This window comes from Anser cygnoides, chromosome 7 (assembly GCF_040182565.1).
Source record: "Anser cygnoides isolate HZ-2024a breed goose chromosome 7, Taihu_goose_T2T_genome, whole genome shotgun sequence".
In the NCBI taxonomy this organism is placed as follows: Eukaryota; Metazoa; Chordata; class Aves; order Anseriformes; family Anatidae; genus Anser; species Anser cygnoides.
In genome coordinates this window covers 18,043,001-18,299,449 of record NC_089879.1, presented here as the reverse complement: position 1 = coordinate 18,299,449, position 256,449 = coordinate 18,043,001, and the positions used below count along the sequence as shown (strand labels likewise).

Genomic DNA, 256,449 nt, shown 5'->3' with positions numbered 1-256,449 from the left:
ATCTGGACGTACAGTAAATGAAGAGCCTTAGGCTCCATCGTAAGCCCTTTCTGCTCTCTTCTTGTACCAAACACCTGTCTCCGCACTTATTTCATATCTCTTTTGGTCATATTAAGAAACATGGTTATTGCCTCTCACATGTTCTCACACCTCCTTACTTGAGGAAAAGGATGACTTTTGGTTTGGAATTTATTTACTGCACACTTGGCTTTAAACATGTGCGGGACCTAAAAGTGGTGCGACTGATATGAGGACTGAGATGATTAGTTCCAGAAAATCCATTTCTTCAGACTTTGTCTAGTTTTAAGAAGGTTCTGTCCCAGGGCTGAAACTGTTGATACCTGCAGAGTACAGTCCATTTGAAAATGTCCCCAACGCCAGCAGGTGCTACAAAACACGACGCAGATATGTGCACACTTCACAACTGCATTCTGAGGACAGAATGCAGGAGCCAGGGCTGCTGAATTTCTATCTTCCCCTTTTGCATCACTCTTAGGATTCATCACTCATAAAGGCTGATCCTGGCCTGCCTGAGCTACTGACCTCCATAACCAGTTCTTTAGCAGAATTGCACAATGTGAAACACAACGGCCCCTAAAAATGAGTGGAGCTTTACATCTGCACAAACCTGCAGATGCACAAATATTTGCAGCATCAGTGTTATCCCATATGGTATCTCTTCATCTAAATTAGCCAAGTAGGATATTGACTGGGCGATGCCTCAGCAGAGCGATGCATGTGATAAACAACTAGTTTCTTTCCCATACATGCCTACTCAAACAACAGGTAATTATCTGGCAAATGTTGGAAGAAAATTTATGAGAACCATGAGAGTACTTGGGAAGAGGAATAGGGTTCAAAGATGAAGGGAAGAACACATACAAACCATTTCCTTAAATGAACTCTACCTTTGTATTTTATAGTATTTGCTTGATCTTTCTAGGGAATCTGCTTTGGCAGGGGGGTTGGACCCGATGATCTCTCAAGGTCCCTTCCAACCCCTACAATTCTGTGATTCTCAGAATGAATGCCTGAGAAAACTAAGAATCCTCCCTAACAGCCACCGTGCTTTTGCCAGACTTTGTACAAAAGTATTCTTCGGTCTGGTGGCTTAACATGAAGAACATCAACATGGTATGTACCGCTCTTACCAGCTCTGTCAAGAATTTAAGCTGCTGCTCCCAAAACCTACCTTCAATCCTATAGTATGAATCCTCAGGTTCTGTTAGTCCACATCACACTGCAGGGAACAGCCCCCGGTACCAGCCAGCAATATCTGCTGGTTGCCCCATCACTGGCAGGGCATCACTGCCTTGCTCCTCAGAAGAGCTCTTGGCAGCATCCCTTCAATGCGGAGCTGCTCCACCGCAACCCTGCAGTCTGCCCTCTGCCAGACCTCACACAGGGCTCTGTCTCCTGTTTGTACTGTGACTGCTGGTCTCATCAGAGGTCCTCAATACAATGGCACACCATGGAAAAGGAAATGAAAGTCCTGTTTGCTTCGTGTTTCTAGCAGCTCTTTGCAAGGAAAAAAAGAACACAGGTATTCCCCTTGTCCTCCCTCCCCAAGCCTGCAGACCATCATAGATGTGTTTAGAGGCACAGAATAACTAAAAATTTGACAGATATTGGGGTTTAAGACATATTTAGGTACTTCATGCTATGTTCAGCTGCAGGCCGGACTACCAGAACCTCAAAGTGTTGCTCCAGTGTTTTCAAAACTGAATAAAAACTATCTCAGCTGAGTGGTTTCTCTGGGTAAAGACAGCATCACATGTCCTAGGAAATTTCTGTATATCTTTTAGGCTTTGTGTTTCCCATGCTCTTTTTTTATGTATTACTTTCATTGTCTCTTTCCTATGTCTTGTCCTCTTTTCCAAACTAAAAATAAGGGACAGAACGTGGGTTCATCTATCTTTTGCTCTTCACCTGATCCCTAATATCTAACAATATCAGAAATTACATAAACTTTGCACACCCCATATGTTGGTACGCGGTAGAACTAGGTAAGGTGTAGATTATTCCATCCTGAACTAAAAATGTAGTATGGTGTTAGCTCAGACTTTAGCAGAGCAGTCATCTCTGTCTCTCATTGAGCAGAGATGTCAGAGTTGCCAAGCTGTAAAATTTTTCATTGAGCAATCACTTCTTTGGCCATTCCACAGACTGCTCACTGCTTCATAAAGTCGAATTGTTTCTGCAGTTTCTCTAGGTTCTGTTTACTAACAAAGACTTGCTTCACTTTGTTTCCCCACATGAGGCAGCAGATTATTAGCACCCACATTCCAGAGAACCTGCCGCACAGGCATCACTTTCATGTGGTGTTCTTCTAAAAGCTCATCTGTCCATGATAAACCACAAGTCCTTCTGAAGATACTTAAGAGTTAATTTGCTGAAGAGACTGGTGCTCATGCAGGAGGATTCTACTTTGTAGCCTAGCTGCCTAAGGACACAGAACATGTCCTTCTGGCCATGGTCACAAGGCCAATTTCAGTGAGGACTGAGCCCCTGCGCTGACTATAATTATTTCAGTGGTCAGCAATGTTTACACAGAGTTCATGGAAATTGCTTGGAAGAAACAAGAAATGTTGTTAGTATCCTGTCTGAGGAGAAGTTTATATGATGTTTTCAAAGTTAATTCAAAACTTGAGCATCCGTACTGGAACAGGCTAATTCAGAGCAAACTGATCTTTCTGTGTTGTGGTATTCACTGACAAACAGATTTAGGAATGTATGTGTAATACCAAGTATATTCCTTTTAAATTATCTCTATTTTCATTCTAAGATTACCTAACAAAAAAGAATTGTCCCCAAGAAACCTGCCAGTGCAGTTCAGAAAACAAGTGGCAGGTGTGGAACCAAGGACAATGCCAGCTTCTGTGCAAACCACAGTAGCAGAGACCACATTTGTAGGTAGAAAACATTGAAAACAGCTGGACTCATCCTCATCTTCATCCCAGAATAACATGATCACTGCCCAAGACGGCCAGTAGCACAAAGCAAGACCTGTCACAGCCTCAGGGAACATGAACCCCCAGGTCCTTGCTAAATATCCTAACCACAAATTAGGTGCCTCTTAACCTTTCCTGCTCCATGGTGCAATTTGGTCTTTCAGTATGTCACGCAAAGGTGCTATTTATCATAACATATCTCCACTCCTTAAGTACTGCCAAATCAGCACTTAAACGTCCTCGCCTATACATGCAGACAACACACAACACTCTATTGCTGCTCTTAAGTGAATTTTGATTTCCTTTTTTTGGCATAAGTTTCTGCCAGTGAATCAGTCTACTAGCAGAGACAGACAAGAGACTGCAGCAGAAGACAGTGAAAGGCAGCGAAAGAGAAGACAGAAGACAGTAAGGCAGTGAAAGCAGAGGTAAGTTGCTTGTACGTATGTATTCATGGTCTCTGTCTCCGTTGCCTGTCTCCATAAGATGTGCAGTCTTGGTTTTGTGCAGTTGCTTGTACGAGCAAACAGCCTGCATCCTCTCTGATCTGTAAGCCTGTTGCTATGCGTCTAAGTGCATGTTTTCCAAACTTGAGTAGAGGAAGAAGTATTTAATCAGCTAAAGCAAAAAAGGAATAACTGACAGTTTCATCTTGCTCTGCTTATGTTTTGTTTTGGTTTTTTTCCTAAGACCATCATTGTGGTTGAGTGAAAATGTCAGTATTGAAAGAGTGTGCATAAATTGGCCATTTTTCACTCAGTCTCAAATGCATTTAAGCTTTCCTCATAAGTTAACCATGAGATTCAGATATCTTCTAGTTGTCCTAGTGGCTTTCAGTCCCACTTACAGTTGAATGTGAAAAAAATATTATGACTCTCTCAAGAGTATGTTGATGAATTTCTAGACAGTTTAAAGCTTATCTTCATTAAATATCAAAAGTTTCCAGAAGTTTTGAATGGCCTTTTTCATGTACCTTTAAAGTGGTCTCTTTCATTACTTTTTTTTTTTTTTAATTAAATATTTCTGTCAATTTCAATTTGCCATTTAAATGCTTCCCTTTACCATTGTTTCATAAGATAAAAAGAGTAGATTGTTGTTCAAGGTTTCTACAGTCAAGACTTTACCTCTGAAATTAATGAGACAGCGCGTGCCAAGCTTTGGAGTTAATTGGTGTGCTCTATCTGATTTAGAAAGCATTCATCTGGAAGTGCCTTAAAGCACTAAGATGGGTGACAATATAGTACGCAGAAAGAAGTATACCTGAAAAGGGGCAACAATTTTGCTACCCTCTTGCCTCATCCGTTAGTAGCAAAACTATGACTTAAGTTGAACTTTTGAGTTTGCTTCCCAAACTACATTCCACATGCAGACAGACACAAAGGAGCATGATTTTCTTATAATAGAACAGAATAAAACAGTAGAAAGCAGTGAAGAGTGTCTGCTATAAAACTGTGCCACCAGTGCACACAGATGGGAGGATCTCTCTCTGTTTTATTGACAGAAGAATGGAAGCATTTGCCTGTAAAGTGAATAGACTAGAGTAAATTTGGATGCCAATATTAAAATTGAGGGTATTTCCCAGTTTTCATTTCATCTGATTGTTCTAGTGACTGAAGGGGACAAAATATTTAATAAAATTTTAAAAGAACTGAGAACTCACTCCCTCATTAATAAGTTCAGACAGAATGAATCTCTTGGTTATCCCTTCCAGGCTGTCCCACTCTTAAAAGTCTTCCCTGCAATATGCCAGATAGTACACTGTTTTTACAACCTGTCTGGTGTCTCTGTGCTGATTATAAAGGTGGCTACAGCCAAAAAGAACATGTAACAGCTGACTTCTGCCCAGCAGGGTACTAACGAGATAGATGCCACTCTGCAATTTCTATTCAGCAACACTGCCCAGTGACCATAAGTCAGCACCCTCCAAAACACAAGAAAAGGGACTCTTACCTCCAGGTGGCCAAGACACATATATACAATAGGGAAGACCATATGTGAGAAAGAAAGGAATAAACTTAAGGCACAAGCTAGCACTAATATCCTACAAGAACATTCCCTCAGGCCTGTTCCACATCCTCCTGGAGCCCTTGACTCACTCATGACCCTTGTTACCTGACATTAACTGCAGACAGTCCCTCCTCACACAGGTATGTGTTTCTGTCAGCCCCTTGGGGAACACCCGGGGCAACCTCCAAGAGACTCCCCACCTGGGTCTCCCTGTGGAATTCCCCAGCTCTCCCTTCCCACAGCAAACGCACGTGCCTCTGCTCTTTCACGCAGCCCCGAGATGTGGTGCCTCCTCGTGCTGCTCTGCTCCCAGGGAGCTGCCTTTTCAGCAGGGTTCACAGCACCCTTCACTCTCGGCTCAGAGGGAACACAGCACATGAAGCACCGCAACCCTGAAGACTTTATGAACGTTGTAAGTTGTGGCACTTTCTCTGCCTTTCTTTTAAAGTGTCTCTCACAATACTGCCACCACGGTACCAACTCTAACAGCCCATGTGAGGAGGTTTCAAGAAGGGTCCCCTCCTGGTCGCCCATTTTCCCAACCTGCCTCTTTCAAAGCCACTGCATTAGGGTCAGGACTGCTGTGACCAGGTCGGGATGGGCCAGGGACAGATGGGAACCTTGTACATCACACCAAGACAGACATAGCACCGGAGCGGGGTGTGCCGGCTGCCACCTTTGGCTCAGAGGCCAAGCAACTCCCCAGAACCTGATGAAGGACGCTGGAGATTCAGGCTGCTGAATTTTAACCCCAGCAGCAGGACTCAGCTTTAGACTGTGGCCAGAGCACACACAGCACAGCACAGCCAGCTCAACAGGCTTTCTCTGCCTGCATTTAGAATGAGCCCCAACAGATGCGTGAACATGTGGCTTATAACTGTGACACCTGCTTGCACAGTCACCTTTCTCAACACGCCCAGATGTTTCAGACTAGTGCACAAAGAAGGGGAGGGTTGGATCCTGGCAAGAGGACAAAGATCCTTCCAACATTTTGATAGGGAGCACCCACGTACAAGAAACGTCGACATCTTATCCAAACAGTCGGAGCTGCCAGAGAGAGACTCCTCTGCAGCGGAGGCAAAGGCTAGCTTCTACTGTCAAGAGAAGCAAAGTCCTCCCCTTCTTTAACAACCCGGTTCCTCAGTATGGTGGCAAGGGAAGTTGAATCCCTTCTTAAAGCAGTAGATTCTCACAACACAGGGTAATCCAGGACCCCTTGTTCTGACTCACCAAAGCTTTCCTCACAGACCTGGCAAGAGCATAAGAACAGGTGGTACTGTGAGTTTGTAACAGGAGCTCCACCCTACACAGCTTACCTAACCGCACTTTGGCAGGAAAGGACTCATTTGGACCAAAGACCGCATCTTCTGGCACAGTCTAATACTGATACTGCTGCATGTTTACCCTCTAGAAAGGTACCACCTGCATCAGCCTTGCACAACAGGACAAACTATCTCACTTGCATTTGCTGTGTGAGCTGAAGCAGTCTCCCCTCAGGAGGCAGGACCTGAACACGGTGAAACCTGACTTTTCACGTTCCTCTCCCCAGCCACCACACTTCACAGCAAGCAATGGACCTGTCTACTTTATTTTCAGACACACGGGTCTAGTGAGGAGGATGTAAGCTTTCCAGCTTTGTAACACACAAAACGCCAAGCACAGCCAATGCATTCAGGAAAGGTGGTGGGAAGCACTGGTATGGACAGGGAAATCTACTCCTCGAGCAGTCCTAATACATGAGAGCACATTCAAACAAGCTCCAGAGCCAAGGAACATTCTCATTTCCTGCAGAGGTGATCTTTGTCATCTCACCATTCTTATGAGCCTGAGTAGTGCTCAGGTACCACTGCCACAGCAATTACTACCCAGCCAAAACCTAAACAATAGTAGTGTATGTCAGGAATGCTCCAAGAATAATTAGGTGCTTCTGCCCAGGCAAACTCAGCTCTTGGAATTTCAATTTGAGAGATACAGCATTAAAGAGCGTACACAAACCACATCAATCAAAGACAGGTCAGCTTCTCTCACTATTGTTGGCATCCTCCAGCCTCCCCTTCATGGCTGCTTCACCATATATATCTGTTCATTCCCAAGAGAGACATGGCCAGAGAGCTGTGCTGTCCTGCAGGAATCTCTGTAGGGTCCCTTCCCACTAGTGTAACACAGGACAATAGGGAATAAGCCAGCAGCATGGAATTGTGTTCATCTTCCTGGCATGTTTTTGGCTAGCTGCACATCCTTGGACAGAAGCAGCCTCTGGACACCTTTTCCACCAACCTCTACACTGTAAGTGCATGTTAACAAGCTTTCCTTTGGCTTCCCACAGAGTGAAATGATCAGATATCATGGATATCCCTGTGAGGAGTATGAAGTTACCACGAAGGATGGATACATACTTGGTGTTTTCAGAATTCCCAGTGGGAGGAACATGCAAAATACAGGTGTGACACGGTTATAGGACATAAGGAAGGTCTGAGATCCAACTCCTACGTGGGTCCCCCACCTTTCAACTTTGCACATGTACTGGCATGTTCCACAACTTCCCATCTCAGAAAAAGCACCTAGTCAGGAGCGTGGTCTGAATTCTGAATCTATCTAAAGACCACACCTTCAATGTCTGTGTTCAGACTTCAAACTTCTGTGACTTTTTTTCCATAATTCCCTTTCTTGTCTTCCACATTTGGTACAACTGTTGGCAATATCTTTGTTGACAAAAACTCTCTGAGTTGACATTGAAATAGGTATTCCTTGCCTCATGAAGGACAGTCAACCTGAAGTCAAGAAGGTGATCGATTTTTCTGTATCCATCTATTGGTTACAAATCACGTCATTGGTTGGGAAGAAATAGTTTTTCAAATTTTCTTAGTAGAATGACAATTTGTTCCTGGAATTCAAGGGTCATAAATGCTGGACAGTACTGCTCCATTTCCTGCTCTTCCATTGTCATCCTAATATGCTATTTTGTCTTTAATTTTTTATGTCTAGAAATCAAGGGATTTGTAGGTTGGTTTCTCTGTGAAAATGGATGTTGGCACTGGCCATTTGAATGTGTTCTTTTTTAGCTAGTCCTGACATGAAATAAGACAGCTTGCATGGAACCAAATCCTCCACGCAGCTTACCCCAAAACCCATGGCCAGCATCCATCAGTTTCTTGAAGAAGGAATGTTTAAAAAACCTCATGTAAAATCATACCCTGCAACTCAATTTTAACTACACATTACTTCTTGCTATAACATAAGAAAATGCTCTTCTGTTGCAGGGAAAAAGCCAGCAGTCTTGCTACACCATGGTACTTTTGCAGATTGCACTTACTGGATATCTAACCTGCCCAGAAACAGCCTAGGCTTCATCCTTGCAGATGTCGGCTATGATGTTTGGTTGGGAAACAGCAGAGGAAACACCTGGTCTTCAAAACACAAGACCCTTAAGCCCTGTCAGAAAGAGTTCTGGCAGTTCAGGTACTCTGTGGAGAAAGAATATCTGAAGACAGCAACTTTCAGGGGACTAGCAAGTTTGGGTAATTAGTATTGGTAGACCCTTTCCCCTTCAGGCAACTGGTTTTCATGTAATCTGACTTCAAGTGGGACATACAACTTCTAAGGGGACCAGACCAATTCTTTGTGGATTCAACCACACTGGGCTTGTCAGGGAGGTGAGAGGAAGGACTTGGCTGGGTGGTCCGGACAGGCCTTTCTGGAATCAGCACACAAAGAAGCAAAGCTGGAAGTAAACAGGTCACCCACCGTCTTTGTACATATGCAGGGCCGGTTTCTTTTGGGGAAAACATTCCCAAAACTGGGAGGAGGCATCTGTAACCTGATGGTCTCCCGCTAGACATCATTCTCCCAAGTACAGACAGGAGAGGACAATACACAGCTGAGTCTAGAAATCTGACCTATCACACCTGACATTAACTGACAGAGAAATAAATTTTATTACTCCTGCTAGTGAAAGGACTCAAATCCACATCCTGGACTGGCATCTCCTCAGCAGAAAGTCCAAGGCATCAGGCAGCCTGTCAGTACAGTTGTGTCCTTCTGTCCCCTTCCCCAGCTCACAGAAAAGAATCCAGACAAAGTGTGCATCCTCATCTTTGAACGGGTCCGGCTTGGTGTTATGAAGAAAACTGACATTCAGTAACTCACGCTGTGATAAAGTACATGCCCCTCTGTCAGCTTTTTGTGTTTCTCCTTTGTAGCTTCCATGAGATAGGTATATACGATCTCCCAGCTGAGCTGTACTTCATCATGAATAAAACTGGACAGAAGGATGTGTATTATGTTGGTCACTCAGAGGGTTCAACTGCAGGTAATATTAGGACGCCTGAGTATGAAATAGTTAACATCACTACCTGACTGGGATGTCTCTCTCTCTGTCCACTATCTTTCTCTCTCATAAAAAGTTATTAAAGGGAGAAGTACTTTGTAACTCGACACTTGCAAAAAAAAAAAAAAAAAAGGATTTTTTTCTATGAGCTGTTCTATCTGAAACAAGCAGGTAACAGAGGACTCAGACACCCTTTTAACTTCTGAAAGGTTACTGATACATAAAAGCTAGTATTTACCAGGCACAGTTTGCTAAGTATCCTTTTTTATTATACTCTAGCCATTTATTGTTATTTTTTCAGAGTCTTCCAGCAAGAGGATATTTTTCTTAAAGTTTCAGCAACAAGGAGCTTTTATTAATCTAAATTTTTAAGATTTATACCTCATGGACTAAAATAATCCTCAGTGGATTAGACTCAATAATCCTCATGGATTAGATGTAAATACAAAAAGCAACAATCCATAAGACAGTTCTAAGGAAAGGAGACCAAAACAAACAAACCCCCCAAAAAAAAAGAACACAACAACAACAAATTAAATATGTCTTGTGACCTAACACCAGACTTACTATTTAAAACGTAGTTAATGTACAACTATAACTCAAAACATTATTGTTTTAAAACAAATTACCAGGCAATCAAAATTAGAAAAGAAATATCAATGCTCAAAACTTCATTGCTATTAGCTCCTCCATAACAACATCAACACACTTATGGTCTTTGGATGTTGTTAGTGTTTATGATTTATGCATAGGATCCATGAAGAGATATTGAGTTTTATGTCATTGTGTGTCATTGCCATTGTATAAAAATAAACCTCAACAACTGAGGAGAATTTTTTTTTTTTTGGGGGGGGGGGGAGGGGTTGTATTTGGCCATATTATTAGACCGTTATTTTCCTTTCCTCTCATAAGAGCATTCTAAGTTTTTGGGGCAGAATAAATCACTCAGGCCAAGATATCATCATCCTTGTCTACAGGTACTTCTGTTTTAGGCAACCAGCTAAGATTGTCACTAAATCCATCAGTGGAGAAATTTGGACACATTCAGAAAAACAAGATAGGATGTACACTTTTTGTTCTCCTTTCCTTCCTTTCTTCCTTCCTTCCTCATATGGTTACTTTTCTGTGCATTCACTCTCACCTGAGTTTACACTTTGTTACAGGTCAAAAATTCTGCTCTTAGCCTCCCAGTCTTCAGGTATTTACTGCATTGCTGCATGCCATCATCAACATACAGAGGCTTTTAGAGACTACAAGCTGAAAAACTCATTATGTTATTAGAGTTTGGGGAACTTCAGCGGGAATCTGAATTCAGAAAATCTGACTGATGCGCCATCTCCCAAAAACTGGCCTAACAAAAAATTGTCAATTCTGAGAAAATCAATGTTTGGACATCCTTTAATGAAGATGTATCCTTAGAATGAACTCTTTCCCCCAAATAAAGTTTCAAGGATCAAACACTTTCCTTAGGTCTGCAGCACAGAAGAGGACAACATACAATGGGTTGTTATTCTAGTGTCATTTTTTATTTGCCACCTACTGCTTTTTATATATTTGGTCTGTGGAAGACCTCTTCACTAACTTGATTTGTGTCTCCTGTGTTTGCAGGCTTTGTAGCATTTTCTACATATCCTGAGTTGGCTCAAAGAGTTAAAGTGTTCTTTGCTTTGGGACCAGTAGCCACAATCACATATGCTACAAGTCCTTTCGTACAGTTTGCACGTCTTCCTCAGCCACTGATCAGGGTATGTCATTCCTTCTGAAAGACCTAAATGCCTGCTTTGTCTCTACTGGATTCACTCAGGCTGAACTGAGTTTTAAGAGGGTGATGAGTTAAGAACGAATTTAGGGCATCAGAGTATTGATAGTGCTGGTAGACTTCAGATTTCCACAAAGCTAAATTACAAAGCTTGACACAACATCTCTTTGGAAGTTCATTAAGAAAGCCAGCATACTTGCACCATTACTTATTAAGATCAAATATTTTTGAAGGAAGCTCACAAATACCATAAATAAAAGGTATCTACATAATCTACTAACCTGAGCCTTAAGCTTTAGTAGAAAACTACAAATAAGGTATTTCACAACTTAAATTCATTAGATATACAGTAGCTTTATGCTCATGAAATATTTCTTTGTAAATAAAGGAAATTTAAAGGGTTATATCTATTTGACACCATAATTTGCCAATTTAATAGAATGATCTGGGAATGGTAGAAACCCCGTATTCTGTACTTATATGTCAAACTGCAGAAGCTCATGCTCTTTCTGCCCAAGCTGTACCCAGTATGTGATTATAGAGTGCCCACTTCTACATCCTCTCATTTGTCTTCTCCCTCTTTGCTTAGTATCAATATTCAGATTACAGTTTTGTGCACCTGCCTGGAAAAAGGACTGGGGCAAACAGGGTCTCCCTATACATTACAGCCATGACTGCAGCCAACTGCCCTTTCTCACTGAGGCCTGTGCACTGAAAACAGATGGATATCAACCTCCAAGACTCATACCAAATAAGAGGCAGGAATAATATGCTGTGTGCTCTGGGGAAAAATGCACTTTAAAGGATAATGGAATGGCAACCGGTTTCAGCCATCTTAGTTAAGAGGCTAGGCTACTAGAGAAAGGGAGAAACAATTTTCTGCATGTTGCTCCTGCAACAAGAAAAAGAAAAAATTTGCACTTTTTTGCCCCTCAGTTACTTCTTGGCTGCAAAGGAGTTCTTCGCCAGAATGAACTGACAAAAGGGCCTGCAACACTGCTATGCGCAACTCTGGGAAAACTTTGTGCCAGTATCTTCTGCTTCATAGCTGGGGGCAGTATACAAAATCTGAACACGGTAAGCATGTCCAAGAACACCTTTATACAAGTAAAGCTGAAGTAATTTTGAAGAAAAAATGATTTTCCTGCCTTATGTCTATATATACAGTTGCAGGGATATATAGAAATGTGTTGGGGTTTTCAAATAATGCCAACTAGGACTTCAGCTGATGATGAAATCAGCCACCTGACATTCAGATCACACTAGGAAGAAAGTCTGAATTCAGCCTGTTTTCATCTTGCAATAATGTACCTCAGTGTTGCCTCTTCTGGGGCTAAGCCAAAGAAATGTTGGCCAGATACCAAAGCTCTCTAAAATGAAGAAATGGATGATGGAGAAAGATCTTTTTATTTTGCAAAATTCTGATTTTCCTTCCTAAATAGGATGACAACCATATCTTCTGAACATAAGAGACTGTTTATTTTTGGTCCCTACATGTCAAAACATTTCGAGACAAAACTCAGTCCTGAAAGTTGTTTCTTCACACTTCTCTCAATGCCAATACATCATTCTTTGACTTTGGCTGCTACCTTTTTTTTCTTTCCTTTTTTTTTTTTCTTCAGACCTTCTACGTATCTGTTCTCGGTGGCTTTTGCTTTCCCACACTCGTTATTTAACAAGTCTTCCCATAAAAAACTCACATACATGAAGTCTCATTATCTTCAAGCTAACAGCCTACTAACAATCCTCCTCTAATGACTGAGCAGAGCTTTACTTAAAAGCACCACGCAGACTGTAAAAACTCAGAAAAGGTAAAGCCACACATACTCCTTGAATGCAGCTTTCCATATGACTAAGCACTAATGTGGGAAAGACTCTTTGTCCTTCAAAATGAAGCATAAAACTCTATGTAGTAACTCCTATTGTAAAATCACATTATATGCGACTCTAACATCAATTTTGTTTAATATTTGAAAAATATCCTACAATATGGTCGGGGCTTTAACACAGCAGCAGTATGTTGCTCAGGTCCTTCACAGCTTTATTCTGTCACAACACTGAACCCTTGCCTTTATAACACTTCTGCTTTCTCTCCAGAGTCGAACAGATGCATTTGTAGCACATTACCCAGCTGGGACATCAGTACAGAACACTATTCACTGGCATCAGGTATAACTGTGTACTGACATAAGCAGACTCGTACTGCTGCTTCTTATGCAACTGACAGCCTACAGGGAAGTCCAGAGGCGGTGGTTCTGGGAAATTGCCCAACACATCTTCTCACCCAGTGCCGTAAGCAGCTGCCACCAAGGAAGCACTGCTTCCCATGGCTCACCAGACCATTACCCACATTGTCCCTTTCGTATCGGACCTTTCTGCATGTTAGGGTCTAGTGGCTTCCAGCCTTCAGCTTCATTTGTGAAGACAATTGCCTCGAAAGCTGCGAGGAGCACTCGAGCACAGTTGAGGCACTTGGCAGGCAGTAGGAAGATAGCGGAAATGTGGGAAGCCAGGGGATGAGCCAGAACAAAGTGATCCAGGTTAAAGCTTTTCTCCCAGAAGGTTAATTGCAGCCTGGATCACCTCCCAAAGCCAGTTAACCACACAAGTGCTTCTGCTGGCACAACGGGAAAGTGAGGAAACACCTTTCTTGCTGGAAACTTACGCCACTCTTAGACATGAGCTTGAATCAGACCAGAGCAAGAGCAGGTCTCAGAAGCATGTTACAGCACATGCTCAACACTATGGCCTTTTCTGCCAACACCTGTTATGGTCTTAAGTACGTGCATGCTCCTGCATACAGCCCTGACTACAATTTCTACCGTCCAGACACTCAGCACGCAGATCCAGCAAACAGAGGCAAGGTAAGAGATATCTAGCACATCCCCAGTCACTTAAAGCCTTGAACTCAATTCACCTAGGAATAACTGAGGAACAATTTCATTATGACCTCTCACCTTGCATTAGATAAAACCACTCACAAATCAAACTACTAATCAGGTTTGGAATTAAAAAAAAAATGCACTCACCTTTTCAGTAACATTATTAATATTTTTTTTTCTTTTTAAGTCAAAATAGATTCAAGACTACTATTTAGTGATAGACTATTCACACTCCACCTTCACTAGCTAAACTCTTGTAAGAATTACAGAGCCACTGGAAATATCACCACTACTGTCAGCAGACCAGACACTGCTGACACACAAAACAACAAGGTGTGGGAGGAGAAATCATACGTTACACTAGATAACCAGTAAGAGCCCTGACAGGCACTAGACAGCCTGGCCCTCCTGCCAAGGTGAAAACTGAGCACAACTCCACATCACAAACGGGGACCCCACCTTAGTTAATTTAGACAAACAGCACTTTAAAAACAAAATATAACAAGGGTGGCAGCTGAGGATCAGGAGAGAATGTTAGCAAGGGCAAAGGCAATAAAGCCTCTCGTCCTACGACCCATCTTCGGTACCTGTGGAAGCCTGCAGCTGGAGGAAGGGGTGGGAGGAAGCCACAACGCACTGTCTGAGCCTTGGGTCAATCACAGGGAGGAAAATACCTCCTGCACTCTGCTCTGTCTCTTATCACTAACGCTTTCCTCTTACCTGTCCTTGTTAAAATATTCACAGGTAGCACATGCAGACCGATTCCAGGCTTATGACTATGGTTTGAAGGAAAACATGAAGAAATACAACCAGGTAAGGCAATAACGTTTTCCTGAGAACTCCTCCTTGGGTCATGGCAAAACTAAGAACACAGAACTTCAGGTTTTAGAATCCATGAGCTCCACTGCTACAGAAAGAAGGAGAGAATGCTCTGAGATAATGTTTCACCCAAACCTAATACCGCTAAGTGTAAGTCTATTCATAGATAGTTGCTTGCAGACAGCTAATAGAAGTTCATTTTCCCTTCCCTACTGATGCAGGGATGTGTCCAGTGATATGCTGATTTACCTGCCATTCCCCAAAGGCTAAGAGTCACAGCCTGGCCACTGAAAAAAAAAAAAGAAAAAAAAAAAAGAGAGAGACAAGGAAATGCATCTCTCACCTTGTTTTTGGAAAGCTTCTTATGAAATAGAAGGAATGCTTTAGAATAGCACAGTGAATACTGCTGTGGTGAACTAATGTACATTGTACAGAAAAAAGGAGACAGATAAAACTTGGTTACTGCCTTGTCAGTCCTCAGAAATGCTGCTCTCTTCCTGCAACACTGACAACTTGTCTGACAATTTTTGAGATTTGATCAGATCTGTTGACTTCTAGTAACATTTGTGAGTCAGGGCAGGTTGTTTTACATGTGGCATGTTAGGTGGAAAAATACTCCAAAGATTTCTTAGACACCTTCCATCCACATAGAGTCTTTAAATACCAAAGTTTGAATTTTGGACAGGGTGAAGTTCTATTCCCAGTACACTGCATGTTTAGGAAATGGTCAAAAAATAAACCAGACTGAGAAAAATAACAGAACTGCGTTTAAATAACAGCAGTCAATTTAAAAGCATCTTTTGCTAGGGAAATAAACATTAAGAGGGTCGGCTTACTGTTTTCCTGTAGCGAGTGCAGAAGGGAAACAGAGAGATGCCTGCACAGCATCCTTTCTCTAAACACAGCTTCTGATGTAACTATTCATGTCTCCTCCCTTTCTTGCAGCCTACTCCTCCTGCATACAACATAGAGAGGATAAGCACACCCATTGCTGTTTGGAGTGGCGGACAAGACAAATTTGCAGATACAAAAGACATTGCAAAGCTACTTTCTCAGATTACTAATCTCTGTTACTATAAGCACATTCCTGAGTGGGGACATCTTGATTTCGTCTGGGGCCTTGATGCAACTGAGAGAATGTATCGGAAAATCATTGAACTAATGATAAAATACGCTTAAAGCTTCATTCAGGGAGCTCATTCATGCAGTAAACCCCCCTCAAATTTCTATTTAGCAGCAGAATATAGGCATAAGGATTGGTATCGGGGTTTGTATTTTCTTGCATTTTCCATGGCATTACAGTATTTTGGTGACTGGAGTCTCTCTGAGGAAGCTGAGGTACATGGGGATGACCACTGAATATACAAACATTAGAGGGCACGCTTCAGAGGGGTGGCTTGCTTTTTATAAACTGTTATAGGACTGACTGATTTTGCTATAACCAAGCTTTTATTTTCTCTCCCTTGTATATCAATATCAAGTGTTCCACTTGAGACAGAGGTGATATCACATGAAAACATAAAAATTGGATATATTCATTTCTCTGTTGAAGTATTACCAATCTTTGTTTAAATTAAATCATCTATTGTCTTAATAAAGTCATTGGCCTGTTTTTGTTTCCTCCCCTTATCAAGAGCAGCAAGGCTGAGCCACAAGGCCTTCTGCCATAAGACTACCCTGCCATCTAAACATACAGTAGCTGGCTTCAGTGGCCCAAATGCCAGGAAACCCAATCTCAGAAAATCTATGTCAGAGAGAAATCACTTAACTGTTGGACAGACGCAGATGCTCTCTTGCCTTTCACGCCCACACACCAGTGAATAGTTTGGTCACCCCCTGACTACAAAGAGCACAAACATCTTCATATCCATCACTTGGCAGCTGAGGATTGAGGATATGCCGACATACCAGGCAGGCTGCACATCAAGGACTAGAGCACCCATCCCAAGAAACATTCCTGACACTGCCAGTGAAGTTGTTCCAAGTTCTTATAGATTCTCAGTTCACCATCAAATCTAAGGATTTGTCAGTATGGGCCAAGACAGAGTAATTCATGTACTGGGGGTGTTCCTGGGTGGAGGCTAAAGCCCAGATTCCTCAATGCAGTTTTTTAGTAAATGAAATCCATTTGATTGTAATCTGGGAGACAGACACCAATATATAAGCAAAACATGTTTGTCTCATGCAATATAGAAAACGTATGCAAAAGAGATGACACAACCTGTTTGGCACCTGTGGTACCACAGGGAACTGAGCTCACAGTTTCTGGAGAAGTTTGCAGTCCACAGCTCAGAACAGCTACTCTCACCTACACATTGCTTGTGACCTGAGCACCCCAGAGAGCTCAGCAGAGTCCTAGCCCTGCTCCTCGGTGTAGCAGAGGAGACGGGGCTTTACACCCAGTACAAACAAGAGCTCCAGGTCTGAAAGGCAGGGAGCAGGACCAAGACTTTGAGCTTAGGTAAAGACGAAGCAAGCACCTCTTTGAATGGTCTTGCAGCAAAGCCCCTCGCCTCTGCTCTCACCCTCCTGCAGCACCACCTACACTGACACAAGCTGCACACCAGAACCCAGCAGCACGATGCTGCACAAAACATACGATAGAAGGGATGGAGAAGACAGAATCCCGACACCAAACTCATCCCACCCTCACCAGTGGTGCCCTTTCCCTGCTGCAGAATCGGGGCTAACCAGGAACTACCTCAGACCCTCCATGGACAGAGCACACGGCTCTGCCTGACTGAAGAAAGCAAAGGGCAGGCGCTGGGAACCGTGCTGTGTGGGAGATGAAAGAAGGGGGACCTGGCAGCTCTTCAAAACCTGGCTGTGTGGATACAAGGCTGACAGCAAGCTCACTCGGCTTGGGAGCAGCCACCGAGGGGCACTCAAGGACATCGACATCTCCAGAGAGCCTTCCCGTGCTCTGCTGGAAGAACCAGCCACAGACACACCCTGCAAAAGGTCACAGGGAAGCATTCAGGTCAGTGAAACACTGCTCAGAAAAGACAGCAACATGCAATGTCTTGCATACTGAAAACCTAAATGTCATGATGGAGAGCTAATGTTCCAACCTAACATCACCTCTGACCCAAATGACGTTTACAAAGGGTTGCCAAATTCTCTCATGGAAGACAAAAACAATTTCCAAATAGTTTGATTGGAACACTTGCCAATATGGATTCCTGCAAGCAATCATTATCTTCATACTAGAATCGATCATGAGTGCAATCCTGTAATGGCCAGTGTCTGGACAAAGAAAAACACCCGCCCTTTACACCTCCCCTCACAAGACTGTTACCCACCCAGCCTGCAGCCCTGTAGCACTGCGAGGGGCCCGTGCGCCTCTGCATCGGGCTGGGATTAACTCAGCACTCCCACCAGCACCAAGAAACCCCACCATGGAGCAAACTGAAGACTTTATTTTTTAACACCTGATTCCACACTTTGTGAACCACCGGTTGGAAAAATGCAAGCAACCAAGGCGAGCAGTCATACAAGCAGGACTTCTGTTTCTCGCCTGAATTAGCCCCTCCTGTTCTTAGAGCCTGGACCAAAACCTGTCGCCACCAGCACCAGGAGTGGTACCTCCAGACCCCAGTCTGTCGCTGTTCTGGCTGACCCCAGTCTGGAGGATGCTGAGCAGCCAGAACAGCCACAGGCACATGGAAGGAGATGGCCTCGCCATGCCCTGGCTGACAGGGTGAGCTGCGTATCTGTCCCCTGACACGCTGCTTAAGCCTCTCTCAATGCCACTGGGCACTGCGAGCTCCCTTGCTGCACCAAATATCATTCGCCTTGTTCCAGCTTCAGCTCCGCAGCCCTGACAACCTGCGAGCAGCACGCCGAGCACTACATCCTCACGGAAACCTTCCTGCCCACCCACGGGCTCTCCCCTCGGTAACTCGAGCGCTGCTCCCGCCCGGCTCGGGGCTCGGCCCCCCCGCGTGCCCACGGCGGCTGGGCGCTGCCCGACCGAAATGGCGGCGGGCCGGGCCCGCGGCCCTCGGCGGGCGGGGAGGGGACGAGGCCCGGCGAGCCCCGCTGGGGGTGCGGGCGGCCGCAGCCCCCCGCCCTCGCCCCCCGCAGCCTCGGCGGCCGTCGGGCCGCAACGGCAGCACGGCGGCGCCCCCGGCCGCAGGGCAGCCAGGCGGCCCGGCGGCTTTGCCGGCGCAGGCTCCTCCCTTCGCCCCGCTCCGTGACCCGGCTGCGGCAGCGGAGGGCGTTGCGATCCGCTCCGCTCCGCTCCTCTCCGCGGGGCGCCCCTCGCCTCGCCTCGCCTCCTGCCGCCCCCGCGCAGCCGCCGCCTTCCCCGGCTGGTGCCGACGGTGCCCGGGGCCGGGGTAGCGGTGCCCGCGGGCAGCCCCGGGCCCGGCGGGGTGGGAGCTGCCGCTGCTGCGACCCCCCCGAGCCTGCGGAGCGGCGCCGAGCGGAGCCGGGGAGGTGAGGAGGGAGGCAGGTGAGGTGGGAGGGAAGGCAGGGGGGTGCCGGCACCCCGCTTTTAGGCGTCCCTGGCCCCAGCCGCGTGCCTGCGAGAGGCTCGGGACAGAAAATGAAAGGTGTAGAGAAAAAAAAAAAGGGGGGGGGGTGGGAGGTGTGTTGCTTGGCCATTTGTAACCCTCCCGTAAGGTGTTTCTGGTCGTGTAACTGCGTTTTGTACCTGCGGCATCCCTGTAGGACCTCACGTGTCTCCCCCAGGTGCACTAAGCAGCTAACGTAATGTCTCCAAGGCGTGGATGCACTTTCCCTTTTCAGAAGGGCGACACAAAGTCTCTTCTGGGGGAAGTCCATTTGGTTGGGAATTTCTTTTGTTTAATATGCATGCGGTTCTGCGTATATGACAGGGAGGTCATGGGCAGAAAGGGCACGCTTCGTGCTGAAACGGAAACGTGGGGTTACGCGGTCTTGGATGGCTGGTGGCTCCCGGGGCTTCGTTCCTCAGGCTCAGGGCGATTTGAGGAACTTCTGGCTTCGCGTGAGTGGGTTTCTCCTTGTTGTAGGCTGAAGTGGTTGACTGTCCAAGCTGGAGTCGCACGTTTTTGATAAATTGCTTTAGACCAGCAGGTCCTAGAAAATGTGATACGGACCCATAACTTCATGAGGTATCCCTAGGAGGAGGCAGTCTAGGTTTGTTGTGGGTGTTGCTGAGGCAGTATAATGTGTTTCTCTGTAACAGCTGGATTTTCTGAAGCCCCAAATGCATTTCTGTCTTGTGTATTGTATATCTGTGTGCTCAGGCTGTTAATAACTGAATCAGAGGCCGTTGTTGACCAATCCAGAGATCCCTAGATCACGGGACAGCGTAGGAAGCTGTATTTGCAAGTGCTGTAGAATTGTACAGGTGCAAATTTCATGTTTATGTTTCTTCTGTAGTATTTTAAGTGCTTGTAATTTCAGGAATTTTATTTTTCAGTGTTAGGTTTAAAAACAGGGTTCGGTGTCTTGATCAATGAGAATACTATGAAGGCATTTCTCATGGTTTACGTTATGTGTCTACGTAAGTTCAAGATCAGGCTGTAAGTCATTTCCTGGGAGTTAATCACCATGCTGGGGGAGGGTACAAGGTGAGGGGTGTCACAAAATCTTCAGCTGCTGCGGGAGTTGCAAGGTGACTTATGCATGAAGACACTGAGCAAATGCAGTATAATAATAAATGTTTGGTCTCTGTTTGCCTGACTTGTATGCATAGGGTTTTGTGTTTGGTTTTTGGTTTTTTTTTTTTTCCTGGTCTTATCTGACTCCTGCTGTTTTATTTCTACATCAAAGGTTACATTTCCAGTTTGTGTTCTGAAACTTAGGTTGCTGACCTGTAATGAAAGTCTTAGTCTACAAAATTTTAATAAATATGTAATGTTTTGATTGCCTTGCCATAAAACATATTTTCTGGGCAAAGTTTTTATTGTAACTAGAAGTATCAGTCCATGAAAGCAAGTGATCTTGCCAACATCATACAGTTCCTGAATGATCCATACATGGTGGCTTACTACTCTTGCTGCACAGGCATCCCTCTTCTAAAAATCCAGCATTTCGAATCTTACATGGATGATGATACCTCGTGTGATGCCATGAGTCAGGCACCTGCTCAGACACGACCCTTTGCCCACCACTTCCTACTGGCAGCTCCAGATGACTCACAGTTCAGCACGCAACGTGTTGAAGTGTGTTAGGGAGGCAGTGGGCTTTCTACATAATCATTGCAGAAAGTGCCTCCATCCTTCAGTGTCTCCAAATCACAGTGAGAAGGCCTTCAGAGATTTCTAGCCCTTTCCATTGATAAGGAACAGAGCTCGGATAGGCTGTAAAAATCATCAGACTCATCCTGAAGGGACAAACAATGAATTTGGAAATTATTTTGGCTCAGAGATAGGCTGTGCATAGCTTCACTGGGATGAACAGCCTGTTGAGCTGCAGACATATGAGTTAACTGCACATCACTGTGCTATTAACTTTGAGACCCTGGATAATTGAGCCAAAGTAAAATCAGCTTACAGGGCTGCTTGAGTTACACTCAGTGCCCCTGTAAAGCATGTGCTTATCACTGTTAATCTTAGCAAACTTACAAAAGAGAAAATAGGTATTTTAAGTATTTTCTTCTTTTTTTTTTTTTCAAGTAGGAAAAAAAAAGGACTAAAGCACATCAAACTCTTCATATAAAGTCAGACATTACTGTTTTTTTTCCATATACTCATAGCACAAGAGATCCTCCAGCAAGGTCAGAGCAGGAGGTCAAAGACTTCATTATGAAATCAACAAACGGTAGTATCTTGTATGTTTCTGTAGTATCTATGTACGTTTCTGTAGTATGATGCTTATGCCTGGTTAGGTGGTTACTTGTGCTAGTTGACCACACTTCTTCCTGTAGGTAATAGCGCTATCAGGTTTTTTACCTGCACTTTGCTTATTTAACCATAAGTGTACGAAACAATCAGAATCCATTGAAGTAATGCCCCAATTTTTTTTTTTTTTTCTAGATTTGAGGCCACAACACAGGCATCATTCTTTATGGATAATTTAAAAGACATGAGGTAAACTGTGAATTTGTGTTAGAAATATCTGCTAAACTTAATTCTCCCTTTTTTTGTTACCTATGTTATGAGCTGTAACATATAAGACAGAATAGTAATGTGTCATCCAGTAGAAACAGAAATTGATTGTTGCAGCTGGTTACTTGCCCTATTAACAAGTGTCCTAATTAGAGGTTAGGGAATGTCAAACTGTTATAGAATTAAGTAGCAAATACTGTCAGACAAACCGTTGTCTTTTATAGGAAGAACAGGAAGACTCTTAAACCTTCCTGAGGCTTTGAGAGAAGTAGGGCTACAGGCAGGAAATCTGTGAAACCTGAGAATTTGCAAGTAATCGTGCTTTCTCTCTTTCTTGGAAATCTCTGAAGTGTTGCAGACCTCTGTGCTGATCTTAGCCTCTCATTTGTTTCCCTTGGCAACACAGCTTCTTGTCTTCATGATGGAAGTTAGTTTTATCCATGATGATATGTACTGCAGGTATCTTGTTTCAGTATTTCAGCTGAACCATCAAAGAACAAATCATATAAAAATAGCTATTTCTTTTGTTTCTTCCCTCTTCTGGCTTAATATGCCCAGGTACACTTAATTTTTGTGGGGGACTGTTGTGGATTTCCTAAAGGACGAATAGAGCACTGTTCCTCTACGCAATGTCTAAAATACCCTTTTAATGGGTTACTGGAGAGATGCTGTCATATGCTTGCATAAGAATATTTCAGTCACTGCCTAAAATTGCTGCTGATCTGTAATTCCAGTTGTTCTGGTGATACTTTATCTGTTACATCAAAAATGCTTTTCTGCTGAAACTGAATGGTGTTACCAAAAAGGGAGAGGGAGAAATTGTGTTTTGTTTTGACAGAAGAAACCACAAGACAAAGAACCATCTGAGTTCACAGGCCACTGGTTCACGTATGCATGTTTCAATGCTCAGAATTTCCTGTCTGTTTTTCCGGACGTTCTCTTAAAAGTGGCTAATAATTGGTGTAGACAGAGCATATTAATAACTCTGGTGGCAAGCCATCACCTGTGCATTCAGCACAAGTGCACAGGGTTATGTAACAGTAGCACAGACATAGCAAATCTTGACTTCAAAATAGTCTGCGTAAAAATGAATGAGAAAATAGATGTGGGTCAGAGTCCTTTGTGCTGTGAAGTGATGGGAAATGTCTGTGGGTGCCGCAGTCATAGTCTTTGTAGTGGTGATGCTTCTCCCCAAAGCGATTAATTCAGTTTCTTAGTCAACTTACTGATACCCTAAGTTTAAAACGTATACCAGCACACCCTCCCGTCTTAGTCACTGACCTTCAACAATTAACCTCAGTGGGTTGGATCAGTGTCCTGCGAGCTGAATAGGTAAGCGCCAGATGTTAGAAAGAAACTGAAAGAAACTGGTCTTAAATTAATATCATGCCAAACTGGAAGAGGACTGAGTGGTGGAATAAACTGTCAGTTTCGAGTTAGTGCTCGAGACAGCAAGTGAGGTTTTCTTTTTGTGTGCTTCCTTTTTGTGGAAGGGGAGATAATAAGATGGACTTTATTACCCATGGGCAAGGATAAGAGACTTTGCACATGCATTTGTGTTGTATAATTTTCTTCCTTACCAGGAACAGAAAATGTAGATGAGCAAACGGTTCTTTCATGTGTCATGTTGGGTATGATTTGCTTATTGTAGTGGTTTATCAGATTCTCAGCAGACCTGATAGTGATCTAATTTTATTGAAGTGGTTTCTTAATGCAGTAACATTTGTATCTGTTCCAAAAGGAAAAAAACCTGTCCCTAGAAAACAGCCGATGGTATGGAAGTAGCTACGTTCACTAACTGCAGTCAACCAAATGTTAGCTGAGCAACTTTAAAAGTCTTCAAAGAATTGTTCTCACTTTTTTAGCAGTTGAAAAACAGATTCTTGTAATTCATCTTGTTTAGATGAAAATAAAGCTCAATTTTGTGATGTAAGATTCAGCAATGAGTGGTGTAACCCTACGGGGAAGATTTGGGTTTGGCAGATCAGTGCAAGGAAGATCTCTGCACATGATTTCTCCCTCTCAGTACCTAAGGGGGTAAAGATGCTACTGCCTGTACACCACCAACACAGTCACCAGAGAGACCTTTAGGCAGCGTCTGGGGAGGTGTGTGGGGCTGGTCCTTCACAGGAGGTGAAAACAAGGATATAACCATGACCCACAACCAGGAGAGAGCATTGTGTAGCTCAGCAGGTGCCTGTAGGAGCTAGTGAAGCCTAGGAGGAGATGTTGTCAGTGCTCTTTAACCGTAGCCACAGGGCCAAGAGGCAGTGTTAAATTATGAACCGTTACTGAGACAGGCTTTTCTTGTGCCAAGTTGGTAGCTCCTACTATGAAGAGCAACTTCTCCATTGAATGATGTGGGGTTGTCAGCGAACGGTTCACAGATTCACAGATTCACAGATTTCTCTAGGTTGGAAGAGACCTCAAGATCATCGAGTCCAACCTCCGACCTAACACTAAGTACTCCACTAAACCATATGCCTAAGCTCTACATCTAAACGTCTTTTAAAGACCTCCAGGGATGGTGACTCCACCACCTCCCTGGGCAGCCTGTTCCAATGCTTAATAACCCTTTCGGTAAAGAAGTACTTCCTAACATCCAACCTAAAACTCCCCTGTCGCAACTTTAGCCCATTCCCCCTCGTCCTGTCACTAGGCACGTGGGAGAATAGACCAACCCCCACCTCTCTACAGCCTCCTTTCAGGTAACTGTAGAGAGCGATGAGGTCGCCCCTGAGCCTCCTCTTCTCCAGGCTGAACTTGTAGGTTCCTTGTAGTGCTTCTCTTCTCTGAAAGGCCCTTCTGTTGTTTTGTGTTAGTTGTGTGATTTTTTTTCTCTCAGCGCAAGAGAATGATCTTGCCATGACATTCAGTGCTTTGTTGTTTTGTTTTGTTTTTGTTTTTTTCCAGAAGAGACTACTTACTATACTAGCTGAATCACTTGTTGTAATGGGGAACTGTCGTTTCAAAAAACATGCTGACAGATAAACATGCTGTTTCTTTTTGGAGAGAACCAACAGAAGGCAGTTTGCAGTTTAGGCTGTTTTTAGCATATTTTATATCAAACCCATGTGTGTGTAAATGATTATGTGCTGTACCAATATGCCTGGCATTTCAAAAAGGGCTTGAATGAGATAGGTGCCTGTATTTCTAACTTATATTTCACTAAAGACAGTTAATATCCACTTCAAAACACACGAGTACGGGTATCTGCATGACTTGTTGGCATGAAACAGTCATTTATCTTCATGTAGCAATGACTGGATGTGCTCTATTTCGGGTTTGCTGAGACAATTGAATTCTATTATGGGCAGTTAAAAGATGGTTTTGCACTTGCTAATTTGACTATTTTAGTGAGGACGGGCCTCTTTGCGGTTTGTGACATCTTTATTCTAGGGTTCTATAATCATCACACTTGATAGTGTAGTAAAACAAACTATTACTGTTTTAGCTTCTTATTGCAGTATTAAAGTAACCTTTTTCTTTTTTTATCATAGAAAGAATGTAGAGCAGTGCTCTCAGGAGTAGCTTATAAAAAGTGGAACTGTGCCATATTTAAGATCTTGTATTAGCAAATATTTCTAGACCCTAATCACAGTGAACTGAAGTGAATGATTTCAATGGGCAGCACATCTGGGCTCTGCATTCTACCAAAAGAGCAAACAGAGGATAGATGTTTCTAAAATAATTTATACTGAAAATACGCAAAGAATAAATCACTGCTAATGCCCCAGGTTTCTATTATTTTTTACAGAATCTTAGCCCTGGCATTAAAAAATGCTGTGGTAATTTTTACCAATGATCTCTTTAATGCAGCTTTTTAGTAAGACTAACATTCCCACTATTGACAAGCGCTGCTGGCAGTAGCGAAATCAGTGTGTTACGACTAAGCAAGTCCCTTGAAATTAAAAAGTATGTTACGAGGTGGGAAAGTGGAAATTAATGATTAAACTAATACATCGTTAAGTTAGGCCGTTACTTGTTTATAAATCTAAAAAGCTCACTCGATATCTAAAAACCTCTTGTGAAGATAGAAGAAAGAAAAGCGGCCTCAAGGCCCGAGTGAGGTGGGGAAACCCATCCTGGCGCTTCCGCGGCCCGGGGGCTCTGGGCTGCTGTCACCCCGGGCACCCCAGCAGGCCCCGTCAGAGCCTGCCTGCATGGCCTGCGTGGTCGCACGTGGCCGGGTTGTGCTCCCGGGGCGTTTCGGAGCCTGCCCAGCTCCGAGCATAGGTGGTACACGCTCCTTCTGCCCAGACTGCGAGCTGGCCCCGTACAGGCATCGCAAGCACAAGCTGTGGGGCTTCGTTGGCTCCGTACTGCACCTGGGGTAATTAGCCTTGCTGCGCAGCCCTGCGTACCGCCTTTCGCTGTCACAGGGCACGGTTCTGTAGCTTCCAGACTCAGCTGGGTCTGAGCACAGGCAAAGGGGCTCTTGTTTGTCCACGTCCACCCAGACTGACAGTTAGAAACATGCCAGTGCAGTATCCTGTGAGGGTGTTGGAGAATTTGTGGTGAATTGTGGTGCTAAACCTCTCAGAAAAGCCATGAGCGTGTGTGTGCCTTCACCAGATCTTCTCATTACCACCTCTGTCTCATTAGCCTACTCTTGACTTTTGATGATCTTGATATACTCTATGTCGCTTGATGTACTATTTGCATATACTTCAAGATAAAATTGCTCTGTTTTTCATTCTCCTTTCACTTGGTACCATGCTTGTTAGCCTGAACAGAAAGAATGATTTTAATGCCACTTGAAACACTGGTCTTGCTTTGTTCCGTTTCCTGTGGCTGAGGGCCTTTGATTTAATTAAGCTGGATTTTCAGAAGAATTAATCGTAGTATAATAACGTGGATTGAATAGGAAAATAAGTGGGTTTTTCTGAGGTGGAAATGGGATTTGGTAAGGAGTGTCTGATTAAATGAGGAAAATATCTTAACTGTTGAATGGATGTTACATTCTTATATTCTGATAATGATTCTCAGAAAATTCATCATTACAGAAAACTTAGCATGCTAAATCTACAGACATTTCTTGTTAATCAGACATTACCTACGTCCCTCTAAATTAGCTGGAGTGCCTGAAATTGGATAGCAGAAAAATGCATGTTTACTCTTAGAATTTAGAGCACTTCACGCTCTAACAGACTATGACAGCTCCATGCTGGTGTTGCTACTTATCCCACATGCTTGGGGCTGGAATGTGGTTTACTGTATTTGCATAACTATTTTGTATATCTGAATATAGTTAGTTTCAGTTACATGAAGAGGTCTCCTACTTGCCTTTCTCTTTGCTCTTGTAGAGTAAAATATGTGTTTATTCCACAAGACAAGGAGTCATTGATCAGGACTGGGCAGCTCTTGGTAAGCTCTGTACAAGTTCATAGGGTGCATTTTTAAAGCCAGCTCCTGCCAGTCATGCCCTCTGAAAGGGGCAGTCTGTCTGTCACCACCTCCACCTTTCTACTGCCTTCCGTACGTCCTAAGCTGAGAAATCACTCAAAGGAAGTAATTAATTAAAATGAGTCTACTTAACTTGAATTTAGATTAGATATAACTTGCCTTGAAGTCACTGTTGTCAACAAAGCAGAGGTAGAAAAAAGTATGGCGAGGGCAAGAGTGTGAAGCTGCAGCATTCACACTCATGCAGGAATGTTACGCGTGGAGGCATACCAGGGAATTGACAAATGTGTTTGTGGAGGTGGTTTTAGTAAAGCTTAATCTTCTGCCTTTTAATGATTTATAATTCTAGCCAGTGTGTCTGCATGTTAAGGGTAATATATAGTAGTGCAATCATAAAACAGCCAATGATCTTTTTAGGACTCCTTTTCCTTTTTTTTAATTATGCTGCCACCTGTAATAACTAATACATTTGAATCTTGTTTTGCATTTTTGTAAACGTGATACAAATTAATCCTAGTATTTCTTCTTCATTTAAAGTGTCTGGGTTTTAATGTGCTCCTGAAGCTAAGTTTAAAAAGTCCATTTCCTCTTTTATCTGTAGCGATTCTTCTGCTAATCCTTCATGCGGTAGGGTTTGACTGTGCTCGGTGCCTTGCTCTCTGCTGGGCTGCTTCAGCTTTTCAAAGCCTTGGCACAGTTTTGAGGAAGTGTGAGTTTCTGCTGTTACCAGATGTCTCTTGTTTAAAATAACTAGCACTAGGTATTTTTTTTTCTTATTATTAATGATTCTTTTAGTTAAAAATCTAAATGAGAAATGTTTGCAAGTAAGGGGTTCTGTGATGCCTCCCTCTGCCAGTTCAAAAGATTTTGGCTGGGGGATACCACCAAGCTTCTTTAGCAAGGACTTCTTTGAGAATACTAGCAAAAAATAAAAAATAATAATAATAAAAAAAATGGTGGCTTCTGTGTTCCCTACTTGCTACACTAAGATTTTTCCACTTGTCTACCCACTAGGCTGAAAAGTCTTCAAGCTGTGGTAACAGTTGAAAGAAGCATATAATCCATATCCCCTCCTTTGCCGTTTCCATGCTGCATTTTGTAGAAAGTCCTTAAGGACAGTGTTTGAAAAGCAGTTTTCTTGTATAAGAGCTGCTAATTGAAATAGAAGTAATTGAAATAGGAATTGAAAAAAATACATTTCTGCACCCTTTAATTTTGAACAGTATTTTTTGGAATAAATTGAATGTCTAGACCATTTTGCAGCTTGTCACAGTTAGGTGCATACCTTAGATCAATACCAGCCTTCCAGTCAGTCATTGTGGATCTCCCAGTTGCTATTAGGGGAACAAAAGATATATAATAATTAAAATCTGCAAATGATGGATAATAAATGAATAAGTGGTTTTAAAATACATGCTTTTTAGTTCTGAGAGTGCTTTTCTTTGTTTGTTTGTTTTATTAATGTTCCTAAGCCACACAAAACATATGAATGCAGTCTCTTACTGAAGATGTTATTTGTTCTGAGCATCTGAGCTGCAGGGAGAGAAAACTAATGTGAGCTCTGCACTGGCTTGGCTTGTAGTCCTCTCCTTTCACGGTCTACCATAGCTACCATTTTCCAACTAAGAAGGCTTTCAAGTGGAACTAGCCGCAGGGCACTATAAACATAGCTTTGGTATATACTACAGCAAAAATATTTCATTATCATGGTCCCTTGAGACCTTTCTGCAGCCTGTGAATTGGCAATGAGTAGCGCTCTCCTGCCAAGCTAATCGTTTACACCAGAGCTCCATCATTATAAAATGAAATTATTTAGAGTACTTTTTCTATCAGTGCTACCACCTCAGCTAATGTTGATATTTTGAGTGTATAAGCCAAGTTCCATTTTTTTTCTTTCCAAAAGGGTATTGCAAATCATGCAAGTGTTTTGAATGCCTTGAACTGAAAGAAGTTAGCCTTGAGATTGCATTCACAGGTCTGTGAGATACCAAATGAAGAGAATAAAAATCTTGAAAATGCAAAGCAGGGGTATAAAGTCAAGCAAGAATATATTAGTTGAGATTAGGTCATACATAAAAACAGGGTGAGATTGATTCAGTAAGTGTACCATTACAAAGAAACAGGATGATTCTGATTATTTTAAGGAAAGCATATTGCTTAAATGAATGTAATGTCTCCTGTAACATTTGGTGATAACATTAACACTAATGATTAAAAGTAAAGACTAACCTAATAGATATTGTTAGTTTTGAGAAAAATGAAGAAGACCCAAATACAGAAATCAATACTTCAGGAGACAGCTAAAAATGTATTACGATTGTTCTCCTCTAACCCCGAATCCTCTTGCTTCTAGAAAGATGTGCTGAGAAAATATCTTTGCTGAACCCTCTGTTTATGCTTCTGTGAAAGCATAAAGCATATCTATTGCAATATATGAAGAGTCTTTGACATTGGAATCAAATCTGTTTGGATTGAGAGCTCAAAAGTGAAAGGCCACATTAGCAGCTTCATTTTCATATTTCCAGTGTAATTTAAATAATTCATTTCCCTTTTTTTTATGATGACCACGCCATGTCTAAATATATGTCTTTACTTGTTCAGAGCTGTGCAAGGAGCGATTACTATCAGTCGACTTGTCATATTTCATTGTGTTTTGAGTGGTGTTGAAGTCAGCAAGTTGTACAGGTGGAGCACAGAGTGCTTGAAATATTTCCTGTATGCTATATTACTGATATGAGTTCATGTGCTAAGTTTTATTTTTAATTATAAGCTTAGCAGGAAAAAAGGTGCTAAATTCATGCTGTTTATAAATATGTTTGTCAGAACATATGCTCAAGGAAGCAGATTCTGTGCTTAGTCTTTGAAGTTTTTTCATTTAATGCTTGAAAGTTGGCTTGCTTGTGTGTTTGTGCTACTTGGTTGTGTTGTTGGTTTTTTTTCAAGTTGCTGTTGAAGTTGTAGAAATAATTTGCTGTGTTGCATTTGAATCCACTGTACTAATGTTAGAACAGGTCAGCTAGCTCACAAGTGTCCTGCAAGGCCTCATGCATTCCTGCTTTAAATTCTAAATGCCTGCTAAATTCTAGATTGTTATTAAGTATGTAAGTATTGTGATACTGAAGTGATGAGTGGGTGCAGGCATGCAAACTGATGTGACATTTGAATGTATTTTTAATCTGAATGACTTGTCCTATTTCTTCCAGCACCCAACCACAATCAGCATATTGCTGCTGTTAAGTTTCCCTTGGACTAATAGACTCTGAGGCAGCCTGCTGCAAATATTGAACATCAGATTGATACTTCAGTCATCCTGTCCTTCGCAGTAAGATGGAGACTTTGGAGAAAAAGAGTGATCTTGGTTTGCAGACAGAGGTCAACATGGAACAACCATTCAGTATTAGTTCCTTGGTACGTATTACGAAAAATGCTTTAATGGCTTAGCATCCTCTTTCAAATAAGCAATAATTTATAACCTGCTTAGCAGTGCTACTGTCAGCTGAAAGGCTGTTTTCTTGAATTCTGCCAGTTCCTCACAAGTTCTGCTTGGTAGTTTCATTGGAATTTTATTTCCGTGTGTGTGGCTTATAGGGTTTTAGCTTGTTTCAGTGATCACGGTTTTAAGAAGTTGACGTAAATGTTTTGAATAGAAAAAGTAAACCTTTACAACATAAGATGAAACAACTTGCAGTAGCCACTTATTTAACCACTTAACAGGAAGGTAATGATTGCAATAAGCAACTCTGCTTCTTCTTCAGTAGAATCACTTCTAGGTTCTTCGACTCTGCTTCCTTTGAAACTGTAAAATGAACTGTTGATTAACCAGGAAAACATACTGCTTTTTGTTAGTTGACCTGTACCCAGAAGTCATATCCAATATAGCATATAACAGTAGTTTGCTTAGTCATGCAGATTATTTTAATAACGTAAGGTAATTATTTTTTTAACGTAAGGTAGAACCTTACAGAATTTCGTATTTGGGGGATTCTGAAGAGGACACACTGTGTTGCTTTTGATCACTTCTGCCGGGGTTTACTTTTTTTTTTTTTTTTTCCTTTTATATGTATGTATATGTATTGACAGAGAGAAGATTTGGGGAGAGGGATAAGATAATTTTTTACTTTTATTGCAATTGAGAAACATTAAAATGTTTTAACTGTTGTTAGCAGTGAGGAAACTGATACCTATTTTGAGAAGCTGAAGATTTCCCTTGAGTTTCTTGAATGAGATCATTTACTGAAAGAGAACTGTAGTATCTGGCTCTCCTTGCTAATCTCTGTTCTTTTTCAGAAAAAGCTAGTAGCTATTCCTGACCATACAGACATCTCTGTGACCCCAGAAGAGAGAGTACGTGCCTTAAGCAAACTTGGCAGCAATATCACAATCAATGAAGATATCACTCCACGTCGTTACTTTAGATCTGGAGTAGAGATGGAGCGAATGGCATCAATATATATGGAGGAGGGAAACCTGGAGAATGCTTTTGTTTTTTATAACAAGTTCATAACGTAAGAAACAGTTTGTGATCTTTAGAGCTTATCATTCTGAGTAAATTAAAATGAAGATTTGCAGTGATAATAGTCCTATCTGTCTCTTAACTGGCAGGCATGAGTTAACCTCATGTACAAAGGCTGAAATTAACTATACTGTAAGACCTGTGAGAATCAGGAGATAGGTGATAATATTGTACAGCACTGTAAAAAAAAAAAAATTGTCTCTTTTTAGTTTTCATCCCCAAGAGGTTTAAGCATAATTTGTTGGAAAAATATATCAATGGCAGATTTAAACTTTTTATCTAGCTAGCTTTGCTGTAGGATTGATTGGTTTGTTTTGATGCTTCTAAAAATATGTATATCTTAGATTATTGTTTTTTTAATAATAAGAAACCTCCTTCCCTCCCCTAATTTTCATCATACTCTGAAAACTAAGCCAAATCTTTCATACTCAACTTTATTTTAGATGTATGTATCTCTATAAGGAGGGTCTGGAGGTGAACATTGCATAAATTGTAGAAAAAATGATTAGCAGCTGAGAATTCCAAACTTTTCTGCAGCTAAGCATTGCCACAATTTAGATGTCTGGATGGGTTAATAATACTGCAGTTAGCTGTGCAGCTTGATCTGGTAAAAATGACTGCTTTAATGATAGTGCTTTATTTAAGATTCAGCATTTCAGCTAAGGAGACAGATTAAGACAGCAGAAATAAGATTTAGTAACACTGGCCATGGTGGAGGTTTTTTTCAGGTGCTGAGTGCTAGTTAACCCTGTTTTAATCAAGCCCACTACTAAAGAGAAACAAAATATATTCAGGTGTAGAAAATAAGCTCCTGTCATTATCCTCTGTGTCCATACAAGTCCGTACAAGAGATTAAGTGTTAATTTAAACAAATGAACATACAGAAACCTGCTTCGAGTCACGTGGAATTCAGTGTTTAACAGTTATAACGTGAAACTGATTTCTCTGCCAAAGTAAAAGCTAACGTAGTTATTCCTCTGGTTACTAAGACAAACCTGCTGTTTAATTTTCTAGCTTGTTTGTGGAAAAACTGCCCAGTCACCGAGACTATCACCAATGTGCAGTACCAGAAAAACAAGTTATTATTAAGGTAGGGTTACTGTTTCCTGAACTTCAAGAAATGTTTCCTCTATTTCTGTTCTTTCCTATCATTCCTTTTCCCCCAGTGCAAATGTAGTCCAAGGCAGCCAATGCAGTTTGAAGTTCTGATAACTTTGTCAAGTCATTTATGTTTTATTTTGGTTTAACCACATGATCATTACTGAAAATTAATTTATCATTCTATAAGGTGAACAAGAACGGTCTCTGAATAAGTCAGTAGATTGTTGGAAACCCAAGTATATTTCTGAAATAGTAGTTGGTCCTAGTTTTTTTATAAAATACATCTACATCAAAAATGTCAGTTATCACACACCTGTTAAACAAGACAGATAACAGATCACTAGAAAAAATATCTTTTCCTAAGATAACAAGTAGTCTTGTTATAGGTAACTCCTTTCACTGATAGAAACTAATATGGCTTTATTTGAAACCAATGTACCAAGTTTAATAAGCTGATGATTTAGTGTGTATTTCTTCTTTTCTTTCCTGGGAGAAGAGCAGGTTTCTTTTTATTATTTTTTATTTTTAAATCCGTATTACAGATGAGTATGGTTTTCAGGTGGTCCTTTTATGAAGTAAAAAGTTAACTTACCTGTCTTTCTACCCTACCCCATCCCACCCCACCCAAAGAAACTGAAGGAGGTTGCATTTCCACGGACAGATGAACTGAAGAGAGATCTTTTAAAAAAATATAACTTAGAATATCAAGAATACATGCAAAACAAAGTAAGTTTTATGTGGTTATGAAATCATTGTTGTATGAATATTTTTCTATTGTATAAAACTTCTTAAAAATAAAGCAGTAAAATGGCAGTTCTGCAAGACCATAGTCACCCAGCAGACTGCTTAGAATGACTTCTCACATCTCAGAATCTGATCAGCTGGTCATTTGAAAATAAGTAATGCACATGTGAGCTTGGAAATATATGTTCTGTCATATTTACATATTGATAGTAAAAGAAAATCAGAATAGGTCTACAGTACATTCTGATTCAGTTTTATAGATGGTATTTTTCATTTCATAAAAACTTGTCTTGGAAAAGAGTGTCTGGGGAAAAGACATCTTTTCTTTCCTTCCCTTGAAATGGAACTAGGGAATTATGGAGAGGAAAAAAAATAAATAAATAAACAAAATAAAAACACCACACCAAAAAAAAAATCCTGTCACTGATTGGTTTGAGGCTTTCTTTCCCTTTATATTTTGTTCATGACAAGAAATTACTTTAATCGAGTTCTCTTACTTGCCTTTGAAGATGCTTGATGCTGTCCCTATAATGGGGGTAGGAAAAAACTGTTGAAACCTGAAGCTTCCCTGTCTGGAACAGCAGTTGTCCTGGGGGCTGGGGTCAAAGCCCAGACAGGTGGCAGAGATGGCACTGAACATCTCTGAGGCTGGGGAGGGCATGCACAGGGAGTCAGGATAAGCCCCTGTCAGTACAAGGAGCAATCCAGGGAAAGCTAAGAAAAGAAAGAAGCAGGAGAAAATTGGCCTATCCAAACAGCAGCAACAAGCTACAAAACCAGGTAATAACATGGATTATGAAATCTACCCAGAAAAGCGATGTGCTTGTGGATCTCTTGCTACACTGCAAGTTGTAAGGACTTCTAATCTCTTTACCACCACTGTTCTGAAAACTCCTTTAATGGCTATATTGCAGTGGCTCAATGAGGCAAGTGTTCTCACTACTGAAATAAAACACAGAGCATCATAGGTAGGCATGCTGCAAGCTTTGTGTTGGAAGCTTCCTTGCTTATGGTATTTTGTTCCGTATCATGCTGCTCTGGGGGCCAGAGCTGTATTTGGCACTTCAGCCAACAGGTTTCCAAAGGCTTTTAGATGTTAATGACAGGGTTTGATGGTTTTGTTAAACAATTAGATTGCTTCTTTCCTCTCATTTTTGTAGGGGTTTTTTTTTATATATAATTCTGAGAATGTAACTGTTTTGCATATGTTTCAGAACAAATGTAAAACTGAACTTCTGAAGAAACTAGAACAGCAGAGGCTTATAGAGGCAGAGAAGAAACGAATCGCACACATGCGGCAACAGCAGCTTGAATCAGAACAGTTTCAATTCTTTGAGGATCAACTTAAGAAGCAAGAACTAGCTCGGGATCAGAAAATTAAAGACAGCATGGTTATGTCTGAACAGATAGATGGAAGTATGCTATCTTGTATTTCTGTACCTGAGAACAGTTCCTTATCTACCACGTTGCTTGAAAAAAACGAGAAGAGTGGCTCTACTGGACATTCACCTCCAGTAAACCGGGCCCTAAAGCCAGCAGCTGCTTTAAGTGCTGTTCAGAGTAAGTGCATAGATTTTGTACTCTTTGTCTGCTGCGCTGCTGCTTATAGCAGTCCACACGTTGCATATGCATATGATGATGGTTGGACTTGATGATCTTAAAGGTCTTTTCCAACCTAAATGATTTTATGATTTATTCCCTTTGAGAGCGTCTGTAGTGAAATAAGCATGAACAGGTTAATGTACACACAACAGTTCTATATAGTTTTCTCTCAATAGTTTTAAGAGAGGAGATTTGTTATACGTTTTCCAGCTGAGTGCCAGTAAATGGATCTGGAGATGGAACCTCAGTGTTCCTATGGCACAAAGTCTGAATATTGTCAGGGGCTTCAAGGGAACAGAAGCAGAACCTGCAGAGGGCTCAGTCAGAGAGGCTTTTTGAAAAGCCCTGGCCTATAAAATGGGATCAACTCACTGTCCCCTCAGATGCAATCTAGCTAGGTTATACCTCACTTTGGCATGACGTGCTTGCACTGTAGATGCAGTCTCATTAGAAATGTGTGATGTGATGAGTATAATTCCTTAATCTTTAATAATTTCCTGTAACTGTGTACATTACCTTATTTTAAGGAACTTCACTGTGTAAGCTACATATGCCTTTTTATTTTTTTTTCTCTCTCTCTCTCTGTCTCTCTTTTTGTCTATTTGTTTGTTAGCTCAATTGGCTGAAGCACTCAGAGGTGTAATTTTACCCAGGGATCTCTGTCACAAATTTCTGCTGCTAGCAGAGGCAAATACATTAAGAGGAATAGAGACATGTGGAATTCTCTGTGGAAAACTGGTACAGTTCAACCTTCACATTCGTATGGGGAAGACATTTTGGTAGTGCAATATTTTCCTGTAATATGCTGGTTTCAGAGCAAAAGAAGATCTAAACAATAAGTCTCTAATGTAACTAACTTCATATTATAACCTGAGCGGTCACTTCACCAGCATGGCCTCCAGCTTGCCTTATTGAGGAAATACTTGATCCAAGAACCCTGCTCGTCGTATATTTTAGCAAGTTTTTCAGTATGCTATACAATACAGGCTTTTTCAAGTACTTTCTTGGCATTCATCTAAGCTAAGTGAGGTTTAGTCACAGGACAATGGAATATAAAGACTGTTAGAACATACTGGGGTCATCAAATTCATAATAGCAACAGAACAGAAAAGAAACCACCATCCCTATCATGCTGTAGAACATTTTCGGGGGGAGGGGGGGAGTCTGTTTTGTTTTTCCCTTGACCTAGATAGCAGTGTCCTTTCAGAGCAGGGAAAAATGTCATGGCTGATGCTGGCATACAAAGAATTTTAGAGATGATGTCCAGTTGTATTTGAATCATGTCAAGAGAAAGAATAGCAAAAGTAGTGATGTTCCAAGGTGCACAGAAAATAACAATTCTCAAACCTCTCTTTGTTCCCATGTTTTTAATTTTTTTCAAAGGACATCTTTTTCAGTGGTCTCTGTGACCATTTCAATACAACAATTTTATGCTGTTATTCATACTACCCTGTATGTTTCCATGATAATATGCTAGGGCATGTTTTCAGGTGTACTAGGTCGGTATAGTGGCATGGCAGTCAGTGGACATACACCACTTTGGTTTAGCTGAAAGGCTGACCTGCTTCAGATTCTCATTCAGCATTTATTCAGTAGTTCAATTGTTCCATTCTAAGTTATCTCAACATTTGTTTTACAGACACACAATGAATTTACTATTACCCATGTAATAGTGCCAAAGCAATCTGCAGGACCAGACTACTGTGATATGGAGAATGTGGAAGAATTATTTGGTATTCAGGATCAGTATGATCTCCTCACTTTGGGTTGGATCCATGTGCGTACGTCTCACAGATTCTAGCTTTCTGTATCAGCTCTGCATACTATATATAAAGAACCCTGTAAATAAACTAGAGAAATAACTGGCATAATACAAATGAATTTGCTCATTTAATTCTAATCATAGTGATGTAAATGAACATTAATGTTCTCCACAGATAACGAGTATCTCTTAATCTATGAAGTTGAGGCATCCTGTTTACACAATAGAGCCTGCTTTTGCCGTTGCAACTTTTGTTTATGTCTGTTTGTGGATATTTTATTACTTTCTAATGCCATTTCGTTTCCATTGTATTCAAAATCCTTTCAAAGTTTTGGGTTATCATGTTGCTTAAATTCTGTATTAATTATGTGGAGTGTGATTTCACTCTTAGAGATTTTGAACAATCATTTCCCTTTTGTCCTGTGCTTCTTCATTCTACTTTTTTTCCCCACCATGATCAGAAAACTGCTTGTACATCTGGGTCTGAATGTGTTCCCATGAAGTTCGTAATGAAAAGCTACTCTAACAATGTAGAATCTGGGTTAATAGGACATTAAGAAACCAATCTGGGGAAAATACTGATGCATTTACGAGTTAAAAATTATTGTTCCTTCTTGAATGCATGTTGACCTTGACTTATAAGGAGTATTTCATGATGTTGAGTTTTCCTTTTCTTTTTGTAGACACATCCAACACAAACTGCATTCTTATCCAGTGTTGATCTTCATACTCATTGTTCTTACCAGCTAATGTTACCAGAGGCCATTGCGATTGTTTGTTCACCAAAACATAACGAGTGAGTTCTGATTTTTGTAAGTAATATGTAGATATATTCCCCCGCTCCTTATCTTAAAATGTGATCAAATGCAAACAGCACATGTCAACTGGGGTGAAGGACAGGAATGGGCATATCGTGAGTTTTTCTTTAGTCTGTTTAGACTTGCATTCCAGTCAGTCTGTATGCACAGTATTGTTTCTGGCTTCTTTCTCCTCCTCCATTTGTAGCTCCAGGTTTTAAACTTTGATTTATTTTTATACTCTACTCAAACAAGTAGTAATAACAGGAGCTGTTTTACTGTAGACTTCATTGCCTGTGGCTTACCACAGAGCTATCGTCATTCTGTCTGATGAAGGAAATGGAAGGGTAAGACATTTCTGTGACTAGAAACTTGTAGGACGATACGAAAATTGCTGTTTTAGGAGTAGAAAGATAAAGGACACTCTTTCCCTATTAAGGTCCTATTTTCATATTTCATAAAATACAATCAGTGAGTATGTGCAAAAACCTGGAACTGTATAACAAGTAATGTGAAGGTTTACTATGTAATAGACTATACAGAAAGATTGTTAAGTCTCCATCCTTGGAGCTACTCAAAATTGAGTGGATTAAAGACCTGGGCAACCTACTCAAGGTTCTACTTGAGCAGGGAGTTTTGACCAGATTATCAGAGGTTCCTTCCAACTTTGACAACTCAGTGATTATCCTTTGGTGTTCTTGACATTTCAAGTCTCTGTGGCTAACTCTGTTGTTTAGTTTGTACCTGTCTTCAGCCTGCCTTTCTGGCCTTCTGCCCCCGTAGACGACTCCTATTATAGTTGGCCAACTTCCCATATGGGCCATTCAGGTAGCAGAGCTGTAAATACAGCTTGAGTGATAAGTGCATGAGCATTAGGCTTTGTGACTTTGAGCAGCAGCGTTTGCATACCTTCTGAAATCTCTGGCCTTGTAAACTGCTTTCATAGCTTTTGCTCGTAATCTGTAACCAGCTCTAACCTGCTACTCCTGTCCATAACATTAATTGATCAGATGTTGTCCTGCAGTTCTTAGGTAATCACTTTTTTGTGAAAATAAGCATAGTTTAAGGTGTGGCCACGGTAAATCAAATAGATAGCGATCAGCAGTAATGTTTTATAAGTAAACTTTCTTAGATGTTGCATTTTGGTGTATCTGTTTTGGAACTAGAAGTGTCAAGCTGCTTCTACTGCACCCTAAATGCAGCAAAAATGTTGCTAACAGGACTAGACTCTGGTCAGATTGTGTTGCCAGCTGTGACTGTGCTGTAGATGAGTATCTATGGAGCATTTTATTGCGAAACAGTTACAGCATATTGGCACACTTCAGGTGGGATTCTGTTTGTGCACCTGTGCTATGCACAGCATTACTCTGTGCCAGAGCATCCTCTACAGGTGGCAAAAGAGGTCCTTGCTTACCAGCATGCTGCTTTCGTTGGTCTAAACAAGATTCCAAGCATATTGTAAATAATGCAATAAATGCTTCATGCTTTGCGTCCTCAATTTCCTAATCCTATTTTCATCTGACGAAATAATGTTGATTTCATGGAGGCTTCTTACCTGAATATAGATTCAATAGCCATCCAAAGCCAGCCCCTTCAGTATTATTTGAGTCAGTCTGTAGAGGCAGTGTTTTTTTGTAGATGTGTGGTTTGTTTTTAAACTACTTATTCTATACTCAAAGTGGAGTGTTAGATCATATATATTCAGCAGTGTATTTTTTAGTGCTTTGTATTACCTAGAAGGGTGGGGAGGATGTATACTCCCAGTAGCTACTTACAGAGCTTCTAGGCTGTTCTTTTTGTGTTGCCCCTCCAGTGAACAACCCAGAGCAGCCACGGATACTCTGTGGCTGTTCCTATATGAATTTACCTCCTCCCTTAGTGGGCTAAACTGCCTAACAGGAATAGCATCAAGTATTATGTCTTCTCCTCCCATTTCCTCACCACATCTCCCTTCACTGCAAGATAACTCATATAAGGTTCAACCCAACCTTAGCTCCTGTATATCAGAGGTTATTGAGTACCGTCACGTTGTCCTTCTGTTTAGCTAAGTATGTGAATTTGTGCACTGGTATTATGGGGACATTAAATAACAGTAGTTTCACCTTTTGCTTTCCAGCACTGGCATCTTCAGACTTACTAATGCTGGCATGCTTGAAGTTTCTGCTTGTAAAAAGAAGGGATTCCATCCACATACAAAGGATCCTAGGTTATTTAATGTAAGTATATAATCTATATAATCCAGTATGTTTTTGACTATTGAAATTCTTGCCCGTGGTTCTAATGCAAGCAGAAATTGTAGCTGCTTCAGATTAGGTTTCCTTATACTTTTCCCCCATCTTAATAACTCCTTATGCATACTTCTCTGACAAAGGCAGACATCAGGAATCTATTTAAGCAGTCGGTAGCAGCCTTGAGATGACTTTTGTTACGCACTGCCATTCAGATTGTGGCTAGCCAGAGGCAATTGCCATCAGTCACAACTTGTGCTTGTTTTCAGAAGAAGCAAAAGCCACAGATTCAAGTAGGAGTTGTTCCTGAGTGCTTCAGTTTTTAAACAAAAACAGTTGTGTTGTCCCACCAGAACATCCCAGCTGCTAAAAAGTGCAATTATGAGTAGATTAAACCCATTTCCTTCATTTCCCATTTTCTTTCAGCTTCTCATAAGCTTTTCTCAGTAACTACCACATGTTTTTATGTTGTGATAGCATGATATACTGTGTGGATGGCTGAACTGTATAGTCATTCAGAATTATCAGAAATGCCACTGCTATCTGGAAGAAAATCTTTATCTTTGAATAATTAAGATTTTTTTAAATGAGACAGTTCAAATAGACAACAACTCATACCCCTAACTCAAAGTAAAATGATTAAGAGCAAGTAATACTAAAAGATGACTTTAAAAAAATACTTGTTTTTGATAGAACTTCCAGAATATCAGTACTACTCAAGGAGAGTTTAAGTTATTTGTTTTGCTTACATCATTGACCCTAGGGGTATTGAGAAGGTAGTCCAAGTCTGAAAAAATACTTATGCTTTTGTTCCAGATAAGCTCTTTTGGGTAGTCCTTTACTGACTTAGTTTACGAATGAAGTTACTGGTCACTTGAGCACATTTATAAACAGTAGATGCATTGCTGGTATCCCATATCATACACAAATATCCTTGCAAGTACAATCCCCAAAACGCATTTATCTGCCAGTAGGAACAGTAAGATCACAGCGTTTTTTTTTCCTGGAGGAAAAATATCAGGGGTGTTAATAGAGGAAGCTTCCTGAAACCTGACTAGAACAAATCTAACGCACATCTGTCAGGTTTCTGAAAAAGAGCTCTTCTCCACAGATCCAACACATGCTTACACATTACTTTGTGAAGGCTGTGGCTAAAGACACAAGCTAGTCCTAAATGCTTTAAAAAAAAAAAAAAAAAGTGGGCAGACATCTGAAGCTACTGCAGAAAGAGAACAGAGTTTACGCTTAACCTGCTGTTGCCCTCCATGCACCTGATCTAATGCAACACACAGCTCCTTCTCCCTCCCTTTCAGATATCCCATGCTGTGAGACATAAAGCATAGCACTGAGCTATAATCTGCTTCAGAAGCCAAGCACTAAATGATATCCTCTATAGAAATTTTCTGTTTCCATGTTGTAGTCCTTGCTTTAGTCAGCAGTCTACACCTGTGACGGTAACGTTTGCCTGTAAACAGGCACAGTGATAGGTATAGTCAAAGTTGAATATATAGCATATTAAGCAGGCTCAGAAAATTAAAAAGAAACTACTGTCTAAAATATGCAATTTTACTGAAACGTATTTGTGAGTAATGCATTGATTTCTTCTGCAGCCGTGTACCCACGTGGTTGGAAAAGACATAAAGATAATTGTGCTGGATCTGAGGTGATAACAGATGGACAATAACAAGTTGCTAAACAAGTGGTCAAAAGAGAAAAATGGCTTCCTGTTTTTCCTACATTTTCAGAAATGACTTTTATATTTATACATTTTAGATTGAGTGGTTTGATATTTATTGCTTTAGCCTGTTTTGGAGTTATTTTGTTGCTCTGTCAAGATGGAGTTCAGTGGCATTACCCCTGAATCTGTAAAAGCATCATCTCAAAAACCAACAATAAAATGAACTTCAAATAACAGAAACAAAGTTGAAATAAGTAATGCTTCCTTTGTCATTTGTTAGCAGTAATTACTCTCTGAGAATTATAGATTTTTTAACAGCTTTTTAAGACTTTCAGCTACTTAAATCTATTCACTGCTTCAGTGAGTTTACTTTATATGTGGTAGAGACAAACACATCGGTTCAGCAATTTTTGTTTTCATCCTTATATAGCTCGTGTTTCTACTAACTCATTAAACAGAAAACACAAGTCCTTTACCTGAGTGCTGACCCTCATAACATCCTGGAATAGCAGAGATGTTTTGGAGTCCCGTGGAAAACTGTCTTCTCCAGCAACCCTCTAGCAGAAACTCCCATTTGAAATCTAGTTGATCCTGCAAGGGATTCCCTGGATCTGTCTAGAGCTGGATAGAAAGATCTATCTAGAGTTAGAAGGAAGAATCGTACAAAAATATTTGCTCTTACAAGAGTTTATTTAATATCTGCTCCAAGAATCTAGATGACCTATACTTTAAATAATAAGGTTAGTACAAAAATGTTTGGAACGTGCTAACAGTCAGAAGATGGACAAGATCTGAAACCCAGCAGTTACGCAGTCACAGTAAATAACAGGTGCTATTGCAGAGTTTACAGTTTGAAGATAAGGAGTAACAGGGAAGTGAGGTAAATAAACTATTGAGTTTAAGACAGGAAAAGTAGTAACAAAAATAAATAGCATCCTTTATCCTGAACTCTAATGAATACAGAGTGCAGCAAGTTCCTTAGAACTGACCTTTTCCAGGTCTGTCTCGTGATTACTTTATTCATACATATATATATATACTTGTAAGACAGTAGTAGTACTGGCTTCAACTTCTATGCATATACTTCTATTTTAATATCAATTTCAATGTATTTAAGACATAAGTGGAATCAGAAAAGTCACAGAAAAAGAAAAATTTCTGAAAACATTTTAATCTGCTCTGACTACATTATATCCCCTTACGTATCCCATCCCACCCCACCCCGTCAAAAAAAAGTTTTGAAGAGCAAGTGTATTAAGCCAGCTTAATTACCCTTTAGACCTTGCTGGAAATCAAAACAACAAAAATAGGCTATACTCATCCTGAGGACATGTAGTAGAAAAGTCACGTGTTCAATCTAATATCAGAACTTAGCTATGCTCTAAAAGAACAGGTTTTGTTTCTTTAAAGAAATCACCTGGAATTGCTGTATAAAGCATTGTACCTCTGGGCCATACAATGAGAGAACTTCTTCTAGCATGACAGCTGTGAATTAAGTGATGTGGAGAGAGAATATTTCTGGATAGAGCAGATGCAAAGCAGAATGCACATGCTCATCCTGGTATCAAACAGACACTATGCTCCTTTGGTGCTGCCCAGAGCTTGAAAAATCAAGACTAGTTTTGCTTGCAGACTAAAATGCTGAGGCTAAACATCAACAAGGTGCTGCCTGATAGTCAAGCGTTTTCTAGCACTGATACCATTGAGCAAGTGGTACTTACTACTTTTTCTATTAAGCCCAGTATAGTGTGGTAACAAATTTACGCCACAAGATGGAGCTTCACACCACCTGTAATGGTATCTCCAAAAATGCGTCTTTTTAAAATAGGAGCAGCAATCTCATTTGCATATTTAAAATTTATTCCAAAAAATACATAGTATCCAATTAATCAGTCATGATGAAGGATTTATGGAATGAAATTATAAGAATGTATTTTCCTGAATACATTCACAGTAATACGCTAAAAAGACACATAAAGATAAAGCAATTTAAAAGCATTTGCGGTGAACAATGGATGGGCCAGCTTCATCATATTCCTGTTTGCTGATCCACATCTGCTGGAAAGTAGAGAGGGAGGCAAGAATAGAACCTCCAATCCAGACGGAGTACTTACGTTCAGGAGGAGCAATGATCTGTTTAAGAAATAAAAGCATTAAACACAACTTCCAACTGTGAATTTGTTATGTAATTTGTTAAGTACTAAAGCAGTGATATTTGATATTAATGAAAACACTGTATATGTATACGTTAGTGTCATCCCTTGCTATCCCAGTTAGCCATTGCAGCAAGCCATAAAGACAACAAGTTGTTATAGAAATCTGGTAGCCGAGGAGGGCTTAGGAGAATGAGTGACCTATAGAGCACTCTTATTGGTAAACCTGACAAAATGTTTGCAAAGCAAGGAAAGGGAGATTTGAAGCAGCAGAAAGAAGATTGGCTTGTAAGAATCTCTTTCTTTTCTGAATTGTAGGCTGAGGGCAGAGCCAGTATTTCTCCTTTTTTCCCCTTTCTCTTAACCAAAAAGGGCTGAAGAAATTTGATACAGCCCCAGGAAAATTTATAATTTATGCTGTTAGGGCAGTTTGCAGAACTCAGCATGAGAAAGAAAGTCAGAGGAGAGATTTTCTTCCAGCAACCAGGGTGATTCTTATAGTTACCAAGCAATGATTATTTACTATAACATTCAGACTTGACTGAAAAAGAATTTTGTAAAGTGTTGGTGTTTTTCATTAGATTTTTGAGGATGTTGCACATGCCAGCTAAAGTAGTCTACAAGTAATAGTGCCATACCTTGATCTTCATTGTGCTGGGAGCCAGAGCAGTTATTTCCTTTTGCATCCTGTCTGCAATGCCTGGGTACATTGTAGTGCCTCCAGACAGCACGTTGTTGGCATAAAGATCCTTTCTGATGTCTATGTCACACTTCATGATGCTGTTGTAAGTGGTTTCATGAATGCCAGCAGACTCCATGCCTAGGGAAGTTACAGCAGAACACTGAAGAAGCAACTCCGTACAGGGACTTTAAATTGTTAATACAGAACGGACAACATGAACTGCAGAGTCTCTTTGGAAGACACCAGTCTTCAGGGCTACAGAAACTGGAAAGTCTTTCTGCAGCTGTTTAAATTATTTACTTTGGAGTTCCTTGAGGGTACAGCCCTCCCCTGCTGACACACACAATGCCTCCTTAAAAAGAAAGTCGGGGGTGTGGAATAGTACAGTCTCCACTAGGCTTTTGCAGAAATCTCATAAGTCCTAAGAATTCCTTATATGGTCCTGGAATCATTTGTTTTCTTCTTCTTTTTTTTTTCCTTTCTTAAACTGAGACAGCTCAGAGACAGAACAGTCAAAATATGTCCTAATACCTCTAAGTATGCAACTACTGTATCAGTTTCTGAGCTGAAATTTGCCAATTAGCAGAAACTACATTGGATTTTTATGTGACCTTGTTGCAAGCCTGCCTTCATGGCTGTTGATTTGCTCTGCAGATGTGGTGGATTCGGGATTTGGAGCAGTCTTTTGGAAAAATAAAAGTAGTGTTTTTTGGTGGTGGTGGTGGTTTTTTTAACCCCTCCCTGCAAGCACATTCAAACTACAACCCTCATGCTATTTAGAAAAATGTCTCTGCAGCCATACTTTTCATAGTAGCCAACTCCATAACATACAAAGTGGTGTGGGCCCAAAGCCAGGAATAAACATTCAGGGTTTATTTTGGGAAAGTATTTTGCTTTACTGTTTGACATAAAGTTCCTCCCACTGTATTAATAGTGCTGTTTTAAAGATTAGTTTATAATGGGCACTGGGACACACTTGTGTATACATCTAAGTGCGCTAGCAATGGGATACAATCAAAAAAAAATAGGGACTTGATATTTATGTGCAGCTTACCAAGGCCAAACAATCACTCAACCTACCAATGAAAGATGGCTGGAAGAGGGTCTCCGGGCAGCGGAAGCGTTCGTTTCCAATGGTGATCACCTGACCATCAGGAAGTTCGTAGCTTTTTTCCAGAGAGGAGGAAGAGGCAGCAGTGGCCATCTCATTTTCAAAGTCCAGGGCCACATAACACAGCTTCTCCTTGATGTCACGGACAATTTCACGCTCCGCTGTTGAGATGATTGTGTTTAGAATGGCACTCAGGAAGGGCCCAGATGTGCCAACAGGTGGTTCCCTTTCATCCTCCAACACCCTCCCTATTTATTACTCTAACCCTCTGCCAGTCTTGCTCCCCTTTCCTGTTGGATTCTTTCTTAATCAACTGCAGAACCACTGCTATCCCTTCTAAGGCCACTAGAAGCATTGCACATTAAATAACTCCCCTCCTCATTTTAGCAGCACGTTCTTACCAGTGGTCACAAAGGAATAGCCACGTTCTGTCAGGATTTTCATGAGGTAGTCAGTCAGGTCACGGCCAGCCAGGTCCAGACGCATGATGGCATGCGGCAAAGCGTAGCCTTCATAAATGGGCACATTGTGGGTGACACCGTCCCCAGAGTCGAGCACAATCCCTTTGAGAAGACAACACGCACAGTTCATTCTCAGCTGCACACCAAAATGCTTATCTATTTCATATGCCTGTGCCACCGTTCCCAGAGGCCTACCTGTGGTACGTCCAGAAGCATACAGGGACAGAACAGCTTGAATAGCTACATACATGGCTGGCACGTTGAAAGTCTCAAACATAATCTGAAATGAAATTAAAATAATCAGCTTAACAGTAGGGACCTTAGCTTAGCAATACACTGAAAGAGAGGGAAAAGACAAGATTTTCATATTTATTGATAGTTGGTAATAACAAGGAAAGAAAACACATCTAAATCCAAATGTATTTGTCCTATAAGACATTTCTCTGTATCTGACCTATATCTATTATGTATGAATACAGATACATGCACATATTAAAGACCAATTTGTGATAGGCCTAGACAAAAAAATAAAAAAATAAAAAGATGAAGGTGACATAAGCTTGAACAGACCGAGGTTTTCATATTCAGAACTGATACGTTGACTTTTTAAAGTAAATGCAATAATGTACAAATTTGACACATGGTCACACTGCACTTTCCATCTTCCATTACTAAGAGGTAAACACTACTGGAAAGTCAAGCTATTATGACTAACTGAAATGATGAATTTCACATCCTGCTGAATTCACAAACTTTGAATTATTCCATAGCTTCAGAGTGAGATTACCTGGGTCATTTTCTCTCGATTGGCTTTGGGATTCAATGGTGCTTCAGTCAGCAGAGTTGGGTGTTCTTCAGGTGCAACACGGAGTTCATTGTAGAAAGAATGGTGCCAGATCTGAGGACAATGGAAGAAGGCAAAGGAGAGAGAAATACCATCAACCAGCAGCTCAGAATCACTTTCAGACAGGTATAATGCTCCAGCATTCTGCTTACAGCATTTCAGAGATAGATGAGTAACGTTTCACATGCAATTGTTCTTATTGCCTTCATAGATATTACCAAAGTAACTTGAAAAAGAAACACACAATCCTCAGGTTAAATATATCACTGCTAGTGGTATATGACTTCTTCTAAGAACACACTAGTTAATGAAAATAAATATATTCTTACAGTAGAAGGTACAGAGCTGAATAGGCTTTATTCCAGCTTGCTGTTAACAAGCTTTTCATTAAACCACACTTGATAGCATGACACTTTCATCTCTAAAATTTACTGAGTAATCTGTAAACGTTTCATTCAAGTGGTTTTTACCAGTGATACACATCATTTCAATGCTGAAATACCTTCTCCATGTCGTCCCAGTTTGTAATGATGCCATGCTCTATGGGGTATTTCAAGGTCAGGATTCCTCTTTTGCTTTGGGCCTCGTCACCTACGTAGCTGTCTTTTTGACCCATACCAACCATCACACCCTATAAAATAACACAAATGGAGTTAGTCCCTCAAGGAGAAGTGTCACAAACACCTCTAGTAAGAACACTGGCTGATATAAATCCAGTTGTCAGTGATACTAGTAACAAAATACTTTAAGAATACTAATTATTGGAAAATTACTCATTGCTCTTTAATTTCCAAAATGAAATGTTTAGCTAGCTTAAACCTCTGGAGTTCATCTTTCCACTACAGTAAAAGCAAACAGCACTCAAGAACAATTTTTATACCATGTTAAATTATATACTCAAAAAAATAAGTACAATATTAAATTCATCAAGATGAAGTAGAACAATAGGCAATTTTTAATGTTCGTTGTTTAGGAATGACCTGCCTGTTAAAGTATAATAAAGTGGAGTTAAAGCGGAAAGCGACATTGTGCCATCTAAGGGCCAAGATGCAGCAATACAAACTTCACATTTTCCAAAGCTTAAATTTATTATGATTATTTTTTACTTTTTTTTTTAGACTAAAATATTTCCATTAGAGATATAAACCATTGAAATCTACGAGTACAGTTTACACTTTCAGGTATTTTTGTGGATCCTGTAGAAGTGGTCCTTGGACCAGAAACTGGAAACTACTCTAGATATATAGTAGTATCTATGTATTAAGTTAGAAATACGGTCAAAAGAACCAACGAACCACCAACAAACAGTACATCCTAGGATGCTTTGACTACATAATACTCTTACCCAAACTTAGTCATTACATGCTCCAAACCTTGGCTTCTCTAACAGTTGCGTCTTGGAAACACTCAAATGTAAAACCTGAAGCTAAAGAAATTCAACCCTAGGCCCATTTATGCCTACAAAGCTAAATGAATAAAGTCAGGGAGGCTGATAGGAAGCTGACTGAAATCTTCTCCTTCCTCATTTAGCTCTCCATACATCATCTATCACCAGCTTTTAAGGCAGTCAAAAATTACAGATGCTTCTCTATTGGGCTTGTTTGCTTTTAAACTATCTTTACTCATCGAGTTCTTTGGGTGATCCAAAATCAAGGGACAGGAAGAAGAGAGCATAGAAGGAAGTGAAAAAAATTAAAAGGATTCCTCTAACAAGACTAGACGCTGCTTTGACTCAGGTGGCTGCACTGCTGGACTTCTGCCTGGGAGGGAGTACTGCGTTACACTGACCTCCCAGGGCTCTGTTTGCCCCAGACACAGGAAAAGGTGGCTCTGGGTAGAGAGCTGGGGATGGGGCAGCAAAACCTTCTACAATCCAAGTGTGGAATAACTAAAGCAGTTCATCACCTGGTGCCTGGGACGACCCACGATGGAGGGGAAAACTGCTCTCGGAGCATCATCCCCAGCAAAGCCGGCTTTACAGAGCCCTGACCCATTGTCACAAACAAGGGCAGTGCTGTCCTCTTCCTCACACATCTTCTATGTCAATGTCGTCAGGACCTCCAGACAGGAAACAGCCCTATAAAAACAGCACGAAAAGAATTAGGAAAAAAATATAACAAACCTCAGAGAACCAGTCTTGAAGACAGAACTGTATGAAAGAAACCATCACACAGAAATACTATATGCACCAGACAGTATTCAAGGGATTCTGGAGGAGAATTCCAGTCCTGCTGCATGGACAGATGGATCATTACAGCTCTGGGACAGCAAATGTTTATCTAAATTTGGTCAGAGAAATCCACTGCTGGGGGGTGAGTGGGAGATAAAAAAGACTGCTGGACTGACAGCTGCAAAAACAAAGATCCCTTTGCATCAGAGTCAGCACAACATCCCCTGGTTTTCTATCGTCTTGACAAAACTGATGCATTTGGAAAGCTAACAGAGGTAAGAGCACTTTAGCCATCACCGTTCAGTCTTGGAGTTCCCAAAGACTTAGCACTTTACCTGCTAGTCATGTACCAGTGGTACATGATGCAGACATTATACAGTGATACAGACACTAACCCACTGGGTTCTAGTTACTCAGACAAAAAAAAAAAATAATCCCAACTTTAAAATGAAGTCAGGGACAGTGTGTGTTTTGAAAACTGACCATAGCATATGTTCTATCATAATTTCAAGCCAGCTAATAACATGCATTTGTAGAGTGACAGAGTAATTTATACTGGCTCCCTGTTTCAGTAAAACAGAAATTGTTTTCCTCCTCAGGCAACAGAATGATAACATGGGTAATAAAAATGCCTTGAAGGGTTTGTATTGAAGTCAGTTATAGAAACAAGCCCTGAATACCAGCACTCGCAAGAACTATTTGCCCACAATTTATTGTGTGGTAGGGAATCATCTGACTACCTGGGAGTCCGGGCTTCCATGCAGAGTTCAACAAATTGCAATGTGTTAAGTGCTAAAGGAGACAGCTGTCATCCACCAACCCAGCTGGCTCCTCACACAGTCCCTAAAACCTTCTGCCACGGGAATACTGGAAGTGGAGGACAAAGTGGCAACAGGGTCAGCGAGAGCCATGGCTGATGAGCAAGGGCGTGCACAACACCGCTCAGCCTGTACCCCAGGTGGAACACGCAGGGACAGCCTCTGCCCGTCCTTCACTTCAGATCCTCTGCACCGTTCCAGCCACGAGACATGGCTGTAGTGCTGCTTCTGTAGGATGCATGGGTGTAGAAGAAGAAAAGGACAGGGAAATCCCAACTTGACGTGCTCCAGACATTTTATCATTATTCCCAAGAAAGAAAAGTAGGTTGCATTTTTTGCATTTATTAAATTTACTCTTGGGAAAACAGGCTCTTTATATTGAAGCATTTACTCAATGGGGCACAATTGTTACCTAACGTGAATGAACAGAGTGGTTTAGACAAACCATTTCCTAATTAGGAAGCAGGCTTTTCAACCGTCTGTTTTTGGAACAGAGCTAGAGGTCAGGGGGTTTGCTCAAACCAATGCAGGGAATGCAATGCCAAAAATCACTTGGGGGAGGGGAAAGAAGGGGGCAGGAAAGGCTACATTTCTGAGCTCAGTGGACTCTAAATGAAAACCATATTTAGTAATAAAGCACAAAAAGTTGAAAAATCAAAGCTGAATCATTCAGCCAGGATTCTCTGCTGCCAAGCAGTGCGTTACAGCTCAGGATTGCCGTGGCATGCAGTAGTAAAACCCTACAGCAGCAAATGTCACTCAGCACCGTGACATAAAGCATGGGAATAAAGGAAAATACTCTCCTGAGCAATTAACACTGTATTTAGCCTCTTACTTCTACCTGCTTTACATTTAAAGATAACCAATCACTTCACCAGTCTCCACAGCATGCTATTAAGAGAGCTCCAGCCTCACAAGGAACACTGTGTGTAACCTGTTCCTTCATGTTTGGCATTTAGCAGAGCATTAGTTTCACATACAAAGAGACAGGGACATACACACACATGCATCCTCATTGCATCCTTTTAGATACTGATATTTTGCATGCTTCCAACTCTTCTTACAGTCTCAGCTCTCCAAACCACTTGTGTCACCCTAAGCTGAATTAAGAGCACTGAGGCAAACCTGCTGAGAAACCCTACTACACAGTGGGCAAATTCACGCCCTCAGGAACTCTGTTGTGTCCAACACTAACAGCCCAGGGGCACAGGTTCACTGAAATACAAACACAACTATCATTCCAGCTGCACCACTACATAGCCTGTGCCTTTATACAGTTTCTGGAGCATTAGTGGAATCAGCAAAATCATCAGGTTTACTTCCCTTTCAGAAGTGCCATAAAATGAAGACAACTCAGTGTAGATACTACAAGCATTTTATCAATTCAGTTCTACTAAGTAACGCGTAAGCAAACTGCAGTACAGCAGTACATCCTCCTGAATCACTTCCATCTGACATTACTTAATTAAAGTCCTCCACAAAACCGTAAATCACACTATTGGTTCAGTGCCACTTACCCTGACAGTGCTTGGCTGGGGATAGCGGCCCTGGGATGGTGCTCTGTGTATCTGAAAGCACAGAGATTATATAGCCCCTTCAGCTCTTCTCCTCCCACCAGCCTCCCAAACAAGGAGCAGAGACAGACGGAGACAGAGCCGAAGTCTCTAACAAAACCATATAGGGACCTTATTACAAAAACCTCTAATCTGGGTGGCCACAGGCCCTGGGTCTCTTCCACTGCATTCCAATGTAGAGCTCATGAAACAGGAGGAGGCTTTCAGCTGTGTAAGATAAACACTTTAAAACTTCAGGAGAGTGGCTAACACAGTGAGACAAAGCGTGTCCATGACAGGCACCCTCTGGCAGGAAGAGCACGTGTTCAGACAAAAGAGGTCCAGGCCTCGACAGGAACATCCAAGAGGCAGAATAAAAATCTGGAAGAGCAGTCATTTATAACAGGGAAGGTGTTTATAAGAAGACACTTCACTTTCATTAAAGATTTTGACAAAACCAATGAGAATATTTCCAGCAAGCTGCTGAATTTTGCTACAAATTCTCCTTAAAAGCTTAGCATTTTGCCTGCATGCTAAATGTTGCCCATACACTTAGAGGTACTGAAAACAAGTACCTGCTGTTGTGTAGGGTTCACAGCAGTCTTTGAAGGTTGTGTAAATGTTCTGTTGAAAGACTATGATCGGCTTGTGATGGGTGAGAATCAATTTTCTTTCTCTGTCAGCTTATCTTCAAAGTCCTAGGAACTGTGGGCCAACTTCATCCTGGTGTTACTCCAGTGATGGCCACAAGTCTGGACAGCTGCAAACTCACATCTCAAAATGCTTATAATGAAGTTGTTGAATTGTATAACCTCCAGCTAGCTTTGCCGCTGAACATATTTTTAGCGACTAAAGCAAGGGTTCTCACTGTACAAGTTATTTTCAGAGCACAACAGGATTTTTACAGCTGCAGCCAGCTGGTCTCTAGACAGGCTGACTTTCGTGGAGCAGCCCTTTCATAGTCAATAATATGCAGTCATTAAATTACAGAATTCAGCATCTCTAAACTCCATCACTAGACAATTACAAACACAACTGGTCTATGCACACGAGCCAAGAAAGACGTGAGAATCCAAGAGAGATCCTTGCTTTGTGAGTCTTGTTACAAAAGGGAGCAGCATCATGTGTTTGCTTACAGAGTGCTGCCTAATTGAGTAGTCTTAATGCCAGAGATCCCCCCTACAACCACAGAGGGAGTTTGTCCGGTGCAGAAGTCTGAGGATTAGGCAACATGTAAAGATAGCAGTCAGGAAGAATTATGGATTGAAAACCAAAAGGAATTTAACTTTTAAGGAAAGGAACTTTTAAGGAATGTAATTGCTTTGAGGGTCAGAAACAGAAGCTAACAAGTGTTGGATCATGAGCCATGCAAAAGCTATTTGTAATTTCCACTTCTAGCATTTGGGCAAAAGATAAGAGATATTTGAAAAAATAACCAAAAAATAAAAAAGTCCCACAAACTACCAAGGTAAGCCATCCACAACAGAGGTTATAAGCAGATACTTACTGGCACATCTCCAACTGACCCTCAAAGAACAGCTGAAAAGAAATACTTTCTTTTCAAACACTCAAAGACATAGCTGACAGAAATAATGTACCTTTCATAGAACCATAAGAGGTCAGCAAAATCAGGTCAATGGAAAGGAGAATTTCACACAGCAAAACCCTTCACAGCAGCATCGTGTCTGATTTTGATAAAAGCACCAATTACCCCCTAGACTGGAGAAAGCATAGTCCAAGGTTTTCAGAAGCATAAGCTATTGCTACTCCTTGGAAATATCTAGACTGGGACAAAGATCCAGAAGAACTGAAACTCATCACCTGAATGAAGAAAGGTTCATTCACCAAAAAAAATCTTACTGATGATGCTCTAGTGGATACAGCACTTATGAGATTTCAAAGCCAAGTAAACACCCCTTCAATAGGGCTGCCAAGCAATTCACACAGCACCCCAGCATAGCTAGAAATACAGGCAACAGTTTTCTATGAGACCTCCATGGATATCATAGGGGGCAGTGTCTAGCAGATACCACAGACAGCTTCTTCTCTCTGTTAAACATCATAGTCCCAGAAACTTAGCTTGGTGCATACCCTGGTACTGGCAGTGGCAATGGCTGCAATGAGGAGTGGTTATATGGGTGGGGAGCGCGCATCATTTTGAAATGCCTTGCATGTCATAGGCATCAAAGTTTGGGGAATCCCAGCTTTCAGGGTGTTTGTGAAGGACACAGCAGACACAGGTTCTCTCGGAAGAGGCAGTTGTTGATATGACAAGAAGGAAGACATGCAGGTGTTTGGAGGGATCTACCATACGCAGGATATCTGCTAGAGATAGGATTGTGCAGACTGGAAGGGGTAAGTAAGCCCAGAGACTGACTTAGCAGTAGTGGTGGGTACACAGGAACAGCACAGCAAAGCTCTAAAGATGCTGCACAGCCATGCCTTCAGCACACAATTGCGAGTCAGTGCTCAGCAGGCAGCTTGTCTCTAGGGTGTTACGCTATGGAAGGTCCCGGGGCAGGAAGGAAGGAAGGCAAACAGGTGAACTATGCAAGGAAATGAGGTCAGTCCATCTTGAAAGGCATTACAGAAAATAAGTATTTCTTTTGAGTGATTCCATTACTCAAGATACGATCATATAGATATTGCTAAATAAAAACACATGGGAAAAAATAACATTAGTAGTTTATGTCTTTCTTCTCAGCAACATAGGTTACTGCAAGAGTGGTGAGATAAAGGGGAGGAATGTACATGGCATGAGACTGGGATAAGAACATAAAGAGAATGGAACAGAACAAGTCTTCTGACAACCAAACCTAAATGCTGAGGAACAAATCTCTGAACCTTTCTCTATGGCTACAGACACACACCAGCTTAGCCCAAAAATGCAACTATTTTCATAAGACAAAAAACAAAATACCATTCTTGAAAGGAGCTTAATTTCCCCTCTGGAGGCCACTTCCTTCTGCCTACCTTTCAGTACTTACCCTGCTCATTTGTATGGAAACCACCACAGTGCCATTTGCCCAGGGTGTGTACACCCCAAGGTTGTAGCTCTTTCATTGCACCCATAACCAAAACGTGTATGTTTTCTCTTTGAGTTCCCCCAAGATCTTGCCACTTATCCACTCAAATGTTTGCCCTTTTGCAGCCTACATCACATGAGCATGTCCAGCGTATGATCAGAGAAAGAAAAACAACTGGGAAAAGTAATTCTGCTTCTTTCTTTCAAACACTTTCCCCTGTTCTCTTTACAGTGATACTAGCAAGTTCCCACGTACATTGGGAGCTTCCTCAGTGACTTCAAGCATCTTTCAAGGTACCAATGGAAACTCAGAGCTACATGTTTCTTAAGTCAAGCTCTTCATTTTTCAGTAACTTATACAAATTGTTGTATGAACAGAAAATGTACTTGAGACTCCATACCAGCAGGAGCTGTATAGCTACCACGCCTAGGAAACAGGCTACGGCTGTCCTGAAGAATGCAGGCTCTGAGGCCACGCACTAGCTTGTAGATGTCATACTTTTTTGGTAAAGGAGGACAGAAGTTGCAGTCTTATCCCAACTGCTATAGAAAACTGGGAATAAAGTAACCCCTTTACTCATAACATTACAAGCCATTACTTTATAAGGGAAAACAACTTCTCAGATGTGCATGGAGACCTTCCTGCTTAGATCTAATTGGCTGCTTAGGAATGAGGCTCTGCTAAATATGTCTCTGGCTCCCTTTTATTTGGCGATTCCTTTCATCTTCTCAGCATTAGCAGAATCTCTAAATGTTTTGGTTTGTCTGGCTTCAGGCCCTCTCCTCTACTTCATTGATAGGCTTTACACTTCTCCCCCTCCCCCTGCCCTTTTGAGAAAGGCAGGAATAAATAAACTTTAGGGAGCAGAAAGTCCTTCAAATAACCTGATTCATTGCGGCTGTCATGCAGTGTGCATCTGTAAAGTGTCAGATCAACCATAAGCTGTCAGACGTATAGACTAGCTTGCTCTATCATTGCCAGGCTCTATCGTCTTAAGACAAAATGTCTCTAATCATTCTCAAGACAGCTACTCAAATGCAGGAGTTTTCAACCTGCAAAGTTTGGAAAATAGTTTTGCCAGTGCTGTTCAAGAGCCAAAGGATACACTGTTTGCCTTCTGGGTGGGGTGATGAAGCATTTTAATTCACAACCTTCATTCATCCTCTTAACAAGGCATCTTTCTCTGGGATAACGTTAGGTAAAGTTTCCCCTCATTCAAAATCAAAGGAACATACTCAAAGTAAAAATGAGCTAATGGTTCCCTCCTCCACCTTCTTTGATAAATAAATAGAACATAAGAATAAGCCCTGCTGGATCGGGCTGATATCCATCTAGCCCAGTATCCTGTCTCTGAGATTTCCTGATAGCAGAAGCTTAGGATAGAAAGGGGATTTCTACAGCAACAATTTTCTTCTTTACCCTTCCAGCCTGCTTATGTGCAGCATAAGAATGTCTTGAGACAGGAGTTTGTACCTATATCTTCATGTGTAATAGATGCAGACAATTTTTCTCCATAAATTTGCCTAATTTAAACACATAGTTTTGGTGATAGGTTGTCCTCCATGATTTTCTGTGGAAATAAGCTCTACATTTCATCTGCAAGTCACCATCCATAACTCACACTCCAGCTGGTGTGGACATGCCTCATATTAGAAAGAAAACATCAAATATATCAGAAGCACAATCCAAGTAACAGTCTTTATACCAAGAGCTGCAAATCCACCAGAGATCCTGGATAAGTACTCAGGCTACTAGCCAAGGCTGAGCTTGGCCCTGCTGTGTGTTAAGGCAGCTGCTGCTCAGTAGCTAGTTCACAGTTCATGAAGAGTTATCTGCTCTAACTGACATTGTATACGAGGCTACATGATAATGTTATGCTGGCAAGTTTCCTAAGAGCTATGAGAGAATGGATTCCCCCAGACTGTTAATCAGAACCACTCTGGTAATATGCTATCTAAATTTGTCCAAATGCAAAGGAAATTTTCTTTCTCTATTACTGTGAAAAACAACCACTATAAGGAACACAGACCTGAAGAGCGTGTGTATGGGGGCTGGCAGAAGACAGGGGTTCTTCCTCCACTCTTCCTTTCACAATGACTTCCGAGCTTCCTAATCAATGTATTCCCACACTGGCAGCAATAAGGAGACCAAGTCTTTTGGAAAGGGCAGTGTTGAAGAGAAGCTCCATAATTATCTTGCCAAAATTAGAAAAGTTTCAAGATGAGCTTGCACATTACGAGAAACCAGCTAGTTCCCATCAAAGACATATGCTGGAAGCAGGTTTCATGAGGCTATTACTTACTCATTGCACACCTAGTCATATCACAGTTTCACAAGCTTCAGTGCCTGTATCAGCTGGTCAAGCTGACCCTCCAGCAAACGCCAAGGAAAAGGACCTATAGAGGGCAATTTCATCCACTCCTGAATTTAACAATTTTCTGTAGTTGTCAGAATTTCACTTTTTCTGACCAGTGCACAGCTTCTGTGCATGTAGGCTCTGGATGACGACTAACTGTGGAGTGCCTCTCAACCCTAATTTTACCAAGTGGGTACATACCTCTCCAGATGGGCCAGCCACAGCTTCCAGCCCCTTTCTCCTGGCTTCCGGGCTGGGCACACTCAGCACAGTTAGGTGGCACTGCTGGACAGGACAAGCAGACATCCCTGCTGTAATTTGTCTTCTCTATCAGTCACTCAGCACAACTGAAAAACAAACAACTCCTGAGAGAACAGCTGTACTCTTTTTTTTTTTTTTTTTAAACTTACATAAGAAACACTGTAATACAATGAAGGAATGAGCATTAAATGGCAAAAAATAAAAATTTTTAAAAAAAAAGAACATACAAAAACTACAAGGGGAAATCTATGACCTGCAAGACTAAAGTAAACACATACTTTTTAAAATATCCTAGATGAAAAAAGAACTGTACTTCTGGAATTACACAGAAATATATGCTGTTATACAGAATTGTAAAAAATAATGCAGCAAATGCAAACATATTTAATACATGTGTATTTTCTGCACCAGAAAAGGGCCATGTGAGTCCAAAGGATTGCAATGCAGTCTGGGACTTTCTGTTTCAACTCCATTGCAGGAGGACGGTAAAAGAGCAGGCAGGAAAGTTAGGCACATGAAGTGCAGAGGGTTTGGATAGCCCATATCCATCAAGGCATTCCTAGAGAACTGGCTGATTTGTGTCCAGAGCAATTAACAGTCATTCTCATTAGCCCTTACAAGTGCTTAAGGGGATTTCAGTAAACAGGAAGAAATACAGTTCATCAAAAATTTCAAGCTGTAACTGGAAAGAGTAGCTTTTACAAACTTCTCAGATGAACACAGCACTCTAAGTCAAACTGTCACAATGACCAACACAGAATTCAAATAATAATAAAAAAAAAGGAGACAATATAATAGATGTTGATTAATATGGCTTTATAAAAATTACTTCTCATCAAACATTTTTTAAAGAAATATTATAAACTTAGTTGTAAAAGGTTCCTCCTAAAGCCTTTAACTTTCCAAAACAATGAATCTAAGGCTAATTCAGAACTGACATATGCAGAGTAGCATGAAAACTGTCTGGGTGAAGTCTCACAACACACCAGTGCAGGGATGTCACTGCTGAGTGGGTGTGATTCTGTGGGACTTTCTCCTCTTACCATTGGCTCTGACCTTTAATACCTTTATCAGCGATCTGATCAGTAACATAACAATTACAGTTAAACAAAGTGTGTGCAAGTGTATTTACTACTAGCCACAATCTACATTTTAGATCTAGAAGAAAACAAAGTCCTCCCCTGCAGAAAGCTGTCTGTAACATGAAGCCTTGAGAAGAATCTTAGTATCTCTGACCTGTGCAGAAGTATTCCCTCTCCCATCTATAGCATTTTTCCTGAGTGTCACTTTGGTTGATGAAAACAAGGTGCAGACAAACACACCTGGCAAAGTGGTGCCTAACTCACCACAGGTTGCAGGAAGGACAGGACCGCACCCGTGCTCCCCTCTGCCCACAGTGCAGCGTCAGCCTGCCTCTGTCACACCTCCCTGCAGATGTCCTGGCTGCTGCTCGGGCCTGCAAGAGCCTCCTGTAATCTACCGCAGTGCTCTAGAAGACTGACGGGCAAAGATGGTTGGTCACTTAGCCAGGAGGAACTGGTTATAAAAAACTGTTGTTCATGCGCTAGGACATACAGTTTACAAACCTCTCTCCAAGAGGGACTCTCCTCAAGTCTCACAAACAGACTGAGATAGGCAAGTTTTCACCTCTGTTTTGCAGATGCATCTTATTTACGTAAGGTAGGTTCTTCTTCCTCTTTTTTGCAGACAGTCGTGACAACCACAGAAATGTACAAGATAACATGCTATTTTTGTTTACTAATTTCATTTGTTTCCTGAAAACATGCCAGCATCTACCAGCCAAACGTTCTTTTTTCCCCTCTCCCACTAAATGTGTTGTTACATGCCCACCTTTAACTATTTACACAAATTCTCTATCAGACCAAAGAATATTTTGCTGGTTTCCTTTTATGATTATAAGAGAGACTTGGACACACATTTCTGAAACAAATATAACTGTCTTTCAGGAAAAGAAAAAGAAAAAAAAAGAAAAGAAAAAAGAATTCTACAAAGTTTTCATTCACTCCAACCCATGTCAAGGCCAGTTGCTGTTCACTGGAATCAACTGCAAGACAGCCACTGGCATCATGGGGGATAAACACTGAGAGGACTTGGGTATATTCTGCCCAGGTCCCAGCTGGAATCTTCTCTGACCTCAACTGCTTTCTGATCCATTTCTCAACCAGCGTAAGACGACGGACACTGTTCTGTACTGCCTGTACACATATATTGTGCATACACTGGTACAGATACAGCTCTGGCTGCACACAGGTCTGCATTCCATAGATGGAAGGCTGATACCTGCCAGATTACACTGAGGCTTTCAGGACTTCACAGATATCCCAAGTACTTACAAGCAGAAAATGCTAAAGCCTGCTGGCTCATGTTCTGTTCCTCCTGTGAGTCAGCAATAGTGCTAAATAAAGGACAAGCTTTTTTAAGCCGCTGTCTCAGAATCATGGTCTCTACCATGTTGTCACTCCTTTAGGTCCTTCCCATATTTCTTTCTTTCAGCTCCTCACTAGTAATTTCTTGAATAGATTTAGCAACTCCTTTCATTGCTGCAAAACACTGTTGCCAAGACATCTTGGAAATGCCTGGACAGTGTTCACAGGAGGATACCAGAACTACACACGTGTCTCTCAGCATCCTAATTGGAGCCTGTCACTTACGGCATTGTACTTAGCCTTCTCTGGGAATTCACTTACAAGGTCAAATGCTCATACCTCTTCAACATAATATAAATCTTTCCTCTGCACTCTAGTTAGTCTGAATTACACAGCATGAACACATTGCTTAATAAAAAGAGAAAATTATGTAATTAGCAGGTCTACAGCACAAACACATTCTCCTTTCTGAATTGTATATAAACAGCATTGGTATAGTAGTGGCAGCATTAAAAACTCAGCACCACTTACACTACAAACAGCCTGGCCTTCTCAGAACAACGGGCTGCGGGAGAGGGGGATGAGGGAAAATCACATTTGGAAAAAGCACTTAGTACCTGTTTTCTTTTTCTCTACTTACCATAAAAGCTACCATTTCCATGAGGGCCCAACCTTTCCTATTAGCCTGATTTTAATAATTCATAGTTATTCTTCTGCAGACCTTTTTGCCAGATCCTGTTTTCCAGGTGGGCCCTCCGAAAAGAAAACAACACGTGGGGTTTTGGACCAGGTCACTCAGGAACAACGGGATGGTAGCTGGGAGAGCAAAGAACAAACTCCACATGGCAAAAGGCCCTCACGGCCCCGAGTGTGAGGTACCAGGCAGAGCAGGCTGCCCCTTAGCGGGGCTGACGGAGAAGGGGCTGGCAGCCAGCCCTGCCCTGCCCGGCCAAGGGAGGGAAGTCCCCAGTTGCTGGCATAATGTGTCTTTCCATTCGCTTTGTGCACGTGCAGCGAGATCTTAGCTTCACTCGAGACAACGGCAGAATTACCACTGATCTCATGTATGGCTCGTCAAAGCGACTCAATGAGAGCTGAGCACCCGGTCCTAAGCCTCTGCCTCAAAAAGGTAAGGCAACTTCCTCACACTGTTACAGCAGAGGGACACAAGTCCCTCTTCATTTCTCACACAGCACTGAGGAACCGTCTTCCTCTCAGCAGGCCACAACCAGGGCGGGTTCAGAGCACCCTAAACCTGGGGGAGACGCTTGAGGGGCCTGTGGCCTGCACTGACACAGCTCTCCTGCCCGCCCCCGGGGCACAGAAACACCCACCCCGCTGCTCAATGCCCTCCTGGCAGGCCCTGTCCATCCGCTCCTGCACAAGACACGGGCTGACAGCAGGACGGAGGCAGCTACCACGGTGTGTGGAAAGAACACCGCTTCTGAAATGTTTGGCTTCAAAGAAGTATGTGAGAGAAATGATTCAGCTGAAAAAGTCTTATCTGGGAACTTAACGGGCTGATTCATTAGAAGCAAACGTTAGTGTACCCCTTCTTGTTATGACCAACCCTGGAGACACACAGATTTCTAAGCCCAGCATTTAATTGCTGATGAGAACCACCGACAGGCAACAACCAACTGCTTTCTCACAGAAGTATAAATCTGTCTGTACCACGTACTTGTTTCATTTGCTTCATGCTCATAAGAGCTTGACTCTGCAGCGGGCTGTGCAGCTGAGCAGAGGAGATATGACTCACTCCTGTAGCTGCACGATCAACCCAGGCCTCTGGTCTGTTGGCACAGATGTGTGCTAGAAGTGGGTGAAGGCAGGGAACAGGGACAACCCCACCACCTCCAAACCTTGCTCTTACCACAACAACACCTCTCTACTGAAATTTTGCTCTTGATCATCTACCTGAAGCACAACCCCTGCTAACAGAGCACACAGAAGTGCCAGGAGACACACACTCAGAGTGAGATCACTGCATCCTGTTCTTGCTCTGAAGATTGTTTGATGTTGCAGAGGATGCCAAATTGCATCTGAGATGTTAGTGGGCAGGAAAAAGCCGTCCCTCCCCCCCAGAAAAAAAAAAAAAAAAAGACTTTCAAAGGTTAAGCGATATCAAAAACACAGGAGAGTTGGGAGTCTCAGCCACAAGGCATTGCTTTATCTCAGTGTGCTAATCTCACATCCAGAAACAGGAGCATGCCAGAACAAAGCAGACTGGTAGTCCTAAATCCCAAAAGGCATAGTATCAGTTACAGTTTCAACAGATCAACTACAGTATGCTAAGATCTTTCAAAATGTTTCCTTTAGTTTCTCCTCCCCACCATCACCTTTACTAAATTCTGTTTTAGTTAACTCTAAAAATATTATGAAAATGTTTTTCTCTGAAGGGTGACTGTTTGGGTGTCACTTACTCAACATCTGAAATAAAGCCATCTGGTATGCTTGTTACTTCCATCTTCAGAGCAGTGGTTAAAAAGCAAAACTAAAGACTTCCTTCAGCTCCTGTTTACCTTTAAACCTCAGACATTTCTCTGCAGATTTTCCTCTCTCATCCTCACTACTGGGATTCAGCCTTGGATTTAACTCACAGTTGCAGGAACCTAACGCAACTCACAGACTAAAACAGCCGTGTTATGCCCTAGCAGTGCCTGAAGGGAAAAAGTTTAAACAGTTCCTCACTCTCCTCTGGAGAACATCTAGCCTCCCTCACACATTATCGCAAGAGCTTTTAAAATTCATCTGTTACACATTTGATTGTTAGCATTTGCTTTACACTGAGTTTATTATCTTACTATATTAATTATATTAGTATTATCTTACTATAGTAATACCATCCTCAAAAAACAACCATGAGTAGCTAACCTGAAATAAAAGAAAAAAGCCTACCAGCAAGCCACTGAAGCTAAGCTGTGTACTGCAAGTTCTGGACAGAGCTCTGCAAGACATTTCAGAGATGCATTTACAATGTATCAAGTCACAAAGTTAAATTTTAAGTAAGCCAGTGTTACGTGCAAAATATTTGCTAGATTGTGCAGCTTTCAGGATCTCAGCACACACTACTAGAGCACACACACAGAGGACTGGGACAGGACAATCCCACGGCTAAAATAAAGAATAATCAACCCTAAGATAGAAATACATCTACATTTATGGTAAGGTTATGGTGATTGGCTGTGAGAGCCACCAGGCAGCCAGCCAATTTGCTTTTCCAGTCTAAGGAAATGCTCGGTTTGTTTGAAAAATGATTTTTTTTTCCAGCTGTGAAGAATGCATTGACGTCACCAAACTGGGCCTGTTAAAAAAAAGCATGGATCTAGGGTTGTGTCAAGAAGCTGAATTGCAAGAGAAAGGATGCACATTTATTTTAGCTTTCCTCTGGAGTGTCAGGAAGGGACTATTCCCAGTTTTCCATATTCACCCCCCTCCAAAGGAAAACTGCTAGAGGGACAAATGACTTATAAAAAGTTTCTGTTTCCCCTTGGTTTTGTTCCATTAACCCCACATGCACAGAGACTGCAGGGAAAGAGAGGCTCCAGAGATGCTCCAACTGAGGGATCTTTTGTTAAACAGAGCTGCAGGCCTGGATCTCACCTGGGTTCAATCATCCACATCCTCCACTCCAACAGTCCTACTACTGACTCTTCTATCACCTCCGGGAGTTTCATTTGCCCCTCTCCTTTTTTTTTTTCTTTTTTAATATACATTATCATTTATGGCTCTGCAGGCCCGATTATCCAATTACAATTTGCACACCATGTGCCAGAACTCCCTGATTCGTTTTGAGTAACACCACCCAGCAGCAGCCTTGCAGGCCGGCACGGGAAGAAGCAGTGTTTGTAAACACCACTTTCCCACTTCTACGCTGCTGCATCAGCTTCCTCTCTGCATTGGGCCAATACAGGGCTTCGCTACCACATCATCCGACCAAGATGCTTTCACTACATCACTAACCCCAGCGATTATAAGTAGCACCTCAGAACGGGCCAAGAGTGACACTGAATCTTTAGAAGCAGGCTGTGTCACACTGCAACAACACAGCCAATAGCTACAGTCATTACAGAGCATCTCTGGTCCACAAAACCACAGAACTAAGCACGCAGCTGGTGGCTGGAGCAAGGTCACCATTTCAATGTTTCAGAGGAGATCTGAAGAGAGAGGTGATCCTCCCCTCTGCTCAGCACTGGAGAGGCCACACCTGGAGTATTGTGTGCGGTCCTGGGCTCCCCAGTACAAGAGGGACACGGAACTTCTAGAGAGGGTCCAGCACAGGGCCACGGAGATGATTAAGGGATTAGGGCATCTGTCCTATGAGGAAAGATTAAGTGAGCTGGGCCTGTTTAGCCTAGGGAAGGGGAGGTTGAGAGGGGATCTTATCAACCTCTATAAATACCTGAGGGGACAATGTAAAGTGGATGGGGCCAAACTCTTCTCAGTGGTGGCCAGTGATAGGACAAGGGGTAATGGGTATAAATTGAACCACAGGAGGTTTCATCATCATATGAGGAAGAACTTCTTTATGGTTCGGGTGACAGAACACTGGAACAGGCTGCCCAGAGAGCCTAGGGAATCTCCTTTGGAGATATTCAAAACCCACTTAGATGCCATCCTGTGTAACATGCTCTAGGTGACCCTGCTTGAGCAGAGGTGTTGGGCTAGAGGAACTCTGGAGGTCCCTTCCAACCTCAACCATTCTGTTAAGTCTGGACAACTAAGGGCAAAGCATTCCACCATAAAAATTGGACTCAATAAGAGCTGATGATTTAAGGACTGATTCCACTCAGATCTTTTAGCAGAAGGATCATCCAATGTTTATGACAAGAATCATGGAACCAAAAGGGTTTTGAACCAACAAAAAAAAGGAGATGCTGATTGAGTAACCCACTCACAATGCTCTATCTTGCCTCTATCTTGCTCTTAAACCAAAAGTCAAATAAGGTTGTTCTGAACATACACGAGGGGGGGAAGAGGCAGAACAGAAAAGCAAAACAAAACAGAGTTAGAATGTGAAACAGAATTACTCTACTTTGGGTCTGATTATTAATTATTTTAATTAAATCCCCACCCTACCCCACCTTTAAAATTCAGGTTACTTAGAAAACATGAATCACGTAACAAAATGTTTCATTTTAATATCTGTGAAATGTATGTTCTGTATTCTCTCCTATTTTCCTCCCTTTTCAGCCAAACCAAGTTGACCAAATACAACAGTTTTCTCCCCTAAATTACATTTCAAGGCAAACTTACTGTCTACTGAAAGACAGGGGAATAAGTCAATACACACAAGACAAGAAAATGCAAAGTTAGCATGAGGACAACTGTATTGAGGAGTTCATAACCCTTCTCAATTTCAACAACTCCTACATTTAGTGTGTTAATGTACCCCAGTCTTCTGTGCAACAGTAATCTTCTAACATGCACTATAGGTCAAAGGAGAATTTATGTTTCATGGAACCACTTCAGTTAAATTACATTACATTAATCTAAATTGCCCAATATTAGCACAAAAGAATTGCTAAATAATCACCAACATGCAAAAACAAACCTAAACCAATTATTAAAAAAAATAAATCAGTAATTTTAATTTTAAAAAATCTGTAATAATTTAACAACAACAAAAATGTGGTAGAAATCAAGTTAGCTCTTATGCCTTTTTTCCCCTATTATTTTCCCTCTAGAATGTAAAAGTGGATTCAACATTTTGAAGTCATAGAATCATAGAATATCCCAAGCTGGAAGGGACCCATAAGGATAATCGAGTCCAACTCCTGGAAGTCAGACCAATACAATGCACAGGCCCCTGGTTCCTTGATCATGTTTTATTTTACCTTGACAAATTTTTATCACCTGGAGAGACTAGTTAAGTCAGCCTTCTCAAAATACAGCAGTTTACAATGTCATAATATCCTAATGGAGTTAGTTTTTCTAGGTGCAAGCAAGCTTCTGGGCAAGGAAAAAACAGTTTGATGCCAATTAAGGCTAAAATATAATGTCTAGTGACTCTCAAAGTCAGAACACTGCAGTTACATGTCCAGACGTATTCCTTAGGCATTTCTGCAGCTATTTCTAACAGAATTTGCTATGATCAGTGCACATAGGTGGACACAGAACAACAGCAAAACCTCACACATAAATCAAAACAGCACAGTGAGTAGGTCAACAACTTCACCTTAGTTCCAAAACCTGTCATTTTCAAAGGCAGAACTGCAAAGAAACTAAAAAGTCAGCTTGATACATGTTAACTAGTCCTGGAATTTGATCTTTCTGTGCGGTAATCCCTCTTTGCATATTAGGAAAGGTTCAAGGACATCTACTGGTAAGAAAAATAATGCAACATCTCCCATTCTCGCTAAGAGCTTAACTGACACTTGAATCAAACTTCAGATGATGAGAGAATAAAGAAAACAGTCAAAGCTGTCACTTCTATCAGCCAAAAATGCTGCCACAACCCAAAGATGAGTGCAAAAGATGAAAGCACAACTCTGCAGTGCCCAACAATATCGCCTCGGAATAATTAAACAAAAAAAAATTGCTCTCATAGTTTATATCTATGACTTCATCAAAAACCCAAACTGCTACAGTTACCAGCCACGAGGTATGACTGCAAATCACACGCAGGCATTGTTGTTTTCACGAGAATCTGGTGGCTTTTCAAACTTGTCTCACAGCTACCTACCAAGACAAAAATACTCCACGACAAAACAGATACACCCATGCACTCAATTACACCTCCTGGGGGGGGTGTAATTGTGTTGGGTGTTCTCTCCATCACGTTCCATACTGCCACATGGGAAGGAAAAAGAGTTGGTTGCTACAGGATACCCCAAAGGCACCATCTCCAACACTGCGTCACCATGGTGTCACCTCCTAGTTTTATGCGGAAGTGGTCAAAAAGCCTGAAATATTTAAAACAGCCACTATTTTTTGATGATATATGAACTCAGTTTATCTGCAAGTATGGAGTTTATCTGCCGGTAGGAGCCACGCCAGCAGAAAATCCAAAGAGGTGATTCACAAACTACTGAGAAAGGGTGCTTAAAACGAAAGCGCCAGCTCAGTTACAACCATGGTCTTCCCGGGGCCATGGCATCACGTGAAATATCAAGAAACGCGCCAATAACTGATAGTGTCGTGTTACTCCTAACACTACTGACGAGGCCACCAACCTACTGGCACTTCAAACCCCTAGAAGTTTGCAGAAAACAAAGTGGCTGAAACTAGCTACGAAGCCGCAGCAACCCTTTTGATGAGCTCAGCCTGCTCCAAATGCCTGCGGATCGAGGATTCCCTGCCCCAGACCCAGCCTCTCCCGCACAGAGAGAGTGCCCTCGGTGGGGGGCCGACAGACGGGGGCTGCCTCGGGGCCCCTCACAGCGCCGAGCCCCGCGCCTGGCTGCCTCCCCCGGCGGGACAAGGACGGCGCCCGCCTCCGCCAGGCCCCTCAGCACCCCGGCGCCGGGCCGGGGCGGGCCCGCTTCGTGTTTACCAAATGGGAGGAGCCCGGGAGGAGCCGCGCTGCTTTCGCTTCGCGGGAGGCTGCGGGACAGCGCTGGGGCATGGCCCGGGGACTCCTCACCCTGCTCTTCGTAAGTACCCGCCGGGCAGCGGGGCGGGCGGCTGGGGACGGGGCGCGGAGCGCTGCGGGACGGCCGGCGGCGAGGAAACTTCTTTTCTCGGAAATTGAGGCGATTTGCTTGGGTCTGGTGTTGCGTGCGGTTGTTTTGTTTGCTTTTAACTTTACAGTCCCTCGAGTTCAGGCTCTCCGCTGCCACAGCCGCAGGAGGAGGGCAGCGGGCGCTGTGCAGCAGCCGGGGCCGGGCGCCCTCCACCCGGGGCCGGCTGCTGCGGGCTCTCGGCCCCGAGGAGAGGCGGGCCGGGCCGGGCCGGGGGCCGGCAGCCCCAAGCGAACAGCTGAGCTTTGGCCCCCTGCCAGCAGCGAGCCAGGGAAGGCTGGAGAGGCAGGCGAGGTTGAGCACGGTGAAGCGCGGGCGTTTACCGGCAGCGGGGCAGGGCCTTCCTCTCGCCTTGGTCGTTCCTCCCGCTCGGGACGAGGACTCGGCAGCTTCAGGGCTCGGGTCACCCGGCTAAGTTTGTTATTTATCGCTCCCCTTGTGGAGAGCCAGCGAGGGAGGTAAGAAGGTGCTGCAGCACAGGGCCCTTCCAGCAGAGGTGGGTTAGACCTCAAGGTCTAGGAGGAGCAAGGGTCTAGGACCTCTAGAGCTCCAGGAGCAGGGCTCCTTGGCCAGGGACCCTGGCATAGGCAGCAGCAGGGGAGCAGGGACCATATCCGTGGCAGCGATCCCTGTGCCGTAGCAGAGCCGAGCCCTGCATGCGCCTGGGGTACAGGTTGTGCCCCCAGCCCCGCTCCTCGCTTCCTCCGAGAAGAACTTGCTAGAATTCCTACTCCAAAGGCGTCACGGTGTGGTTACACCGCTAATGAACAGAGGATGCTTGGGGGGCGGCAGGTTAGGTTCTGGTGGGCAGTTATTCAGTTTCTCATCTGATTTGTCATGCAACAACAGGTCATAAACAAGAAGTGATTTATCAGGTTCTACCCATGCCCCTGCACAAAGCACCAGGGCGTACTTAAATACAAGGAAGAATTTCCAGCTGCTGACAGAATTGTATATTACCTGTCCCTGTACAGGAGCAGCAAACAACTGGCACAAGTGTCAGTCTAGTTCAGTATCTTAGAACTACTCAGAACATAAATTAAGAGAAAAAAACCACCTTCTCTTACCTACACCCAGAAAAGAAAGATCATTCCTATTCTTACTTTCCAATTTTTTCCAAGTTTTGCTATCCTTTGGAAAGACTGCAGCTCTCCCACATGCATCCTATTAAAAAAAAAAATATATATATATATATAATTAGTGTGTTGTTCCACGACTTACAAAATCAGTAAACCTGGGCAACATTTGACTTGCTCACTTGATTAATCCAGAACATGAAAGTAGATTGTTGAATTAAACCTCAATTTTGCAAGCAACGCCATATTGCGCTAAAGTAGAAGCAGTTGCAGAGCAATATAGCAATGGCCTATATATCTAGAAAACATCTAACTTTACCCCGTAAAATGGGCCACAAAACCACATACCATTCAGAGACATGCTGTAGAGGAACAGGCCGCCTCAAGACAGTGAAATCTTATGTAAATACTTCGTAATGATCTGATAGAATTATTTACAAAGCAGGCAGTTTTCTGGAAATTTAGAAGATGCGTCTTTGAAAACAGGACTCCTACTTTACTGTGCCGACCCTTATTTCTTATTTCCCACAGGACCAATGCACATTTTAAATGTATACACATAAGCAGCCATAAAGTCATAGGATGACCCAGGACTCGAGTGAAAAGTATAAACACTCCTATTCTGAAAATGCTTGTCTGCTCATGTTTCCACAGTTAACTGTCTTTATATTTGAGGCAACTCACTAAGCAAAGAAAAAGTAGCTACAAGCAAATCATATCATGTTACAAAAGGAAAAGGGAGAAAAGTTCGTACCTTCTGTTCTGTCCATCTCTTACTAATCCTTAGCCAACATTGTCAAATAGAGGTGGGAACTGTTAATACTGTTCCAAGTCTCTTTAATTCAATAGTATTTATTGTTTATTAGCACAGTGCTCCTAAAACAATACAAAATTAAAACAACCAAACAACCAACCAATAGTATCCTTGTCCCCCAGTATACTGCTGTGATTTGCATGTGAGACAGCTGAGATGTGAAATAGTAATGGATTGAATTTGGACTACTACTTTAAGACATGACAGTAACTGAGGGTTATGAGTCTTGCAGGCACTGAACGCATGAACCTCACTTAAAATTTCAGGAGGCTACGATGCTTCTGTCTGTGGGGAAGTACCAGCTCCCATTGCTAGGCTTCAGAAAACAGAACTGCACTCTTAGTCCTTCTCATAAAAGATTTTAGAATGTAAAGACATACTGTTTTCAATGGCTGTTTTGGTGCTAACTACCACCTCCTGCCTTCATGGGGGGAAAAAATAGATGGGGAAAAATTGATCCTAAAGATAGTGGAAACGGAAATTAATGTCATACTAAAAGAACTAAGCAGAGAATCCTCTTAACGAGCAGTGTAGAATTCATTTCTCTGACAAAGCCATCCTGAAATGGGTTAGCACAAGGGAGACTAATTACATGGAAAACTGTATTAAAATTGCACTAACTCTAGCAACCATTTGTCAAAAAAATACCAGAAGCAAATCAAAAATTAGAAAACAAGTTTTTCTTCGCTCCCATTATTCAAAAAAGCAAGAAAAATCCTCCCACCCCCACCTGTGTTTTTTTTTTTAAAGCACTTAGAAAGCCCCGATGAACTCGTGCACGTTACCCCATATAATAAATGTTGAAGGAAAAAAAAGGCCACCAAGTGCTGAAGGCATTGCCCTTCTCATCTGTAGGTGTTTATGGTTTAGAAATAGGAGAAGCAGCTGACAAAGATCAAATGTATTACAGAGATAACAGGAGAAAGAGACAATTTTTTACGTAGAGGGTGAAATGTAAAGCTTGCAAAAGGCCTGTATGCAAATAACATATTCACACGCTTCCAAAGTGATATTTCAGCCCTATGAGGTGGGTCTGCTGAAAGTTTTGCATCCAAGGACTTTGACTCATTATGAAGAACACTCGGATGCAGAAAGAATCTGAGGACAGGGAGTCCCAAAATCACGACTTTCAGGAAAATAAAGCTCTTGTCGCTGCCCTGGGAACACAGATGAAGACAGGTTTTCTACATCTCCTTAGCAGATGCCTGTTGCTGAAAGCATTTGAAGGACACTGTAAGAGTGAAGGAAAGCAGAGGAGGGAAAAGATAGAAAGGTCTCAAATGCTTAGACACTTGAAAAGCAATGAAAAAGGAGCGAAACCAAAAAATTTGTGCCCATGTGATAATTCTTATGGATTCTGCTAAGGTTAGATATCCCTGATTGCTTCTACTCCTATGGACTGCTCAGTTCACTCCATCTTTAGATATAACAACTGTTTTTAGTTTACTATGAGAAAGGTAGAACAGACCCTCTGTGAGTCATTTTGGACTGAAAACGCACAGCCTCCATTTGAATATACACATCATAAAAAAGTACCTATCACCCCTGCCTCTGAAAACCCCTGCAATGCGTTCTGCTAGTAGCACTCGCTGCACAGCGACAACGAGGAGAGGAGTTAAAGTATGCTCCGGAAGCTAAATGACTACTGACTTTTTTTTTTCTATAAGAAAGGGCAGACCAACACTTTTATGTAGCAAATGGAATGATTTTAAGAGGGTGCAAATACAGGAGGAGAAAAAAATTTTAAAATTAGGGTGTTACTTTGAAAGCTAACATCTCCAAAGGTTTTCTCATTATTCCTTATATAAGAAGGCACTGCGGGGAGACTCTACAAGCAGAAGCTACGTAGGCTTTCGGGGCTGCTTAAAAGTCAATTTCTGAGAAGTGTTCCCCACTTCTTTTAAACATACCAGGAAGTTCACCTCTACAAGTGACAGTGGAGGGCTTCCATCCAAAAAAAAAAAAAAAAAAAAACACAAAAAAACCAACCACCACAACCACACTGCTTCCCTCCCAACTCTATCAGCCTAGCTTATTTGTGTAAGCTTGAGTTTTGCTTGAGGGAAGATTGTCCATGCACGCACCGCCTTTGCAGTGGTTGAGTAGACCCTAGAAGCAATTGTACTAAGTTTTATTCATAGTAGTCATTTAGAAAGTTTTTTTTCTTTCATTTTATTCTCTTTCCTACATGATTCTCTGTACATTTTCCTTACACTAGCGTAGCCCCACGTCTTCTCTTTACTCCCCAAAAGCCACAAGTGCTGCTTCACAGCTCTGACACGGGAGACATGTGTGCCAGAGCAGCGTGTGCAGCTCCCCAGCGGGCACAGAGCTTGGCCAGGTGCCAGGCGAGGGCAGATGAGGAGGAGGCAGCCAGCCTAGTGCCGCGGCAGGGTAAAGGGTGGCAAGAAGCAGGCAGGCACCTCCGAGCGCTGGCTGCGTGCCTGGGAGCAGGTCGGTGCTGTGCCACTTGTCCCCACTGAGTCACAGTTAGTCCATCAGAGGGGAGAGACCGAGCAGTCACTTCCCCACCGACTTCCTCATGCTGTGAGCGCCGCTCGCATCTGCCCTCCACGTGCCCTGGCCACGCACCTGCACATGGGTCTGAAAGCCTGGCACCATCGGGCTTCCTGGGGCTGCGACGGCTGCCTCGGGGTTGCCAGAGCCACTGGCCCTGGCCTCTCCACCCCATTTCCAGACCCTCACTCCAGCTGGGGTGTCACGATGCTCCTGGTTTGGCTCGAGAGACAGTGCAACCATCCCCTCCCCTCCCTTAGCCCATCCCTACATGTGGCGGAGGAGCAGAGGCGAGGGGCTTCACCCACAGGTGAGGGGCTTCACCCTCGTCCAGGGAAAGCCGAGCGAGGCAGGATGGCGGCCGCCCCGCAGGGCTGCCCTCCTGGCCTGGCTCCCAGAGGTGGTGTGCAGTTGGAAATCCAACCCTCTCTTTTTCAGTAAGTTCTGATAGTTACAAGAGTTGTCTACATCTAGCTAAAGTTACCGTGGGCATCCAAGCAGTTTCACACAACTTCATGAAGACTGAATGAGCCAACCATTAAATATCACCCTCTGTCAGGGAAAATAAGTAAATAAAAGTCTAACAGTAAAAATAACCAGTTTTCAAACTAGGAGAAAGTTGCTTGAATATGTATATAGCATATCCTTTGCTGCCAGCATTAATAGACACAGTCAAGTTTGTATTAAACTGCAACTCCAAAGTGCTAAAAGGTAACCATTCAGAATTAACCTCTTTCATATCATCAATTATTCGAGTCAAGGTATTTTACATACTGATTTAAAATGCAAGCAAATATGCGATTAGCATTACTTCTGTAGCCCATCCACTGTGCTATGGGTATGAGGACTACACATTTTATTGTGTCTCATTACCCTCTAATCCCTTTCTGAAAAACAGGGACTCTCTGTCCCTCTCCTTTACAACTGGCCTGTTCTTTCATTTTGCCAAAGACAATAGCACTGGTCCATTTGTTTCCAGGCATCATTTTTCCCCTTCCCCTCATAATTTATATTTTTACGTCTTTTGTGAATTAGGAAACAGTATTCTGTAATTAAAGGAGAAGCAAGAACAGCGAATGTAGAGCTTAAGTTTGCAGTTAAGACTGAACTCTTCAAGGCAAGGACTGTCTTATTTTTTTTTTCTGTTGCCACTCCACACAGATAGTATCAGAAAAGTAAAATAAAAAGGTCAAAATGTTCAAATCAGTCCATAATATCAGCAGAAACTGGGCTAACTAAAGGCAAGCTCTCATTTAACTCTCCTGCATAATAGTATTTCTGGGATGGAACCTAGTTCTCCAGCCAACGAGCTGTCAGTTGATTACATAGCTCCACTGTATAGACAGGAGATATGTCATACTTAGTGCATGCAAGTCATCTGCAGAATTTCCCACAAACTATTGTGAAGAGTAGGGTAAATCATGGTAGATCCATGCTTCTCTCTTTCCCTCTTTACACCCAGAAGAGAAAAAGGAATGGTTTAGCCTCTCTCTGGTCCACAATACTTTATTATGAAGAGAGAGGACAGTGATGGCAAGTAAAGTTACTATTGACTAGTAAAATAGGAGAAAAAAAGCATTATACAATTTAACTTGAGAATGCATTCAAAGAAATGGAACAGGAGCGTAAATTAGTTTGGAGGACAGGTTATATTCTTTTAGGACTATATAGGCATCATCTGCTAAGGAGAAAAATAATTGAGTTGGAAAACAAAGTGAGAACGAGAACTTCAGTAAGGGGGTGAATATGAATATTTTTAGTAATGGAATTACAATGCTGATGTAGCTCTGTGCTAGTAGTGACACGCACCTACAGTCCTTGACAATTGCTTGTATAATTTGATGTTCTTCTCTCCTAGGTGGCTGTCTTAATTACTGAAGCAGAGTGTAAAAATGATACTGAACATCCCATACATGTAGTATACAATAGATCTATTACAAGAAAGAGGATCATTGCTAAGAGGGAAATTAAATGTACTGAGGATGAGTTCAATTTAAATGGTCAGTGTTGCAAGAAATGCAAACCTGGTGAGTATAATGGCTTTTCAAGACAGTCTTTAAAAGTGGAAACCACAACATGCACAACTGCTTTTTGCTGAGATAGCTACATGGCATGCTGTGGCTTTCTGGTTGCAGTGCTTCTGTCCAACCATATCTTTTTCTATTACAGGACATCACACACTTCAAAAGTATTTCGTGAGCTCAGTGCACCAGAAACTTCTCAACACAGATAGCAGTTCACACATTACATGCTCATGAGAGAAAAAAAAAAAAATCCTATATTACTTATACAGCTTTCAAAAAGTTTTTATAAGTGCAAACACAGGGTTTTGCCAACGAGATAATCCATGGCTTCATGGGTTTTAGAGTTTTACATGTTCAGTTTTGTTTGGTGTGTTCTCCTTCAATAATAAACTGGAGGAAGAGGGAAGGATAATCAGAATTTGATGTATACTAACGTCCTGAAGAACACATATGTATGCATAAAGAATATGGATTCTGTTCGTATTTGTAAATCAAAAGGTATTAGGGATTAAAACCAAGATCTGATAGAGGTCTTAGAGCTGATGGCTTTTGTCCAAAGGTATAAATCTTATTATTGTTTCTCTGTCTCTACAGGTCATGTTAAAAATACTGAGTGCCCAACAAACACTGGAGAACACTGTGAATCATGTAAACCTGGAGAGTACATGGATCATGTCAACAATGAGTCCAAGTGTAAGAGATGTGCTTCCTGTGACAGCGAGTTTGGTACGTCTATAGAAATAGCAGTGAGTCTTATTTAAGACAAGATTGAACTGAAAAGTCTCCATAATCCCCAAGCAATGGGTAGCATGCAGATTAAATTGTTTTAGTAGTAGGACATGGAGGACTTTATGACAAAGTCATAAGTTTATCCTCTAGTTTCTTTTGGTAAGTACAAAAAAGGATGAAGAACAAGCTATGTTGGTCTATTATTTCTCCTTATATCTGCCTTTGCTCAGCTAGGAAGCGTTTGGAAAGTAACATCCCACCTCTTTCCACATTTGCCTCTACGGTGCCTTTCTTTACTTTGCACAGAGGCAGATAACCCACCTGTTCCAAGATACTCTGATGTTGCTAGTTGGACTTACAGTAGTTAATGCTTCTTCACCAGCCTCAACTTTGGATTATGATATGTTCCTGTCAGATTATCTCACAAGCACTGTAATATTTTAGGAGTTATAATGAAGGACCCTACAGATAACGCATTTGTTTGGTATGTAGTAGCCTACTTGTGGCCAGCATGACAAGTAGCATCTCTCAGTAAGTTCGCTGATAATGCAGTTGGAAAAAAAGAAAAGACAGGATTCCACACCTTATTTTCTTTATCAGCCCTGAGGATGCCAATAGTTTGTAAGCTCTCAGAGGTCTTGTGTTCCCAAAAGCCTCTTTTTGTCTTCACATGCCCTCATTAAGTACATAACTTGATCTAACAAAAGACGTTGGTTCTTCAGAAAAATTTGTCTTTCTAGATAGTTTTCAAACTTATAGTGGAGATGTGAACTAGTACACAAGAATCAGCTTTGTTTCCTCAAAGACATTCAGTTTTGAACACAGGCTTTTCTCCTTGAAAAAGAGACCTTATACAGACTGGTTAGGGTCAATGAAGGAAAGCTTGCTCTCTCTTCTTCATCCTCTATTTAAAAGAAAAGGGGTGTTGTAAGAAGCAGAGAAGGGAGCATTCCCAACAATTTCTTTTGTAGTCTCTCAAGTAATTGATAGTATCTAAAATTTCTGGAGCTGATAGAGTGGTGTTTTTTGATACATTCAGTGTGCTTTGTGGGATATAGCATCAAATCACAAAACTATAAGGCATGTGGCATGCCTTAGTGGGTCAGGCCAGTGGCCCCCCCATCCCAGTATTTGGTGAGCAAGAGATACTATTTAGAGAAGAAAAAAAAACACACCCACAAACCTAATTTCTGTGCTCTGTTCCCTGCAAAGTCTCCTAGCATCCATATTTATGGGATGGGACATTAAAAAAATTCACCTCCACCTAGTCAGTTATAATCCATTTATGAGCCCTTTGTGCATTTGCCTGTTGGGGGACACCAGGTTCCAGGAATTCACTATCCAATGCATAAATACCCAGCATAGATTTTTTTTTTTTAATCCATTAAACTGATCTCCTACCAATTTCACCAGGTGTCCTGTAGTTCTAGTATAGCTGGACTTGCAGAATGATAGTTCTGCGTTCTTCATATCCAAAATCCAGTTTGGTAAGCAGAGAGAAAGCTCTTAACTCCAGTATGGTTGTTCTCAGGTCACCTGTAGGAATATAAAATTAGCTTTATATTTAATTAGCTACTATAACAAGCATTTTTAGATGGGTAACGAAGATTACTATAGCGATACAATTCAGTTTATGTACAGTGCCTAGTTAATTAGTAAGAAACTAATTAGAATCAGTTAAAGGTAATGGGATTACTATTTTTTATGTGGTAACTCAAAAAATCCCTTCTGGTCCTATATACCAGATGAAAATAGCTTTCATAGTAGATAACTCCACTTTCAGAAATTCTTAATGCAGAAATAATTTTTCTTAAATGGAGATCTCTTTCTCATATATATTGGGGACAGGAGAAAATTAATACACTCGTTTTGATACTTATGCAGGGAATGTTAGCCAGGAGTGGGATAATTCCTCACTATTGAGGCTTCTCAGGAAAAGATAAAAACTTGCTGTCTGTCAGGGGGAGTAAAGAAATTGTCTCAGATGTAAAGCTGAGAAATGGGGTACGTGATCTTTTGTGGTCCCTTCTTTATACTTCTTAACGGGAAAAAGAAGCTGACAAGTTTGGCAGTGCCAAACGAGTCCCCTTCTAGCAAGTACTTTGTTGTGTGATCAGTTTTTTGAGCTATTGGCCAGCAGAGGTCTCTCTCTGCCATCCTTGTGTTTCCAGTACTCCCACAGCAAGGTTCCTTATAAAAGCTACGTTCTACTTACTAAGGGTCACCAGTACCAGCTGTGGTAGAGCTAAAAATACACAGGTCTGACAAGAGCTTGTGAGCAGAGGCCTACTTTTTCAAACTAACAAACTTTAAGAATTCGTTTTAGGTTTTCAGGTTGCAAAGGCATGTACCAAAGAACGGAACACAGAATGCACCTGTGCAGAGAACTATTTTTGCAGTTCTGTACCATGTACTACACATTGCGAGCGATGTAACACGTAAGTTTATGCTTTCATTGTTAAATATGAGAGTGATAATATATTATCACACTTTTTTTTCCAGACAGTTTCAAGACTGGGGCTAAGATAATGTTAACCTGAGAGAAAATATACTAGTTTTCCTTTGCACTTAGCTTGTTCAACTGGCTTAACTCAGTCAAAATAACTTGCATGCATGCAAGCTTTCCAAAGGCATGCCAAAAGTCTGTTTACATCCAGCAACTCTGTATAGCATTTTCAAAATAATATAATGGAGTGTATAAGCTTTCCTATTGCCTTTGTGTGATCTACTGTTACATCTAGAAAATCATTTCCACGCTTTTTCCCCCACACTATTTTCATACCTGTTAAGTTCTACACTCCAACATTCTGTTATATGACACCTTTAGCCAACAAAAAGCATTAGGAGATTTTTATTTGCTCTCTTGACACTTTATAAAGAGAGAAACAAATCCCACAATAATTCGTCTTTTCTGCAGATGTGAAAATGTCCCAGTTGAAAGAGAATGCACTCCAACTTCAGACACTGTGTGCAGAGAGAAAGGTACCATTTTAGAGTCTAGCATCTGCTGCATTTTGAGGGGCTATTGCAATTGTAGTGTTTTACACAATGACCCATAGTGATTCCTGACTGCTAAGGGGACTGTATCTGCTGGGCCCCGTACTGACCTATGGAGCACGATTGCCCTTTTCTCTTGATCACAGTAGAGATGCAGGAGCTATTACTCCTTTCTGGGGGTGACTCACGATAGTCAAGACTAACAAAACACTAGCTTCTGCCATCAGGAGTCAACAGAAGGGCCTCTACAATCTGATGCAATCTTGTTAAAAATTTAGTGTATTGCTGTATTGCATTTCTTGGCTTAGCTTTCATGTAACGTTTCCAATGTTCCAACAGGAATGCCGCCATGGGGCATTGCAGCTGTGGTCATACTTGTGATAGTATTCTTAGGATCTGGAGCACTATCATTATTATTCTGTAAGTGATTCCCTTTCTCCTTATTCCTAACATACTCTGAATAAGATATTCAGCTGCTTACTCAGATGTAATTTTATATTCTTGGAGTCCAGAGGAATATGCTGACCTGGATTTTAAGAGTGTTTTGTGTTTTTCTGTTTCAGGCAAGAGAAAACGTAAGAGTCTTACTTGCCAGCAGAACCCAGGTGAAACGCTCCCTGAAATAGTAAGTGGTATCGCTTAGATCAGATAAAACTCAGCTTGATGCAAGGGAACTTTGTTCCATCTAAATTACCCTGATACTGCCTGAGCACATGCATGCCTCTCTTCTATGAGATCAATGCATTAAATTTCACCATAAGGAATCTTGGGAGAAGAGAAACTCTGTATTATTTCTTCAGGGTTTGTTGTTGTGCTCAGTTACATGACCAAGATCAAAACCTAACAAATCATCATACCTCCACTGATCTAGGGTACCTGCTCCCCATGTGTATTTTTAGGAAATAGCAATCGTGAGGTGATTCCCCAAGCTTACCCAAGTCAAAGTGTGTCCAGTCTGATTCCCTAGCTCATAGAATAGGGGAATCATGGAGAAAACTGTGTTATGACATCTGTTTATACATGGTTGGTATTTAACAAAAATGTTATGTACTCATTTCTTGCTTGCCTCTCTTTTCAGATTATACCGCTCGTATGTACAGGTAGGAGACAAGTAATTTCTCAAAATTCAGTAGAATAAAAAAAAAATACAAACATGTAAGTCCTACTCTAAAGAAAAGGGTATTTTTGTGTAGACTTTGCCACTTCCTAAAGCTGTCACTCAGGACAACATTGAACACTTACTAAAGAAATGCCAGCTTATAATATGCTTGTTAAGGCACACCTTTTGCCTCAGGTCTGTTGTATAGGAAGCAACTACTAATTGACAATAGGTGGATTTCTTTTCTGCATACAGCACAGGCAATAGGAGGCAGCAAGCTGGATTTCTAGAACCATGGATAATTTTGATAATGGAGTAGCCCTACAGCCAGCAGTAGAATCACAAAGACACAATCCTACTGTACATTCGAGGGCAAAACCACAGTGGTAACACTCCATAGGAAGAGAATACAAGCTCCAAGGCTACTATCACAAAAAATCTGTCCCGTTCCAGGGCATTTCCCAATACTATTTTGAGCAAAACAGGTACAGGAGTCATGACCAGGCTTGAATGATCGAGAGGGATAAAGAGGTTACAGAAGGAGTTTAGTTCTTTTTAAGGTGCTCGAAAGCAATACAGTTACAACCCTGGATATTTGAATTATCTTCATTTGGTAGGAATGTGTAAAAGCAGACCTGAAATATCACACATAAAACATATGTGTGATTGCAAAATCACACATAAAACATACAGAGTCACGAAAACCTGAAACTTAGTCTGTTTTGGATAGAAAAAGTATCAACTCTAAGCATAGGTGATTAAACAAGCAAAGAACAGTAAGATTTCAGTGCCAAGAGCATTCATTTCCTTTTATGCTTCTAGATGTTGACCTGAGCAGCCACATCCCTATTATTGCGGAAGAGATGACACTCCCACAAGTCAAGAAGTTTGTCCGTTATCGCCAAATACCAGATCCTGTCATTGATCAAGTATTGCAGGACAATATTAATGATACATCTGAACAGAAAATTAAGCTGTTACAAGCCTGGTATCAAAGTCATGGGATTAAAGGAGCCTATGGAACCCTACTAAGCAGCCTGAGAACGTTAAAAATGTGTGCTGTAGCTGATAAAATTGAGGAAAAGCTGAAGACATTTGTTTCCAGCAATCAAGAAGGGGGACAATCTTATAATGATGATGTTGAGCAAAGCAAAACCTGCAGTCAGGAAGGTGGAAAGTCTTATCATGATAATGCTGAGCTAAGTAAAACCTATTCTGATAGCTTGGAAGAGACATAGCATGGAGTCGTTTAAAAGTTATTTCTGACTGAAGTAGTATTTTTTAAATACTACCACAATCAAACCTTTTTAAATGCCATTTTTGTTGGCAGCTGTGAAAGTTTCAAGGTAGTTATAATACAAATGAGGAATAATTACGGTTTTTGTAGAGGTATGTTTCCTTTAAAAGAGTCTTACCTGTTGATTTCGATTGTTAAAAACTAGGAGAAGTTTTCTGGCTTACTTAATAGAAGTAGCAATCGAAGAGTTCTGCTATAGGACATGCTACAAAAAGAAAATAGTAGTAATTGGCAGAAAGGTTTAGCCCAAATGTGTGGTCCTGCATGCAAATCAATGAATTTCTTACATTAAAGTTCTGGAATGTTGCATTTTTGAAAGTGAAAACTCCAGCGTTAAGAGTTTATGCAATGTACAAGGACGAATGCTTAGAGAGAAAACAAACAAACAAACACTCAACCTTTTGTACCTCATTAGTTCTGAATATAGTATTAATGTATAATCATATTTTGCCCTGTTGTAAACGTGATTTCTCCCTTGTGTGAAAGCACCTGTGCGTGTATATTTATATTAGTTTTCTATGTCAAAGTCCCCACTATTAAGTAAAAGTATTATTTCCCTTATTATCTGCGCTGACCTCAAGCCTATTTTGACGTTAAAACCCTTGAAGGAAGCAGAAACAGGAGCTGGAGTAGCACAACAAAAACATGAATTTTTGAAGGCAACCTGCACAAGCTGTAAAGTCTCCAGAACCAATCATGCAACAGCCAATGCTATCTTTTCTAATGCAGGAACAGGTACAATGAAAATATCATCTAATAAATTAAAATAAATAAATAAATAAATCCAAGTAGCGCATGACTTCTCTTTTACTTCTTACAAGGTAACCTATACATGTCATCTTTAGGTTTTATTTTATTCAAGTCAGTAAATCACAGAAAGGGAGATCATTTTCCTGGGGAAGAAGAAGGAAAAAAAAAAACACAAAACAACGTACCTGTCTTTCATCACAGACCTCAAGAGGGCTCCTCAATTCAAAGACCAGCAGCACTGAACTGCTTTGTAGTTAAGGCTTTTCCTGCCCCCACACTGATTCATGCAAAGTCTCACAAAACCTTTTGGCAGAAAAGGAGACCATCCTAGAAAGACCTGATTTTCGTTTTTCTCGATCTGCCTGTTAGCGGGGTAACCTTCTTTGGCTCTTCCATCCATTCCCTAAGACGGAATCTCCAGTTAAGTGCCAAGGACCAACCAAAACACAAGAAGACCTGCCTGAAGCTGCTCCTGGCTGAGCAAGTGCTGTCAGCTGGGGTGTGTGGACAGGTCCAATTGCTGCCACCTGGCCCCAGGGTGTAGAAAGGGCAGGACAGGCATGCCAGCAGGTGCTGGGAATCAACCCCAGGGCAATACTGGGTGCCCACAGCTGCAGCAGGGCTGCTCCCAGACGTCATGCTGCTGGCAGGGCAGCACCTGGCCCTTGAAAACAGCTGGAAATGCAGCCACAGTTCTATGTTTTGTACTAAGCTGAAATGAAAAGTGGGGTTTACATTAGTAGCTTCAAAAACTTTTAGACTTTTATAGACCTGTGGACTGTCTGAAGGCCACTGAGCCTATTTTGTTGCTGTCCTGGTTCCAGTTAGGACAGAGTTAAGTAGCTCATAGTAGCTGGTAGGGTGCTATGTTTTGGATTAGGATGAGAAGAGCGCTGATAACATGCTGATGTTTTAATTGTTGCAGAGCAGTGTTTACACCAGGCCAAGGACTTTTCGGCTTCTCGCTCTGTCCTGCCAGCGAGCAGGCTGGGGGTGCAGCAGGAGCTGGGAGGAGACAGACCCAGGACAGCTGACCCAAACTGGCCAAAGGGGTATTCCATACCATCTGGTGTCATGCTAAACAATATATAGGGGTGGCTGGCCGGGGTGGGGGGGGCCGGCTGCTCGGGAATAGGCTGGGCATCGGTCAGCGGGTGGTGAGCAATTGCATTGTGCATCACTTGTTTTCTTACACATTATTATTGTTAATACTATTATCATTATCACTATTATTATTATTATTGTTATTATTATATTCCTTATATTCCTTATATTATTATATTCCTGTCTTAATAAACTGTCTTTATCTCAACTCACCGGCTTCACTTTCCCGTTTCTCTCCCCCATCCCAGAGAGGGAGGGGGGAGGGTGAGCGAACGGCTGTGTGGTGTTTAGCTGCCAGACGGGTTAAACCACAACAGTTGCCAAGCCATGACCTGGTTCAGGATGCACAGCTCTTCCACGGTTCTCAAACACCACGTAGATGCTAAGTGCTTGGAAAAACCTTCCCACCTGCTTTGGAGCCTCTTGCTTCCAACCTTTCTGCATTTTCTACGTGACCTAACAAATTAACATTACACTGATTTGCTGACTATGCTGCCAAAATCCCCACACTGTGCTGCTGTTTAAAGGAAAACATTCAGGCAGCTGTAGCTGGACAGTTTAATATCCATGCACCTGACTTGGGCATCTATGGACTAACTACAGACCCTGATTAAGGCACAGCATTGTGCCTTGTGATCTGACATGCTGGGACAGCGTGCTGCTCGCTGCTGTGTTTTGGCCAGACTCCACATACACAATAATAAATTATCATGACAGAATAAAATGTCTGCCTTCTGGCAGAGCAGCACAGCACTGGTGTAGGCTGTGCCATATTGACTTCCTAGGCTGCGGTTGTGCAGAAGTACAGCTGAGACAGGAAGGAAGGAAAGCTCCATGCTCTCACAGCCCCTAGTAGACAGACTGCTCCCTGCACTGTGTCCCACTTAGGAAGGCATAAATGTCGCTTAAAGGTACGTTGGCATACGCATGAAAATGAAAAGCATGAAAAGCATGAAAGTGGATGCAGCAAATCTCATAAGTTTGTGGTAGTGAAATAGAACGTGAATTTTTTGTTTCAACACACTGGAATTCCCCAACCTCAGTACAATGAGGATGGTTAAAAAAAAAAAAAAAATAAAAGTCCCTGAGCAATGAGTCATTTTCTCCTTAGGAGACCTCTGCAAGACTGAACCCCGGCTGCCATGAACTCTAGTGGTTAGCATACATTGTATTTTTTTTTCTTAACCAGAACATTGTGCAACAAATAAAATGACTGATGATACTGTGCAGCTGTTTTTTCAAAGCAGCGTGTATGGTCTATGTTGCAGTGTAGAGCTATCTGATCGAACTTAAAGTAACTGGACCAGGGGCGAGAAGCAATTTAGTTCTGCTGAGGCATGTTAGCACACCCAGATTTCCATTTCCTCCTGCTTCTGGCCTCAAACTTGGGCTGCACAGGAAAATAACTGAGCAGGTTATGTTAGCAGTTTCACCTTTTGCTCTCACCATTCCCTCTCAGAAAATGCACGGAGTGCCATGCTGCTGAGAAGGCTGCCACCACCTTAGTTGCCTGCTGAAACCTCTTTCTGGTATCTTTACCCCATGACCTGCAATCTCCACACTTGCAATAACTAAATGACTAGCCTTTTTCTCCCCAGTGACAAGGCTGGGTAAGCAGACAGCCATGTAAAATAACTCTTTTCTCAGCCTTAGGTAGGAAAACAAAAACAAAAACAAGAAAGAGAAAAAGAAAGCAACAGAAATGTCTTTGACTAATGAAATTCTCCTGCTCTATGGAAACACAGCATCAGAAAAGCAAATGGAAACTGAAACAAAAACTTGTCCAGGGAATGAGTTGACACATTTTTGAAAAGCGGATTTGAAAGGGGAAGCTCCTTCTTCAGGAAATGAAAACTGTGCTAAACACTTGCATTATGACTTAAAAGGGGAAAAAGAAAAAAGAAAAAAAAAAGAACATTTGTTATTTTAAACTAACAGCAATAGAGGAACAAGATCATAGAAACAAAAGGCCTGAGGGATGATCTAGATTCAGTCCCCTGCAGACTGTAAATGACCATACGAGAGCCGGGGCTGTTCAGAAGCCCCACGTGCTCTTCCTCTGTGCACACCCCCCCCACCCTCACCCACGCTGTGAACTGTAGAATAGCTCCTGCAAGCAAGCCTGGCACCTGCAAGAGGACAGCAATCAGATCACTGTGGCAGTGTGACACCAGGAGAAGGCATGAGAGGTCCAAGATAGTTCCATTCACAGTACTGCTACGCTGTGAAACTGCTAAAGTTGTACTGCAAGCTGCCAGTTCATGAAAAGGCATTGCTGAGAAGTGAAGAGCAGAGCACAAACAATCCAAAATGTGTCTTTGCAGACAGCATGAAAAGCATATTAAAGCATGAGAGAGCTGTAGGCTTATTTCCTGTATGGAGAAGAGGGAAGGAAAACAATACAAACAAATCTGTGAGAAAAACAAAACTATTGGGAAAAGTCCCAGAGCTGGACAGACACCTTTTTTGAGGGAAGATACAACCTCAAAACTCACATCCCTCTCTTACTGTTTGTCAACACTTTGATTTTGGACTTGAAAGGGAAGCTTACATTCCTGCTATCCCACTGCTACTGAGACGAAAAATGCCCTCCGTGCCTATCTAGCCTCCAGTACGAAGCTGTGGTTGAGGATTAAAAGGGATGTGGGAACAATGACAAAACGTAATGTACAAGCAGTATTTTCTGGAGAGCTTTTCAGTGGTTTTAGTTCATTTCCAAGCTGCAAGCATGACTTTTAAGGCAGACAGTGCTAGAGGACCCTTTCCCATAGCTTACACAGAAGTCTCACTCTTCCTGTAAACCAGCAACTGTGACAAAGTGCTATTTTTCATTGCAGACAACCAGCAAAAAATGTCTGTGATTGCAGGCATTCTGAAAAGAGGGTCCTAAACAAACACGGGAGGAGGAAGTGATGGAAAGCCATGGCAGGAGGGAGCCAAAGGCGCAGTCCCTGGAGGGCCAGCACACAGCCTCCCCACTGCTGCTGCACCTCGGCGATCGGTGCGTTTGTCAGACATGAACGTCTCACATTTTACCTTCCCATTTTCCTGGTCCTTCCCACACGCTATGCCAATATCCCTCTCCGGACATACCCCTGGGATAGCTGGAGCTGTTGGAAATGTTTTATGCCCCCCCAACTTGCTCGGACGCGCCGTCCTGCCAGCCCCCCCGCTCTTGTGGCCGGGGACTGCAGCTGTCACAGCGGTCGGTGGGGCAGGGTGGCTGCGATCCCGGCCGATCTCAAAGGGGCTGGAGGCATTAAAACCGCATTAAAAGGGCAGATTTCTGCCCGGGGTGTGGGTGGGGTGTGTGTTACTGGCGGTGCAGGGCCACCAGTGCCCAGCAGGCGGCAGCCGGTCCCCACACAGCCCACGCATGTCCCCCGCTGCCGGGCTCGGCCCCGCGGGCTCTTCCCTGCGGAGGGGACAGAAGGGACACGGTCCTGGAGCCTTGTCCAGGCAGGGCAGAGCCTGCCCCAGCTCCTCCTGCGGCTCCTGAAGTTGCCTCCACAGGGGGGATGCCCAGGGGCTCCTGCAAGGCTCCGCGGAGGAGCACAGCCTGCCGCAGCCTGCCCGGAGCAAGGGGCTGCTAGGCCCAGCTCTGCAGCAGCACAGCCGATGACCTGGCACCACCGGCTTTAAGCTTAATAACACATGGAAAAAAGCTGTAATGACGAAACGTCCGGGCTGGAAGCCTGGAACTGGCAGCACTACTGACATACGTGCGATGCTACCTGTGCCAGCATGAACGTGCGGTGCAGCGGGGTTCGGAAACGCTCCCACAACACAGCCGCGAGCTAGGCCTGTGCTTGACCGTGACTTACCCAAGTGCCAAGATACCACTCACACAGATAACTGACTGAAAAAAGCCAGGGAAAGGCGGGCTGGCCGGCCTGAAAGTTGGCCCCGTAAGGGCAGTCTCTGTGTCACTATAACCGAGTGCCAACACCGCTGGTGCGGACGGGGGAGAAGGGTGGGTGGTGACAGCTCAGAGGCTTCCTGGAGAAACTGGCTTGTGAATGATGCCCGTAATTGCTACAACATGCTGTTGTAAACGGTCTTGTCTTCTTCCAGATTTGTAAGGTAGCCTATCATTTTGAATAAATATATATTAAATGCAGTTTTGACTTCTGTTCTAGCTATAGAAACTTTGGGAATAATAACCTCAGGGACCCTGCTGCCAAGATTTTTTTATATATTACAGGATCTGTGGCTGTTGCTTCAATCATAAAAACTGGAACAATCGTGACTGCTTAAAAATACACAATTCTGTACCATGGAGACATCAGAGCTTGCAAAATACTCCAGGTATTATGCTTTTTGTTGGCTCTATTTATGTGCATTTAGCAAGCAAGCTCTATCTTGCGTGCAAGGTACAGATCTCCCTTACTGAGACGTTTTTCCTGAGAAAGGGCCTTCTTTAGGAGCTTTATTCAGACCTCCCTCCAGCACCCAAAAGCCTTTCCCTGACTTCAGGCATGCTGGTGTAAGGAACTTCCAAAGAACAGGGAAAGAAATGAGCAGCATTAGTCAGGGCAATTTAAATAATAGGTTACGTGGGCAGGTACTCTTAGGCACCCTTTGAGGAGGCATGTGTGAAGTAATTTGTTGTACAGTTACACTAACAGGCACCTTCAAGGCTCCCTGAGCTGGTCCCCCCCCAGGGTACTTGGGAGTCAAGGACTATGGACTGCAAGACAGTGTCACATTTACTTGGTGACCAAAGGGATGCACAGCGTAGGGGAGAGCCAAGGAGAGACACAGAAAATTTATTTCTCCTCCCCTCATCGCCTTCCTTTACAATTGTGAGACTCTTAACCTGCTGTCAGTGCAACTTCCTAGGCTCTTTTTTTTTTTTTTGTAAATGAAAACAGATGAGTAAATTAATAAGTTGGAATTTTGAGGCTGGACACAAGATAAAGGCTCTGTTCTGTGTAAAGGCTGAAGTCGAACAGTCTTCCAGAGACCAGCTTCCTCCTCCAAAGGCATCCCCACATACATCACAATAAAAATGTACAGATCCTCCAGGAAATGCAGTTTTCAATGTCCCTGCACTCACCCAAGTCCAAACCAATGACCAACAGAATGTGTAAAAGCATTTCTCAGAAGGAAACACTGTTTTCATACTTTCTGCTCTCAGCTGTGGACCTATTCCAAAGAAAGATACTCATGTATTCTTTTTTTTAAATAAATGGAGGAAATGGTTCTTCCAACTGTGACTGAAGATATTACTGGTTAAAGTAAATCAATACATTATGTTTGGACAGCAACCAGATCCAGAAAGTTTTAGCAAAAAAAAGAAAGCTTTAGAAGCTGTAAGTAGTCCAAAATAGGGCTTCATGTGAAATCTTACTCTTTGTGGATTCAAGTTTGCAATTAGGATCAAAGGAGCAAACTATCACTAAAAATCAAGAAGAGAGCTTTTTCTTTTCTAGGCAGCATTCCACCTGAGTATCTAATCAGTCATCAGCTGATACTCACTGCTTACCCTTCACAAATCTGGGCAGATTTACAGACAACCTTAGAACAGATAAATCTACTGGAGGAGTCCATGACACAGCCAAAAAAAGCAAAAGCAGGCTTCTTAAATCCGAAAATACTAACACGGCCTTCTTGGAACTGAAGACATGGCCTAAGATGGGATGATCTCTTTGGTGTCTTTGGTGTCTTGCTGCACTATGAGACACAGAAAGGCAAGTCAGATGTCCTTCCCCCTTCTTCCATTCTAGCCCCATACTAATTATAATAGCGGATTTTAGCACTCCTATGAGACGTGGCAGAACCTGGCTGGAATACCCCTCTTCGGTTTAGAGCAGCAAATTGCATTCAAGTCTCCCACCCCACAGAAGCATGAGCCTGGGCTATTTGAGGACATCTCTTGAAGCTGTTCCACTGTGCATAATTAATATTCATTGGTATGTAAGTTTGAAATTGATTCTTCCTTCCAAGAAATTCCTGAACTATTGGGTTATCACATTAGTTATCCAGCGGCCTGCGTGCCACAGCTAAAGCAGACAAGGAATTGTCCAGTTGGTGAGCTCTGCTAAGGCACGGGGGTCAGCAGCTCAGCACTGACAACTTGCTTTTAGATGATGAAATATTAGGTACCTAAATTCTGTGGGACAAAGTTTATTTAATTTGGATCAGATTACAGGTGGCAGCAAGAGCAAATAACTTGTCATAAAGGTAGTGTTACACTATAAAGTTACTGACTTTGTCACACTACACTATTTTTTTTTGTTTTGTTTTGTTGTTTTTTTCTTGTCAGTTGTTGTTTGTTTTCAGGTGTTGTTTGTTTTCAGGTTTTGGTTTTGTTTTGTTCTTTTTTCCACATAAAGTATCTGCGACTTCCTTCTTTGAGAATACAGTACCACTTCTGATATCAAACAGGAAATTAAGGTTTCCAGCTGAGGTGAAACCCAAGAATTTTTCCTGTTGAACAATGGACTCTAGTGCGAGTTAGAAAGAAGGAGCTGGAAATTCCAGTCACCTTAAAATAGACACGCACAATCCTGCTTTAAAAGCTCCCGGTTACTATCTGAGACTCAAAGGGCTTTGAAAGGTCATTTACTCCAGTCCCTTTCCCCGAAGCAGGATTAACTAAAATGTTTTTGCCCTGTCTCCAGAGATAGAGACTCCAGAACTCTCCAGATAATTCGTACTGATGTTTCTGCATCTCTACTGTTAAATTTAAAAGTCTGTCTTATTATCAAAGTGAATCTGTGGTGCATTTGCAGTCCCCTACATCTTGTCACACCCACTATGACACAGAGAAGAGAGTGTTCCCTTTCCTTTTTACAACAGCCTTTGCATATTTCAACATCGTTATCATGCTTCCCATCTCATCCTTTCTGCTCCTCTAGGCTACATGGCACCAGCTTGTTTTTCACTGAAGGGCACATCTTCTTCACAATAACATGAATAAAAAAGACAGTATTTTTCCTGCTCTTCTGCATGATCACATGGGCATGGTTAAGCCTGCTAATTCAGTTACCCTTGAATTTCCCTTTGGTTCTCTCTCTGGAACATGTTAGTTAGTCCCCAGAACAGGAGCATATTTTTAGGTGGATACACTTCTATGTACTTTGCAATCCAGAATTAAGCAAGTAGGCACTCCTGGGTCTTCCTCACGTGGTGGTATGTGTGTTTAGAGGTACATGGAGGCTAGCCCAAGATTCTTCCTGAAAATGTTATGTTCAAAAAATTGCATTCCAATTCTGCAAAACTTTCTGGACATAGAGAACACAACATATGTCTATCATTATGTGAAGATGAGTAAACCCAAGCTAACAAAAGTAATTCTTACGTGTTTACAGCATCTTTGCAAGCAATTTAGGAAAAGAAACAGTATAGCAGGGTTGTAATAAATTGTCTACTTTTTCTAACAATTTTAAGTTACTTCCATAAAATATTTTAACTCTAGACAGGAATTTGCAAAAGTGCTGGTATGTTATTAATGGCTGTCCATGGTCTATGTGTCATTTTGGACACTAGTTTCAGTCAGGTTTTGCGCATCCATTTATAATATGGAGATTACTGTATTTCCACTGGGCCTTCTTTTTAAATATAGCTACAATTCTGCAGAAGATCTATTATTACCACATCAACAAAGGAAACTCTAACTGCATAAATTCTGCTTAAGTTCCAACAATAGTTGGCAGAAAAATTATATAATGGCTGAAATGAATTTCCTTGGTCCCTAAGCAGGCACCTTTTGCAAGTGTAAAGGTATTTTACACACGGCCAAGTTTGCTGTCACAACCAGATCTTAGCCTGTTCTGGCACATTTTCACATATCCTCTAAATATTGCTCTGCAAGGAGCCCCATGGAGTTGGGCTCTGTACAAAATCATTCAGTATTGCAATGCCTGGGATTTGAATTTCCAGGGGAAATGTCATATTCATCAGGATGAAGTCTGTGTTCACCTAGTTTAGATATATAATCTAAAAGATCTCTGTGCATCTGATTCCTTTAGTCTGCCATCATGCTAGGGATCTGCTGGTGAATTCTCTCTTTCCTGCTTCATCCTTCCTGTAAAAATGCCCCAAAAATTCAGTTTATTTATTTAAGTGAATGTCCTTTTCTGTTATGTCAGGACCTATATATGTTTTGTAACTTTTACTCAATTAGTAAGTTACTGGAGTTATGTTAGGAGTTATGACTTCAAAATTTCAAGATTAAGATGTTAACATTCTTGCTAACCAGAGCCCTTTGACCCCTGCCATGGCAGCTTTGCCATTTTATCCGTTTTCTCGGTAATTTGTTAGAAGACCGGAACATTGCCTTAAGAATTAATGGATCTTTGACTTTCCTAACAGTTCTTTCCTGGAATTAGCCTATAAAATTTAATTTCAACATAAGCCCTATACTCTTTGAGACTGCTGCTCTTTGTGAATCATTTAATTGAGTTTCTGAATCATTAAGTAGTTCCTTCTCCCCTGCTAGAACATTGCAGGCAGTCAAAAAAGGATCTGAGCTGTTTTCCTAAGGTGTAACTCCTGGCATGCCATGCCTCAGCTGCCAGCCCCAAGGTAGCCAGCACACCATGCCTGCCTGTACGTCATTATGCTGTTGGCAGCAGCCAACGGCAGCAGTTACTGCAATCTTCCAGTGCTCCCAGCAATTCTTCCTTCCACCCCCCTTCCTGTGCATGAAGCAGAATCTTTGGAAAGTTGTCAGAACAAGATGAAGAACGGAGAACAATGCATTTCAGGTAAGATGTCAGGTGTTCATACATGGCAGCAATATGAAATTTACCATTGCGTGGATAATAAATGAGACAGAAAAGCAAACAAAATAGACATAGCTTTAGATTCAAATTTAAAGTTTCCTCTTGAAGGTCAGTAACAAATGGTCAACCTCTTAGGAAAGCACCCCTTCCCTGAGCACACAAATTGAGGAACTATCTGTCAAAGCAGGTTTCAGGATGTGTGTAGTTAGGAACTCCAGTGTGAACACTGTTCAGTGCCAGAGGAAGCTCTTTTTAAAATACCTTATCACTGAAATAAAATCTTAATCTAAATAAGATAACTGGACACCAATAATAATAAACACCTTAAACTAAGCAAGGTAAAGAAGTACTTCTGTTCCTAACTCAAAGGCATCTTTTTGTATACAAAGCAAGCAAAAGAAATGTAGTGCATGCTTGAGCTCAAGCTGTCCTGAGCAAAGACCCACTAATTTCTTATAGTTGTCTTCTCCCTTTATAAATTTTCCAGCCATCTTCTTCCATGCTAGCATGATAAAGCCATACCTTGATGTAAACTGTCTACATTTTTTTCTGAAGCTTTTTAATGTTCTACACTATGTATTATCCTAACCTAATTTTAATGGTACCTTATTTAATTCAGCAAGGCTCCTTACATTTAAGAAATGGGCAATCTCTTTAGCTGATATACCTGCAATGGAATAACGAAGTCCAGCCAGATCTAAGTAAGCAACTAAGGTGAGATGATAATATAGTACAAGTTTTATGCACATCCTGGTTTTGTCAACACAGTTGATGTATTGACCACACAACTAAGACCCTATAGATGTAATTATTTTGTGATCTATCTCTGCCATGAAGCAGACGAGCATCAATAACACTGCTGAGTCAAGTTGTTCCCACTATAACTTTGGATTCTAAACAGCTTTTGGAGCATGAACACAGACAAGGATCTGATCTGCCATTTGGATCTACAACCCTAGAGATGCTACGTGAAAAATGTAAGGAAGAACAAAGTGCTAGAGGTTTGCCAGCAGTCACTTAGCTAAAACACATCCAGATTATGGCCCACCAGTTACAATGTTTGTCATAAGCCAGAAACACATCCTGATTCAGCAAAGCAATTGATCACTGAACACGACCAACATCTAAGAAGTCATTCTGAGGACTCATGGGTGTGTTGAAATTTTAGAAATCGTAGCACACCCACTAACCTGCCAAAGCTCTACATTTGTAGTGGCATTTAAACATCCATGTTAAAAACTGCAGAACATTACTGTTAATGCACTGTAACTGCAGACGTAGATATGTCAATATTTTGACCTTCACATGTGATCACTTCATGTGGCCACAGTGGTACAGATGTCCAGAATGCAAACAATGAATATCAAAATTCACTTTCTGCTTCGAGATATGTTTTTCTTTTTCCATCTGCTCATCTGTTGCTTTCAGTTATGCCGGGTGACAAAAGGGTGGGGGCACCTCCAGAATGAAAGCAACAAAGGAGACAGTGCCTGACGGATGCAAACACCTCCACTGGCACAACAACACCAAGCGAATGCCTCCTCGCCTCACCCTGGGATTAGCAGCACTGGTGACAGCAGGACACGCAGACAGCAGGTCTCTGCCTGGGGGTTCAAGATAACATTGTCATAGAGCGGATATAGGACAGATTGGCTTGAGACTGTAGGGAGACACTCCTAATAATTAGAAAGAAATGTAAATACGTGGTAGGGACCCAGCTGGAAATCTCAGCTGATTACGTACGGGATGCAAGCAGGAACCTAAGATGAAGCAGGAAAGGACCTGGCCTGAACCCAGGCTGAGAAGGAGGCAGATACAGGATAGGGGAGTCCCTGGAGAGTCCCAGACCGGGTCTGTACTTTCACGGGAACACACACTTATCACTTTCAGATTGGTCGTGCTGCCTAAACAGAACCTAAAGAGGAGTGTGTGCAGGCACCACACTAGCACCCACCTCAGTCCAGCACCCCACATTCACTGGTGAACATTTCCCAACTTCGCCTTAACATCAGACAACAGCAATTTGATCTCCTTTGGGAAAATTTCCTGCGTATCTACACTGCTACTTTCTCCAAGGCAAGTGTAAGGATTGCCTTGAGCATCCTGACTTTTGGCTGCTTTCAGTTAAGTGACAGATTTCAGTATCCCACGGCTTTGTCTGTCAGTGCACTGGATAAGTACCCAGAACACCACTGTAACTGCGCTAAATGCGAGCACCTTAAGGCTTACTCTGCAATAAGGTGGACTTCTCACCATCCTAGATGTGGTAGCACTACTTGCACAAGTCTAATTACACTTCAGTGTGTCCTAGGGAGGTCCATGTGGCGTGCCTACAGGGTGCGGGGGGCAGTTACCCTGCCAGGTGGAGTTAGGGACAAGCAGATCATCTAGAGAGTGAAGCAGGTCCAGGATCAAAGCCTGGCAGCTCTGAGATGTGGCAGCAGACTGCAGATATTGCAGGAAGCAGTGTGCTGATCCATGAGAATATGGAGGCTATACAAGAAGAAAAGCATGGGTAAGTAGTTGAAGTATTAAAAATAATAATAATAATAAAAAGATTGATCTGCAAATGGAAGGAGGAAGTAAGGGATTCTACTGAAGCACAAAACAAAACAGGTCTTAGGGCTGCCATCATGCTTGATTGTCATTTTTCTGCATTGGCCTGACCAAATCCAGGATAAAGTGTTTCCCACACAATTGTTATAAGTAATGCAGCTGAACACAGCTAATTATGCATTATCTAGCCATAGTCAAACAAAGTGCTTCCTTGTTTACAGTAGGCACTAAATCAAACGTAAACTTATTAAAAGGAACAGTCTCTGCAAAATGAACCTGCCCACCTAGAGCTCCTCAGTCTCTCCTATCAGATGTGTGTGTGTCTTCTTCTTTCTTGGAAACTATCAAAGGGAAACAGCCCATGTTTCAGGCACCTTTGCGGAACATTTCTGGATGTTTGCTTTTCTGCTGGGGCAGCCTAGTGTGCCTCTCGCTTCTCTTGCCCAAGGGACAGGCAGTGACCCTCTTTGACTAGCAAATTCACAATGACATACGCCACCAATGCACCTCCCAGCAAATACTCCACAAAGAGAACTGATTCACAGAACTGCTGTCCAGAGGGAATTGGCTGGAGAAGAAACAATAAGCCATTTCCAGTGTCATAACTCTCTTGTTTCCTGCCTTCTCAGTAAAGTAGCCTTAAGAGGTCTGCACTCAGTAGAAACAACCAGGCTAACACCAAGGAGATGAAAGAATAGACAGGATGCGTCTATGGAATTGCTGATGGCTTCAGCTGAGACAGGGACTCTGAAAACAGACATGGGGAGAAAATGTGTTGAGTACAGACAAAGGAGAAGAGCTGTTGAAACAGACAAAGGAGAAGAGCTGAGTGACTGATTATGTCTTGCTTCTGGGGCAGTAGCTAACAGAAATGCTGTAGACACAGCTGGACCACTGTAAAAAGCTATACTCCTTGACTTGGGCAATTTTGAAGTACATAGACTGCTCTGCCATCCTGATAAAGAGCTCTGGGATGCCAGGTGTTTTGCCAACAAGATGGAAAGTGTTTACCCATTAAGGAGTAGCGCTAGCCATTTTTCCCTGCTTCTATCATTATTTCGTGACAGAAGATAGGGATCTCAGCCCAAGCTCCTCCACTGTTCTTCCAACCCAATACAGCAGCACCTCTTCTTCTTCTTTAAAAAGAACCAAGAAGGATCTTCCCCTTCTGCCCTTTAAAAATCAAATATCTGGTCAATCTAACCAGAGCTAGCTAAGTCCCTCCATCGTCCCACTCCCCCACTTCCCATTTGCCCTTTGGTGCAAGGTTTTATAACTATCTCCATATTCCACCACACCGTGATATGGGCACTTCTACCTCCAGATATTCCACTCAATGTGGCTGAAAAGGAAAGAGAAGTAAGATATCACAAGTGGAATCAACCTACTAAAGGTCATGTGTGCTGCCTCTTCCTCTGAGCTTGGTATGACATACTGGCCAGAGTTTCCAGGAGTATCTACGTGAAAGCGGTTTGGTTTCATCTGGCTGCTGCTTGTGATTTGCTTTCTCGGTTTGTTTGCTTCCTTTGCTCTAAGTTCTCATCTTAGACAAAAGTTTTGTTGCAGTGGTATGCCGATCTCTCTCTGACCTCTTTAAAACCATGCACAAGCTGCGTTCCCTTTCCATCTTTGTATGAGTTGTCTTAAAGCCAGGTGCAAATACAAACATTAATGCACTACCCAAGTGCCTCCTCAACTTCACAGTAAGACTGTTTTCTTTCCCTCTCTCTCTCTTTCTTTCTTTCTTTTGTTCATTCGCTCTTTCATTCTTTTCATTCTTTCATTCTTTCTTTCGTTCTTTCATTCTTTCTCTCTCTCTCTCTTTCTCTCTTTCCTTCTTTCCTTCCTTCTTTCCTTCTTCTTTCCTTCTTTCCTTCTTTACCTCTCTCTTTGACTGACCTTGCATAAGACCATTCAAAAATCAGGGAACAGTTGCTTCATTCCCTCCCAGCACACACTAAGCAAGACTTCCTCTTTCATCTTCTTGCAGGACGTGCCAGGCCCCTGCCCCAGGATGTCACCTACCTGAGGATGCTGCAGGAGACCCTGGCCTGTGAGCCCTGCACGAGGCCATTCCCCACAAATGTGCCGGGCACTGCGGCACCCACGCAGCTCTGAGAGCTGCCAATATAACCCCACAACAGAGCCACTGTTTCTGCCAAGCCCCTCTGACTTTCCTTGTGCTTCAGGCTAGAGTTGGCCTGCTTCCTGAAAGCGGGGTCAGAATCTAAACATAATTTTTTTTTTGTCCAGACCCTGCTGAAAGCATTCTAGTTCTTAGCACCAGGTGGAAGAGATCAAACTCAGTGATGCCTGTGATATCTGCAATGAGCAGTCATGGAGGTTTAGGCCTTCACATCTTAGAGATGTTTTCGTATCTCAGAGCCTCTCTTAAGGATAACTTTTGGTGGTGTATTAATGTCATGATTTTTCTTTGTTGATTAATGTAGCAATTCATCTTCTGTGCTATTTTTTTCTCTCATATAGAATAGGAGCAGTCCCCAAGGGAAAAAAGAAAACAACAAAATAAGCCAAATGCAATCCTAGTTACAAAGTTAGTACCATCTCAAACTCTGCATCTGCTTACTTTTAATAGGGAAACTATTAGAACATTTGGTCAAAGGTCAGGAAACAGCAGGGGCTACTTCGGAACTTCCCCGTAGTGAATTAATAGATTCAAATGGAAATGTGATTGGAAAATATGTTTTCTATCTCAAATAAAAATCACCTTACCAGGAAGTCTCATAAGAAACAAAAGTATACTACACTCTGGAACAAATAGCCCAGCAAGTCTGATCTTGTATGCACTGAATTCAATGGGACTTATTCCAGTACGTTCCCTGGAAATATAAACAGATCGTGACTACCCTAACAAATTATAAGCAAAAATAAAACCTTTTTAGTGAAGAATCATTGTTTTAATAGAATACTTTACATTTGACTGATTTGCACAAACCATTCTAAGGCCTGTGGAAGAGAAATCTCCCCTAATCTGACAAAAAGCAAAAAAATCCCAGCTTTCCATGGGTCAGGATTCCCCTGGCACTGGCACCTTCAAGCACAACCATAGGGTAGGGAAGTCCATTTGCTCAGCAAATAAAACAGCAAAATGCCTAGGTTTTGTTCTGAACCATAAATCACAGTCGTGACTTACATAAACTCTTAATTCTATTGAATTACACCCCAGTTTCCTCCAACTCCCAGAAGAATATGAATGGTGCTTTGAAAGCCTTCGCTTTTGCATACCTGAGAGTCACAGCCCAGAACTTTACCTTCATACCTTCCTGGAGCTGTTGTGCAGGCAGAATCTTTTAGGAGCTTGCATATGTTAGTACAGGTGCCAGTAGCTGGCAGACTCCTTGATTTTTAATCATGTATACTTTTTTAAAATTTTGTCTCAGCAAGTTGATTTGCACATACCATTCAAATTATAAAAAGAGTCACAAGTATTCTTTACAAATGCCCTTAGTACTGTCTAACCTACCTGGCAATGTCAATAATGTTACATAAGGGTGATACAGCTACCTATTTGCCAACAGAAAATTCACTGGGCATTACTGTTCTGACACCAAATGGTGTCCAAAAGAGATTGTGCCTGTGGTCTTAGCAGGTGCTCTCTGTCCTATTCTTGGATGATGAAGATCTCTCTGGATCTGTTGTGCACATAAATGCACATTTATAAGACAGGCAGCTATAGATCCCATGGCAAACAGATACTAAGAAAAAAGCTTATGAAAAAAACTGTGGAGTAGAAAATAATTTCTGAGTATCCCATTGCCTTTTCAGTTACTGCCATCAGAAAACTTTTAATCGATGTTTAATTTTTACTGATCTCAGACACACACAATAAGCAACACAGGACTGAAACCAGTTATGAATAGAAGTCAGACCTCTGTGGATTCACAGGTGTCTCCAGGGCTAGGCTAGAATTATATAAAAGGATGAAATCTGACTGCTTCCATTCTATCCAAACTAAATCCAGCAAAATACCAGCAATTGGCTCTTTAATGTCAAAGGAAAACATCAAGATGAGAGAACAGACATTCAGAATGACCATGCTTACATTGCTCACCAAAGGATGGATCCAGTGGCTGCATTCCTGAGGCAAGGTCTGTGTGATGGACAGATTCTGTGCAGTGACCTTTAGCTTCTTGATTCCTGGAAAGAGATACACAGGAAAGCCAGCTGACTCCTCCAACACCAGTATCCCCTCCTCTTTACAACATCAAAGATTTAAAGTCCCTATTCTCCCACAGATGAGAACTCGTCAGGGCTCAGCAGTGTCCCCAGAAACACCGTGGCAGAATACACCGTACCCCAGCCTGTACAGATGCAGCAGCCACTCCTGCAGCTGTGAGCCACATGAGAGGTTTATAGCAAGGGCAGCGTGTCCCTTGCCACAGTTAACCTTCTCATAAACGCTGCTGTCTGCTTCAGAGGAGAAAGCTACCCAAAGCAGGTTTTGCAAGGATTAAAGAATTCCCCTGCTTCACTTCCTCTGCTCCACTCCATCCTCCGCTTCCTCTCCTCCACGACGGGGCAGTAAAACTGCAGTCCTGTCACTCCTAACACCAATGTTTTCATGATCACTCTGCCTCTGTATGTTAGCTTGTCTCTTTGATGCTGTTGCCTGCTTTTCTCAATCATTTTACACCTTCTGACCAGTATATCAGCCAAATACAGCAATTTCTCCAGGTGGCACAAAACCAGACAAGGAGAAGGAAGATTTTATAACAAAGAGGAGGTTATGGTGTAAGTGCCGCTTAGATTATATATACATCAGGGAATCCAGGCATACACACCAACTGTACAGGAGACAAGCATGCCATTAACACTGCTGCTTGCACAACACTTTGACAGCCGTGCCTTCAGAAGCATTCAGCCCTTTGGTTGTTTATCCGGGGAGAGTGGGTGTGACATCACTTCAGGAAGTCAAAATAAGCCATTAGCCTTGCTGTGTTTTCACACCTGGAGAAACACTTTCTCTAAGGTCATAATGCCACCATAAGATTTGCTTGAAATTGGTCTAAGGGTGTGTGGGAAGCTGCAGGGAAAATGGGGTCACTAAATACAAGATGACTGTATTAGTCATTAACATTATTCTGTTTAGACAGAGTACCAAAGTATAACAACAGTGGTAAAAAGAGTAAAGTTAGTCCTGGGAGTGTTTACTGATGAACCAGCTCCTATAAACACAGAGCTTTTTCAGAACCTGTATATAATTTGTAATTTGTCCAAGTTTCTTACAAACAGATGGTTGTTCAAGTGCCTTAAATATTACAGCATTAGGGAAAAGTCACACATTGTATAAGAAACCTTGGACTGTACTTCGCAGAAAACTTCTTTCCATTTATCAAGCTCCCGTCTTCCTCTTTTTGTGTGTGTGTGTGTGTGTGTGTGTGTGTGTTGTTGTTGTTTTGTTTGTTTTTGTTTGTTTGTTTGTCTCCTGCCCTGGTATTCAGTAATTAATCATAGAATCACCGAATGGGTTGGGTTGGAAGGGACATGGCAGGGACACCTCCCACCACATCAGGTTGCTCAAAGCCCCATCCAAACTGACCTTAAAACACTTCCATGGATGGGGCATCCACAGCTTCTTTTGGCAAGCTGTTTCAATGCCTCACCACACTCTGAGTAAAGAATTTCTTCCTTATATGTAATCTAAATCTCCTCTCTTTTAGTTTAAAGCCATTACTCCTTGTCTTATCACTCCACTCCCTGTCAGAGTCCCTCCCCAGCTTTCCTGTAGGCCCCTTTTAGGTATTGGAAGGTTGTTATCAGGTCTCCCCAGAGCCTTCTATTCTCCGGGCTGAACAACCCCAACTCCTTCAGCCTGTCTTCGTAGGAGAGGTTCTCCAGCCCCTTGATCATCTTTGTAATCAAATATATTCAGCTCTTTGCGCCTCTAAGGAAGTTGACATGATGGAGAAAATGTACTGTAGTGATTCAACAGAATCAGAGAAATAGTGTGGTTATCCACCAGCACCTCATGGTTTTTCCAACATCTGTAGGAAATTCGTATTGTGGTTTTGTAACACAAATCTTTGGTGGCAATAGTGCCTTAAAGTAGTCCTGCTCAAGACTGTCAGTCACTTCTGCTCCTGGCACACTGCCCCAGGCCACTATGACAGACCATAACAAGGAACAAACTTTGGACAGAGAAACAAAAGATAACCCTTCTTGTCTCCCCAGAGTTGTTTCTCCAAGGTAGAACAACTTCATTATGTGGTTCACAGGACAGCTGGGCAAGCCCCTGTTCCAGTGCTCCTGCAAGAGCACGGACACGCTGCAGGTGCCTGGGCAGGACTGGGTGTGCAGTCTGGAGCCAGAGCAGGAAAACCTTTGCTGGTACTGACACTCAGGATGTCATTCTGTAAAACCTCAGCCTCTGGCTTCAGTTTGATTGTATTGGGCTTAAGTGGCAAGGTTTTAGTAGTGCAGCAGCTGCCCCCGTCAGATCAGAGCCAGCTCCAGCCGGCTCCAAAGGAACCCACCGCTGGCCAGGGCCAAGCCATGAGCGATGCTGGTTGGGCCTCTGGGAGGAAAGAATCAAGAAAGGGAAAAAACTGCTGTGCTACAGAAGCTGGGAGTGAGAAACGTGAGAGAAATGTGAGAGAACAGACACCAAGGTCCGTGCTGAAGACACCAAGGTCAGTGCAAAAGGAGGGGAAGGAGGTGCTCCAGGTGCCGGAGCAGATCTCCACGCTGCAGCCCGTGGAGGAGCCCCCGGTGGAGCAGGTGGATGTGGCCTGGAGGAGGCTGCGGCCCATGGAGAGCCCCCGCAGGAGCAGGCCCCGGGCCGGAGCTGCAGCCCGTGGAGAGGAGCCCACGCAGGAGCAGGGGGTCTGGGGGGAGCTGCCGCCCGTGGGGGACCCGTGCTGGAGCAGTTTGCTCCTGGGGGATGGACCCCGTGGTACGGAGCCGTGTGGGAGCAGTTCTTGAAGAGCTGCTGCCTGTGGGAAGCCCACACAGGCTCAGTTCAGGAAAGACGGCATCCCGTGGGAGGGACCCCACGTGGAGCAGGGGCAGAGAGTGACCGTGAAGGAGCAGCGGAGATGAAGAGTCAGGGACTGACCGCAGCCCCCATTCCACTGCACCGCTCACCAGGAGGAGATAAGAGACAGCTGGATGGGGACAAGGTGGTTTTAGTTTGCTTTTAGTTCTCACTGCTCTAGTCTGTTAGTAATAGTCAATAAATTACATTAATCTCCCTACATGAAGACTATTTTGTCTGTGACAGTAATTGGTGAGTGATCTCCCTCTCCTTATCTCAACCCATGAGACTTTTTTATCATATATTCTCCCCCTGTTCTCTTAAGGAGGGGGAGTGAGAGAGCGACATGGTAGAGCTGAGCTGTCTGTCAGTGTCAAACCACCACACCGATCACATGCAAGAGCTTACTGCAGGCCTTCTGCGGCCAAGTCGTGCACGTCACCGGCAGACCAACAAAACATCCCAACAGCTCCAAAACATCTTGGTGGTTTGCAGCTGTACCCCCAGGATTTACGGGAGCAGGTGCTGCCCATGAGACCAACATTGCTCTCAGGTCCCCAGGGCAGCCCACTTGTATTTCTATCAACCTATTCTTTCCCTCTCAAGTCCTCTGCTCTTTAAACACAGGTGTATACCCTGTTTTTACCCTGTTTTTCTGTTGTGGTTTAACCCGGCCGGCAGCTAAACACCACACAGCCGTTCGCTCACCCTCCCCCCTCCCTCTCTGGGATGGGGGAGAGAAACGGGAAAGTGAAGCCTGTGGGTTGAGATAAAGACAGTTTATTAAGACAGGAAAATAATAATAATAATAATAATAATAATAATAATAGTATTACTAATAATAATGTGTATGAAACAAGTGATGCACAATGCAATTGCTCACCACCCGCTGACCGATGCCCAGCCTATTCCCGAGCAGCCGGCCCCCCACCCCGGCCAGCCACCCCTATATATTGTTTAGCATGACGCCAGATGGTATGGAATACCCCTTTGGCCAGTTTGGGTCAGCTGTCCTGGGTCTGTCCCCTCCCAGCTCCTGCTGCACCCCCAGCCTGCTCGCTGGCAGGACAGAGCGAGAAGCTGAAAAGTCCTTGGCTTGGTGTAAGCACTGCTCTGCAACAATTAAAACATCAGCATGTTATCAGCGCTCTTCTCATCCTAATCCAAAACATAGCACCCTACCAGCTACTAGGAGGAAAATTAACTCTGTCCTAACTGAAACCAGGACATTTTCACATTTCCTCTTTTCCCCCTTTACTGATCTTTGGACTTCCACATGGTATGCAGATCCTGCCACATCTTCCAGCTCTCCTTTCTCAGCTTAGGCAAGCCAATCGACCACTCAGTGAGTCCCCATGTTCTGTTTCTCCCTCCAAGAAGTGAGTTGCAGATCAGATCTTAGGTATTTTTTGCTGATTCAAGCTCTGTTAATAGACAGGAAATCCATAAGAAGTTGCCTGGGTTTGCAAATTTGCCAGGAATGTTGCCACAATCACCACAACTCTCATTGTCTGTCTGCTGTGACACCTCTGCCTTCCACACATGCCTCTCAAAGCTGTGGAACCTCATAAACAGGATGTCCCCAGCTGATGTTGTCTTTTGGTCTTGTTCTTCTACCTCAGCCAGACTGGGAAAAGAATTTTCCATGTTTTGATCCTCTGGTGCAACACTAGGAAGCAGATGGATGACTGAACCCATGGTATTTCATTAATTAGTTGGTCAGTATATCTTACAAGATTGTACTGGAGCATTATCACAGCACTTCGCTCATCTTCTGCCGTAGTGTCTGCCATTTTCGATGCAGAGAATGGCGACTTCTGGTACTTGCCCCAAAATTCAACTTTTATACATATTGGTTTGCTGATGACTATTCTGGGGCCAATGAGAGAGTGTATGTAGGAGATACAGGTCGTGAAAATGGATTCCACCTATTATCCTTCACTTTGGCATTCAAGGGCCAAGTCCAAGGACATAAATAAATACCAAATTACTATTTAGCTAACAAAGTTAGCTAAAAAGTAAGTGAGTTCTGTGAAGGTCTAGGTGCCTAAATTCCTCTGTGTGTCTTGGTCAAACATTTGGAGACAGACCGATGTTATTTTAGTCTACAAAAAGAATAAGAGGATAAGGCTACAAATGTAACTGATAGAGGAGAACAGGAAGGTAAGACTATGAGAGCAGAAAGGGAGTATAATTTGTAACTGTTTTCCTAAAAGCAAAGATGACTTGGAATGTGACATTCAAAGAAAAGAAATTAAAGAAATATTGGCACTGCTATGTCAAGAACTTCAAAGTTAAGAAATTATGTCTGCCTGGCCCATCTGCATATGAGCCAGTGGCAGTGGGAAGGGCACTGCAACCCCTGCTGACCCAGCATGGAGCTGCATGCCAGGGAGCTTTCCCAGATATCCCAGGGCACCAGATACCCACCAGTGTGGCTAACAAGGCCGCACCACTTTCCCTATGGAGAGGTTGGAGGATGCACTAGAGAAAGTGAGTACTTGTTATGACGAGGCAGTGTCTAAGCTCATCGGGTCCCTAAACACACAGATGAGGGAGGACTCACTCCTCTTGGATTAACCTTAAACCTTAAACCCTTAATCACCTTAAACAACACTGAACTCACATCAGGATAAATGTAAAATGCAAATAAAAGTGCATTTGTTCATAATATCCAAAATAGACAGAATTTTATAGACTTCACAGACATTACTGAGAGAATCAGAAAATTCTTATTCTGGTATCCAGATGAATTGTTTTTAAATGGGATTAAAATACATTGCTCTTGACTGAGACCAGATGTGACAAACCACTTCAGATGATCATTAGTTTGGGATGACTGTTCCCTTTTTTTTTTTTTTTTTTTTTTTTAGTGCTGTACCACATTCTGCATGTATTTCATTAAATAAACTCCATGGAGTGTTTTTCACAGACTGGTCGCAAACACCCAGTCTCTGTAAGGACACACTGAGACACTTTTCAGAGACATGAGGGTTAAAATAATAAAAAAGAAAGTCTTGCTTTCTCTTTTTCCCACCAACAACAGCCTTGAAGTCTCTTCACGTCACTCCTGTGCCTTTTCCCCTCTGCCATCTGGTCTGGCCCTCGGCTCCTCGGCATTCAAATTAAGCGGCTTCTTCCTCCCCACGGCTGAGACGAGCTGGGGCACAGGGAACCAGCTCACAGTTCCTTTGCCCTTATGAGTCAGAATGGACCAAGCCTACACAGTGTTGAGACCTTTAGAAATTTTTGATCTTCTATTTTAAGAAGCCAGTGCTGAACTACTTGTAAGTGCCCCAAATGTGGGACATTTTTCATTAGAAAAGCAACATGTTTGTTACAGACCCAAAGGCCACCCCGTCGCGAGTTTTTGAGGCCATGGTCTCATACACAGGGGCAAGATAACATCCGAAAGAAGAAAACATCAGAGCATTTTTAGCATTGCAAACAAACTCATTCTCAATCCCTAATGTGAACTTATTCCTTTTATTTATCTGCTACTTGGTTTAATCCACTGCTTTTAACTATTCTTAGTTTTATCCTCCTAATCTTAAGGAACGATTGACATTAAAGTATTCAGAGCAGGCTGTGCAATGCCTTTCATGAGGGGCCGGCTGAGGATTTTTACTTTATGGTTTACGCTACAAGCAAAGCTGTCCATTTTGCAGGGCTGCATAGTTTGGCAAGATATCTTGTGTTCCATGTAAAGCTGTGTGCAAAATGTACGGGATCTTGGATGTCTTTTCTGGCCAGGCTCTTGATGTCCTTAGTTAATAGTACGTCACGTGTCTTTGCACAGATATGCGTATAGACTGTACATGTTTCTGCTGAGGTACAATTGCTTTTGCTGTGTGGTCTGCAGAAAAGAACTGTTGAAGTCTGGCCTCGGTGCAAGTTGCTGTCACACTACTATGACAGTAAGTGGTCAGCTACACAGTCCTTTTTGACGTCAAAGTGGACGTCCCTAATACAATCCCTAATAACGTTCTCAAAAAAATAATAATAATCTGAAGCTATTTCCAGCCTTCAGCAGAGCCAGTTTACAGTACTTAAATAAGAGGAAGGTCAGACAGACTGCACTTGACACTGCTGGGAACTGACAGATGTTTTTGAGGAAAAATGAAAAAGGTCATCTAAAAAAGCAGCTAAAAGATTCCCAATTGTTTACTACATTGTTAATAAATTGAGGTTTCAAAAACACTCACAAAGGAGAACTGGGAATTACCCAACATTTTAGAAATTGTTATCCATCTATGTTCCTGTTCATATTTACAGTCAAATATACATCATGTAACAGACAGAAAAGAGTTATAGTATGTATCATTAGCCAGCAGCTCATTTTCAGCAATTGAATAAGAAATTAGAAGTGAAGAGGAATAGCACAAGAAACTGGCTGAAAGATCCAGTCAGGAGATAAGTAACTTAAATTCACAAGAGAACGTCGTTTCAACTTTTGTATTTAACATTAGACGGGTTTATCTAAACCACATCAGCAGTCACAGAAAAGAGCTGGGCTCTCTTCCAGGCCAGTTGGGCTTTACTTATCTGAAATACAGCTACAAACTTTCCTGGCTTATTAGTAATTCTATTCATAGTTTACTTGAGTTTTCCTCTGACACAGAGACATACACGGAATGAGCAGTTCATTGGGAATCGAACTGAAAGCACTGAGGGGGTAAAAGGAGGAAGGTGAAGATATGGATGCAGTCAGAGCTGGTAGTTCAAGCACAGGGTAACAGTGGAGGTTAAAAGCAAGCTGCTGAGAGGGCAGAAAGATGTTCCACATAACATACATCAGATCTGTGCCACCCCCCCCACCAGCCAAGCGTGAGCTTCTGTTTTTTCCCAGGACTGTACAGAATTGAGCAAGAGGAAAACCCAAAGACATATCTTAACACTCCCTGTTTCAAGACAGAATCATGAATCCATTTGGATCTTAATGGATGTCTCTTTAGACTGCTCTTTCTATTGATGATGATGACAGAAAACCCTTCTGAGAATTATCTTCTAGCTTTTCATGGCCTTTAACCTCAGAATTTTTCCTAATGTCTAGTCACATCTTCCTTTATTGCAGTTGAAACTTACTGTTTCTATCCTACTTACTGTAGATACAGAGGAAAAAAAAGTTGTTTCCTGTCTTTGAATCAGTCCTTTATGCATTTGAAGGTCAGTACGTCTCCCCTTAATCTTCCTTTTTGATTAAACAACTCCAAAATGCTACTTTTTCCATCTTTCTCATAGCTTATGTACTCTAGAAGCCTTGTTGTTGTTCTTCTTCTCTGAATTATCTCCAAACAGACCACATCCTTCTTGAAGCCATGCTGCTCCAACTAGACATAGCTCTGCAGCTGAAAAGTGGAAAACCTTCGTATCCCGTGCAAGCTAAGCTCGTTGTTTATGTGAACGAGGATTTGCCACTTGCACAGAAGCAGTACTGCTGACGCATTTTCAAGTTTTCACAAACTCAGTCCTTTTTCTGCCACTTAACTATTGACTCTCCACTAAAACCTGTGAAAAACTCTGTTCCTTGTGTTTGATTCGATTTAAATTCATATCCTATTTTTATCAGACGATTTCTTCAATTTGTCAATACCATTTTGAATTCTACTTTTCTTTAATTTACTGAAAATATCATTGGACACAAGATGTACTCAAAAAGCACCTGATTTTTCCACTTCATGCATCCTATATTAGACTAATATACGTCATGTTTCCCTGATTTGTTTATCTGAACAGCATCAGAAGCCTCAGTAAAATCAAAACATCTGAAACCTACTCTTTCCTCCAAGCTCAGAAGGCCAGTTCCACAAAATCTTAGAAGCAAAGGACTGATCCACTTGGAAATAGTTTCATAATTTATTATAACTTAAATTAATCTGAAGTGGTTTAGTCTTCACTTCTTCCTTCCTACTTTCTTTTTCACTATCATGGGAAAAAAAGAAAAAAAAAAACATACAAAAAGAGGGCCTGAGTGGTGGATACAGGCGTGTACTCAGCTCAGCTAAGAACAATTTTGCAGATGAAGTCACTGAAGTCAGCAGTATACAAGGGGGTAGCAGAAGAAAAATGGTTATAGAATTAAACTAGGATTGGTTTACTGCACCAATGCAGAATCTACTGGAAACTGATAGATTTCACAGCTAAACAGTAGATAACGAATGTTCAAGAGGAAATGGTGGAAAATCACACCAAAACTGCATGAAAATTGTTAGGTCAATGCTGAAAAATACTTCTAAATTGTAATCTAGAAGTGAGTTTAACAATTGGAGGACATCCTGTCATTTCCAGGAAAAGAGAAAAGCCTGTTTTATCTTGTTTACTTATTCCTGGCAAGAAAAAGTAAAATTGTATTTCTAAAACTGTTTTCAACTCAAATAGCCTGAGAATTATGACTAGATAACTCATTGGAAAAAAGGAGCCAAGTGTCTTTCTTAAATGAGAAAATGATTGGCTAGTTATGCCTGTTCTGAAAGTTGGTTTTAATGGCAGGATGGGATCTGTCTCAACTACCTATAAAAGTGCTTCAGTCCATACAGTTAAGTACATTAAGGCCAGTTTTCTTTTCATACAGACAACCATTCTGTAGCCTCCTACTGTCTTGACAATGAAATATTTCACTTTTCACCCATTGTATCTCATGAAATCATTAAAGAAGTTAATCAATTAAAAGATAACAGTTTGGGTACATGAGAATTACACAATCACCAAAGTGGGAGGCGATCCCTTGAGGTCATCTGCTCCAACCCCCTGCTCAGGGCAGGGCCAGCTTCAGAGTCAGCAAGTTGCTCGCGGCCTTGTTCAGTCAATTCCGAAACTCTGGTTCATGTTATTATTATTCCAGTAGTTCACCATGAAAGCCTTGCTAGAGGAATACTGTTGCAATTTGTCAGGTCGCTTGACTTCATCATGCATACTGCATGTGGTACGGCCTTGGTCCTCTCACACAGGATGTCACCAAACCCCACTACAGCAGCAACAGCACTCTATTTACCACATACTTTTTATACTTTATTCAAATAGGCCCTCCTAAGAGAAGTGCTGCCAGCATATTTGGCAAGAACTGAAATGGTTAAGTAGCCTCTCATTAATGCGAAGATTTCCTTCTCCTGTAGTATCTTCATGCTTACAGAATCACCTATAAAAACCTTCCAAACTGTATGAGAACTACACCTTCCACACATTTTTATGGTATTATTTAGTAAAGAAAGAAACCTTTTGGGGACTAATATAGAGGAGGCAGGCAGGATTTGGCATCAGCAAGCTATTTGAGAAGTTTTTCGATTTTACACAGAGCAAAGAGAATTTGTCTGCAAAGTAACTGCTCTGCAGAGCTATGCAAATAGTCCCTGGGGGGCAAGAATACGTTCTGGAGCACCTCGCTGCTGGAATGGAAAGTATGAATGCTTCGGAATGCTGACAGAAGTACACGTAGGAGTGTAAAACAATTATATTTCACCTAGTGAAAGTCCACAGTCCTACTTGAGTTTCAATCACCTGACGTCAGCTAGTAGAAACAAGTCTAATACAGGCAGGTCTTCCTGTAGTATTCATGGCACTGCTGGAGGGAAGCGTGGGTAGACAACTGTTCTCGTTATCAACATTTCCATTCTCCTATTCATCTTCAAGAAACGGGCATCCCTTATAAACTGAGAGCGATCCTCCCACATTCTTCCCCATATGTTAGGGCATGCAGGGAAGTATCAGGATCAGAGCTCTTGGATTTAATTTCTTTAAATTATCTCTTCTCTTTCGATCTCTGTGCAGGAGGAAGAACCTGACGTGTGAGAAAAAATTGTAGCACTGGTGTATGTGTTTCTTGGAAAAAAAATATTAACTGAAACACACTTCAACTAATTGTACCACTATTTTCAGCCTACCTCTTTGATCCACTATAGAATTACAACAAATAAGAAACCCTCCAAATCAAAAACAGAAAAAAAAATTGCAGAGCTAATTTCAACATGTAAAAGTCACGATTTTAATTTAGGCTTCTTAGAGAAATATTAAAAAATCAGTATGGTCTCATCACTGATCGTCTCTGTCATTACTCAAACTAAAAATATATCTATGCAGTGCAACGAAGCCTCCAGCTAGGCTTACCAAGACCCAGCTTCCTCCAAAGAGGAAAATGAATGGGCTGATTCTGCTTCTTGCCCTCGCTGTTCCCAGGAACCTAGCTAGATGGATACACACTGGAACCAGCGAACTGCATTCTCTCCCTCTTTGCCATCTTACTGGCTGACAAAGTAGCCCTTCTTTCCACATTCATAACATCCTCATCACCACTGCAATCATGTTAATCCTGAATTTGTATTTGCAGAGAGTCGTATCAGTCCTTTGCAGAGGCTTTCAGCCTTAAGGCTCCCTCGATACCTTGCAAGAATGAGATGCATTTTAGCTGCAGTTGAGAGGAGGGGAATGGAGAGAAACCCAGAGACTTAAAGCTAGACACAAGATGTGATAGCTGGGAAGTGGTTTGAGTTTCTGACAGTAGGTATCAGATGCACAGATACTGAATACCCCAGCTAAGGAAACGATAGGTTGCTAATATTTCAACTGAGGAAACATCTCATTAATAACCTTAGGAAAATAAACACTTAGCCTGACTACAAAAGAGAACTCTACTGTGTACATTCCAGTCCCTCAGCTTTTACCAGAAAGGAAACCTTTAATAGTTCAGCACAGGCATGATAACTGAAGGAGGCGACTTAATGACTCACTGTACATGTCGAGATCCCAAACAGAAGGGCATGTCCCCAGAGGAAACATCTGGAAAGATCAAGGGCTTTTTACCTCGTTTGGTTCTGGAAACCATAACTTTCCAAACCCAGTTTGTTCCCATAAATATGCAAAAGTCGTCTTGGTAGAAGACTAATTTTCCCAAGAAATAGGGTTTAATTGCAGTAGGTATGTTTATTCCCTTCACCAAATACAACATGTGAGCGATATGAAGAATCTTTCAGAGATAAACACATGCCAGGGAAATTTCTTTTATATCAGAATTACTTTATCTTATACATATATAAAAAAAAAAAAAGGTATTGTTTTCTGTACAGTGAAAATTGAAACCAAATTGATTTCGTTTTCTAAAACTCACGACCTACTTGTCAAATTACTGTCTCTCCTCTCAGGCTTAGATACATTTAAAAAGTGGTGGAAGAAACAGCAGGGAGCCTGCTGAATCTTTGAAGACTACCCGTGAAGCAAATGCAGACAAATTTCTCTGACTTCACAGTGTTCACTTTTCAAATTAAATTTAGTTCAGCACTGGCTTACAGCTGTCCCCAAATGTTGTTTCTACTATGCTGACCACTCTGCAAGTATTTTCTGTGACTAGATCCCATGTATTTTGCTAACGTTTCTCACAAATAGAACTATGACAATTTGGTTGTCCCTGCTGATAGGGAGCCCCAGGACATATCCAATGCCAGCTGGCACACCAGGCGAACACACTCACTACCTTCCTGGTCATATCAATGAGCATCGCTCTAGAAAAAAAAAAAAAATCTTACTGAAATAAAATATCTTGATAACAGCACCAGGGGCTGTCAGCAGAATGCAATGAACACCTGACAGTTAGACCTGCTGCACACTGAGACCAGCTCAGACCAATTACACTCTTAAAATACCCCAATACTTCTAACATTAAACTTGTCATCTCTACTGTACACAGGGGAGAGGCATGCATCCAAAGGAGCAGGACAAAGTTCGGAAAAGAAGCAACTGTTCTAATGAGTGGGAAACTACGGGTTATTCAACTGTGTAACATAAGAACAACATTTCTGAAAAAGCAGCTTTCAAATATACAGTTGGAGTTCATTTGTGGAGTTGGCTACTTCCCCAAGCACTTGCTGTGTTCTGAGGAAAACATTATAGAATTATAAACTTACACTGTATTTAATAAATTAAAATGTTTAGACATAAGTCACTGTTTAATGCAGCAGTTGCTCAAAATATTGTTTACTTATAAATAATATATTTTATAATTAAAGAAAGGTATCCAATTTATCAGTAAACATTGCCTTCCAGGAAAAGACAGTAAAGTTTAGCTTTTCCTGTTCATTGATCCTTGTTGTTACTATTGGCTTGTCTGAAACTGTTAGTAGCATAAATCATCCCCCTCTTCAAAATCACATATTAGTCTTGAATACACTCGGCATGGGTGCTAATTTAACACGTTCATGAAAAAAAAGAAATTTACCATGGTGCTGGCAGGCATGTTTCCATTGCACCTTGGGCACAAGCTGAAGGGCATGTCCCGGTACCATTCAGTCCACCACTGTTATGTGCAAACGAGGAGAAAGACTGTGAAATGTAGCTGAAAGGCAAGAGGCAACGAATCCACTAAGAGGCCATGGTAAAAGCGGCACCCAGCTGCAGAAGTGCTTTTTCATTATCTCAGGGGTAAGTGACTTCGGGAAACTTAATTCATACCTGCCTTTAACTAATACGTTTGCTCCTATGAGGGAACAGGGAAGAGCACTTACACAGTCAGATGGCTGCACTGGATGTTAATTGCTGTAGTTTCCATTGCCCATGTTGGAAGGGGCTTAAAATACCCTGAACCACTGCCTGTTCTCTCACCTATTGCTCCCAGCTGGCTTCCAGAATGAAAACAGGAAGTCAAAGAGGTGCCAAAAGATGGGCCAGAAAAATTAGCTGCTTGAATGGTCCATAGTGCAGCTCAGAAGCACTGGCCTGACACATCTCCCTAATGCTTAAACAAGTCCCAGTACTTGACCACTTGATTTACCGTTTATTTTCTGGTGTACACTTGCTGAGTATTCTACAGAGAGGTGGGGCTAAAAAACAAAACCCCGTTAAAGTCAGTGAGAGTTTCACCACGTGCCTCCAACTGGAACAGAGCACTGCCCAGAGGGATCTTTGGGAGTGACTTTCTCAAGACCATTTTAAGGGCAGCTTGTGTGTCATATTTATCGATTAGCTATATTTCAAAAGTCTCAGGAAATGATTGAAAAACTGTTTGCTAGGGCCAGCTGTGGCCCTTTTAGAAGAGGAAGCAATGTACTTGTTTTACCCTCAGAAGGACTTTGGAGGTCGAGTGCTCGTATGTCTTCCATAGAATGCCCTGAGTTTTTCTTGCAGGCAACTGAAACATTTCCAAGATACACACACCCCTCACTGTTCATGGCTTCCTTGGAAGTACAGCTTTTGAAAAAAAAACACTATTTAATTAAAAAAAAAATACCGTCTTCCGTGAAGACAATGTTCATCTATTACTAGTGGCACAATTTTAGTGGTGTACTAGTGGTACAGTAAATGTTGTAATTTTTAACCCTACCTGGGAAAGCAAGTCAGACAGATCCCCAGTTAGAAGGACAGCTTCCTAGAGAGGACGTGCTCAGGCAGACATCGTACCAAACCCTGTTGAAGGAGTGAACAGGTCAGGTTTCAGGCAGAGCTCAGGAAAGACTGCATTCTTCTCTTCTTCCAAAAGGCATGCATTTAGACCCACAGACTGTAAGAAACCTGTTCCTCTCCAGTTTGTTCCTGGCCTTCTAAAGAGTCTGAGAATGACTTAAATTGATGGAGAGATTCAGATCTTTAACAAGAGAGGAAAGAAGCAGCCCAGCTGAGACACACAGATAACTGGGTGTTCATCATTTGGCTGAGCACAGTTCTGACAATATAACATATTCTCCAAACATACCTGCTGCACATCTTACGGCAGCTCTGCTGCCACTGCGCCTGCCTGAATACACTTTTGTGGTAACTCTGGTCATGGAAGTGGCCCATGTAATTCAAAGACAATATGTTAAATAAGGGATTGAAAGTATCTGGGAATAGCACTGTACAGAAAGGCATTTCTGCTATGGGTTTCTCTGAATTAGCGTTGGTTTTGATATGGCCAGGAATGTGTGAGGTCAGCTTTATCTGAAACTTGTCAGCCATCCAGATGTGAAGCCTGAATCCAAGCTGCAGCTGACTACCCCATTTCCTCCGAAGCTAAAATATTTCTTAATTACAGTCATTTTATTTTGGTCTAAACAAATACCATAAAAGTTAATAAACTGCTTCCTTATGAATCTCAAGAAAGAATATGTATGCTCATGTCATTCTTTGCCCTCCTCTGTACAAGTGCAGTGTCTGGTAGTGGACAGACTGAAGTCTCTTCAGGATCCAGGATTTGAATCCAACATTCAATCATTTTTGATCTCTGACTGTTTAAGGTGTGTGCTCTCACCAGCGCCACTGAGATCATTAGACTACATAATCTGACCTCTATATATCACTGGCCATACATTTCACTCAGCTAGAGGTCCGAAACTTTTGGTCAGCACCAAAGACAACCCCTAAAATACATACAGAGAACAGGAGAAATCAGGGGTGGTGACTGTTGCTTGGCACTAGGCAGCTGCAGGGGTAGGCAGATAGCGCCAGGGTCTCTCAGGGCACAGGGGAGGCTGAATGAAAGGAGAGAAAAGAGGGGAACAAAAAGAAAGATAACTTTGTCTTCATCCAAAATGGACTCTACTATTACTTGTCTCATTCTCCTCTTACAGCCCTCCCAAAACGTTCTTTCCCTCTCTCAGCTTCCTATTTTAATTAGTGTTTTTTTTCTCAGCTTTCATCCCAAACCCCACTTCCCTGCTCTCAGCCCTCCTTCCCTTTTTCCTCTTCTGCTGACCTTTTTTTTTGTTGCTGTTATTGTTGTTAGTGTTAAATAAACAAACAAACAAACAAACAAACTTGGAAGCCTCCAGCATTCTCTGGGTAGGAAACTCAAGTCGGCCTACCTAACTAAAAAGAGTTTGGCTGCCTCTGTCAACCAGGTTTCACAGCATATAAAGACCTGATAAATGTGAGACTTGGAAGTCAAACATTCATATCTACATTTTCATAACAGATCCTAAAAATAGTAACAGAAGTTGTTATTACGCTTCCACAGCAGAGTCGTTCCCTAATTTCCTATAATTATAGCTAAGCCTCATGCAGAGAGGGTATAATTAGAAAAATAAAGATGTCTGTCAGAGCATTCACTTGGTGGAACTAAAATTGTAGTTTTAAGTGAGATGGTTGTGATTTCTGAAAATTACAAGCATCACTTCTTGTAACAGGAATATGACATGAAAATCATTATTATATAGTAATAACGGGTCAGTTCTATATTGGAAATTAGCTTTTTCTGGAATGCAGAAACAAGAGACATTGCTGCTCGGCCTATTCCCTGTCAACGTCAGCAGAAACTGAAACTGACTTCAGGCAGAGCTGGTACAAACCCTCCAACAGAAAGAAATCCATTGATATGAGTAGGCCCCTCTCCAATCTGTGCAGAAATGAATTTGTGCTTTTTTGTATCAACTAGAAAAAAATGGCATTTTGTAAATATATTTGTTTTCATACTCCTGCCTTCCCATGTATAATTAATCACCCCCTTTATTTTTCAAAGGAAGAAATAGCACATGGGAGAAAGAATTTGAGCAATCTGGTCTGGGGGGGTTGGAATTAGATGGGCTTTAAGGTGCCTTCCAACCCAAACCATCCTGTGATTCTATGAATTTGGATCTTGAGATGGACTCTACCGTAGTATATCTAGTCAGGCTGGTACTCATCTTTAATCAAATTATTTCACATTACTCCTGAAAAACCTCAAAACGACTGAAAATTCTTTGGAGTCCCACTTCACTGTCAGAAGTGTCATGTGAAATTGTCCAATTTGAAAGTAAAAATGTCTATTAGACATTCCTCACAGAGTCTTGGCTATAAGAGTTTACAAGGATAAATCTCAGTAACAGTGATAACTTCCACAAATTAGGAAACTACCCATGCGATAAAGGAGTGATATCAGCTCCCACACACTGACAGCCTCTTCCTTCCCTCCCATACAGACGTTTATTCAATTAATTAATCTGCCACCTTCATAGCTCCTTCACCACTGAAAAAATATTCCTATCACCCATAGCCCACAAATATCTGGAAGCTCTTTGTGCTGGTGGGATTGTGAAATCCCAGAAATGGCACAGCTGATAGAAAACAAACATCATATGAAGAAGAAGAAGAAAAAAAAAAAAAAAGCTAGAGCTTAAAACATCCTGCTGGAGAAAAAAAAATAATATTAATAAAAGAAAAAACACAAACCTGCACGTCAAAATTATGCAGAAGAAGAAGTGAGTTACAGGCACCAAGAAAACTCGGTCAGTCCAGCTGTATAAGGCAGAGCAACTCAATGAGGCACAGTTGACTAAGGCATGGCTGGTTGACCTTCATCTATGAAGCAGACTGCAGTTTAGTTCAACCTGCATTTAAACGTCAGCCACCATTCTCTCACATGTTATCAGGACCCTCCAGAAACTCTTGCAGATCTAAGGACAACAAAAGCTCAAATGAAAGCAGGCACATTAGCTGCACACAATTAAAAAGGAATGAGCAGCTATCATCCTAACCAAAACCACTGTGTTAGCAGATCCTAAAGGATCCTACCCTGAAGCCCCACTACAGCTATCCCTACAGATACGGCAGAGAGCACTGGCTCCCATTTCTGTCTCTGCAGACACTACAGTTTCTAGCAGTTAATACCATTTTCCAGGCTCTGTTTGCTTGAAGCATGCTTCTAAGCCAAAACCCCACCCTAATCGTAGAGCTCGCTTTTGCTTCGTCCCCAAATTAAACATGATCTTTGGGGGGGGGGGGGGCATAGGAGCTCTCTCTCGCTGTTACCAGAGACATTTCCTGAAGAAACGGCAAGCCCGCTTTCTAGACTGCTTTCTCAAACCCCAGTTCTAGCCCCAAAACTGAAGGTTTAAGCACTGTGTGGAACCCCAGCCAGCTGCAGAAAACAGCACGAGACGTTTGCTTTCAGAGATCCCAGTGTCCCCTCTCTCCTCACAGATGTTACAGGATCCAGCAACAAACTTTACTCTCGTAGCCCTACTTGCTCAAACATTGACGCTGAACCCAGCTTTGTATATATGGCAGCTACCCCAGCATTTCCAGGAAACAAGCATGAAGTATGTGTTCCCAGGTGCTTGGGGTCCCGCTCCACCTCTGGCCTGACGAGACCCAGGAACAAAGCATCCCCTACAGGCCTCAGCTCCTTCGGCCTTCCTTCTTAACGCCCACCCTAGTTTACCCATCTCCGTAACCGGAGATTAGGCACTTCAGTCGTTACCAGACCTAAATAAAATACATCCTGAGGCAGTCAGTCAGCTCTTTATTTCTAGAGTTTCCAGCAGCAAACCTTCCTGACCACCTCCTGCATCAAACAGGAGCCTAATCCCAAACAACACTCTACCTCTCTCAAGCACGGGTATCCCGGCCAGCAGCTGGCCTCAGCATAAACTCCACTTCTCCTTTGGTATGTGGTTGAAGCTGGTCTTTACAGGCAATACAGGCTTCCTCTTCATGCAAGCAAGAGAGACTGGTGGGGGAGAAGCTATCCCAGCACGACCTGGGCAGGGCTGCCTCCTCAGGCCCACTTAATGCAGCAGGTCCAACTGCCAAGGGCGCACTTCCAGAGAGAACAGATGGGGCAGGAAAGGGGCCAGCCCGTATGGTAACGTCAACGTTAATTTTAGTCAAATGATATAAACACGGTAATCTGTTCATGGAAAGAGGGAGAAAGAAATGCTCTTCAGAATTCCTGTGACTATAATTTCACTTCCTCATTTTGAGGTATACATCGCTGATTACGTTTTCCAATTACATTCACTGAGCCAAGCCTTTGTGCTGCACTTTAAGGAAAATCAAAGATGATGCATGTTATGAAACTTCCTGTCAAATAAAATAAAAAGGAAAAAAAAATCATTTCTGAGTGTCTTTTTAAAGGGAATTTGTACTACTCTTTCTTTACCTGTCTTAGCTGGAATGGCAAGAATAACTTCATAAATCTCTCCTGATGTTTTCAGGGGAGAAGTTGTAAAACACTTCCTTCAATGGATTTTGCTCTCAGTAAATTTAGCTGCCAGTAAGTTAATTCTCAGTATGTTAGCAATTCTCAAACCATGAAATCCATTCTATGCCTGATCTAGAACTGTCTCAAAGGTGCCTTTGTTTCTTATCTTTTGGAATACTCCTTGACTTATCTACAGATCCAGACCTAAAAATAAAGCCCTAATCAGCATTTTTTTAACTGAAACCTAAAACCAATGTAACCAAAAATGTGAATAGTTTCAGTAGTTTCATCCAAAAAAAGACAAGCAGTAAGAATGCCTTTTGGAGAGCAAGAAAGCAGTTAAGAGTCCCAAAATCACTAAAAAAAAAAAAAAAAAAAAAAAAAAAAAAAAAAAAAAGAGCGAGTGCTTGGATTCCAGGTTTTCATATTATTTGGTTTCAGTGTTAACAGTTACTCACAGTAACAACATTGATTTATTTTCTTGAAGGAAAAACCCTTGTTTCATATCAACTCCAAATTAAATATTTGGGTTATGAACATGTTATCAGACCGAAAAATCCACTAAGTGAGGTACAATAGGCAAAATCAATTATTGCTGAAAAAACAGATTGTGTTGGATTTTCCAGTGTCATTGGCTGATCTTGCAAATGATAAGACTTCTTCCTACCCTGTTACTCATATTTATAACAGTTTAATAATTTTGTAGTCTGCTTGGCTTCCTTCCTTTCTTCCTTGCTAAAACTGATTGTTCATGCCTGAGTTTGTCACTTCCATCCTTCCTGAAACCAGTAGTGAAACCAAGTGTTGCTCTAAATCATGGGTTTTAATTTTCCTTTTTTCATTTCTGTTTTAATGCTAATTTTTAATTGTTTGAGTTCAAGATTGGGTCAATCTAAGCCAAACTACTCAAGGAGCTTCAAATATAGCATGAACCTCTCTCAGCAAACTGGGTATTGGTGCTTCTACATCCAGACACCAATTAAATCTTTCAGTGCATTTTTTTTTCCCTGAGTATACAAGAGGGAATTTTGGAAAGCATTTGCAAAGGCTGATAAGCAACCTCACAAAGTTGCTGTCATAGACTCCTTTAAAGGGGCTTATTCAGAGCAGGAGCCTTGCAGGTGATCTGAAGTATCCCCTATAGAAACTGTGTCCCCTTGTCTAGAGAAGGAGCACTGTGCATAAAAAGAAAATGGTCTTTGTGACTAACCCCTTGAAGCTGGATTCCTGTGAAAGTAACAGGCAAGAGAACCTTTTTTTTTTTTTTTTTAATATCCAGAAGCAGGTTTAAGATGTCCATGTCACATGCGAAACAATTCCACAAAGGAAGTTTTAACTGCTGAACCCAGGTAAACTGACCCCCACAAATCCTCCTTGTACTTAGCATTCGCAAAGTTTAATTAATATCCTAGGACACAAAGGCTTCTAATTTACATGCAAAAGAGAGTCATCCAGCACCACACAAATGAACTACATCACAAAAAAATCTGAGCCCATACTTTGGTTTAAAGACTAGGATACCAAGAAAGGCAGTTTGATGAAAATCTTTCCTAAAGAAAAAAGTTACTGTTTATTAAGGAACTCTTTATTTACTATGTGAACTGCTCTCAGAAGCATTTTTGAGCAATTTTGCTCAAAGCAGAGAAGTGCCACAAAAAGGCAATTGTATGGAAGTCTACAACATGGAACAAAATACATTGCCACTGGGGAGAAAAAAAAAAAAAAAAAAAAGAAAGAAAAAGAAAGAAAAGAAATGAAAGAAAGAAAAGAAAAAAAATAGCCATTTTTCAACCTCCTGACTCCAGGACTGGGAGCAGGAGAGGCATGCTAGCTATGAATGTCATAAAGGCTCCATGTTATTAATTATTTGTAATGCTATTAAAGCCAGATGGCTGTACAATAGGATGTCTCTTTTCCCTTTCTTTGTTACAGCCACCAAAGTTTCTCATTTGATCTCTCCCTCCACCTACTTCATTTGTTCCCATTATTCCCTCCTGAGCATGTCCCTTGATCTCTTTCATGCGTCATTGCATCAATTCCTGTTTCCTCCTAGTTCTTTACGGATATTTCCCCTGAAAACTGCAACATACCTTCAGTTCTCCAGCATGAACAAAACCCAAACATCTCCCAGGCTTCCTTCTGCCTTCACCTCTAAAGCTTTGTTAAACAAACACCAGCTGGAAGCAGTTTCTGCCATCCTACCTTTTTGCCTCTCCCCGCACTCAGCAGAAGCTCCTCCCAGGCTATAAGCAACCTGAGAACTAACCTTTAATTCTTACACTTCTGAGTGTCCACTGTTTTCCAAGCTGTATCATGAGTACATGATCCTTCCAGCTTCTCCATATAGCCCTTGTTTCTAGTAAATCAGGAGCATTACAAACTCAGCTCCCATCCCTAGACAGCTTACAGATCTGCCACTGAACACCAGGTCCTTTTGTCCTAACTACCACTTCTGTGTGTCAAGCATACTCTTGTACATGTTAAGATGACGTCTCAAACCCAGGAGAATTTTAAATGGGCTTAATTCCCTTCCAAATATCTGTCAGCTTTTTTTCTTAGTCACTATATCTAAAATGCATCACCATTAACAAAGCATTTAGGACACCATTTCTGACCTTGGACAGCCTTTAAGTCCTCATTTTGAGGCTATGTCTAAGTCTTACCAATTCTTTTTGTACATCACCAAGAAATATCCTCCCTTAACCTTTTACATATCTAGGACTTGCTCTTTAGTGAGTCATTCCTAGGCATTGCATTAATACTGGCAGTAATAATAACAAACAAAATGCAAACCCGAAGATTTGTAAGCTGGAAAATAAGTCGACTGAAGACATTATTCACAAGATATAGCTCTGCTCATTGAGACTGAACTAAGGTTAATTCCTTTGCATTAAGGTAAACTGTTCTGGTGGTTGGGTGTTTTGTGGTTGGGGCTTTTTTTTCAGTTTAAATTTCTCACTCTTCCATGGCCTGAAGTTGGATGTGTTGCAAAAAGAAGATTCAGAGTGTGATCACATGCAAAACAGTTTCTCCGGGATGGTAAAATTCCTCTAGGAGCCATTCAGACAGAGCATGACAAAACTCTGTTTTGCCCTTCTTCAAGCAAGGAGTTATTGATAAAAAAAGCTGAAGTAACTATAGATTTGCATGGAACAAGTACTTTTGACACTAGAATGGGTCAAATTCTCCAAAATAAGGGGCATGCAGGAGCTTTATTTTAGTTGCAGAAAGTGGTACCCTTTATTTCATACACATCTGAAATCCGATATGAGGGCGAGGAGGATTTTCTGTTAAATTAAAACAGCCTTTGGGGAGAAGAGCTTGTTTGGTTTACATTTTTTAGCCATGACCTTACTTGTGAGACTTTGTGGTTTCAGCAACTACATTATTGCTAATCTGTGCTGGAAATTTTAAAATCTTTAGTTTGAAAGGGTTATTCCCACATTAATTTTATTATTTTCCCAACCCCTAAAGATAAAGAGATAATGAAGATCTTAGTTCACACACTGGGGGAAATTTTCTAAAACAGTAATTTCAAGATAGAAAATGAGTGTGTATGACAGATTTGTAACAATTTTAGTATTAGGAAGCAATTATGGTATGTCTTCAATATTACCAAAATACTCAGGGAAAGCCATAGTACTAGGAATAGTAGGAAAGACATACAAAAAAACACCACAATTATTGACTGTATCATGAATTAGGATTCTATAGTAGCTAAATACTGCATCAAACAGAGCAAACAAAGCCTGCTCTTTGCCCCCTGCAGATTTTGGAAACGAATGCTTAATTTGGAAAAGGGATTACCAAGCAGAACTATTCTTATTCATGAAAGAAAAAAGCATGTTTCTTTTTTTAAATAAATGTGTTTACATAAGTGAGAGTCATCTGATATGCATCAGGTCAAAATAGGAAAAACAGAGAGGGGAAGGGGTAAAAGCAGTTTCTTTTACATCTTCACATGCTATATGTATCAAAGAAGGAAAAAGAAAACAGGAGAACTCTCTGAAAACACTGAGACCCCTTTGAGGTCAAGAACCAGTACAATTACACCAGTCACCCTTACATCCATGTTCAACACTTTGCCTGTGGTGCCCCCCTACAATATGTCAAGTGTTACACCCTGGAAGGCAGAGCAGGTTTTCAGCTATGAGATCTATAAGCACCGTTTCCCTCAGGGATTCTTCCAGATTCTCTGCCCTTAAGCTTCACTTCCATTTCCCAAGCTGCTCCTCTCAGAAATAGTTACCCAGCAATGTCCTCTCCTAAATGTTCCTCAGGCTTCACCTACTGCTTATGTTAATGCCAAGCCCTGCACTTCTGTCTTCTAGCAGGGCTTGACATCCCAGATCTCTTCTCTGATGGCCTGCTTGGGCCTGAGCATCTCACTGGAAAGGGGTAACTGAAGTGTACGGCTTTAATACAAAATACAAACAAGCATCCTCCGCCCTTCTCTATTTTCACACATGAGGAGGTGCAAATACGAGCAGGAGGAAGTCTGATTTAATGAAGAAAAAAGCTAGGATAAGCTTGCAACCATGTGCTGCTTTGTTCCATGAAGGAGGTGTGTAGCTATGCCAGATGCATGCTCAGGGAACGTTTCAGAGGAGTCTCCTTTTCTGTCCAATCGGGCATATTTCTAATCTCTAGGAATAACTACCTATATGTGCTGCCCTATTTGACTTATCGTATTAATGACCCATTCCCTCCCCAAAACAACTGACTAAGAGCAGAAAGGGACTGAGATGTATCAAGTGCTGTTTGCTTCGCAGATACACTCCTGTCCCCCGCAGGCAGAATCCTTATTTTGAGGCAAGTTTGAACAATGCAAGGCAAAAGAAAATTTATAGCGTACATGTCAGGATTAATATATACATAAATCAAGATTAAAGCTAAAGATTTTAAACGGTCACAGATCTCAGCACAGCACCGTCCTCAAAGCAAAGTTACTTCTGATCTGCTTTCCCTTAAACCCAGAACCTGTTAGTACTAAACCAAAGGGAAAGCACTGAGCTCCATTACAAAATACACCTTCCGCACTTCAGGACATGGAGGCAGCGAACATTGATGCTGCTGGGGCAGCTCATGTCCTACTTGATGCTTTGCAAGGTGCTCTGGTGCAAAAGGGAAACACGAGTCCAGCCGAGCAGAGCTGTGCTTACCGCAGAGAGGCAGCAGGTCGTGAAATCCCGCTTGGGAAATTGCCATTTTTTTGCTGTTTCATACTTGTTTTGCACTGTATGCTCTGCCTGAAAGGGTAGGCCAGAAGAATTTTTAGCCATGAAGTTACTACGGGGAAATTTTTGCTAAAAAAACTCCTACAGCTTGTGCACTGAAAACTGTAGCAGGAAACGTAACATAAAAGCAGCACAGTCAGTAAGTAATCTAGTCAACGTAAAACCAAAAGGGAAGAAATGCAGCTTTAAGTGCTATACCTGCTGAAGTTCCCACAGCAGCTTTCATGGGTTTATGCTCATATTTTCCTTTAAAATGCTCTTTTTTTTCCTTCCTCTACAAAAGAAGCCACACCGTCATTAAAGGAAACTAAGCAGACAGTACTTTCTCTATAGTCAGGCTCAGACTAAAATCAAACTGGAAAAAAAATTGCATTGATAGTTTGGTTCTAATTTCTCCCAATTAGCTTATAATTAAAAAACAGTAAATCAACATTACATTGTTCCCTGAGCAGGTTAGAGTCTTTACTGGGGCATTTGCCAATCTCTTCGACAAATGGCTTTACCTACAACCTGATTTGTGTGATTTGTTCGGGTATCGGAATTAAACATGCCTAAGCACTTTGATTTTTAATACCATCATGCTAGCTGCTACCATTGTGAGCTGCCTCTTATTGACATTTCTAATTTTGTAGCCTTTTATTTCTGTGCATTGTTCTGCAAGGCAAACAAACCCTCTCAACAATCTGATATGTAGTATTCAACCCTTGTGATGTGCTTTGCACTTAACAGAGGACTACTCCATCACCATTAAACAGTGGACAAAAATTATACACTCTGGGTCTAATTCTGATCAGTAGAAAACTTCCCACCGCGATGTTAGGTTCAGGCTCAGAGCAGGAGGGGACCCCCAGCGCGGGAAGTACCTGTCCCCCTGCTCACAGCTGCTCTGAAATGATGGGCGAGAGGAGCCACTGCTCTACTTCATCCACCCATGTCATCCTCCTTCCCTGTATTGTGACCAGACTTACCCACATGTCACTAAGATGGGAGCCACTCCAGTGGCTGCTGAGCACAGGGCCAAGAGGAATGAATTGCCTGCTTGCCATCTGTGTGCCAGATGAGGAAACAAATTGTTCCAGCTCACCTGAGGGTGAGTAGATGTTTGGGAATGTAACCTGTTACAACTCAGAGGTACTGCTAGCTCACGAGCTGGTTCTCCTACGATGCCAACACGTACTTTGATTGCCAGACTTCCTCGGGAAGCACAGAAGGGATTTTCACATATGGGAGTATTTGCAAACAGCCGTGTAAACATCCCAGCAGTACAGGCCTCCAATTAAATTTCCATCTGTCAGAACTGCAAAAGTTTCTAATGCATGAGGCAAAAAAAAAAAACACCACAAACAAAGGTGCGAACCCATTGTAAAAGCAAGGGTTTCTTCTCTTTGTTGTCAAAAGCAAAAGCCCTTCCAGGGCTACAAGATCTACTTCAATGCTTTTAACAACCAAACCTTATTAAAATATTTTAATGTTTAGTATTTTAAAATATTTAACATGTAATATTTTTAAATACTTAATAGGATCAGAGCAAGCAGCTCTAAATGAAAACCAGGGACTGATGTATTCCCCTCTGGTGTATGTAAGGCATGAGGTATAGGCAGTCAGAATTCCCCCCACGTTTCCTGCAGAACAGACACGGCCTCCTGCAACAGCCTGGCTATCTAGGGGAAGCTATCACCTTTTCAGCAACGTGCCTGATGAAGACAAACCCTTGCCCTGTTAGAAACTGAGCCCAGTTAGGACAGTGAGAAGGCTGCTGCACCCTTAGCGCAGATTCATCTTAGTCTTGACTGGTATCTGATAAACTACAGATAAACTAAGGTACATGTTAACATTCCAGTCACTTTCACTCTATTTGTCCAGGTCAAACATAGGGAAGCAAATCTTCATAAAGCCAAACCTTAAAAAAATACCTTCTTTAGTCTTGCAAGTGGTATCTCAGTGCTGCAAACAAACAGCATGCCTCCCTGCAGAACTCCTGAATTTTGGTGGTTCACCAAAGTACATTTAATTTTGATTTTGTTCAGTACTGGGGACCAGATGCTCCACTGTAGTTCAGAACGCTCTCTCTCCATTTTATGACTTTCACTGCTTTCTCTAAACTCATCTTGTACCCCATGATCACTGCCGGCCTACTCCCCCAGTTTTTGACTTTATTCTCAGTGGAAAGAAAGAAAAACAAAAAACACTTGTAACACAATTAGCCTGCTCAATCTGCCTATATGCTCACTCCTTGATGTCATTTTCTATATGCCTATGACTCAGTAATTTAACCCCACTCTATTTTCAGCAGATCTGGCCTCTCTTTCCTCCTTTCCCTTTATGTGCAAGGCACACCCTGACAGCCAGTTCTTATCCTCTACCTCAAAGTGTTGTTGTCTGACCTCATAATTTTACGAGACAAGTTATGGAGATACGAAGTTTGTTGACAAACTTCAATCTAATGTAGATAAAGCCAAAAAGGGAGTTAATGTATAACACAAAAAGGAAATGAATGAAGAGGCAAGCTCCTAGTAAAACCCCCTAAGAATGTGCCATGTCAGGGTGTCAGCAAACTGCAGCGCAGGCCCTGGGCAAGACCGATTGATAAAGAGCTATTAAAAACTCCTGTAAAGTAAGAGCTGTGATTTGACTGTTTACTTTTATCCACCCAGGCTTAACTTTTAATCTAAAATAATCCCCTAGTTTTCCCCTACATGCTTTTCAGAGCTAGCAAGCACTTCCCCCAACGACCCGATGTGAACACTCCAGCTCAGTGGCCATACAACAGGAGAAGTCACAGAGCACATTTGCACCCAGGCTCCAAGCTGGCAGCTTCAGCAAAACTAAATAGAAGCTGTACATTAATGGACTTCTGCTTTTGACAACAGAGAGAAGAAACCCTCACAAAGAAGTAGCTCAAAATGGTGGTTTTAGGCTCAAAAATGATGACAGGGCTGTTGTGAAAGGAATAATGAAGCTCAGATGTCTGTCACAAAGTGTTACCAAAAAAAGCAAAAAGTACTATATTTGCATCCTCAGAAAAGCTTGTAGTTCCTCTTTCTTGTCTGTCTCCTCACTCCAAGTTATACCATCTGCCTACTGAAAAACAGGGGATGAGATACAGAGACTTCAAGTCTTCAGGTTCGATCCACAGCCAAATCTCAGCAGCTCTTTGTCTAAGACATTTCCTCCTTCAGCCAGCCAGCCAAAAATCCTACCCATGCTCTCACCATGTCGACTACTGCATCACCCTTTTCTCAGGAGTTATTGAGCACAGTCCTTCGCTGCTCCAATCCACCTAAAAAGTGACCATGAAGATCAGCTCTCTCATCCTTTCTCCTCTGCTTCCTTCCACTGTTGGCCCCCATCTATACCACGTAAAATCGAAGCTCTTTTTCTTCCCTTCTAAAGGGGAAATCTACCTGCTCACCTGTACAGACAGCTTAGCTCCCAGAGCTCTGGTCATCCTTCTTCAAGGATATACAGTCCCTTGTGTCCCAGCACGCAGACAAGTGCTGACCAAAGCGCCCTCCCTACCTCCTCCCACCTCCTTCTCCCTTCCCCTCCGACCGCTCGGACCTTGCTGTAACCCCTGCTTCACACCTAGCGCACGCTGTGCTGGGAAGGGAGGCGAGGAGGGGCAGGAAGGACGTCGTGGGCACCGTGTTTACACAGCTCTGGTCACAGGAGAGGTCTCCATCCAGAAGCACACTTCCCAGACTCTACGATAATAAACACACAGCAAGAGCGTGGCCGGCAGAGCCGGGCTGCCCTCCCAGCCCTGCTCCCACCCCCGGCCAGGAGCAGCCGCAGGCAGCCACGATCGGAGCCGTGGAGCAGGCCCCACATTTTGAGGCTCCTCACCCGCTGGCCAGGCCCCCTCCTGCCCGATGGGATGTCAGGAGCTCAGTGTTTATGGTGAACAAGCAAAAGCATGCCGGGGGCCCACGCCTGCATCCCCGCAACGTGATTCACAGAAACCCAGCGAGCACTTTCCTGTCCAGCCGACTGCCTTCCCTCCCTGCCTTACACGCTTTTGGCTGACACGCTGCCAGCAGGTTCAAAGGGCCAGCGATCCTGCAGCAGGGGCTGCTGGAAGGCGGCCAGCAGAGCAGGCTTCAGCAGCATCACCGAAAAGGAGGAGCGGTGCTGCTGCTGCTGCTGCACGTCCCAGAGGGAGCAGGGACGGAGGTCAGGGCTCTGGCAGGTCCTTGGGGGTCGTCACTCATCAGCTCGTGGGGGTTTAGTAATAGAAACGTCAAATATTTGTAGTAATAGAAACGGGAGGTGGCTTAAACCAGGCTGAACCATCACGGCAATGCCTGCAATCACAATCAGAGGACACCTCCAGCACACACACATTTGCTCTTCTCTTCTTTCTTCTGGCCTTCTGCTTTCTCTGCATCTTCTGCCAGATGCAGAGCACTGGCTGCTGGAAAGCCAGGCAGCCTCTTCATCTGTGTGCAAGAATAAAAGCACACAGAGTCGTGAGAAGCCACTTGCACAATGAAGACATTGTGTTCCTGACTTCTTCACAGATAGTAATCTGTGCTGCTCGTGGAGGATCTGGGGGTGGGGGACATCAAAACCTTCAGTATGGGAAGAATTTTGGTTGACATTCAAGTACAGCTTCACTCTATTAGACACTTTACCACCAGAAGTGACTACATCAGTCAGGAATTGAATACACCCTGACCTACATTTTCAGAAGCCAATAAAGAAGATGGGTGTCACAATCCACTTTCACACATATGTACTGATTATTTCAGGATGAATCAACACACACAGACAGAAGGTTGAGAGCTAGATTTTGGGTAAAGATGCAAAGCCATCTGAGTAGGGAGTGGGAGCAGTAGGAGTTTTTCCCAGTATGCCTGGGGAATTTGTATCTCGTATCACCGTCTGAGAATCAGCAGGAATATTGCAAGCAGACTGGTCTGACAGTTAATTTCCTGGTCCTGCTGCTATGTTTGTTATTAGCTTTCATTAGTTATGAGTCAACTGATACTTGGACAACGATTCATCCCATGCTCATTAGCAGTAAAATATCCTTTTTCCTTGATGATATTTCTAAAGTAAACTTGAAATAAGAGCATAAGGGGAGTCTTACAGGAATCTTGTGTAATGCCACTTTCTTTGGGAAGTTATCTGGCAGGCTGGGGCTTTGTGCTAGGTACCATCAAAAAGCTGCTGTTGTCTTACAAGGTTTTACATTAGGGACAGAAAAAGCCCTATTTCTCAAAGTGTGAAGACATAAATGTATCAAAAGGTTTCTCAAAGAAGTGTTAAGTCAGAGTTCATACTGACAAGGAACTCTAATTCCTTGGTTGAGAGGATGAGTAAGATTATAGTGCTGATCTATTTCCTTTGATGATTTTTGGTATCCCTTTTTAAGGTTTGAATGCAAGAGGAATGTTTCTAATGCAACCGAGTTGGCAGGGAACAGATCTCTAGCCTCTATGTGAGGAAACGTTTCTGTGACCACTCAAAGATGGCTCAATACTGCAGTCTACTTTCAGTTTTCACTGTTGTGTGTGTGCATGCCCTAAGGACAAGCTTATGCAACTGACCAGCACATGATTGCAATCATCTGTCACCAGCTCCTTTCCCAGTGTCGCTGCATATCCAGCAGCTCACCTCAAGACGTCCTCCACCTCTTCCACAGATCGTGTCCCACAGCCCTGCCTCCTTTCCTTCCGCACCGTGCCCAGCTCCCCACCCTGTTCATCATTTCCCTCGTTTCCACAGCCCCCTGCCTCAGCTTGTTTTCTAATCAAAACGTAATCCATCAGGAGTTTGTTTCCGTCCTCTCTAAGGAAAACAGTGGCATGTAAAGCTACTAAATCGTCCTTCACAGGAACCAGAGTTGCGTTGTTGTTGTTACTTTGTGGATTTATTTTGTTTGCTGTCTTAAAGAAAACAAAAGGCAATGATGCCAGGACTCAGTCTTCCTTTGGCCTCACATTCCAAGCTTCTTTAAACGTTGTGGAGCATCATTAGGAACCTCAGCTCTGACTCCGACCACGCTTTTTGCAGAAAGCGGTGTCCCAGGCTGCTCAGCTCCAAGATCTTTTGCGTGGGCTGCCCCACAATTCACCCCATTTCCAATAACAGGTTGTAGGCTCTATTTCTCTGTGCTCCAGTTCCACTCAGCACGTTCCTGGGAATTTCTTTGCTCAGTCTCACCCTTATTTGTGCATTATGCTGTTAGAGATTATGTTAGCCTTCAGAAAAAAAAAAAAAAAAGAAAAAAAAAACAGTTCGACAAAAGAGCTGTGTAAACTCCTATAAGCTTTCATGACTGCTTCAATAAAGAACTAAAGATTAGTATTAATTCTAAATCATATGTGATCTTTTCTATGCCATCTACAGTCACCTACAGTCACGACTCCTGTCAAGTTACAAGACGTATTCAGAAAAGATTAAGCAAGCAGGAATGAAATTACTTTGGATGTGGCAAAATAATTCTTGGGTATAAAAAAACCACAGCAATTAGGGTAAGAACTGAGAGTTTATGTAAAGCAAACAAGAGGGATGATTCAGCTGTAAAATGCAGAATGATCAACTGCTTTCAGGAATGGCTGGATCCAGACTTTTACTCTCACCATTGAAAAAAACACAGAAGCAACATTTACAGGATCGACTTCTAGATAATCCAAAGGAAGTCTCAAGCAAAATGGGAGCCCAGTGGTAAGATGTCATTATTTTTAACATCTGGTTTATGTAAATTCAATGTACAAATTGTGCACAGCACCCTCAAAACAGAGGCTATGCCCTGATAACATCAAGTCATTCTTCCAGAGAGATTACAGAATTAAAATGTCCAACAAACCACAATATGCACTGTAAGTAGCCCAGCTAGGAAAAGCTTTTCATTAGCAGGGTTACTAGAGGAAGCATACATAATAATATACAGAAGATATATGTCCTGCATGCTTTCCTGCTTGCTATACAATATCAGTAAGATAAGCCTGAGTAAGGAAATGTAAAGAAAGAAAGGAAAATATGCTGTGCTTTGATGTCAGCTGAGATAGTAGAACACGTCCTCTAGAGATAGTGTCATACATACATATCAAATTCTCACATAGCAGACAGGTGATTTTTTTTCAGAACAAAACTAAACTCTTATTTGCTGAATAGTTGCGTCTTTGGATCATTAGAAGAACTAGGAAATCTCTATTATTTTTGCTGGGTCTAAAAGTCTCGACTTTAAAAAGTAACTAACCACATGATTCGTTTCCATTTTTCAAAAGCAAATGCTTTTATTATTGTTTACAAATTAAGCTAATAATTTTGTAAAATATCTAAAAATTCTAAAAATTCTGTAAAATATCTAGAAGTTAGAAATAACAGGAAACAGATAGTGTTACCTTCCTTCTAAAAACGGAAAGAGGAGAGTCGATTTGGTTCAATTCCAAATGACTATTTTGCCAAAGTGAGACAATCAAAGTCACAGAAAGCTCTGCTTTTGCTGTGATGCTTACAGCTGTTTCTGGACAGCTCTGCACATCTGCGTACCCCTTCCTGTGTGGCCCTGGAGGAGGGAAACCAAGGCTGTGCCCCTGCAGACACCAGACGGAGCACGGGCTCTGTTCCAGGCTTGAGCCTGCCCCCCTTACAAGCTCCGCTGCTGCACCAGCCCAGCTGTTATCAAGCTGTCTCCCGCAGAGCCACCCTGAGTTACTCCTGTACGGCGTGGTGGGCTCTGGGAGGATGCAGGAGCTCGATATTAGAAACAGCAGATGCTAAGTGGAAGAACAGGAGTCCGAGGACAGAGGAGTAAGAGTATGTGGTACTGGTAGGTAGAGGCAATGCAGATATGTTACAGGGTGGGACAAGATGAAATGAAGAGAGGGGAAAGGAAAACAACACACCAAAAGACATTTTTAGCAAGTAGTTTTGAAATGAAGAGCCAGGGCTTTGCATCCTAATGAAGTCATAATGTTAAGTTGCTGTTTTCACTTTGGAATGAGTTTTAAATAATCGAAATATATTTCTTGCAGAATACGTGCGTATCATCAAGCTGGTAGGTCCCAGTAGGAAAGTAGCTGCATCGGCCAACTTTAGTCTCTCAGTCCTCACCTCATCTGAGCAGGAAGGGAGCTTCCAGTTGCAGGGAGACAGGCTCTGCCCTTCCACAGCCCTCAGAAAGGGAAGTCAAACTGGATGCTTGGCACATTTTGTGCAAGCTGCAGCAGCTTCACTGCCTAAACAGAAAGCATGTCTGCCACTCGAAGCTTACTTATTGTGATCTTCCTTCTTCTGTCTTCCATGAAGACTGGTTGACTGTCCTACACAAGGCTAGAAAATCACGGGTCTTCATTGTAATTCTGGACTGTCTCACCATTAGCATCACACACCCCTCTTCGAAGCTGACTCCACCCTTCCCATTCCACCTGTGGCCAGCCTGCAGCTTGTAAAGTAAAGTACGTGTGGGCAATACCAGTCACAGCTCTATGCAGAATACACACAAGTAAGATTTAGCATATGTGTTGTCATTAGGAATGACAATTAGGACAATTAGCCAATTAGATCAGGAATGAACATTTCCAATCAGATGAAGTCCAGCCACCTAACAGCCTCAGTACAGCTTGTAATTTTCTTCAGTTGTGCAAATCTCCAAGAAAATCTTTCAATTACCCTAAATTCCAGAAATATATTCCAAAACTTATAACCCATCCATTCAGTAAAAAACATATATATACATACATTCATCAGTGATACTTATCTGGCAGCAGATAAGAACAAGACACCTGAAAATCTTGGTCGGTGAAGGGCCATGACACACATCACAGGTTCGCAGAATCACACTGTCCTTAGTTTCTGGTTAGAAGAGGTGTGAACTAGCATCACTTCTGGCTGTTGATGGTTTTTCAATTTCCACTCCCTTAAGAGGAGGTCCAGCGACAGGTAATTAGGTTGACCAAGAACCAGAAAGCTTTTGGAGGCCAGACTAGCATTGCATTGCAGAGTCGCATGGCATTACACAATAGAAGGTGGAGGGAAAAAACACCCAAGAGAAAGAGGAGGAATGAGAACTATTAGGACAACACGTCTATCTTTAACGCAGAGCAATTCACTTTGCTACAAGACGGAGTGGGAAGGGGAAGGCACAGATAATTAACTTTAGCCAGTGTTTAGCCTAGCCATTTCCTTAGATTTTGTTCTACCACCTTCATAATCCTGCCTAGGGTCTCACACAGAGTTTTGCATGGACAGGAAACTCCCCCTTTACCACAAGAAAAATTCCGCTCTCTCTGTCCTTGAAGGCTGTTATTCCCCTTTTCTTTTACAAAGTTGAGAAAACCCCAGAAAACGTTTCAGATCCTTGTACTTTTGAGTACGCATTTTTTTCCCCTTCCAGATCCAAATGTTAGTTTCGGCTTGTAGGAAAGGTTGCTAAAGTCTTCATCGGCACTTCTGTTTTTTCGGAGGGGAGGTTTAATTTTCATCTTGACGTGCTGCAAGCCAAAACCAATCTTCTGCCTGAAAGGATTAGGGCCCACACAGTTATTCTTTCATTCTTTCTGTTCTTTACGTGAGAGAATTAACATCTGCTGGGATTACACAACTTGGATCAATGCAATACCTGCAGGCAAGGGTAAATGCTTTCAGAGTATTGCTCAAACAAAATAAGTGCAGCTCATTGTGACATATCTCCGAAAGAGGAAGTCTTTCAGGAGCTGGTAAAACAGTGTCTTAACTAGCTGTCCCTGCCTCTGGCTGACATCAAAATGCTGAAGAGGAACTACATTAATAATAATAATAATAATAAAGCCACAGTTTTCATTCTCAGATATGCTGCAGGGCTTTTTCTCTCTCTCCGGGTACATGGATGCACTGAGCCATGTAGGAGTGGGAGAAGGGGAGAATGGAGAACTAGGTGGACCTACGAGGTGCAAAGAGGTTTGTGGTGCCTGGGGGGACAGCTGGGCTGGACGAGGATGAGGCTAGGGCTGGTTTTGCTAGGGTGCAGGATTCACAGGTATTTGTAAGATGAGAGATGGAAGGGAGCAGACAGTGCGGATTGCTACAGGCAAAGAGGGAGGTCAGGGTACACAGTTTGGGACAGACCATATGGATCCATGGGACAGTCACGTGTAAGTAGAAAAAGCCAGATGAACTGAATCTACTTGAGCCAGCTTCCTGACCAACTTACTAAATTTTCAAAGACCTTAAAACTTTAGAGACAAGTAAAAGCAGTTTGCAATTTCTAGGACAATTCTTCATAGCAATTTCACCTCTGCTTAATCTAGAATACATTTAGTCCCAGAAAAGGATTGTTCATTTGATGATTAATGCCTCTGTTCCCAGGATTTATGATAGTTTATAATGCTATCATCCCATCTTGGGTCACGAACTAATCTAAACTATATAAACAAACAGAGAGGCAACTGACATATAAGCAGTGTTTGCGATTACACTGCAAACATTTGTGATGGTTTGTGACGATAAAAAAAAAAACACACAAAGTTACATGGTCATGCAATTAAATTGCAATACTCGCTTAAAACTGCTGCCATTCTATAGCAAAACTTCATCACATACAATATTCAGTCGTGAAATATATGCTGTGTAATCCACAGAAGTCCTTCCTTCATCAACTTCTGTAGACTTTGGAACTTGATTTTAGAACAAAGATTATTTAGCCCAGGTTTAAACTACCTTTCTCAGTGAATGCCAGGTAGACTGCTACCCTCCTAGTGTTTTTAGCCACTCAAACTACCACTGCCCATCAGATGAGAAGGAAAGTGATGTCATTAAAGATTGCTCTGGTCATGTTCCTGCCTTGTTCCACTCTTCAAGTGGTTTCCGAAGTTGTGCATCCCTAGGCACACTGTTCCTCTTTTATCTCCCCACCCCCTACTCTTTTTTTTTTTTTTTTTAAATCAGCCTTATATTTGTTTTGTAAGCCTCACCTGGTGAGCTTCTTTTTAGGCATCATATCATTACTGAAAATACATCAGACTTCTTGAAGACCAACAGCAAATACATGAAATCATTCAAGGACCCTGTATCTGTTGCACACTGCGCTACTTTAGTTAGCTGAATCAAACAGCTGGCTGGCTGGCTGGCATGCAGTGAGAGCCTAAATAAAAAAAAAAAAACACAGCAACATATTTTTACGCACTGCCAGGCTTCTTGTTGATATGAAAGCTAAAGATAAGATTCCTATCATAAAAGACTCCTGATACTATAGCACATCAAACAGACTTATGGAAATAAGTACAAGTTGGTGTTTAATATGTACAGAACGTCTGTCATATGAGCCAACTCCTAAAATTCACTCTGCCTCCTATAATTCACTCCATACTCCTCAGTGCTAATGTTTTCATGTGATGAGCCTGCCCCAGTTTGCCCCAGCACTGACCACCAGTGCTATATCCAGTTATCCCTTTCATAAGAGTTGCTCTCCCGTTTTAAGAGCAAGGGTCACAGCAGTGGAGTTCAGCTTCCTTTGAATCGGTGTGATAGAGCTGAGCTCACCATTAGGTCTTTTCTATAGAACTGTTTAGTGTGGATCACGAGTTAGCTCTCTGATTGTGTCACATTTGTCTTCACTCTTTTCAAAGAAGAAAGAAAAGAGATGTACAGTTCAAATCAAAGCTGCTGATCTTGAGCCATAAATCCTTGTTTCCTGTGAATTATTCTCCTTCTGATTTGCATACGTCTACCACAAAACCCACAGAACCTCTGTCAGGTCCCCTCTGAGACAGGAGTACCTCCAGGTTTCTAAACTGTCTCCAAGATCCTCAGTTCTGTCCTATGCCCCCCATCTTCCCCTGTGTTTGTTTTGCCCCCAATGTCACTCTTCTTGTCTCGGTTAGCCTTTTATCCAAAGAACAGACAGTAGAGGCTGCAATTAACTTTGAGCTCCACATTTTCAAAGGGGCTGGTAGACTATGTCCATGCAGCGAACTACGGTTGGTTCCTTGTTACCTCTTCATAACATGGGGTTGTAAATATCCCTCTCCTCTGTGCAGCTACAATTTTCATAGAACCTTTGAGTACCTGCTGTCTTACAGCCTCCCCTGCTCTGTCCAGTGCTGCCGAGTTGCATAACCCAAGTTACTGGAAGACCCTGACAGACACTGCAATTGCATAACTGATGTTTCCTTGTGAAATTGGGCTATAAATTACACTATCACCACCATGCAGAGGTTTCAGCTGTCTTGTTCTCTGTCAGCATGTCTTGACTTGGAGGAAAACCCTGAGGTCACTTCTGAGGTCAAGCATACCTGCCCAGCTCTCCCAGCCAGTGCTCCTCTCCCGGTCCTCTGAGGAGATGTGGAGGGGTGTGAAACTACCAGCCACAACACTGGTTTGTTGTTGTCTTCAACTTTCTTACACCATACCTTATACACCACAGTTTTATATGTATAAGGGATATATATATACACACCATCATGGACAACCTCACACGTTGCTGGGCAGTCACTGGAACAGCCACACATCCATTCTTAATAATCTCATCTTGGAATTCCTGCCAAGCAGAATGAAAATGCAATTCTTCCCCAGAAGCTGCTGGCAAAAGTAGTTAGACTAAACACCAGTTACTTACCTTTGCATGACTTCAGTCCCAAACTTGTTTTGGTTCTTATATTAATCTTTTTTCTCTGCAGCTGTCAGCATTTTTTCTATTAGCAGGCTGAAGCACTGTAAGTCATGACACTGATGTAACGACAATTCTCAGAGAAACATTACACAACACTGGATTTTATACTTTTGTGTGCATTGTAACAAGCAAAACTGGTTTCCAAATCCCTCTCCTTATCACAGCCAGCTGGAAATTTAGTAGGTGCTACATCTACATTAAATAAACAAAGTTTATAATAATAGCACTAGGAAACAATATACCATTATTGCTTCTTTTGTTTAGATGTTAGTGCTTTGTTGATAACACACACCCATCAGTTTTTCAGGTATCTGAAAGGACCAGTGACAGCTAAGTCAAATTCAGACGTTTACATTATGTTTTGGTTAAATTCTGCTAACAAAGACATGAATACAGCTTTCACAAAATACATGTTATAGATCTATCTGCTCTTTGTTCACGACTTCATTGCAACCATCAGGAAAACGTAGGTACCAAGAAAGCTGTTTGGCATAACGGGGTAAAGCACGCAATTGATCTTTTCTGCTAAAATAGTTGGAAGAGTAAGAGCAGATATTTACTTTCCACTGCTATCGACATATTTCTGAATTTAAAACCTCCTACAGTTCTAAGGTTCTCTCTTATTTTTACTTGCTTACTGAGTTGGAAAGATATATGTGGTCACAGAGGAAGAAGAACATGTGAAGTATAAAACCCACCAATTTACTTTGGTTTGCTGCAACTATAATGATTAGCATATAATTAATTCTCAGCAAATACTTAGGTCTCAGAACCAAGTTTGGCAGCAAGAAGCAGGTGCAACTGATAACTCATTCCTGAAGCTAGAAGGTCCTTTACTATGCCTGCAGCCTCCTGGGAGGTACCTTCTTACTCTGTTGAGCTCCTGGCACCTAGAGTCTGACCAGGGTTTCAAAACGATATCAAAAATAACGGTATTTGTAGTGCTGACTGCAAATTATTAGCATCTGTCAGGTTCTAGGAACATGAGCACTCATTTATCCCATTACTCCGTGATCCTGTGAGACCAGCAGTGCCGCAATAACCTGACTAAACAGGCAGAAGAAAGGAAGTAGAGAATCGTCGGGTTATGCTGATCCAGCTGAGCACACATGCCTTTCTACGTACACAGCACTCTGCTCTTTTCTTACAACAGAGAGAATAGATGCACACATAAGCTTTCAGGAGAAAATCAGCACTTCTTGCCTAGCTGTAACATGTGCAGATGAAAATGAAATCCCTGCTTCAGTTTCTCAAGGCACCAGTCTGAGTCACAAGAAGCGCAAGAGAAAATGGTAGAAATTGTATATAGCATATGGGCTAAATTACACAATTTATTTCTGGAAGAGAAGAAAGCAGAGCAGTAGGCCTTGGGACTTAGATTTGGCAGTGGCAGGAGGGGGATTTTTGGTAACAATGAAAGGATTGGGACTTGCTAGAAAGTAAATACAATAACCGAGCGTGAGTGTGGCACTTCCAGAAGAGGGTTGCTACATACCCTAGCTGCCTGCCAGTGCTTTCGCTCCAGCTGCCTGGCGTGGGCAGCCGGCACGCCGCAGGGCAGGAAGGCCGCCAAGTGGAAAAGCGATTCCCCAGGCCAGCCATAGGGAGCACCGGGTGCTGCTGAAACCAGGGCAAGTCCTGGCTGTGGGAGCAGAGGAGGGACACCGGCTGGAGTCAGCCAGCCCCACAAACCTGGGCATTAAACGCTCTTTGGCTTTCCTTAACGCCCAGCACGGCCCCTAAGCCATCACCCTCACACAAGCCTTCCTGAGTACAGGCTCCACGGGCTTCAGGTTGGGCCTGACCACAGTGAAATGGCGGCTGGCTCCCTCAGACACCACATCCTGTGGGTCTGCATCCACATTGCCCCACTGACTCCCAAGACATGACCACACCAGAGCCCTCAGTCCCTGATATGTCATCTACTTGGCTTCCTGACCAGAGGACCTAGCTCTGACACCCAGGGGAGAGACCGCGAACTGGAGCGTTTGAGGTACCCCGACCCACAGACATACTTACATGAGTTACAGGCACTCAGCGAGCACAGAGACAAACCATGAACCCCCAGGAACGGGACTGAGGAGGGGAAAGCTTGCTCTTCTGCCACTTTGAGCTTGGCTTCTCCACAGCCCAGGGATGAGCTGGGCTCAAGGAAGGAGGTAGGAAGGTAACAGGAGGCTCTCTGCAGGGAGAAGCACCTGAAACGCAGGCTGGCCTGCACGGAGCTGAGCACGAGAAGGAAGAGGCAAGCATTTGGGTCTCAGGGCAGCGTTTTAGGACAGGTTGTAAGATATAAGCCCCTGTATGCAGCAGGATTTGTACATACATTGTACTAGTTGTTTTCTCAACTGCTGTGTTTTCCAGGCACAAGGGAGTGATCATCTGACTGCCTGAGTGAAAAAACACTGCAAACCTGGCAAACCAGCTGGCAGTGCTCAGCCAGTTTTGTGAGGGGAGCCATCAGCAGCTGGAAATCGTTTGGAAAAAGAGAACAGTGGTACAGAAGGCACTTAAGATGATATAAGGGGGGAAGGCAGCTGGTCAGCATTTGCTGTCTCCATAAGCTCAGCTGATAAGGCCACCTCTGAGCTTGCAGGTTGTATAAGCTCAAACAGCAGCAGAGCATGCTCGGTGCTTAATCGTTCCAGCCCTCAGCACCCACGTCATTCCCATATTTGTTTTTTCTGGCTAGCTCGACAAACTGTTGAGTCAGATATTTTGAATGGCTCCAGAAGTTTTGTAAATAAATCACTTAAAGGGACTTTATAATTACCAAAGTATGTTGTTACTTAGGGTTGTAATCTACAGCTTTTGTGAAAGTCTGAAAAGGTGTATAACCAGCCTTATGTCAATAGTTTCTAGTAGTACTTTTTCAGAATATTTTGATGGAGAGGGTACTGCTTGCTCAGCTTAAAACAGATTTCCAATAGCTCATTCTAGACTTTGAGCTCCTTAGCCCTCCAAATTGCTCACTATTCAGTACTGAGGGCAAATTAAAGTACCTGCTGTCTAAACTCTTGTTGGAAGTACTGGTAATGTATCCTTCCACATCCCTTCAAATTGCATATCTATAATATTACAGTTTCTCTCCATACATTCAAATCAAACTAGCCGTGTTTCTGCCTGCCTGGCCTACCAGCCATCCAGCTTGGCTGGTTAGCTTTTTGGGTTTCCATAAGGAAAACCTGGTATCTTAAAACTCCAGTCCATGTGCTTTTTTTTTTTTTTTTTTTAAACTTACAGCTGACAGACAGGTATGCTTGCATTTATGCTGACTGAAGGCAGAGCTACCTGTTGCATGTTGATGTATTTCTCCTTTCTCTCCTGCTGCTGCCTTGTCCACACCTATAGCCTCGATCATGGCAAGTCATGCAGTTTGGGGGATGAGGTGATTAGTAAGCTTTTCAAGTCTTCTTTTAATAAATTAGAAAGTCTGAAAAGAAAGATTTAAATTTTTTTTCTCAGTATTATTTTCCACAGCTAAAGGCCTCTCTATATTCATTCTGTTTCTCTTAAGAGTCTGGAATGCTTGTGTTAGTTGCTTTGGAGGTGTGGGGTGTTTGTGTGTCCTGAGCAACTTCCAATTTCCAAAAATTAGAAACGTATTTGAGTTTTTGGAAAGCAACTGTCTGGTTGTTGTTTTTTTATAAGGAAAACATAGAACAAACAAAACTCCAGATTTTGTGACAAAGACCTTTCAGATTGGATTATACTGAGCGATGCAGAACCAGCCTAAACATTGGAGCAAACCAGCACATCCACCAAGCCCAGCACACAAACCCAGGGTCTTACATATGGTCTGTATGCAAATGTGATAGTAAACTCACACTAATTAGTCTGTCATCCAAGGTAATCTGGGAATAAATCCACAGGGTTTTTGTAGTTTGTAAGAGTTTTTCTTTTTAAACTCAGATGACTGATTTTTCAGAAGCAGCCTCATAGGTGCTTCAAAAAGGAGTGAACGGATGTGTGCAGGTAATAGTGGAAGCTTAATTGTGGATTAAAGCAAGAATAAGTAAAATTGCTGAGTTCACTAAAGTAAAGCGACATCAAAGCTATGCACTGCTTCCAGTAACTTGGAGGGGCAATGAATGACAATTTAATGTTCTGTCATTAAAAACTGTTCCAAAACTGCTTTAGAGATGGAATAGTCTGATAGTCTTAAACCTAACACACTAGATTAACTGATTCACTAAACCCAGTAATGACTAATTTTTCAAATCATAAAAAATTATGACTGTAGACTGTACACTGTAGTGCTTTTCCCTGGAAGGTAATTGCATTTGATCAACATGAATAAGGACAAAGCAATTTCCAGAAGTGAATATTGACTCAGCATGGTTCTAAACTTCTCAAATTCTCTGAGGGACCCAGAGAACACATTTTCCTCCACCTACTAAGCAAAAAAAAAACAGTCCATTTGCAGCGTTGTAAATTGTTACTTTAAAGTTGCAACACCTTTAATCATTTGAAAGCCTCAGCCTAAATTTCCATAGAAGTATAGTGTTAAATAACTAGTGAGAATTTCGGAACTCCTGCAATTTATAAGATCAGACAAACAGTTGAATATTTAACCATGTGCCACTTTTCAGAACTAAGATACAGCTACAGAGAGATGCACATAAAATCTTATTTCTTTGACCTTCATTAAATTAGGATTTTGAGAGAGATAAAGAAGACAATAGCAGCATCAAAAGTCTCATTTTATAGCTTCAAAGATGTGTGCAAACATGCACTATTTGCTCACAAAGCACAACAGATTGGGTTCCAGCAGATTAGATAGAAAGTCTGTGGCACATCACACCACATTGTAATGAGGAAGGAAGCTAGGAGAATTTTGGAACAGAATAGAGAAAGTTGGTTTTGGTTTTCTGACATAAACCCTTACAATAGAGTGTCATGCTGTTCCATTTGCCTGGTAAAAACTTGTGGTAAGACTATGAGGAAATGCAAATATGGGAAGTAACATCTGTAAAATCCTGTTTTAAAATCTCAGCACCATCTATACACAAAATTTGCTATGCTCTCACGCTCACTGACACAGTATATGCTGAACTTTCAATGAAAACAGGAAAAAAAACACAAATTTTATTTGCTTTGCCTTCAGTATATGTTTTTGCCTATATTTTGCTTTTCATTGAATTGCAAAAGCCTGAGGTTACATGTTTGTCTGAGTCTTCTGCTCACAATTTTTTCTCATACATACATCTAAAGTTATATTTTACCATTAGAGAAAGTGCTTCAAAGTACATACAATATGAAAACAATTTCCATCCCTCATGATATAAAGCCTGTGTTACCTACAAAGCATTGGAGAAACAGGGACAAGGTACGTTAGGATCATGTAATGATGACAGAGATTTCTAACATGGAATGTGAATAAGCCATTCTGAACATGTACTTGGAAAATTTTATATGACAATTAGTCTTACTTTTATTTTTTTAGTATTCCAAGCTCATGCAATAACAAGCCTTTAAATCAACATTCCCAGCCTGACTGGCAAGAGGTTCAGTATAGATATAATCTGAAAATTCCGTATTTGAGGAAATGCAATCTTGGTATCTGTCTGAAGTCATCTAAACAGGTAGGATGTGAGGAACAGAGGAGTTGGCGGACTCGTCATGATGTACATTCTCCCTTTGCATTGCCACCTTGAGCCTCCTTGCTGGTTATGCTATACTCACAATGTTGAATGGGAATATCCCACTTGACTTGATAAGTGCAATTATAGTTTTGTCTGCGGGTGACTGGGACTCTTTCTCCTGTATTAAAGTGCTTGCTACATATAATCTGTTAAGCTTCACACACACACACAAAAAAAGCAGAGTAAACCCCATGGGTTCAATTACAACTTTGCTTGTTTGATTTGCTCATAGGCTTCTTATAGAGACATACCAAAGTTAGCCTTAACTTTGCTTACTTAGAGAGTCAATAGTACGTAAAAGAGACTATTAGAGTGCAGTTACAATACATAGTTATATTATCTGGCATAACCCATTGAAACCACAGAGTATCCCCACCAGATGTTCAGTATTTGCTTTGCTGAATTTGATGGGATTTGTAGAACTGAGTGGGTAACTTTGGGATACCTCAAAATGGCTAAACAGCTCAAGGAAATCAGAGACTGTATTTTGCCTCCTGCATTTGGCAAAAGAAAAGAATACTTACTTTTCTTTGTAGCACACCCCAAAATACTTAAAGATTATAATAATCAGAAAAATTGGGAATTTGTTCTTTCAGCTGAATAAATGCATGGCAAAAATTCCAGTTCTGTAGACTCTGCTTTTGCTCTCAGGATGCAATTTTGTGTCATGCTCTTACCACTGAAAAGAAGCATTGCACTTCTGTGATACCCAGAAAGCAAAGGCATAAGTCGTATGTAATGACTGCAGCACTTCATGCTATTTATGAAGATGTTCATCAAAATTATTTCATGTTATCAAAAAGATGCAGAGTGTCCAAAAGTACTGCTCCCGTTATAAGTTCACATTATGGGAAATATTAAGGGCTCTGTCTTCTCCTGGACAAACAGCCTCTGTAGGGTCACAAAACCCCCTAGACTGAACAGAATGACTATTACATTTCTGGGTGATGATGTGTAAGCATTCATTACACACTCTCTATGTTACTTGCTCTTTTCCTTTTCCAACCACTTTCCTGAGCAGTTTATTAGTAATACAGAGGATACAAGGTTATCAGCATTAAAATGTTATGTAGTGTACACAAGAAATCCATGTGGATTTCTGCTGAATGAGATACAGAAGACCTGCTTATCTCTTCACGTGTTTTTATTGTGTTTTTTCTTTTTCACTGTGATTTCTCTGAGACTCTGTGGTTAATGTTTCATACAGAACTCTTCTTCTAACAATATGTATCCACGTTCTCAGAGTTTCAATTGTATTCCCCTGAAATCTGTATGAAATATTCCTCTATTCTGTAGAAGCTTTATTTATATTTCTTGTCAGGCTTTTGCATGCTAGTACCAATTAAATGACGTGGTTGTGAAGGACCAATACAGAAACTGCTCCTGTTCATTTAAGGGCTGCTTAATGTTCTGCTCTCACACTGCAACTTCAGTGAAAATAATTCAAGCTTCTTAAAGACGTGATAACAAAATTTCACCCTGACTTTTAAAACTACATTATCCAGTTTCTACCAAATCAAAAACAATTTAAAAATAACATGATTCTGGAGGGGAAAAAAAAAAAAAAAAAAGTGACTCACTTTTGAAACAATATGACAACATTTTAATAAGAAACCCTGACGTCCGAAACTGAAATAAACTACACCTCTGCAAAAGAAATCATACATGTTCATAATATGAACAGAGGAATGAATAACATGAAATGAAACATAATTTTAAAAGAATGAGCATATTTATTTCCTGTTCAAGACAGCACATCAGGATTTATAATATAAATATAAAAATTATCGCACAGTCAGCAAACTAGCTTTGTTTGGCAGCATTTTTTTTACAATATCAGTGTACAATAATATGCTCTGGCAGGTTAAACTCCACAAAATCCATGCTGTGTACCTTCTCTGTTTACATCTTACAGCAGTAAGATAATTTTTTCTGGTGTATGTATAAAACATCATACATAATACAATACATGCTTTATGAAAGCTGAAAAGAAGGAAAGAAGAGAGAACATATATCTCTTAATGCTTCCCTTACAACTATGACTCAAACAAATTTAAGTAACATATTTACTATGGCTTTACAGTCATATAACATAGGAAGTTCCAAGTATGCATACAAATACATATATATTAAAAGGATTTGTTATAAATAGCTATGGACTTTATAAGTAGCTTCAAATATACAATCTTCTGTATGTCTTTGAAAAATTAATGTCCCAGTTTAGTTTATCATAAAAAAAAAAAAAAGAAGAGTTCATCCACAGGCAAATATTCTTAACTAGAATGTGACTCTGTGAATGTCCCAAAGAGTCTGTCCCAGTGGGTGAAGTAAGGAGCATAGTTTGACTTGAATTTCAGATGATGGAGATCGTGATGCGGTGCTCCTCCATACCAACCAAATGGCACAAGTCGGTGAGTTGACCACGGAAGGTCATATCCTGAATGGTCCTCCACTGACAGCCAGATGTTTACAAGGAAGAAAATCATTTCTGTCAAAGGATGACAACCGAGGAGCAATGGATTGATGGCAGCAAAGAATCCCAGTGACAGCAGTTCCCATACACTGGAATACTGTGTAGTGAGAGCAAATGTTGATATGTGCTTGTGATGCACCTTGTGGAAGGTCTTGTAGAGCCACGGCACTCTGTGATGAAGCAAATGCCACAGGAAATACTCAAAATCAAACAGCAGCAGGCAAATTACTACTTGCAGCAGGACTTCAGGCAGCTCTGGAGCTATCACCGGTAGATTCACTGGTTTCCAGTACCAGTGGAGAAATGTCACCGGGAAAATCCAAACCACATGGTGATACGCACTCTGAATAATGCAAGGCACCATCATTCCAAGAGTTGGATAGTTCTGTGGCTGGATTTTGTATTTTCTCAAGTTTGGCAGTCTAGTGCTGAAAAAGTCCAGTGCAATGTAGGGAAGACAGAAAGCCATGTATGCTGTAAAAGAAAACAGCACTGGAAAAAACGGTGAATTGATCAGTGGCTGTTTTGCTGCGACAAAGTCCCAAAGAAACTGAAGACACAGCCTGTCCTGTTGTCTGTCCATTGCGTAGCAGTGCAGCACTCTGTCCGGCACGCTGCAGTTCATGCTGATTTCTGTCTGAGACTCTCTAAGTCCTGCAAGCCTTTATCTAGGCTGCTCAGAGGAAAACTCCGCCCAGTCAGAAATTCTCCTTACTTAGCTTGGTAATACGTAGCGTTAAAGAGGAAGTTCCCTTTCCTGTTGTACAGAAGCGGTGTAATGCATTACAATCTCAGAACAGAATTAGCCAGCCAGGGTAATCACTGAAACTTCACAAAAGGCTTGCATGGTAGGAAAAAATTATAAATGCAGAACTCTTTATCAGTGGATTTCAGAGAAGGAGGGTAGGAATACTTTCCGCTCCACTTACTACATACACTTAAAAAACTGCTGTCTTTTACTCATTTAAGTTGTACCATCCTTTGTTATCCTTTTGCCCTTAAATGTGAGGAAACATAACCTACCATTGATTTTTTCTGCTACCAAAGATGCATTATGTACCTAAGCTCCAGGTCTGACCCACGGATGTTTTGTGGCTAATGGATGTGTGCAGACACATATTTTCCTAACAAGCCCCTTGGTATAAAATAGGCTAAGTCAAAATCTTAGTAAGACATACACTGTGCTTCCAGCCTGAATGTAGTAGCTGTGACTTATCTCAATCTACTTTTGAGGCCCTGTTCTCCACTAACCACTTGACATGACAAAATCCACTTGACTAGATGCAAAACTGAGCCAACAGACTATCCCTCATTTTCTGGGAAGAATACTAGTTACACTGTCATTTTCCTTCCAAACAGACACCTAATGACAATTATTATTGCATTATTATACTATTCGCTCCACAACTTAAGAGCTCTTTGAGTAATATGATAGGGATATCATCCTTCACCCAAGCATGATGCAATTCAAAGATCCACTGGTTAGAACAGTGTCCTTTAAATGATCTTCCTTTGACCGTAGGCAATCACTGAACAGAAGAAAGCTAGCAGGCTTGAGTCCCAGCATTTTAAATTTGCTAAAAGTATTTTAGGGGTAAAAGATGGAGGTCTTGATTTACTTCTAAGACATTGCTTCTCTTTGTGCTTTTTGAAAATGATGAACAAAGCTTTGAATATTTAGGGAAACAGAGTTTGCCATCAGCTTCCTATGAACTCACCTCTTTTGTAGGTACAGCATTTATTCTAATATTGGAAGTGAGCTCAACTTCCTGGATGACTTTATTAGCTTGTTCAGATGATTTTCATTCTTTGCTATTCAGAAAAGAAACCCAATGGAGATACAGGAGATGGAATTTCCTTGCTTTTAGTAACGATGCAATAGCAGTGACCTTTTCTGATCTATGTGTAGACTTTTCTTAATCCTTAAGTTTCAGTCTCTGATATTTCATCTTTGAGAAAGTCCTTCAAGTAAGTACAGATTTTGCTCCCTTCTTAGACTTCAAGTTTACTGAAACAGTAACATTATTATAATGTGTGCTATTATTCAGGCAATCATAAGTTATTTGCTGGAGACAGCTATGGTATGGCCTTCAAAGACTCTATCTGCGGTATTTTAGAAATAGATTCAGATGTTCTGCTGGTGTGAGACTGTGCTGTTGAACTCAATGAATTCAGATTGTTGAATGTAGTGAAACTAAAACCTTGTGAGATACACTAATCTAATGGATGAAGACCTATATTCAAGAAATTCATTTCAGTCCTCTGACTATATTTTAACCTGACCTTCATTTCACAATAAGAATGTGAAAAATGCATTTGTAATTCATTCACTCTCTGGGACTGAAAATTTTATTTTAAAAGATGATTTCTGTTGATTTATGTAGTTACAATCAGATGTTAAGCCTCCCAGATGTGATACGGTTTCTATTTTATTGGGATTATGCAAGGACTGATTTTTTCCTACAACGTATTTCAAATCTGCCAAAAGGGAGATTGACAGAAATTGTTCATCTGCCCTAAAGACACTGTTCCAACTAATCCCTAATAACTACGTTGAATTCTCAAGAAGTTGTAGAAACAATAATGCCTATCAGCTAAAACGTAAAGAATCAGCATTTTGCCTGCAGATTATGTCATAGAAAAGTATTCTTAAGTCCCTTAAGGAAAAATTACAGAATTTTGCAGCCTTACTGCTTATCCTGCAACATGAAGTCCAAGCAAATCGAGGACTGCAAGCAGAACTTACCTCGGTGACTGCCTGCAGCTCCGAGGCGGACAAAGCCATCAGCGGTGCACCCCATCTGCTGGTGCTCAGGAGGATGAACTCCGCTGACAAGTTTTGCCCTGCTGGGTATTGATTCGGGCTCTGGAAAGTGGATCGTCATGCATCAGAGATGGCAAATCCTTATTCTCCAGAAACCGGTTTCAAGCTCCTTGCCTTTGCCACCAAAATGCATTTATTTCACGTTTTCGCTCCTCGAACTTAGGTTTCCTTGTCAGCGCAAGGTGAAGAAAAGACAAACTGCATGCAAATCCTTTCTGTATTTAATTCAGCAATACAACCCCAGCTTTTTTCACTCAGCTAACAATGCTGCCAAACTCTCCCATGTGTTACAGGACTCTAAATGGGTCTCTTAAAAAATCAAGACTGCTGCTCTGGAGTTTAGGTTGAAGGGCACATAGTTTGGAATGAGGCCCCGCAAAGGGTCTCAAATAGATTCCACATGAGCACAAGACACAAGCACCTACCCCAGGCTGCACAAGGTAAACAGCAAAACACTAACAAGTGGTTAGGAGAATAAAGAAAAGTTAAGATGAGGGAAAATCAGGATCAATAGGCCGAAAGTAATCTCACAACAGCAGGGGCAAAATTTTTCTCCCTCCTGCTCTTCTCCCCCCCTCTACGGGAGAGTGCCAGAGATAAGGCATCGCCCGGTGCGTGCTGAGCCCTCTCTACCAGAGGAACAGAGACCATAATTTATTGAGGACAGTGACAGGGAAGCGGGCTGGGGAGCAGAGCACAGGCGGTCCCCCCTCCCGCTAGCGAACGAGCGGCGCCACGACACGCCAAGCCCGGGGCTCCCCCCCTCGACGCGCCGCGGGCCGCCCAGGCCGCGGCCGCCATTACCACAGCGCCCCCCGGTGCCCGCGGCACTCCCAGGCCCGGGCCCCGCAACTGGTCCCCGCGCCCTCAGGGACAGCAGCCCACGGAGGGGGACGGGAACCCCTCAGGGCTGGGGGCGTGGGTCTGTGACACGGGAGGAAAAGAAGGAGCTCTGCAGATTTGTGTCATTTTCAAGCTGTACTCCCCTCACGTCTCGGTGCGCCGAGACCCGGGTCCTGGACCCGAATCCCAAGGGACGTGAGCCTCCGCTCTCACGTCCCGGGTAAGCAGCAGGAACCCAGGGCCACAACGTCAGCTGGATCCTCCGAGACACATCCTGCACACACATCCCTCTTCTGTTTTCTGTTTTGACGAAAAACTTCAGCCTAAACACAAAGTACTTAACAGAACTAACATGTTTTCCCAATCAAAATATTTTCATACCAACATTCCACCGTCCCAACCAAGCTTTACCAAAAACTCGCCAGCCAGTATGGAAGGAAAGCTTAATTAAGGATTTTTTAATAAATTCCTAACAATGCCTGGGGAGAGAAAACTGCCAGCAAATTGTTAATTCTCAAGCTTTATTAGAATGAATTTTCAAAATAATAACCATTAGGAAAAGACCCTAAAATTCTTTCATTCAAAATTCATAATTCGGTAGTGAAAAACTGATTCACACCCTCTACCACTACATGCATCCGCTTTGACTTCTCCGGAAATCGGGAAATAAAGACACTTTTCAGCTTGCTATCCTCAGGAAATAAGACTTAGGCAATCATCTTAGGCATCCTGACTACTGCTCATCCAACCAACCTTAATTTTTTATTCCATTGATGATTTCAGTGAAATCTACTTACAGGGAAGCAATCTCGGCCATATTGTATTCATACAAAATTATCTGAAAATAAGCTACTAGAGAAGAGAGGCCATTAGCACTCATGACACAAAATGCTGCCACATGGATTTGTATTTTATAAGACATCAAAGAAAGCATATATAAATATATGCTTTAATTACAGTACAATCTTCTACTGACAGCCATGCTTTATTATCTATCAGAAAATCTATTCCTCCATCAAGATTCCTCTCATATCTTATATGAGAACCATTTGCAACTTTCTGCTAATAAAGTATTTGTGTTTCCCATATTTGTATGGCACCTTTACCATAAAGAATAATTTATGCAAAACTAGTTTGTTCCCAAGCTGATTAAACTGTTTTGCTTATGGGGCCCCATTGGAGTAGGGCTGTTTTACCACCACGTTCTATGCTGCCCCACTTCCACACTGATGGAGCTGATGTATGAACTTTTGCCAGTGTTATCACCCGATACCAAATCACTACATACCATTAAAAGGCTCTGCATTGAGCTAGAACACCAATCAGTATGCACCACTACTGTACGTGCACCCTACTATCATCAGGCCTTCTGTGTGAGATGAAGTCTGAATGTATATTCGAAGTCCTGTTTAGGTTCTACTCACAACTCATGGGCAAAAACAGGTGCCCTGTCTGTGCTGTAGATCCATGAGTGAACACCCTGCTGTGCATTTGCTTCAGATGCTGACAGGTCTGAGTCTGACAATCCACCAGCTGCATGGGGCTACTGTCTCCTAGCTTAGTTTGATTACACCACTGCTCCTTATTAGATCAAGCATCTTGCTGTTCTACTCCACATTCAGAATGCGTTATTTTGCACACTTCTTTCCACTGATGCCTCTCCAATTTTGTGTCATACAGTGCTCATACATAGCAGGCCAGAGACAGCACAGCAGCTCTAATTCCCATATCCATCCCTGCTCCAGCAAAGCAGAGAAGCTCCATAACGATTTTTGCATAAAGCTTCTGCTGTTCTGGGTATATTTCCAGGCACACAGGGGGTTCAGCAGCTGACAAAGCTGGCAACAAGATTTAATACAGGCCGCTATCTTAATTGTGCATCTACTGTATTTAGAATGAACAGAAAGGTATGGCCTGAGAGTGTTTATTAGTGAAGATGAAAAAGGTCAAAAGCTGGGGGTTCACACCAAATTCATGACGGAAAAGATTAGTTCCCTACCATACAATGTTATTTATGAGACATGCTATTTATGAGATTACTAGACAGTCAGTAATTACCCAAGGTTTAAGAATGTGACCCAAGCAGCTTTCCACTGTGTCAGTAGTTTGAACGGAACCATTCACCTGGAGGCTTAGAAAATGCCTCAGTCTTGTGAGCAGTTACTTATAGTTTGTACCTTACCTAGAAGTCTCAGAAAAATCTTTTGAAACAAAACAAGTGGCCTTTGAGGTTTAGGCAAAGCTTCTTTCAGGAAAGAAGTAAAATCGCCAAGTAAAATCCCATTTTATTTTTTTATTGTACTTGTTCTACGGATGAATAGTTGTGAAAAATAGACTTGGCTCTCTGGACTTTGTCCCAAAGACTCACATGCATTCATGAAACAAGAAGTGAAACAGAGCACATCACTCCAAACTCCAACCAGGTCTCTCACATTTATTGAAATACCTCAAGCTTAATAAACATGATGCACGTGGCTCTTGCTGTATCACATACCATCACAACTGCAAAGTTAGCCGCTTTGGATTCTTACAGTCTTCCTTCCAGCATAGCAATATGGAGCAAATATGACTGCTATAAAGCAAACTTAAAGGTCCTGCTAGGAATCACATCTGCAATACCATGAACCACTTTTTCCTTTAACAAAGCCTGAGGACTCCCTGAGTCTGAATTAGGAGTTTAAAAAGAAAAAAAAAAAATTATGGCTTATGCATTTTTCTCTTACAAAAAAAGGCTGCCACAGTTTAAACTGTACTATTTTCTATGACATATAGAAAAGTCTTTTGTTCCTGTTAGGATTACTAACAGAGGTCTGGATTGAACTCCACCTCTGGCACAGAAATTTTCATCTGCACTGAGGCAATTGACTCCAGAGATTGTTCATACACCTACGTTAGGCATTGAACTTACGTGCAATTCAGAGGAGCCGAAGTCCTCTGTGCAGTCAATGAAGAGAGCAAGGCACCTACATCAGAGAAGGTTATGGCTCCAAAGCCAGGCCCCTAAAGCAGATGTGAATCCTCTTCCCCCATTAAATGGGGGCTTAGCCCCATTCTAAAGTAGAAGCTGAGACAAATGAAAATTGCCATAAATACTGCTAGGCTTCTCCAGGTTATTGTATGGTGAACATAATGGTGGCAAGCACCATATAAGCAGCTAAAAAGTAAACAGATCTGCAAACCAGCAGAAGATTAACGGGAAGAGTCCATGCAAATTAAGTCACTCAAGCTATAGAACAAACATTGGCCCTTCCCTGGCCAGTAGTATACTGGGGGGAGCTTGTTTTCTAGTGGTCAGTGCAAACAAAACACAAGTATGTTATGTTATTCTCCTTGAAAGTCGCAACCTATTGACAAAGCTAACAAGAAGTGGTATTTCTTTTAACTGCTTCTCTTGTTCCAGAAATCTTCAAGGGAAAATAATGATCCTTATCCACAGTTGTCATGTGGAACACGAAAGGCTTCAAGGATACTGCTGAAATCAAGAAAAATGCAGTAATGAATCAGTTCCAAAACAGGAGGTTTCAACTGAAAGTGGTGATCTTCTCTGGCTTCAAGACAACTCTTCTGCGCAATGTTGAAAAAAAAAAAAAAAAAGTAATCTGATGTAGCTAGCCTGCGAGTGATGGCTATAATAATGCAGCAGGAAGTCACTAAGTGCTTTTTAAAGTACCAGCACCAAATAGGGTCACTGCAGTACAAGGCATACTTCTGAAAGGTACTCAGAAATAGCAATGTACTGAGAAATGGCAGTGCTTTATGCAGAGCAAACCAGTTTTATTGTCAAGCACCTGAGGTGCTCAGTGGACTAGCTTGTCTTTCAGACATGTCACTAAATCTATATGCACATGAAATACTGCTTTTGTGCAAAGTCACACTGCTGGTTTTTTTGGGGATACCAAGCTGCTGTGTGCAAAATCAGCAGGCTATACTGAGGATTTGTGCAGGAGAGAGAAATAATGCTGAGAAAAACAAATCACATACAAATCCAATTCAGTAGTCATCGCTGGCATTTCAGAAATGCATCATAAATAAGCAATGTAGCATTACTGCCAGAAAAGCATATGCTTCAGAAAAAAATAACTTCTGATGAACTAATACTCTGAAACACCATGCGGGTTTAGACATATTTCCTCATCATGTTAATTATTTCATTATACATGCGGTAAGGTGCATCAAGGCCCCAGATGAAATCCAGGTGTTCCCATTCTGGAATGTTTTTGTGGTAAACCAAGTTTGTGATCTGAGTGAGCAGCATAGCAACATCCTTTGGGTCTGCCAGCCAGTCCTGTCCACCAGTCCACACGGCAGTTGGTACAGTCATCTCCTTTACTTTGTAGAAAGGGGGAGTAGACTGAGGAGTGAAAAAGTGAAAACAAAAGCGTTAGAAAGAACAACTCTCTAGCATGGTGCTAAACTGCAGTGCAGTATACTAGCAACTGCGAGAAGAATGTGTTAGATTCTGATTTTTTCTTTTGCTCTTGGACAACCAGAGATGTAGATAGAGTCCTGACTTTCAAGAAAAAAATGTAATTCCAAAGAGTCCTGCAATATTGTAGTGTGCACAGCAGTAAAGATGTGGCTTGGTGAGTTTACAAGATAGCAGGAAGGACTACTGTGTAGTGGGAGCTCTCAGAGAATGCATCGCATTTAGGTATTTCTAACCCCTAATCAAACACTAAGAACGATTCCACCTCTGAAAGGAAGATACAGCAGTATTTCCCTGTCGCTAAAGTGACAAGGGGCAAAATATTTTTAGTACTGCACTCAGCAATTTAGAAACAAACACAGGTGGAGATTAAGCAAGATGAAGATAAGCAATACACATGAATTGACAGTATGTTCCTTCTTGTGAGAAGTGCACTGGGACCTCATGACCTAGGCAGACAGGACCTGAACTAAATCTTAGCAAAAGGATCACCCTCAAGAAACACTGTGCCACCACACAACTTTGTATCTGAGCACGGACTCCACATTTAGGACTACCTCAGAGCTTCATGGTCCTTTATGCACGTAGTAAAAATACAACACTCAGAGAAGTGCCCAAAGACTTTTTTCTTGTGTGTCACTCAAAAATTTTAACAGATCCACAAAAGATGTCTACCTGGTTGTAGTGAGCCATATTTGCAGCCTTGCTTCCCCAGTCATAAGCTTTGAGTTCCCCAGACTTCACAGCCTAGAAATGAACAAATATTCACACACAAAGAAAAAACAGAACACTTTTATCGAAGGAGCAAAAAAGCCTATGTCAGCTGGAGAACTGACGAAGGCAATTGACACAAGAACCACTGAAATGCCAACTACTAGCATAAGAAGTATCACTGCTTTACCAGCATCACGGGAGCGGGAAACATTAACATTCAGTACCATCAGACCATGTCACATCCCTTAAGATTCCACACTCTTTCATAACAACAGTAGGAAACACTAAGGAAAACAATTTCCAGAATCCAAATCCAGATCCAGAATGCGTCAGCTTCATGTTTACTTCTGCAATATTTACATAGCTGTCTAAATATATAAGAACACAGCAATTGAGTTTTCTTATAAATACTACTCTGTATAATTCACCACCTACTTTTTTTTTTCCCTGAAATAGCAGTCCATGTAGCAGGGATTTGGGAAAATGGGGAAAAAGAGATCCACATAAATGTCCTCTCAGCCAACACTTAAACAGCTACGTACAGCACAACAGATTGTTTCCGAATGGATGAACAAGTTCCACTATAAGATCACAAGGAGCGCTGATGACTGCTTTCATGGCTAATGTCTCCCCTTATTTGCCAGCATATAGATGTGCCTTTTGAGCAAGCCTCAGGCACGGTAGCATCACAAGCATAAAATAATTGTGTATCGAGGTAAAGTTCACAATATACTAATAAAATACAAAATGAAGCCAAACAGAAAATAGAAAGCCTGCTACTTTTCTCTGGCTAAAAATACAATGAGAAAGAGGTCTGCTGAAAGGGGAACAAATACTTGTTACAGCATCTCTCTGAGTTAAGTTATTCCGCTTTTTTTTTTTCCTGAAGTACTTAAAGTTAGCATTTATTCAAAGAAATAGGAAAGAGGTGAGCCAACCGTAAGGTCAGTATAATCAAAGCAGCTGCAGTGAACAGCTGCCACTCTGACAATTAGCAGTTCCAGAATTTCATTTGGGCTACACTAGATATGTATTTTGACATTTTATTCCATGTAAATATCAGAGATGTCATTCTACAAACAAGATAAGAGTCACGGACATCTGAGATCCTGGAGCTTACCTGGGTCCAGTGGATCATGTTCTGTACAGACGTTCCCGCAGGGCAATGTGTTGAATACACATCCACACGGCTCTGCAACAAGATAATTAACGTGGTTTACTCCTCATAGTGCAACAGTTCTACCCATTTTTGCTTCTTGAACAACTAACAGAAAATTTTCCATTCCTCTTAAAACTGTTCTGAAAAAGAAGTTAACTGGTGCCACACATACAGATGAGGTAAAAGGTTCTAATGTTTTGGGGATTGCTTACAATTAACTGCAGAAATTTAAATATGAATTTTAAATCTAACAATGACATTCTAAATATATAAAAAATACTTAAGGACTATCTTTTTAAAAGTGCTAATATTTTAAGAATTGGGAAGATAGTAAACAATATTTAGATGGACCTCCACAGAAACCTAGACCCTACTCTACATCTAAACTAGAAGTTGTCAGTTCACAGTGATTCAAAACTTCATACACCCTGACTTTAAAAGTACATGATACCCAGGGGAAACTTAAATCCTGACAGAAAAAAAAAAAAAAAGAAGATACACAAAACCATGAAAACTCTACGCGCTGGGCAAGAAAAAATATATTAAAAAAAGTACTATCACATTGATGTAAAATATATATTTTTTTTTTTTTTTGCACACAGTGAATAGTTAAAAAAAAATGCTAATTCCATCTCACTGCAATTAAAAAAATCCTCAGCCTTCTTCTACCTGTGGGTAAGCTGATACCAGCTTCTACTGATTTCAGGGACATAGAAACACTAAGCATCATCATTTAAAAAAAAAAAAAAAAAAAGAGCAGTCTCATGCCAATTGCTGTTAACTAGCTTTTAGACAACAGAACAAATCCTATGGACGAGTCCTCTCGAACTAGGACCACAAATAAAGGTATCAGCAGGGACAGAAGCTGCTCCCAGAGAAAGCAATTTTATATGCCCACCAAGAGACCAAAAAACTTCAGCAGTTCTGTTGACAGACGCAGAAAACACTGCTCCAACAGATCTAAATTAATTTTAGTTTTCTAGTATCTTTTTTGAAGGTTAATTCTATCCATTCCAACCGGGCAACTACATCTACATCAAGGAAAGATATTCATCCTAACTCAGTATAATGAAGAAGGCTTTTTTTTTCTAATTACATATAAAGAACCATCAGTACAATCATACAGCCAATACTGCATTAAGAGTTCACAATAACTTAACTATCAAAGTCACCAAAACACACCATATTCAAGTTTCTCTCATTAAAGCCACACAGAAGAAAGAATATGTTGCCACAAAGGTCATCGAGTATTCTGTGGGTGCAAACATGGGTAGCAAGCCACTTCAGCCAAAAATTCTGAGGAAGGAATTGTTTCTTTCCAAACATGTCCTGCAAAATAACAGACACATAGGACAAACATGTAATTGCATAGAATCACCTGGTTTTACTTTTCATACTACAGCATTCTTCAGGTAGTTGCTTCCATTTGCAGTGGTGATAGGTAAGTTATTTTCATATGACGTATTCCCTTATCAACCTTTGTTTACAGTCCAATGGGAAGGTCAGGGTTAGTGCTTCTGCTACAAATGATGCAGTCAATTACCGCCCACAAAAAGTATGTGGGAACTGGGGCAATCACTCAAGAATTTCAAAGCTAATCTCAGTTTTAAATTCAGTATTTTATAGGAGTACTGTAGAGCTTCTTGTCATCAGAATTGTTTAAGGTTAAAATATTCTAAGCTGCACCTGCTGGTAAATGGCTCTGTACTTGCAACTTCCTCTCTTCAAACCATGGAAGAAAAACCAGATGCATGAGCTGTGGTGGCCACTTCCTTTTGGTGGGTATTTTTAAAAACAGCTAAGGATTTGAAAACAGCCGACTGAGCACTTCCGTAGAAAGTGACAGCTCTTCAAGGATATGACTGACCCCCAGGCTGCCATACACTTGTACACTGCAGTTTTTTTGCAAGTCATCGTGAGAATCAAGTTCCCCGGCACAACATGACCATGCCACAAGGCACTGATCAGCTACCATCCTCATCAGACAAAGCTCATTACAAAAGCAACAGGAGATCACAATTGTTAGCACCGCTTTTCTGTTAACTCCCTTTGGAGAGCGGAACAAATAATGCACAAGGACATGCATTAAATCTGTACAAGGTACATCAGGGAAGGGTTTATCTCATAGGACAAACAGGTCTGTGTGGAAAGCACCATGGGTGGTGTAAAGAAATGCTAGTGTTAAAAGTGACACACAGCAGGATGTTCACAATGTCTGACTCCAGGCACTTATTGCAGCCTGCCAATCTGCCTACGTTCCCCTTGCTGTTAATGGTGAAAGGTAAACTCATTCAGAGAATGATTCATAGCATCTAAATAAAGCTGCTGCACTTAATCACGCTCTGGTGGATCCTCTTCCAATATTAAATAAAAATAAATCTGAAATAAATCTGTTAAAGTTCACGACAATTCAAAAAGAATTCTATATAAAGCTAACACGTGACTCTTCTAAAACAGACCAACTATTTAAGTAAATGTGTGATTTCTGTAGCCTGAATTCTAGAAATTTGTAACTGAAAAAACATAACTTTATTCCACCTATTAAGTTGTGCTTGTAAAGTACTACTTGACACGGATGCAAATTGTCTCATTAGACAGTAGTAAAACCAGAGAAACCACTGCTGACTTCCATAGCATTATGCTGGAAAAACTGGCCCAGCGTTCTTGTGGGACATGTTAATCTCTAATCCACAGCTATTACCATTATTTGCTATGCTGTTTTCAACCAGAGAGGGACGCCCTTCATTCGCCTTAAAATTTATACATTCAAACACAAACCTTGAGAAGCAGCTCAGGAAACACTCCCAGTTTTGTCAGAGGGCTAGTAGCAAACTTGACTGTAGCTACTGGTGCCAAGGCAAAGAACATTTTGATTTTCTTAGCCAGCTGTGGCAAAGTTGAAAAAGCAATGAAAGCTGTGAACAATATGAGAATAATTAGCAAACCTCATCACTGACACAAGATATATAAGAATTTTATTTGGTGATTCTACAAAATTTAAGATGTTATGTGCAAAATGATTTTTAGATTAATAGATTGACTGTTGTCTCTAGGACCAGTTTAGATATTCCAAATTAATCTAGTTACTACAGAACACAAATTAAACTAGGCATATCAAGATGATTTATTTTCTTCTGAAAAACAAGTCCATGCTAACTAATCCAACACTATTCTTGTTCTTTCTGTTTGCAGGTCTAAAAGCACCTGATGCAGACCTTACATATAGTAAATGACAATTTCTATTCTACACATACATAATGATTCTAGATTATTATGTGTAGCTCGAAGTATTTAACAGAAACTGTACTGACAGCTATCTGTGACTTCAATTTTTCATTTCAACAGCTTCCCACTTTAAGCAAGCACAGAGAAGTTAATTCTTTTATTTTTAATGTTGATGAATATTTCAGAAACCAGTTGAAAAACAGAAGCAGTAGATTTCTGAAGTTCTATTCTTTTCATCATTAACCCACACATATAGAACTTGATACCATTTCAACTACAGCATGTTCTAATGAATGCATCTCTTCACATACCCATGGTGGTGCCCTGGGAATGGCCAACGTAAAATACTTGTTCCTGGCCAGTTTTCTTCAAAATGAAGTCCACCGAGGCTGGAATGTCATATTTAGCCATTTCATCAAAGCTACAAAGCAAAGATAAAATTATCAGTGTGTTACAGCTGCATGGAACTTTATTGCACTGAAGATCACTTGTCTGGACATAAAGCACACCTGCCTTTGGATGAAGCAGTACACCCTGGTGATTAAGTCGATACATCAAGCACTGCTGAAAGCAATTACTGTTCTACTGACCATCTATGAAAGCTGTCTCAGGACACCATACTGACTATAAAGCTCCCCTTTGCTACCCCTACGTATGTGACAGCACACGTAACCAGAAAGTATCTTGTACATTCACATCGTGACTGAACTGAGATGATGAGCAAAGACAGGAAGAGAAGCGTGCTCACAAACAGCACGTGAAGCTTCCCTACAAAGATGAGCATACCTGAAAACCCAGAATTCTTCCTGCTTCACTGTGAAGTGTATATGCTTCCTGGACCAGGTGTTCCCTCTGCTGTTTCCCAGCCATACATCATAGCCAGCGTCTGCCAGCATAAAGCCAAGGCTATTGTAATCCAAGTTTGTGATCCAGTTGCTGCCATCAGCAAGTAAACCGTGCTGCAGAAACACAGCAGGCCTTGGACCTGAAAAACAACGCATTTATTATAGCTTCCTGTTCATCTGGAATAGAACGCCTGAGAGAAATTCAGGTGAGTTATGTCTGCTTCAGATTTGAATATCTAATCTACTTGATTTAATCTACTAAGGTTAGCAGTACCAACATTATCTCTGTCCAACACCATTCTGTTAGCAAAGCTCTGGCAGAACCTGAAAAGCAGCGTGGATAGACAACAAGGAACCCCATGTTCCAAATGCCTTTCTTCCCTTGGCTTAAGTAGTTAAAAGAACCACAGTGAAGACCCACATGAAATTTAGGAAGGTTCTCTCCTCACTCTCCTACTGCAAAAAGAGAAATGAAACCTTTATTTGGAATACAGATTAAAAAATGGAAGGCTCCTGCTGAAGGAAGATAAAATGACATATAATCCTTCAGGAGGAAAACGAACTTCAAAAATTCTAAAGACCTACCTCGAGATCATGCAGTATTAAAGGTGACATTTTCCCCGCATTAATAACTGAAATCTGATACGTGGTAATTTTAGCTCAATGACAGAAATTACTCAGGAATTTACCTCCTCCAATGAGGGATCATTCCACTACAGTTTCAATGGAGAAAACATTGAGTCAGTTTACTAAAGTGGACTTAGATCTTTCAGCAAAAACATCCAAATCACAACTAGACCCTATATTCTATGTCATGGCCATAAGAGTTTGCCGTGGGTTCCATAAATCCAAATTCACAAGATTCCTCCCTGCTGGCAGCCTTTATAGCTGTGACAATGAAACTTTTTGGTGCCTGCTTTTCCCACTTTGTTAAAAAATAAAAAAATAAAATTGTAGTGCACTGTCCATGGAATCACAGCAAGTTTCCAGCAGTGTCAGACTAGCACAAGAGACAGTATAATTCAACACTATTTTTTAGTGCACTGTGGTAAATGATTTATGAACATTTATGAATTGTGGCATTGCTTTATGAACAGAGTGCGTGATTTTTGAGCCTAACATTAAATTTGTTTTCTGTAATGATCACTTTTGCTTTATACTTTCTTCCCTTTTACTAAACTCAGGCCAACCAACTTCTTCTTTTTTGAAGAAGCAGCTCTCCTCAAACCACTACTCGCGTGTTTTGTAACACAGAAAGAAGAAACTGCCTAAATCCTTTAATGCTTTAACTGTCCTCCTATTCACCACCAATTTCTGAATTTCTGCCAGTTCCCTTTTCACTTCACCAAGCACATGACTCGTATCATCACAAGGCAAACTGACTTGGACAATAACAATTTTGTATCACCTCTAATCCAAAAAAACCTAAAGCGAATAAAGAGGGTAAAGACTTAAACCACCCTTTCTTGTATATAATATTTTGTTCTCATCACACACAACCCAGATCTAAATGGAAAATATATTTCCCAATTTAATCCCTTTCATTCTTACCATCATGTTCTTGTTTAGTGTTTCATCAACAACATCTTTCATTAAGACAGTTAAAACTAATTCCTATTAAAAATGAGAAAGTCACTGATTTTTTGCTTTTAGGATCTAGTCATTTTTCCATTTTTTTTGAGCTGAGGAACTATAGGTCTTGTTCCAAAACATCATGTGATACGTAACTCCAAGGGATCCTATTCACATTAAGCAGGTATTGCAAAAGAATTATGGCATACATACGCTAAGTCAGCAGTAACACAACATTGGTATCTTTCTGGGAAAAGATACCAAGTCTATAAAAACTTAAGATCAACATGAACTTTGAAATCTTCATTCTTCTAGGAGATCATACTTCCCCGAATGTGCTCAGTAATCCTTGTTTTTAAAATTAAGCCACTTTGCAAAACATGAACTTGGGGTCGAGGGTGTGGCAAGGGGAATGTGGAGAATTCCCACAAGTCAGGAAACTTCTGTTTGCTTATGTCATAGATGAAGGATTTGACAAAATCAGCATGTTCAAAGGCAGTCTTTTTCCTGTGGCTTCTCTGAAATTTTTAAGGACAAAGACACCTGCCAGATTTGACTGGCCTCATCCATACCGATCTTTACACACCAACCTTGTGAGTGGCAGCATGTAGTGCAAACACCCTCGCTCATGCCAAACCAATAGTTAAGGTCGGAAAGACTGCTGCTTGGCCTTTGGCAAAGGAGAGGATTTTTCCACGGGTCTTGTTCGCACCCAAGGCTATAGGGCATAGCCTTGAGTGCCATGTTTTTACCTCTCAAAGGTTCTGAGGTAGTCTTTAGGACATGTACAGCTCCTATATAAAGTGGCTGCTGTTGCATGCATGGAATTGTTGGTAAGATCTTTTATAATGGGTGGTGACATGATACCAAATTCCGCGACTGCTGTTCAGATGTACTGCTATTTCTGTATGCAGTGCAAGATGACAGCAAGCCAAAGGCCATCCATCTCTCTTCTTCCAAATACATTTATCTCATTTTTAAAGCATTCCATCCTTCAGTCCTTGCAAAAACCTTTGCCTGTATCATGCTTGTAAGTCTCAGCTTACATTCCCTTTACACTTCCCCTCTGCCACCTCAATACCTGAACACCCCCTGCATCCCTTCCATGGTTTTATGTCATCTTTTTCAGTATTTCCTACAGCTTGTGACAGTGGTCTGGTGGCATATGCCAATTCCCCTTCCAGTTCCCCCATCAAATCACAGACATAAAACAACCTCATCTGGGCTGACTGCTGCCAACAACCTGTTACATATCCTACTTTGCAATATATTTTTAAAAGTATTGTCCTCAAGATGCTCTCAGGGGGTTTTCTCTTATTATAGTATTTTATCTATTTAACCAGCCGTGTACTGTGTACAAAATGACACCACAACAGTAGACAGCATTGCTCTAGCTTGTAACTTACTGCAAGGGCAACTTCAAAGGTTGTAATTAACAAAGTAAATTTTTTTTTTTCCAGAAATCAGGCAGTAATTATTTTGTGAACATTCCAGTGAGAACTCTTATACTTTACTTATATTTCATGAAAAGAGGCATACTAACTGCCCTTACTTCTGAAAGCTCTCAGGCATTTTAAACAAACTTCTTTTTTAATGAAAAGGTGTATTTAAATACGTTTTGAAACAATGCAACAATGGTATAATCAATCTCTTTTTAAGATACTTTGTTACTTTAAAAAAAAATATCTTAACCCTTATTTTGCACTTACTAGAAATTTGATGCCCCTCAGCCCTGCAAACAAAATCAAACACTAAGGGGTGTGTATTAATGTCACAAAATGGGAGCACTAGAAAAATATCGTTTTCTAACTCCTTCTCTCTTCTTTTACTCAAGTCGCTCTACATGTGCCTGAATTATTCTGGTCATAACATTCACCAGTCACCTAACTGCACAAGTTATAGTCTTTAATTTTTCTGGGTTATTATAGGAACAGAAATTCTGTAAATGAAGGAGAGTTTTTTCATGACTTTCCATTTTTCCAAGCAGAAATCAACCTTACCTTTGCTCCACCCTCGACCTTTTCTTCCATAAGGAATTCTGTTAATGGAAAGGATATAGCCATCTTCTGTTGTCACTTCATACTCCTCACTAGGATATCCTCTGAAGATAATAATTTGACTCTGAAGAAAGAAAAGAAATCACCCTGAAGTCAAGACTCTCAGCCTCCTTCACTCATTAACATGTTCAAAGTACTCTGCGTTCCTTTCACAGACATCAAAGTGAAATCAAAGGATGTGGTAGGAATGTGCCATAACCATTCATCTATTCAATGCAGACAGGTTCTCTCCTGCAATTTACCCTGGATAGGAACTAGTCAGAGCACAAACTTTAACCTAGGAGAACTCCCTAACCTGTCCCCATCCATATCTGTCAGGTTAGTTACCTGAGCACCACTGCCAATGATAAAGGAGATTGCAAAATTGAAAAGGAGATTATGGTGACAGGACAAAACACTGAGATAGAAATGGTAGGCAAAAAATGAAATTTGTTCCCAGGAAGATTAGTATCTTCCAATAACAACCAAGTGCTCACAACATTTGGTATCACAGTGGCATACTGAGGGATGAGAAGGAGGGAATAACCCTGTTTGGGCACTGGAATGGGCTCCCCAGGGCAGTGGTCACGGCACCAAATCTGCCAGAGCTCAAGAAGCATTTGGACAATGCTCTCAGACACACGGCCTGATTTTTGGGTGGTCCTGTGCGAAGCCACGAGTTGGACTCTGTGATCCTTGTGGGTCCCTTCCAATTCGGGGTATTGCGTGGTTCTATGATTCCATGCAGAGTTCATCTCTCTTCTGAAGGAGAAGACTTCCTCAAAGACATTTCAGATTTGTACACAAAATTGATGACTGAGTTAGTGTCATCATGTCCTCTGCGTAACATTTAGGCAATGTGCTGAAACAAATCCACTAACGGAGCTGCTTTAAAACACTAAGATCACAATCCTCACACGCATGAGCCACCGATATTGCTGCCTGCACCTGCAGTTTTGTGTGCCATTTCTTACTCAGCATTCTCCTAAAATCTTCCGTGTATTGCACAGCTTTTAACTGAACTTCCTGACAAGCCAAGGAAGAAAATAATAAAACCACGACACTTGTTTTAATACTGTAATTTCATTAACAGATGCATCCCCCATCTCTTATGTCTCAAGCTTTACGTTAATTTCACTTCTTCCATCTGTAACTCCACTAGGCCAATGAACTTGCTATTTGTTTTTGACTCCAGTTACGCTTTGAGAAAATGTCAGAAATGCAAGACACGACTAGAATTCTACTGGCAGGCTGCCGGGCAAGGAGGAGAGGGGCACTTACACAAACCACGCTATTTCTCTTAGCGAAATCTTCAATAGTTAACAGCGACATCAACGTTCCAAAGCGATTTTAAGACTAAATTCCATTCGAATTCCATTAACCTTAGGCTGACTGAGCAGTCTGAAGCCCCAAAACGTGCTCTAGATGACACTAAACACCCCGTCAGGCCCGGCTCTGGCACCGCCGGGCTCCCCGTGCCCCCCAGCGACTCACGATGTTCATGTTGGTCTCGGGGTCCACGTTTCTCCGCCCGCCGGCGAACGCGCCCGAAACAACGGCGCTGTGGAGGAGGAGGGCGGCGAGCACCAAGCCCCGCATCCTGGCCTGGCACGGCTCGGCACGGCTCGGCACGGCTCGGAGCTGAGCACGGCTCTCCCGCCGCCGGCTTATGTTCCGCCTCCGCCGAGCCCCGCGGCCGGCACGGCACCGCGTGACGGGGCGGGGGCGGCCGCCCTCCTGACGGGCGTCGTCCGGCCCCGAGGGGCTGAGGGAGCGCGGCCGAGCCCGGCGGGCAGGGCGCTGCCCCCGCCGCGTCCCGCAGCCCCGCCGCCGCCCCTCCCCGCCCGGCCGCGGCCCCCCGCGGCCCCCCGCTCCCCGGCCGGCGGAGCGCGGCGGGAGGAGGGCGCTGGGTGGCGGCGGCGCTCAGGCGATGCGGCGCGGCCTATCGGCAGCGGCCGGCCGCCCGGCCCGCCCCACCGAGCGCCGTTTCTCAGTGTTTTGGCCCCTTGTTGTTTTTGTTTCCTGCGCTCCAGCACCTGCTCGTCATCTGACTGAGACATTAGTCCTCGCAGTTCTGCTTGCTGCACCGATTGACCCCTCAGAGCCCGGGCGTAACCGCACTCAGCGCCACGAAGGGCGAGCGGGTCATTCTGAAGGACTATGAGACATTGTCGACAAGCACTGTGCACACACAAAAAGAAATCATCTATCCATCATTGCTGAGCATAAACTAAGTACATCAAATCTAATACAAACAGGCTTAAATTACATGCAGGTGCACAGTTCCAGCAGTGCTGCCACCACTTCCTCCCACGAACCTGGTCTGTGCCCACGCTCTGAGGCAGTTAGTTGGCACTGTGCTTGATAATCTATGGTTTCACAGAGCAGAGTGCCTGTGTCAGGCGATGTGTGGCCACGCTTGCAAAAACTTGGACCAAATTCAATCCTGAAATATAAATATTCATATTACTTGGTACACAGTAATATCCTCAGAATAATACCGAAACCTGAAATACACAATAGTAGGGCAATAATATGTCAAGAAAATAAACCTTTTTTTTTTTCTAGAGCATTAAGACTTTCATAGATGTTTTCATTTTCAGAAGTCACTCTCCTTAACGTCATCCTCAGTTTTCTTCTCCCAAGTTGTGAGGTCACAGCTAGTGATGAATTGGAGGGGCTGCGAGGCAGAGAAGTTCGTATGGCAAGGCAGGGCCGCAGGGCCTGGGTGTGGCTGAGCAGCTGGAGAGCACGCCTTTTAACAAGACTGTGAACAAGACTGTTTGACACCACTGCAGGCAATCAGGCTCTACACAGTCCTGTATGTCGGTCCTTTTCCTGCTCTACAAGCTCTACGTGGGGTCACGCAACACCACGTAGGAGGCCAGGTCCCCCCACACTGCATGCACTTGTGATGCTCCTGTGTGCGCTCCATGTGCAGGAAAAAGAAAATGCAGAGCTAACTCAGTCAGCACGTCGGTTTGAGAGCAGTAGTTCTGTGGCTTTCCATGAGAAAGGATAAAGTTCTTCTACCCAGCAAACTGATTAACGTCTCATTTTTACTTAATGAGGTTAAAACTTGGGCTTGGGTGTATCTTTGTGAACTGCAGTACCAGTGATGACTGCAGTTTAGGCACCTCTGTAGGATTTAAGTCTGAGGGAATCATTACCTCCTGTGCAACATATGTTTCCATCTCCCTCTGTCTGTCTCTCCAGTAGTGGACACCTGGAGACCTGTGCCTTTGGAACTGGAAGTTCACAGCTTTATGGGATCAGTTACACATCCCCTTTACTTCCACCACACCTGTGGATATCTTTATAAATATGATTTTCCCACTTTACAGGGATGTTTTGGAATTCAGTTAGTTTACAGGGTAAACTATCAGATAAAAAGTGCTATAAGAAGTGCAAGCGTAAAATGTCTGACATGTAGAAACAGAATACCACAAAGTAATACTAATGTGGAGTCTCAAAGGCTCTTTTAAAAAGTTTATATGCTTTTATTTCATCTTTCCCAGCAGTGAAAGTGATAAGACCACAAATGAACTGCCTTTGGGGAAATATGTTAGAAGAGCTATCTCAGGCCCTTCAGCACCATAGCATCCGCTTGTTTTGATATGTCAAGGTGTCCTGTGCACTCAGTGAAAGTGATGTTCTGCAACCCTTTGGATTTCTAGATCTCATTTCTTAGGGTCATGTTTTGTTTTAAAGAAGTTGGGTAGCAAAAATATTGCTCAGTGATTCACCTGGGTTTTCTGCAAAATTAATTACAGGGTACTCTTCCCTCCAGAGGAAAACCTAAATTATAAAATGCCACAAGTGCTGCTCTCAGACGTAGTAATGGCATGCTAAACTCGGCTAAACTGAAACTAGATATTTAAAGCGATACAAATGTTTACAATGGCACACTTCATACACATGATTTTAATAATGAACACCGCAGCTCAGGCAATTATTTGGCTGAGCTAATTACACCGGGGGAGAATTCTTTCACAGCAGGTATCCATTTCAACTCCAAGGAAACATACAGACATGAGTTTTCTCTCTACAATGAGTAGATATTTTTAAAGACACTCCCTATTTTTGTATATGTACAGTACATTAAAATAAGCAATATGAAAAATAGGAACACAGTTGTTCTTTCCAGCCCATTTCTGCATGTGTTTTCCAAGAATCTCTTGCATTTGCTGCTGAACAATGCAGCTCTCTCTGAAAGATGCAGCTCTCATCAAAACTTCTGTAGCTTTCCTTGAAGCCAAAGTAGCAGAACTGTAGAAATATTTCTGATTTTTTTGTGTTAAAAAGACAGCTGCAGAAAGACGTTGCGTATATTCTCCTACCTTTACTTTAGTTCAAGCGGTTTCTGCACTTACTTTATTCAACAAGCATTTGTGTCAAACTGAAGCACATAGATGTAACTAAATCTGTAAAAATACAAACCATTAGGGCAAATTTTTGCATTCCAGATGGAAAATTCCTGCATTGTACAGGGTGCACAGATATTTCACAGGCAGTTTTGGATTGATTCCCCTCTGCACATGTGGACTATATCTGCACATGCTTGTGGACACTTAAGATTGCAGTTTCACATCCCTGTAGCTCCCTATATTGCTTTGTTGCTCTCATTTTCCAGTTTTTGACAACTTAATTTGCAACATCATGCTCACTCTTAGCAAAGTCATTTGGTGCAGATATTGAAGCAAGAATCAGCATTTCTGTGCATCGTGCTTCCAAACATGGAAGCTCTAGGCCATTTTATATTTACATAGCATTGTTGATACATGGACTAAGCTTATCAAAGGTACTATCAGAATCTAACAAAAAACCTTCAGCATGGACAGTTTCCCAAATTGACGAGGATATCATATAATTACCAATTAGATCACTATCTCCCTTTCTAACCAAGATGTCAAAGCTTGGTTTATCTATGTTTTCTGCTTTATCACCATCTTATTTGCACCTTTTGGAATTCCAGATAACCTTCTGTGCTCAAGCTCTTTTCCCACTTTCCCGCTTAGTGCCACAGATAGCGTGACCTACAGCTGCTGCGGGAAGACACATCTCCAGGACAAGTGTACCAACACTCCTGTTTATGGATTGCCAGTACCGTGGGAAGAGAATCGCTCTGTTCTTCCAGCCATCCTGAAGTTAATCCTAAGGGATAGAAAAAGATGTATTACAATGGAATATTAATAAAACTTCCTTTTATAGTGCATATACTTTAATTTAGCACCTTTAGTCTATGACAATTCTGATTCATTTGTTTTAGTTCCAATAAAAAGCTGTCATATTCCCACCAGACCTGCAGCATAATCCAGTTGGCAGGCAAAACCTGCACCTGGGGCAGGCTGACAGTGAAAGGACAAACTTGACCACAGCTTCACTGCCTGCTGGATCTCGGCTGGGGCTGAACCCTGCTGCTGTCCTGTCGGACCCACTAAAGTGCTGCCTTTCCTGCAGGCTGCTGAGTGCACCACGCACCCTCATGCTCAACACAGCTGATCAGGCAGAGCCATCTCCTGGCCAAGCTGCAGGCATAAAGGCAGATTATGTGTACCAGGAGCCATGAAAAGTCTCATGAGGTACCCCTGGGAGTATTTTTATAACCTTTTTCTCACAAAATGGGAGGACTCAAATACCACAAATATCAATATGAAAGGAGAGTAGACAGTATATCAAAAAGATGTCTTTATTTTTGGCTCACATTTTAAACTGGAATGAATTCAAGAATGGAGATAGGTCCTATGATGTTTCTTTGTGTGGTACAACTGTAGTTTTTGGGAGAGAGCAAGCAGTTGCTCATGGTAGTGTGAGCTATTGAGGATGCTAGCACAATGACAGCATGGAGAAGTACAGACCTGGCACAATAGCAGAGCCCTTGAGATGTGGAGGCAAAGGATGTGGCATAGAGGAGGGCAAGCATAGGATGATGTTACGTGAATGTTACATGGATGACACCACATGGATAAAACAGGTGCCTAAAGCACAGGGCAAAACTGTGCATAGATTCACCGTCAGAGGCGGGAGGTGCAATGACCCCGATACCCAGCCTACGCATGATAACCAGGTCAAGTTATACTAGCCTGAAATACTCTCCTTATCACAGTTGCATTTGGATTTAAGCAAAGTCAGTGCTCTGAGTTTTTAGCAGCTGTTGCCACGAGCTCCACAACACAATTTAGTGCATGACATAAAGCCAAGATGATAAAAGATGATGAGTGACTCCTAAGTCTCTATTTCCCAGCAGGCAGTATTTGCAGCTCCTCTCCCAGATTCAGAAGCTTGTTTTCACTTTCTGGTTCCCATAATCTAACTAATGGATTGCATTAAGGCTGGAGCACATGAAAGATTTCAGGCTGCTCAGGCAACTAATTAGTAAGGTCCCCCAGGATTCCATTTTTAAAGGCCATCGGGGTCCATCACTGCTGGTCACTTTTTAAGTACCACCTCTTAAAAGCACTGGAGCAGGCAATTCCAAAATGTCTGAAGTCAAGCAGGTGGGGCAGAAAGTTAGCTTGTCTGAGCAGGGATCTCCTAGAGCTTAGGCAGAAAAAGAAAACCTATGGCCACTGGAAGAAAGGTCGAGTGACATGGGAGGTCTACTGAGATACTATTCACCATTGTAGGGAAAAAAATTGTGCACAAAGCTCAATTAGAGTTGAAGCTGGCCAGTAGTGTGTAGGACAAAAAAAAGGGCTTTTTAAAGTATGTTAACGGCAAAAGGAGGACCAGAGATAACATTGGTCTGTTACTTGATGAGGATGGTCACCTCACAAATAGGGACATAGACAAAGCAGAGACATTCTTTGCCTCTGTCTTCAACGCCAGTGAAGGGCCCTGGGACCCCTGGAGACCTGAGTGGGAGGACCTTGACTTGGGGGAATGATAAACTCACAGCCAACTCCAACCTTGTGCAGGATTTGTTGCTCCACCTGGGAACACATGCATCTATGTGGACCGATGGGATTCACGCCCGGGGACTCAAATTGCTGGCTGATGGCATTGAAAGACCTCTCTCAATTATTTTTCAAGGGTCTTGGAAATCTGGAGAGGTCCCAGTTGACTGGAAGTTGACAAATATTGTCCCAGTATTCAAAAAGGGCAAGAAAGAAGACCCTGGCAACTACAGGCCTGTCAGTCTCCCTTCAGTGTCTGGTAAAATTATGGAGTTTATTCTGCGCATTATTGAAGAACACTTCAAACACGATGCAGTCATTGGTCATAGCCAACACAAGTTCACAAGGGGAAAGTTCTGTTTAATAAACTTAATTTCCTTTTATGACAAGGTCAACTACCTAGTTGACCAAAGGAAGCCAGTTGATATCTTTCTGGATTTCATCAAAGCCTTTGATACTGTTTCTCACAGTATCCTTCTGGACAAAATATCCAGCATAGAGCTAGATAAATACATAATGTGATAACACAATTGGATGACAGGTCAGGCTCAAAGGGTTCTAGTAAATGGGGTCACATCATGCTGGCATCCAGTCACCAGTGGGGTTCCGAAGGGCTCCATTTTAGGGCTAATTCTCTTCAGTGTTTTTACGAACAGTCTGGATGCAGGACTCAACTGTGTACTAAGATTTCCCAATTTAGTGTAATCTGCAAACACAAATTACTGGGCTGGGCAATCACTAACCACATGAAAGGTAACAAGAGCCAAGTGCTGGATTCTGCATTTGGGACAGGGCAACCCTGGCTATATGTATAGACTGGGGGACAAGAGGCTTGAGAGCATCCCTGTGAAAAAAGATCTAGGGGTTCTGGTTGACAGAAAGTTGAACAGGAGTCACCAGCGTGCCCTGCAGCCACAAGGGCCAGCTGTACCCTGGGGTGCTTCAGACGCAGCACTGAGGGGAGGGATTGTCCTGCTCTGCTCTGGTGCGGCCTCACCTAGAGCACTGTGTGCAGTTTTGGGCACCACAATATAGGGACATAAAACTATTAGAAAGCATCCAAAGGAGGGCTACAAAGATGGGGAAGGGTCCAGAGGGGCACGTATGAGGAGCAGCTGAGGGCCCTTGGTTTGTTCAGCCCAGAGCAGAGCAGGCCGAGGGGAGGCCTCATGGCGGCCTGCAGCTCCCTCATGAGGGGAGCGGAGGGGCAGGTGCTGAGCTCTGCTCTCCGGGGACAGCGACAGGACCCAAGGGAACGGCATGGAGCTGGGACAGGGGAGGGTCAGGCTGGGTGCTAGGGAAAGGTTCTGCACCCAGAGGGTGGTCGGGCACTGGGACAGGCTCCACAGGGCAGTGGTCATGGCCCTGAGCCTGCCGGAGTTCAGGAAGCGTTTGGACAACACTTTCAGACAAGCAAGTGTGGCAATATAAAATATATTCACTGTATAATAGCACAGGCACCTTCATTTTTCAGGGGAGAAAGTATCCAGGCTGGTAGATTTTTTTTCCCTCCTGGTTGTATTTCAACAGAAGGGGCTTTACATTTCCAACACAGTTTTCACACAGGTTTTCAAGGTGCAATTTCTTAGATGCCTCCCTCTCCAAAACAGATTTGATAATCAATTCTCACTTCAATATAAGGACTTTCAAAAGAATGACGATTGCTCCATTTCAAACCTCCAGGGACAGAAATAAATGCTGTGCTTCCAGCAGTTGTGTCCCCACACTGCCTTTCATTAATCTTTAATTAATCAAGATGATAAAAGCTGCTGAGGTACTCCTAAGTTTCTATTCCCCAGCTGGCAGTAGCTGCACTTCCTCCTGCAGATTCAGAGAGAGAGCTTGGTTTCACTTTCTGGTTCCCGTTATTTCAGTCACACAGCACAAGGGCTGGAGCACATAAAAGGCAAGTCACAACAACAGTGAGCACTTTGGCTTCCAAGCTACCTTCAAACAGGCAGAGAAAGGAAAGCAAGGAAAAAGAAGGAAGAACATGAGGTAAGAGAGCAACGTAGTCTCTGAATGCTGCTTTTTTGCTGTGCTCTTATGCTATGGGAATGTAAGTTTATAATATGCATAACAGAAAGTAGTAAGGGACTTGGAGAAACGAAGCATCAGAAAATATTTTATAGAATATTTATTGGAGGAATGAAAATTAAATGAGGATTCTATTGGATGCTGTAACGTTATTGATTTTTCGGAACTGACAATCAGGAACGCTGTGTGCAGGCAGTTCATGGATGAAATGCAGGCTGCAGTAGCAGCCACTGACCAGCCAAAAGGGTGGTTGGCACTGATGCAGCTGAGAATTTATTTTCCTTTCTCTATCGCTGCGAGGACCAGCAAACAGTTCTGGATTGCAGTCTGAAGCAAAAGAAAAGTGATAACATTTGCTGAGGACTGTCGTGCACACACAGACACTCAAATAGGGCAGAGCCAGGATGTTTATGAGAACCTAGGAAATTGCACTCACAAACTAAGCATTAAACTAAGCTAAACTGTATTTAATCTGCATCACAAATCCTTTTGGGGGACATTCATTTCCAACAAATGTCTTTTCATGAAATTACTCTCCACTGTTGTTTTCATCCATGGAAATTTTCTGTGTTCTCAGCTGAGGCAACAAAACAACAGGTAATGCATAATCACTTATTTCATTTTCACAGAATCACGTAGGTTGGGAAGGACCTTCAAGGTCATCAAGTGAAGCCATCAACCTGACGTACCAAGTCCCATCACTAGGTCATGCTCCTTAGTGCCACAATTTGAACAATACATTTCAATTTTGATTTGAAGGGGCCTACTTAAATGCTTCAAGCTATTCCTGGACTATTTTTGCTGATTTGGCAGCCAGTATCTGTTCTTCCTTGGTGTTCCCCAGGGGACAAAGGTTTATAACAAGGTAGTGCTCACAGCAGGAACTTGCTCTCACTTCCCCTTCATCCCAGAAAAAATGTAATTTCCTACAGAGTTTTTTAATTAAGAACGGTTGTTGATACCAATCAAGAATCAGTTAGTTGGAGAAGATTACTTGATAAGGGCAAAGAGGTCAGTAAGATAAACTTAGACATTAACAGCATTTATAAATACCTATTTTCTCTAGTATCTGTAATACTCCAGGTGGTTTGGGTGGGAACTTACGTTGTTTTGTTTTCCCCAGCATCCTGCACTTTGTCCCAGAGCCAGCAATACCTGCTTCCCAATTCCTCCTTGACTTGTCTCCTCAGAATTTTCCAGTCTTTGCTCTCAATCCTTTTTCTCAAAAGACATTTCCTCTTTTGAAGTCTTTTTTTTTTTTTTTTTTTTTTATGTGACATTGCAGCGGCACAGCAGTGCATGTAGCGCTGTGCAGGTTTGTAGATCCTCCTGGTTTTACAAAATGGAGAACAGAGCAGTCTTTCTAACAAAGGAGGATCTGACCAAGAAGCCAATATTTCTTTAAGGAAGGGCCTAATATGGAGTAAAGGTGTATCATTGATAGGCTACATGATAAAAGCTTGTCTGCACACCCACAAATGGGGACAGGTAGATGGGGGAACTCGACAAATACCCTGCCTTGGCTGCTGCCAGACTCATCCAAGGTCCTGATATTGTATCCTCACACACATGGAGAAGCCCAGAGACACAAGAGCAGCTGGGGGCATCCCACTTTTATTTGATTACCTCTTTTAGGTGGGCTTCAGCAAACTTTCCAAGCAGGGTAACACATTTCTGAGGCCCAGGGGAGTGTCAACCTTACACTAGAGACCAGCCCTCCTCTATGGCATCTAGACCACCAGCTCTTTGGCTGTGTAAGAGGTGCCCTCAGTTCCCCTGGCAAAGAGAATTACTGAAAGAACTGCTGAGCTCTCTAGACTTATGGCGCCCCACAGCTTTGGCTTACTTGAACTACTGTTGACTAGCGGCACCAAGTGAGGTATTGCCTACTTTTGAAGTACCATCATGCCCAGTTTAAAAACATGAGTAGCAAAAAGTAAATTGAGTGTAAGTAATCTTTTCTTTGATTTCTTCTAGTACCATTTCCAATAATTCCTTGAAGAAGTCCCTGCTGCAGCTAGAATGTTATTTTACATGGACTTTGCTGAAGGAGGATGTAGATCTCGATTACCTAGAAGAATCAATAATTGATCTGATTGATATTGGATTTTATGAAAATCTCAGAAATTACAATCTACTCTCTTATGTATGTCACCTAAAGCACTCAGACAAGGAAGCCCTGGAAAATCTCCAGAAAGCTGAAGAATTTGTTCAAAAACGTTATCCAAATGAAATCGACATGAAAAGTCTTGTTACCTGGGGAAACTATGCCTGGATCTATTACCACATGGCCAGATACAAAGAAGCTCAAGATTATGTAAGCCAAGTGGAAAACAGCTGCAAAAAACTTTCAGGTACTGCTCAGTTGAAGATTCAGCTTCCAGAAATCTATGCTGAGCAAGGGTGGGCACTATTAAAGTTTGGGAAAAAGTACTATGAGAGAGCAAAGGAGTGCTTTGAAAAGGCTCTGAGCAAAGAACCCAACAACCCAGAATTTAATGCTGGCTATGCAATAGCAGTGTATCGTTTGGAAGAACATTATAATGGAACAAATGAAGAAGCAAACTCAACTGTGGAGATCCTGAAGCGTGCAGTGGAACTGAATCAAACGGACACTTTTCTTATGGCACTACTTGCATTAAAACTTTGGCAGTTACGTCAAGATGATGAAGGGGAGAGATACATTGAAGAAGCAATGCAGAAAACCCCCAATCTTCCTTATTTCCTGCGATATGCTGCCATATTTTATAGAAAGAAAGGAGAGGTGGACAAGGCACTGGAGATTTTGAGAAGAGCCTTAGCAGTGACACCAAAATCTATCTTTTTGCGTCACCAGATGGGAGTCTGCTACAGAGCAAAGCTGAAGCAGTTGCAAAGGGCAGGAAATCCACCTCAAGATCAAGTGGAAAAACTCATTCAAGAATGCATTTTTCATTTTAAAGCAGTGATTGACCAAAAAACAAAATTTTATTCTGGCTATACTGACTTAGCAGTCATGTATGCAAAAGCAAAGAAGTATAAAGAAGCAGAAGAGACATTTCAGAAAGCATTTCAGATAAATACTCTGACTTCTGATGAAAAACAATCACTATGCTACCGATATGGATATTTTCATCAGTATTGTAAGAGATCAGAATCTGAAGCCATTAGATATTACAAAGAAGGGCTGAAAATTGGAGAAGATTCTTATGAAAGACGTATGTGCAAAACTGCCCTCAAAAAATTGTTGGGAGAGAGAATTCAGAGAGGTGTAGAAGATGAAGCAGATTTTGGTACACTTGGACTCATTCACCAGCTAGACGGTGAGAACCGTGAAGCAATTGAGTGCTATGAGAAAGCCATTGAACGTAACCCTGACAATGAAGAATATCTGAGTGCGTTATGTGAGCTACGACTTTCCCTCTCAAGCTGAAGCTCCCAAAAATCCTTCTCAAAAAAAAAAAAAAAAGGCACATTTTAAGGTTGAAGTTATAACCGGATGAAAAACCTGGTATCATCACCTTCTGGTGATGATGTAGAAACTGTAGATGATGACTGGATGATGATTGTGCATTTGCTTGTGCGTTCACTGCTAAAGGGCATGCTTAGAAAGAATAAATAACAGCTAAGCAATCTTAGCCTTCCGTACTAATACTAGTATAAACGTTGTCTTTGAGTGATGATCTGTAGGACACAGCTGGAACCAGATCTTACCTTCTACTGAGAAAAAGATCAGGGAATTATGCTATTTTAACATTTAACCTCTCAATTTGAAAGGCATGCTGATGCTACAATGGACACTGCTGGTGCATTTTCAAATATTAAGGAAAGACTCTTTTTGTGTCATTTAGAAGAAATTTGTGTTGAAGACTTGTTCAGATTACTACCTTGTGTGCTGTTTAACATAAATGACCACTGTTTAAACAACCACTGTTTGTCTAGTTTACTTGGAAACTTAAAACGTGTATTATTGTTGTGAACTATCAAAGAGCATTGCATTGTCCAACTGCTGCTTCTAGTATCTCTCAGCTGACCAACGCTCATGTTGGTAGATGAAAGAAAGGGAAACATCCATTCAAAAAAGTAAAAGGGATGAAGTTTGGGCAGGATATGGAAAAGTCAGGAGATAGCCCCATTTATTTTCCCAGACTCTTGGCAAGGCTGGTTTCAGAGATGCTCCCCCAAAGAATTCAATTGTGCAGAAAATAGCATCCATATAGTTTACCCAAACTGGCACTCTTGGGAACCACTAGAGCAAACGCCTGGAGTGGAAGGAAAGGCAGTGTCTGAGATGCCAGAGGGATGGTTGTCTGTGGCCACATTATGAAACAAGCCAGGGACGGAAAACACGAGCAATGTACTGAACCAGAAATGGAGCACGGAGTGGAGCTGGAGAACTGGACAAATGGAAACCCGAGTGCAAGGTGCAGGTGGGAGAAGGGCTGAGTGAACACAGAGCACGCAAGAAGGGAAGAAAGGGTTGAAAGGACAGTGACTAGGTTAAGGAAGTGATTGTCTTCAGATATCTAACTAAAGGTATTCACAGCTTGCCAGTCTAGTTCCACATTACGTACCTTGGCATAATAGATGATGGTGCTTGGCAAAATTAATACTGCACTTCCAGAACACTCCTGAGCCCTAGCCAGTCGTGTAGAATGAAGCCAGCTGGTGACAGAGCCCACACACCAGGTTAAGGTGCGCATTGAAGTTTGACAACAAGCTTCAGAAGATGTCAGAGCTTCAGCCACACATATGGCAGCAACACTATCCAACTGCCAGCGCTTAAGCAGCCTGTACACGTGTCCCTGGGAGGGTGGGAGCGTGGGCATTTCTGTTCCCAGCCCCCCTGGAGCCTTCCTGCCCCCCGAGCAGCAGCAGGCCCCATGCACAGACAGGACAGTGTCCTACAGGAGCGTAAAACGTGGTGCCAGGCAATGAAGCATCAAGGGACCTCTCAGCTCTCTGAGAATCTTTTATAGCACAAACAAAAGCAGCCAGGAGCATAACAGTGTGCCCAGCACGCTCATCCACACCTGGGACTGCTAACTTAACAAACTTAACCAAGTCTGGCCTCGTTTTCTAGCCACCTGCCAGCTTTCCCTCTTACAAACAGCGGTGGCCCTACCTAGGGAAAGGGGAGGGAGGGAGGAGAACGGGGAGGACGGGAGCGGGACAGACACATACATGGTGCTCAAAGCTCGTAGGTACAACGGCAGGGCTGAAGTCAGGAACTGGTGATTGCCTACGGTGCTGGGCTCAGCTGTGGGGCAAAACGGTACACGGGGTGACCCCGCTACGCAGCTCGGTCTTGAGGTTCCTCACGTCAGCACAGTTTCCACCCAAGCACTGCTGAGGGCAGCAGGGAAGAGACGAAGGGACGGGTCGCGCAGGCTGCCGAAGCCCCGGCTGCACACCCCTGCGCCCCTCCACACCCTGCCGCCCCTTCCCCGGGAAACGCGGAGAGGCAGCGAGCTACTCCGGGCAAAAACGCCAGCCTGGAAGGCTCCATCTTCATCACCGTGAGCGATCCTCATCGCCTCCCGCTGGGTGGTGCTGCGGCACCGCCACCCGCGCCGCCCAAGCCCAGCGGGCAGAAGCGGAGCGGCGCCGGAGCGAAGCCGGCTGATCCGCGTGTGAACGCAACTGCCTCGCTGCAGGAAAAAGGGGGGGGGGGGGCTAACCCTGCACGAGGCATTCGTTCATGAGTCCAAATCACCTCCTAGATCATCTAGGAGACTGTACTGGAATACATCATAAGTCACTTAGCAGAAAGCATTATTTATTGAGGCGATTGTGCTTAAGGACTTCATTGTGCCGGCCAGGAGGTGTTGTTACAGCTTATTTTAACCATGCCTTTTCTTCCCAAATAAACTTGTTACGCTTCAGAAAGCAAAAAAGGAATAGTGACAATATTAAGTATATTCACCATGTAATAGCACAGACACCTTCGTTTTTCAGGGGAAAAAGGGAGAAAGTATCCAAGCTGGTAGAAGTGTTTAATTTTTTTTTTTTTTCCACAGAAGGGGCTTTACTTTTCCAACACAGTTTTCACACAGGTTTTCAAGGTGCAATTTCTTAGATGCCTCCCTCTCCAAAACAGATTTGATAAACGATTCTCACTTCAATATAAGGATTTTCAAAAGAATGACGATTGCTCCATTTCAAACCTCCTGGGACAGAAACAAATGCTGTGCTTCCAGCAGTTGAGTCCCCCGCTGCCTTTCCAGTCCGCTGTCATTCATTATTCTTTAGGAAGCCCTGACAGCATCCTGCATCTGCCCAGGCAAGTGTCTGGCTGCCACCCAGGACAGAACAGCTCTGCAGGCCCCACCAGCCGGGCACTGCTCAGCACTGGGAGTTCGGGGTTAAATTCAGACCCGGAGCTGTTGGGCAGCTGGGGTTTGTAGCAAGTGACATCCCAGGAGGATGTTACTCTATGGAGGTTTCCATAGAGAGTAACAACAAGCCTCAGGGTGGTTTCGCCTTAGCTCACCTTTGCAAAACCAGGGCTTGTTTGTGGACTCTTCATTTAATGCAATTGCTCCTAAGCACTTTTTTGGGTTTGTTTTTTTTTGTTTGTTTGTTTGGGCCCCATTCACTGGATCCCTAACTACCCTGCTCTTCAGGACCTGCTCATTGACTCCATGGGGGAGTAAGTGCTAAATCCACGTAGGGACGTGTTAGTTGCCTGACCCTGAGGTACTTTTTGCTAACATGAAAATTCAGCTTTCCAAAGGTACAATGCAAAACTAAACACAAAGCTGATACAGCAGAGCTGTCCAAAGGCCTAGAAAAAAAATATATAAAACCAATTAAAGATCATATTCTGCACTTACACTGTGCTTTCATGCATTGCATGGAACACCTGGAACAGAGCATTAGCACTGGCAGGATTCATCTGAATGCTCTTTCCAAGCTCGCATCCATCACTGCTCAGTGGGCTGGTGGGAAAGCACCATGTTGTCCTGGCAAATTCTTCACAGCTTTCTCAGGTGTCTCTGCCTGCTGCTGCGCTGTGCTATGCCAGCCTACCCTGAATGGAGAACAGCCTGAATATTATCGTCCCTTAAAAAACAAACAAACTGTAACTGTACTTCTGGAGCATGGTAGTGGTAAATGCTTTGAGCGCAGACAACTGAAGACAAACAATTTTAATATGTTATATTTGAAATATGCATGAAAAATAGAAGAAATTGATACACATACTATTCATATATATAAAAAATACGTTATGACCCTGTGGGTGTACTCCTGATCTAAATCAAATTTGTGAACAGCAGCCTGTGTTGCTTTCCCTTCTGAGGCCCAGAATGGAATAGGACACCAATAGCAAACATCAAATATACTGCAAGTGATTAACAAAATTACTAGCACAGCATTAATAAAACTTATCTGGCCTCTGATCAATTTGCTAGTGAACAGAATACAGTTTTATACAGCATCAAACAGAAAAGATTCGCACTTCAGAATGTGAAGTTCCTCCATCTCTAACAGTTTCACTTTGGAAATGTAGAAGCATCCCATTATTCAATAAACCATCACATCAGTAATTTACCCCCATGAGCTACATTCAGTCTCTAGGTGCCACGAATCAGCCAGCTGTAGTACATCCCTAGCACAAGTAGCAGGAAATCATCAGCAAACCACAGCTGTTGCTGTCTGGCCAGCCAGGACAAGTGACCTGATCAGCTCCCCAGTTGGTATAAATGAGTAATTTGCACCACCTGAAGATGTCTCCTGGATCCAAAAAGGGAGAGGCTTGCCATTGCAATATGCAGGAGGAGCAACTTGTCTGTCAAGATCTTCTTTAGTAATAGCATCTGGGGTGGGAGTTTCTCAGTCATCTGCTCCCAAAAATTAATTTTTTCAACAACTAGTGATTTTACAGGAGGAAGAGACTCTGCATTTGGAAAAACATGAGCTTCTCCTCCCAGGCTCCTGGGCTGCCTTTGGACTTCTTCCAACTAATGAAGCTAGAGCAGGTTTGTCTACCAGCACACCTAGTCTCCTGGTACAGATTTACTCCTCTTCAGATGGCTGAGCAGCCACAGCAACTCTTCCATCCACCCAGAAAAGATCAGCTGGAGGATCATACCTGGAATGTCACTGTTTAGAAATTCATCCTTTAGAGGTTTCCAGGAGAAAGAAAAAAAGAAAAAGAAAAAAAAAAAGAAAAAACAACAGCCACCTCAAAATTTTGCTGTAGGGGGACTAGGAAAGTAGCTCTAAAACCACATTTGAAATGAAGTTGCAATGTATGTACAAGATGCAGGCACACTGTAAAAATTAAAGCTGCTTCAGAGATACTTTCAGCATTAATCACAGCTTCCTGGCAGATTTTATAACAAATAGCTTTGGCATTTGAAAGAGTTATTGACAAAGAGTTTAATGAAGACTGATAAATGGAGAGGTTTCTCAGTGGCATGTGTTACTCCATTGAAACAATTGACTGGAACACCAAAAAAATTTATTTCATTAATACTATTTTTGAAATAATTTAAACATTATTGTTCAGCTTTGGTGACTGATTACGTTGTATTTTTCTCTCATTATATCTGATTACCTTTTTTGAGATTACCTTTGGAGTCAACATATTTCCTTAGAAATAAATCTGTCGACACTTGTATCTACCAACTCTCTTTCAGTCTAGCTTTGTTCTATTACTGCATTAACTTTCTATTCTGTGTGTAGATTTTAGCCTAACAAAACCTGACATAAAAACCTAACGGAGATGCCTTGTTTCACAGAAGTAGCATCTTCAACAGTGCAACACAATGCAGCCCCCTCTGTCTCAGTCACAGCTGCACAGCGCTGAATCTTGACGGTACTTGTCATCTGTTGCTATAGCTGCTTGTATCCACAGCCAAAAATTCAGCATCCTTTTGGTCTAATTCTCCAGTGACAGAGTAAGCTATTGCTCCGTTTGTCCAGATGTGATGTTTGCTGTGGGTATCATTGGTGAGTGACCTTAAATGCGTTCTTTTGATTTTCTTTGCCAGTCTCGCAAAACACAGTAACGTTGAACTAAATATCATAGAAAATCCACACAGGAGGAATGACGCGGTGTAACTGCCCGTTGTATCCACAAGCCAACCTGTAGGAAGACAAATCGTGTTTTTTTTCAGACAGAATTCTTATAATTTGGAAATCCTGTGATCAGCAGCACTTCTGGAGTTGTATCACATATAAACGCCATCAAACAAGACAGGTTTACATCGCCATCACTATACCTTTACCTCCTGGGGCTGGGGGAAATTTGTCCACAACATCAGCAGGCAGATAAGTTTATTACGGGCCTTTGTTTGGAAGTCAAACCCATGAGAAAAAGCACAGCAGACATCACCACGATACTGCACAGACATCTTTCAACCACATGGATTTAACTGGCAGTCTTTAGACAAGCTTAGAAGAGCCACAGGATTAAATACGATGTACATGAGATCCTCTTGACTGAAACAGCTAGCAAGCTATGCCCTAGGCTCATGCATCACTTCAAAGTATTCCCTTTTGCAGTAGCTTTTGCTACAGAAAATTAAATTAAAAGCCTCAGAAACAGAGTCCAATTGGAAATTGATGTGAACAGCAGAGATGTGCAAGACATATTAATACATTTGAAAAAGATCTCTGACCTTCTATAATATTCAAAACTGTCAAGATCTTTCTAAAGAATAACAGGAGTACAGCTCTCATCATTACTCCACTGCAACGAAACTGATAGGGGAAAAGATGGTTTGATATCACAGGGATGAGTTTTTGACCAACAGTAGTGAAGCTGACTCACTCACTGTTCAAAGAAGTTCAGAGATAAAAAGATTAAGTCCTCTAGATCAAAAAAATAACAAAACCAACAACTTGAATGAATCTCTTTAGCTAGCATTTTCAAAACTGTATGATTTCAAAGAAATCTTTTCTTCCATCTACTTACACAATTTCTTATCTATGTGAAGTGATAATGTAACAGCTCTTAGAAGCCCGATTTCATAGTGTTTTTGTCTGTTTTTTGTTTTGTTTTGTTTTTTAATTTCAGCTTACTCTATATGTAGAAATCATTCCATCAAGACAGAGCTTAAGTGGATCTCAGGTCTTATGAAGGTCTATGTGTGTTGTTTCCCTGCCCAGGGGCTACCTGCCCATTCAGTGTGTATTTCCTATCCTTTCCTATTACATCTCACCAAAGCCTACCTGCATTTCTTCCTGGGAAACTGAAAAGGAGATGACAAGGCACTTTGCATCTTCTTCCCACCAGTCCAATAAACACACCAGAGGAATATCATTTTGACCAATTCAAAGGGAAAAATGGGGACTGTTACTAATATACTCAAAATGTTGAAAAACCTATAGCTTGAAAATTAGAGTAAATACTGTACCACAGCTTTTAGTCACTAGTGACAGAGAAAGAAGCTGCAGGAGAACAGCCCAGAGCCAGTGGCCAGGCCTTTCCCACCTGGACACCACAGAGTGCATGCCTATGCTTGGCCTACCCTATGCTTCACCCTTCAGTACACAGTTCCACAGAAAGAGAATGCTCTGTCAGAGGGTAAAACATGAGATGCTCGAAAGCTTCCAGGAAAAAAAAAAAAAAACACGATTTTTTCAAAGAAACCTTCCATCAAATTGTAAAATGGTAATTGACAGTGACATTAAAATTGATATCTATTTTTGTCCAAGTCTAGACTAAATGACAGACTATTCTGCTTTGGTCAACAGTTGAAATCAAAGTAATGATATGATTATAGGAAAGTCATTTGTGAACTGACCTGCAACAGGCGGGCTCACTAGATACGGTATGGCATGCAGAAAATACACAACACCCAGTGCTGATGATAAGGAAGAAGTTCCCACTACATCTGCCGTCACAACAGGGATCAGCGTTACATAGGCTCCATCAAAGTAACCAAAGGTAAATGAGAAAGGCACAAGCAAGGGGAAGGTCTGGAGAACTGGCAAGAAAAGGCAGCAGAGGCCATCCATTCCCACAGCAAAGAGGTAGCAAAAGTGCCGGTACTTCTTCAGACACCTGCAATTTCAAAACAGGAAAGAATTTCACTGGACACAGCATTTCGGTCGCTATGCAGCACTTCAGTCTCTCTCTCTCTTTCATATAGCTCAAATTTAAATCCAACTTATTACCCCGTCTTCAAGAAGAAAAGCTCAACCAGTGAGGAGCTTGGCTGAGGAAAGATACCCCGCTACATTTGCAGAAACCCCTGGAGAGCAGCACCCCACACTGTTCTTAGGCCTCCCCCTGGTGAGAGGAGCCGCTCAGCTGCTAGGATTTTGCAGCCCTCTGAAGTCTCAGTGTTCAAAGCAGTATTTCAGGGGCTTTCCAGCTCAAAAAGGTGCTCTCAGTATTATGCAAAAAATGCTAGAGTACATCTCTCTCAGCTTCACATTGGCCCTTAAACGCTGGAGTTAGTTTAGCCAAGTGAGATGGCAATTCCTCTCTCCCTGCCCCACAAAACCAGTGACTGATTTTTCCTACAAACTAAATAAGCACAAAGAATATTGCATTCTTTAGAACCAAAACATCTCTTAGTTTAGCCGCACACAGATGTCTCGAATGGCTGAGTTAATAAAGTATGGTGAGCTCTCTTATACTGGGAAATGTATAACAGTTTTAGGTCAGTCCTGAGTACATGCCTGACAGTGGTAGGCCAGACCTTTGTTCCTCTTCCATCACTTCTGCATCTCTCCAGCAGCACAAAAGAGATGGAAAGGCACAAGTAGTATCATCCTCTAGGGATTACGTACAGAGGATCATGCTTGATATACCTTGGGCAAGAGGTTACATTTCCATAGTCAAATGCAAGAGCTTTTAGCTTTTCACAAACACATCGTTTCTTGGGATTGGAGGGGGATCCAGTAGAAGCCAATGAACTCCAAAGAGACAAAACCATTAAACAGCAAGCATTTCTGAAAGTTTGACTGTTCGTTGTTTTTCTGGAAAAGTGACAGGTGCTACAGACAACATCCATAATGTTAACTTCTACGTGCATTACACCCCACTTGGATCTAGCCTCCCACCGGCTAACGCTTGCATTTCCTTAGCCGTACGCCATTACCTTCTGTCTGTTAGCCATCCAAAGGTGATGTTACCAATGATATCAACGACACCAAGTATGGACATGAGGAAGGCAGCCTGGTGATGGCTCACTCCAACGCTCAAGGCATAAGGCACTAAGTAGACAAAGAGAGGGCTGCAGCCATACGCCATAAATAAAACTGACACTGCTAGCACCATGAAGCCTGGCATCAGCAAAAAGTCATATTCCTTCCATGAACAGTAGCACAAACACTCATGCGACCATGCTTTGATTAGAGGTGAACAGATGGACATTCGCTTTAAGTCTTGTTTCTGAGCTTCAGGGACATACTCCTGTTCAAGAAGCCCCGGAGCAGTTTTACGGTCCTCCTTAAGGGCGATAGGCCGCATCAAGGCACCACAGACGCAGAGGTTTAGAACAAAACCTCCCAGGATGAGTAATGCCCCTCGCCAGGAAAACTGCTCAATTAGGAGTTGGACCACGGGGGCCAGGATGAAGGTACCAATTCCACTTCCAGACATGGCTATTCCATAAGCCAACGCTTTCCTCTTGTTGAAATATTTGCCCACCATCGCGATAGCTGGAGAATAACAGAGTGCAAACCCAAGTCCTAGAAGAGAAAGCAGAGTGCAGATGGCTTAATTCTGAGCACGACATATGGAACACATTAAATTAAACCACACAGCCTACTTTCATCAGCACCAATGAATAGGAAGCTCTTCCTGACATGCAGCCCAGTCACAGTGTGGAAAGAAACCAGGATGATTCCCTTCTTCCACCATCAGGGTCACTGACTCGACAAATCTAACGGATCATTATAAATCTATGTTAACAAGGCTCAGAAAGGAGTGATGGGGTGCATTTAATAACAAGAACAAGGACTACCAATGAATATCAGAAAAACAGCATGTCAGTTTTTCCTGGATACCAGATGAGGACTCATGGATACCAGATGAGGTCTCATCCCAGAGCCTGCACAGACACCGGTGTGGGGCACACTGGTCTGGTGAGGCAATGCTTTGTGTTTCAGTCTGGTGCAAACCCAACCATTAATTTTCAGGTCTCAAAGGCAGCACAAGGAGTTAGACTCTGTCACTGATATCCTGCAGTAAACATGTTTTAGTCAGCTACACTAACTCAATGCAGCAGCTGGTTGGAGCCCTGAGCATTTATAAATCCCTGGGTAAAGGTACAGAGGGGAAAAAAGCCTCAAAAGACAAAGCCATGTCCAAGTCAGCAGACAAATAAAATCCATCTCCTGGAAGAGACTGTGGTCTCTGCTGCAGAAACCAGAGAGATTTTAACCATCAAATACTTGCACTGATACTAAAACATGCATTTCTGAATCAGACACTGAAACGTGTTCCTGACTAGGGTTTTGGAACACATCCTACATACGGGTTAAAAGGGTCCCCATGGCTTCTAGCAGAACTTGCCAGCCAGGGAGGTAATCACCTGTGCCATAACAGGCTTGCAAGGTTCTCCTCAAAGGCCTCCTCTGTGCTGGGCAGGCGCTGAGCTAAGTGGATTAGAGGGGGCAAGGGAAGGAGATGGCAGAGCAGCTGTGGCAAGTACACTCTATTTTGAATGAGTTGGCAGGAGAAATAGGTCCCCAAAAGCCAAAAATGTCCAGTGAAAAGTGGAAATGCAAAGTTTGTGACTGAAAATATTTCCACACCTTCGAGAGTGAGCTCTGCTACCTATTGTCAGTCCCCCTTCTCATCGCTGCCTCACTCTTCACAGTTTCAAGTCCTGCATTTTTATGGACCTTTGTCAGTTATGTTCCTACCTCCTCTCTGGGTTGGAGCATCACCACTAGCATTTACCAACAGTTATCTCTACATTAATCACTCCCTACAGACTAGAAGTTAACTGCTTGCAGAAAGGACTCTTTACAGCCCCATCTACAAAGTGCAATTGCTTTTCCACCCCAATATTCACTGTGGTTTTCATTAAGGAAGCCTCAGTGGCATTAGGGTGGTATGTGGCACAGCCCTTTTGAATTACAAGGAACCTTTTTATTTGTTATGAACACATTTGTCAACAGATTAACATTGTAATGAAGGAGCTACATGCACCACAATACGGATTTTTTTTTAAATAAGCTGTTGGCAGCATGTGAACTGCAGTAATTCCACCACCTCCTTACTAAACAGCAGGGGACCAAGTACAAGGGCTTATATCACCGTGGCTACCAGGTCAGTATTAATAATCAAGGAATGTCAGTGTGACCATGGGCACCACTAATGTTCCTCAGTTCACAGCAAACACGGGATAACTGGACAGAGCAAAAATATCTGCTATCAACATACCTGAACGCAAACGGAGGAGCTGCTACAGCAATACTATCAGCCAGGGATGTGTTCATTTTTCAAAGGGAATATAATGCAGATAAAAATAAAGTCCACAGCTGAGGTACTAGGTATTCACCCAGGGCTACTCTGCCCACCTAGTCCTTTTGTTTTGATTTAAATTTCATTTTTTAATATGAAAATATCTGGGGGCACTCTAGAACCACTGCCATAACAAAACCCTCACAAATCACAGGCAAAAGTGAAAATTTTATGTGTATCTCCTGCAGCAGACGTCTTTCCTGACCTCCCATAATTTCACAGCTTTTTCCCATAGTCTTCTCTCTAACAACGTTAAAGAGATGCTTTTGCAGCATGCAGTATTTGGGCTGTACAAGACCCATTGACTGCAGCAAGAGCCCCTTTTTTTACAATGAGGGGAAGAAGCCTCAGTATCTCCATGGACCGCTGCTATGGCAATACGACATGGAGAAGAGATCACCCCTCTTTAAAAGAAAGACTATCATTTTTTAACATTCCTGTGTCGTTTTGCTGACTGGACCAAAGGAGCTGAGTGTCTCCTACCTGTAAGGACTCCTAACGATAAGTAGAGATGTTCCAGGCTGGCGGCGAAGGAGCTCAAAATTAGTCCAGTAGATGCAAGCAGTCCTCCTAGCATGATACCAACTTGGCAGGATACATGATTACTGATTAAACTCCCAAGTGGGGCTTCAAAGAAACAAATAAAGCTGGTAGTTAATAGCAAGTCCTCAGACATAGTTCATTGCAACTAACATCAAGGGAAAGGACGCAGCAGGCAAGCAGGGGAAAGTGGTGATCACAGCAATGCAGGGTGGTCTTTCAGCATCCCTTCCTATCAGAATGGTGTGAGAATCAAAAACCTTCTAAAATTATTTTCCTGAAAGTCAGGATAAAACTAAAGTTTACAGTAGCTTTTTCAGCAGATCAAAGTCATTACGGGACACAGCTATTCTGAAGTTTTCAGGGTCAAGAGAGGCCACAGCAACAACCGGATACGGCCCACGCTGTTCTTTACTCCATTCTTACAACTGCAGAGACCTTCCCCAACATGCAATCTGCTCTTCAGACTTCAGAAGCTTCAGGCGTCCTTCCTGCAGGCTCTGTGCCAGACTTAGGTGTGAGAGGTCTCGCATCATTTGGACCATCTCCAGAGCCACCAAACCTGTCCTGAACTTCTCCTACAATAACTGTTTCCAGGTCACCCTGCCTCTACCAGGGGGTGTCATCACCAGCCCCTCTCCTTCTCTGCTACCTGCAATGCCAGGACAAGCTTATCCTCATCTATCTTTTTTCAAAATATAACCTGGCTGATGCAGAAGAGATGTTATGTCTCAGTTTGGCTGTGTCCCTATGCCCTCATGGCTATTCTCATGGATTAACCCCTGTATGGCAGGATTAAAGACTGAATTTTCAGTCTAATTGTATAATTTTGAAGTAAACCCATAAGAAACTTTAATACAGCTGCTGAATTGATACATATTATTCTTAGTAGCACAGAACTTCCTTTTAAGGGAAAAGAATATTTGTAAATACAAGTCTGCTAAAATGATGATGATGTGACATGATTCGAAGGCTAGAAGTACAGACTGTGCTAACTCTCAAATATGATTCCAATCAATCGGCAACAGAAACACGTGCTCAGTTAGCAGCTCTCAAATACAACTTGTCCCACTAGACCTTGACAAAAGTACATTTCTGGAAACTTAGATCATTTGACAAAACAAAATTCTGTTTCTTTTCCGTAGTATGAAGACACTCCCTTCCTGCCCAGCTATGCTGATGGAAGCAGCTCGGTTATACCAGACCCCAGAGAGTCCGCAGCAACCATGTTTCCCAGCCTACTCCACTGGCTGACGGGTGTGCCAAAACCAGATGGAGCTGAAGAAAAAGCAGTCACACTTGTCGTCAAAGTGTAATACACACCACAGAGCATCGTGGCACAGTCGACAATGGAGTGGATCCAAGCTGTTCTGGCATAATCCTGCCCAAAATATGCCTGGAACTCCACAAAAAAAATTGAGATGCACCTAGGAAAGACAACATGAACAATGATCTGTTAAACCTGGGATATTTGCCTCACAGAAAGCAGTCTCATTCTTCAGCAATAAAGAGAACCTGCTTTAAGGTCTTCTCCAGCTCCCAGGAAAATTAAATCTGTGGTTTGTCTAGATCCCAGCTGGATGGACATTTTTAAACAGTTGCAAAAGGGTATTGGAAATGAAGATAATTAATACATGAGACAAAACATCAAACGGCACATGCAAGTTTAGTAATCCCAACAGTACTTTATATAAAGCACTTTGGTTAGTGTGATTCAACCAGGGAAGAATCCTTGCTTTGCACTGGCAACAATGGAATCACAAAATGGCGTCCAGCTATGATCCTAACAGGGGAATCAGGCTGATTTAGAACCTAATTCAGACAGATTTAACTAATTGAGAGAGGTTACACTGTGTCGACGTTTGCATGCCACTTCTGTGCTATTTATCCCAAGATCCTAGACTTCAGATCCTTAAACCTGACAGTTTTATTTTAAAATATGTACTTTTTTAGTAGGAAACACTACATTTATATTATATTGACTGTCCAAGAAGATGCTGTGCCAGTGCCTCTCCCTCCCCAGGGTGCCTGTCTCTCAGCTTAACATCCACGTTCACAGGAACCAGGCTCCTCTGTCTCCAGCTGACAACAAAGCGGCCCAGCAGCAGCTGTGGAAGCCATCTCACCCCAAACACATACATCGTGTTTGTGCAAGGCAGTGGTCTATTCCTCTTCTTTCCATTTTTGAGAAATATTTCTAAGGGGAAAAAAGAAAGGGGTAGTGCCACAGCAGGCCGGAGAGACAAGCAGCAGCCCCTTTACCTCGTCACGGCCCTGGTACAGATGGTGACCAGGAAGCAGCCGGCAACGATCATCCAGCCCCAGCCGCCATCAGGTGGGCCGCTGCGCGGGGCCATGGCACGGTGCGGCGACGCTCCTCTTCCCCACCTCAGGGCCAGGGGCTGGCTCCTGCCACCGCTGCTCGCTGGGGCGGCCCGGCCTGTGGGCTGCTCGCCATCTGCAGAAAGGGAAGAAAAACATGTAGACGGGGGTCAGGGTACGGAGCTGTGAAACCACGCTGCCTGGCTAGGAAGCGCAGCTTTGGTACATAAAGGTGAGGCTTTCCTTTCAAACACATTGTATTGAAATGCGTGAGAAGCAAGACTACGTCACCAGAATTTTTCCCACTGTCTGGTATCCCTTTCCTCAGGGTAATTTCCTCAGCAGTTGCATCCTACCACGACAGGCTTTTCCCCACAGATGTCACAGCACGTACAGCTGACTTACTTTGCCAGCACCCACCACTGCAGCTCAGTTACGTTCAGTGGGGCTCCACCAGCACGCACTAGTCCCTGGCCTGGACTTTATTTTAAACTGCAGTCTCTGTTCAAAGCAGCTATACTTCCCGGTACACAGTTTAGTGCAAAATTCACTTTTGGGGGAATACAATGTGGAATTCACCAATCTATTCTCCTTAATCACCAGCGATAGGACCCATGGGAATGGTGTCAAGCTGCGGCAGGGGAGGTTTAGGCTACACATCAGGAAGAGGTTCTTCACTGAGAGGGTGGTCACACACTGGAACAGGCTCCCCAGGGAAACAGTCAATGCACCAAGTCTGTCAGAGTTTAAGAAGTGTTTGGACTGTGTACTTAGTCATGTGGTCTACAATTTTTGGGTAGACCTGTGTGGTGCCAGGAGTTGGACTTGATGATCCTTATGGGTCCCTTCCAACTTGGGATATTCTATGATTCTATGATTCATATAAAAAGAATTCACCCTTGTATGAGAAGTGAATATTCCTTGTAAAAATCAGAGTAGAACAGAGCTCTCTGACCCAAATCAGAAAGGTTACCCAGAGCTGGCCCTAAATATCACCACAGGTGAGCCTTTGAGAAGTATTCACAAGCTGCCTTCCCCCAAAATATCAGAAGGTGCATTGCAAAAAGCTTACAAAATTATTGGAAAAAAAAATGTACACACATTGCCAAACTTAGAGGTGAACAAACTGGGAGAAAACAGAAATGCCAAAAAAAAAAAAAAGCAAGCAAGCAAGCAAACAACAACAAAAACACACAAAAAAAACACAACTGAGCTTCATTTCTTCTAGGCTATAAATGATACCCGGAAACAATGCTGTACAGGAGGATCACTGGAGTCTTTTTAATTTTTTTAAAAAGGTTTGGTAGTCTTCTGATTTAAAAAGCGTAAGAAGCATTGTCCTAATCTACCCTCTTGGCTTTCAAAGCTGATCGCCCAAGGCATAATCAAGAGCTATAGGCTAAGGTAAGTCAGTCTACAAATGTTAAGAGCAGAAAAACTACAAGCAGTTTTCAAAGGAAGAAGTTAAGTCTAAAAGGACTGTAGTATGAGGCACCTGAACCATTTGTAGCCTCACAATGATGTGTGTGTTTGTCAACACTTCTGAGCAGTGAAGGAATGCTTGAAATAGTATCCCTGAAAAATATCAGTGGATAAAAAAAACACAAAAGATAGCAAAATTATACGAAATTACCATCCAGTCCCATAAGCAGAAAAGACTACCATTAAACGTAGCCAGGTCTTCGTGTATTCCTCAAGTACCATTTATTTGTGCCTGTGTGCTCCTCAGACTGTAAGCTCTCACTTATTTTACTTGAGGCCAAAAATCTTGCATACTACTTGGAAAGAAGTCCTATTTTCTCTTTGTGTAATAGGCTTTGCTAATATTTATTTACAAGTAAATATTTGTTTAAAGCTTTTAATGATTCAGAGACCAAAACTATGCCAACTATAAGCATTAGAACATGCACTAATGCAGTTTTTATTATACTCTTCTCCTCTATTGTCCCAAACATCTGTTTCATTGTAAGTTAAACAGTGTAATAAGGTTTTTGCAAGGTTTGTATTCTCTGTATTTATATGGTGTCTAGCACAGTAGGGATCTTCATTGCAGCCTGAAGTACTATCCCTATATAACACACACTAATGAATTAGAAGAGAGCTCACTTATGATAAAAAGAAAATCTCTAATGACCAGTTTTACTCATCACTTCCATGGCTCTGGAAAGATACACATTGCTCCACTGTCTGATCATGTAAGTGCTTCACTCTTTATAGAAAGGATAGGTCACATCTCAAATGGGATGTCTGACATGGCCACAGTTTGGATCACGTAGCAATGGTCACAGCAGCTCAGAAAGATCAAACGAGTTCACAGTTGCAACTATCACAGCTTTTGTAAGCAGCTCCAAACCTGGTATCTCATGCATGCTCTTAAGTGACTGTAAAGAGTCCCAGCTGGATGCAGTCTTTACAAGTTCATTTCCACAGCTGATAAGAATAAAACACACAAAGCAAAGGAGATCCAAATGAGTTTAAGATGTCAAAACTACATCTTCAAGGTGCTCGATTGCTTTCAGAGTGGAGACAGGACAGCTTTCATTTTCTGACACAACTTTCCAACACGTAGCAAAATTTGCCTATGTAGCTGACATAGCTTTCTAGGCAGCCTTTGCAGATGTCCACATGATCCAGAGGACATCACTGGCCTCCTCACAAGCCTTGTGTCTTTTTCCTTGAAGTATAAAGTCCATTTTTTGACTTTACCTATTGGCTTCAAGACAAACAAACAGCACTACACGGACCAGTGCATATCCACACACTTCTTCCTCAGTATGTTCTGAAACAAAATCTGACACAAACAAAACATGCTCTGCCTTGAGGAAGCGCACAGACAAATAGAGGGGTAAACCAGACGGGCTAACGCAGTAAGATAAGAAAGTATGTGTGTAGGCAAGGAAGTATAGTATTATTCACAAAATTTATGTTAAAAGACCATTAGGGAAGCTGAAAAAGCATGCAATCAAAGATTACAGGATTCCAGGCACATGATACAGAGGACACATCCATGGACTTGCTACTTGATGCCCACATTTTGTATTTGCCCTCCAGCATGCACCGCAGATTTGTGAGCAGACCATACATCTTAACTGCTGAATCCATCCATATGACACAATTTTACAGGGTGTACTTTACTTTTGGAGTGACTTGAACTAATGACTCATTCTTGATTTTTTAACTAATAGGGTCAATTCTGCATCCCTGTCTGCATAGCTCCAAGCAGCAACTGTCTGATGGTGAAGGCTGTGTCATTACACGATTCTTCATTCTGGATCAGTAAATGACCAGGGCATAAAAAAACAGTACAATTTCATGCAAACAACAACCACATCCCTGTCTCCCTGTCTATGCAGATGGAAAACAACATTCAACACTTTCATAGGTATCTGCTTCTAACCTAGCCACAAGAAAAGCAGATATCCAATCTAGCATGAAGCCAGAGTGTCACAGACAGATTATACCCTGGTGTGGCAACGAAGCCTCCAATTGCAACATCACCCTGACAAATTCATTTGAACAAGCACAGCAAGTACCAAGCAGCAACCACACTTTGCATCCAACACTAGAGGCCTCAAAGATGGATTTATTACAGGTTTAATATGTTATGTTCAAATGCCTGGGTTATAGAATAGCCCATGACGATCCGTGACAGCTGCCTGAATTAATAGCACACTGATAAAGTGCCAGTGATTTTGCTTGAAGTTTTGCTGGCAATCACAAGTATTGCAGTTTGGTGGAGTTTGCAATAAGCACATGATACACCACAGAGGGATCCTATGCGATTCAGACATACCTCTGCAGCACTTTTGTAGTATCTTGGCAAGGCAGGGATTCTTATTTTGGATCTGAGCAATATATTTTGCTGCCCCTCCTGGAGGGATGAAAATTGTATTTCAAATTCTGGTTATTAAGGGTGGAAGAGGAAGTTCCAGAAATGTCAGATGAGATAACAAAAACCCTGATTTATTAAGTATGTTGTAATAAAGTAGAAATATACACACAATCTTTCAGAGGATTCAACAGTCTCCGAATGGAAAGCCCTAGCTACTTTTAATGCACGTACAGCAAGAGCAGGGTGCTTAGTCCCCAGCCTAGGTCCCTGATCCAGCTTCCCAGGCAAGCTTCAAAAGGGTCTGAGACCCCAGTTAGCATTTTTGCCGTATGTTAGCACACTTGTGAAGAATTTGATGACATATCAGGCTAAGCAAATATTGATTAGGTATTTGGTTACATGATCACTTGCTGTTGTTTTCAGAGATCCCTGCCCGCTAACACACACACATGAACAGCAAACATTTAATGAGGCTACCAGCAGCTGAAAACAATGCCATTATAGGAGTTGCCTGGCAAACACAACAACAGGCCACCCAACCTTCCCACAGCAGGACCTGTGCAAACCGTCTCCTTGACTTCACGCTCCCTTCAGGGAGTATTGTGCCTGTCATAGCCACTGAACTAATAGCTAAGCTGTTAAGTTAAATAATTACCTGCTTTCTTGCTGTGCATGCCTAATAAGCACTTAGTATGACATTCTAACAGATTTATGCCGAGGTTAGAAAACTTCACTGGCTCACACCCTGATGCTGTTTTCTGTTTCTACACCATGGACAGTACAGATTGCAGACTCTGCACACACTTTATCTGGGGAACCATGTTCTCCTCCCTTCCCAACCCTACCTTAGTTCACTCTAGTGCTGCATCTTTCCTCAGGCTTTCTGGTGCAGCATAAGACCCGAATTATCTATCTGTTCAACCTTTAGCACTATAAGGCCTGATTCCCACTAGCAGTCCTGGCTGCTCTTATAACACACCTCATCCACACATAAAAGCTCCAGCTGCTTGATCTAGCTGAAGAAATCAAGGTCGAAAGAAAAGCTCATGAAAGAGCTCTATTTGTTTGCACCCTTTGTCAGGTAATGCTCAGCCGAGCACTAAATAAATATGCTTTGCCATGGGTTCACAGACGGCAGCAGCAGGGTGAAGGTGGCAACCAATTCTGCTGATACCTAAGGAAGCCTCAGTTACCCTGGCAGCTCACAGAGCAGTGACTGCTTCCGACATTAATGCACTAGGTGCATTAGATGCTAGGAGCATTAGATGCTCTCCCCCTGAGAGCATCTCCCCTGCCGTGCCTGCTCAGCCAGCAGCAGAAAGGAGTGGGCGAAGCTAGTGAGAAAGTACCAGGTTAATCCTGCACCTCGCCACGTGGTGCCTCCTGCAAGGGAAAGGAGCGCAGAAATCCACGGCAGCCTAGCAACTGCCCTGCGCAGAGCCAGCTGCTGCTGACCTCTATAACATGGGTGCAGACAGCAAAGCCCTCACTGCCCCTCCGCCCACCGCTCCTGCCACTGCAAGGACCTTTTTTAAACAAACTTGCTGAATAACGGTTTTGCTACAGCACGAAATGAAGGCGATGTGAGCAAGGAAGCATCGCTGCTCCGAGGAGCACCGGGTGCATTTGTGCTCGTCTGTTTGGGGTCAAGCTGCGTGACTTGCAGCACTGATGTACCTGGGCATCACTGTCACCTCAAGAACCACCACCTAACCTGCTGTGCAGCCTGGAGGCTCTCTGAAAACGCGTTGTTTTGAGCAGGCAATGAATTCAGATGAAAAAGCAGGCACGCTGGCAGACTGCCCACAGCGGGAGCACGCAGCCCCGGTGCCCAGCCTGGGCTCTCACCCCCGCTGCTTTCTGCTCCTCCGCACCAGCCTGGCTACACAAAGTTAAAACAGCTGCACGCTAAGATGACTTTGCAATTCCTTTCAGAACTGCACAAAAGGATTTTGTGTAGTTTATCCCAAAGGAGTTAGCTCAAATCTAAATACCAGCGTAAATAAGCATGGGATTCAACAAATTCTTACCTGTTTGGCACTACAGAAACGCGCATAACACACCAATTTTCTTTCTGGATCGATGTAAAATTGAAATGTATACGTATACATACTCTAGGTGCTACTCACTACCTTCACAGCAATGATGGTTGAGCTGGGCACGAGAAACTTGTGCCAGTCTGCGTATGAATGCCAGGACGCACTTCCAGAGCAGATTTATTCACACAAAGGAATTTAAACTCTGTTTTTCTTGTGAACAGCAACGCACACAGCTTTCAAAGTCACTTGGAGAACATTCGTGCAGACGAATTTTATGAAGAACAAGTATAAAGCGGCCTAGGCACAGCTGGAGAAAATCCATTAATGCTTAGACTGAAAGGTAATGGAACTGTGCATGTTTGCTACATTTACCCTATTCACCGAGCTCCAGGACAGTTTTAATATTTTCCTACATTCACCCTATTTACATAGCTCGCTAGGATAGTTTTACTGTATTTCTTATTTATCCTTAAGATTGTACCAAGCATTATTTGTAGGCTTTTGCTACTTTTATATATGTTAACCTCTTGCTTTAATTTTCTCATTTTCTGTTCCTTTTTCTCCAACTGCTGCACCTTTAATAATAAATAAATAAATAAATAAAAACAGAAGAAAAGAACTATAACTGAAGAAGAACAGAAAGGGCACAGAAGGTGCAACAAAGGATGGGAGAGGGGGAAAAAAAAGAAAAATGTTTAAGAACAGAGAGAAACATTGCCACAGAGCACGTACAATGGACCACGAGATGAGTAAGGTTAAATATTTGCTGAGACCAGACCACCCTTTCCCCACTGAACAACATTGTCCGTCCGTTTGTCCCCCCAACACAGGCTTGCCAGCCCCTTACCTCATTTCCTACACGTCACCAAACACAGTGGAGCACATTCAAAGGGGACACAGTATTTGATAGGAGCCCCGAAGATGCTGACAGCTGCACAAGTGTCAACTGCACAGTGTAGGAAATGGCACTTCTTCAGCCTCCTTTTGCCTTTTTTCCCCCCCTAGCAGCTGCATACCACGGTAGGCACTTCAGTCAGCGGCGTGGCAGCCAGCTAAACTCCACGCTGTTCTTAAATACAGGGGAAGTAAATGCTCTTTAATTTGGTACAGCTCTTAGGATTCAAAGGTTATTTCTAATCTAGTATTTTTTTTCCAATAAAGACCTGTCCCATTCTGCACCCTAAGTCAGCTATTTAACTGGAAAAGAACAGCTTGTTTTGACTTCATCTGAGGCTATTTATCAAGAATTGCACGATTATGACTTTGACTTGTTTCAAAATGACCCGAGAGGTCCCTTCCAACCCCGTGTTCCTCAATAAAAATAGCTCCATTGAGCATCTCCAGGCTGCTGATCTATAGCCTCAGCTTTCTTCTCTGCTTAAAGGTGGCTCTGTCCAATCTTCAGATAAAGCCAAAGCTAATGCTTTCCTGGTAAGACTGATAGACTGCTCCACTGAAACTTTCTTTGTGGAAGACAGAAATTTTGATGATTATGGGTATTTATAAAAACTAGGCACACATTCAGCTTCCCAGTAAATCTTCACAACTTCAGTACCTCCCCAGCAGTGCTACAAATGGTTACCACTCACCTGAAAGTTCATTTAGGGAATTATACCAGAAACAAAGCAAACATAATAAAACAAATTAAAACAACACCACCACCACCACCCAACAACCTGACTTCTAATTGATGCCACCATGTTAAGACAAGAGGCTTACTATGCAGATTGCAATAAGTGCTTCACTCTTTTTCCAGATATCTACCTACAATGTACCTGAATCAATCTGGATACTCTACTCTGCACATCTTCAACACCTTTTCAATTCTTATTTTTTTTTTCTCGGTGGGGGAAGGGGTAGGGAAGTTCCCTCTGATATCGATTAAGAGCAACATTGATAACATACTTGTATTCTGGTAGTACTTTGAGACTTCTGATCAGGAAGCAGGTGTCACGGTGCTAGGCATCATACAAATATCTGCTAGAACTTGCCTGCCATCCAAAACGTATCAAGATAGAGAAGATGGATTGTGTGAGAGTGCAGCTTATTAGCTCCCATCTCTCGGGATGCTGATCAGCAGACACAGCTCATTTGCTTGAGTTTCTGCATATAGGGGAGACAGATTGCTGCTGAAGAGGACAGACTGATCGAAGCCCAGGTGTGGGCACAGGAAAAGCAACAAGGAAAGCAAAGGGATGCTAAAAAGCTGGTAGAGAAAGGAGATGCCAGAGAGGGGCACACATGAGTACGGCGGTGCAAAAAAAGGGGCAGGAGCTGAGAAAACTCAGCAGCACACACCTGTAGCAAGGCTGTGGTCATGCATGTTCCAGAAAACATGCACTTTCTTGCTGAAAGAAGAGCTCTACTAATCGGCTGATAGCCAACAACTCCACTGCTGGGGGGGAAGGTTGCCATCACTGTCTCCATTTTAACATACTTTTCTCCCCTTCCCGCAAATAAGTGAGAATAGCCAAAATTCATTACAAAAAATATCAGGAAGCCTTTTAGGTAGGAAAGGATCAATCCCTACTGCACAACTGCAGTTGCACAAAACTTCTGCAACAAACTCATAGAAGTTTTGGTGTTGAGGGGCTGCTGAGGACACACGGGGAGCATCAGATAGCGGCAGAATTCTCTGATGCTAATCATTCCCCTATGCTTTCCTCATATTTATTTCCCATAATTATTTTTAACACACGATGGGTAGGTAATGGTTGTGGAAGGTTTTTGTTTGTTTACAGAATTACTTACACATTTATTGATTTATAATTACATGGCGTTTATCTCCTCCTTTTAAGATCGTTAAGGTCTCATTAAATGTGACAAGGCAACTAAATATTTTATCTAGCTTTCTTATTTACAGTTAAATTTTTAACTATGTGATACTCCAATCGCTTTGAGTCATCCCTATCAGTTTGAGAAATCAGAAGTGCACGTCTCTGGATCAGGCACTTAATAGTATACCATTATATCTTTGAATAAATATTAAGATATGACGATAACTGTTGGGAAATGCTGAAAAGGCTTTTTATTCAAAGTGGCCTTCAGCTGACATTTTTCCCATATCTGGTATATTAATTTTTCCACCTTCAAGAAAATCTTGTCCTGAGAAAGGACACCACTGCAGAGCTGCCACGAACATGTGGGATTGGGACATTTTTTTCCCAGACTGCTGCAGTCAGTTTGGGGAAAGCGTTGCTCTCGCCTTTTTTTTTTACTAATGCTGCACACTGGATTCTACACTTGGGTGAGAAGGATCCAAAAACCCTCTTTGGATTAGCTGGAGATGTCCTGGTGAAGGAGGGAGGTACCAAACAAACGCTCTTCGGATCCCTCTGGAGAAAACTAGGATGCTGATGGCACCCAGCAGCGCCCAGGCACAAGATGAGAACACGGCTTCCTGCACGCACCCGGAGGGGAAGCACCAAGGCCACCCCGCGTAGGTCCCTGGGGGGGATGGCACAGCCTGGGAAGGCGCTGGCAAATGCTCTGCTTGGGAAAGCTGCAGGCCAGCCCTCGAGCACTCCTCGACAGAGAGGCAGCCAGAAAAGCAGTCAGCAGGGCTGCGGAGACTGATATGCCCTCACCTAGAAATCTCGGTGATAAACTTACAGAAAATGTATTTTGAGCTCTTTCACAGTTGTCATCCTTTCAGCCTTTGTGTTTATGGAAGAGCCTTATTCAAGCTGTGAAAAACTAATTTGGTTTGTAATGCCCTTGAGGTTCATGTCTGGGTTTTAGTGAAATGAGGAGCTGTACTTAACTTAAGCAGAAATAGCTTTCTGTCCTGTTCTTTTAGTGCTCAGAGCCTGAGTAGCTTTTTTTATTTTTTAATAAAAAAGACAGTAACTCACACCAAAAAAATAGTCTGCACTGTTAATTTGCAGATGTCAGTCTTACTGAATTGCTTGCTAATAGAAAGGCAGAGAACATTTTAGAAACCAAATCCTGCACCTACAGAACGAGCTATCCAGAAGATTGCCTCTATTTATCTGATGTTCTAGGGCTGCTATTAACGTCAATTTGTTTTCTTTTCCTCAATATGCAAGACTTATTTGCAAAAACTAATCAGGCATGAAAAGGCAAGGCAGGCTATTTCCTTTCATTCACACAAGCTTATGTTTCAAAAGAAACCTATTAGGATAGTTAATGCCATATGTGCTCTTCTACTGGACAATACACACCATATGACACGAAAAACTGTCACCATGACCATTATTTTTCTTGGGAGGCTTACAGCTGAAACCATGAGCCTTGTAAAACTAACAATTTAATCCCAAAGCCGCTGGTTTTTATTTTTAATAATCATACTATATAATTACTGTATATACTATGGTATGTTACTATAATTCCCAGCAGTAATGGAAGAAAATCTCTCATACAGGATATACATATATTATACATGGTATATATGGATATATACTGTAATGGGCTGTTTCTAATCAACATTAAATCACCTAAATGCAACTGAGAGCAGTATCACGCACAATATATACACACTATATATCATGCAGGGGGGTTGAAACTAGATGATCTTTGAGGTCCCTTCCAACCCAAGCCATTCTGTGGTTCTATGAATATGAACATGAGGAAGTGCCTGAAAGAGTCAAATATACACATTTCACAATACACAACCAGGCAACGCACATCAAGTTTTATTCTAAGGACTTCTAAGACCATGAATTGATGACTTTTTAAAGTGTCAAAGCCAGGCCTGAGCTTCGCCTCACACTTTTCTGCTTAACTTCACATTTGGGGCAATTTACAGCCAAAGGTATGAAGACAAAAAAAAAAACTGTATACAGATATTGGTATAATAAATCTTTTACACGAATGGCTTTAATGAGTCCCCAGGCACAAAGCAGGACAAACAGTGAGGATCCCATCTGAGAAGGCCCATTTCTGAGTCTGGAGCGGTGTCAGGGTGTGACGCTGGAAGTCTTCAGCCTTCTCAGTCTGACTGATAGACCACAAATCACATGAGACATACGCTGGTCTGACCAGCACAATTTAAACGATCTTGTTCCCACACCAGGCTGCCGTAGAGTAACCACTCTGTCTCCTTGCTCGTGAAAGAAAACATGGGAAACACTGCAGGATACCTCTGCGCATGAACAAACCGCGCATAGGATCAGGCAAAATTTGCTTACTTTTCCTCGCTCCTGAAGGAAATTACAATAGCAGGAACACAGTCTGGGAGAAGCTACGGGCAACAATACATTAGCTGAAAGATCAGCTGTGACTAGCAGATTGGTGCTCTGAAACACGGGGCTCCTCAGCCAACCTGTCTCGTTACAAAGTGTTGGGAATACCACCGGTGGTAGGAATAGCACCAAGTGTCATTTTTTAAAGCTAGCTGCAGAATAAGAGCAGAGAACAATGAGAGCACCTACACTAACACAGGGGATGAATAAATCACGTAATAGTAAATTTTCCATCTCCAGCATGCACAATTTTGATTCACGTAACAGCTGACATTTTTGGCTATAACTTCTCATGCAGCAAGCTAGTTAGTGCTGAGAAACAAACACAAGTTAAATCTCGATTGTAAACGCATGGGAAGTAAAACAAACACACACAGATGCTATGGGAAACAGCAGCAGAGACAACAATTTACAATCCTTAAAGTCAGAGATGATACGATGTCTACAAAAGTCAGCAGAGAGTACAGAAAAACTTTAAGTGTCGCATTTTGAATGAGAAAAAAGCAAAACAATCATCATCATTTATTAATAACACCATACGAATTTTCATTTGAAAAGTAATGAGAACAGTGACATGAACTCTCACATCTTGGCCAATCTTAACTGGAAAACGTGCGTTCTATTTGCCTAAACTTTCCCTCTGTAATATTACAATTTTTCTCCTTCAGTCGTATGTGCTATCAGCATCTGATGCCGTATAGGCAGAAGTATTTACTCTGGAGACCTTCCCCATTTTAATAGCAGACAAAATGTTTCATGCATAGATCAGTTCAGTTGAGAGCAGTTATAAATTATTTTTCTAAGATTATCTGGAAACCCTAGGCTTCTTAACCAGTCTAAGGGTAGCCAGAGCCCTATCTGCCACGAGGATAAAATCACAGCACACGCTCTACACCTTTTAAAAAAGGGTAGAAAACTTCAGAAAATGACAACACAGCAGCTACTAAGCTGGGAAGGAAACATCAAATGCTACAGTGAAAGACAGGGAAATGAATGGAGGTCAAGAGACAAAAAACTATCAAAAAAACACTTTGTTTGCTATAAAAAAAAAGGAAGTGTTATCTCTGACCAGGAAGAACATATTCTGCTACATGCACATCGTGAAAACATGCATCTACTCACAAGTAACAGTTTGTCTTAGTGAAATCACACACTGGAAGTTAACAAACAACTGACACATCTTGAGCAGATCAGCACATTCTTCATGCTCTGTCTTCCATTCAGCCTCACCAAGCTGTACTTCAACTAGATCCAAAAGCTTGTTTTAGCTCTTAGGAAATCTTTAAAGCTGCAAGGAAAGTGCCTTTGCCGAGTGCATATTGGTGCAGCTGCTCAATTACCTCACTTTCAGGAACAACCAGCAAGAATTTTCCATGCTACTTAAGGGTGTAATTCTGCTAATTGTTATTGCAGCCCAAATCTACAGTTTCCCAGTGTTATGTTAAGGGACATCTCTCTTCACATAGGATGTGGGCTTTTTGTTGTTTTGTTTTGGTGAGCAAAACATGAAAAAAACTTGCTGTTTCATTACAAATGTTTTACCTTTGCTCTGTAGCTTTTAAAATAGCTGGATATCTGATTTATATTTTCATTTTTCTCTGATGTTCCTGTACAGCTCCTCAGCTTGCAACCTCTCAGCTCCATACGTACACCAAACTGGCAGCAGGCAGAATATTTGAGTAATTTTTCTGACAAACACGCCTATGCTCACACTTAAGGAACTTATGCGTTAACTGGAGAAAATGCTTGAAAAAAAATAGCCAACCACACGAAGCAAGGGATTGGCGAAACTCATACACAGAAACCAAGGACGAGGTAAGTGAGAGGCAGCTCTGCAACAAAGAACCCAAGGGTGCCTCTGGCACGAAAACCAACCTGTAAACAGGGAGGACTGGAACATTACAGAAAAGAAGGTTGAGTTACATTAGGAGGAATGAGACAGTACACAGAGAAACAGGAAACCAGTTTCCCCAGATCATACCGTGTTTTTCTTTGCTCTTCAACGGCTACACTGAAAAGGCACACGTAACTACAACAGAGGAAAACAGAGCATATGGAGCAGCAAGACAAGACATTGGGGAGTTATCTCGTTATGTGTTAGACAGCGATGATAACAGAGCCCATAAATGGCAAAACTTTAAAGGACTTGAAAAGGGAAAAGAGAGAGAGAAAGACCGATGCTATCTAACAACAACAACAACAAAAAAAAACTAGAAATGTATCTAAGAACCAGTCACAAAAGAATTGATAAAAAAGCTCCATCTCTTCTTCCTGTTAAACCCAGTCCTCCCGGTCAGAGCTGCAGAGCATTTACAGCCACAGCTCAGCCTGCCAGAGATCCCATAAAACACCCGAACGCTCCTATCAGCAACTCACAAATGGAAACATTTCAGAAGGGAACTATGCAGGCTCTGCTGCTTAACGCGGCCCCATAGACCAACTGCAGGCCATATATCACAGCACCCTGAACTGCTACTCAGAAACCACCGCAACAGGAAGTTCACAAAACCAAACATCTGGCTAAAAAACTCCAGCAAAGATTGTAAATGTAAGTATGGGCTTCCAGGCTGGTACTGTTCTCCTGCAGGAGTCAGGAGAAAATTACTACAATTATAATAATCCTGGATCCTCTCTCATCTTCTGACAGTACTGGTCAAGGAGCCGTGACGAAGACGTGCATCTGTTAGCTGTTCAGATGGGACAGTCACATGCGTACTGTTTGGTCAAAGTCTCACCACATGTGTGACAACTCAGGAACCAAAAGGCGAGAGATTCAAAAGGAGGCCTCAACAGATATCCTCTTATCCTTTTATTCCAACCAACTTTGTAATTGTTCCTTAACTAGATCCCATTATCGATAATCCTTTCAGTGGGATCAGTTTCACTTTAAACAGCTTATTATACAGGATGACATAAGAAACAAAAATAGCTCAAGAATGCTCAGATAATAAAAGTTATGTCCAAAAAAATGTTTTCTCTTGATACACAGAGGATGATATTAAATTCTTTAAAAGCTTAAAGTCTATTCCAAGTGAAATGAAAAGTGACTTTTTTTCAAAGAACTTCTATTTACAATAGAAATTTACGCTATCTAAAGAATAAACTATTAGAAAATGTTAATAATTTAATGCTCAATCTTCTGAGTTACCTGAAAGAGCAACCTGGGGTATCTCAAAGAACAGTTGTTACAGGGAACTCTTGGTTTACTCTAAGATCATTGACAGCACAATAATGAAAGGATAACCTTGAACTCACGTCAAAAATGGTAAATGAACATTAAAGGAAAATTCAATTAATATCTTAGCTCAGTTCAGAGAAGTTTTCTTTTCCAGTTGGACAACACCTGTATATGGAAACACGCTGCTAGCATCTTCTGCCTATGAACCTACTTTCTGAGCAAAGCTCTTTTCAGCTTGCATGCTCCACATCCTGCACTGTTGTATCATTTTTCCTCTTGCACATGCATTTCAATTAGGTTGTATTAGATAAACTTGAAATGACTATAAACTTCCAAATTCACGTGAAGAAAAAGACTTTGTTTTTAATCCGTCCTTAAGTGCCAGCTGATTTCATTTTCCTCCTTCACAGGCACCCTAACACACTCCACTTGTTTTTACATGTTTTTCTGACTGTCACTACCTGCACATCCTCTTTATTTCATTTTTCCCACACAATTTTTAGTTAGTGCCTCGGTATAAGCTGCATAGTCCTTTACTGTCAGGAGGCATTTGTAAACTGACAACTTCATTTACTTGTTACATTCTCTAGGAACAATAAAATTAACATCACCTAATTTTCAAGGAGTTTGGCAATTGAGTAGCTCCAGGTACAACCGTTACACACGTGTTTCCCAAAATTTATTTCCTCATCCAGCTACAGAACAGCCAAGTTGCCCAATAAGAGTCCTCCGCAGTTACGCCTGAGATACCCATGCAAGAGCTCTTAGGTGAAAGATTTCATTCTCCCACCTTTTCTGGCAAAAAAAAGCAGACTTTGGAAACTCTGACATGTCATTTTAATATCGGCCATGCGTGGGCTGTTTCTATGTAGTGCGCACCACAAGCAACAGGCTTCGTTATATTGTGCGGGTTTCAGCTCCCGGAAGATTAATCTCAGCTCCATTAACTTCATTAAGAATAAACCAGCTGCGTGGGATATTTCTGTTTATTCTCTTCACCTTGCTGCTCCATCAGGCTAAACGAAATTGACATCGATAGAATGAACCACAAACAAGAAAAAGGCAAAACGCTGGCTTCATGACTAGTAGAGCACAGCGGATCAGGTACGGGGGGATTTACAGCACATCCTCAATTAGCGGTTCTCTCCTGCACTGCCTTGCTGTGCTGTCCCACACACTCTTCATGCAGGTGCCTAAGCAAACAGAAATGGTAGCTGTTCAACACTTGGGCCCCGTGCTGTGCAGCATCAAAATAACGAATGGGGCACAGCAATACAGTGCTTGCTGCTTGGCTGGGCTGCACACGGATGGCCCTGCTGCAAAAGCTCGCTGCTCTGCCAATTTACGTAGCAGCCATGTGTCAATTTGCAAAAATGAAAACCAAGACTACCAAAACAATTGTTCTCCAATTACATCCCATTTTGACTGTTGAGATTTTCACATATTTAGGGTGGAAGCCAGGCCCTTTCAGCACGTAATGACACAAATTGCGTATTTCTGCAGTGAACTTGAGGGCCCTTTGTGATGGCGCATTCAGCACGTTCTTCATCCAGTGCCAATTTCTCTGCTATGATCACATTCTATTGCATGGCAGCTGCATTTCCCAAATACGTCGTATTTAACATGACCTAAACATCAGGTGCACAGAGAAACAGCCTGAATTGTTTTAGATGAGGAAACAAAGTGCTAATTCTGTACTCAACACTGAGAACTGCCTTTATAAAAAGTCCTAGATGTTACTGGAACACAACACTAATACATCTCAAGCAGAGAAATTACCTGGTCATGGTGTTCTCAGTCCCTTCACAAGGGGAAGCGCTGCTGGCTTCAGCAGGCTAACCCAGCTCAGCCGCCTTCCATGCCGATATTCTGTCTGCCCACAGGAACACTTTTTCCAGTCTCTTCCAAAAAATAGATGCAATTTTGCTCGTCAGATTTGCTACTTTTGACATCATGCTATAGCTGCGCCAAGGAGCTTTCAGACTAATTAAAGAAATGCTATTTCAGAACTGTAGTAAAGAGGGAAAAAGGGAATCAGCAGACAGAGAATACTTCATAAAGAAATTTCCCAAATGCCTATTGCCTTCATCCAGAAAAAGCATTGTTGGTTTGGTTTGTTAGATTAAGCAGATCAGATAGAGCAACTTTAAAGCCTTTTTTTTTTTAAAAAAAAAAAAAGTATAATTTAAGGGGAGACTTGCATGAAAGCTGGGTGCCCAACAGATACAGCTGATAGGGAGAGAATTCTCCTGTAACACGTTGCAGCACAGGACATGATCACGGTGAAAAGAGATGGGCAGCAGTCTGTTATCCAGACTGACAGGGTCTCATCTGGAAAACTGCAATACACAAAATACAAACAGAAAAAGAATTCTCTCTAAAAAAAAATGAAAAGCTGCTTCTAATGAGGAGTGTAACAAGATCGGCACACTCAAATGGGAATGTCACATCCAGTCAATTTCCTGTGCTCCACTCAAAACATTAGGTTACAAATTCAAAAGTTAAACCCTGTAATGAAAAATACAACTTCTACGCTGCCACCCAGTTCAGTACTGCAATGCGTTTTAAAACCAGGTATGGATATTTACTGAACACTGACATTGAGCCACACCTGCACAGACAAGGCTGAGTGTGATGTCCCCAGTCCAGCAAATTTCAGCCTAAATCACAGAGACTGGATGCAGCATTTCAGGCTGAATATGGGAACCTCCGAAGAACAAACACAAAGATGTCACCATTCCATGTACCCAGGTACCTTGGGGAAAGCCTAAGAGTAACGCCCAGGATTTCATGTGGGATCACATAGCCCATAGCAGTATCATCAAACTGGGACAGAACTGAGAGGAGCTGGGGTAGGGACCACAGACAAACGGTGCACAGCCCTGTCCCACCAGCTTCTGAACTGCGTACCAACCAGCAGGTTACCTGAACAAGTTCCAAACACCCCTCTGTCGAGGGAGATCGATGTTGTCAGCCATGAATACTTGAGGATTTAAGCCCCAAAACTGACGCGAGCAGGAGGTATTTGCCTACATCAACAGGCTACATTGAGAAGCTTTGCATGGTATTCAAGAATCTCTCAAAGCCAAACAAGTTTAAGACATGAGTACAATGAACACTCCAAGACATGACTTACTAAATACCATAACAGCACCCAAAAATGCAGGAGGGACATATTATTTAGGAAACACAACAGCATCAGACTCCAAGAAACCCCCAGAGAGGCAAGGGAAAGATCCCACTTCCCTCATTTGCATTTCACATCTGGGAAATTTGAGTCATCACATCCACATTGGTATAAATCCAGAAACTGCAGGAAGGAAGGAAGGAAGCTTTGAACTGGGGGGGAGGGAGAATGAAAGACAGGGGACTGTTTCCATTCTGAACAAAGAGAGAGCAAAGTCAGCACTGTCCTGCTGAGGACTGTGGATGAGGACTTAAATTCCCAACTTCAAAACCACTTTCAGGTCCTACGCAGAGAAGAGGATGCAAGAGTTAGGTAGTCAGCTGAAACATCTTCTCCATTTTTGTACCCCAAACTTGCCCCAAGGATTCTATGAAACAGATGAGAAACACCTTTCATTTTTGAAAGGCAATAGTTTCTTCTTCTATTCGTCTCCCGTCTGGAACTTTGCTTCCAACTTTTTAATCAAGAACTGATTTTTTTTTTTACTGTACTTTCACCTGCATTCTTATCTAATGCTCAAAATAAATTCAAACACATGCACTGCTAATCCAGAAGAAGTGGAGTATAAATGGTGTGTGCATGCAACCCCTCAAGGACACCACCAAACAGACAGCTAAGGAAACCCAGAAGCTTGGTTATGTCTCTTAGCAAGCTGTGGACATCATTTTGATGGTATCACTAAGTGTCAAGACCAGGAGAGACATTTCTTCTGTGCTCTTGAAAAGCACAGGCCAGCTCGCATCTAACAGAAGGAAAATGTACAATTCCCAGTCCCTCCCAGAGCGCACAAACAACTCTGCAAGGTGGATGGGGCTGTGAGCAGCCTGGTCTAGTGGAAAGAGTCCCTGCCCACAGGCAGGGGGGTTGGAACTAGCTGAGCTTTAAGGTCCCTTCCAATCCAAACTGTTCTGCGATTGGGAAGGGAAGGGTGACAAATTAGTTTTCCATAGATAACCAGTGAGTTAAGACAACAATAATGTACGTTATAACTACATATCCACATCTGGCTAAGCGCTGCAACATTACCATTATTTCTGGAAACTGCTACGATGATCTGCTGGCAGTAACTAATATACTTACCATTCAGAAAGCACTCATGGGTAATATTCCACAGAATCCTAAAAGATTCTTGTGATAACCACAATGGTTAATGAAAATCAACGTTTAATAGGTAAAAGCGTTTTCTAGGAGTACAATTTATCTCAGATGCATTGTTTTTACATTAATTGTAACTCAATTCACTTAGGTGGACTTACCCAGCTTACACTTTGCACCAACTTGCAAATCCATTTCCTGGTGCATACGAATGTGGAGACACATCCAAAACATACACCAGGCATAAAATACATGTGTGTAGCAATGGTCTCCTTTACATCTGTTCATACTTCTGTTATTTACATCACACCCTGAAACAACGTTCATACCAAAGCCAATAAAATTATCTTACAATAAAACCATCAGAAAAGGAGAGAAAGGGTCCAATAATCCCTTCATAAAATGCAATAACTGACTAAAAGCAAACGCTAAAAACATTCACTGCCTTCTCGGTTCATTACCCCATCAAATGAAACAAGCAGAAACTAATAAATACGACATACAAAACAAACAGCAGCAGCAAAGTGCTGCTTCATTTGTTAGAAGTGCCAAGGAAAGGAAGCAAGCACACGCTGCTTTGTGGGTAGCCGACAACTCTCCAACGCTGAACCACAGCTGGGAAGCAACTTTTCAATGGCTTTTGTATTGTATGCAAAGTTAAGTGATTAAATTTACTAATGAAGAGAAAACTCTTCCCAGCTCACTAACAAAATACATTATCTCGTTCCCCTGAGGCAGTGCTACAATCCTCAGCTGCCACAGACTCTGGGGAAGAAGGCTGCCACAAACTGCTGGCTCATCTTACTACCGAGTGTTATTTTGCTGCCTAAGCAATGATCTACTGCTTCTGGGGCCAGCACAGCTTTAAATTCAGCAGGGATGAAGCAGGGGTCTTGTCTTTACAGGGAAAGGAAAGATGCTGCATGTACCACCGGGCTGTTCCTGGGTTCTACGGGATCCTGATCAGTGCTGCCACAGTACCTGTGATAGTGCCAGACGGGCATCATCTAAACAGCCAGGCAAACAGCACCAATCCTCCCTCCAGTGCTGAAAACAGAATGCTTCTTCCAAAAGCAGGAGGATGAGGAACCTTAGCTCCAGAGGTTTTGTACTCAGTAAACAGCCCCTGAAAAATGTCTGACTTCCAGGTGATCTGAATGAGACCCCATACAAGAAAACGTAGCTGCCGTTTCATGAGCTGCCTCCATTTGTGCCGCCTTCCCTGATGCACGAACTGCACGAGCCTGTTGCATTCAGCAGGAAATAGCTATGTCCCTGCTTACACTGACCTGTGCATACAGTAAGATAGGAAGAACACAGAATTTCACACTGCAAACCCATTTCTGTCAGTGCTGCTGAAGCAATGCAGGTGCTGCAGGATTGCAAGGCGCAGCACAGAGTGGGGCTAACTGCAAGCACCCAGCCCACGGAGACCCTCACCATAGCGAAGGGGGTGCACAGGCTGCAGAACTGCATTCAAAATCCAGTCAGATCCAACTAGAGCCCTGTCTTGCTAGAAAGATAAACACAGAAGATCGTAACTTACCCTGCATGTAGTTACATCCAGTACCCTACGAGCTTAAAGAGACAGGGAGACAATCCACGTGGGTATCTTCATCCAGAGCAGCTTGATCGCTCTGTGGTCCCACTGGCAACAGCTCTACCACCTACCACATCAGAACAGGCGCAGACAGCTTCCAGAGAAGAAAGCAAAGCTACCTCCACAGTTCAATAAGCTCAACAGCAAACATCTTCAGCTTCAGTGAAGAAAAATGGAGCGATTAACCTGGATGTCTTGGGCTTTGGTTTTAAAGGATTACACCTTTCCAAATTCCTCCCTATTACAGGCTGAGAGCCTACTGCATGCAGAAAGCCAGTAGCTTGCAATTTTATTGCTCACAGACACATCAATATCTGTCAATTAATACAGGCAATAATACAGCACATGAAAGATTTGTTTGGCTCTCCTAAGGCTGCTGGCAAGAAACTCCTTTTCCTCTTAGAAAGAACAGATAAAATGAAGATATTTTCAATCTATGTTTTTAAGTCTACTTTTTTTTTTAAACATATCTACATGAGACTATAAGATAACAATCCAAACTGCAATTGTAGGATAAACAGTAAAGATAACATTTTTCTTAACTCAAGCAATGTTTTAGGTTAGAAGAAAAAAACAAATGAGTTTTTTCCATTGAAGACTGCAATGGCAAGTAATTACTGCTTCAAATTCTGTGAACATAAAGTGTACCATCATTCTCTAAATGCACACATGCTACACAGAAGAAGCTGATGTGCTCTGAGCGCTTTCTTAGTGGCTGCAATAGGATCGCGACAGATAAACGAGGTGCATAACTAAGAGCGAGAACAAGCCCTAAAACTACTTGCAAAAGCAGCAATGCTTTTCAGATTGGGATAAATTACAGCAGATTATAGAAACCTTACGCTCCACTGACTGTTCAGTCTCACCATACCAGTTAAAATGGTGCTGTTTGCATAATCACATCTGCCATTCAGAATTTAACAGTGGGTCTACCCTACATTCAAAAGTGCATTTAACATCACATACACATGTAAAATAGAATAAATTGCATGCAGGTGACAGTTGTACTCTCTATGATCACAAGCACACTCTCAGGAGTGGCTTAATCTTCCCTTTCAGAATTTTAGGCATCTGTCTATCCAGCAGAATATAATGTGATTCATAAAACCCTTATGATGCCTAGGTCTATTTTCCAGGAAAAAATGGCTTCTGAAACCTTCATACTTCAAAAGAGAATAGTATAGGAAACGTATTCTGAATTTATGCAAAGACGCAGCTATACAACACTAAAGTAAATACTTCTAGGTGAAAACTCAGCATTGCATCAGAAGTACGGAATCTGTCCTTTGTGCATACATCTAGCTGCACGTGCAGACACCCGCGTTAAGATATCTGAGTGCTCGGCTACATTTGTCATGCTCCTGCCAGAAGCACGTCGTCCACTACCAGCCACAACTCGATAAGCCAATCTTGCAGCAGCAGCAGCGCAGCCCTTACCTCCTGCCCCCGGCCCCGACGCAGCGGCCGCCTGCAGGGCCACGCCGCCAGCCAGGTCGGGGCTACAAGTCACCAGGCAGCACAGAGCAGGGGCCCTCCTGAACCCGTGGCAGCTCCCTGAAGCCGTTCTCCACCAGTCCCACGAAGGGCTGTACTAGTACGGCTCCGAGGGTGGCAGGGGGCTGCTTACGCAAGCACGGTTGTCTACAGAAACGCGCGCCAAATTTCTCCCCGAGGAAGCAATTGTGTTTGCATCAAAACATCTCAAAAATCTTCCCCCCTGCCCGTGGCCGAGCCGTGGGATGCTGGCCCAGGAATACAGATCTGGGATGGATCCCCGGGGTCTCCTCGTCCTGCTCCTCACCGCCGCAGGGGGAAAGGGGCCGTGCACACCCGGGCAGGGACCCACGGCAGCCGGTCACTCCTCGGGCAGCAGGACGCGCGGTGCGGAGCAAGCTGGGGAAAGGGGGGCTTCTGAGGTCCCCCCCTCCACCAGTTCTGGTGAAGCTTTGTGAGATGAAGTTACACGCTGCGCTGGTTTTCCCGTCGTCATCACTTTGCAAGTGGAGTTTAAGGCAGAAGTTAATGATTGAATTTTAAAATCGTTAACATGGAAGCCCTGAAGGGAAGCCCTGAGAAACCTGCGATTAAAATACAGCGGCCGCTACGCGGTTGCAAAAGATGGAAAAGTAAACTAAAGTACCACGTAAGTGAAAAATAGATGAAAAAGCATAAGGGAATAAGCAATATGTAACCACACAGGCCCTGCGTGAGAAGACCGTAACAGCTAAGGGTTTGAGGTGAGCAATAAGAGCCCCAACGAGGCGCGGTGCAAGACGCTGGGCACGACGCGCTCCTGCCCCGCTCCATGAGGTTCCAGGCGATCCCTGAATTTCCCAGCGCTAACGGAAACGTTTCCTCATCGCCGCTGCAGGAGCAGGCTTGCAACAACAAACAGCCCAGCCGGGCTGCTAACTTCGCGAAACCGGCTCGGCCCAAAGGCTGTCGGCAGCCCCCAGTCCGCCCCACACACCCGACTCACAGCGCCCCTCTGCCGACAGCCCAGCAGCCGAGCGGCACGCCAGCAGCTCGCCCGAGGGATAACGCCTTCGGGGCGTTATTTTCCCCGCAGAGCCAGGTGCCGATGCAGGCACACACCTGAGCCCCGACCCGACCCGGGGCAGCCCCGCAGGGGGGCTCGGGGACCGTCCAGGACCCCCCGAACACCCCCCAGCGACCCCCCGGGACCCGGCGAGCGGTGCGGGACCACCTCAGCGGGCACCCTCGGGCTGTTCCGTTCCCTCTCCGGAGCGACTTCTCCCGTCCCCCCCCCCCCCCCGCTGCACTCGAAGCTTTTATTTCAGCGTTTCGCACCTCGCTGCCCGCCTCGCCTGTCACGGCGCCCGCCCGCCCCGCGCCCCCCGCCCTACCTGCGGCCTGCGGAGCCCCGCCGAGCCCGGCGGCGGCGGCAGGAGGCGGCGGGGCGGAGCGGGGCCGCCGCGGGCCCGGGGCGGAGCGGAGGGCCCCGGTTCCGTCCCGGCTGCACGGAGGGACCGGGACACCCGCCCCCGGAGCCCCCCGGTCCCCCCGAGGCAGCAGCCAGCTCCCTGCCCGCCCCGCCACCTGCCCGCGGTGCGCGGTTCCCTCCTGCCCCCGGGCACCAACCTCGTACTTCCCCCCCAATTCCTTCCTTTCTTTCTTCCCCACGGAGGTGAAGCTTGCACTGGGGTTTGCGATTCAGCACTCCCTGCCACTTGAGGAGGTATTTTTAAACCAGGCAACACTCAAACTGGACTTAGCACCACGACTTGTGCACGCAGGTGGCCTCCAGCCCCACACGCCACACACAGCGTTAGGAGCCGCGCTGCCGCCGCTTGCTGCTCTGTGAAATGCTGAAAGCCAACTCAAAACCCCAGGCCAGGGGCAGGACTCGCACGGATTTCAGCAGGCTTTGGACCCTAGACTCTTGGAACGAGTTTCAAATTCCAGCAGCTTTTTTTGTTTATCCAAGGGAGATAAACTAAGTGGCCTGCTGAATACCCTGTGGGCTTTCAGATGTGATCTGGAAAACAACAGGTCTTTGCTCAGAAGGGACGTGAAACGTCCAGTGACACTTTCCATGAGAACCAAGATAAAAGAGGACCTTTTCCTTCCCTCCCGAACACCGCTGCCTGACAAGGACTGCCTGGTTCCTGCCTTTCAGCACTGCCACGAAGAGCAAGCGCAGAGCGCCCAGCAGCGCGCCAGGGACAGAGCACAGGGGGCTGGGAGGTGTTCCCTACGCTGCTCTTCCACGGAAAGCTCAAAATCCTTCAACAAAGGAAGTATGCACAATCTGGGTAAGCACGGCAGCTTTGGGATGGGTTATTAGCCAGCAAAGGCTCCTCTTCCAAGGTGACAGGGCTATTCCGTAGAATACAGAGGCAGGAAGGGGCCAGTAGAGGCTGGTCTAAAAGTGCCTCCCCCTCCGGCATGCCACAGGATGAAGCAGGGCGCTGGGCAACCTTCACCAACCTCACCACCTGCGCACACCCTCCCTAGGATACTGGTGCATGGTAGCTCACAGCAGCCACAGAGAGAAGGGCTAGGTTTTTCACGGCCAGCTGTCTGGGTAATGAAAACTTGTTCTTGAACAAGAACAAACGTAGATCTTGCTTTCTTGGTGAGGTTTGGGTTTTTATTTTTACAGTTCCATAATATTTTGGCAAAAAAAAAAGGTTAATATTAGTTAAATGCTTCAATGTGCTTCATATCCAAAGATTTTCCTTGCCAAAATAAACTCTCATGTAATTGCAAGTGGCTTTATTTGTGCTGCGTAACACTGCAAGATAACAGACAACTCCAAACAAGACAGCCTGGGCATTAAGCTACCATGCAAGAGATTGGGGATCTCAGCATTGCAACAAAACTCCTCAGAACATCTCATTAGCAGCATCTCTATGACAACTCCCCATCAGCAATGAAAATGGCAGTGATCATCTATGTTGGCTGCTAACATTTTGATGTCAGGGTCAACAACAGATTCCTTCCTTCTCTGCGGCGTGGGAAGGATATGGTCAGAGCACCACAGAAGCGCACACACCATGTGTTGTACGTCCCAGGAACACACAGAGGCCATAACACCACTCATAGTCTGCTGACCTGGCCATTGGCACTATAACAACTGTGAAAAGCTTTTGTGTTACTTAATTTTTATGTAAATTCATTTTCAGCACTGAAGCATCACAAACTAGGTATCACCAAAAGAACATACAACTTCATTTGGCTCTCAGAGCAACACTAACCGTGATAGAAATACAAGGTTTTGCTTTATATTCATTTTACACATTCATGACAAGCTTCTTCTTGTCACTACCAGAACATTTTTCTCATGCAAGTTTCAACTGCTGACACCAGAAAAATGATTCATTCCACTGTCTGATAAGCAACAATATAACTCACTTGGAAAGACTGTGATCACTTCAGGGTGGCAGGACTACATACATCGCTTCTCCAGGACGGCTGTCATCAAGGTTTCAAAGGAGTACATTCCCTCACCTGGACTGCCTGATCAGGTAAGGACACCATGTCTGGAAAGAGGGTTGTTTTGGTCCCTATGCAAACAAGAATACCAGCTTTATGCTTTTTCCCACTTTCCAAAGGAGGAAAAAAATATCAGAAACTGCAACACTAGAACTTAACGGGTGAGATAAATGCTTTTACAGTTTGGAAGACATGGTACGCTTGAATGGTCTTCCTATGCCAGTATGCTCTTTAAGTATGTTAGCCTTTGTATGCAATCAGTTGTGTTAAATCAATGACAATAGGGTATGCACTGTAAGTGACACTACCCTCCTTCTTCTGCCCTCTTCTTCCACCTCCCTGACAGTCAGCCAGCTGTACAGAATCACTTGTTCAAATCTGTTCACTCACATTTGGATCTACCACCTTTGTATTCAAAGGGACACAGCTTCCTTGACATCTCCAAAAAATTAAGCCAAAGGCAGCACAGGCTGGACAAACTGTAGTCCCTACATTTCCCTCAGTTCGCCCTCTGCAGCTACAGTCCAAATCTTCTTGCCAACTCGCAGGCAAGAAGGTGAAGCTCCTGCTTACCACTACTGAACGGAGGCTGCTTTCCAATGGTGGAGTTAAGTTCTGTTGCTTACCTACACACAGGGCGTCAGCAGAACATCAAAAGACTGGTGAATTCCTCAGGGATACACGGCTGTATAATTCATATATGGAAAATGAGCTAAAAAAAGAGGGGGCTATGGAATAATACTTACACACCCTCAATTTTTAAATTGCCATTAGCATTTCCTACAACATAACACCATCATGCAATGTGCAACCAAAAGACCCAATTAAAAACAGTTTCCAGTGACACCCAGGATTAGATGCAGCTCCTTCTTACAACTTATTTTGCCTGAACACCTGTATCATCTTCCAGCATTTCTGGAAGTTCTGCTAGATGTTTCCTCTCTTTCTTGATGTTAACTAAGTATAGGCAGATGAATATTTAATATTAGTTGAACAACAAAATGATCTGTTTCTGTTTAGTCATTGCAAGTTTCCACATTCCAAACCTTATTGCTCTTTATCTGGGGCAGTCGCTTCTGGTCTGTCACTGTAATCCTTTGAATGCAATTAACTGCTTCTAAATTAATAGTCATTACTCCTTACATCAGGCATTTCTGTACAACAAGCTACACAGATCCAAATACATTCTTTAATGGACTGTACTTTCTGACCCAATGCTTGGCCTCATTCACACAAGGGTTTACAGAACCACGCTCAAGTCCCAGAGAGGAAGCACCCCAAATTTACTTTTCCACTTAGCTTGCACTTTTAGGTATTAGCATATGCACTAAGCTTTCTGGACACATTTTGTTGCTTCCATTTTACAAAAAGATCATCACTCTAGCTAGTCAGAATTTTCTAGTGCAACTTCCCCCCCACACACACTAGAAAACACATTCATGAACACAAATGTTCTATGGAAACATGGTTCTGACAAACTTTTGGCTGTACAAAGGCAGGAGCTTTAGAAAACAACTCATTCCTCTAATAACTTTCTTTTGGCATCCTGGTAGGCTTCCTGCTAGCTTGCTTTTTTGGTGGGGTAAAAAAAAAGTTTTAAAATGTCTAAATTTCATTTCAGATCAGAATACTTCATTAGACATTGGAACTTTTCACAACATAGGAATGACAACTTTGAATTAGTTGTACTTGGAAGCAAGCCTTTGCACAGCCACTCGTCTCTCTTCCACATCCACTCTACTGCGGACCAGAGGCTCAGGCTATCGCAGTCCATATAGAAATCTGACACCAAATGCAGCCTGTAGGTTGCTCTAGTTCGAGGACAGCTAACCATTTCCATGGCTATACAAATTTTCGTGGCATTATGTTTCTCTTCTCCCTGCTGGATGACAAGTTTGGCTTGCTGTGTTCTGCAGAGAAGGTGTTAGCAACTCACCCTGATCATCCACCACCTCGCCCACACCAACTTCTGGGGAAAAGCACAAAGAACTCTGCCCCTATGAAAAACCTGCATAAAGAAGGCTGAGCTGGGCTTCAACGCCTGAAGGCAGTGCAAGTTCTCTTTGTCTTATTCCCCAAACCGGCACATAATGCCAAGTAAGAGGAGATGGTGAGCCACCTCCGATTCTCCACAGCTCTACAAAGCAGAGGATGGTTACCTGCCAAGCCCGGGCTGTACCTTGGACACCACTCCTGCTGAGGCTTTCAGGAATTGCTCCTCATCCTCCCTGGGGTATACCGTGGCTCTGGGCATTTTTTGCTCCAGTTCACCTGTAAAACACACAACTTAAGAAACTTAATACCTATCACTAATTTCAATACATTTTTTAGTACTTAATTGTTTTTTGTTGTGTTTACAGGCCAGGGAAGAGTTTCTTTGTTTTAAACGTTATTATACTTCTTTACATAAAACATGCCCATTGATAATATCTACAGCAAACATTTACAGAGCTAACAGACTCGGGATAATATTGTCATTCTACCCAGAAAGTTGCAAGCATCAAAGTGCTGTTTTACTTGGAGATGTACCAGATGAGTTCCAGGGGCACTTATGCAACACAAAACCTTCCTGCTGATTTTTTTTTTTTAAATTCTGTTCATGTGCAAGTGGGTTGTTCCCTACACCAACCGTTTTGTTTTTTTTTTCTTTGACTTGGGCATGTGCCGACAGATACCTAGACCAGAGCCAGCTAAATGTACATCGAAAACCTGCTCTGTGTAGCAAGACGTTCTGGTAAACATTATGACATTGATGCTCCACGGCCTTGCACCTTAGCACTGGCCATGTGGCTGCAAAGCCAGACAAGTTGCCACCATCTAACACAGCAGCTGCGCGGGCAGCACCAGCCACAGAGCAGCAGCTGGGCAAGGTGTCTCAGGGTTTTTCAGGGTTTTCAGCGGTGTCTTTTTATTGCTGAGACTGAGCGGCCACTCGAAATGTGTGTGAAACATGGGACTGCCCCAGGCAGACCCCACCAGGAGCAGCCCCTACCCGCAGCCCTGGGGTGCTCCCAGCCGCCGGCAGGAGCTGAAATCCGGGCTGGCGATGCCATCTAGTGGGAAAAACTGCTCAGAGGCCTGGCTCCTAGTGACAGCGGTGTCGTTTGGGAGGAGAAAGTTTGATGCTTCACTTCAAGGCCAAGAGCTTCCAGGTCAGCACAAACCAACCCTTTCACCAGGTTTTCCTGCTGTAGGAGTACACAGATGTTGGGCATCTTGCACAACTACACAGGTATTGCACAAGGCTGGGGGACACTGCAGTGGGCCTGGAAAAACATAAGGGACTTCAGTTATTCACCTGTGTGCACACCAGAGTGCTCTCCGGTGGGCCTGGGTAAGTGCAGCCTCTGCTCTCTTGGATGATCATACAGGTCTGCGTACTGCCTGAAAGCCTCAACTCACCTGCTCATATCATTTTTAAAATACTACAGAGACAGGGAACAGTAGCAACTACATCATTTAACTGCTGTAAAGCTAATGCTGCTAAGTTCACAACTGGTAACTGAAGCTTTGGCATTTCTTCTCATGAATAAGTGAATTTGTTTTCAGGCATTAGTGCCTCTTCAGATCAATTCTTCTTAGATGCAATATCTAGTGTGATGAGAGCAAAGGAGGTGAGAAAAGTCTTAAGAAGGATTATTTCCTGAATATTTTCTGTCCTACCTGTAAAAGAGAAAGAGCAGCTGTAGCGTGAGATGGGTTTGGGTCAGCTTGCAGCCTTCAGCAGAACACAGCATTGGTTTCCCTTGCACTGCTCTTCTTTCTTCTTCAAAGAGCGAAGCCAGGTATGCACAGAGAGTTGCCACACTGCACAGGTGAATCTGCTACAGAGACTTCAAGCCTCCTATATTTGGAAAGAAGGAGAGAGAGAAAACTTACTTTCTAAGCTAAAAAGAAAGGACAAACATTGGGAAATTTAGGAAACTGTTTTTGGCTTGTCTCATAAATACTTCTGGATTATTTTGTGCACAGCCTTTTGTAGCCAAGTGCAATATGCTGAATGCTAGCTGGGTAACAGCATGCTTCATGCTATGTCTTAAGAACAGCATGTATTTATTTACTTAATCAAATAACACTAGGGGTGAAGTTGCTCAGAAAAAAAACAAACCCACACAACAATTCTGCTAAAAGGAACCAAAATCTTAAATACATTCAGCATTCTGAGATTCATTTAGCCAGCTAGCTTCAAAAATAGAAAAAAAATTTGCTCATTTAGTTGAACTGTAGTGTTTATTTTTAAAAAGTACACAGTTTTCAAATACAAAAGAGCATTCTCAATGTACTGTAATTGAGAAATTTTCTATTTCAGTCTCCAGGTGAAGCCCAAGCTACCTTCTCCAAAGGCTCTCCCCTAACTTCGGTTACCATGCCCCCATTTTACTGCTGTGTTTCATAACACAGGTATTCAGACTTCTTTTTACTGCTCTCACACCCCAGACTAAGGGTACACTGTCAATCATCACACAGATTAGTAATGCCACTGGGAGGAGAGAAGGGACAGATTCAGCAGAGTAGATAAAATACTACTTCTGCCAGTTGGTAATGATTGATTTAGCAATTTATACAAGAATACTTTGATTGCAATCTCCCAACTGATACAATTGTTACAAAAGCTTGTCGGAAAGAACACTGATCAGCACATTTTTCCTACTGGCTTGAGGTATTCCTCGTCCTTACACACACATCCCCACTTCTACCTACCCTAGCATTTGCCTTGTGAGCACCTGCAAGCTGAGACCAGCTATTTTATTTTGGGAGCAATTAACTAGCAGATATGAATACAAAAAAAAAAAAACAAGCCTCAACATACCACCAGCCACGCCACCTTGTTGCTTGAAGCACTGATGTCTCTGTTGCAATCACCTTGTGTTACCAAAGCAGCGATCACTCCCGACGAAGCGCTGTCTAAGCATTGTTCCTTGATGCTTTCAATACAGCAGAGCCTACGTATTCCCTCGCCAGGCAAAGTTCCTCTCACAAAAGATTAAGGGAAAAATAAGTGCCACTTGGGGGACAAAAACAGTTTAACATGAGAAAGCGATAATGCAGAGGAGAGGCCACATCCTGCAGCCACAGGCATGGAGACTCAGTACCGGGGCTGAACTTAACTCGTGATGCACACACATTTGTTAAAGAGTTAACATCTGGTTTGTGCCAGACCTGCTCACACTTGGAAGTTCGCAGAGGGATGGATGAGTCAGAAGAGCTGAACAATTGTGAACTGACCAACTTGAAAAGAAGGGAGAAAACACCCTGATCCCTCACAGCAAAGCACAGAAAGCCACTTGAGAACAGGGGGTGACACGCTGCTGTTTTCAGTATGACGCTGCCATTTCAGGCTGTCACCCTCCTTTACAGCCTTAAACCATCCCTTTAACTTGGTGCTCCATAGCCACGCTCATGTGCTTAGAAATGAGACATGCAGGCACAGAGCTGCCCCAGCATGGCTGTGGCTGCACCACAGTGCCCCAGGGCTCGGGCAGCCCTGGGACCCCTCGCTGCAGCCAGCTGAGGTGCACACATCTGTGCACAGCTGCACACACCACGGCACAGCCCTGCGCTCCAGGCCAGCAGAAGAGAGCCGCTTCTGCCAATACGATGGAACTGGTTTTGGTGTAAAAACCATTCTGAGGCCAGCACATCCCGTACTGCATCTCTCACGTACTAGATGAGAGATGTTCGAGACCAGGCGATTGCCTGCTCTGGAGAGCACATCTGCATCTAGATAAAGACTTAACACTGCAGCAGAGATCACCGGGTACTTTAAAACTCAGGGGTGCTCGCGCCAGGTACTACCCAGTAAGTGCTTTCGCTCACAGCCACCCAGCCGCCCCTGCCCTCACCCCCCATCGGGAGGCCAGGCCCTCGCTCCCTGCCTTCTGCCATACCACCGACATCCCCACCTCTGCTACCCACCTCGCAGCAGCTGCATTGCCCGAGAGCCAGTTCACTGCCCACCCTGCAAGCACCCTTCCCACCTTTTCTGTGCCATCCCCCCCAAAAACCCCTAAACACCACTGCCGTGTCCCTTTCCTAGGCTCACTAGCTTCCCCTCTTGTGAACCCCAGCTTTTCTTTACACCTTTCTTTTTCACCCTTTCAAGTTCCATACCTCCTCTTGCTTCAAAGGAGGAACATCTCAAATCCCAAGGTAGTCAACAGGTTCTCCAAACTTCTGCAATTCAGAAGCAATTTCTGTTTTGCTTCTTTTTGTTGGGATTTTTTGGTGGGATGTAGTAGGGGAGATTTGAAGAACACTTACTGCAGACAGGGTCACAGTCCCTACATCTCTTTTCCTCCAAACATGCTAATACTCATGCTACAGTTGAGTTTCAATCAGTACTAGTAATACTTAGATGATCAGAAACTGGATTCATTTTTTAGGTTTAAACAAGTGCTCACTGTCCAGAACATTCTGGAGTTCAAATGTTCTCTATTTTCCAGATGCCCAGAGGTAGAAATACACAGCAGACTGTGGTCTTTGAATCTGGGATAAAACAAAATTCAGGCTATGAAAAAAAAGACACCTTGTACTCTGAAAACAAATCCCAGTAGAAGAATTGGATTGTTTCTGACTGGAAACAATCATGTATGTTTATTTTGTCACCAGTTCAACCCCATATGGCTTTCCCATCTCTAGAATTCTGCTGTGTTCTGCCAAAAATCACTTGCAAGTATCTTGTGACAGTCTAACGGGAACATAAGTGCTGATACCACTGAAACACCAGGACAGCTTTGCTGAGGTTGGAATGCGCCACAAGACACACCGCTTGTCTTGGAAGTCAGATTCCTGTACTGTCCCCAGGCATCCCATACTTGTCTTCTCTATCGCATCTGATCAGTTAAGTGCTGTATCTTAGTTACCTCTCACTCTTCAGCCACTAAATTCAGCCCAAAATTACAACTTTTACCCAATAATTTAGACCAAAAACTCCACTTTAAAGCACAGATCCCTCTTCCTATGGGACATAATTTGACTTTCCGTCAGAACTGTTAAAAATCAGGGTGGGGGGAAGAACGATGGGAGCAGCATGCGTTTCAACAAGAATAAGTGTTTACAACCAAAAGCAGTGAAACTTGGCAGAAGCCATCACAAGAGAATACAAGGAATCCCGTTCATTCTGCTCCAACTCACATTAACACTTAACCTTAGCATGATTCAGAAACAAGCTAGATTAACACAGCCTGGTTTGTTAAGAGACCTCATCAATTTATACTGAAACAAATATTTTGAATATGTACTAAACCTGCAAACTCACTGATCTTCCCCAGGAAAGCCTCCTCCTCCTTCACCCTCACCCTTCTCAAAACACAAAGATTCAAGGACCCGGTATTTCAACGTTCTTTAGACAGACCTTCAGAAGTGGTGCGACAGAGCTTTGCTTGCTCAAAATTCCACTTTGTGTCACTTATTGGAAAAGCCCAAAGTTCTTTTGTTCACCACATCATCAAGTAAGACTTTTCAGACCCTTTAAATATGTTTTATTCAGAGCATTTTTGCCCAGTCTTTCTGCTATTGCACCTGGCATATTAAGCACTTTAAATCTCAGTTCATTATTTTGAAGTTAGTTTCATTTCATGATCTGCTTAAAACTGCTGTGATTAACTTACCTGACAGTCCTTGAAAACTTACAGCTAACGTTAGGAATTGTGCTTTCCTTCTTCAACCACAATACCTGCATTTATTCATATTGCATAGTCTATGTATGTATTTTCCTGACTTGCTAAGGTTGTCCCCCCCCCCCCGCAAGAGTGGAAGATTTGCATTTAAAAGAAGCGATACTTCATATTTGTTTACCTAACATTACATTCTTTCATCACATAACTATAAATGCTAAGAATAGAGGAATATCAATGACAAGTACTCCCAAATCAGATCTCCTAAAAAGACACTGGGGAGAAAGATCAAATCTTTTACTGGAGGGAACAAACAAAATACACGCCCCGCCAAGTTGCCCTGTGCTCTCTCCTTTAGCAAAGCACATTTATATTGCTGATGTAATGCTTCCCTCTACTGTTTGTCCTAAGAAGTGCAGGCAACTCTTAACATTCTGAAGTCTGGTTAAACAGAGCCATGAAAAGATAGCTGGCAAAAATTCTGCTGGTTCATTTACTCCTTTATATATAAAAAAATACAAACTGAACTAAAAAGCTATAAAGTTACACATGTTTTATAAATACTGATTAAAGAGAAATAGTAGTTTTGATAAAATGTGAACTATCCATAAAAAATCTTTACAGCTCTTTTCTATACGTAACCTACGTGATTTTTGTTACTGAACTTAATAACAATGACGTTCATCTGATTTCTGCTAGGCAAGACCAGGCACACTGACACAATCCAGATTAAGTAAGTGGGTGGAAGAAAGGGAGTTGGTTAAGTAGCCCTGACAGCAGCCTGATTTCAAAGTTATTGCAACTGTTACAGAAAGACAATCCCTCTTTCCTTCAGGGGAATATTCCTTCCCACAGACTTCCAGAAGCAAGCATCAGATTGAACAAACAAGTGAAGATAGCATTAGCAGTATGTAGGCACATGAACAACATTCACATCTTACCCACCCACACATCTTTTCTGCTCTGCTGCCTGGACCTTCTCCCCTCACTGGGGGCAGGTGACAACTGTGTAAGAGCAGCCACTAGTAAGTCTGCTTGTCTTACACTTCCTGATAGCAACGCTCAAGGGAGAAGAGAGGGCAATAGCAAGTAGTTCATCATGTTTTGAGCTAAAACACTAACTGTTGTTCAAATAGCTTTACAGTTTCCAAATTGTCTCGCTCAGAGATTGTCAATAATACTTGACATATACACAGGAATGAAGAACTGCATACCAAATGAACTTGAAGGTCTACAACGCTTGTCTAGTAAGTAAAAAAAAGGAAAACCAAAATGTGTTCCCCCCCCCCCCCCCCCCCCGAAGGAAAAAGCTTACAAACATTTATCACCACCTGCTAGAAGTCCAGAATTACCTTGTCCTGAATCAACATCGGTGGAAGATTCTATGACCAAAGATCACACTTCAAAAGTCTCATTTCTAAACTCTTTCCAGTATTTCTAGAAACTGAAATAGCTCTACGTACAACATTGGATATACAGTTTTGTATCCTCTGAATATTCCTTTAAGGAAAAAAAAATCCTTAAGTTGCAGGTAAAACTTAACAAATAAGCTTAGTAAGTTCATTTTGTTCATGAAAAATTAGAGGCACTGAGCAGAACTAACCCCACTTATCTCCCATCAAGTGTTACATGAAGGGTCAACTACAACATGCTAACATTCTCATGTAGTTACTTACAAACTATGAAAAAATCAGCTTTAAACAGGTACAGCTTCAAAGACCAAAGGAATGTAACAGAAGATTTTAGAAAAGTAAGTACCAAAGCATTATCATGAAAGTAACTTGCTATGTGTCATGAAACATTTATGCATTTCATATAATTGATTTCAAGAAATGAATTCCACAGATACATTAAAACAGTCAAAACAGTGGTGGTCTTTATTTCCATCAGACAAGTTAACACTTCAACTAATATGAATTCATTTCACCATTTGTGAGATATGGAAATTAATGACTTAAAAAAGTGAGTTAACCCCCTTCCAAAAATATATTGGATAATACATAAGTCTGAATTTTACACTGTCCCTCTGATGAGCCCTTTACATTATGTGACATCACATACAGTTTTACAAGACAAAATAATTTATGGACTGGTTTTCAGCCTCTGATTTGTGAGCCTTCAAAGTGTCTAGGAAAAGCAAGTTCATACATGCCATGCGCAATCAAGTACATAGATTCCAAAGTGGTCTCAATTCAACTGAAAAAGTCTAGAGAGGTCCACCAATGAAACCAATGTAGAAAGTACTGCACTGGAATAAACACTCAAACCTTAGTGTTCGAGGGGGAAAGTTGGCATTAGCTTAAAAACTGAAAATACATTAGTGAGTGATTTTCTAATTTTAGAAACTGGGCTTTCAATAATGCAGTTATCAGTTGTTTTCGATTATGATCAACTTAGAAACTGCACACTACAGAAAAGTCTTCAAATAAATTGAAACAATCTCCTCCCTTTGTCATCTAACACCAAGCATGTATGATACATAAACAACATGGGTACTATGGAACTCTCCATATAGATCAGAGATTTTCAAAAGAAACAATTTCATTTTAGTTTCAAGCCAATAATTAAAATTCTCCTTTGCATTGTTTACAATTTCCAATATAAAGGACAGCACTGCAAAACCAGTTAGCAGTCTGTTCCTGATCTTTAAAGTCAGGAGCACTGAAAATTTAGTGTTTAAACACACGCTCTCCCCCAGGTTTTCTTGCAGTCTTGCCAAGCAGCTCATATTTTATTTTATTTTTTTGGCAGGGTGAGGGAAAGCTGTTAAATAAAAGTGTGTCTCATCTAATGAGGAAAGGAAAGGCAACAAATCAATGACTAGTTTTCACAGTAAAATGCATCAGCTTTGTAGTTTCATTTGAAACCAAGAACAAATCATGAAACGTCATGAAAATAAGATAAAAATCTCCTAGAGTGATTACTAAATGAAGTTAAAATTACCGCACTAATCAGTAAACCCCAGAAGAAAAGCAGATGCCTAGTATCACAGGTCCTACATCAAACAGTATCCACTTTTTAAAATAATTCCATAAAATCTGTATGTTTGGCCACGTTGCACATTTTTCCCCTAAAAAATACAGTGTACAGAAAAAAAATCTCAGTATTCCCCATATGAATTTTGAAGTTAAGCTCAAAACCCAGAAGTTAGAGATCAGCTAAAAGGATTTTAAATTATTTACAAATCCAGCAGGTAGAACTATCGTAATGGCTTCATTTCCATCCTTGTAGTGGCTTCCGCTCTTATCCAGCAGCATCTGCAGTAAAAATCTCTTCAGACAGCTCCATCACTGATCATCTGTCATTTTAAGCAATTCTAGAAGAGCCCCAACAGCTCCAAAATAACCCTTTAAACAAGCAAAAACAAAAAAAAGGGCCATCAAATTCCAAAATAAGACATAAGCATGATCATGCAGAGCTTTCAGTTTTGCTAAGACAATTAAAAGACCTTTCTTACAAGACCAGCCCCACTGTGCCAAGTATTTGTTCTATCTGAATTATGATTTAATACAATATTGTTTAGGTCCAGCAGAGCATTGTATTGTGAGAAATCTTGCACAGTTCTCTAAAACTGTCAAAAAATTACAGAACCACTACAGTGATGGTGTGTTGAGGCAGTGCAGTTTCCATTCTGAACACAGCCATCTCACAGTGCCCTCAGAACTACTTGCCGAAATTCATTCTAGTTGAGGTTTATAGATAATGCCACACAGAACATAGTTGGTAGTAGGATCAAGAAGCACGTGTGATGTTTAGCAATAAACACCAAAAGATCAGTGGTCAAGCCACGGAGCTAATGAGGGATATTTTCAAATGAGTTCATAGTTAAATGGTATTTATGCAGAACTTGGTTTGTGCTTTCACTTCAAAGCAATACCGTTGAGTTTCTCCCTTTTAACTTCATCAAAATAGTCAGGAACCACAAGATTTTTTTCCTTACAAATAAAAGAAAGTTCAACATATATTTCCTTACCTCATGTTCCAAAAACAGAGCTTTCAGCTGTCCCTTGGACCAATAATCCATAGCATATGCTAGCACCTTCATAGAAATCATATTAATTCTGAGAAAGTTTCCAACAAATACCACCTTGTCAATGTTCTGTAAAATTGAAAAGCAGACCAGCAAAAATTATATTCAGCTGCGTTATTTGTCCCATTCAACATATGCTTCTGTCTCCACTATAAGATTATATGGGTATTTTGGGTTACATTTAAATTCTCCAGACCAAAAAATCCCCAAATAATTTTAGTCACTGACCACTAAGTAGACATGTTGCAAAAAAAATAAGACTGTTTTCTAGAGAGAGGCTTGTACCACAGATGGTGAATATTTGTTTAAAAGCTCACAACCTTCCCAACAAACAGGATCCATTGTTTGTATATGACGTAGATGTGCTAGAGAATACAAGCGGAGAACCTCTGAAGGGTATCTGACAAGAACTACCTGAGAGAGTAATCGTCTTTCATTACATATTATCTGAACTGTGGTTCCGTTTTCAAAAAGCAAGTGAACCATAGCCAACACGACACTTAACCCGTATCACACTCCTTTGTTTCAAAGCTCTCTAGAACTCAGCGTTTATAAAGAAGCTCAAGTTTTCCAGACAATCGGTGCCACACTGTCAGTGAGAAAGCCACACCGCATCCTTACTTGTGTACACACCAGGGCCCGTTACCAACAGCTCTGGTACTTAATGCCAGTAGCTATTTTACCAGGCCCTGTTTCACCAGTTATGCACGAAAACGTCTACATGTGCATTCTGAGCTGGTGTGCTGCACGTGAGGCTCACTATACACTAGAACTGGTGTAGAAGATTCGGTAGGAGACCAAATCCTAGAGACAAGCTCTTAGAGGAGTCCTGAGGCAACGTTAGAACACGTCCTCACAACCCTCTAGTGAAAATTCACAGCAAAAACCTGCTGAGAGCGGAGTTACCAAGCACTGCCTCACTGGATTCATACGGCTCTGTGAGGCCTAGCACTCTGTTCTGCAGCAGTTATTTCACTACAAAGAGCGGTTTTGTAGTGTCCAATACTGTGCGTGTGACACACTATACAGAACACCTTCGCTTGAAGGCTCAGTACTGGTATCCAGATGCAGTCAGGTATTTATTCAGTCTCCAGTGACTTAAGAGTTTCATTTCTGATCATCCTTCTCAAATAAAACACAGCAAGACACAAACTTTAATTAAATAACGCAGGATTGTAGTCATCTATCCACTTAGACTCTGCAGACCCATCAGCATGTATTCAATATGCTTTCCTAGTAAATTATGTTGCTGAAAATAAGAGCTTCTCAAGTTTCAAAAGGCTGCTATTAAACATGGCCAAGGGGACTCTGCATCCTTTGACAAAGCAGTTCTAGCTCTGGAACTCATTGCTAACAAAGGAGGGATAAACACGTAACTAATTATTTTCCTGTAAGTCAATACCATGAAATTGATTAGAACCCTACATTTGAACTTCGTTCCCCAAATGTCTTTTTCCTGAACATAAACATGGAGCTACTCATATCTGAAATTCAAGCAAGCAATACTTAACACGGACTGTAAAAATTACTAAAACTTTAAATCTAAAAATAGTAATATCTACTAGAATAGCAGTGTCTGTCAGCACATAAGTTTGTTTTTTTTTTTTATCAACTATTTTCCAACATTCCTTTGCTTGTCAAGGTTAAAAATTGTTAGTTTCCCAGATTTTGGAATTGAACAGAAAACAGCTTTAGCATTTCTTGGGGCTTTGAAAATGAAGGCATGCTATTTCATCTCTTAAGAGAGTCTTGCCTATTAACTTAGAATTGTTAACAGCTGAAATATTCAAAGCTGAAAGACAGGCCTTAAACCGATGAGGGTTGGTGATGAAATTCTTGCTTAAGCTAACCAAATTACAACATCATGGAAAAGACATGTACTCTTCCATCCTGGGGCTTTGCTAAATTGTTCAACTACCCTGCAGTAGAAAATTATACTACACCTTTAAACATAGCATATATACATTTGCCAATTCAATTGAACAGTGGAATCTATATCGATGCAACAAAAAACCATCTTGCGCATACTTTTGCGAGAAGGCTTGTTCAGATGCAGCTTCCATACTAGCAGAACATGTAAAGTATAAACGAGGGAGATTGGTTTCCTTTATGTAGTTCTGTTGTGCCTACAACAGACTGTTTCAAATGATGTGTAGCCAAATGGTTCCAGACTATGGAATTTTTCTACCCTACTGCCAACTTTGTGCAAGCAAACTTCGCTTTGAAGTTCTGCAGAACGAATATTTCATTTATTCCCCAGCCTCATTTTTTCTGCACATATGCAAGTGATTTTCAACACAATATTAAAGCTGCAATCACAAAAAAAATTATCAAAAAACTCACGCTTCAGGGCATAAATTGATTTTGTCAAAGTGAGCTTTACCATTACCCTAAATCTAATGCATACATTCCACAAAATAATATATCAAATTCAACTGGTTTTTAAGCACAGAGTTCTCACTCGGACATTTCATTCACCAGCCTTGTTGGAAGATACAGCTGTAACTCACAATGACAATTTATGTGTCTGGAGTATTTAACAGAATAGCAGCATTACTCCTTTCTTCAGAGCAAGCTATCTGGATAGTAGCTGACTTGCAATGATATCATGTTTGAAGGTTTTTTATTTTATTTATTTATTTTTACTAACATATAAAGCTACTAAATAAGGTTCTTCTCTAGAGCCACAGAATAATTTGTTTCTGAAATGCTGCAGAAATTCTGCTTTGACATTGTCTGGGACATGAAGAATACTTAACACAACAAGCCACATTCCTCCATAAAATGCTGTGGATCACATCCAGTTTAAATAAACCCGTCCTCGACAAAAAAAGTTAGCAACTTTTCCACAATGACTCAGAAGCATTAGTTGCATTAGTAGCCTATTTCCTCCTCTGAATGCATCGCATGTGGTTCCCTGCTGCAACTCTCCATGCTTTGATAGCCCTGTACAATGCTGCTTGAACTCCATGCCACAAGGCAACACTGTAAAGAAGCTGAAAGCAAAGAGAACACTGAAAGAGAATCATCGTGACTGAAAAAGTCAAATTGCCAAAAAAAAGTATGTAGTCACTTTTCACAATAAAGGGAGTTTATCTGTAGCATTTTATAGGAGCACAGAGACTTGTGCTGTTCAAAATATTTTAGAAGTGCTCTAGAAGGGAATATTAGCAACAAACATAACTCAACATACAAAGTTACTTGGGAGATTCAGAATAAAAAATGAACAGCACAGCAATGCTGAAGAGACTTCGTGATTGAGTCATAACATACTAGATGAAACTGAAATTTAAAAAGTTAAAAGGCACACATGGAAGGGGGAAAGAATTCAGTATTCAGACACAGGAATAGGCCACTACCGCTCAAGAAAGACTGAGGAGATTGTAGATGGTTTCTCAAAGGTAGGAGCTCACAAAAATCAGATGTTAAAACTGTTAGTAAAGGAACTGACTGCAAGATTTATCAGTATGCAATCACAATTCCATTGTACAACCACTTTCCACATACTGCATGAAGATTTATCATTTCATCTCAAAAATCAGAACCATAAAATATTAAAGAGGCAAAATGAAACACTGGAAAAGAGCAACCATCTCTCCCATAGAGGAGAGATTAAGCATTAGGAATTTTTATATTTAAAAAAAATCGAGGGCGATATGACAGACTTATAAAAAACTACTGATGATTATTTGTCTGCTATTTCTCATAAAGTAAAAAATTAAATTGCACACAAAGTCATAAAGCAGCAGTTTAGGGGTTTATTTGGTGTTTTGTTTGATTTAAGAAAAAACCAGCTTTTATTCTAAGCGGAGAATGTTGTAGAGCTGAAATCATTAAAGCACCCAAAAAAATTTAGATCAGACAAAAGCAGTCAGTTACCAAATAATACTGAGGGATGCAATTTGCAGCTCACAAATCCCTGCTTATTTTTGTTTTGTTTAAAATTAAAGTCTGTCACAAAACCTGATCTGTTAATAACAAAGAAGTAGTTAAGAGTATTAATTTGGATTAAAGGCACTGATATCTATCCAGTACAGTTCAAGAACGATTGGACTGCTCTAAGCATCAATCGTTCAAGGAGAGCTTTACAGTCAACTTTTCTCCCCTCTTCCCTACTTTCAAAGCTCAAAGTATCTTACACTTTGCACCACGGCATACATGATAAATCACAGGAATTGAGACACAGCATTGAATACATGCATATTTACCAAGCAATTACATACCTACTATACCAGCAATTTGCATTTTTGTATTCTGATAACCTTAGTAAGCTCTTTCTAAAGAATTTAAGCTTATAGTTAATATACCATCTTACCTCATTCAGTGCACACATGCGAGCAATAGAACCTATGTTGTTGGTGATTGTAACCAAAGTAGCTCTGGCCAAGTCCTCTTTGCTGATGGAATCCCTCTTCTCTTTACTCATCATATGGCCAAAGCTGTGTGAGGAAAATCATTCCTTTTAATGAGGTATTCAAGAGTGCTGAAAGCCCTTAGAAAGGTATTAAATTAAATAATTAATTTTGTTTGGATTTGACATCCATCAACTTTAGACATAATGAAATATGGGAGAAGTAATCACATTGGAAAGACAAAGCAATGAGCAAACACACTTCTTTTAAAATAATTTAATGGAAGCAAGCTACCTAAAGCATTGCTTATACCTGCGTAGAAAAAAAATAGAGTAAGAAGTAGGTGAGAGATCTAAGTACAAAGCACATGATCCATTCAGAGTGACAGTCCCACATGGACACACTGCATCATTACGCATGCAGTTCAGCATGCACACTAAGTTTCCCAGAACTCCTTAGAAACAGCTCAAAGCATACCTTGAGGCTACAGCAGACCCTTGAAGGCCAAACCGCTCATAGTCTCCGCCGTAAATATCTTTCACCAGTTTATCCACATTGGTGCTGTCTCCTTTTGCAGCCATTTCTAGTGCTTCTTCGAAGGTCTCGCAGCCAGTCAGCAAGCAGCAGAGGCCCAGGAAGGTTCCTCCTCCGAGACTAGAAAAGCACACTTCCTTCAGAACAGCAGCTGGGACCAGCTTTTACCACAGATCTTCAGACTCCTGTTTTCAAAGTGCTCTGCACAGCTACTAACTATAGTCTTGCAACTCCTCTTGGAGAAGTGAGGAAAAATACCCCCCAGGCTGAGTTTAATACACCTGCATGGTTTTCAACTCAACTACTCGTCAGTTCTTCATATTTAAACAGGAGAAATCACGCTAAAGAAAGTGTTAGCTGAGAACGTGGCCCAATGCAACTTTGCTGATGCCAGTTTGCTATTGGTAGCGCTCAACCAAGTTTTCTTTGGGTAAGAAAAAGCAGCCAGCCAGATCACCTGAGTCAGCAATAAAAGAATAAATGGCAATCAACACTATCTATGCAGGGGCAAGCAGCTAAGATGCATCTTGTCCCCCTAGGCAATGGCAGGAAATAGTCTGGTTGGTTCCTGTTCAAAGCAAGGCTGGCAGCACCCCTCCATGTCTGTCTCAGCCCTCCGTAGATCTCTAAACAAGGAGCAGTCATTTTTCTTGAAAACCTTGCACATATTTACTCAGTATCCAAGTACATGTAACAAGTTACTAACGCATTCATTAGAATTCTGTTAAGACTGCAGAGTCCAAAGTAGACATGAACTTCAACTTACTAACCTCTACATCCTTCCTTAACTTTCCCAAAGATTAAGGAAGAGTAACTTATTTGCACAGGTGGCAGTCACACTGATTGGAGCCACAATAAACAAGACCAATGAGATGCTGCATTTGCACTTCACAAAAAAACACAGCAGGTTAGACAGGAACACTGCTCAGACGGTGGCGTTCAATTATTAGGAAAGTTTTTCAGAACACATCTAGTAGTGCAGTAATATATTTAATATCTGAACAGGAGGAAGCCCACGAGACAATATTGATTTCATCATCGCTAACAAGTCAACAACCCACTGCAGTCATGTTTTTCCCTCTGTAATGTAAACGATCAGAAGTAGATCTACAGATATTGAAAGGACTGTGCTTGAAAAAAAAAGCCACTAGAATGGCAAGAAAACCAAAGCCTCCCCTAAGATCAACTTTGTTCATTTGTACCGTATACAGAAAAATGGCTCATGTGTACAATTATGATATTAAGATATACTTTAAATAAGACAATGGAAGACAGACACGCAGTCATTTACAGTGTGTATGAAAAACTTCATTAATATGTACCATGCATTGAAGAACAGAATGCAGCTTTGGAACAGACCATAGCAAATCCTAAGAGTTTCTTTGGTTGTTGCTTTGGAAGTGGACTTGGGGGTGGGGAGGAATGGATATATATATATACTTCTAATTTGTTTTAAAGGTCACAAGATTACTAATATGAAATATATCAATTTAGCTTGTACATATGAGTGAAGAGTGCATAGATACATATGTATTTTCAATACTACCTGGAAGCTTCAATACTACCTGGAAGCATGCCCATCTGGACTAAAGTAGTTCCCTACAAGTAAATACTTTCTCTGGCCACATCACAGTTTACAATATGAGTAAACTTAAGCATGCCTCAGGCTACTGCGGCCTTAACAGCAAAATTTTGCATCCGCAACACTGAACTCCCAAGCTCTTAAACAGAGCAGTCACATTTAAAATTTTTTCCCCCTTTTATTTAACAGAGGCCAGAGTCCATTCCAACTCAGCTGTACCCTACAAATTGCTTCAGAGAACACCAGCTGACACAGGCAGAAATCATGCTGAGAATCAAGTAAGAATACAGACAGTCAAGTTCTAGTCTTCACATGCGGCCATTCATTGATTTACTAGCACAGTCCAAAGACTACTGCAATCAGTAAGGAAACAAGACATCTAATAAGACTCCCCTGCCAAAATCCAGTGGTAGCAGGTAATACTATGAAGTTTTCCTGTATCCTGGATACACATCCTAATTATTAAGCAAGACATTTTTGTTTGGCCCAAACGTTTTTACTTTACTGCTCTGGCTATTCTAGTGGATCAAAGCGTAGGGAAGAGAACATTTATTTATTGGAACAGGTCTATTTTGGTAACTCACAGCAAGAGATAGGAAGTAGGTGAGAACACCAAGGAGAGATTAAAGCAGCTCTGAAGCTGAATGAACAAGCGATTTCACTGACCTACGCCCTCCTCTGAAGAAATCCTGGGATATTTCCAGCCTTGCTACTAGTGAGTTTTTTAAAGAAATGGGAAGATAAGAATAATTTGAAGCTGCACCTATAGTCGCTGTCTGCTTTTATCTGTTCAAATATTAAGAAAAAATATAGAGAATTAAATTTACCTGGATCCTGTGACTCTCTTATAGTTGTCCTTTGAGTATACAGCTAGGATACTGACCCCTGAGCCTATGTTAACCAGCAGCATAGGATATGGATTATCAAGGCAGTAAGGCTTTTTCTGGCATTGTTCAGGATTTGTAGGATTTTCAAAATAATAGCACTCTGGTTGGCCATTGAAACCAACAGAATCAACATAAAGCAGGCCCTGGATCAAACAGTCCAATTCATCCAGCTTGTGGAGTTGTAGATCAGCAATCTGGAATAGAACAAGAAATTAAATATTTCTTAGTATAGTACAACACTGAGAAGGACAAAAGGCGCTGCTGAAGCACTTCCATCAATTTAACAGTAATGTATTATGCTACTCAAACAGTACAAAGATCTGTCCGAGCATGAGGTCCAAAATACAAGGAGTTCGCTTTCTGCCTGACAATGGGTACCTCCCAAAACAAGGTGCTATGCAGCACTGTCCTTCAGTTCCTTTGCCTTTTGGATAATCCATGCTCTGCAAGCAGTCCAGGAAAAAATTTCCTCCCCGACAGCAGTCTGCAGCAATAAATTTTTCCTCTCATCCCCATCCCATGAGGACTGTGCTCTGCAGTTTTGGGACAGTATCTGACATGTGGGCAAAGTAGCACTTGTCAGGATGCCCAGTGCTTTAACTCATCATCCATCTACATCTCCCAGCAATTTAACAAAACATTTGGCAGAAGCAGCAAGGTCAAGAAACTGCATTTAAAGTACCAGATAATTCAAGCTTTACAAAGTGCACATTTGTATGTTAATACCCATTAAAAATGCAGTGGATTATACTTAAAGACTTGCCTTTTTTTTTCAAGTGTATTTCTCCAGTAATGAGAGTTGTTTCTTTAAATTACAATCAGTGTTTTAAAATGCCTCATAAAAAAAAAACCACAGGTTTTTCATCAAACACTGAGAATACTATCTAAAAACCAAAAATATCCTCAGGCCCATGCCCCCATCATAATATTTGTAGAAAAAAATAACTGTAGCAGAAGGCAGAAAAACAAGTGTAAGAGCTTAAAAAGCATATTCTTTTGGATCTTACAGGTCACCCATTACTGTACTTAAGCAGACACCTACTTATCATAGCACTCTGTTTACTAGAGTTAGAAATCCCACTCCTTTCTAGAAACAGGATACAGTGATAATCTGTAGAAAAACTCCTTTCCAAATGACATTGAATTCAAACGTGTAAGGAGAAGGAAGAAAATATAGAAAAGTCTCACATGCAAATCCTGAGGTCACTTGCATCCTCACACCAGCACAGTAGGTCTTATCTACTCCACTTGTACCAGAAAAAGCAGCAGGGTATTAAGAACAAAAGGGAGCTATTCAGCTCAGAGCAGGTTGTCAAACATTTGCATATTGCAGGATGTTTTTATAACAGCTAATAGATAAGATTCATGGGGCTACCTACCTCCTATTTTTAATTCTGGAAGATATATTCAGTCACTACAAAGAGAAGCTATTTCTGTGGAACAGGCACGGCCAATAGGTTACATTCTTTTGAGCTATTTAAATCTCTCCCCTTAAGTTTTCTCTGCTCTTACATTGCTTTAACTAGCCTGAACTGAAAGCTGCCCTACTGTTTGGGTCTGCCCTCACTTTATGCTTGCTAGCCCTCAAATCCTGCAACTATAGAAAAGTATTTCTACAAAAAACAAAACCAAGCAAACTCAAAGACCTCAGTATAAATACAGCTATTCATAGTACAACAGACACAGGTGGGGATCACTTCTTTTTCTTTCAGCATTTCCTCCTGCAATTTTACAATCCCTTCATATGCTTCCCTTGGTTACCACGTGGCTATACAAGTTACAGCTACAGAAAGGCATTATAAGTCTTGAACCATTTGCCCAGCAAATAAAAGGAGTAAGCACAAACTGGGGGAGAAAATTAAAGAAGCATTACAAAAAAAATCTTAAGGCTGTCTTTGCAAATACCTTGGATTTCAGCTATTTCTTGCTATTAGACTGAGAGAAACAACTCCAAGAGACATACAGTGCAAGGGAGTACCAGTTAACAACTCATGCACTCTCTCTCACAATGTTGTATGGAGCTCACTAAGGCATTAATAGTTAGAGGATTTATTTGTTCTATTTGAACCAGTAAGTGTTGCACTAGCTTGTCAAAACAGACAACTGTATACCAGCCATATTTCTCTAGGTAAAGTACTCTGGAGTTTCATAGTCCTCATTTTACTGTATGAACTAGAAGCAGCATGACAAGACATGATCCAGCCGTATCATACATAAACATGCTATGAAACAGAAGCCTGCAGCACAAAGAAGAGTCATTAGTGGATGTATGGATGGCCCTTATTGTCAAAATCTCTGGTCATCCTGTAGGCCAAATAACCAGCCACAAGCTGCTTTTGTCTCACCAGTATTACACTTCAATAAATACATAATATTAAGTACTTGCAAAACACGAGCAATACAAATCTAAGAGAAAAAACACTTCTGGCATGAGTGCAGAAAGACAAAATGCTTGTTTCTACCAGCTCTCCAGCCAGCACAGCACTTTTATAAGGACAGAACAAAAGCAAGTAATCAGGGGCTTCTTTCAAGCACTGAGCACAGAAGTCTTATTAGGTCCAACCTTCCACATATAAAAGCCACGTTAAGATTTACTCTGCTTTTTATGGTTCTGTGCTATATTTAACAGCTGATATACTGCAAGCAGAAAAGACTTACGCTGCTTTCTTTCATGTATGATATTCATAGCAGACTGAAAAACTGTTTTCCTGAACTGTTACAGCAGTCTGTTTCTCATTTTTGGAAGGAGCAAGACTGGCATCAGTATTCCACGCAGCCTGCCTGCATTGAGCAACCTGCAAGCTCTTCACCCTCACATCTCAGGCTCTGGGCAGCCCAGCAAGCTATTTTTTTTTCCCTAAGCACAAATTAGGGCACAGTTGCAAGAAATACTGTAACCCAGCCTCACACAAGAAGCCAGGATGGGCCAGGGCCACAAACCCTTTTCCCAGTCCCTGTCACTGTATATAAAACTGCTTTTTCCTCTATTCATTCTCTGCTCACAGTGACTGAAGCAGCTCGACTGCATCACAAAATAGATGTGCTTGAAAACATCGTAACTAATGTATGAGTAGGCGTATGTGTTTCTCTGCTGCCACCACCTCACTCCACCCCACTCTACTCACCCTCATCTTTGAGCTGTTCAAGACACTTCTCCTTGCAGGAGCTGAAGAGCATTAGATGTTCCTCCTACAACATTTTACAAAATGCATTTGTAGATGTTCACCAGCCCTTTACAGCCACTAATATGACGGCAGGCAGCACACTGCTCTACTTATCCTGCTCCACACTCCTGCAACTACCTTCAGTATGGTGCCTCTCAAAAAATGGTACGTCAGAAAGTTGTGCTATGAGAGCAAGAACAGCAGAACAGAACAGTACACAGGACCCTGGAGGAAAAATTTATGATGGTTACAGCAAAACCATGTGCACTTTTTTTTTTTTATAAGAACAGTTTTTCCTACCTTATGGCCAGACCATAGAAATTCATCATTTCAGACTGCTTTTAAATACCAGATGAAGGGAGGGAACAGAATACATTGGATCTCTAGGAATTCTTCAAGACCATCAAGAGCAGGGACTCTGGATTTTAGCCATGTTTACAAGTGGGTGCAACACAGCGAAGGAGCAGTGAATGCTTCCCTGTGACAGTGCATGCCTTAGCAACCAGCGCCTAAAACTGAGCTGATTGCAAGGATATGCAAAAGGCCCCTTGTTGCCATACACAGATGCTATCCTAAGGAGAATAAAAGCCCACCTCTTGGTATAAACTCATAAGGAGTGCTGGAAAACAACAGTCTGTTCAAGGCTTTTTTGTAACATGCATAGTGTCAAGCTTTAGCTGTATCAGGCAGCATAACAGTAACTCAACCCAGCAAGATCAGCACTGCCATGACCACAGCAGGGCAGCTGGCAGAGCCTTGCTGCCAGGAAAAAAAGAAAGAGGTACCAACTTTCAGCTTCTTTGTAGTGTGGAAGTACAGTTGAAGACTTGGGTCATGTTTGCTTTCATGAGTATTTCTACCTCAGGCAAGGAGGACATGGAACAGCCCCAGTCCCCCTGAGAGGGGCTGAGGGCAGCCATGACATACCTGCAGAGGGCAGAAGCCTGATGGATCAGCATCAGGACATGTACATCTCCTCACAGAAGCTTCAGCTCATGAAAGATTTCACCTGGTTTGAATTTTCAAACTGTTACCGAGCTCTGGAGAGCACAGGAACTGCAGAACCTGGGTGCAGTTACAAGTTCATTTGTGTCTTGGACTTCCAATGAGAACTAAGAAAATATTTCTGTAACAGACTGTTAGGAATTTAACTTCTTGCAAGTTTTTAATTATCAGCTACAACAGCCTCACTTACTGCATCACGCTGGCTTTTATATTCCTTCTGGGCTTTGCTCCAGTTTTTGTTTCCTATAATAGCTCAGTCTATTTTTGCCTTCTGTCTCCTTCCCATTACCTCTCCTCCACTCTCATATATAGGTACTTTGCTTTCTTCACGTTTCAATTGTCTTCACCTCAACTGCCCCTCCAGCCCCCAGACTTGCTCCATTTCGAGCTCTGGTGAGGGTACTCCCCGCAGCTCCTTCCCCACCCCGAAGCTGGGAAATAGCACTCAGATTCAAGTAAGACAAAGTCTATCACAACTAAAAGGTCAGCCTAACGTTCACTGAGGTAGAAGAGAAGACAGACACTGACTGCACCAACTTTGGGCAAAAAAGCACCAGTCCAGGATGCTCTTCAGCACCTGCCCTCTCGCCAGGCAGCTAGAAGGATGTCCTCCCTCCCTGGGCAGGGAGGAGATGCACACTGCCCCTCCCCAGTCCCCCCGAAGTGAAATACGGCCTACAAGTCATCCCCAGGCACTCAGGCCCTGACACAAAGGCAAGCTCTAAAACCAGCTAGTAACTGGCATGAGGAAAACGCTCTCCAAGTGCCAAGCTTAGTCTTAAAACATTTTTCTTATGGTCAAGGGGAAGGTCAAGGTCTAAGTCTGTGCCGGTAACAGCCTTCCCCCCACACACCCCCCAAATGTGCTTTATTAAGCGACTGGCTTTTGGCTCAGGCCCTGCTTCCAGTGGAGCCAGCAGTGAAGTTGCAGCGCAGCCAAGTCAGGTTCTCCAGTTATCAATCAGCGGGCATCCTGCAGCAGAGCAGGTTTCAGACAGAAGTCTGAATAGGCCTTTCTTCCCTCAGCCCCCACATATCCCTCCTAGCGACCTGTTTTACAAAACGAAGTGACAGCCTGTTTATTCCTTGTAACACTAACAGCATACTTCTGTGAAAGCAGCACGCCTGCTAGCATGGGGGAGGCAAAGAGCATAAGCGCTTTATATTACAGGTACACAGGCAAATGAGACCATGTCCCTTCCTCATTTAAAGAGGTTGTGTGGCTTTAACATTCATAGAAGATGTGAGGTGACAGTAAGTATTTGGAGAAAGGAAGAAGGATAAGCAGAATTAGGTGACTGATTCATCTGTGCCTCAACAGCACTGCTACCTGAAAATAACAAAAGTCAGCCATAAGGACCAGTCATTAAGAAAGGGAGAAAAAAAAATAAAAAACATATACCCACAAGAAAAAACTAAGCTGGAAACAATCCTTTTAGTGAATTACTTACTGATGCTCTTTAATGAGCATCAAATATAACCATATGCTTGGTAGAATTATTTCTGTGGTCTAGTTTAACAAATACAGTCAGTTTTCCTACTTCTAACAGAAGCATTCCGATCTTAAGAGTGAATTAAATAATTTGCAGGCTGTTGAACATTATCACTGGCAGTCATCAAGAGTCCACAGAGACTCTTCCAGGTCTCCTTTTATCCATCGGCGTGGATCACAAGAGAGGGAGAGGTCAGATAGTCAAACCTAGCTGGCTCTGTAAGTTTAGTTGCCTTCCTATGGCACAAAAAACAGCTGTCAGAAAAAACAGAAGATGCCTCCCAGTTTTGTTTTAATATACAACAGCAACACAGATGTCTAGAACAAGCCTATTTAACTTATTTAGGGATTCAGAATTGGACACTAGAATAGGCAAGTAAGAGTATTTGCTAGTTTATTGTAAGGAGAAATAGTAGCTGCAACCTTAGAAGGAAACTTACTTTAGGATTTGAGTATGTTATTTTGCAATATGTTGGATCTTTCGTCCAAAATCTATGCAATTCTGGAAGTCCCACAAGCATTTAGAAATACCATGAAAGACAAATAATTTTAAAGTACATGCATAGGGAAATAGAGGGCTAGAACAAAAGCATGTTACTTGTATCAGTTTCATGATTTTACTACCACTTAACTAGACTTCTTCATGAAATTAAGAGCATCCAGAACCATACCTCAGTTTTTCCACACTGCTTCTAGCAGGAACATCAACATTTAAAGCGCCTCCTCCCTAAAAGGCACTATATAACACTGAATCCCACAGCAGCAGGATATGAGACTTGGCACTTGCTCTCTACTTCTGCAGGTACATGAGCGATCAAATATTTGAACCATGCATTTTAATGCTTTGAGAACAATTCTGAAGCTGTTGTCCAACACCAATTTACAGTCAGCAGAACGCACTGGGATTGCCAGCTGTTGTTAAAATGGCTAATGAGGTGTGACAATTTAAGTGCTAGTACCCAGGACACTTAGCCCTTCTAGTGATATTAAACAAGCAAACCTTCCTGTAATGCACAATATTTTGCTTCTGTAATACTCTATGGATACCACAGTTTGAACCAAGAAATGTTTGCTTTAAAATACGGCGTGGAATTGGATAGCTGCAAGAAGGTGTCCAAAGCACTCATCTCAGGTGTGAGTGCACTTCACTGATTGCATCATGCTACTCAATAACCCAAGACAGCCTTTAAAGTGTTTTTTCTTAAACTACTTGCAAGTGTCATAGCACACAGTGTAGGACTTCATGCCCAGGTGCCTCAGGAATTAGCTGTGTGACCTCATATTTTTGTACAATAGCTAGTAGAACAGCCTCAGCTTCAACTAAGACTTCTAGCCCTACATGCAGCTGAGCTGGGAAAAACTGGTCCCCTCCCTGTAATCTGCCTATTTTCACCAGATAAGGCCAAAGCTCTGGAGAGAGATGCCTAGCTGTGACAGCCACCAAGCAGCTTCTAGTTCAATTCCACAGCTATAGGAACATGGTACATGAACTTCTGTACTCAGGAGGCAACTCTAGCTGCTGCTCCATGATGCAAGAGAAGTCTGGGAACACTGACCTTTCCAAAGGAACAGTCAGCCTCTTCAGAAAGCCTCAAAATGACCTCCCATTGTTACTAGATAATGTGACCTGAATCATCCCTAGGCATGCGCAAGGATGCCCCAAAACCTGAACTAAGGCCACGCTGACTACTGCTAGAACTCACCTCAGACTGTGGTACCTGACATCCCCTACACAATGCAAGAGAAATGAAAACCGTTCCTTTTGAGAACACAAACATCAGCAGAACCTAACTCTTCGGCTGGCTGCAAGTCCCTTAAATGGCAAGAAATCTGGTACTAGTAGCGGACTGCTACAGCAATTCAGAAGTTTGACAGTCCTTCATTAGACTAGCTTCTTCCACATCCAACGCTTACTGAAAATCATTGCACAACAGTTGGAGTTCATGTTCATCTCTTGCAGCATCCTCTTCCCTGAGGAATCAGAGGATTTTAACCATTTGGTAGGTGAGGGATATTAACAAAGGAAAAAAAAACAAAACCCTCTTGTAGTGCAGGAATGGCTGCTTGGAATTAAAACTGAAGCACATGCCGTCAAGGACTGCATTCAACAGCAGTTGATAAATCAGTGTGATAGCTCTGTAAACTGAAGCAGTCACAGAAGAGCAACTGCTGTAACCTGTCACCCCCAGCCATCCCTCACCATCAAGATCAGGTCAGAAGCTAGGGACAAGTGTCAGACCTGCTTGAGTAAATACTCCACATTACTCTTTGACTAGTTTGGCTGTACCAGGGCATTTTCACATTTTTCTAGAGAAATATATGGAGATATGCCCCAGCGGAAATACGTGCTTTTTGTGCAAACTTCAGCAATAGTCTCAGCTCCAGAATGAATGAACTGAATTTAGAAATGAATTTGTGCAAGAGACACACAGAGGTGTTGTACAAACTGTGTTTTAAAGTCACTGGGAAGGCAGTTGCTTGTCATGTATGTATCTCAATACTTCAGATTTACCCCTCAGCTTCCAGAGCTTCCTGCAGAGGTTATTTATAAGTTCTAGGAAAGCTGGGACATTGTCACATGAAGAAAGGCAGTTCTTGAGGTGACTTACTCCCAGACCTGAAATCAAAAGCTAGCTGCTATTGCCATGCTTCCATACACTATTTCTTTCCCTACTCCAAGCTTAGTCTTCCACAATCTCGACTTAAGCCTCCAAAAGGACTAATACCAGGGGAAGGGAACCAGAGTGTAGTCTCCAGCCTGTATGGTTTCATTTCTGTATTTTCAATACACATACAGATGAACAGCTGTAGTCTCAGACTTCAAAGCTGTCATAACACACCCTCAGCTGACTATGAGGTATCTGATCACCACAGCTGCGCTCTAAGGAACCGTTTACTGAAGACATCCAGCAGTCATACTTCAGTAGAATACACAAGCCTCCCCACCTGCCCTTGTCTCCTCCATGTTCTCAGCAATTCCACCAACTAACAAATATGCATTGTTAGTCTTAACCATTTAGGACAAGCAAAATGCGTTATTTTCTCTGAAAGTTTTAAGCAATAGGACTCCCATGACTTTTTTCTTCCAAGTAGTTCCCACTGAACCCACATGAACCTTTCACATACCGTTCTAAAGTCCTCCTCAAATTTGTAAGCTCCACCTCCCGTGGCACAGAGCGTAGTATGCAAACTGGAGAAGTTCTTTTCACTACCCATCTGTATGAACCTGTGCATGGCACAGCTGGGAAAGCGGATGAAGTGCAGGTTTCCTTTGCGTCCACACATAGTCAAATTTTTCAGTTCAAGGTGGACATCACGAATGCCAGTTTTGCCATAGGCTGTATTGGAGGTCAGGTATTTCCTGATGCTTTTCAGGTTTTCCACCTCCTCCTGTTCCTCTTCTGCAGTAATGTCCTTCGGTTCGAAGTAGACCAGTTTAACCAACGTTCCACCGATATCCATTCCAAACCATGGAAACGCTAAGGATGGGGGTTTGGGAGGAAGAAAGAGAAAGCCAATGTAAATACACAGGTTAGCCATAGCACTTCAAATACCTGCTGAATGACAGCTCGGCGCAGTGCAAGTTACAGTATCAGCACCTGCTCCTAAAAGCTAGTGGTCACTCATGTTTCCAATTCACATGCATTCTTTAAGACTTCATAAAGCCTGTTAATAAAAAGAATAAAGAAAACCTCCAAAAATCCTTCTCTGGAGAAGCAGGTTGTAGAATGCAAAAATAATTTTTCCAGGAAAACATTTTACTCCCCAGTCAGCACCTCTTGACGGAGCAGATTTACAGCATGACACCCAGTCTGACTCCCAGCACTGATTTTTGAAGTAAACTGGAGGGGACACAACCAAACAGGAGAGCAAAATCTCTTCAGTCACGCTCCCACAGCACAACATTTACAAACCCCCTTCTGATATGAACTGGAGTTTCTGCAATGGCAATGCTGTCTGAAGAGCAGCAACCCGTGACTCTCCCCTCGTAGTGGGAGTCTCCACAACCCACCACAACTAGTGTCTCTGTCAGAACTACAATTCTTGCATGTATTAGAAGAGAATGAGCTGCTTTAAATTCAGTGTTTAAACCCAACTGACAGTCATCTTTTCAGAGCACAGATTCCCTTTTCTGCTGTGTACGTTAGCTATCATACAATTACGCAAGAGATGCCACTCTCAGCATATGGATTTGCCCCAGACGTCCCAGGTCTACAAAAGCCTTTGTACTGTTAGCAGCAAAAGAAAAATCAGCATCCTCTTCTTTTTGCAATAACTGAACGAGGTTGGTCTTCCTGCTCTACTTGCATATACACACCCACATGCATTTTCAACAGTAAGCCAGGTAACTTCATGAAGCACTGAGAAGTAAGAACACAGAAGTTATACACACATACTGCAGAAGGCAGCTTCTAGTAGCACTTCTTAGACAAATTAAAATTAAAAGTACTCAAGTACGTTGCTAACACGCAAGATGGATTTCAAAAAGAGCAGTCACGCAATCACCTCTCTGATTTTAGGGAAAAGCAAGCAGCCTTGACAGAAACACAATGCTACCAACTAGGGCACCCCAACTTAATGCTGATGCAAGCTCCAAACCACCGATACTATGTGCATCACTTTTTTTTCTGCCAGTGAACCTGGCTATAAACAACTTAGAAAAAGAGATTTTAATAAGCACATCAGGTACTGATCACGCTGTTCTTCCTTGGGTGATCACAGAGCAGTATGAAGCTACTAAGTTTCAGGCTGAAAGGAGCTTAGCGTCTTACTTCTTACCACGAGGGTCTCAGCCTATGCCTCAATTCTTGCCTGACTGAATAATTCAAAAGGCTAAGTTTCATAATTGTTAATACCAGGAGAAAAAAACAAAAAACAAAAACAAAACAAAAAAAACCCAAACCTTTAAATGTCAGATGCTTAAAATGGCTTCTTTGCTCCATTACTGTATGCCAAATAATCAATTCAATTTCACCCTGCTTTCCATAAACACAGGGAGGGCATAATGCAATCAACTCCCATAAAGTTGCTTCCTTACCACTCGCTTTCCATAAGAGCACCTACTGTTACCTATGGTAAAGTCTGGCTAATTTCATTTTCCATTCCCTACAAGCTGCAAGACACCAAGACATTGAAATGAAATCTAATTTGATGTTTGGGAAGATATGTCTGATACAGAATTGATGCATGTTGGCTCCCTGAAATGAGAAAAATTTGAAACAAGTGTTTTAAAAACAGGCTTTATTTTGAAAGGGCGAAATATTTTACCGTGCAGTAACCTGTAATTCGATCACTTCTGGAAGTAGAAGAGAAATACTTAGGCAAAAATAGCCGAGTCCACACTGTACAACACTGCAACGCAGTGGAATTCGGGATGTCAGTCCCAGTAGTGATTTGCACAAATCTTTGCTTAAGCTACTGAGATCTTTAATTACTTGTTGCACTGGAACAGTAAGTCTCCTCCACCTAGAACATATCTTAACTATGCAAGCAGGAAGTTAATATTAACAGCAGCATGGTTAAACTCTGCCATACAGACCCAGCCTATTCCTAAGAATACATGGAACTCCAACATTCTAACATTATGGACATAAACTCTGCTATAAGCTACCTGCACTGGTAGTTGCTGTACAGTTATAGTGCAGATTTAATTTTTGAGGGGGAAGAAACATTCCTTTCCCTTATTAAATATAAAGCCAGGAATAAAAGCGTAAGTGCTAATAGCTCTGAGTTATTCATAAGACGTAAACGTCCTGGCAGTCATTTAACTTTGAGGAGTCATAATTAAATCATTAACAAACAAGAAATACTGTAAAACAAAACAGAAACAAAAAACCACCACCACCAAGTTACTTCAAGTCTGGGTATTTCTTGGGATAGGTATGCAATGCTCATTTAAAAAACAAGTGGAAACACCAACTCTTTTTTTCCAGTTTATTCTCTCCATGAATCTAAGGCTCTTTCCTTTTGCTGTGAGCCAAACAGCAACCTGCAGAACAAAAAGAACTTTGCTCCTACAACAGCAGCAGTTTTCCTTAGCACAAGTAAATAAAGAGCACAAGACCAGACCACAACTACTGATATTTCAGCTATGCAGGAGAACAGCTTAGTTTTCTTCACAGCTGCTAACACCAGTGATCTGCTGCAAATCGCTTGCAATAAAGGAAACATATTTTGGTCAACTAGGACATAAACCAAGTGTCAAAGTTCCTGATGAGTCCTGCTAAAATTTGCATAGCCTCCATGTAACTGGCTGGAATCACAGTACAAACTTCTGCATCCCAGTGACTATTTTAACAATCTACTTGTTGTACCTCCTGTAACTATCAATATACCCTGGAACAAAACACAACACTCAAGCACCATCAGGTCTTTCCAACATTTTCAGACAGCCCACCCTACCTAGTGGGTACCTGTACACTTCAGTTTTCCTGACTCAACTAATGCAGTATCAACAGGAACATGCACGCAGACTGCAGGCTGGTCCTGGCTTCTCCTGCCTCCCTGAATGCAGACAGTAACACCACTCAGAGGCCACCAAAATGACAAGGGCCATCACTTCTGCAACCAGAGGGTATGAAGAAAGGTATCTGTCTCCACGGACCTGAAAGGAGGATAGGGGGAGAACTGTTATTTAACACTCGGATTTTATAACATAAAATGATGCACAGAAGTTCAGTTTCCTGAGTAGTTAAAAACCAAAAAGGCAAGAAGTGAAATCAGCCGGATCCACATCCTAGCCGATAGTTCAAAATAACTCAAAATCATGTGATTTACTATGAAAAAGTGAAGAATCTGGACATGTTGCACAAGTGCCTCTACAGCGTAAGAAGTGCATTTCTCCTTAGCGAAAATTCTCTAATAAGACTTGTGAGCCGATGCCTCTTCTCAGAGACAGTACACGATATACCTATTGGCTCAATGAAATCTGTTATTGTAGAGAAAATAAAACTACCCTACTGTACCAGTGCGCTGCAGTGAGTCATAAAAAGTGGTGACACTGAGATCTAGGCCTAGGTCCGACAGAAGCGATACAGAAAGCGTCAAGACGAATCATGCCGTCTTAAAAGCCTTGCATAAATCAAAAGCTCCACTTATCTTCTTGTGAAAATTTATTCTCTGTATGTTAATAAACTGCACCAACTTATCGGTTTGTTAGCTAGAGAGAAAAAATTTCCATTACTCCAAAACTTAGCTGCAGAAGCATGTGACAATGCAAACAGAAGGTATCCACAGCGTTGCATAATGAGGTAATCTGATGCACACCAACAGCTGTGCTATCTGGGGGAAAGGTTCACTCACGAGAGATTCCATGATACACTTCACCTAGTTTCTCCACAAGCTATGAACAGTATGAACCCACAAAGCTTTTCCTATAAAGCACATTACATTTAAAATTGAACGCGTTTGACTTTTAAAAATCCTACCACTAACATAGAATTTAAGGCAGGGTCAGGGAGAAGAATATCAGACTAGCCTGCTCCTCCTCCACAACTCAGGAGAAGTACAGGAGAACTCCCAAGCCACTCAGCAACACTGCCCCCAATTAAAGGGGATAACAGAGGGCAATCCCTTTCATCCATTTAAGCAATCATCACACAAAGGTAGTTGCGATCATCATCTCCCTACAACTGGCAGTAACACCGCAGCCTTGATTACACAAACCTGGCCAGTCTCATTCAGCCTCCTTTCATTAATAAGGAATTCCCTTTCCCTGCACTTGTCTGAATTGATTCTTTCCTTCAAGTGCAGGTACAGTATCTCAATATTTTATCAGTAACTTGAATGGTGATATCTATACTCTTTGATACCTTCACCATAAATCTCAGATAAAAGACCTTGGCATCTGCTTCTTGTTGTCTTTTTTTTTTTCCTGGATGCATGTGACGAAATCCTATGATTTCACTTACATCTTATTTCCATGGCTTGATGCGTTGATGAGCTAAGAACTTCCTCCTGCTTTAATTGGGACTGGAAGAGGGGAGAGAAAGCCAAAACTAAAAATAGAGGGGGGAAAAATAAAACGAAAGTCACGTATAAGATAGGATATTCTCCTCACAGCTTCTGAAAGCTGCGTTCCATTTATAAAGCAATAATAGTTTACATGTATATTTCAATCTTTCCTTCCTATATTGCACAGTTATTCTGAGCAACCCCAACATATGTTTTGAAATGGAAGCATTTGTTTTCCTTTGAACAAAAATAGAATATGTAGCTTAACAGATGAATTATAAGTGCTTAGTAATGGAAGTTTCTTCAAACCTTACACAGCTAGAGCTAAATAAACCACACATGCAGTAAGCGCAGCTTTGCAGCTCATTTTCAGCAGCAAGCTCTTATTGAATGTCTGCCTCCTCATCACAAAGATGAAGAAAAAATCTTCAACCCCCAAAGCAGAGCTGTCTGTCAGACAGGTGTGACCATCCATCCACACATAGGTACCTCTGTTACCACAAACCCATTTCTGAAGACAGCAGCAGCGTGAGCCTAGGTCACTACCTCACCTGGATAGCTTCAGAAGGAAACAACCAGCCAAAAGGCAAACTCACAAAGCTGCAAGTGATGATCACCTGACAAGATTTTCCTTCTTGCATCTGACAGCGCCCAGCCCGATGGCAGCGAGAGGATCCAAGCTTCCCTCTCCTGTTGACAAAGCATACCTCGCGGTAGGGCTGGTATGCGGCTGGAACCCGCAGGATGCTCACTCACCACAACACGCCCACTGGTTCAGCTGGGTACGACCAGCCCCATTCCTCAAGCAGCCCTTACATCTGCCTACAGGAAAATCAGCGTGCCTCCAGAAATAATTTACAAGATTAAAAAATGGTGGGATGTTCCAACTCCTTGGACAAAGCACCAGTAGCCAGCAGCACTTGTTCACTGTGTCAAAGAGCAGTAAGACCCAGAGCATTTCACTCCTGTGCTCTCCATTAAAATCCATTCTCTAAGTCATGGCATTCCACATTTAACATCACCACAACTGAAAAAAAAAAAAAGGTTTTTCACATTGAAATACCTAGAATAAGTAGTGCTGCGTAACTATGCTGCATCCATGCCCCACAGACGTAACAACGTCAATACTGGCCAGAAGCATTATTTACTGTGAAGCTGCAACTTAGTAAATGTTTGATCACGCAGTTTTAAGGCATATTGGGTGTAAGTAGCCCTGCTGCCTCCAAGCATGCATTATTTGACCTCCACCTGTTACCAGCTGAGCTGTGGAGAGATCTAAGATACTGCTTGAATAGAGACCCCAAAGCTTTATCTTAATTTCAGAAAAGCAACCCAAGTAAGACATCCAGCTGGCTTCTTCCCTATGCCTGATGTAGAACAATGCCATCAAGTATCCGTCCAGGTAACTGCCATGCGGAAATCTTGGATCTTACTTGGCTACGGTGCTCTTTCATGGGGGAAGGATCGATGAAGGCACTTAACTGTTCTTCTTTCTACTGTTCAAAGATCACATTTATACTGAACACGGTGACTTCAGCAGGCTTTCGAAATTGGCAGAATTTACAACATTTGACTATTTTATTATCACCTGGAGCACTGCAGAGCACAAGGCATCACAACAGGTATTTTGCTGGATTCGTTACACCATGCTGCAATACAGACAGGTAACAAACCTCAGCCCCACGAAGGGCCTGCCCCAGTGATTTGAACCAGAAAACCGGCAGAAGCCTGACATCCCCAACAACTCACCTGGTTCAACCGAGAAAGAAACAAAGCCAAGACCAGCTCTTTGGCAGCAGATAAGTCAGTTCCCAGATCCTCTCTCACCACTGGGATCAGCAAAGAACGCGGGTTTCAAGGGGAACCCTCCCTCCTCAGAGGGTAGAAGGGCTTGGGAATGCACAAGTCTGCTGCACCTTGGCGGGAAGTAAAATTGTTCAAGAAAACATGTAGTTTGTGAGGATTTGAAGGAAGAATTGCAACAGAGTTTCATTTTTGGAATATTGGGAAATGACAATTAGCTTCATCACCACGCAAAGCAAATCCCACAATCAATATTCAAGTCTTACACACCATGTGGCAACTGCACCACATTTTGCAATGTGTCCCTAAGCACAGAACAAACATCTGTAAAGAGCAGGATTAAACATAAAAACAAGAAAAACAGGACTGTGTAGTATTCTCTGGAGATAGATGCAGTGGAAAGCTATGCAGTACCAGAACGCAAGTCAGATTTAATCAACTTTTTAAGCTTGGGATAATGTGTTATCATGCGTTCCTGGAAGGCTAATACTAAATTGCAAGTTAATTTATATGCTTTCTGGACAAGAATAAAAGGATGAGATCAGCAACAATTTATGCATTTTAAATAAAAGACAAAAATTGCCCACAAGAGAATTTTAAAAAGCACTTCTTCTCTTGGCTGCTGTTTTCATTACAGCCCTCTTAAGAAACCCCAGAACTGAAGGCTCAGCTGCTGCACATGTTGGGCAACACAGCCATTGTCACCTGAGCTCTATACGCTGATGAGCTTTTTTTCCCCCCAAGTTGGAAGGGAATCAAAATTCCCTGTTTTTGTCTTACTTAAGTGATTGCACGACCCCCTAGAAGCCTTATTCTTTGTTTCAGAATAGCTTTAAGCATTATGAAGAGTTTGAGATGCAAGTGCTGACTCTTCTTAGTTCCACCAGATGAAGGCTGAAGTTAGTCCAAGTTCTGCCGGTTTTGTTCTCGAAGGAAATTTTGGAGCTGGACAAAGACTCTACAGAGCTGGTTTGCAGCAGCTATCGATGGGGTCACCAGGACGTGAAATCTGGTGGCAGGCTGCTTTAAATAGCCACGGGTACCGCAAGCAGCACAACATTAATCGATACGGAGAACATTCGGAGGGAAAGGGGGAGGCAGAGCTCAGCAGAAGCGTTTAAGAAGCAGAAGGAAAGCCGGAGCTCTTCAAGGCTGTTCCCGACTATTTCGCTCTGCTGAGGGAAGTCTGTAAGCACTCATTTCAGAGTGAGGCAAATCCAGGCTAGCTGAACGCACACTGCTTCCTACTGAGCACAAACATCTTTAGGCTTTGGCAGTGGGTAGCTGCGATCCTGGCTACCCCGATTACCCTTCAGAACACGCCGAACTCCTACGAGGAAGCCAGCGCTTGGTGGCTTTACTTGAGGAGTAGAGAGGCGAGTGGGGCACACACCAGGGTGAGTTCCCAGTTGCCTGCTTGTGGAGTTTAACTGGGAATCGCTCGGTAGCCGCGTGCCTGTGCACAAGTTAGCTACAACCCAGAAGATGAAGGACGCTGATCAGTAAGGAGCCGGTACAAGCAAGCACATCGCAGAGATGCCCGGGACAGCCGCAGGACCCCGGGCAGGGCGAGCCGCGGGTAACCCCGCCGCCCCCAGCGCCCCGAGGGGCCCTGCCTCCCCCCTCGCTACTCACAGCGCTGCTTGTGCACGATCAGCTTCATGGGCGCGGCGGGGAGGCGGCGCGGCCGGCAGGACCCCCGGGAGCCGCCCGAGCCGACGGGACGCGACGCGACGCGGAGCCGGGGCTGCGGGCACAGCCGGGGCCGCCGCCCGCGTTTGTGCGGGGCCGCCGCTCCCCGCCCGCCGCCGCCCCATTGGCGCAGGGCGGGGCCGGGCCGGGCCGGCGCCGCCGCATTGGGCGAGCAGCGGGGGCCTCGCTCCGCCCGCACGGCCCGGCACGGCCGCGGCGGGGGGGGGGGGGGGGGAGGACGGTGGCGGCCGGGCGCTGCCGAGCCGAGCCCCCCGCGCTGGGCACTTACGTGGCCGGTGCCGCCTGCCCGAGTCCCTCCTGCGGCGCAGCCTGCATTTCTTGGCCGGCGAGCCGTGGCCGGGCGGCGGCGGCGGCTCCGCGCGGAGCAGCAGCGGGTGCGGCGCCTCCCCGCAGCCGCCGTTGGCGAGCGGCTGGCCGGGCGGGGGGCGGCCGGCGTGCAGCAGCCCGCCGAGCCGCGAGCAGGAGGAGGCGGCGGCGGCGGCGGGCTGGGCGCGGAGGTGCTCCCCCATGGCGGCCGCCTCGGCCCCTTTGTCTGCCGGCTCGGCCCCGGCTGGGCGCGCCGGAGCCTCCGCTCGCGCCGCCCGGGGATGCGGCGCCCGCTCCCCCCTCAGCCCGGCGGACGGCGCAGGCGTGGTGGCCGCAGCGCGCTGCGGAGGGGCCGGGCCCGCCGCGCCCCCCCCGGCACCTGCGGGGCCCTCGGGAACGCGCCTTGGGGGGGGGGGGGGGGGGAGGCGCGCTCCCGGCACGGGGCCGGCGGCAGCGACCTTGGAGGCGCCCGGGCCCGGGGCTCCGCCTGGCCCCCGCCCCGCCTGGCCGCGGCCGTGCCGCAGGGAGAGCCGTGCCCTGAGGAGAAGAGAAGGTCGTTCGCGGGGTGGCCGTCGGCGAGCTGCGGGGCGCCCCGCGGCTCCTCCTCGCACCCGGAATGAGCGCTCCGCACGCTGCCCCCGGGGCACGGAGCCGTGCCGGCCGCCTCCTGACAGGGATGCCGTGCTGAAAAACGGCTTCCTGAGAGGGAACGTCAAATCCTCGCCGCCGCCTGACCGGGCCGGGCGATACGCACGGCGCTGAGAACGAGCCGTGCGCGAAGCTGGGGAAGCGAAAAGTGTGTCTGAGAACGACCAACACGAACATTTTTCCTCCTAAAACCAGTTTCCGGGGACTCGGAATCGTCCTCATGACACACCAGCAACTGCTGCCATCGCCAGCCCCCAGGCAGCTGCCCTGAAGGTGGTGGGGAGGACTGCAGGCAGTGTACGCATTTGCTGCTAGGAGCTGTGGGGCTCCCAAAACTGTGGAAGTCACCGAGAACTCCCCACCTTACTGAATGAAATCTAACTAAACCCAAGACCGCTGCTCCCTGGGCTGGTATTCAGGGACCTGCATAACCGTGTTTGCAGTAGGCAGCTGGCTGGGTAGGGTTTATGAGTGATATTTGGGACCGCTCAGGGCACGAGGAGTCCTTGCTGCTTCTGTCCCTTGGCCAGCAATGGCTGGTGCCTTCTCCATCCGTGACCCAGGAACTGACTGCACATACAGCCAGCCTGATGCGGAGCAGGAGATCATTTCTTCAAACCTGTTTTTCTCTGCAACTGCAGCCTAACTGGGAGTAGACGCGTGGGCACTTACCACAACTCGGCTGAAGGGTGGCAACTTTTTACCTTACTCCACCAAAGCAAAACCACATTTAATTGCACGCTTATGTTTCCTTGTGGTAGGAGAAGCAGCCCTTCTGCTGACTCTGCAATGGAATGTAGTACCTGGTTCAAGTACTGCATCCAACCTTAGGCAGTAAACTTCCAGAAAACTAACAAAGGATAAAATGACAACGCCGAGTTTTAGTCTAGGAAAGGAAAGATTTGAAAGGATATCCAAACCTGGAATGGGTAACGGCAAAGGAAATACATTGTGGCTGCTGAGAAACAAGAAAGAATTCATGAATGTAAGCTACGGTACGGGAATTTTGATTTAGACTTGAGGCAGGTATTACCTAGAATGAAGTTAAAGAAGCATTAGATGCACTGAGGGCCTGGCCTAGGTAACTTTTTGAGATTCTTTCCAATCTTATATTTCTAGTATTTCCCTAATGTTTTGCTGTAGACACTGCACAATTATGTCCAGGGTAGAAGTGGAATGGATTGTGCTGAATGGAAGAAGGAGGTTAGGACAATATTCTGTTAGGATATGATCCACATCAGTCACAAGTTCAGAGGCAATACAACAAGAGGAAGTGTCACCCGCAAATAATATTGGAGAAAATATAAACGTGGAGCAATGTTCGAGTGGTCCAAATCAGTCAACAGGTTTTGCATACAAGGACAGATTCCATTCTAAGTGCACAAGTTTCCCTGATCTTGTAAGCTCTCTGTCAGGTATCAACACTTTCCAAATTTTTTGCATTACTGTGAAAAGATTACATTTCAAACTAATGTGCTGCTTTACCAAAACAATTTCAGACTCTTGTGCCGATGAATATCACACGAACTGATTTATGCACTTCAAAATACCACTTTTTTGTTTTAGTTTACATTACTTAATTTCGAAAAAGGTTTTGCATATCCCCTCAATTTTAGTCTCAGAATTCTTCACCTCTTCTGCAATGTAAATTAAGACAAAAGGGATAAAATTAGAGGATGTTTAATGCATCACGTGATCACCTGTAAGGGTTTAAAATGACGGAATCTCATGCCCTGAGGTGTACATAGTATTGCTATAGTGTAACTAGTCTGCTAACACTGACTCTCTGCGTATTACTTGGATGGCAAACATTTCATCCATTATTCCATTCCTGCCTGCACTTCAGATGCCCAGCTTTGTATCACCTCTACTTGTTTGTTCATAAACACTTGGAACCAGGCTGTAACACTCTAACTCTGTCAGTTCCATCAAACTAGCAACCGCGTCGTGGTTAAGATACTCTACCACAGGAGCAAAAGCACTGTACTCCAAGCCCTACAGTTTCAAGCCCAGTGGCAATGGGGGGAACAAAAAAAGAACACACAAGCAAAAAACAACAAACACCCACACTCAAGTGTCTTATCAGGCAGGCAACTCTGCCCGAAATTTTCAGGAATTCCTTGCTCATTCTGTGGGGCTCACATAGCTCCAGACAGAGGCAAAGCTGAAGCAAGCACCAAACAGGTGCAGGCCACATGTAAACCCAGTACCCAAGAACCCCCCAAAACTGCAACAGAGCACTGGTGTTGTTATTCGAATTCAAAGCCAGTCAGCTACAAAGCTTTGGTCATATTCTGGAGAGAAGTGGTAATAAGGAGCGACATCTTTAATAAGAAGCAACATCCTTCTCAAATTATACAAACCATATTATGCAACGTGAAGAGTGTAAGGAAACAGACTTCTGGTTTAGCTGCCTGCAGATTTATGTCCTAGGGATTGCTGGCACTCTGCCATTCCTGCTTATATTTCCATTCAGGTTACTTCTATTTTTATCCTGTTTCTATACTACAGGAATGTCATACTAGCTTATACCATTTCTTATTCAATTTTTCCTCTTAGAAAATAAATACAGTACAGCTTAATTAACATTAAAAATATTAGGAACATTGGTTTCAAAAATCAGATACTGTTGATTTGTTTTAGCTATATTCACATATCACACACATCTAAAGGAAAGTGCCACGTCTAGGAGTCCAGTATTTCTTTCAGATTTCTTTTCCAATTTCTTCAGAACCTGGGGAGGGATTACCTTTTGTTGTTGCGTGTGTATGCATATCTTTGGTAGACATACATGTTTAAAGTATGTTTTAATGCTCTTTTTTCCCTGCTTTAAATTGTGGGCTCAAAAGACCAACAGTCAAGCAAAACTACTTCATGACAAATGGTGGGTGCATAAAATAAGTGGTACAAAAGAGCTCAAAAACTGCAATGTCAGTTTTTAAAAAGGGACCCGATGGGCTCTAGTATTATCAGATGTGATCACAGAAAAGCTAAGCCCAGCTATGGCAACAGCTGCCCAACCTGAGAACTCTGCTTTCCCAAACATTAACACATCTGAGAGGGGAAACTGCAGGTTACAGAGGAAACAAAGGGCATAAATTTAGTCCAATGCTTAAATCTTTGCTAGATTGAACCCAAGAAAGGTTACACTGAAACCATCCATTCATTCCCTCCCCACCCACCTCTTGGCTCTTTTCAATTATGCCTTCTGTGACACTAAACAACTGTCGATTTTGTGAAGAGCTGCTCTGTTCCCCTGCACAGCCAAAGCTCATCTCCCCACCGCTTGGCTCAAGGGAGAGAAAGACAGAGAGAAGCACTCTAAGCAGGAACCTAGCATGGGTGGTCTGAAAAGCCACCAGGAGAAACGTTCTTTCACTTCACTGACGACTAATTGCGCACTGATAGACCTCTAAGCCCAAGCGCCCAAGCTGAGTGTCCAGGCAAGGCCGGATGAATGCTGCCTGGGAAGTTTTTCTGGACTAGGACACGGCCTGTATATCTAACAACACCAGCTAAGACACGGGAATAACAGTTAGGAGAGTACAAAGGCGTAGTCTGGCCTCACCAGTCTCTCCATTCAGACTTTTTGCTGGCCAAGTGGTTTCCACAGATATTCTCAGGAAGATTGGAGATGAGGTTAGAGTTCGTGGTTGCCCTCTTTCAACCAAACTGAAAAAAGCACGCAGCAGTCACAGAAGAGCAACAACCCTTCCTTGCTAAAGCTTTCCCTGCCAATACCTCTGTTTCTCTGTGCCCAACCAGACAATTACAACTTAATTTACAGGTTTTTACTCTCCAGCAGAGCTGTTGGTGTCCATCTTTTATACAAAACAAAAACCTTCTGTGCCTTAGTTCAGACATTTCAAATAAAACTCCCCAAATTGGTAAACATTTAAAATCGAGTCCTTGATTATTGCTTAGGAGTACAAGTCAATGACGATGTAGTAGGTGTTGGAGGTGAATCATCTTTTGCCATAGTTCCTATTTTGCAGTTTGTTTAAAAAAAAAAAAAAAGCTGAAACCAGGTAATGGATTCAAACTATTACATATGTAAAAAGCTGAAAATCTTGTTGCAAATACACTCTCCTTTGGCCCCATTCGTTAATCCACTCTCTCTCTGCTTCCTAAGTACTTAGCTCAGCACACTTATCTTTACACTGATCTTTAAATACACAAAATTTAATTGGAAAACATGCAACTTCACAACCCACTGATTGAGAAATAGTGTTCATCATCGTAAAAAACGATTGCGACAAGTGGCAGAGCACTCAGTAGAGAGAACAATAGCCTTTGCTCCATGACTGCTACCCCACAGACAATTATCCTCCTGTAAATACACGTATTGGTTTTGCTTGGCTGAATATATTTATGGTGTTTCTTTCAACCCAGTGTTTTTATATCATCCATCCATCAAAATACCATTGGTAAAGAAGTGACAGTTTCAAAACAAGCACTTTGAAATACAACAGAATAGTTGACAATTACAACTGACAATTACGAAAAACTCTTGCTCATCCAGCACTACCAGATACGAAAATTACCTGGTCCTCCTGTCAAAATTCAGCCGCACTGAGATTTTCCACTTGCGTTGTTCTGTATTCCCAGGGCTTAAATGCTGACACGAAATTCCCATGGATGTTAAAGGTTATGGATCAAGTTAAAACAGGGGACCAGACCTAGGCGGGTACGCAGGAGAAGAAAAAAGGCTTCTCTCTGAACTGTTCTGGCCAGACACACCTTCGATCCAGAAAGAGCTGGATTAGTTCTCCAAGGACATAAAGGACACAGTTTCCCTCTTCCAAACATTAGTTTCCCTTTTCCAAACTAGTCCCCAGACGGGGATAACTGCAGAAAGGAAACAGCACACCTTTGGCATTCCTCCTCAACCACCTTCAGGAGCAGGGAGATGTCTGCCTCAACAAAACAAGCATTTAAGCACAGGGTGACATCCAAACACCACAACTAAGGCTAGAGTTAAACCTTCAGTACCTGAACCATATGACTTTGCTTTCAGATAAATAAACCAAAGGTTTACCTATGGTTTTGATGCTGAGAAAACACTTTATATATGTCCTTGTGAGATTAAACTAAAACGACAGACACTGAAACTCAAAAGCTAATCTTTTTAAAAATATCTTTTTAAAGTCCATGTTTGCAAAGAACTAGAGAGTCTTGCGTAGGAAGGGGCTGTGCTATAAATGACAAATTTGTTCCTAAAAGCTCCAGCTACCTAGTAACAAAGAAGAGAAACAACCAAACATTATGCTAACATTGGGTAAGTTTGCCATAGTTACATCCTCTGATATTTCTGGGATTTGTGATCTTTTAGAGTAAATATTATAGTGAATAGTCTGTTGTGTGCAATGAATTTGGTTTTACCCAAGAAGCCTATTTAGAGATTTCAGGTTTTCACATGGTCAGTACAAACTACGTATGCAAACAAAAAAAAATCTATAACTACAGACTTCTGTCTTCTCTTTAGATACACTGTGAAAAGAAAAATATATAAAGTAACTTGCAGGGTCTCTCCTGTATAGGAGACTTGCATTTCACTGCAGGAACCTTAATGTTACCAAAATATTTATTTTCTTGTAATAAAACATAACTTATCATCCATATGCACACTTGGTCTAATGGGAATTTAGGACCCACAGAAATCATCTGGGTCATCAAAATAAGTTCTCTGAATCAATGACTAATCTGAACGGGTCAGAAAGATGTACACCAAGTATTTAATATCTTGTAAGATGTGACTGGACATCTTGGGACCAAAACATTCTTTTGACACTCACACATAACGTCCTGATGATGCACATGTAGACTCCTTAATCTCATGAACACCGCTAACCAAATATGTTGTATTTATCCTCAATTTTGACAAGGAAGTCAGATAAGGAAGCTACAGAGCTGGTTTTGGTGCCAGCCATTTCACAGATGGGAAGAGAAAACAAAAGCATTTTATATCTCACATATGACAGGACAGAAGGATATTTTTTTGGTTCCAAAACCTCTGTATATCCACTCAAAGCAGAAATGATGGGGCTAAGATGTTGGTCTCCAATACTTTTTGCCTAACCGCTCTAAAATCATCAAAAGATGAAAAGAGCCATGTACCTTACCTTCATTCCATCACCCCTTAGAATGGGCGAGAGTGGAGAAAGAGAGCTAGCACGCAAGCCAGGAAGGAAGGTACAACTACCCCGCCACGTGAAGGTATGACAAAAGTACTGCTACAGTAATCATGAGGCGTCAGTGGTGGACAACTGCAAATAAGAGAATCCCCACAAGTAACACAATATGATCTTGTTTCCATTCACAGGCACAACAAGTCTAATATAAAGTGAAACTGAGATACCTGACCTAAAACCCTAATCCAGTCTGATTTATGACTTCCTTATTATGCCAGTTTTCTTACCTTAGATTCTCTCAGAGCACGTAAACTAAACAATGTATAGATAAACCAGTTCATTTTAATTCCCACATTTTGATGCAAATGCAAACAGCACTGAGCTGACACACCATGACTGTTTTTCATAGGATTAGGAAAGACTACCTAATCAGTGAAAATGCTTAATAAAAAGTTTACTGGGATCTCCTTCCTGCAGAGAGAAATCAGGCAGGAGTTCTAGTTTCAATGAATTAGAAAGTCTGTGGTTAAAAACAATCTTCCACGCCTAGTCACCAAACAAGTTTAAATTTGATTACAAGCAGATTGATTCGAGTCACAGCACAGACCGGTGTAAGGGAAAAGCAAAATGGCAGAACAGTTCTGAATTTACATGCTTGGCGCTTATGTAGCGCTCTGTGCCCAGAGATCTTCAAGCACTTCACAAACTGTGAAAAACTGTTCTTCTCACCTCTCATTCAAAGAGAGAAAAGCAATAATTAAAAACAGAAAGTAGTGAGAGAGCAGAGAAAGAACAGTTCTCACCTCTAAACTAAAACCAGTATTGCGTTCAGATTGACCCCAACATGGAAATGAAAATACCCAGGCCCCCTCAAGTGGAAAACATAGCTGTAGGATTCCACAATCATTCTCAGATTTGTACTGCATGTACCCAGACAAGGTCAGCACTGAAGTGAAGCTCTGAAAGATTCCAACTCTGTTGGAAAAACATCAGAAGTAAATATCTTAATTTCCTGAAACGGAATTCCTATTTATCTCAAGCCGATCACAGATTCAACAAACAGCCTCAGTTCCCCAGAAACTGTATTCCCAGCAAACTGTCTATTAATCTAGCAGAAATTGTATCCACGGCAGTTTGTCTATTAATCTAGCAATGTTTTGGATTGGCTGATTAGCAGTCAAACTTACATTTCATCAGACAGAACATGCTGTCTTCCATTTGATATGGCAGGGCCCTGGAAAGACTCCTCCTTCAAGCTACTTATTGAAACCAGGATCCATTTCAGGTTTTTTGTTGTTTGTTTTGTTTTGTTTTGTTTTTTTCTTAAAAAAACAACAAACAAAAAACCCAACCTTGCTTGGAGTTTCAACAAATTAACTCATCAGTATTAGCTTCCTTTGTTGAAGCTCCTTGAGCCTATTGGAAACGCACATTTTCACCCCACCAACATCTTGTTGTTCTGCTTGTAACATTCAGTGAAAAGCCACTTATTTATCTTTGCATGTACATCCACCTAAGTTATGGCTGTTACCACTGTGATCAAAGTTCTAGGCACAGAGGTTACTGACCTCAAAACACACTGTTTGAAGTCCTTGTTTGACATAATTTGTGTTATTCTCTACGTCAATAGTTATTCGATCTGTTGTCTACTCCATTTACAATTGAACAAAAGCAAAGGAATAGAAACTACTAGTTGAGGCACTGCTCTTAAGACGTTTTCCTGTCGCAGTACTGCCTAATAAGAGGCCAGTGTTCCCAAGTCTGCGGTCTGTGTTCTCTTCCCATCATAAGCATGCATCAGCATTAGCTGTGGTTCCGTCAAATCAGACTGGCATTATGATACCACCTTATAAGCTGTAGCCAAAGGGGAAAAACAAACACAAAAGAAGGGGCAGGGGGAGGAGGAATGGAGAGGGAGTTGTGACCAGCAGCCTTTCACAGCTGCTTTTTAAGGAAGCATTTGTTGGGGAACTTCTGTGAAGTTGCGTACTCCTCGTCTTTCATTTATGCTTTAGTAATTCCCCCTTGCGCTCTCTTCCTCTTCTTTGATGCAGAGAAGACAAGTAAGCAGCACTCTCTGGAAACATCCAGAACAGTACCTACAGCATGGGGGCTCAAGCAAAGTGGATCTGGGCTGAGTAACTAAGGCCATACTTTGGAAGAGGCGTAGCAGTGCCAAGCTGTGCTGTCATCTCCACCCAGGTAGTGACCTCACCATTTTGGTCGGTATCGCTCTGTGTTCAGAATCGTGAAATTACCAGAATACCGCTATAAATTCTATTACTATCTGCAGGCTAAACTAACTGATAATAAGCAAGCTTATTAAAATTTAAAAAAAGGTTTTCTAAGAGTAGATCCTAGCTAATATTCTAAATGATGATGGCCTATCAGGAACGCATGCAGTCAGTAATAGCCAGTATGTTTAGCCTTACAGAAGTCTACAATATGGAAAGCACTATTATTCCAAATTACCAAACAGTATGCTCGGGAAAAAAGAACATGGAGTTATTTGCTCAGACATAAAGCTTATCATTATTGAGGTTAGGACTCCATTCCATTCTCTCCTAAATTGTTTTAGGATAAGCTATACCAAAACCAACCATATCAAGTACAACTCCCACAAGGCATTTAGGTTCTTACTGATACAACACTACGTGTCTCCATAAGGG

At 42.3% G+C, this 256,449-nt stretch overlaps 9 protein-coding genes and 3 long non-coding RNA genes across 23 annotated transcripts; 5 read left to right on the top strand and 7 right to left on the bottom strand.

Annotated features, from left to right (window-relative positions):
• Positions 1-3,087: 3,087 nt before the first annotated feature.
• On the top strand, positions 3,088-16,723 carry LOC106044849 (lysosomal acid lipase/cholesteryl ester hydrolase-like). Its single transcript, XM_048069016.2, has 10 exons — positions 3,088-3,379; positions 5,232-5,370; positions 7,285-7,399; positions 8,219-8,417; positions 9,158-9,267; positions 10,894-11,030; positions 11,981-12,121; positions 13,142-13,213; positions 14,671-14,739; positions 15,691-16,723. Exons 2-10 carry the CDS (start codon positions 5,239-5,241, stop codon positions 15,922-15,924), a joined length of 1,209 nt encoding a protein of 402 aa, XP_047924973.1. The 5' UTR covers positions 3,088-3,379; positions 5,232-5,238; the 3' UTR covers positions 15,925-16,723.
• Positions 16,724-18,741: 2,018 nt separating this feature from the next.
• On the top strand, positions 18,742-41,870 carry STAMBPL1 (STAM binding protein like 1). Of its 4 annotated transcripts, XM_067001147.1 has the most exons (12): positions 18,746-19,185; positions 21,714-21,767; positions 30,395-30,599; positions 31,479-31,696; positions 32,719-32,794; positions 33,436-33,531; positions 34,764-35,109; positions 35,765-35,889; positions 36,791-36,928; positions 37,597-37,709; positions 39,827-39,926; positions 41,549-41,870. In XM_067001147.1, exons 3-12 carry the CDS (start codon positions 30,519-30,521, stop codon positions 41,603-41,605), a joined length of 1,350 nt encoding a protein of 449 aa, XP_066857248.1. In that variant the 5' UTR covers positions 18,746-19,185; positions 21,714-21,767; positions 30,395-30,518; the 3' UTR covers positions 41,606-41,870. The 4 variants fall into 4 exon arrangements, with proteins under 4 accessions (XP_066857250.1, XP_066857248.1, XP_066857249.1 ...); XM_067001148.1 differs by lacking the exon at positions 21,714-21,767 and having other exon boundaries at positions 18,746-19,201; XM_067001146.1 differs by lacking the exon at positions 21,714-21,767 and having other exon boundaries at positions 18,747-19,185.
• Positions 41,871-42,287: 417 nt separating this feature from the next.
• Positions 42,288-51,523, bottom strand: ACTA2 (actin alpha 2, smooth muscle). The gene is made up of 9 exons (XM_013194356.3): positions 51,373-51,523; positions 48,773-48,944; positions 47,370-47,498; positions 46,811-46,921; positions 46,219-46,303; positions 45,964-46,125; positions 45,532-45,723; positions 44,408-44,589; positions 42,288-43,749 (listed from the first exon to the last, which is right to left on the bottom strand). The coding sequence occupies exons 2-9, from the start codon at positions 48,899-48,901 to the stop codon at positions 43,606-43,608; spliced, it is 1,134 nt and encodes a 377-aa protein (XP_013049810.1). The 5' UTR covers positions 48,902-48,944; positions 51,373-51,523; the 3' UTR covers positions 42,288-43,605.
• Positions 51,524-66,528: 15,005 nt separating this feature from the next.
• On the top strand, positions 66,529-80,461 carry FAS (Fas cell surface death receptor). The gene is made up of 9 exons (XM_048069013.2): positions 66,529-67,033; positions 73,386-73,554; positions 74,146-74,277; positions 76,607-76,718; positions 77,198-77,262; positions 77,617-77,697; positions 77,841-77,902; positions 78,356-78,377; positions 79,199-80,461. The coding sequence occupies exons 1-9, from the start codon at positions 67,004-67,006 to the stop codon at positions 79,612-79,614; spliced, it is 1,089 nt and encodes a 362-aa protein (XP_047924970.2). The 5' UTR covers positions 66,529-67,003; the 3' UTR covers positions 79,615-80,461.
• LOC106044557 (uncharacterized) lies at positions 74,273-115,286 on the bottom strand. The gene is made up of 8 exons (XR_010833038.1): positions 115,063-115,286; positions 113,910-114,133; positions 112,137-112,234; positions 111,112-111,194; positions 110,011-110,127; positions 96,879-96,973; positions 75,682-75,816; positions 74,273-75,184 (listed from the first exon to the last, which is right to left on the bottom strand). It is a non-coding gene; the product is annotated as an uncharacterized lncRNA (long non-coding RNA).
• Positions 115,287-128,895: 13,609 nt separating this feature from the next.
• On the bottom strand, positions 128,896-135,908 carry LOC106044459 (uncharacterized). Its single transcript, XR_010833039.1, has 5 exons — positions 135,824-135,908; positions 135,517-135,722; positions 133,285-133,365; positions 131,801-131,970; positions 128,896-130,470 (listed from the first exon to the last, which is right to left on the bottom strand). It is a non-coding gene; the product is annotated as an uncharacterized lncRNA (long non-coding RNA).
• A 4,944-nt stretch (positions 135,909-140,852) lies between these two features.
• CH25H (cholesterol 25-hydroxylase) lies at positions 140,853-145,383 on the bottom strand. Its single transcript, XM_067000380.1, has one exon. The coding sequence runs from the start codon at positions 142,238-142,240 to the stop codon at positions 141,416-141,418; it is 825 nt and encodes a 274-aa protein (XP_066856481.1). The 5' UTR covers positions 142,241-145,383; the 3' UTR covers positions 140,853-141,415.
• A 2,313-nt stretch (positions 145,384-147,696) lies between these two features.
• Positions 147,697-161,099, bottom strand: LOC106029986 (putative lysosomal acid lipase/cholesteryl ester hydrolase). The gene is made up of 9 exons (XM_013171545.3): positions 160,754-161,099; positions 159,224-159,344; positions 155,593-155,791; positions 155,118-155,227; positions 154,360-154,496; positions 152,764-152,910; positions 151,543-151,614; positions 150,384-150,455; positions 147,697-149,633 (listed from the first exon to the last, which is right to left on the bottom strand). The coding sequence occupies exons 1-9, from the start codon at positions 160,856-160,858 to the stop codon at positions 149,400-149,402; spliced, it is 1,197 nt and encodes a 398-aa protein (XP_013026999.2). The 5' UTR covers positions 160,859-161,099; the 3' UTR covers positions 147,697-149,399.
• A 6,865-nt stretch (positions 161,100-167,964) lies between these two features.
• Positions 167,965-172,098, top strand: LOC106044214 (interferon-induced protein with tetratricopeptide repeats 5-like). Its single transcript, XM_013194152.3, has 2 exons — positions 167,965-168,153; positions 170,170-172,098. Exons 1-2 carry the CDS (start codon positions 168,149-168,151, stop codon positions 171,602-171,604), a joined length of 1,440 nt encoding a protein of 479 aa, XP_013049606.3. The 5' UTR covers positions 167,965-168,148; the 3' UTR covers positions 171,605-172,098.
• Positions 172,099-174,681: 2,583 nt separating this feature from the next.
• On the bottom strand, positions 174,682-218,276 carry SLC16A12 (solute carrier family 16 member 12). Of its 8 annotated transcripts, none has more exons than XM_048069246.2 (8): positions 214,228-218,276; positions 212,724-212,835; positions 185,411-185,606; positions 184,472-184,575; positions 183,092-183,235; positions 180,234-180,825; positions 178,929-179,188; positions 174,682-177,265 (listed from the first exon to the last, which is right to left on the bottom strand). In XM_048069246.2, the coding sequence occupies exons 3-8, from the start codon at positions 185,503-185,505 to the stop codon at positions 177,003-177,005; spliced, it is 1,458 nt and encodes a 485-aa protein (XP_047925203.2). In that variant the 5' UTR covers positions 185,506-185,606; positions 212,724-212,835; positions 214,228-218,276; the 3' UTR covers positions 174,682-177,002. The 8 variants fall into 8 exon arrangements, with proteins under 8 accessions (XP_047925203.2, XP_066857183.1, XP_047925202.2 ...); XM_067001082.1 differs by lacking the exons at positions 212,724-212,835; positions 214,228-218,276 and adding exons at positions 197,668-200,916; positions 201,503-201,868; XM_048069245.2 differs by having other exon boundaries at positions 212,724-218,276.
• On the top strand, positions 209,258-212,315 carry LOC136791312 (uncharacterized). The gene is made up of 3 exons (XR_010833021.1): positions 209,258-209,381; positions 210,401-210,596; positions 212,186-212,315. It is a non-coding gene; the product is annotated as an uncharacterized lncRNA (long non-coding RNA).
• Positions 218,277-220,034: 1,758 nt separating the features above from the next.
• On the bottom strand, positions 220,035-247,304 carry PANK1 (pantothenate kinase 1). Of its 2 annotated transcripts, none has more exons than XM_067001084.1 (7): positions 246,964-247,304; positions 238,353-238,705; positions 229,506-229,759; positions 227,040-227,216; positions 226,526-226,649; positions 222,154-222,279; positions 220,035-221,527 (listed from the first exon to the last, which is right to left on the bottom strand). In XM_067001084.1, exons 1-7 carry the CDS (start codon positions 247,202-247,204, stop codon positions 221,468-221,470), a joined length of 1,335 nt encoding a protein of 444 aa, XP_066857185.1. In that variant the 5' UTR covers positions 247,205-247,304; the 3' UTR covers positions 220,035-221,467. The 2 variants fall into 2 exon arrangements, with proteins under 2 accessions (XP_066857185.1, XP_047925114.1); XM_048069157.2 differs by lacking the exon at positions 246,964-247,304 and adding an exon at positions 246,618-246,776.
• Positions 247,305-256,449: the final 9,145 nt, after the last annotated feature.

What these genes read in the sequence shown, in the direction of transcription:
- LOC106029986 (XM_013171545.3), bottom strand. Translation starts at nt 160,858, where the DNA reads ATGCGGGGCTTGGTGCTCGCCGCCCTCCTCCTCCACAGCGCCGTTGTT. An exon ending in AGGTCGAGGGTGGAGCAAAG is followed by an intron (nt 155,792 to 159,223) that starts GTAAGGTTGATT and finishes GTTGTTTTTCAG; the next exon opens with GTCCAAGGCCTGCTGTGTTT. An exon ending in GAAGAATTCTGGGTTTTCAG is followed by an intron (nt 155,228 to 155,592) that starts GTATGCTCATCT and finishes TTTGCTTTGTAG; the next exon opens with CTTTGATGAAATGGCTAAAT.
- CH25H (XM_067000380.1), bottom strand. Translation starts at nt 142,240, where the DNA reads ATGAACTGCAGCGTGCCGGACAGAGTGCTGCACTGCTACGCAATGGAC.
- SLC16A12 (XM_067001081.1), bottom strand. Translation starts at nt 197,725, where the DNA reads ATGTGTCAGTTGTTTGTTAACTTCCAGTGTGTGATTTCACTAAGACAA. An exon ending in ACTAAGACAAACTGTTACTT is followed by an intron (nt 185,607 to 197,667) that starts GTGAGTAGATGC and finishes CCCTTTCTGCAG; the next exon opens with ATGGCGAGCAGCCCACAGGC. An exon ending in ATCGTTAGGAGTCCTTACAG is followed by an intron (nt 180,826 to 183,091) that starts GTAGGAGACACT and finishes TTTCTCTTCTAG; the next exon opens with GACTTGGGTTTGCACTCTGT.
- LOC106044849 (XM_048069016.2), top strand. Translation starts at nt 5,239, where the DNA reads ATGTGGTGCCTCCTCGTGCTGCTCTGCTCCCAGGGAGCTGCCTTTTCA. An exon ending in CTCAGAGGGTTCAACTGCAG is followed by an intron (nt 9,268 to 10,893) that starts GTAATATTAGGA and finishes CTGTGTTTGCAG; the next exon opens with GCTTTGTAGCATTTTCTACA. An exon ending in GTATACAAAATCTGAACACG is followed by an intron (nt 12,122 to 13,141) that starts GTAAGCATGTCC and finishes CTTTCTCTCCAG; the next exon opens with AGTCGAACAGATGCATTTGT.
- STAMBPL1 (XM_067001147.1), top strand. Translation starts at nt 30,519, where the DNA reads ATGGAGACTTTGGAGAAAAAGAGTGATCTTGGTTTGCAGACAGAGGTC. An exon ending in CATTCAGTATTAGTTCCTTG is followed by an intron (nt 30,600 to 31,478) that starts GTACGTATTACG and finishes GTTCTTTTTCAG; the next exon opens with AAAAAGCTAGTAGCTATTCC. An exon ending in AGGATCCTAGGTTATTTAAT is followed by an intron (nt 39,927 to 41,548) that starts GTAAGTATATAA and finishes TTTCTTCTGCAG; the next exon opens with CCGTGTACCCACGTGGTTGG.
- PANK1 (XM_067001084.1), bottom strand. Translation starts at nt 247,204, where the DNA reads ATGGGGGAGCACCTCCGCGCCCAGCCCGCCGCCGCCGCCGCCTCCTCC. An exon ending in GGGCAGGCGGCACCGGCCAC is followed by an intron (nt 238,706 to 246,963) that starts GTAAGTGCCCAG and finishes CCCCATCCTTAG; the next exon opens with CGTTTCCATGGTTTGGAATG. An exon ending in TTGAGGAGGACTTTAGAACG is followed by an intron (nt 229,760 to 238,352) that starts GTATGTGAAAGG and finishes GTTCTATTCCAG; the next exon opens with ATTGCTGATCTACAACTCCA.
- ACTA2 (XM_013194356.3), bottom strand. Translation starts at nt 48,901, where the DNA reads ATGTGTGAGGAAGAGGACAGCACTGCCCTTGTTTGTGACAATGGGTCA. An exon ending in TGCTTCTGGACGTACCACAG is followed by an intron (nt 46,126 to 46,218) that starts GTAGGCCTCTGG and finishes GTCTTCTCAAAG; the next exon opens with GGATTGTGCTCGACTCTGGG. An exon ending in CTATTCCTTTGTGACCACTG is followed by an intron (nt 45,724 to 45,963) that starts GTAAGAACGTGC and finishes TCATCTCAACAG; the next exon opens with CGGAGCGTGAAATTGTCCGT.
- FAS (XM_048069013.2), top strand. Translation starts at nt 67,004, where the DNA reads ATGGCCCGGGGACTCCTCACCCTGCTCTTC. An exon ending in CATTGCGAGCGATGTAACAC is followed by an intron (nt 76,719 to 77,197) that starts GTAAGTTTATGC and finishes TCTTTTCTGCAG; the next exon opens with ATGTGAAAATGTCCCAGTTG. An exon ending in TATACCGCTCGTATGTACAG is followed by an intron (nt 78,378 to 79,198) that starts GTAGGAGACAAG and finishes TTATGCTTCTAG; the next exon opens with ATGTTGACCTGAGCAGCCAC.